This window comes from Schistocerca serialis, chromosome 5 (assembly GCF_023864345.2).
Source record: "Schistocerca serialis cubense isolate TAMUIC-IGC-003099 chromosome 5, iqSchSeri2.2, whole genome shotgun sequence".
Taxonomy (NCBI): Eukaryota; Metazoa; Arthropoda; class Insecta; order Orthoptera; family Acrididae; genus Schistocerca; species Schistocerca serialis.
The window spans coordinates 835,945,149-836,233,506 of record NC_064642.1 but is presented as its reverse complement, the minus strand read 5'-3'; positions in this window follow the sequence as shown (position 1 = coordinate 836,233,506).

Here is a 288,358-nt window from a genome sequence, read left to right as displayed (position 1 = left end):
AATTAAATACAAAGGGCACAATGCCGACTTATGTACAAGAAAACTGACTCTTCTTACTGTCTATGTTTGATCCATTCTTGTGACACAAGTTATAGATTCCGATGCTTCACTTCAGATTTACTGTATCCCTCTGGCCTTCTTATTGACGATGAAACACAGAAATTACATCGGAATTAAATACAAAAGGCACAATGCCGACTTAAGTACAAGAAAACTGATTCTTCTAACTGTCTATGATTGAACCATTCCTGTGACACTAGTTATAGATTCCGATGTTTCACTTCAGGTTTACTGTATACCGCTGACCTTCTTATTGACGATGAAACACAGAAATTGCATCGGAATTAAATAAAAAAGGCACAATGCCGACTTATGTGCAAGAAAACTGACTCTTCTTACTGTCTATGTTTTGAACCATTCTTGTGACACTAGTTATAGATTCCGATGCTTCACTTCAGGTTTACTGTATCCATCTGACATTCTTATTGACGATGAAACACAGAAATTGCAAAGGCACTAAATAAAAAAGGCACAACGCCGACTTAAGTACAAGAAACTGACTCTTCTTACCGTCTATGATTTGAACCATTCCTGTGACACTAGTTATAGATTCCGATGCTTCACTTCAGGTTAACTGTATCCCTCTGACCTTCTTATTGACGATGAAACACAGATATTGCATCGGAATTAAATACAAATAGCACAATGACGACTTAAGAAAAAGGAAACTGACTCTTCTTACTATCTATGTTTTGAACTATTCCTGTGACCTTAGTTACGGATTCCGATGCTTCACCTCAGGTTTACTGTATTCCTCGGACCTTCTTATTGACGATGAAACACAGAAATTGCATCGGAATTAAATACAAAATGCACAATGCCGACTTAAGTGCAAGAGAACTGACTCTTGTTACTGTATATGTTTTGAACCATTCCTGTGACACTAGTTATAGATTCAGATGCTTCACTTCAGGGTTACTGTATCCCTCTTACCTTCTTATTGACGATGAAACACAGAAATTGCATCGGAATTAAATACAAAAGGCACAATGCTGACATAAGTACAAGAAAACTGACTCTTCTTACTGTCTATGTTTTGAACCATTCCTGTGACACTAGTTATAGATTCCGATGCTCACTTCAGGTTTACAGTATCCCTCTGACCGACTTATTGACGATGAAACATAGAAATTGCATCGGAATTAAATAGAAAAGGAACAATGCCGACTTAAGTACAGGAAAACTGACTCTTCTTACTGTCTACGTTTTTAACCATTCCTGTGACAATAGTTATAGATTCCGATGCTTCATTTCAGGTTTACTGTATCCCTCTGACCTTCTAATTGGCGATGAAACACTGAAATTGCATCGGAATTAAATACAAAAGGCACAATGCCGACTTAAGTACTAGTAAACTGACTCTTCTTACTGTCTATGTTTTGAACCATTCATGTTACACTTGTAATAGATTCCGATGATTCACTTCAGGTTTTTTGTAACCCTCTGACCTTCTTATTGACGATGAAACACAGAAGTTGCTTCGGGATGAAATAGAAAAGGAACAATGCCGACTTAAGTACAGGAAAACTGAATCTTCTTACTGTCTATGCCTTGAACCATTCCTGTGACACAAGTTATAGATTCGATGCTTCTCTTTAGGTTTACTGTATCCCTCTGACCTTCTTATTGACGATGAAACACAGAAATTGCATCGGAATTAAATACTAAAGGCACAATGCCGACATAAGTACAAGAAAACTGATTCTTCTTACTGTCTATGATTGAACCATTAATGTGACACTAGTTATAGATTCCGATGCTTCACTTCAGGTTTACTCTATCCCTCTGACCTTCTTATTGACGATGAAACACAGAAATTGCATCGGAATTAAATACAAAGGGCACAATGCCGACTTATGTACAAGAAAACTGACTCTTCTTACCGTCTATGTTTGAACCATTCTTGTGACACAAGTTATAGGTTCCGATGCTTCACTTCCGGTTTACTGTATCCCTCTGACCTTCTTATTGACGATGAAACACAGAAATTGCATCGGAATTAAATACAAAAGGCACAATGCCGACTTAAGTACAAGAAAACTGATTCTTCTTACTGTCTATGATTGAACCATTCCCGTGACACTAGTTATAGATTCCGATGCTTCACTTCAGGTTTACTGTATCCCTGTGACCTTCTTATTGACGATGAAACACAAAAATTGCATCGGAATTAAATAAAAAAGGCACAATGCCGACTTAAGTACAAGAAAACTGACTCTTCTTACTGTCTATGTTTTGAACCATTCCTGTGACACTAGTTATAGATTCCGATGCTTCACTTCAGGTTTACTGTATCCGTCTGACCTTCTTATTGACGATGAAACACAGAAATTGCATCGGAAATAAATAGAAAACGCACATTGCCGACTTAAGTACAAGAAAACTGACCCTTTTTACAGTCTATGCTATGAACGATTCCTGTGACACTAGTTATAGATTCGATGCTTCACTTTAGGTTTACTGTATCCCTCTGACCTTCATATTGACGATGAAACACAGAAATTTCATCGGGATTAAATACAGAAGGCACAATGCCGACTTAAGTACAAGAAAACTGACTCTTCTTACTGTGTAGGTTTTGAACCATTCCTGTGACACTATTTATAGATTCCGATGCTTCACTTCAGGATTTCTGTATCCCTCTGCCCTTCCTATTGACGATGAATCACAGAAATTGCATCGGAATTAAATAGAAAAAGCACAATGCCGACAAGAAAACTGACTCTTCTTACTTTCTATGTTTTGAACCATTCCTGTGACACTAGTTATAGATTCCGATGCTTCACCTCAGGTTTACTATATCCCTCTGACCTTCTTATTGACGATGAAACACTGAAATTGCAACGGAATTAAATACAAAAGGCACAATGTCGACTTAAGTACAGGAAAACTGACTCTTCTTACTGTCTATGTTTTGAACCATTCCTGAGACACTAGTTATAGATTCCGATGCTTCACTTCAGGTTAACTGTATCCCTCTGACCTTCTTATTGACGATGAAACACAGATATTGCATCGGAATTGAATACAAGTGGCACAATGACGACTTAAGAACAAGAAAACTGACTCTTCTTACAGTCTATGTTTTGAACCATTCCTGTGACCTTAGTTACAGATTCCGATGCTTCACCTCAGGTTTACTGTATTCCTCTGACCTTCTTATTGACGATGAAACACAGAAATTGCATCGGAATTAAATACAAAAGGCACAATGCCGACATATGTACAAGATAACTGACTCTTCTTACTGTCAATGTTTTGAACCATTCCTGTGACACTAGTTATAGATTCAGATGCTTCACTTCAGGTTTACTGTATCCCTCTGACCTTCTTATTGACGATGAAACAGAAATTGCATCGGAAATTAATACAAAAGGCACAATGTCGACATAAGTACAAGAAAACTGACTCTTCTTACTGTCTATGTTTTGAACCATTCCTGTGACACTAGTTATAGATTCCGATGCTTCACTTCAGATTCATTGTATCGCTCTGACCTTCTTAATAACGATGAAACACTGAAATTGCATCGGACTTAAACACAAAAGGCACAATGCCGACTTATGTACAAAAAAACCGACCCTTCTTACTGTCTATGTTTTGAACCATTCCTGTGACACTAGTTATAGATTCCGATGCTTCACTTCAGGTTTACTGTATCCCTCTGACCTTGTAATTGGCGATGAAACACTGAAATTTTATCGGACTTAAACACAAAAGGCACAATGCCGACTTATGTACAAAGAAACCGACCCTTCTTACTGTCTATGTTTTGAACCATTCCTGTGACACTAGTTATAGATTCCGATGCTTCACTTCAGGTTTACTGTATCCCTCTGACCTTGTAATTGGCGATGAAACACTGAAATTGCATCTTAATTAAATACAAAAGGCACAATGCCGACTTAAGTACTAGTAAACTGACTCTTCTTACTGTCTATGTTTTGAACCATTCATGTTACACTAGTAATAGATTCCGATGATTCACTTCAGGTTTTTTGTATCCCTCTGACCTTCTTATTGACGATGAAACACAGAAATTGCTTCGGGATGAAATAGAAAAGGAACAATGCCGACTTAAGTACAGGAAAACTGAATCTTCTTACTGTCTATGCTTTGAACCATTCCTGTGACACTAGTTATAGATTCGATGCTTCTCTTTAGGTTTACTGTATCCCTCTGACCTTCTTATCGACGATGAAACACAGAAATTGCATCGGAATTAAATACAAAAGGCACAATGCCGACATATGTACAAGATAACTGACTCTTCTTACTGTCAATGTTTTGAACCATTCCTGTGACACTAGTTATAGATTCAGATGCTTCACGTCAGGTTTACTGTATCCCTCTGACCTTCTTATTGACGATGAAACAGAAATTGCATCTGAAATTAATACAAAAGGCACAATGCCGACATAAGTACAAGAAAACTGACTCTTCTTACTGTCTATGTTTTGAACCATTCCTGTGACACTAGTTATAGATTCCGATGCTTCACTTCAGATTCACTGTATCCCTCTGACCTTCTTAATAACGATGAAACACTGAAATTGCATCGGACTTAAACACAAAAGGCACAATGCCGATTTATGCACAAAAAAACCGACCCTTCTTACTGTCTATGTTTTGAACCATTCCTGTGACACTAGTTATAGATTCCGATGCTTAACTTCAGGTAACTGTATCCCTCTGACCTTCTTATTGACGATGAAACACAGAAATTGCAACGGAATTAAATACAAAAGGCACAACGCCGACTTAAGTACAAGAAAACTGACTCTTCTTACTGTCTATGATTTGAACCATTCCTGTGACACTAGTTACAGATTCCGATGCTTCACCTCAGGTTTACTGTATTCCTCTGACCTTCTTATTGACGATGAAACACAGAAATTGCATCGGAATTAAATACAAAGGGCACAATGCCGACTTATGTACAAGAAAACTGATTCCTCTTACTGTCTATGTTTGATCCATTCCTTGACACTAGTTATAGATTCCGATGTTTCACTTGAGGTTTACTGTATACCTCTGACCTTCTTATTGACGATGAAACACAGAACTTGCATCGGAATTAAATAAAAAAGGCACAATGCCGACTTAAGTACAAGTAAACTGACCCTTCTTACTGTCTATGTTTTGAACCATTCCTGCGACACTAGTTATAGATTCCGATACATCACTTCAGGTTTACTGTATCCGTCTGACCGTCTTATTGACGATGAAACACAGAAATTGCATCGGCGCCAAATACAAAAGGCACAATGCCGACTTAAGTACATGAAAACTGACTCTTCTTACTGTCTATGATTTGAACCATTCCTGTGACACTAGTTATAGATTCAGATGCTTCACTTCTGGTTTACTGTATCCCTCTGACCTTCTTATTGACGATGAAACACAGAAATTGCATCGGAATTAAATACAAAAGGCACAATGCCGACATAAGTACAAGAAAACTGACTCTTCTTACTGTCTATGTTTTGAACCATTCCTGTGACACTAGTTATAGATTCCGATGCTTCACTTCAGATTCACTGTATCCCTCTGACCTTCTTAATGATGATAAAAGACTGAAATTGCATCGGACTTACATACAAAAGGCACAATGCCGACTTAAGTACAAGAACACTGACCCTTCATACTGTCTATGTTTTGAACCATTCCTGTGACACTAGTTATAGATTCCGATGCTTCACTTCAGGTAACTGTATCCCTCTGACCTTTTTATTGACGATGAAACACAGAAATTGCATCGGAATTAAATACAAAAGGCACAACGCCGACTTAAGTACAAGAAACTGACTCTTCTAACTGTCTATGATTTGAACCAATCCTGTGACACTAGTTATAGATTCCGATGCTTCACTTCAGGTTTACTGTATCCCTCTGACCTTCTTATTGACGATGAAACACAGAAATTGCATCGGAATTAAATACAAATATCACAATGACGACTTAAGAAAATGAAAACTGACTCCTCTTACTATCTATGTTTTGAACCATTCCTGTGACCTTAGTTACGGATTCCGATGCTTCACCTCACGATTACTGTATTCCTCTGTCCTTCTTATTGACGATGAAACACAGAAATTGCATCGGAATTAAATACAAAAGGCACAATGCCGACTTAAGTGAAAGAGAACTGACTCTTCTTACTGTCTATGCTTTGTCCCATTCCTGTGACACTAGTTATAGATTCAGATGCTTCACTTCAGGTATACTGTATTCCTCAGACCTTCTTATTGACGATGAAACACAGAAATTGCATCGGAATTAAATACAAAAGGCACAATGCCGACATAAGTTCAAGAAAACTGACTCTTCTTACTGTCTATGTTTTGAACCATTCCCGTGACACTAGTTATAGATTCCGATGCTTCACTTCAGATTCACTGTATCCCTGTGACCTTCTTATTGACGATGAAACACAGAAATTGCATCGGAATTAAATACTAAAGGCACAATGCCGACATAAATACAAGAAAACTGACTCTTCTTGCTGTCTATGTTTGAACCATTCCTGTGACACTAGTTATAGATTCCGATGCTTCACTTCAGATTCACTGTATCCCTCTGACCTTCTTAATGATGATGAAACACTGAAATTGCATCGGACTTAAATACAAAAGGTACAATGCCAACTTAAGTACAAGAAAACTGACCCTTCTTACTGTCTATGTTTTGAACCACTCCTGTGACACTAGTTATAGATTCCGATGTTTCACGTCAGGTAACTGTATCCCTCTGACCTTCTTATTGACGATGAAACACAGAAATTGCAACGGAATTAAATACAAAAGGCACAACGCCGACTGAAGTACAAGAAAACTGACTCTTCTTACTGTCTATGTTTTGAACCATTCCTGTGACACTAGTTATAGATTCCGATGCTTCACTTCAGGTTTACAGTATCCCTCGGACCTTCTTATTGACGATGAAACACAGAAATTGCATCGGAATTAAATACAAAGGTCACAATGCCGACTTATGTACAAGAAAACTGATTCCTCTTACTGTCTATGTTTGATCCATTCCTTGACACTAGTTATAGATTCCGATGTTTCACTTCAGGTTTACTGTATACCTCTGACCCTCTTATTGACGATGAAACACAGAAATTGCAGCGGAATTAAATAAAAAGGCACAATGCTGACTTAAGTACAAGTAAACTGACCCTTCTTACTGTCTATGTTTTGAACCATTCCTGTGACACTAGTTATAGATTCCGATGCATCACTTCAGGTTTACTGTATCCGTCTGACCTTCTTATTGACGATGAAACACAGAAATTGCATCGGTGTCAAATACAAAAGGCAAAATGCCGACTTAAGTACATGAAACTGACTCTTCTTACTGTCTATGATTTAAACCATTCCTGTGACACTAGTTATGGATTCAGATGCTTCACTTCTGGTTTACTGTATCCCTCTGACCATCTTATTGACGATGAAACACAGAAATAGCATCGGAATTAAATACAAAAGGCACAATGCCGACATAAGTACAAGAAAAGTAACTCTTCCTACTGTCTAAGTTTTAAACCATTCCTGTGACACTAGTTATAGATTCCGATGCTTCACTTCAGGTTTACTGTATCCCTCTGACCTTCTTATTGACGATGAAACACAGAAATTGCATCGGAATTAAATAGAAAGGGCACAATGCCGACTTAAGTTCAAGAAAACTGACTCTTCTTACTGTCTATGTTTTGAACCATTCCTGTGACACTAGTTATAGATTCCGATGCTTCACTTCAGGTTTACTGTATCCCTCTGACCTTCTTATTGACGATGAAGCACAGAAATTGCATCGGAATAAAATACAAAAAGCACAATGCCGACTTAAGTACACGAAAACTGACTCTTCTTACAGTCTATGTTTTGAACCATTCATGTGACACTAGTAATAGATTCCGACGGTTCACTACAGGTTTACTGTATCCCTCTGTCCTTCTTATTGACGATGAAACACAGAAATTGCTTCTTAATTAAATATAAAAGGCACAATGCCGACTTAAGTACAAGAAAAGTAACTCTTCCTACTGTCTAAGTTTTAAACCATTCCTGTGACACTAGTTATAGATTCCAATGGTTCACTTCAGGTTTACTGTATCCCTCTGACCTTCTTATTGTTGATGAAACACAGAAATTTCATCGGAATTAAATACAAAAGGCACAATGCCGACTTAAGTACAAGAAAACTGACTCTTCTTACTGTCTATGTTTTGAACCATTCCTGTGACACTAGTTATAGATTCCGATGCTTCACTTCAGGTTTACAGTATCCCTCTGATCGTCTTATTGACGATGAAACATAGAAATTGCATCGGAATTAAATAGAAAAAGAACAATGCCGACTTAAGTACAGGAAAACTGACTCTACTTACTGTCTATGTTTTGAACCATTCCTGTGACACTAGTAATAGATTCCGATGCTTCACTTCAGGTCTACTGTATCCCTCTGACCTTCTTATTAACGATGAAACACTGAAATTGCACGGAATTAAATACAAAAGGCACAATGCCGACTTAAGTACTAGAAAACTGACTCTTCTTACTGTCTATGTTTTGAACCATTCATGTGACACTAGTTATAGATTCCGATGATTCACATAAGGTTTTCTGCATCCCTCTGACCTTATTGACGATGAAACACAGAAATTGCTTCGGGATTAAATAGAAAAGGAACAATGCCGACATAAGTACAGGAAAAGTGACATTTCATACTGTCTATGATTGAACCATTCCTGTGACACTAGTTATAGATTCCGATGCTTCACTTCAGGTTTACTGTATCCCTCTGACCTTCTTATTGACGATGAAACACAGAAACTGCATCGGAATTAAATAAAAAAAGCACAATGCCGACTTAAGTAATAGAAAACTGATTCTTCTTACTGTCTATGTTTTGAACCATTCCTGTGACACTAGTTATAGATTCCGATGCTTCACTTCAGGTATACTGTATCCGTCTGACCTTCTTATTGATGATGAAACACAGAGATTGCATCGGCGTTAAAGACAAAAGGCACAATGCCGACTTAAGTACACGAAAACTGACTCTTCTTACAGTCTATGTTTTGAACCATTCATGTGACACTAGTAATAGATTCCGACGCTTCACTACAGGTTTACTGTATCCCTCTGTCCTTCTTATTGACGATGAAACACAGAAATTGCTTCTTAATTAAATACAAAAGGCACAATGCCGACTTAAGTACAAGAAAAGTAACTCTTCCTACTGTCTAACTTTTAAACCGTTCCTGTGACACTAGTTATAGATTCCGATGCTTCACTTCAGGTTTACTGTATCCCTCTGACCTTCTTATTGTTGATGAAACACAGAAATTGCATCGGAATTAAATACAAAAGGCACAATGCCGACTTAAGTACAAGAAAACTGACTCTTCTTACTGTCTATGTTTTGAACCATTCCTGTAACACTAGTTATAGATTCCGATGCTTCACTTCAGGTTTACAGTATCCCTCTGATCGTCTTATTGACGATGAAACATAGAAATTGCATCGGAATTAAATAGAAAAAGGACAATGCCGACTTAAGTACAGGAAAACTGACTCTACTTACTGTCTATGTTTTGAACCATTCCTGTGACACTAGTAATAGATTCCGATGCTTCACTTCAGGTCTACTGTATCCCTCTGACCTTCTTATTAGCGATGAAACACTGAAATTGCACGGAATTAAATACAAAAGGCACAATGCCGACTTAAGTACTAGAAAACTGACTCTTCTTACTGTCTATGTTTTGAACCATTCATGTGACACTAGTTATAGATTCCGATGATTCACGTAAGGTTTTCTGTATCCCTCTGACCTTCTTATTGACGATGAAACACAGAAATTGCTTCGGGATTAAATAGAAAAGGAACAATGCCAACATAAGTACAGGAAAAGTGACACTTCTTACTGTCTATGATTGAACCATTCCTGTGACACTAGTTATAGATTCCGATGCTTCACTTCTGGTTTACTGTATCCCTCTGACCTTCTTATTGACGATGAAAGACAGAAACTGCATCGGAATTAAATAAAAAAGGCACAATGCCGACTTAAGTAATAGAAAACTGATTCTTCTTACTGTCTATGTTTTGAACCATTCCTGTGACACTAGTTATAGATTCCGATGCTTCACTTCAGGTATACTGTATCCGTCTGACCTTCTTATTGTTGATGAAACACAGAAATTGCATCGGCGTTAAAGACAAAAGGCACAATGCCGACTTAAGTACAAGAAAACTGACTCTTCTTACTGTCTATGTTTTGAACCATTCCTGTGACACTAGTTATAGATGCCGATGCTTCACTTCATTTTTACTGTATCTATCTGACTTTCTTATTGACGATTAAACACAGAAATTGCATCGGAATTAAATAGAAAAGGCACATTGCCGACTTAAGTACAAGAAAACTGACTCTTCTTACTGTCTATGCTTTGAACCATTCCTGTGACACTAGTTATAGATTCTATGCTTCACTTTAGGTTTACTGTATCCCTCTGACCTTCTTATTGACGATGAAACACTGAAATTGCAACGGAATTAAATACAATAGTCACAATGTCGACTTAAGTACAAGAAAACTGACTCTTCTTACTGTCTATGTTTTGAACCATTCCTGAGACACTAGTTATAGATTCCGATGCTTCACTTCAGGTTTACTGTATCCCTCTGACGTTCTTATTGCTGATGAAACACAGAAATTGCATCGGATTTAATACGAAAGTCACAATGCCGACTTAAGTACAAGAAAACTGACTCTTCTTACTGTCTATGTTTTGAACCATTCCAGTGGCACTAGTAATAGATTCCGATGCTTCACTTCAGGTTTACTGTATCCCTCTGACCTTCTTATTGACGATGAAACACAGAAATTGCATCGGAATTAAATACAATAGGCACAATGCCGACTTATGTACAAGAAAACTGACTCTTCTTACTGTTTATGTTTGAACATTCATGTGACACTAGTTAAAGATTCCGATGCTTCACTTCAGGTTTACTGTATCCCACTGTCCTTCTTATTGACGATGAAACATAGAAATTGCATCGGAATTAAATACAAAAGGCACAATGCCGACTTGTGTACAAGAAAACTGACTCTTCTTACTGTCTATGTTTGAACCATTCCTGTGACACTAGTTATAGATTCGGATGCTTCACTTCAGGTTTACTGTATCCCTCTGACCTTCTTATTGACGATGAAACACAGAAATTGCGTCGGAGTTAAATACAAAATGCACAATGCCGACTTAAGTACAAGAAAATTGACTCTTCACACAGTCTATGTTTTGAACCATTCCTGTGACAATAGTTATAGATTCCGATGCTTCACTTCAGGTTTACAGTATCCCTCTGATCGTCTTATTGACGATGAAACATAGAAATTGCATCGGAATTAAATAGAAAAAGAACAATGCCGACTTAAGTACAGGAAAACTGACTCTACTTACTGTCTATGTTTTGAACCATTCCTGTGACACTAGTAATAGATTCCGTTGCTTCACTTCAGGTCTACTGTATCCCTCTGACCTTCTTATTAGCGATGAAACACTGAAATTGCACGGAATTAAATACAAAAGGCACAATGCCGACTTAAGTACTAGAAAACTGACTCTTCTTACTGTCTATGTTTTGAACCATTCATGTGACACTAGTTATAGATTCCGATGATTCACTTCAGGTTTTCTGTATCCCTCTGACCTTCTTATTGACGATGAAACACAGAAATAGCTTCGGGATTAAATAGAAAAGGAACAATGACGACATAAGTACAGGAAAAGTGACACTTCTTACTGTCTATGATTGAACCATTCCTGTGACACTAGTTATAGATTCCGATGCTTCACTTCAGGTTTACTGTATCCCTATGACCTTCTTATTGACGATGAAACACAGAAACTGCATCGGAATTAAATAAAAAAGGCACAATGCCGACTTAAGTAATAGAAAACTGATTCTTCTTACTGTCTGTGATTTGAACCATTCCTGTGACACTAGTTATAGATTCCGATGCTTCACTTCAGGTATACTGTATCCGTCTGACCTTCTTATTGATGATGAAACACAGAAATTGCATCGGCGTTAAAGACAAAAGGCACAATGCCGACTTAAGTACAAGAAAACTGACTCTTCTTACTGTCTATGTTTTGAACCATTCCTGTGACACTAGTTATAGATGCCGCTGCTTTACTTCATTTTTACTGTATCCCTCTGACCTTCTTATTAGCGATGAAACACTGAAATTGCACGGAATTAAATACAAAAGGCACAATGCCAACTTAAGTACTAGAAAACTGACTCTTCTTACTGTCTATGATTTGAACCATTCATGTGACACTAGTTATAGATTCCGATGATTCACTTCAGGTTTTCTGTATCCCTCTGACCTTCTTATTGACGATGAAACACAGAAATTACTTCGGGATGAAATAGAAAAGGAACAATGCCGACATAAGTACAGGAAAAGTGACACTTCTTACTGTCTATGATTGAACCATTCCTGTGACACTAGTTATAGATTCCGATGATTCACCTCAGGTTTACTATATCCCTCTGACCTTCTTATTGACGATGAAACACTGAAATTGCAACGGAATTCAATACAATAGTCACAATGTCGACTTAAGTACAAGAAAACTGACTCTTCTTACTGTCTATGTTTTGAACCATTCCTGAGACACTAGTTATAGATTCCGATGCTTCACTTCAGGTTTACTGTATCCCTCTGACGTTCTTATTGCTGATGAAACACAGAAATTGCATCGGATTTAATACAAAAGTCACAATGCCGACTTAAGTACAAGAAAACTGACTCTTCTTACTGTCTATGTTTTGAACCATTCCAGTGGCACTAGTAATAGATTCCGATGCTTCACTTCAGGTTTACTGTACCCCTCTGACCTTCTTATTGACGATGAAACACAGAAATTGCATCGGAATTAAATACAATAGGCACAATGCCGACTTATGTACAAGAAAACTGACTCTTCTTACTGTTTATGTTTGAACATTCATGTGACACTAGTTAAAGATTCCGATGCTTCACTTCAGGTTTACTGTATCCCACTGTCCTTCTTATTGACGATGAAACATAGAAATTGCATCGGAATTAAATACAAAAGGCACAATGCCGACTTGTGTACAAGAAAACTGACTCTTCTTACTGTCTATGTTTGAACCGTTCCTGTGACACTAGTTATAGATTCGGATGCTTCTCTTCAGGTTTACTGTATCCCTCTGACCTTCTTATTGACGATGAAACACAGAAATTGCGTCGGAGTTAAATACAAAATGCACAATGCCGACTTAAGTACAAGAAAATTGACTCTTCACACAGTCTATGTTTTGAACCATTCCTGTGACAATAGTTATAGATTCCGATGCTTCACTTCAGGTTTACAGTATCCCTCTGATCGTCTTATTGACGATGAAACATAGAAATTGCATCGGAATTAAATAGAAAAAGAACAATGCCGACTTAAGTACAGGAAAACTGACTCTACTTACTGTCTATGTTTTGAACCATTCCTGTGACACTAGTAATAGATTCCGTTGCTTCACTTCAGGTCTACTGTATCCCTCTGACCTTCTTATTAGCGATGAAACACTGAAATTGCACGGAATTAAATACAAAAGGCACAATGCCGACTTAAGTACTAGAAAACTGACTCTTCTTACTGTCTATGTTTTGAACCATTCATGTGACACTAGTTATAGATTCCGATGATTCACTTCAGGTTTTCTGTATCCCTCTGACCTTCTTATTGACGATGAAACACAGAAATAGCTTCGGGATTAAATAGAAAAGGAACAATGACGACATAAGTACAGGAAAAGTGACACTTCTTACTGTCTATGATTGAACCATTCCTGTGACACTAGTTATAGATTCCGATGCTTCACTGCAGGTTTACTGCATCCCTATGACCTTCTTATTGACGATGAAACACAGAAACTGCATCGGAATTAAATAAAAAAGGCACAATGCCGACTTAAGTAATAGAAAACTGATTCTTCTTACTGTCTATGATTTGAACCATTCCTGTGACACTAGTTATAGATTCCGATGCTTCACTTCAGGTATACTGTATCCGTCTGACCTTCTTATTGATGATGAAGCACAGAAATTGCATCGGCGTTAAAGACAAAAGGCACAATGCCGACTTAAGTACAAGAAAACTGACTCTTCTTACTGTCTATGTTTTGAACCATTCCTGTGACACTAGTTATAGATGCCGATGCTTTACTTCATTTTTACTGTATCCCTCTGACCTTCTTATTAGCGATGAAACACTGAAATTGCACGGAATTAAATACAAAAGGCACAATGCCGACTTAAGTACTAGAAAACTGACTCTTCTTACTGTCTATGTTTTGAACCATTCATGTGACACTAGTTATAGATTCCGATGATTCACTTCAGGTTTTCTGTATCCCTCTGACCTTCTTATTGACGATGAAACACAGAAATTGCTTCGGGATGAAATAGAAGAGGAACAATGCCGACATAAGTACAGGAAAAGTGACACTTCTTACTGTCTATGATTGAACCATTCCTGTGACACTAGTTATAGATTCCGATGATTCACCTCAGGTTTACTATATCCCTCTGACCTTCTTATTGACGATGAAACACTGAAATTGCAACGGAATTCAATACAATAGTCACAATGTCGACTTAAGTACAAGAAAACTGACTCTTCTTACTGTCTATGTTTTGAACCATTCCTGAGACACTAGTTATAGATTCCGATGCATCACTTCAGGTTTACTGTATCCCTCTGACGTTCTTATTGCTGATGAAACACAGAAATTGCATCGGATTTAATACAAAAGTCACAATGCCGACTTAAGTACAAGAAAACTGACTCTTCTTACTGTCTATGTTTTGAACCATTCCAGTGGCACTAGTAATAGATTCCGATGCTTCACTTCAGGTTTACTGTATCCCTCTGACCTTCTTATTGACGATGAAACACAGAAATTGCATCGGAATTAAATACAATAGGCACAATGCCAACTTATGTACAAGAAAACTGACTCTTCTTACTGTTTATGTTTGAACATTCATGTGACACTAGTTAAAGATTCCGATGCTTCACTTCAGGTTTACTGTATGCCACTGTCCTTCTTATTGACGATGAAACATAGAAATTGCATCGGAATTAAATACAAAAGGCACAATGCCGACTTGTGTACAAGAAAACTGACTCTTCTTACTGTCTATGTTTGAACCATTCCTGTGACACTAGTTATAGATTCGGATGCTTCACTTCAGGTTTACTGTATCCCTCTGACCTTCTTATTGACGATGAAACACAGAAATTGCGTCGGAGTTAAATACAAAATGCACAATGCCGACTTAAGTACAAGAAAATTGACTCTTCACACAGTCTTTGTTTTGAACCATTCCTGTGACAATAGTTATAGATTCCGATGCTTCACTTCATGTTTACAGTATCCCTCTGATCGTCTTATTGACGATGAAACATAGAAATTGCATCGGAATTAAATAGAAAAAGAACAATGCCGACTTAAGTACAGGAAAACTGACTCTACTTACTGTCTATGTTTTGAACCATTCCTGTGACACTAGTAATAGATTCCGTTGCTTCACTTCAGGTCTACTGTATCCCTCTGACCTTCTTATTAGCGATGAAACACTGAAATTGCACGGAATTAAATACAAAAGGCACAATGCCGACTTAAGTACTAGAAAACTGACTCTTCTTACTGTCTATGTTTTGAACCATTCATGTGACACTAGTTATAGATTCCGATGATTCACTTCAGGTTTTCTGTATCCCTCTGACCTTCTTATTGACGATGAAACACAGAAATTGCTTCGGGAATAAATAGAAAAGGAACAATGACGACATAAGTACAGGAAAAGTGACACTTCTTACTGTCTATGATTGAACCATTCCTGTGACAGTAGTTATAGATTCCGATGCTTCACTGCAGGTTTACTGTATCCCTATGACCTTCTTATTGACGATGAAACACAGAAACTGCATCGGAATTAAATAAAAAAGGCACAATGCCGACTTAAGTAATAGAAAACTGATTCTTCTTACTGTCTATGATTTGAACCATTCCTGTGACACTAGTTATAGATTCCGATGCTTCACTTCAGGTATACTGTATCCGTCTGACCTTCTTATTGATGATGAAACACAGAAATTGCATCGGCGTTAAAGACAAAAGGCACAATGCCGACTTAAGTACAAGAAAACTGACTCTTCTTACTGTCTATGTTTTGAACCATTCCTGTGACACTAGTTATAGATGCCGATGCTTTACTTCATTTTTACTGTATCCCTCTGACCTTCTTATTAGCGATGAAACACTGAAATTGCACGGAATTAAATACAAAAGGCACAATGCCGACTTAAGTACTAGAAAACTGACTCTTCTTACTGTCTATGTTTTGAACCATTCATGTGACACTAGTTATAGATTCCGATGTTTCACTTCAGGTTTTCTGTATCCCTCTGACCTTCTTATTGACGATGAAACACAGAAATTGCTTCGGGATGAAATAGAAAAGGAACAATGCCGACATAAGTACAGGAAAAGTGACACTTCTTACTGTCTATGATTGAACCATTCCTGTGACACTAGTTATAGATTCCGATGATTCACCTCAGGTTTACTATATCCCTCTGACCTTCTTATTGACGATGAAACACTGAAATTGCAACGGAATTCAATACAATAGTCACAATGTCGACTTAAGTACAAGAAAACTGACTCTTCTTACTGTCTATGTTTTGAACCATTCCAGTGGCACTAGTAATAGATTCCGATGCTTCACTTCAGGTTTACTGTATCCCTCTGACCTTCTTATTGACGATGAAACACAGAAATTGCATCGGAATTAAATACAATAGGCACAATGCCGACTTATGTACAAGAAAACTGACTCTTCTTACTTTTTATGTTTGAACATTCATGTGACACTAGTTAAAGATTCCGATGCTTCACTTCAGGTTTACTGTATCCCACTGTCCTTCTAATTGACGATGAAACATAGAAATTGCATCGGAATTAAATACAAAAGGCACAATGCCGACTTGTGTACAAGAAAACTGACTCTTCTTACTGTCTATGTTTGAACCATTCCTGTGACACTAGTTATAGATTCGGATGCTTCACTTCAGGTTTACTGTATCCCTCTGACCTTCTTATTGACGATGAAACACAGAAATTGCGTCGGAGTTAAATACAAAATGCACAATGCCGACTTAAGTACAAGAAAATTGACTCTTCACACAGTCTATGTTTTGAACCATTCCTGTGACAATAGTTATAGATTCCGATGCTTCACTTCATGTTTACAGTATCCCTCTGATCGTCTTATTGACGATGAAACATAGAAATTGCATCGGAATTAAATAGAAAAAGAACAATGCCGACTTAAGTACAGGAAAACTGACTCTACTTACTGTCTATGTTTTGAACCATTCCTGTGACACTAGTAATAGATTCCGTTGCTTCACTTCAGGTCTACTGTATCCCTCTGACCTTCTTATTAGCGATGAAACACTGAAATTGCACGGAATTAAATACAAAAGGCACAATGCCGACTTAAGTACTAGAAAACTGACTCTTCTTACTGTCTATGTTTTGAACCATTCATGTGACACTACTTATAGATTCCGATGATTCACTTCAGGTTTTCTGTATCCCTCTGACCTTCTTATTGACGATGAAACACAGAAATTGCTTCGGGATTAAATAGAAAAGGAACAATGACGACATAAGTACAGGAAAAGTGACACTTCTTACTGTCTATGATTGAACCATTCCTGTGACACTAGTTATAGATTCCGATGCTTCACTTCAGGTTTACTGTATCCCTCTGACCTTCTTATTGACGATGAAACACAGAAATTGCGTCGGAGTTAAATACAAAATGCACAATGCCGACTTAAGTACAAGAAAATTGACTCTTCACACAGTCTATGTTTTGAACCATTCCTGTGACACTAGTTATAGATTCCGATGTTTCACTTCAGGTTAACTGTATCCCCCTGACCTTCTTATTGACGATGAGACACAGATATTGCATCGGAATTAAATACAAAAGGAACAATGCCGACTTAAGTACAAGAAAACTGACTCTTCTTACTGTCTATGTTTTGAACCATTCCTGTGACACTAGATATAGATTCCGATGCTTCACTTCAGGTATACTGTATTCCTCTGACCTTCTTATTGAAGGAGAACACAGGAATTGCATCGGAATTAAATACAAAAGGCACAATGCCGACTTAAGTACTAGAAAACAGACTCTTCTTACTGTCTATGTTTTGAACCATTCCTGTGACACTAGTTATAGATTCCGATGATTCACCTCAGGTTTACTATATCCCCCTGACCTCCTTATTGACGATGAAATACTGAAATTGCAACGGAATTAAATACAAATGTCACAATGTCGACTTAAGTACAAGAAAACTGACTCTTCTTACTGTCTATGCTTTGAACCATTCCTGTGACACTAGTTATAGATTCGATGCTTCACTTTAGGTTTACTGTATCCCTCTGACCTTCTTATTGACGATGGAACACAGAAATTCCATCGGAATTAAATACAAAAGGCACAATGCCGACTTAAGTACAAGAAAACTGACTCTTCTTACTGTCTATGTTTTTAACCATTCCTGTGACACTAGTTATAGATTCCGATGATTCACCTCAGGTTTACTATATCCCTCTGACCTTCTTATTGACGATGAAACACTGAAATTGCAACGGAATTAAATACAAAAGTCACAATGTCGACTTAAGTACAAGAAAACTGACTCTTCTTACTGTCTATGTTTTGAATCATTCATGTGACACTAGTTATAGATTCAGATGCTTCACCTCAGGTTTACTGTATTCCTCTGACCTTCTTATTGACGATGAAACACAGAAATTGCATCGGAATTAAATACAAAAGGCACAATGCCGACATATGTACAAGAAAACTGACTCTTCTTATTGTCTATCTTTTGAACCATTCCTGTGACACTAGTTATAGATTCAGATGCTTCACTTCAGGTTTACTGTATCCAACTGTCCTTCTTATTGACGATGAAACAAAGAAATTGCATCGGGATTAAATACAAAAGGCACAATGCCGACTTGTGTACAAGAAAACTGACTCTTCTTACTGTCTATGTTTTGAACCATTCATGTGACACTAGTGATTGATTCCGATGCTTCACTACTGGTTTAATGTATCCCTCTGACCTTCTTATTGACGCTGATCACAGAAATTGCTTCGGAATTAAATACAAAAGGCACAATGCCGACTTAAGTACAAGAAAACTAACGCTTCCTACTGTCTAAGTTTTGAACCATTCCTGTGACACTAGTTATAGATTCCGATGCTTCACGTCAGGTTTACTGTATCCCTCTGACCTTCTTATTGTTGATGAAACACAGAAATTGCACCGGAATTAAATACAACAGGCACAATGCCGACTTAAGTACAAGAAAACTGACTCTTCTGACTGTCTATGTTTTGAACCATTCCTGTGAAACTAGTTATACATTCCGATGCTTCACTTCGGGTTTACTGTATCCCTCTGACCGTCTTATTGACGATGAAACATAGAAATTGCTTCGGGATTAAATAGAAAAGGAACAATGCCGACTTAAGTACAGGAAAACTGACTCTTCTTACTGTCTATGTTTTGAACCATTCCTGTGACACTAGATATAGATTCCGATGCTTCACTTCAGGTATACTGTATTCCTCTGACCTTCTTATTGGTGGAGAACACAGGAATTGCATCGGAATTAATTACAAAAGGCACAATGCCGACTTAAGTACTAGAAAACAGACTCTTCTTACTGTCTATGTTTTTAACCATTCCTGTGACACTAGTTATAGATTCCGATGATTCACCTCAGGTTTACTATATCCCTCTGACCTTCTTATTGACGATGAAACACAGAAATTGCATCGGAATTAAATACAAAAGGCACAATGCCGACATATGTACAAGAAAACTGACTCTTCTTATTGTCTATCTTTTGAACCATTCCTGTGACACTAGTTATAGATTCAGAAGCTTCACTTCAGGTTTACTGTATCCCTCTGTCCTTCTTATTGACGATGAAACAAAGAAATTGCATCTGGATTAAATACAAAAGGCACAATGCCGACTTGTGTACAAGAAAACTGACTCTTCTTACTGTCTATGTTTTGAACCATTCATGTGACACTAGTGATAGATTCCGATGCTTCACTACTGGTTTAATGTATCCCTCTGACCTTCTTATTGACGCTGAAACACAGAAATTGCTTCGGAATTAAATACAAAACGCACAATGCCGACTTAGGTACAAGAAAACTAACGCTTCCTACTGTCTAAGTTTGAACCATTCCTGTGACACTAGTTATAGTTTCCGATGCTTCACGTCAGGTTTACTGTATCCCTCTGACCTTCTTATTGTTGATGAAACACAGAAATTGCATCGGAATTAAATACAACAGGCACAATGCTGACTTAAGTACAAGAAAACTGACTCTTCTGACTGTCTATGTTTTGAACCATTCCTGTGACACTAGTTATACATTCCGATGCTTCACTTCGGGTTTACTGTATCCCTCTGACCGTCTTATTGACGATGAAACATAAAAATTGCATCGGAATTAAATACAAATGGCACAATGACGACTTAAGAACAAGAAAACTGACTCTTCTTACTGTCTATGCTTTGAACCATTCCTGTGACCTTAGTTACAGATTCCGATGCTTCACCTCAGGTTTACTGTATTCCTCTGACCTTCTTATTGAAGATGAAACACAGAAATTGCATCGGAATTAAATACAAAATGCACAATGCCGACTTATGTACAAGAAAACTGACTCTTCTTATTGTCTATGTTTTGAACCATTCCTGTGACACTAGTTATAGAATCAGATGCTTCACTTCAGGTTTACTGTATCCCTCTGTCCTTCTTACTGACGATGAAACAAAGAAATTGCATCGGGATTAAATACAAAAGGCACAATTCCGACTTAAGTACAAGAAAACTGACTCTTCTTACTGTCTATGTTTTGAACCATTCCAGTGGCACTAGTAATAGATTCCGATGCTTCACTTCAGCTTTACTGTATCCCTCTAACCTTCTTATTGACGATGAAACACTGAAATTGCAACGCAATTAAATACAAAAGTCACAATGTCGACTTAAGTACAACAAAACTGACTCTTCTTACTGTCTATGTTTTGAACCATTCCTGAGACACTGGTTATAGATTCCGATGCTTCACTTCAGGTTTACTGTATCCCTCTGACCATCTTATTGCCGATGAAACACAGAAATTGCATCGGATTTAATACAAAAGTCACAATGCCGGCTTAAGTACAAGAAAACTGACTCTTCTTACTGTCTATGTTTTGAACCATTCCTGTGACGCTAGGTATAGATTCCGATGCTTCACTTCAGGTTTACTGTATCCCTCTGACCTTCTTATTGACGATGAAACACAGAAATTGCATCGGAATGAAATACAAAAGGCACAATGCCGACTTATGTACAAAAAAACTGACTCTTCTTACTTTTTATGTTTGAACATTCATGTGACACTAGTTAAAGATTCCGATTCTTCACTTCAGGTTTACTGTATCCCACTGTCCTTCTTATTGACGATGAAACACAGAAATTGCATCGGAATTAAATACAAAAGGCACAATGCCGACTTAAGTACAAGAAAACTGCCTCTTCTTATTGTCTATGTTTGAACCATTCCTGTGACACTAGTTATAGATTCGGATGCTTCACTTCAGGTTTACTGTATCCCCCTGACCTTCTTATTGACGATGAAACACAGAAATTGCGTCGGAGTTAAATACAAAATGCACAATGCCGACTTAAGTACAAGAAAACTGACTCTTCATACAGTCTATGTTTTGAACCATTCCTGTGACACTAGTTATAGATTCCGATGCTTCACTTCAGGTTAACTGTATCCCTCTGACCTTCTTGTTGACGATGAAACACAGATATTGCATCGGAATTAAATACAAATGGCACAATGACGAATTAAGAACAAGAAAACTGACTCTTCTTACTGTCTATGTTTTGAACCATTCCTTTGACCTTAGTTACAGATTCCGATGCTTCACCTCAGGTTTACTGTATTCCTCTGACCTTCTTATTGACGATGAAACACAGAAATTGCATCGGAATTAAATACAAAATGCACAATGCCGACTTATGTACAAGAAAACTGACTCTTCTTATTGTCTATGTTTTGATCCATTCCTGTGACACTAGTTATAGATTCAGATGCTTCACTTCAGGTTTACTGTATCCCTCTGTCCTTCTTATTGACGATGAAACAAAGAAATTGCATCGGGATTAAATACAAAAGCACAATGCCGATTTAAGTACAAGAAAACTGACACTTCTTACTGTCTATGCTTTGAACCATTCCAGTGGCACTAGTAATAGATTCCGATGCTTCACTTCTGCTTTACTGTATCCCTCTAACCTTCTTATTGACGATGAAACACTGAAATTGCAACGGAATTAAATACAAAAGTCACAATGTCGACTTAAGTACAAGAAAACTGACTCTTCTTACTGTCTATGTTTTGAACCATTCCTGAGACACTAGTTATAGATTCCGATGCTTCACTTCAGGTTAACTGTATCCCTCTGACCTTCTTATTGCCGATGAAACACAGAAATTGCATCGGATTTAATACAAAAGTCACAATGCCGACTTAAGTACAAGAAAACTGACTCTTCTTACTGTCTATGTTTTGAACCATTCCAGTTGCACTAGTAATAGATTCCGATGCTTCACTTCAGCTTTACTGTATCCCTCTGACATTCTTATTGACGATGAAATACAGAAATTGCATCGGAATTAAATACAAAGGCACAGTCCCGACTTAAGTACAAGAAAACTGACTCTTCTTACTGTCTATGTTTTGAACCATTCCTGTGACACTAGGTATAGATTCCGATGCTTCACTTCAGGTTTACTGTATCCCTCTGACCTTCTTATTGACGATGAAACACAGAAATTGCATCGGAATTAACTACAAAAGGCACAATGCCGACTTAAGTACAAGAAAACTGACTCTTCTTTCTGTCTATGTTTTGAACCAATCCTGTGACACTAGTTATAGATTCCGATGCTTCTCTTCAGGTTTACTGTATCCCTCTGACCTTCTTTTGACGATGAAACACAGAAATTGCATTGGAATTAAATACAAAAGGCACAATGCCGACTTTTGTGCAGGAAAACTGACTCTTCTTACTGTCTATGTTTTGAATCAATCCTGTGACACTAGTTATAGATTCCGATGCTACACTTCAGATTTACTGTATCACTCTGACCGTCTTATTGACGATGAAACATAGAAATTGCATCGGAATTAAATACAAAAGGCACAATGCCGACTTAAGTACAAGAAAACAGACTCTTCTTACTGTCTATGTTTTGAACCATTCCTGTGACACTAGTTATAGATTCCGATGCTTCACTTCAGGGTAACTGTATCCCTCTGAACTTCTTATTGACGATTAACACAGAAATTGCGTCGGAATTAAATTCAAAAGGCACAATGCCGACTCAAGTACAAGAAGGCTGGCTCTTCATACTGTCTATGTTTTGAAACTTTCCTGTGAGACCGGTTTTAGATTCCGATGCTTCACTTCAGGTTTACTGTATCCCATGGACCTTCTTATTGACGACGAAACACAGAAATTGCATCGGAATTAAATACAAAAGGCACAATGCCAACTTAAGTATAAGAAAACTGACTCTGCCAACTGTCTATGTTTTGAACCATTCCTGTGACACTAGTTATAGATTCCGATGTTTCACCTCAGGTTTACTGTATTCCTCTGACCTTCTTATTGACGATGAAACACAGAAATTGCATCGGAATTAAATACAAAATGCACAATGCCGACTTATGTACAAGAAAACTGACTCTTCTTATTGTCTATGTTTTGAACCATTCCTGTGACACTAGTTATAGATTCAGATGCTTCACTTCAGGTTTACTGTATCCCTCTGTCCTTCTTATTGACGATGAAACACAGAAATTGCATCGGGATTAAATACAAAAGGCACAATGCCGACTTAAGTACAAGAAAACTGACTCTTCTTATTGTCTATCTTTTGAACCATTCCTGTGACACTAGTTATAGATTCAGATGCTTCACTTCAGGTTTACTGTATCCCTCTGTCCTTCTTATTGACGATGAAACAAAGAAATTGCATCGGGATTAAATACAAAAGGCACAATACCGACTTGTGTACAAGAAAACTGACTCTTCTTACTGTCTATGTTTTGAACCATTCATGTGACACTAGTGATAGATTCCGATGCTTCACTACTGGTTTAATGTATCCCTCTGACCTTCTTATTAACGCTGAAACACAGAAATTGCTTCGGAATTAAATACAAGAGGCACAATGCCGACTTAAGTACAAGAAAACTAACGCTTCCTACTGTCTAAGTTTTGAACCATTCCTGTGACACTAGTTATAGATTCCGATGCTTCACGTTAGGTTTACTGTATCCCTCTGACCTTCTTATTGTTGATGAAACACAGAAATTGCATCGGAGTTAAATACAACAGGCACAATGCCGACTTAAGTACAAGAAAACTGACTCTTCTGACTGTCTATGTTTTGAACCATTCCTGTGACACTAGTTGTACATTCCGATGCTTCACTTCGGGTTTACTGTATCCCTCTGACCGTCTTATTGACGATGAAACATAGAAATTGCATCGGAATTAAATACAAATGGCACAATGACGACTTAAGTACAAGAAAACTGACTCTTCTTACTGTCTATGTTTTGAACCATTCCTGTGACCTTAGTTACAGATTCCGATGCTTCACCTCAGGTTTACTGTATTCCTCTGACCTTCTTATTGACGATGAAACACAGAAATTGCATCGGAATTAAATACAAAATGCACAATGCCAACTTATGTACAAGAAAACTGACTCTTCTTATTGTCTATGTTTTGAACCATTCCTGTGACACTAGTTATAGATTCAGATGCTTCACTTCAGGTTTACTGTATCCCTCTGTCCTTCTTATTGACGATGAAACAAAGAAATTGCATCGGGATTAAATACAAAAGGCACAATGCCGACTTAAGTACAAGAAAACTGACTCTTCTTACTGTCTATGTTTTGAACCATTCCAGTGGCACTAGTAATAGATTCCGATGCTTCACTTCAGCTTTACTGTATCCCTCTAACCTTCTTATTGACGATGAAACACTGAAATTGCAACGGAATTAAATACAATAGTCACAATGTCGACTTAAGTACAAGTAAACTGACTCTTCTTACTGTCTATGTTTTGAACCATTCCTGAGACACTAGTTATAGATTCCGATGCTTCACTTCAGGTTTACTGTATCCCTCTGACCATCTTATTGCCGATGAAACACAGAAATTGCATCGGATTTAATACAAAAGTCACAATGCCGACTTATGTACAAGAAAACTGACTCTTCTTACTGTTTATGTTTGAACATTCATGTGACACTAGTTAAAGATTCCGATTCTTCACTTCAGGTTTACTGTATCCCACTGTCCTTCTTATTGACGATGAAACACAGCAATTGCATCGGAATTAAATACAAAAGGCACAATGCCGACTTAAGTACAAGAAAACTGACTCTTCTTATTGTCTATGTTTGAACCATTCCTGTGACACTAGTTATAGATTCGGATGCTTCACTTCAGGTTTACTGTATCCCTCTGACCTTCTTATTGACGATGAAACACAGAAATTGCGTCGGAGTTAAATACAAAATGCACAATGCCGACTTAAGTACAAGAAAACTGACTCTTCATACAGTCTATGTTTTGAACCATTCCTGTGACACTAGTTATAGATTCCGATGCTTCACTTCAGGTTAACTGTATCCCTCTGACCTTCTTGTTGACGATGAAACACAGATATTGCATCGGAATTAAATACAAATGGCACAATGACGACTTAAGAACAAGAAAACTGACTCTTCTTACTGTCTATGTTTGAACCATTCCTGTGACCTTAGTTACAGATTCCGATGCTTCACCTCAGGTTTACTGTATTCCTCTGACCTTCTTATTGACGATGAAACACAGAAATTGCATCGGAATTAAATACAAAATGCACAATGCCGACTTATGTACAAGTAAACTGACTCTTCTCATTGTCTATGTTTTGATCCATTCCTGTGACACTAGTTATAGATTCAGATGCTTCACTTCAGGTTTACTGTATCCCTCTGTCCTTCTTATTGACGATGAAACAAAGAAATTGCATCGGGATTAAATATAAAAGCACAATGCCGATTTAAGTACAAGAAAACTGACTCTTCTTACTGTCTATGCTTTGAACCATTCCAGTGGCACTAGTAATAGATTCCGATGCTTCACTTCAGCTTTACTGTATCCCTCTAACCTTCTTATTGACGATGAAACACTGAAATTGCAACGGAATTAAATACAAAAGTCACAACGTCGACTTAAGTACAAGAAAACTGACTCTTCTTACTGTCTATGTTTTGAACCATTCCTGAGACACTAGTTATAGATTCCGATGCTTCACTTCAGGTTAACTGTATCCCTCTGACCTTCTTATTGCCGATGAAACACAGAAATTGCATCGGATTTAATACAAAAGTCACAATGCCGACTTAAGTACAAGAAAACTGACTCTTCTTACTGTCTATGTTTTGAAGCATTCCAGTGGCACTAGTAATAGATTCCGATGCTTCACTTCAGCTTTACTGTATCCCTCTGACATTCTTATTGACGATGAAATACAGAAATTGCATCAGAATTAAATACAAAGGCACAATGCCGGCTTAAGTACAAGAAAACTGACTCTTCTTACTGTCTATGTTTTGAACCATTCCTGTGACACTAGGTATAGATTCCGATGCTTCACTTCAGGTTTACTGTATCCCTCTGACCTTCTTATTGACGATGAAACACAGAAATTGCATCGGAATTAAATACAAAAGGCACAATGCCGACTTAAGTACAAGAAAACTGACTCTTCTTTCTGTCTATGTTTTGAACGAATCCTGTGACACTAGTTATAGATTCCGATGCTTCACTTCAGGTTTACTGTATCCCTCTGACCTTCTTTTGACGATGAAACACAGAAATTGCATTGGAATTAAATACAAAAGGCACAATGCCGACTTTTGTGCAGGAGAACTGACTCTTCTTACTGTCTATGTTTTGAATCAATCCTGTGACACTAGTTATAGATTCCGATGTTTCACTTCAGATTTACTGTATCACTCTGACCGTCTTATTGACGATGTAACATAGAAATTGCATCGGAATTAAATACAAAAGGCACAATGCCGACTTAAGTACAAGAAAACAGACTCTTCTTACTGTCTATGTTTTGAACCATTCCTGTGACACTAGTTATAGATTCCGATGCTTCACTTCAGGGTAACTGTATCCCTCTGAACTTCTTATTGACGATTAACACAGAAATTGCATCGGAATTAAATTCAAAAGGCACAATGCCGACTCAAGTACAAGAAGGCTGGCTCTTCATACTGTCTATGTTTTGAAACTTTCCTGTGAGACCGGTTTTAGATTCCGATGCTTCACTTCAGGTTTACTGTATCCCATGGACCTTCTTATTGACGACGAAACACAGAAATTGCATCGGAATTAAATACAAAAGGCACAATGCCAACTTAAGTATAAGAAAACTGACTCTGCCATCTGTCTATGTTTTGAACCATTCCTGTGACACTAGTTATAGATTCCGATGTTTCACCTCAGGTTTACTGTATTCCTCTGACCTTCTTATTGACGATGAAACACAGAAATTGCATCGGAATTAAATACAAAATGCACAATGCCGACTTATGTACAAGAAAACTGACTCTTCTTATTGTCTATGTTTTGAATTATTCCTGTGACACTAGTTATAGATTCAGATGCTTCACTTCAGGTTTACTGTATCCCTCTGTCCTTCTTATTGACGATGAAACAAAGAAATTGCATCGGGAATAAATACAAAAGGCACAATGCCGACTTAAGTACAAGAAAACTGACTCTTCTTACTGTCTATGTTTCGAACCATTCCAGTGGCACTAGTAATAGATTCCGATGCTTCACTTCAGCTTTACTGTATCCCTCTAACCTTCTTATTGACGATGAAACACTGAAATTGCAACGGAATTAAATACAAAAGTCACAATGTCGACTTAAGTACAAGAAAACTGACTCTTCTTACTGTCTATGTTTTGAACCATTCCTGAGACACTAGTTATATATTCCGATGCTTCACTTCAGGTTTACTGTACCCCTCTGACCATCTTATTGCCGATGAAACACAGAAATTGCATCGGATTTAATACAAAAGTCACAATGCCGACTTAAGTAAAAGAAAACTGTTTCTTCTTACTGTCTATGTTTTGAACCATTCCTGTGACACTAGGTATAGATTCCGATGCTTGACTTCAGGTTTACTGTATCCCTCTGACCTTCTTATTGACGATGAAACACAGAAATTGCATCGGAATGAAATACAAAAGGCACAATGCCGACTTATGTACAAGAAAACTGACTCTTCTTACTGTTTATGTTTGAACATTCATGTGACACTAGTTAAAGATTCCGATTCTTCACTTCAGGTTTACTGTATCCCACTGTCCTTCTTATTGACGATGAAACACAGAAATTGCATCGGAATTAAGTACAAAAGGGACAATGCCGACTTAAGTACAAGAAAACTGCCTCTTCTTATTGTCTATGTTTGAACCATTCCTGTGACACTAGTTATAGATTCGGATGCTTCACTTCAGGTTTACTGTATCCCTCTGACCTTCTTATTGACGATGAAACACAGAAATTGCGTCGGAGTTAAATACAAAATGCACAATGCCGACTTAAGTACAAGAAAACTGACTCTTCATACAGTCTATGTTTTGAACCATTCCTGTGACACTAGTTATAGATTCCGATGCTTCACTTCAGGTTAACTGTATCCCTCTGACCTTCTTGTTGACGATGAAACACAGATATTGCATCGGAATTAAATACAAATGGCACAATGACGACTTAAGAACAAGAAAACTGACTCTTCTTACTGTCTATGTTTTGAACCATTCCTGTGACCTTAGTTACAGATTCCGATGCTTCACCTCAGGTTTACTGTATTCCTCTGACCTTCTTATTGACGATGAAACACAGAAATTCCATCGGAATTAAATACAAATTGCACAATGCCGACTTATGTACAAGAAAACTGACTCTTCTTACTGTCTATCTTTGAACCATTCCTGTGACACTAGTTATAGATTCGGACGCTTCACTTCAGGTTTACTGTATCCCTCTGACCTTCTTATTGACGATGAAACAAAGAAATTGCGTCGGAGTTAAATACAAAAGCACAATGCCGATTTAAGTACAAGAAAACTGACTCTTCTTACTGTCTATGCTTTGAACCATTCCAGTGGCACTAGTAATAGATTCCGATGCTTCACTTCAGCTTTACTGCATCCCTCTAATCTTCTTATTGACGATGAAACACTGAAATTGCAACGGAATTAAATACAAAAGTCACAATGTCGACTTAAGTACAAGAAAACTGACTCTTCTTACTGTCTATGTTTTGAACCATTCCTGAGACACTAGTTATAGATTCCGATGCTTCACCTCAGGTTTACTGTATTCCTCTGCCCTTCTTATTGACGATGAAACACAGAAATTGCATCGGAATTAAATACAAAAGGCACAATGCCGACTTATGTACAAGAAAACTGACTCTTCTTACTGTCTATGTTTTGAACCATTCCTGTGACACTAGTTATAGATTCAGATGCTTCACTTCAGGTTTACTGTATCCCTCTGACCTTCTTATTGACGATGAAACAAAGAAATTGCATCGGAATTAAATACAAAAGGCACAATGCCGACTTATGTACAAGAAAACGGACTCTTCTTACTGTCTATGTTTTGAACCATTCATGTGACACTAGTAATAGATTCCGATGGTTCACTACAGGTTTACTGTATCCCTCTGACCTTCTTATTGACGCTGAAACACAGAAATTGCTTCGGAATTAAATACAAAAGGCACAATGCCGATTTAAGTACAAGAAGACTAACGCTTCCTACTGTCTAGGTTTTGAACCATTCCTGTGACACTAGTTATAGATTCCGATGCTTCACGTCTGGTTTACTGTATCCCTCTGAACTTCTTATTGTTGATGAAACACAGAAATTGAATCGGAATTAAATACAACAGGCACAATGCCGACTTAAGTACAAGGAAACTGACTCTGCTTACTGTCTATGTTTTGAACCATTCCTGTGACACTAGTTATAGTTGCCGATGATTCACTTCAGGTTTACTGTATCCCTCTCACCTTTTTATCGACGATGAAACACAGAAATTGCATCGGAATTAAATACAAGAGGCACAATGCCGACTTAAGTACAAGAAAACTGACACTTCTTACTGTCTATGTTTTGAACCATTCATGTGACACTAGTTATAGATTCAGATGCTTCACTTCAGGTTTTCTGTATCCCGCTGACCTTCTTATTGACGATGAAACACAGATATTGCTTCGGGATTAAATAGAAAAGGAATAATGCCGACTTAAGTACAGGAAAACTGACTCTTCTTACTGTCTATGTTTTGAACCATTCCTGTGACACTAGTTATAGATTCCGATGCTTCACTTCAGGTCTACTGTATCCCTCTGACCTTCTTATTGGCGATGAAACACTGAAATTGCATCGGAATTAAATACAAAAGGAACAATGCCGACTTAAGTACAAGAAAACTGACACGTCTTACTGTCTATGTTTTGACCCATTCCTGTGACACTAGATATAGATTCCGATGCTTCACTTCAGGTATACTATATCCCACTGACCTTCTTATTGATGGTGAAACACAGGAATTGCATCGGAATTAAATACAAAAGGCACAATGCCGACAAAAGTACTAGAAAACAGACTTTTCTTACTATCTATGTTTTGAACCATTCCTGTGACACTAGTTATAGATTCCGATGCTTCACTTCTGGTTTACTGTATCCCTCTGACATTCTTATTGACGATTAACAGAGAAATTGCTTCGGAATTAAATACAAAAGGCACAATGCCGACTCAAGTACAAGAAAGCTGGCTCTTCATACTTTCTATGTGTTGAGCCTTTCCTGTGAGACCGGTTTTAGATTCCGATGCTTCACTTCAGGTTTACTGTATCCCACGAACCTTCTCATTGACGACGAAACACAGAAATTGCATCGGAATTAAATACAAAAGGCACAATGCCGACGTAAGTACAAGGAAACTGACTCTGCTTACTGTCTATGTTTTGAACCATTCCTGTGACACTAGTTATAGTTGCCGATGCTTCACTTCAGGTTTACTGTATCCCTCTGACCTTTTTATCGACGATGAAACACAGAAATTGCATCGGAATTAAATACAAGAGGCACAATGCCGACATAAGTACAAGAAAACTGACTCTTCTTTCTGTCTATGTTTTGAACCAATCCTGTGACACTAGTTATAGATTCCGATGCTTCACTTCAGGTTTACTGTATCCCTCTGACCTTCTTATTGACGATGAAACACAGAAATTGCATCGGAATTAAATACAAAAGGCACAATGCCGACTTAAGTACAAGAAAACTGAATCTGCTTACTGTCGATGTTTTGAACCATTCCTGTGACACTAGTTATAGATTCCGATGCTTCACTTCAGGGTAACTGTATCCCTCTGACCTTCTTATTGACGATTAACACAGAAATTGCATCGGAATTAAATTCAAAAGGCACAATGCCGACTCAAGTACAAGAAGGCTGGCTCTTCATACTGTCTATGTTTTGAAACTTTCCTGTGAGACCGGTTTTAGATTCCGATGCTTCACTTCATGTTTACTGTATCCCATGGACCTGCTTATTGACGACCAAACACAGAAATTGCATCGGAATTAAATACAAAAGGCACAATGCCGACTTAAGTACAAGAAAACTGCTCACCGTCTATGTTTTGAACCATTCCTGTGACACTAGTTATAGATTCCGATGTTTCACTTCAGGTTTACTGTAACCCTCTGACCTTCTTATCGATGATGAAACACAGAAATTTCATCGCAATTAAATACAAAAGGCACAATGCCGACATAAGTACAAGGTAACTGACTCTTCTTACTGTCTATGTGTTGAACCATTCATGTGACACTAGTTATAGATTACGATGCTTCACGTCAGGATTAATGTATCCCTCTGACCTTCTTATTGTTGATGAAACACAGAAATCGCATCGGAATTAAATACAAAAGGCACAATGCCGACTTAAGTACAAGAAAACTGACTCTTCTTACTGTCTATGATTTGAACCATTCCTGTGACACAAGTTATAGATTCCGATGCTTCACTACAGGTTTACTGTATCCCTCTGACCTTCTTATCGATGATGAAACACAGAAATTGCATCGGAATTAAATACAAAAGGCACAATGCCTACTTAAGTACAAGAAAACTGACTCTTCTTTCTGTCTATCATTTGAACTAATCGTGTGACACTAGTTAAAGATTCCGATGCTTCACTTCGGAATTACTGTATCCTTCTGACCTTCTTATTGACGCTGAAACACAGAAATTGCTTCGGAATTAAATACAAAAGGCACAATGCCGACTTAAGTACAAGAAAACTAACGCTTCCTACTGTCTAGGTTTTGAACCATTCCTGTGACACTAGTTATAGATTCCGATGCTTCACGTCAGGTTTACTGTATCCCTCTGACCTTCTTATTGTTGATGAAACACAGAAATTGCATCGGAATTAAATACAACAGGCATAATGCCGACTTAAGTACAAGAAAACTGACTCTTCTGACCGTCCATGTTTTGCACCATTCCTGTGACACTAGTTATACATTCCGATGCTTTACTTCAGGTTTACAGTATCCCTCTGACCGTCTTACTGACGATGAAACATAGAAATTGCATCGGAATTAAATAGAAAAGGAACAATGCCGACTTAAGTACAGGAAAACTGACTCTCCATACTGTCTATAATTTGATCCATTCCTGTGACACTAGTTATAGATTCCGATGCTTCACTTCAGGTCTACTGTATCCCTCTGACCTTCTTATCGATGATGAAACACAGAAATTGCATCGGAATTAAATACAAAAGGCACAATGCCGACTTAAGTACAAGAAAACTGACTCTTCTTTCTGTCTATGATTTGAACTAATCGTGTGACACTAGTTAAAGATTCCGATGCTTCACTTCAGAATTACTGTATCCCTCTGACCTTCTTATTGACGCTGAGACACAGAAATAGCATCGGAATTAAATACAAAAGGCACAGTGCCGACATAAGTACAAGGTAACTGACTCTTCTTACTGTCTATGTGTTGAACCATTCATGTGACACTAGTTATAGATTACGATGCTTCACATCAGGATTAATGTATCCCTCTGACCTTCTTATAGTTGATGAAACACAGGTTTTGCATCGGAATTAAATACAAAAGGCATAATGCCGACCTAAGAACAAGAAAACTGACTCTTCATACTGTCTATGTTTTGAACCATTCCTGTGACACTAGTTATAGATTCCGATGCTTCACTACAGGTTTACTTTATCCCTCTGACCTTCTTATCGATGATGAAACACAGAAATTGCATCGGAATTAAATACAAAAGGCACAATGCCGACTTAAGTACTAGTAAACTGACTCTTCTTACTGTCTATGTTTTGAACCATTCATGTGACACTAGTTATAGATTCAGATGCTTCACTTCAGGTTTTCTGTATCCCGCTGACCTTCTTATTGACGATGAAACACAGATATTGCTTCGGGATTAAATAGATATGGAACAATGCCGACTTAAGTACAGGAAAACTGACTCTTCTTACTGTCTATGTTTTGAACCATTCCTGTGACACTAGTTATAGATTCCGATGCTTCACTTCAGGTATACTGTATCCCTCTGACCTTCTTATTGATGGTGAAACACAGGAATTGCATCGGAATTAAATACAAAAGGCACAATGCCGACATCAGTACTAGAAAACAGACTCTTCTTACTATCTATGTTTTGAACCATTCCTGTGACACTAGTTATTGATTCCGATGCTTCACTTCTGGTTTACTGTATCCCTCTGACCTTCTTATCGATGATGAAACACAGAAATTGCATCGGAACTAAATACAAAAGGCACAATGCCGACTTAAGTACAAGAAAACTGACTCTTCTCTCTGTCTATGATTTGAACCAATCGTGTGACACTAGTTAAAGATTCCGATGCTTCACTTCAGAATTACTGTATCCCTCTGACCTTCTTATTGACGCTGAGACACAGAAATAGCATCGGAATTAAATACAAAAGGCACAATGCCGACATAAGTACAAGGTAACTGACTCTTCTTACTGTCTATGTTTTGAACCATTCCTGTGACACTAGTTATAGATTCAGATGCTTCACGTCAGGATTAATGTATCCCTCTGACCTTCTTATAGTTGATGAAACACAGAAATTGCATCGGAATTAAATACAAAAGGCACAATGCCGACCTAAGTACAAGAAAACTGACTCTTCATACTGTCTATGTTTTGAGCCATTCCTGTGACACTAGTTATAGATTCAGATGCTTCACTACAGGTTTACTGTATCCCTCTGACTTTCTTATCGACGATGAAACACAGAAATTGCATCGGAATTAAACACAAAAGGCACAATGCCGACTTAAGTACAAGAAAACTGACTCTTCTTTCTGTCTATGATTTGAACCAATCGTGTGACACTAGTTACAGATTCCGATGCTTCACTTCAGAATTACTGTATCCCCTGACCATCTTATTGACGCTGAAACACAGAAATTGCTTCGGAATTAAATACAAAAGGCACAATGCCGACGAAAGTACAAGAAAACTAACGCTTCCTACTGTCTAGGTTTTGAACCATTTCTGTGACACTAGTTATAGATTCCGATGCTTCACGTCAGGTTTACTGTATCCCTTTGACCATCTTATTGTTGATGAAACACAGAAATTGCATCGGGATTAAGTACAACAGGCACAATGACGACTTAAGTACAAGAAAACTGACTCTTCTGACTGTCTATGTTTTGAACCATTCATGTGACACTAGTTATAGATTCAGATGCTTCACTTCAGGTATTCTGTATCCCGCTGACCTTCTTATTGACGATGAAACACAGATATTGCTTAGGGATTAAATAGAAAAGGAACAATGCCGACTTAAGTACAGGAAAACTGACTCTTCTTACTGTCTATGTTTTGAACCATTCCTGTGACACTAGTTATAGATTCCGATACTCCACTTGAGGTCTACTGTATCCCTCTGACCTTCTTATTGGCGATGAAACACTGAAATTGCATCGGAATTAAATACAAAAGGAACAATGCCGACTTAAGTACAAGAAAACTGACTCTTCTTACTGTCTATGTTTTGAACCATTCCTGTGACACTAGATATAGATTCCGATGCTTCACTTCAGTTATACTGCATCCCTCTGACCTTCTTATTGATGGTGAAACACAGGAATTGCATCGGAATTAAATACAAAAGGCACAATGCCGACATAAGTACTAGAAAACAGACTCTTCTTACTATCTATGTTTTGAACCATTCCTGTGACACTAGTTATAGATTCAGATGCTTCACTTCTGGTTTACTGTATCCCTCTGACCTTCTTATTGACGATTAACACAGAAATTGCTTCGGAATTAAATACAAAAGGCACAATGCCGACTCAAGTACAAGAAGGCTGGCTCTTCATACTTTCTATGTGTTGAGCCTTTCCTGTGACACTAGTTATAGATGCCGATGCTTCACTTCAGGTTTACTGTATCCCTCTGACCTCCTTATCGACGATGAAACACAGAAATTGCATCGGAATTAAATACAAAAGGCACAATGCCGACTTAAGTACAAGAAAACTGACTCTTCTTTCTGTCTATGCTTTGAACCAATCCTGTGCCAGTAGTTATAGATGCCGATGCTTCACTTCAGGTTTACTGTATCCCTCTGACCTCCTTATCGACGATGAAACACAGAAATTGCATCGGAATTAAATACAAAAGGCACAATGCCGACTTAAGTACAAGAAAACTGACTCTTCTTTCTGTCTATGCTTTGAACCAATCCTGTGCCAGTAGTTATAGATTCCGATGCTTCACTTCAGGTTTACTGTATCCCTCTGACCTTCTTATTGACGATGAAACACAGAAATTGCATCGGAATTAAATACAAAAGGCACAATGCCGACTTAAGTACAAGAAAACTGACTCTGCTTACTGTCTATGTTTGAACCATTCCTGTGACACTAGTTATAGATTCCGATGCTTCACCTCAGGTTTACTCTATCCCTCTGACCTTCTTATTGACGATGAAACATAGAAAATGCAATGGAATTAAATACAAAAGGCGAAATGCCGACTTAAGTACAAGAAAACTGACTCTTCTTACTGACTATGTTTTGAACCATTCCTGTAACACTAGTTATAGATTCCGATGCTTCACTTCAGGTTTACTGTATCCCTCTGACCTTCTTATTGACGATGAAACACAGAAATTGCATCGGAATTAAATACAAAAGGCACAATGCCGACTTAAGTACAAGAAAACTGACTCTTCTTACTGTCTAAGTTTTGAACCATTCCTGCGACACAAGTTATAGATTCCGATGCTTCACTTCAGGTTTACTGTATCCGTCTGACCTTCTTATTGACGATGAAACACAGAAATTGCATCGGAATTAAATACAAAGGCACAATGCCGACTTAAGTACAATAAAACTGACTCTTCTTACTGTCTATGTTTTGAACCATTCCTGTGACACTAGTTATAGATGCCGATGCTTCACTTCAGGTTTACTGTATCCCTCTGACCTTTTTATTGACGATGAAACACAGAAATTGCATCGGAATTAAATACAAAAGGCACAATGCCGACTTTTGTGCAAGAAAACTGACTCTTCTTACTGTCTATGTTTAAATCATTCCTGTGACACTAGTTATAGATTCCGATGCTTCACTTCAGATTTTCTGTATCACTCTGACCGTCTTATTGACGATGAAACATAGAAATTGCATCGGAATTAAATACAAAAGGCACAATGCCGACTTAAGTACAAGAAAACAGACTCTTCTTACTCTCTACGTTTTGAACCATTCCTGTGACACTAGTTATAGATTCCGATGCTTCACTTCAGGGTAACTGTATCCCTCTGACCTTCTTATTGACGATTAACACAGAAATTGCATCGGAATTAAATTCAAAAGGCACAATGCCGACTGTAGTACAAGAAGGCTGGCACTTCATACTGTCTATGATTTGAAACTTTCCTGTGAGACCGGTTTTAGATTCCGATGCTTCACTTCAGGTTTACTGTATCCCATGGACCTTCTTATTGACGACGAATCACAGAAATTGCATCGGAATTAAATACAAAAGGAACAATGCCGACTTAAGTACAAGAAAACTGACTCTGCTTACTGTCTATGTTTTGAACCATTCCTGTGACACTAGTTATAGATTCCGACGTTTCACTTCAGGTTTACTGTATCCCTCTGACCTTCTTATCGATGATGAAACACAGAAATTGCATCGGAATTAAATACAAAAGGCACAGTGCCGACTTAAGTACAAGAAAACTGACTCTTCTTTCCGTCTATGTTTTGAACCAATCCTGTGACACTAGTTATAGATTCCTATGCTTCACTTCAGAATTACTGTATCCCTCTGACATTCTTATTGACGATGAAACACAGAAATAGCATCGGAATTAAATACAAAAGGCACAATGCCGACATAAGTACAAGGTAACTGACTCTCCTTACTGTCTATGTGTTGAACCATTCATGTGACACTAGTTATAGAATACGATGCTTCACGTCAGGATTAATGTATCCCTCTGACCTTCTTATTGTTGATGAAACACAGAAATTGCATCGGAATTAAATACAAAAGGCACAATGCCGACTTAAGTACAAGAAAACTGACTCTTCTTACTCTCTATGTTTGAACCATTCCTCTGTCACTAGTTATAGATTCCGATGCTTCACTACAGGTTTACTGTATCCCTCTGACCTTCTTATCGATGATGAAACACAGAAATTGCATCGGAATTAAATACAAAAGGCACAGTGCCGACTTAAGTACAAGAAAACTGACTCTTCTTTCTGTCTATGATTTGAACCAATCGTGTGACACTAGTTAAAGATTCCGATGCCTCACTTCAGAATTACTGTATCCCTCTGACCTTCTTATTGACAATGAAACACAGAAATTGCATTGGAATTAAATACAAAAGGCACAATGTCGACTTAAGTACAAGAAAACTGACTCTTCTTACTGTCTATGATTTTAACCATTCCTGTGACACTAGTTATAGATTCCGATGCTTCACTTCAGGTTTACTGTATCCCTCTGACCTTCTTATTGACGATGAAACACAGAAATTGCATCGGAATTAAGTAGAAACAGCACAATGCCGACTTAAGTACACGAAAACTGACGCTTCTTACTGTCTATGTTATGAACCATTCCTGTGACACTAGTTATAGATTCCGATGCTTCAACTCAGGTTTACTCTATCCCTCTGACCTTCTTATTGACGACGAAACATAGAAAATGCTACGGAATTAATACAAAAGGCGAAATGGCGACTTAAGTACAAGAAAACTGACTCTTCTTACTGACTATGTTTTGAACCACTCCTGTAACACTAGTTATAGATTCCGATGCTTCACGTCAGGTTTACTGTATCCCTCTGACCTTCTTATCGATGATGAAACACAGAAATTGCATCGGAATTAAATACAAAAGGCACAATGCCGACTTAAGTACAAGAAAACTGACTCTTCTTTCTGTCTATGATTTGAACTAATCGTGTGACACTAGTTAAAGATTCCGATGCTTCACTTCAGAATTACTGAATCCCTCTGCCTTCTTATTGACGCTGAGACACAGAAATAGCATCGGAATTAAATACAAAAGGCACAATGTCGACTTAAGTACAAGAAAACTGACTCTCCTTACTGTCTATGTTTTGAACCATTCCTGTGACACTAGTTATAGATTCCGATGCTTCACTTCTGGTTTACTGTATCCCTCTGACCTTCTTATTGACGATTAACACAGAAATTGCTTCGGAATTAAATACAAAAGGCACAATGCCGACTCAAGTACAAGAAGGCTGGCTCTTCATACTTTCTATGTGTTGAGCCTTTCCTGTGACACTAGTTATAGATGCCGATGCTTCACTTCAGGTTTACTGTATCCCTCTGACCTCCTTATCGACGATGAAACACAGAAATTGCATCGGAATTAAATACAAAAGGCACAATGCCGACTTAAGTACAAGAAAACTGACTCTTCTTTCTGTCTATGCTTTGAACCAATCCTGTGCCAGTAGTTATAGATTCCGATGCTTCACTTCAGGTTTACTGTATCCCTCTGACCTTCTTATTGACGATGAAACACAGAAATTGCATCGGAATTAAATACAAAAGGCACAATGCCGACTTTTGTGCAAGAAAACTGACTCTTCTTACTGTCTATGTTTGAATCATTCCTGTGACACTAGTTATAGATTCCGATGCTTCACTTCAGATTTACTGTATCACTCTGACCGTGTTATTGACGATGAAACATAGAAATTGCATCGGAATTAAATACAAAAGGCACAATGCCGACTTAAGTACAAGAAAACAGACTCTTCTTACTGCCTACGTTTTGAACCATTCCTGTGACACTAGTTATAGATTCCGATGCTTCACTTCAGGGTAACTGTATCCCTCTGGCCTTCTTATTGACGATTAACACAGAAATTGCATCGTAATTATACTCAAAAGGCACAATGCCGACTCAAGTACAAGACGGCTGGCTCTTCATACTGTCTATGTTTTGAAACTTTCCTGTGAGACCGGTTTTAGATTCCGATGCCTCACTTCAGGTTTACTGTATCCCATGGACCTTCTTATTGACGACGATACACAGAAATTGCATCGGAATTAAATACAAAAGGCACAATGCCGACTTAAGTACAAGAAAACTGACTCTGCTTACTGTCTATGTTTGAACCATTCCTGTGACACTAGTTATAGATTCCGATGCTTCACCTCAGGTTTACTCTATCCCTCTGACCTTCTTATTGACGATGAAACATAGAAAATGCAATGGAATTAAATACAAAATGCGAAATGCCGACTTGAGTACAAGAAAACTGACTCTTCTTACTGACTATGTTTTGAACCATTCCTGTAACACTAGTTATAGATTCCGATGCTTCACTTCAGGTTTACTGTATCCCTCTGACCTTCTTATTGACGATGAAACACAGAAATTGCATCGGAATTAAATACAAAAGGCACAATGCCGACTTAAGTACAAGAAAACTGACTCTTCTTACTGTCTAAGTTTTGAACCATTCCTGCGACACAAGTTATAGATTCCGATGCTTCACTTCAGGTTTACTGTATCCCTCTGACCTTTTTATTGACGATGAAACACAGAAATTGCATCGGAATTAAATACAAAAGGCACAATGCCGACTTTTGTGCAAGAAAACTGACTCTTCTTACTGTCTATGTTTAAATCATTCCTGTGACACTAGTTATAGATTCCGATGCTTCACTTCAGATTTACTGTATCACTCTGACCGTCTTATTGACGATGAAACATAGAAATTGCATCGGAATTAAATACAAAAGGCACAATGCCGACTTAAGTACAAGAAAACAGACTCTTCTTACTCTCTACGTTTTGAACCATTCCTGTGACACTAGTTATAGATTCCGATGCTTCACTTCAGGGTAACTGTATCCCTCTGACCTTCTTATTGACGATTAACACAGAAATTGCATCGGAATTAAATTCAAAAGGCACAATGCCGACTGTAGTACAAGAAGGCTGGCACTTCATACTGTCTATGATTTGAAACTTTCCTGTGAGACCGGTTTTAGATTCCGATGCTTCACTTCAGGTTTACTGTATCCCATGGACCTTCTTATTGACGACGAATCACAGAAATTGCATCGGAATTAAATACAAAAGGAACAATGCCGACTTAAGTACAAGAAAACTGACTCTGCTTACTGTCTATGTTTTGAACCATTCCTGTGACACTAGTTATAGATTCCGACGTTTCACTTCAGGTTTACTGTATCCCTCTGACCTTCTTATCGATGATGAAACACAGAAATTGCATCGGAATTAAATACAAAAGGCACAGTGCCGACTTAAGTACAAGAAAACTGACTCTTCTTTCCGTCTATGTTTTGAACCAATCCTGTGACACTACTTATAGATTCCTATGCTTCACTTCAGAATTACTGTATCCCTCTGACATTCTTATTGACGATGAAACACAGAAATAGCATCGGAATTAAATACAAAAGGCACAATGCCGACATAAGTACAAGGTAACTGACTCTCCTTACTGTCTATGTGTTGAACCATTCATGTGACACTAGTTATAGAATACGATGCTTCACGTCAGGATTAATGTATCCCTCTGACCTTCTTATTGTTGATGAAACACAGAAATTGCATCGGAATTAAATACAAAAGGCACAATGCCGACTTAAGTACAAGAAAACTGACTCTTCTTACTGTCTATGTTTGTACCATTCCTCCGACACTAGTTATAGATTCCGATGCTTCACTACAGGTTTACTGTATCCCTCTGACCTTCTTATCGATGATGAAACACAGAAATTGCATCGGAATTAAATACGAAAGGCACAGTGCCGACTTAAGTACAAGAAAACTGACTCTTCTTTCTGTCTATGATTTGAACCAATCGTGTGACACTAGTTAAAGATTCCGATGCCTCACTTCAGAATTACTGTATCCCTCTGACCTTCTTATTGACAATGAAACACAGAAATTGCATTGGAATTAAATACAAAAGGCACAATGTCGACTTAAGTACAAGAAAACTGACTCTTCTTACTGTCTATGATTTTAACCATTCCTGTGACACTAGTTATAGATTCCGATGCTTCACTTCAGGTTTACTGTATCCCTCTGACCTTCTTATTGACGATGAAACACAGAAATTGCATCGGAATTAAGTAGAAAAGGCACAATGCCGACTTAAGTACACGAAAACTGACGCTTCTTACTGTCTATGTTATGAACCATTCCTGTGACACTAGTTATAGATTCCGATGCTTCAACTCAGGTTTACTCTATCCCTCTGACCTTCTTATTGACGACGAAACATAGAAAATGCAACGGAATTAATACAAAAGGCGAAATGGCGACTTAAGTACAAGAAAACTGACTCTTCTTACTGACTATGTTTTGAACCACTCCTGTAACACTAGTTATAGATTCCGATGCTTCACGTCAGGTTTACTGTATCCCTCTGACCTTCTTATCGATGATGAAACACAGAAATTGCATCGGAATTAAATACAAAAGGCACAATGCCGACTTAAGTACAAGAAAACTGACTCTTCTTTCTGTCTATGATTTGAACTAATCGTGTGACACTAGTTAAAGATTCCGATGCTTCACTTCAGAATTACTGAATCCCTCTGCCTTCTTATTGACGCTGAGACACAGAAATAGCATCGGAATTAAATACAAAAGGCACAATGCCGACATAAGTACAAGGTAACTGACTCTTCTTACTGTCTATGTGTTGAACCATTCATGTGACACTAGTTATAGATTACGATGCTTCACATCAGGAGTAATGTATCCCTCTGACCTTCTTATAGTTGATGAAACACAGAAATTGCATCGGAATTAAATACAAAAGGCACGATGCCGACCTAAGAACAAGAAAACTGACTCTTCATACTGTCTATGTTTTGAACCATTCCTGTGACACTAGTTATAGATTCCGATGCTTCACTACAGGTTTACTTTATCCCTCTGACCTTCTTATCGATGATGAAACACAGAAATTGCATCGGAATTAAATACAAAAGGCACAATGCCGACTTAAGTACTAGTAAACTGACTCTTCTTACTGTCTATGTTTTGAACCATTCATGTAACACTAGTTATAGATTCAGATGCTTCACTTCAGGTTTTCTGTATCCCGCTGACCTTCTTATTGACGATGAAACACAGATATTGCTTCGGGATTAAATAGATATGGAACAATGCCGACTTAAGTACAGGAAAACTGACTCTTCTTACTGTCTATGTTTTGAACCATTCCTGTGACACTAGTTATAGATTCCGATGCTTCACTTCAGGTATACTGTATCCCTCTGACCTTCTTATTGATGGTGAAACACAGGAATTGCATCGGAATTAAATACAAAAGGCACAATGCCGACATCAGTACTAGAAAACAGACTCTTCTTACTATCTATGTTTTGAACCATTCCTGTGACACTAGTTATTGATTCCGATGCTTCACTTCTGGTTTACTGTATCCCTCTGACCTTCTTATCGATGATGAAACACAGAAATTGCTTCGGAACTAAATACAAAAGGCACAATGCCGACTTAAGTACAAGAAAACTGACTCTTCTCTCTGTCTATGATTTGAACCAATCGTGTGACACTAGTTAAAGATTCCGATGCTTCACTTCAGAATTACTGTATCCCTCTGACCTTCTTATTGACGCTGAGACACAGAAATAGCATCGGAATTAAATACAAAAGGCACAATGCCGACATAAGTACAAGGTAACTGACTCTTCTTACTGTCTATGTGTTGAACCATTCATGTGACACTAGTTATAGATTACGATGCTTCACGTCAGGATTAATGTATCCCTCTGACCTTCTTATAGTTGATGAAACACAGAAATTGCATCGGAATTAAATACAAAAGGCACAATGCCGACCTAAGTACATGAAAACTGACTCTTCATACTGTCTATGTTTTGAACCATTCCTGTGACACTAGTTATAGATTCAGATGCTTCACTACAGGTTTACTTTATCCCTCTGACCTTCTTATCGACGATGAAACACAGAAATTGCATCGGAATTAAACACAAAAGGCACAATGCCGACTTAAGTACAAGAAAACTGACTCTTCTTTCTGTCTATGATTTGAACCAATCGTGTGACACTAGTTACAGATTCCGATGCTTCACTTCAGAATTACTGTATCCCTCTGACCTTCTTATTGACGCTGAAACACAGAAATTGCTTCGGAATTAAATACAAAAGGCACAATGCCGACTTAAGTACAAGAAAACTAACGCTTCCTACTGTCTAGGTTTTGAACCATTCCTGTGACACTAGTTATAGATTCCGATGCTTCACGTCAGGTTTACTGTATCCCTCTGACCTTCTTATAGTTGATGAAACACAGAAATTGCATCGGGATTAAATACAACAGGCACAATGACGACTTAAGTACAAGAAAACTGACTCTTCTGAATGTCTATGTTTTGAACCATTCATGTGACACTAGTTATAGATTCAGATGCTTCACTTCACGTATTCTGTATCCCGCTGACCTTCTTATTGACGATGAAACACAGATATTGCTTTGGGATTAAATACAAAAGGCACAATGCCGACTTAAGTACAAGAAAACTGACTCTTCTCTCTGTCTATGATTTGAACCAATCGTGTGACACTAGTTAAAGATTCCGATGCTTCACTTCAGAATTACTGTATCCCTCTGACCTTCTTATTGACGCTGAGACACAGAAATAGCATCGGAATTAAATACAAAAGGCACAATGCCGACCTAAGTACAAGAAAACTGACTCTTCATACTGTCTATGTTTTGAACCATTCCTGTGACACTAGTTATAGATTCAGATGCTTCACTACAGGTTTACTTTATCCCTCTGACCTTCTTATCGACGATGAAACACAGAAATTGCATCGGAATTAAACACAAAAGGCACAATGCCGACTTAAGTACAAGAAAACTGACTCTTCTTTCTGTCTACGATTTGAACCAATCGTGTGACACTAGTTACAGATTCCGATGCTTCACTTCAGAATTACTGTATCCCTCTGACCTTCTTCTTGACGCTGAAACACAGAGATTGCTTCGGAATTAAATACAAAAGGCACAATGACGACTTAAGTACAAGAAAACTAACGCTTCCTACTGTCTAGGTTTTGAACCATTTCTGTGACACTAGTTATAGATTCCGATGCTTCATGTCAGGTTTACTGTATCCCTTTGACCATCTTATTGTTGATGAAACACAGAAATTGCATCGGGATTAAATACAACAGGCACAATGACGACTTAAGTACAAGAAAACTGACTCTTCTGACTGTCTATGTTTTGAACCATTCATGTGACACTAGTTATAGATTCAGATGCTTCACTTCAGGTATTCTGTATCCCGCTGACCTTCTTATTGACGATGAAACACAGATATTGCTTTGGGATTAAATAGAAAAGGAACAATGCCGACTTAAGTACAGGAAAACTGACTCTTCTTACTGTCTATGTTTTGAACCATTCCTGTGACACTAGTTATAGATTCCGATGCTCCACTTCAGGTCTACTGTATCCCTCTGACCTTCTTATTGGCGATGAAACACTGAAATTGCATCGGAATTAAATACAAAAGGAACAATGCCGACTTAAGTACAAGAAAACTGACTCTTCTTACAGTCTATGTTTTGAACCATTCCTGTGACACTAGATATAGATTCCGATGCTTCACTTCAGTTATACTGCATCCCTCTGACCTTCTTATTGATGGTGAAACACAGGAATTGCATCGGAATTAAATACAAAAGGCACAATGCCGACATAAGTACTAGAAAACAGACTCTTCTTACTATCTATATTTTGAACCATTCCTGTGACACTAGTTATAGATTCCGATGCATCACTTCTGGTTTACTGTATCCCTCTGACCTTCTTATTGACGATTAACACAGAAATTGCTTCGGAATTAAATACAAAAGGCACAATGCCGACTCAAGTACAAGAAGGCTGGCTCTTCATACTTTCTCTGTGTTGAGCCTTTCCTGTGACACTAGTTATAGATGCCGATGCTTCACTTCAGGTTTACTGTATCCCTCTGACCTCCTTATCGACGATGAAACACAGAAATTGCATCGGAATTAAATACAAAAGGCACAATGCCGACTTAAGTACAAGAAAACTGACTCTTCTTTCTGTCTATGCTTTGAACCAATCCTGTGCCAGTAGTTATAGATTCCGATGCTTCACTTCAGGTTTACTGTATCCCTCTGACCTTCTTATTGACGATGAAACACAGAAATAACATCGGAATTAAATACAAAAGGCACAATGCCGACTTTTGTGCAAGAAAACTGACTCTTGTTACTGTCTATGTTTGAATCATTCCTGTGACACTAGTTATAGATTCCGATGCTTCACTTCAGATTTACTGTATCACTCTGACCGTCTTATTGACGATGAAACATAGAAATTGCATCGGAATTAAATACAAAAGGCACAATGCCGACTTAAGTACAAGAAAACAGACTCTTCTTACTGTCTACGTTTTGAACCATTCCTGTGACACTAGTTATAGATTCCGATGCTTCACTTCAGGGTAACTGTATCCCTCTGGCCTTCTTATTGACGATTAACACAGAAATTGCATCGTAATTATACTCAAAAGGCACAATGCCGACTCAAGTACAAGACGGCTGGCTCTTCATACTGTCTATGTTTTGAAACTTTCCTGTGAGACCGGTTTTAGATTCCGATGCCTCACTTCAGGTTTACTGTATCCCATGGACCTTCTTATTGACGACGATACACAGAAATTGCATCGGAATTAAATACAAAAGGCACAATGCCGACTTAAGTACAAGAAAACTGACTCTGCTTACTGTCTATGTTTGAACCATTCCTGTGACACTAGTTATAGATTCCGATGCTTCACCTCAGGTTTACTCTATCCCTCTGACCTTCTTATTGACGATGAAACATAGAAAATGCAATGGAATTAAATACAAAAGGCGAAATGCCGACTTAAGTACAAGAAAACTGACTCTTCTTACTGACTATGTTTTGAACCATTCCTGTAACACTAGTTATGGATTCCGATGCTTCACTTCAGGTTTACTGTATCCCTCTGACCTTCTTATTGACGATGTAACACAGAAATTGCATCGGAATTAAATACAAAAGGCACAATGCCGACTTAAGTACAAGAAAACTGACTCTTCTTACTGTCTAAGTTTTGAACCATTCCTGCGACACAAGTTATAGATTCCGATGCTTCACTTCAGGTTTACTGTATCCGTCTGACCTTCTTATTGACGATGAAACACAGAAATTGCATCGGAATTAAATACAAAGGCACAATGCCGACTTAAGTACAATAAAACCGACTCTTCTTACTGTCTATGTTTTGATCCATTCCTGTGACACTAGTTATAGATGCCGATGGTTCACTTCAGGTTTACTGTATCCCTCTGACCTTCTTATTGACGATGAAACACAGAAATTGCATCGGAATTAAATACAAAAGGCACAATGCCGACTTTTGTGCAAGAAAACTGACTCTTCTTACTGTCTATGTTTAAATCATTCCTGTGACACTAGTTATAGATTCCGATGCTTCACTTCAGATTTACTGTATCACTCTGACCGTCTTATTGACGATGAAACATAGAAATTGCATCGGAATTAAATACAAAAGGCACAATGCCGACGTAAGTACAAGAAAACAGACTCTTCTTACTCTCTACGTTTTGAACCATTCCTGTGACACTAGTTATAGATTCCGATGCTTCACTTCAGGGTAACTGTATCCCTCTGACCTTCTTATTGACGATTAACACAGAAATTGCATCGGAATTAAATTCAAAAGGCACAATGCCGACTCTAGTACAAGAAGGCTGGCACTTCATACTGTCTATGATTTGAAACTTTCCTGTGAGACCGGTTTTAGATTCCGATGCTTCACTTCAGGTTTACTGTATCCCATGGACCTTCTTATTGACGACGAATCACAGAAATTGCATCGGAATTAATTACAAATGGAACAATGCCGACTTAAGTACAAGAAAACTGACTCTGCTTACTGTCTATGTTTTGAACCATTCCTGTGACACTAGTTATAGATTCCTATGCTTCACTTCAGAATTACTGTATCCCTCTGACACTCTTATTGACGATGAAACACAGAAATAGCATCGGAATTAAATACAAAAGGCACAATGCCGACATAAGTACAAGGTAACTGACTCTCCTTACTGTCTATGTGTTGAACCATTCATGTGACACTAGTTATAGATTACGATGCTTCACGTCAGGATTAATGTATCCCTCTGACCTTCATATTGTTGACGAAACACAGAAATTGCATCGGAATTAAATACAAAAGGCACAATGCCGACTTAAGTACAAGAAAACTGACTCTTCTTACTGTCTATGTTTGAACCATTCCTCTGACACTAGTTATAGATTCCGATGCTTCACTGCAGGTTTACTGTATCCCTCTGACCTTCTTATCGATGATGAAACACAGAAATTGCATCGGAATTAAATACAAAAGGCACAGTGCCGACTTAAGTACAAGAAAACTGACTCTTCTTTCTGTCTATGATTTGAACCAATCGTGTGACACTAGTTAAAGATTCCGATGCCTCACTTCAGAATTACTGTATCCCTCTGACCTTCTTATTGACAATGAAACACAGAAATTGCATTGGAATTAAATACAAAAGGCACAATGTCGACTTAAGTACAAGAAAACTGACTCTTCTTACTGTCTATGATTTTAACCATTCCTGTGACACTAGTTATAGATTCCGATGCTTCACTTCAGGTTTACTGTATCCCTCTGACCTTCTTATTGACGATGAAACACTGAAATTGCATCGGAATTAAGTAGAAAAGGCACAATGCCGACTTAAGTACACGAAAACTGACGCTTCTTACTGTCTATGTTATGAACCATTCCTGTGACACTAGTTATAGATTCCGATGCTTCAACTCAGGTTTACTCTATCCCTCTGACCTTCTTATTGACGACGAAACATAGAAAATGCAACGGAATTAATACAAAAGGCGAAATGGCGACTTAAGTACAAGAAAACTGACTCTTCTTACTGACTATGTTTTGAACCCCTCCTGTAACACTAGTTATAGATTCCGATGCTTCACTTCAGGTTTACTGCATCCCTCTGACCTTCTTATTGACGATGAAACACAGAAATTGCATCGGAATTAAATACAAAGGCACAATGCCGACTTAAGTACAAGAAAACTGACTCTTCTTACTGTCTATGATTTGAACCATTCCTGTGACATTAGTTATAGATTCCGATACTTCACTTCAGGTTTACTGTATCCCTCTGACCTTCTTATTGACGATGAAACACAGAAATTGCATCGGAATTAAATACAAAAGGCACAATACCGACTTATGTACAAGATAACTGACTCATCTTACTGTCTATGCTTGAACCATTCATGTGACACAAGTTATAGATTCCGATGCTTCACTTCAGGTTTACTGTCTCCCTCTGACCTTCTTATTGACGGCGAAACACAGAAATTGCATCGGAATTAAATACAAAAGGCACAATAACGACTTAAGTACAAGAAAACTGACTATTCTTACTGTCTATGCTTTGAACCATTCCTGTGACACTAGTTATAGATTCCGATGCTTCACTTCAGGTTTACTGTATCCCTCTGACCTTCTTATTGACGATGAAACACAGAAATTGCATCGGAATTAAATACAAAAGATACAATGCCGACTTAAGTACAAGAAAACTTACTCTTCTAACTCTCTGTGCTTTGAACCATTCCTTTGACACTAGTTATAGATTCCGATGCTTCACTTCAGGTTTACTGTATCCCTCTGACCTTCTTACTGACGATGAAACACAGAAATTGCGTCGGAATTAAATACAAGAGGCACAATGCCGACTCAAGTACAAGAAGGCTGGCTCTTCATACTGTCTATGGTTGAACCTTTCCTGTGAGACCGGTTTTAGATTCCGATGCTTCACTTCAGGTTTACTGTATCCCATGGACCATCTTATTGACGACGAAACACAGCAATTGCATCGGAAATATATACAAAAGGCTCAATGCCGACTTAAGTACAAGAAAACTGACTCTTCTTATTGTCTATGTTGTGGACCATTCCTGTGACACTAGTTATAGATTCAGATGTTTCATTTCAGGTTTACTGTACCCTCTGACCTTATTATTGTCGATGAAACACAGAAATTGCATCGGAATTAAATAGAAAAGGCACAATGCCGACTTAAGTACACGAAAACTGACGCTTCTTACTGTCTATGTTATGAACCATTCCTGTGACACTAGTTATAGATTCCGATGCTTCACCTCAGGTTTACTCTATCCCTCTGACCTTATTGACGACGAAACATAGAAAATGCAACGGAATTAAATACAAAAGGCGAAATGGCGACTTAAGTACATGAAAAACTGACTCTTCTTACAGACTATGTTTTGAACCACTCCTGTAACACTAGTTATAGATTCCGATGCTTCACTTCAGATTTACTGTATCACTCTGACCGTCTTATTGACGATGAAACATAGAAATTGCATCGGAATTAAATTCAAAAGGCACAATGCCGACTTAAGTACAAGAAAACAGACTCTTCTTACTCTCTACGTTTTGAACCATTCCTGTGACACTAGTTATAGATTCCGATGCTTCACTTCAGGGTAACTGTATCCCTCTGACCTTCTTATTGACGATTAACACAGAAATTGCATCGGAATTAAATTCAAAAGGCACAATGCCGACTCTAGTACAATAAGGCTGGCACTTCATACTGTCTATGATTTGAAACTTTCCTGTGAGACCGGTTTTAGATTCCGATGCTTCACTTCAGGTTTACTGTATCCCATGGACCTTCTTATTGACGACGAATCACAGAAATTGCATCGGAATTAAATACAAAAGGAACAATGCCGACTTAAGTACAAGAAAACTGACTCTGCTTACTGTCTATGTTTTGAACCATTCCTGTGACACTAGTTATAGATTCCGACGTTTCACTTCAGGCTTACTGTATCCCTCTGACCTTCTTATCGATGATGAAACACAGAAATTGCATCGGAATTAAATACAAAAGGCACAGTGCCGACTTAAGTACAAGAAAACTGACTCTTCTTTCCGCCTATGTTTTGAATCAATCCTGTGACACTAGTTATAGATTCCTATGCTTCACTTCAGAATTACTGTATCCCTCTGACATTCTTATTGACGATGAAACACAGAAATAGCATCGGAATTAAATACAAAAGGCACAATGCCGACATAAGTACAAGGTAACTGACTATCCTTACTGTCTATGTGTTGAACCATTCATGTGACACTAGTTATAGATTACGATGCTTCACGTCAGGATTAATGTATCCCTCTGACCTTCTTATTGTTGATGAAACACAGAAATTGCATCGGAATTAAATACAAAAGGCACAATGCCGACTTAAGTACAAGAAAACTGACAATTCCTACTGTCTATGTTTGAACCATTCCTCTGACACTAGTTATAGATTCCGATGCTTCACTACAGGTTTACTGTATCCCTCTGACCTTCTTATCGATGATGAAACACAGAAATTGCATCGGAATTAAATACAAAAGGCACAGTGCCGACTTAAGTACAAGAAAACTGACTCTTCTTTCTGTCTATGATTTGAACCAATCGTGTGACACTAGTTAAAGATTCCGATGCCTCACTTCAGAATTACTGTATCCCTCTGACCTTCTTATTGACAATGAAACACAGAAATTGCATTGGAATTAAATACAAAAGGCACAATGTCGACTTAAGTACAAGAAAACCGACTCTTCTTACTGTCTATGATTTTAACCATTCCTGTGACACTAGTTATAGATTCCGATGCTTCACTTCAGGTTTACTGTATCCCTCTGACCTTCTTATTGACGATGAAACACAGAAATTGCATCGGAATTAAGTAGAAAAGGCACAATGCCGACTTAAGTACACGAAAACTGACGCTTCTTACTGTCTATGTTATGAACCATTCCTGTGACACTAGTTATAGATTCCGATGCTTCAACTCAGGTTTACTCTATCCCTCTGACCTTCTTATTGACGACGAAACATAGAAAATGCAACGGAATTAATACAAAAGGCGAAATGGCGACTTAAGTACAAGAAAACTGACTCTTCTTACTGACTATGTTTTGAACCACTCCTGTAACACTAGTTATAGATTCCGATGCTTCACTTCAGGTTTACTGTATCCCTCTGACCTTCTTATTGACGATGAAACACAGAAATTGCATCGGAATTAAGTACAAAAGGCACAATGCCGACTTAAGTACAAGAAAACTGACTCTTCTTACTGTCTAAGTTTTGAACCATTCCTGCGACACTACTTATAGATTCCGATGCTTCACTTCAGGTTTACTGTATCCGTCTGACCTTCTTATTGACGATGAAACACAGAAATTGCATCGGAATTAAATACAAAGGCACAATGCCGACTTAAGTACAAGAAAACTGACTCTTCTTACTGTCTATGATTTGAACCATTCCTGTGACATTAGTTATAGATTCCGATACTTCACTTCAGGTTTACTGTATCCCTCTGACCTTCTTATTGACGATGAAACACAGAAATTGCATCGGAATTAAATACAAAAGGCACAATACCGACTTATGTACAAGATAACTGACTCATCTTACTGTCTATGCTTGAACCATTCATGTGACACAAGTTATAGATTCCGATGCTTCACTTCAGGTTTACTGTCTCCCTCTGACCTTCTTATTGACGGCGAAACACAGAAATTGCATCGGAATTAAATACAAAAGGCACAATAACGACTTAAGTACAAGAAAACTGACTATTCTTACTGTCTATGCTTTGAACCATTCCTGTGACACTAGTTATAGATTCCGATGCTTCACTTCAGGTTTACTGTATCCCTCTGACCCTCTTATTGACGATGAAACACAGAAATTGCATCGGAATTAAATACAAAAGATACAATGCCGACTTAAGTACAAGAAAACTGACTCTTCTTACTCTCTATGCTTTGAACCATTCCTTTGACACTAGTTATAGATTCCGATGCTTCACTTCAGGTTTACCGTATCCCTCTGACCTTCTTACTGACGATGAAACACAGAAATTGCGTCGGAATTAAATACAAGAGGCACAATGCCGACTCAAGTACAAGAAGGCTGGCTCTTCATACTGTCTATGGTTGAACCTTTCCTGTGAGACCGGTTTTAGATTCCGATGCTTCACTTCAGGTTTACTGTATCCCATGGACCTTCTTATTGACGACGAAACACAGCAATTGCATCGGAAATATATACAAAAGGCTCAATGCCGACTTAAGTACAAGAAAACTGACTCTTCTTATTGTCTATGTTGTGGACCATTCCTGTGACACTAGTTATAGATTCAGATGCTTCATTTCAGGTTTACTGTACCCTCTGACCTTATTATTGTCGATGAAACACAGAAATTGCATCGGAATTAAATAGAAAAGGCACAATGCCGACTTAAGTACACGAAAACTGACGCTTCTTACTGTCTATGTTATGAACCATTCCTGTGACACTAGTTATAGATTCCGATGCTTCACCTCAGGTTTACTCTATCCCTCTGACCTTATTGACGACGAAACATAGAAAATGCAACGGAATTAAATACAAAAGGCGAAATGGCGACTTAAGTACACGAAAAACTGACTCTTCTTACTGACTATGTTTTGAACCACTCCTGTAACACTAGTCATAGATTCCGATGCTTCACTTCAGGTTTACTGTATCCCTCTGACCTTCTTATTGACGATGAAACACAGAAATTGCATCGGAATTAAGTACAAAAGGCAAAATGCCGACTTAAGTACAAGAAAACTGACTCTTCTTACTGTCTAAGTTTTGAACCATTCCTGCGACACTAGTTATAGATTCCGATGCTTCACTTCAGGTTTACTGTATCCGTCTGACCTTCTTATTGACGATGAAACACAGAAATTGCATCGGAATTAAATACAAAGGCACAATGCCGACTTAAGTACAAGAAAACTGACTCTTCTTACTGTCTATGATTTCTACCATTCCTGTGACATTAGTTATAGATTCCGATACTTCACTTCAGGTTTACTGTATCCCTCTGACCTTCTTATTGACGATGAAACACAGAAATTGCATCGGAATTAAATACAAAAGGCACAATGCCGACTTATGTACAAGATAACTGACTCATCTTACTGTCTATGCTTGAACCATTCATGTGACACAAGTTATAGATTCCGATGCTTCACTTCAGGTTTAGTGTCTCCCTCTGACCTTCTTATTGACGACGAAACACAGAAATTGCATCGGAATTAAATACAAAAGGCACAATAACGACTTAAGTACAAGAAAACTGACTATTCTTACTGTCTATGCTTTGAACCATTCCTGTGACACTAGTTATAGACTCCGATGCTTCACTTCAGGTTTACTGTATCCCTCTGACCATCTTATTGACGATGAAACACAGAAATTGCATCGGAATTCAATACAAAAGATACAATGCCGACTTAAGTACAAGAAAACTGACTCTTCTTACTGTCTATGCTTTGAACCATTCCTTTGACACTAGTTATAGATTCCGATGCTTCACTTCAGGTTTACTGTATCCCTCTGACCTTCTTACTGACGATGAAACACAAAATTGCATCGGAATTAAATACAAGGGGCACAATGCCGACTCAAATACAAGAAGGCTGGCTCTTCATACTGTCTATGGTTGAACCTTTCCTGTGAGACCGGTTTTAGATTCCGATGCTTCACTTCAGGTTTACTGTATCCCATGGACCTTCTTATTGACGACGAAACACAGCAATTGCATCGGAAATATATACAAAAGGCTCAATGCCGACTTAAGTACAAGAAAACTGACTCTTCTTATTGTCTATGTTGTGGACCATTCCTGTGACACTAGTTATAGATTCAGATGCTTCATTTCAGTTTTACTGTACCCTCTGACCTTCTTATTGACGATGAAACACAGAAATTGCATCGGAATTAAATACAAACGGGACAATGCCAACTTATGTACAAGAAAACTGACTCTTCTTACTGGCTATGTTTTGAACCATTCATGTGACACTAGTAATAGATTCCGATGGTTCACTTCAGGTTTACTGTATCCCTTGGACCTTCTTATTGACGTCGAAACACTGATTTTAAATCGGAATTAATTACAAAAGGCACAATGCCGACTTAAATACAAGGAAACTGACTCTTCTTACTGTCTATGTTTTGAAGCATTCCTGTGACACTAGTTAAAGATTCCGATGCTTCACTTCAGAATTACTGTATTCCTCTGACCTTCTTATTGACAATGAAACACAGAAATTGCATTGGAATTAAATACAAAAGGCACAATGTCGACTTAAGTAAAAGAAAACTGACTCTTCTTACTGTCTATGTTTTGAACCATTCCTGTGACACTAGTTATAGATTCCGATGCTTCACTTCAGGTTTACTGTATCCCTCTGACCTTCTTATTGACGATGAAACACAGAAATTGCATCGGAATTAAATAGAAAAGGCACAAAGCCGACTTAAGTACACGAAAACTGACGCTTCTTACTGTCTATGTTATGAACCATTCCTGTGACACTAGTTATAGATTCCGATGCTTCACTTCAGGTTTACTGTATCCCTCTGACCTTCTTATTGACGACGAAACACAGAAATTGTATCGGAATTAAGTACAAAAGGCACAATGCCGACTTAAGTACAAGAAAACTGACTCTTCTTACTGTCTATGATTTGAACCATTCCTGTGACATTAGTTATAGATTCCGATACTTCACTTCAGGTTTACTGTATCCCTCTGACCTTCTTATTGACGATGAAACACAGAAATTGCATCGGAATTAAATACAAAAGGCACAATGCCGACTTATGTACAAGATAACTGACTCATCTTACTGTCTATGCTTGAACCATTCATGTGACACAAGTTATAGATTCCGATGCTTCACTTCGGGTTTACTGTCTCCCTCTGACCTTCTTATTGACGACGAAACACAGAAATTGCATCGGAATTAAATACAAAAGGCACAATAACGACATAAGTACAATTAAACTGACTATTCTTACTGTCTATGCTTTGAACCATTCCTGTGACACTAGTTATAGATTCCGATGCTTCACTTCAGGTTTACTGTATCCCTCTGACCATCTTATTGACGATGAAACACAGAAATTGCATCGGAATTAAATACAAAAGATACAATGCCGACTTAAGTACAAGAAAACTGACTCTTCTTACTGTTTATGCTTTGAACCATTCCTTTGACACTAGTTATAGATTCCGATGCTTCACTTCAGGCTTACTGTATCCCTCTGACCTTCTTACTGACGATGAAACACAGAAATTGCATCGGAATTAAATACAAGAGGCACAATGCCGACTCAAGTACAAGAAGGCTGGCTCTTCATACTGTCTATGGTTGAACCTTTCCTGTGAGACCGGTTTTAGATTCCGATGCTTCACTTCAGGTTTACTGTATCCCATGGACCTTCTTATTGACGACGAAACACAGCAATTGCATCGGAAATATATACAAAAGGCTTAATGCCGACTTAAGTACAAGAAAACTGACTCTTCTTATTGTCTATGTTGTGGACCATTCCTGCGACACTAGTTATAGATTCCGATGCTTCACTTCAGGTTTACTGTACCCTCTGACCTTCTTATTGACGATGAAACACAGAAATTGCATCGGAATTAAATACAAACGGGACAATGCCAACTTATGTACAAGAAAACTGACTCTTCTTACTGGCTATGTTTTGAACCATTCATGTGACACTAGTAATAGATTCGGATGGTTCACTTCAGGTTTACTGTATCCCTTGGACCTTCTTATTGACGTCGAAACACTGATTTTAAACCTGAATTAATTACAAAAGGCACAATGCCGACTTAAATACAAGAAAACTGACTCTTCTTACTGTCTATGTTTTGAAGCATTCCTGTGACACTAGATATAGATTCAGATGTTTCACTTCAGGTTTACTGTATCCCCCTGACCTTCTTATTGACGACGGATCACAGGAATTGCATCGGAAGTAAATACAAAAGGCACAATGCCGACTTAAGTACAAGAAAACAGACTCTTCTTACTGTCTATGTTTTGAACCGTTCCTGTGACACTAGTTATAGATTCTGATGCTTCACTACAGGTCTACTGTATCCCTCTGACCTTCGTATTGACGATTAACACAGAAATTGCATCGGAATTAAATACAAAAAGCACAATGCCGACTCAATAACAAGAAGGCTGGCTCTTCATACTGTCTATGTATTGAACCTTTCCTGTGAGACCGGTTTTAGATTCCGATGCTTCACTTTAGGTTTACTGTATCCCATGGACCTTCTTATTGAAGACGAAACACAGAAATTGCATCGGAATTAAATACAAAAGGCACAATGCCGACTTAAGTACAAGAAAACTGACTCTTCTTACTGTCTATGCTTTGAACCATTCCTGTGACACTGGTTGTAGATTCCGATGCTTCACTTCAGGTTTACTGTATCCTTCTGACCTTCTTATCGACGATGAAACACAGGAATTGCATCGGAATTAAATACAAAAGGCACAATGCCGACTTAAGTACAAGAAAACTGACTCTTCTTTCTGTCTATGTATTGAACCAATCCTGTGACACTAGTTATAGATTCCGATGCTTCACTTCACGTTTACTGTATCCCTCTGACCTTCGTATTGACGATGAAACACATAAATTGCATCGGAATTAAATACAAAAGGCACAATGCCAACTCAAGTACAAGAAGGCTGGCTCTTCATACTATCTACGTTTTGAAACATTCCTGTGAGACCGGTTTTAGATTCCGATGCTTCACTTCAGGTTTACTGTATCCCATGGACCTTCTTATTGACGACGAAACACAGAAATTGCATCGGAATTAAATACAAAAGGCACAATGCCGACTTAAGTACAAGAAAACTGACTCTGCTTACTGTCTATGTTTTGAACCATTCCTGTGACACTAGTTATAGATTCCGATGTTTCACTTCAGGTTTACTGTATCCCTCTGACCTTCTTATCGATGATGAAACACAGTAATTGCATCGGAATTAAATACAAAAGGCACAATGCCGACTTAAGTACAAGAAAACTGACTCTTCTTTCTGTCTATGATTTGAACCAATCGTGTGACACTAGTTAAAGATTCCGATGCTTCATTTCAGAATTACTGTATCCCTCTGACCTTCTTATTGACAATGAAACACAGAAATTGCATTGGAATTATATACAAAAGGCACAATGCCGACTTAAGTACAAGAAAACTGACTCTTCTTACTGTCTATGTTTTGAACCATTCCTGTGACACTAGTTATAGATTCCGATGTTTTACATCAGGTTTACTGTATCCGTATGACCTTCCTATTGACGATGAAACACAAAAATTGCATCGGAATTAAATAGAAAAGGCACAATGCCGACTTAAGTACACGAACATTGACGCTTCTTACTGTCTATGCTATGAACCATTCCTGTGACACTAGTTATAGATTCCGATGTTTCACCTCAGGTTTACTCTATCCCTCTGACCTTCTTATTGACGATGAAACATAGAAAATGCAACGGAATTAAATACAAAAGGCGAAAGGCCGACTTAAGTACAAGGAAACTGACTCTTCTTACTGACTATGTTTTGAACCATTCCTGTAACACTAGTTATAGATTCCGATGCTTCACTTCAGGTTTACTGTATCCCTCTGACCTTCCTATTGACGATGAAACACAGAAATTGCATCGGAATTAAATACAAATGGCACAACGCCGACTTAAGTACAAGAAAACTGACTCTTCTTACTGTCTAAGATTTGAACCATTCATGCGACACTAGTTATAGGTTCCGATGCTTCACTTCAGGTTTACTGTATCCGTCTGACCTTCTTATTGACGATGAAACACAGAAATTGCATCGGAAATAAATACAAGGGCACAATGCCGACTTAAGTACAAGAAAACTGACTCTTCTTACTGTCTATGATTTGAACCATTCCTGTGACATTAGTTATAGATTCCGATACTTCACTTCGGGTTTACTGTATCCCTCTGACCTTTTTCTTGACGATGAAACACAGAAATTGCATCGGAATTAAATACAAAAGACACAATGGCGACTTATGTACAAGATAACTGACTCATCTTACTGTCTATGGTTGAACCATTCACGTGACACTAGTTATAGATTCCGATGTTTCACTTCAGGTTTACTGTATCCCTCTGACCTTCTTATTGACGACGAAACACAGAAATTGCATCGGAATTAAATACAAAAGGCACAATAACGACTTAAGTACAAGAAAACTGACAATTCTTACTGTCTATGCTTTGAACCATTCCTGTGACACTAGTTATAGATTCCGATGCTTCACTTCAGGTTTACTGTATCCCTCTGACCATCTTATTGACGATGAAACACAGAAATTGCATCGGAATTAAATACAAAAGATACAATGCCGACTTAAGTACAAGAAAACTGACTCTTCTTACTGTCTATGCTTTGAACCATTCCTTTGACACTAGTTATAGATTCCGATGCTTCACTTCCGGTTTACTGTATCCCTCTGACCTTCTTACTGACGATGAAACACAGAAATTGCATCGGAATTAAATACAAAAGGCACAATGCCGACTCAAGTACAAGAAGGCTAACTCTTCATACTGTCTATGTTTGAACCTTTCCTGTGTGACCGGTTTTAGATTCCGATGCTTCACTTCAGGTTTACTGTATCCCATGGACCTTCTTATTGACGACGAAACACAGCAATTGCATCGGAAATAGATACAAAAGGCTCAATGCCGACTTAAGTACAAGAAAACTGACTCTTCTTATTGTCTATGTTATGGACCATTCCTGTGACACTAGTTATTGATTCAGATGCTTCACTTCAGGTTTACTGTACCCTCTGACCTTCTTATTGACGATGAAACACAGAAATTGCATCGGAATTAAATACAAACGGGACAATGCCAACTTATGTACAAGAAAACTGACTCTTCTTACTGGCTATGTTTTGAACCACTCATGTGACACTAGTAATAGATTCCGATGGTTCACTTCAGGTTTACTGTATCCCTTGGACCTTCTTATTGACGTCGAAACACTGATTTTAAATCGGAATTAAATACAAAAGGCACAATGCCGACTTAAGTACAAGAAAACTGACTCTTCTTACTGTCTATGATTTGAAGCATTCCTGTGACACTAGATATAGATTCCGATGCTTCACTTCAGGTTTACTGTAACCCTCTGACCTTCTTATTGACGACGGATCACAGGAATTGCATCGGAAGTAAATACAAAAGGCACAATGCCGACTTAAGTACAAGAAAACAGACTCTTCTTACTGTCTATGTTTTGAACCGTTCCTGTGACACTAGTTACAGATTCTGATGCTTCAATACAGGTTTACTGTATCCCTCTGACCTTCGTATTGACGATTAAGACAGAAATTGCATCGGAATTAAATACAAAAGGCACAATGCCGACTCAAGAACAAGAAGGCTGGCTCTTCATACTGTCTATATATTGAACCTTTCCTGTGAGACCGGTTTTAGATTCCGATGCTTCACTTTAGGTTTACTGTATCCCATGGACCTTCTTATTGAAGACGAAACACAGAAATTGCATCGGAATTAAATACAAAAGGCACAATGCCGACTTAAGTACAAGAAAACTGACTCTTCTTACTGTCTATGTTTTGAAAGATTCCTGTGACACTGGTTATAGATTCCTATGCTTCACTTCAGGTTTACTGTATCCCTCTGACCTTCTTATCGACGATGAAACACAGAAATTGCATCGGAATTAAATATAAAAGGCACAATGCCGACTTATGTACAAGAAAAGTGACTCTTCTTTCTGTCTATGTATTGAACCAATCCTGTGACACTAGTTATAGATTCCGATGCTTCAGTTCACGTTTACTGTATCCCTCCAACCTTCGTATTGACGATGAAACACAGACATTGCATCGGAATTAAATACAAACGGGACAATGCCAACTTATGTACAAGAAAACTGACTCTTCTTACTGGCTATGTTTTGAACCATTCATGTGACACTATTAATAGATTCCGATGGTTCACTTCAGGTTTACTGTATCCCTTGGACCTTCTTATTGACGTCGAAACACTGATTTTAAATCGGAATTAAATACAAAAGGCACAATGCCGTCTTAAGTACAAGAAAACTGACTCTTCTTACTGTCTATGATTTGAACTATTCCTGTGACACTAGATATAGATTCCGATGCTTCACTTCAGTTATACTGTAACCCTCTGACCTTCTTATTGACGACGGATCACAGGACTTGCATCGGAAGTAAATACAAAAGGCACAATGCCGACTTAAGTACAAGAAAACAGACTCTTCTTACTGTCTATGTTTTGAACCATTCCTGTGATACTAGTTATAGATTCCGATGCTTCACTTCAGGTTTACTGTATCCCTCTCACCTTCTTATCGACGATGAAACACAGAAATTGCATCGGAATTAAATACAAAAGGCACAATGCCGACTTAAGTACAAGAAAACTGACTCTTCTTTCTGTCTATGTATTGAACCAATCCTGTGACACTAGTTATAGATTCCGATGCTTCACTTCACGTTTACTGTATCCCATTAACCTTCGTATTGACGATGAAACACAGAAATTGCATCGGAATTAAATACAAAAGGCACAATGCCGACTTATATACAAGAAAACTGACTCTCCTTACTGTCTATGTATTGAACCATTCCTGTGGCACTAGTTATAGATTCCGATGCTTCACTTCAGGTTTACTGTATCCCTCTGACCTTCTTACTGACGATGTAACACAGAAATTGCTTCGGAATTAAATAGAAAAGCCACAATGCCGACTTAAGTACACGAAAACTGACTCTTCTTACTGTCTATGTTTTGAACCATTCATGTGACACTAGTTACAGATTCCGATGCTTCACTTCATGTTTACTGTATCCCTCTGACCTTTTTATTGACGATGAAACACAGAAATTGCATCGGAATTAAATACAAGAGGCACAATGCCGACTCAAGTACTAGAAGGCTGGCTCTTCATACTGTCTATGTTTTGAACCTTTCCTGTGAGACCGGTTTTAGATTCCGATTATTCACTTCAGGTTTACTGTATCCCTCTGACCTTCTTACTGACGATGAAACACAGAAATTGCATCGGAATTAAATACAACAGGCACAATGCCGACTCAAGTACAAGAAGGCTGGCTCTTCATACTGTCTATGTTTGAACCTTTCCTGTGAGACCGGTTTTAGATTCCGATGCTTCACTTCAGGTTTACTGTATCCCATGGACCTTCTTATTGACGACGAAACACAGCAATTGCATCGGAAATATATACAAAAGGCTCAATGCCGACTTAAGTACAAGAAAACTGACTCTTCTTATTGTCTATGCTATGGACCATTCCTGTGACACTAGTTATAGATTCAGATGCTTCACTTCAGGTTTACTGTACCCTCTGACCTTCTTATTGACGATGAAACACAGAAATTGCATCGGAATTAAATACAAACGGGACAATGCCAACTTATGTACAAGAAAACTGACTCTTCTTACTGGCTATGTTTTGAACCATTCATGTGAGACTAGTAATAGATTCCGATGGTTCACTTCAGGTTTACTGTATCCCTTGGACCTTCTTATTGACGTCGAAACACTGATTTTAAATCGGAATTAAATACAAAAGGCACAATGCCGTCTTAAGTACAAGAAAACTGACTCTTCTTACTGTCTATGATTTGAACTATTCCTGTGACACTAGATATAGATTCCGATGCTTCACTTCAGTTATACTGTAACCCTCTGACCTTCTGATTGACGACGGATCACAGGACTTGCATCGGAAGTAAATACAAAAGGCACAATGCCGACTTAAGTACAAGAAAGCAGACTCTTCTTACTGTCTATGTTTTGAACCATTCCTGTGATACTAGTTAACGATTCCGATGCTTCACTTCAGGTTTACTGTATCCCTCTCACCTTCTTATCGACGATGAAACACAGAAATTGCATCGGAATTAAATACAAAAGGCACAATGCCGACTTAAGTACAAGAAAACTGACTCTTCTTCCTGTCTATGTATTGAACCAATCCTGTGACACTAGTTATAGATTCCGATGCTTCACTTCACGTTTACTGTATCCCATTAACCTTCGTATTGACGATGAAACACAGAAATTGCATCGGAATTAAATACAAAAGGCACAATGCCGACTTATATACAAGAAAACTGACTCTCCTTACTGTCTATGTATTGAACCATTCCTGTGGCACTAGTTATAGATTCCGATGCTTCACTTCAGGTTTACTGTATCCCTCTGACCTTCTTACTGACGATGAAACACAAAATTGCATCGGAATTAAATACAAGAGGCACAATGCCGACTCAAATACAAGAAGGCTGGCTCTTCATACTGTCTATGGTTGAACCTTTCCTGTGAGACCGGTTTTAGATTCCGATGCTTCACTTCAGGTTTACTGTATCCCTCTGACCTTCTTACTGACGATGAAACACAAAATTGCATCGGAATTAAATACAAAAGGCACAATGTCGACTTAAGTACAAGAAAACTGACTCTTCTTACTGTCTATGTTTTGAACCATTCCTGTGGCACTAGTTATAGATTCCGATGCTTCACTTCAGGTTTACTGTATCCCTCTGACCTTCGTATTGACGACGAAACACAGAAATTGTATCGGAATTAAGTACAAAAGGCACAATGCCGACTTAAGTACAAGAAAACTGACTCTTCTTACTGTCTATGATTTGAACCATTCCTGTGACATTAGTTATAGATTCCGATACTTCACTTCAGGTTTACTGTATCCCTCTGACCTTCTTATTGACGATGAAACACAGAAATTGCATCGGAATTAAATACAAAAGGCACAATGCCGACTTATGTACAAGATAACTGACTCATCTTACTGTCTATGCTTGAACCATTCATGTGACACAAGTTATAGATTCCGATGCTTCACTTCGGGTTTACTGTCTCCCTCTGACCTTCTTATTGACGACGAAACACAGAAATTGCATCGGAATTAAATACAAAAGGCACAATAACGACTTAAGTACAAGAAAACTGACTATTCTTACTGTCTATGCTTTGAACCATTCCTGTGACACTAGTTATAGATTCCGATGCTTCACTTCAGGTTTACTGTATCCCTCTGACCATCTTATTGACGATGAAACACAGAAATTGCATCGGAATTAAATACAAAAGATACAATGCCGACTTAAGTACAAGAAAACTGACTCTTCTTACTGTCTATGCTTTGAACCATTCCTTTGACACTAGTTATAGATTCCGATGCTTCACTTCAGGTTTACTGTATCCCTCTGACCTTCTTACTGACGATGAAACACAGAAATTGCATCGGAATTAAATACAAGAGGCACAATGCCGACTCAAGTACAAGAAGGCTGGCTCTTCATACTGTCTATGGTTGAACCTTTCCTGTGAGACCGGTTTTAGATTCCGATGCTTCACTTCAGGTTTACTGTATCCCATGGACCTTCTTATTGACGACGAAACACAGCAATTGCATCGGAAATATATACAAAAGGCTCAATGCCGACTTATGTACAAGAAAACTGACTCTTCTTATTGTCTATGTTGTGGACCATTCCTGCGACACTAGTTATAGATTCCGATGCTTCACTTCAGGTTTACTGTACCCTCTGACCTTCTTATTGACGATGAAACACAGAAATTGCATCGGAATTAAATACAGACGGGACAATGCCAACTTATGTACAAGAAAACTGACTCTTCTTACTGGCTATGTTTTGAACCAATCATGTGACACTAGTAATAGATTCCGATGGTTCACTTCAGGTTTACTGTATCCCTTGGACCTTCTTATTGACGTCGAAACACTGATTTTAAATCTGAATTAATTACAAAAGGCACAATGCCTACTTAAATACAAGGAAACTGACTCTTCTTACTGTCTATGTTTTGAAGCATTCCTGTGACACTAGATATAGATTCAGATGCTTCACTTCAGGTTTACTGTATCCCCCTGACCTTCTTATTGACGACGGATCACAGGAATTCCATCGGAAGTAAATACAAAAGGCACAATGCCGACTTAAGTACAAGAAAACAGACTCTTCTTACTGTCTATGTCTTGAACCGTTCCTGTGACACTAGTTATAGATTCTGATGCTTCACTACAGGTTTACTGTATCCCTCTGACCTTCGTATTGACGATTAAGACAGAAATTGCATCGGAATTAAATACAAATGGCACAATGCCGACTCAATAACAAGAAGGCTGGCTCTTCATACTGTCTATGTATTGAACCTTTCCTGTGAGACCGGTTTTAGATTCCGATGCTTCACTTTAGGTTTACTGTATCCCATGGACCTTCTTATTGAAGACGAAACACAGAAATTGCATCGGAATTAAATACAAAAGGCACAATGCCGACTTAAGTACAAGAAAACTGACTCTTCTTACTGTCTATGCTTTGAACCATTCCTGTGACACTGGTTGTAGATTCCGATGCTTCACTTCAGGTTTACTGTATCCCTCTGACCTTCTTATCGACGATGAAACACAGGAATTGCATCGGAATTAAATACAAAAGGCACAATGCCGACTTAAGTACAAGAAAACTGACTCTTCTTTCTGTCTATGTATTGATCCAATCCTGTGACGCTAGTTATAGATTCCGATGCTTCACTTCACGTTTACTGTATCCCTCTGACCTTCGTATTGACGATGAAACACATAAATTGCATCGGAATTAAATACAAAAGGCACAATGCCAACTCAAGTACAAGAAGGCTGGCTCTTCATACTGTCTATGTTTTGAAACATTCCTGTGAGACCGGTTTTAGATTCCGATGCTTCACTTCAGGTTTACTGTATCCCATGGACCTTCTTATTGACGACGAAACACAGAAATTGCATCGGAATTAAATACAAAAGGCACAATGCCGACTTAAGTACAAGAAAACTGACTCTGCTTACTGTCTATGTTTTGAACCATTCCTGTGACACTAGTTATAGATTCCGATGTTTCACTTCAGGTTTACTGTATCCCTCTGACCTTCTTATCGATGATGAAACACAGTAATTGCATCGGAATTAAATACAAAAGGCACAATGCCGACTTAAGTACAAGAAAACTGACTCTTCTTTCTGTCTATGATTTGAACCAATCGTGTGACACTAGTTAAAGGATCCGATGCTTCATTTCAGAATTACTGTATCCCTCTGACCTTCTTATTGACAATGAAACACAGAAATTGCATTGGAATTATATACAAAAGGCACAATGCCGACTTACGTACAAGAAAACTGACTCTTCTTACTGTCTATGTTTTGAACCATTCCTGTGACACTAGTTATAGATTCCGATGTTTTACATCAGGTTTACTGTATCCCTCTGACCTTCCTATTGACGATGAAACACAAAAATTGCATCGGAATGAAATAGAAAAGGCACAATGCCGACTTAAGTACACGAAAATTGACGCTTCTTACTGTCTATGCTATGAACCATTCTTGTGACACTAGTTATAGATTCCGATGTTTCACTCAGGTTTACTCTCTCCCTCTGACCTTCTTGTTGACGATGAAACATAGAAAATGCAACGGAATTAAATACAAAAGGCGAAAGGCCGACTTAAGTACAAGGAAACTGACTCTTCCTACTGACTATGTTTTGAACCATTCCTGTAACACTAGTTATAGATTCCGATGCTTCACTTCAGGTTTACTGTATCCCTCTGACCTTCTTATTGACGATGAAACACAGAAATTGCATCGGAATTAAATACAAATGGCACAACGCCGACTTAAGTACAAGAAAACTGACTCTTCTTACTGTCTAAGATTTGAACCATTCATGCGACACTAGTTATAGGTTCCGATGCTTCACTTCAGGTTTACTGTATCCGTCTGACCTTCTTATCGACGATGAAACACAGAAATTGCATCGGAAATAAATACAAGGGCGCAATGCCGACTTAAGTACAAGAAAACTGACTCTTCTTACTGTCTATGATTTGAACCATTCCTGTGACATTAGTTATAGATTCCGATACTTCACTTCGGGTTTACTGGATCCCTCTGACCTTTTTATTGACGATGAAACACAGAAATTGCATCGGAATTAAATACAAAAGGCACAATGCCGACTCAAGTACAAGAAGGCTAACTCTTCATACTGTCTATGTTTGAACCTTTCCTGTGTGACCGGTTTTAGATTCCGATGCTTCACTTTAGGTTTACTGTATCCCATGGACCTTCTTATTGACGACGAAACACAGCAATTGCATCGGAAATAGATACAAAAGGCTCAATGCCGACTTAAGTACAAGAAAACCGACTCTTCTTATTGTCTATGTTATGGACCATTCCTGTGACACTAGTTATTGATTCAGATGCTTCACTTCAGGTTTACTGTACCCTCCGACCTTCTTATTGACGATGAAACACAGAAATTGCATCGGAATTAAATACAAACGGGACAATGCCAACTTATGTACAAGAAAATTGACTCTTCTTACTGGCTATGTTTTCAACCATTCATGTGACACTAGTAATAGATTCCGATGGTTCACTTCAGGTTTACTGTATCCCTTGGACCTTCTTATTGACGTCGAAACACTGATTTTAAATCGGAATTAAATACAAAAGGCACAATGCCGACTTAAGTACAAGAAAACTGACTCTTCTTACTGTCTATGATTTGAAGCATTCCTGTGACACTAGATATAGATTCCGATGCTTCACTTCAGGTTTACTGTAACCCTCTGACCTTCTTATTGACGACGGATCACAGGAATTGCATCGGAAGTAAATACAAAAGGCACAATGCCGACTTAAGTACAAGAAAACAGACTCTTCTTACTGTCTATGTTTTGAACCGTTCCTGTGACACTAGTTACAGATTCTGATGCTTCAATACAGGTTTACTGTATCCCTCTGACCTTCGTATTGACGATTAAGACAGAAATTGCATCGGAATTAAATACAAAAGGCACAATGCCGACTCAAGAACAAGAAGGCTGGCTCTTCATACTGTCTATATATTGAACCTTTCCTGTGAGACCGGTTTTAGATTCCGATGCTTCACTTTAGGTTTGCTGTATCCCATGGACCTTCTTATTGAAGACGAAACACAGAAATTGCATCGGAATTAAATACAAAAGGCACAATGCCGACTTAAGTACAAGAAAACTGACTCTTCTTACTGTCTATGTTTTGAAGGATTCCTGTGACACTGGTTATAGATTCCTATGCTTCACTTCAGGTTTACTGTATCCCTCTGACCTTCGTATCGACGATGAAACACAGAAATTGCATCGGAATTAAATATAAAAGGCACAATGCCGACTTAAGTACAAGAAAAGTGACTCTTCTTTCTGTCTATGTATTGAACCAATCCTGTGACACTAGTTATAGATTCCGATGCTTCAGTTCACGTTTACTGTATCCCTCCGACCTTCGTATTGACGATGAAACACAGAAATTGCATCGGAATTAAATACAAAAGGCACAATGCCGACTTATATATAAGAAAACTGACTTTTCTTTCTGTCTATGTTTTGAACCATTCCTGTGACACTAGTTATAGATTCCGATGCTCCACTTCAGGTTTACTGTATCCCTCCGACCTTATATTGACGATGAAACACATAAATTGCATCGGAATTAAATACAAAAGGTACAATGCCGACTTAAGTACAAAAAAACTGACTCTTCTTACTATCTCTGTTTTGAACCATTCCTGTGACACTAGTTATAGATTCCGATGCTTCACTTCAGGTTTACTGTATTCCTCTGACCTTCTTCTTGATAATGAAACACAGAAATTGCATCGGAATTAAATAGAAAAGCCACAATGGCGACTTAAGTACACGAAAACTGAGTCTTCTTACTGTCTATGTTTTGAACCATTCATGTGACACTAGTTACAGATTCCGATGCTTCACTTCAGGTTTACTGTATCCCTCTGACCTTTTTATTGACGATGAAACACAGAAATTGCATCGGAATTAAATACAAGAGGCACAATGCCGACTCAAGTACTAGAAGGCTGGCTCTTCATACTGTCTATGTTTTGAACCTTTCCTGTGAGACCGGTTTTAGATTCCGATGATTCACTTCAGGTTTACTGTATCCCTCTGACCTTCTTACTGACGATGAAACACAGAAATTGCATCGGAATTAAATACAACAGGCACAATGCCGACTCAAGTACAAGAAGGCTGGCTCTTCATACTGTCTATGTTTGAACCTTTCCTGTGAGACCGGTTTTAGATTCCAATGCTTCACTTCTGGTTTACTGTATCCCATGGACCTTCTTATTGACGACGAAACACAGCAATTGCATCGGAAATATATACAAAAGGCTCAATGCCGACTTAAGTACAAGAAAACTGACTCTTCTTATTGTCTATGCTATGGACCATTCCTGTGACACTAGTTATAGATTCAGATGCTTCACTTCAGGTTTACTGTGCCCTCTGACCTTCTTATTGACGATGAAACACAGAAATTGCATCGGAATTAAATACAAACGGGACAATGCCAACTTATGTACAAGAAAACTGACTCTTCTTACTGGCTATGTTTTGAACCATTCATGTGACACTAGTAATAGATTCCGATGGTTCACTTCAGGTTTACTGTATCCCTTGGACCTTCTTATTGACGTCGAAACACTGATTTTAAATCGGAATTAAATACAAAAGGCACAATGCCGTCTTAAGTACAAGAAAACTGACTCTTCTTACTGTCTATGATTTGAACTTTTCCTGTGACACTAGATATAGATTCCGATGCTTCACTTCAGTTATACTGTAACCCTCTGACCTTCTTATTGACGACGGATCACAGGAATTGCATCGGAAGTAAATACAAAAGGCACAATGCCGACTTAAGTACAAGAAAACAGACTCTTCTTACTGTCTATGTTTTGAACCATTCCTGTGACACTAGTTATAGATTCCGATGCTTCACTTCAGGTTTACTGTATCCCTCTCACCTTCTTATCGACGATGAAACACAGAAATTGCATCGGAATTAAATACAAAAGGCACAATGCCGACTTAAGTACAAGAAAACTGACTCTTCTTTCTGTCTATGTATTGAACCAATCCTGTGACACTAGTTATAGATTCCGATGCTTCACTTCACGTTTACTGTATCCCATTAACCTTCGTATTGACGATGAAACACAGAAATTGCATCGGAATTAAATACAAAAGGCACAATGCCGACTTATATACAAGAAAACTGACTCTCCTTACTGTCTATGTATTGAACCATTCCTGTGGCACTAGTTATAGATTCCGATGCTCCACTTCAGGTTTACTGTATCCCTCCGACCTTATATTGACGATGAAACACATAAATTGCATCGGAATTAAATACAAAAGGCACAATGCCGACTCAATTACAAGATGACTGGCTTTTCTTACTGTCTATGTTTTGAACCATTCCTGTGACACTAGTTATGGATTCGGATGCTCGACTTCAGGTTTACTGTATCCCTCTGACCTTCTTATTGACGATGAAACACAGAAATTGCATCGGAATTAAATACAAAAGGCACAATGCCGACTCAAGTACAATAAGGCTGGCTCTTCATACTGACTATGTTTTGAACCTTTCCTGTGAGACCGGTTTAAGATTCCGATGCTTCACTTCAGGTTTACTGTATCCCATGAAACTTCTTATTGACGACGAAACACACAAATTGCATCGGAATTAAATACATAAGGCATAATGCCGACTTAAGTACAAGATAACTGACTCTTCTTACTGTCTATGATTTGAACCATTCGTGTGACACTAGTTATAGATTCCGATGCTTCACTTCAGGTTTACTGTATCCCTCTGACCTTCTTATTGACGATGAAATACAGAAATTGCATCGGAATTAAGTACAAAAGGCACAATGCCGACTTATGTACCAGAAAACTGACTCTTCTTACTGTCTATGTTTTGAACCATTCCTGTGACACTAGTTATAGATTCCGATGCTTCGCTTCAGGTTTACTGCATCCCTCTGACCTTATATTGACGATGGAACACTAAAATTGCATCGGAATGACATACAAAACGCTCAATGCCGACTGAAGTACAAGAAGACTGTCTCATCTTACTCTCTATGTTTTGAACCATTCCTGTGACACTAGTTATAGCTTCCGATGCTTCACTTCAGGTTTACTGTATCCCTCCGACCTTCTTATTGACGTTGAAACACTGAAATTGCATCGGAATTAAATTCAAAAGGCACAATGCCGACTCAAGTACAAGATGACTGGCTCTTCTTACTGTCTATGTTTTGAACCATTCCTGTGACACTAGTTATGGATTCGGATGCTCGACTTCAGGTTTACTGTATCCCTCTGACCTTCTTATTGACGATGAAACACAGAAATTGCATCGGAATTAAATACAAAAGGCACAATGCCGACTCAAGTACAAGAAGGCTGGCTCTTCATACTTTCTATGTGTTGAGCCTTTCCTGTGACACTAGTTATGGATTCCGATGCTCGACTTCAGGTTTACTGTATCCCTCTGACCTTGTTATTGACGATGAAACACAGAAATTGCATCATAATTAAATACAAAAGGCACAATGCCGATTTAAGTACAAGAAAAACTAACTCTTCTTACCGTCTATGTTTTGAACATTTCCTGTTACACTAGTTATAGATTCCGATGCTTCACTTCAGGTTTACTGTATCCCTCTGACCTTCTTATTGTCGATGAAACACAGAAATTGCATCGGAATTAAATAAAAAAATCACAATGCCGACTCAAGTACAAGAAAACTGACTCTTCTTACTGTCTATGTTTTGAAACATTCCTGTGACACTAGTTATGGATCGCGATGCTTCACTTCAGGTTTACTGTATCCCTCTGACCTTCTTATTGATGATGAAACACACAAAAATTGCATCGGAATTAAATACAAAAGGCACATTGCCGACTCAAGAACAAGAAGACTGGCTCTTCTTACTGTCTATGTTTTGAACCATTCCTGTGACACTAGTTATAGATTCCGATGCTTCACTTCATGTTTACTGTATCAGTCTGACTTACTTATTGACGATGAAACACAGAAATTGCATCGGAATTATATACAAAAAGCACTATGGCAACTGAAGTACAAGAAAACTGACTCTTCTTACTGTCTATGTTTTGAACCATTCCTGTGACACTAGATATAGATTCCGATGCTTCACTTCAGGTTTACTGTATCCCTCTGACCTTCTTATTGTTAATGAAACACAGAAATTGCATCGGAAATAAATACAAAAAGCACAATGCCGACTTAAGTACAAGAAAACTGACTCTACTTACTGTCTATGTTTTGAACCATTCCTGTGACACTAGTTATAGATTCCGATGCTTCACTGCAGGTTTACTGTTTCCCTCTGACCTTCTTATTGAAGATGAAACACAGAAATTGCATCGGAATTAGATACAAAAGGCACAATGCCGACTTAAGTACAATAAAACTTACTCTTCTATCTGTCTATGTTTTGAACCATTCCTGTGACACTAGTTATAGATTCCAATGCTTCACTTCAGATTTACTGTATCCCTTGGATCTTCTTGTTGACGACGAAACACAGAATTTGAATCGGAATTAAATACAAAAGGCACAATGCCGACTTAAGTACAAGAAAACTGACTCTTCTTACTGTCTATGTTTGAATCATTCCTGTGACACTAGATATAGATTCCGATGCTTCACTTCAGGTTTACTGTATACCTCAGACCTTCTTATTGACGATGAAACACACGAATTGCATCGGAATTAAATACAAAAGGCACAATGCCGACTCAAGTACAAGAAGGCTGGCTCTTCATACTGTCTATGATTTGAACCTTTCCTGTGAGACCGGTTTTAGATTCCGATGCTTCACTTCAGGTTTACTGTATAACTCTGACCTTCTTATTGTTGATGAAACACAGAAATTGCATCGGAATTAAATACAAAAGGCACAATGCCGACTTAAGTACACGAATACTGACTCTTCTTACTGTCTATGTTTTGAACCATTCCTGTGACGCTAGTTATAGATTCCGATGCTTCACTTCAGGTTTACTGTATCCCTCTGACCTTGTTATTGTTGATGAAACACAGAAATTGCATCGTAATTAAATAAAAAATTCACAATGCCGACTTAAGTACACGAAAACTGACTCTTCTTACTGTCTATGTTTGAACCATTCCTGTGACACTAGTTATAGATTCCGATGCTTCACTTCAGGTCTTCTGTATCCCTCTGACCTTCTAATTGACGATGAAACACAGAAATTGCATCGGAAATAAATACAAAAGGCACAATTCCGACTTAAGTACAAGAAAACTGACTCATCTCACAGTCTATGTTTTGAACCATTCGTGTGACACTAGTTATAGGTTTCGATGATTCACTTCAGGTTTACTGTATACCTCTGACCTGATTGACGATGAAACACAGAAACTGCTTCGGAATTTGACACAAAAGGCACAATGCCTACTAAAGTACAAGAAAACTGACTCTTCTTACTGTCTATGTTTTGAACCATTCCTGTGACACTAGTTATAGATTCCGATGCTTCACTTCAGGTTTACTGTATAACTCTGACCTTCTTATTGACGATGAAACACAGAAATTGCATCGGAATTAAATACAAAAGGCACAATGCCGACTTAAGTACAAGATAACTGACCCTTCTTACTGTCTATGGGTTGAACCATTCATGTGACACTAGTTATAGATTCATATGCTTCACTTCAGGTTTACTGTATCCCTCTGACCTTCTTATTGACGATGAAACACAGAAATTGCATTGGAATTAAATACAAATGGCACAATGCCGACTTAAGTACAGGAAAACTGACTCTTCTTACTGTCTATGTTTTGAACCATTCATGTGACACTAGTTATAGATTCCGATGCTTCACTTCAGGTTTACTGTATTCCTTTGACCCTCTTATTGACGATGAAACACAGAAATTGCATCGGAATTAAATAGAAAAGGCACAATGCCGACTTAAGTATACGAAAACTGACTCTTCTTTCTGTCTATGTTTTGAACCATTCCAGTGACACTAGTTATAGATTCCGATGCTTCATCTCAGGTTTGCTGCATCTTTCTGACCTTCTTATTGACGATGAAACACAGAAATTGCAACGGAATTAGATACAAAAGGCACAATGCCGACTGAAGTACAAGAAAACTGACTCTTCTTACTGTCTATGTTGTGAACCATTCCTGTTACACTAGTTATAGATTCCGATGCTTCACTTCAGATTTACTGTACCCTCCGACCCTCTTACTGACGATGCAACACAGAAATTGCATCGAAATTAAATACAAAATGGACAATCGCAACTTAAGTACAAGAAAACTGACTCTTCTTACTGTCTATGTTTGAATCATTCCTGTGACACTAGTTATATATTCCGATGCTTCACTTCAGGTGTACTGTATCCCTCTGACCTTCTAATTACGATGAAACACAAAAATTGCATCGGAAATAAATACAAAAGGCACAATTCCGACTTAAGTACAAGAAAACTGACTCTTCTCACTGTCTATATTTTGAACCATTCCTGTGACACTACTTATAGATTCCGATGCTTCACTTCAGGTTTACTGTATTCCTTTGACCCTCTTATTGACGATGAAACACAGAAATTGCATCGGAATTAAATAGAAAAGGCACAATGCCGACTCAAGTACAAGAAAACTGACTCTTCTTACTGTCTATGTTCTGAACCATTCCTGTGACACTAGTTATAGATTCCGATGCTTCACTTCAGGTTTACTGTATCCCTCTCAACTTCTTATTGACGATGAAACACAGAAATTGTATGGGAATTAAATACAAAAGGCACAATGCCGACTTGAGTACAAGAAAACTGACTCTTCTTACTGTCTATGATTTTAACCACTCCTGTGACACTAGTTAAAGATTCCGATGCTTCACTTCAGGTTCACTGCATCCCTCTGACCTTCTTATTGAAGATGAAACATAGAAATTGCATCGGAATTTAGTACAAAAGGCACAATGCCGACTTAAGTACAAGAAGACTGACTCTTCTTACTGTCTATGTTTTGCAACATTCCTGTGACACTAGTTATGGATCCCGATGCTTCACTTTGGGTTGAATGTATCCCTCTGACCTTCTTATTGATGATGAAACACACAAAAATTGCATCGGAATTAAATGCAAAAGGCACAATGCCGACTCAAGTACAAGAAGACTGGCTCTTCTTACTGTCTATGTTTTGAACCATTCCTGTGACACTAGTTATAGATTCCGATGCTTCACTTCATGTTTACTGTATCAGTCTGACTTTCTTATTGACGATGAAACACAGAAATTGCATCGGAATTATATAGAAAAAGCACTATGCCAACTTAAGTACAAGAAAACTGACTCTTCTTACTGTCTATGTTTTGAACCATTCCTGTGACACTAGATATAGATTCCGATGCTTCACTTCAGGTTTACTGTAACCCTCTGACCTTCTTATTGTTGATGAAACACAGAAATTGCATCGCAACTAAATACAAAAGGCACAATGCCGACTTAAGTACAAGAAAACTGACTCTTCTTACTGTCTATGTTTTGAACCATTCCTGTGACACTAGCTATAGTTTCCGATGCTTCACTTCAGGTTTACTGTATCCCTCTGACTGTCTTATTGACGATGAAACATAGAACTTGCATCGGAATTAAATAGAAAAGGAACAATGCCGACTTAAGTACAAGAAAACTGACTCTTCTTACTGTCTATGTTTTGAACCATTCCTGTGACACTAGTTATAGATTCCGATGCTTCACTTCTGGTTTACTATATCCCTCTGACCTTCTTATTGTTGATGAAACACAGAAATTGCATCGGAATTAATCACAAAAGGCACAATGCCGACTTAAGTACACGAAACCTGACTCTTCTTACTGTCTATGTTTTGAACCATTCCTGTGACACTAGTTATAGATTCCGATGCTTCACTTCAGGTTTACTGTATCCCTCTGACCTTCTTATTGACGATGAAACACAGAAATTGCATCGGAATTAGATACAAAAGGCACAATGCCGACTTAAGTACAAGAAAACTGTCTCTTCTATCTGTCTATGTTTTGAACCATTCCTGTGACACTAGTTATAGATTCCGATGCTTCACTTCAGGTTTACTTTAGCCCTCTGACCTTCTTATTGACGATGAAACACAGAAATTGCATCGGAACTGAATAGAAAAGGCACAATGCCGACTTAAGTACACGAAAACTGACTCTTCTTACTGTCTATGTTTTGAACCATTCCTGTGACACTAGTTATAGATTCCGATGCTTCACCTCTGGTTTGCTGTATCCCTCTGACCTTCTTATTGACGATGAAACACAGAAATTGCATCGGAATTAAATACAAGAGGCACACTGCCGACTCAAGTACAAGATGGCTGGCTCTTCATACTGTCTATGTTTTGAACCTTTCCTGTGAGACCGGTTTTAGATTCCGATGCTTCACTTCAGGATTACTGTATCCCATGGACCTTCTTATTGACGACGAAACCCAGAAATTGCATTGGAATTTTATACAAAATGCACAATGCCGACTTAAGTACAAGGGAACTGACTCTTCTTACTGTCTATGTTGTGAACCATTCCTGTGACACTAGTTATAGACTCCGATGCTACACTTCAGGTTTACTGTACCCTCTGACCCTCTTATTGACGATGAAACACAGAAATTGCATCGGAAATTAATACAAAAGGGACAATGCCAACTTAAGTACAAGAAAACTGACTCTTCTTACTGTCTATGTTTTGAACCATTCCTGTGACACTAGTTACAGATCCCGATGCTTCACCTCAGGTTTACTGTATCCCTCTGACCTTCTTATTGACGATGAAACACAGAAATTGCATCGGAATTAAATACAAAAGGCACAATGCCGACTTAAGTACAAGAAAACTGACTCTTCTTACTATCTCTGTTTTGAACCATTCCTGTGACACTAGTTATAGATTCCAATGCTTCACTTCAGGTTTACTTTATTCCTCTGACCTTCTTATTGACGATGAAACACAGAAATTGCATCGGAATTAAATAGAAAAGACACAATGCCGACTTAAGTACACGAAAACTGACTCTTCTTACTGTCTATGTTTTGAAACATTCCAGTGACACTAGTTATAGATTCCGATGCTTCACTTCAGGTTTACTGTATCCCTCTGACCTTCTTATTGACGATGAAACACAGAAATTGCATCGGAATTAAATACAAGAGGCACAATGCCGACTCAAGTACAAGATGGCTGGCTCTTCATACTGTCTATGTTTTGAACCATTTCTGTGAGACCGGTTTTAGATTCCGATGCTTCACTTCAGGATTACTGTATCCTATGGACCTTCTTATTGACGACGAAACACAGAAATTGCATCGGAATTTTATACAAAATGCACAAAGCCGACTTAAGTACAAGGAAACTGACTCTTCTTACTGTCTATGTTGTGAACCATTCCTCTGACACTAGTTATAGATTCCAATGCTTCACTTCAGGTTTACTTTATTCCTCTGACCGTCTTATTGACGATGAAACACAGAAATTGCATCGGAAATAAATACAAAAGGCACAATTCCGACTTAAGTACAAGAAGCTGACTCTTCTCACTGACTATATTTTGAACCAGTCGTGTGACACTAGTTATAGGTTCCGATGATTCACTTCAGGTTTACTGTATTCCTCTGACCTCCTTATTGATGATGAAACACAGAAACTGCTTCGGAATTAAATACAAAAGGCACAATGCCGACTAAAGTACAAGAAAACCGACTCTTCTTACTGTCTATGTTTTGAACCATTCCTGTGACACTAGTTATAGATTCCGATGCTTCACCTCAGGTTTACTGTATCCCTCTGACCTTCTTATTGACGATGGAACACAGAAATTGCTTCGGAATTAAATACAAAAGGCACAATGCCGACTTAAGTACAAGAAAACTGACTCTTCTTACTATCTCTGTTTGGAACCATTCCTGTGACACTAGTTATAGATTCCGATGCTTCACTTCAGGTTTACTGTATTCCTCTGACGTTCTTATTGACGATGAAACACAGAAATTGCATCGGAATTAAATAGAAAAGGTACAATGCCGACTTAAGTACACGAAAACTGACTCTTCTTACTGTCTAAGTTTTGAACCATTCCAGTGACACTAGTTATAGATTCCGATGCTTCACCTCAGGTTTGCTGTATCCCTCTGACCTTCTTATTGTCGATGAAACACAGAAATTGCAACGGAATTAAATACTAAAGGCACAATGCCGACTTAAGTACAAGAAAACTGACTCTTCTTACTGTCTATGTTTTGAACCATTCCTGTGACACTAGTTACAGATTCCGATGCTTCACTTCAGGTTTACTGTATGCCTCTGACCTTTTTATTGACTATGAAACACAGAAATTGCATCGGAATTAAATGCAAGAGGCACAATGCCGACTCAAGTACTAGAAGGCCGGCTCTTCATACTGTCTATGTTTTGAACCTTTCCTGTGAGACCGGTTTTAGATTCCGATGATTCACTTCAGGTTGACTGTATCCCATGGACCTTCTTATTGACGACGAAACACAGAAATTTCATCGGAATTATATACAAAAGGCACAATGCCGACTTAGTACAAGAAAACTGACTCTTCTTACTGTCTATGTTGTGAACCATTCCTGTGACACTAGTTATAGATTCCGATGCTTCACTTCAGATTTACTGTACCCTCCGACCCTCTTATTGACGATGCAACACAGAAATTGCATCGGAATTAAATACAAAATGGACAATCGCAACTTAAGTACAAGAAAACTGACTCTTCTTACTGTCTAAGTTTTGAACCATTCCTGTGACATTAGTTATAGATTCCGTTGCTTCACTTCAGGTCTACTGTATCCCTCTGACATTCTAATTGACGATGAAACACAAAAATTGCATCGGAAATAAATACAAAAGGCACAATTCCGACTTAAGTACAAGAAGCTGACTCTTCTCACTGACTATATTTTGAACCAGTCGTGTGACACTAGTTATAGGTTCCGATGATTCACTTCTGGTTTACTGTATACCTCTGACCTCCTTATTGATGATGAAACACAGAAACTGCTTCGGAATTAAATACAAAAGGCACAATGCCGACTAAAGTACAAGAAAACTGACTCTTCTTACTGTCTATGATTTGAACCATTCCTGTGACGCTAGTTATAGATTCAGATGCTTCACTTCAGGTTTACTGTATTCCTCTCACCTTCTTATTGACGATGAAACACAGAAATTGCATCGGAGTTAAATACAAAAGGCACAATGCCGACTTAAGTACACGAAAACTGACTCTTCTTACTGTCTATGTTTTGAACCATTCCAGTGGCACTAGTTATAGATTCCGATGCTTCACCTCAGGTTTGCTGTATCCCTCTGACCTTCTTATTGACGATGAAACACAGAAATTGTATCGGAATTAAATGCAAAAGGCACAATGCCGACTTAAGTACAAGAAAACTGACTCTTCTTACTGTCTATGTTTTGAACCATTCCTGTGACACTAGTTACAGATTTCGATGCTTCACTTCAGGTTTACTGTATCCCTCTGACATTTTTATTGACGATGAAACACAGAAGATGCATCGGGATTAAATACAAGAGGCACAATGCCGACTCAAGTATTAGAAGGCTGGCTCTTCATACTGTCTATGCTTTTAACCTTTCCTGTGAGACCGGTTTTAGTTTCCGATGATTCACTTCAGGATTACTGTATCCCGTGGACCTTCTTATTGACGACGAAACACAGAAATTGCATCGGAATTATATACAAAAGGCACAATGCCGACTTAGGACAAGAAAACTGACTCTTCTTACTGTCTATGTTGTGAACCATTCCTGTGGATCTAGTTATAGATTCCGATGCTTCACTTCAGGTTTACTGTACCCTCCGACCCTCTTATTGACGATGCAACACAGAAATTGCATCGGAATTATATACAAAATAGACAATCGCAACTTAAGTACAAGAAAACTGACTCTTCTTACTGTCGACGTTTTGAACCATTCATGTGACACTAGTTATAGATTCCGATGCTTCACTTAAGGTTTACTGTATCCCCTGGATCTTCTTATTGACGACGAAACACAGAATTTGCATCGGAATTAAATACAAAATGCACAATGCCGACTTAAGTACAAGAAAACTGACACTTCTTACTGTCTATGTTTGAAACATTCCTGTGACACTAGATATAGATTCCGATGCTTCACTTCAGGATTACTGTATCCCTCTGACCTTCTTATTGACGATGAAACACAGGAATTGCATCGGAACTAAATACAAAAGGCACAATGCCGACTCAAGTACAAGAAGGCTGGCTCTTCATACTGTCTATGTTTTGAACCTTTCCTGTGAGACCGGTTTTAGATTCCGATGCTTCACTTCAGGATTACTGTATCCCTCTGACCTTTTTATTGTTGATGAAACACAGAAATTGCATCGGAATTAAATACAAAAGGCACAATGCCGACTTAAGTACACGAAAACTGACTCTTCTTACTGTCTATGTTTTGAACCATTCCTGTGATACTAGTTGCCGATTCCGATGCTACACTTCAGGTTTACTGTACCCCTCTGACCTTCTTATTGACGATGAAACACAGAAATTGCATCGGAATTAAATAGAAAAGGCACAATGCCGACTCAAGTACACAAAAACTGACTCTTCTTACTGTCTATGTTTTGAACCATTCCAGTGACACTAGTTATAGATTCCGATGCTTCACCTCAGGTTTGCTGTATCCCTCTGACCATCTTATTGTCGATGAAACACAGAAATTGCAACGGAATTAAATACAAAAGGCACAATGCCGACTTAAGTACAAGAAAACTGACTCTTCTTACTGTCTATGTTTTGAACCATTCCTGTGACACTAGTTATAGATTCCGATGCTTCACTTCAGGTTTACTGTATACCTCAGACCTTCTTTTTGACGACGAAACACACGAATTGCATCGGAATTAAATACAAAAGGCACAATGCCGACTCAAGTACTAGAAGGCTGGCTCTTCATACTGTCTATGTTTTGAACCTTTCCTGTGAGACCGGTTTTAGATTCCGATGCTTCACTTCAGGTTTACTGTATCCCTCTGACCTTCTTATTGTTGATGAAACACAGAAATTGCATCGGAATTAAATACAAAAGGCACAATGCCGACTTAAGTACCCGAAAACAGACACTCCTTACTGTCTATGTTTTGAACCATTCCTGTGACACTAGTTGTAGATTCCGATGCTTCACTTCAGGTTTACTGTATCCCTCTGACCTTCTTATTGTTGATGAAACACAGAAATTGCATCGTGATTAAAAAAAAATTCACAATGTCGGCTTAATTACACGAAAACTGACTCTTCTTACTGTCTATGTTTTGAACCAATCCTGTGACACTAGTTATAGATTCCAATGCTTCACTTCAGGTCTTCTGTATCCCTCTGACCTTGTAATTGACGATGAAACACAGAAATTGCATCGGAAATAAATACAAAAGGCACAATTCAGACTTAAGTACAAGAAAACTGACTCTTCTCACTGTCTATGTTTTGAACCATTCGTGTGACACTAGTTATAGGTTCCAATGATTCACTTCAAGTTTACTGTATACCTCTGATCTTATTGACGATGAAACACAGAAACTGCTTCGGAATTAAATACAAAAGGCACAATGCCGACTAAAGTACAAGAAAACTGACTCTTCTTACTGTCTACGTTTTGCACCATTCCTGTGACACTGGTTATAGATTCCGATGCTTCACTTCAGGTATACTGTATCCCTCTGACCTTCTTATTGACGATGAAACACAGAAATAGCATCGGAATTAAATACAAAAGGCACAATGCCGACTTAAGTACAAGATAACTGACTATTCTTACTGTCAATGTGTTGAACCATTCATGTGACACTAGTTATAGATTCAGATGCTTCACTTCAGGTTTACTGTATCCCTCTGACCTTCTTATTGACGATGAAACACAGAAATTGCATCGGAATTAAATACAAAAGGCACAATGCCGACTTAAGTACAAGAAAACTGACTCTTCTTACTGTCTATGTTTTGAACCATTCCTGTGACACTAGTTATAGATTCCGATGCTTCACTTCAAGTTTATTGTATCCCTCTGACCTTCTTATTGATGATGAAACCCAGAAATTGCATCGGAATTAAATACAAATGGCACAATGCCGACTTAAGTACAAGAAAACTGACTCTTCTTACTATCTATGTCTTGAACCATTCCTGTGACACTAGTTATAGATTCCGATGCTTCACTTCAGGTTTACTGTATTCCTCTGACCTTCTTATTGACGATGAAACACAGAAATTGCATCGGAATTAAATAGAAAAGGCACAATGCCGACTTAAGTACACGAAAACTGACTCTTCTTACTGTCTATGTTTTGAACCATTCCAGTGACACTAATTATAGATTCCGATGCTTCACCTCAGGTTTGCTGTATCCCTCTGACCTTCTTATTGACGATGAAACACAGAAATTGCATCGGAATTAAATACAAGAGGCACAATGCCGACTCAAGTACTAGAAGGCTGGCTCTTCATACTGCCTATGTTTTGAACCTTTCCTGGGAGACCGGTTTTAGAATCCGAATATTCACTTGAGGTTTACTGTATCCCATGGACCTTCTTATTGACGACGAAACACAGAAATTGCATCGGATTTATATACAAAAGGCACAATGCCGACTTAGTACAAGAAAACTGACTCTTCTTACTGTCTATGTTGTGAACCTTTCCTGTGACACTAGTTATAGATTCCGATGATTCACTTCAGGTTTACTGCACCCTCCGACCCTCTTATTGACGATGCAACACAGAAATTGCATCGGAATTGAATACAAAGTGGACAATCGCAACTTAAGTACAAGAAAACTGACTCTTCTTACCGTCTATGTTTTGAACCATTCATGTTACACTAGTTATAGATTCCGATGCTTCACTTCAGGTTTACTGTAACCCTTGGATCTTCTTATTGACGACGAAACACAGAATTTGCATCGGAATTAAATACAAAAGGCACAATGCCGACTTAAGTACAAGAAAACTGACACTTCTTACTGTCTATGTTTTGAACCATTCCTGTGACACAAGGTATAGATTCCGATGTTTCACTTCAGGTTTACTGAATCCCTATGACCTTGTTATTGTCGATGAAACACAGACATTGCATCGGAATTAAATACAAAAGGCACAATGCCGACTCAAGTACAAGAAAACTGACTCTTCCTACTGTCTATGTTCTGAACCATTCCTGTGACACTAGTTATAGATTCCGATGATTCACTTCAGGTTTACTGTATCCCTCTGACCTTCTTATTGACGCTGTAACACAGAAATTGCATCGGAATTAAATACAAAAGGCACAATGCCGACCTAAGTACAAGAAAACTGACTCTTCTTACTGCCTATGCTTTGAACCATTCCTGTGACACAAGTTATAGATTCCGATGCTTCACTTCAGGTTTACTGTATCCCTCTGACCTTCTTATTGTCGATGAAACACCGAAATTGCATCGTAATTAAATACAAAAGGCACAGTGCCGACTTAAGTAGAAGATAACTGACTCTTCTTACTGTCTATGTGTTGAACCATTCATGTGACACTAGTTATAGATTCCGATGCTTCACTTCAGGCTTACTGCATCTCTCTGACCTTCTTATCGACGATGAAACACAGAAATAGCATCGGAATTAAATACAAAAGTCACAATGCCGACTTAAGTACAAGATAACTGACTCTTCTTACTGTCTATGTGTTGAACCATTCCTGTGACACTAGTTATAGATTCCGATGCTTCACTTCAGGTTTACTGTATCCCTCTGACCTTCTTATTGACGATGAAACACAGAAATTGCATCGGAATTAAATACAAAAGGCACAATGCCGACTGAAGTACAAGAAAACTGACTCTTCTTACTATCTATGTTTTGAACCATTCCTGTGACACTAGTTATAGATTCCGATGCTTCACTTCAGGTTCACTGTATTCCTCTCACCTTCTTATTGACGATGAAACACAGAAATTGCATCGGAATTAAATAGAAAAGGCACAATGCCGACTTAAGTACACGAAAACTGACTCTTCTTACTGTCTATGTTTTGAACCATTCATGTGACACTAGTTATAGATTCCGATGCTTCACCTCAGGTTTGCTGTATCCCTCTGACCTTCTTATTGACGATGAAACACAGAAATTGTATCGGAAGTAAATACAAAAGGCACAATGCCGACTTAAGTACAAGAAAACTGACTCTTCTTACGGTCTATGTTTTGAACCATTCCTGTGACACTAGTTACAGATTTCGATGCTTCACTTCAGGTTTACTGTATCCCTCTGACATTTTTATTGACGATGAAACACAGAAATTGCATCGGGATTAAATACAAGAGCCACAATGCCGACTCAAGTATTAGAAGGCAGACTCTTCACACTGTCTATGCTTTTAACCTTACCTGTGAGACCGGTTTTAGATTCAGATGATTCGCTTCAGGATTACTGTATCCCATGGATCTTCTTATTGACGACGAAACACAGAAATTGCATCGGAATTATATACAAAAGGCACAATGCAGACTTAGTACAAGAAAACTGACTCTTCTTACTGTCTATATTGTGAACCATTCCTGTGACACTAGTTATAGATTCCGATGCTTCACTTCAGGTTTACTGTACCCTCCGACCCTCTTATTGACGATGCAACACAGAAATTGCATCGGAATTATATACAAAATGGACAATCGCAACTTAAGTACAAGAAAACTGACTCTTCTTACTGTCGATGTTTTGAACCATTCATGTGACACTAGTTATAGATTCCGATGCTTCACTTAAGGTTTACTGTATCCCTTGGATCTTCGTATTGACGACGAAACACAGAATTGCATCGGAATTAAATATAAAAGGCACAATGCCGATTTAAGTACAAGAAAACTGACACTTCTTACTGTCTATGTTTGAAACATTCCTGTGACACTAGATATTGATTCCGATGCTTCACTTCAGGATTACTGTATCCCTCAGACCTTCTTATTGACGATGAAACACAGGAATTGCATCGTAATTAAATACAAAAGGCACAATGCCGACTCAAGTACAAGAAGGCTGGCTCTTCATACTGTCTATTTTTTGAACCTTTCCTGTGAGACCGGTTTTAGATTCCGATGCTTCACTTCAGGCTTACTGTATCCCTCTGACCTTCTTATTGTTGATGAAACACAGAAATTGCATCGGAATTAAATACAAAAGGCACAATGCCGACTTAAGTACACGAAAACTGACTCTTCTTACTGTCTATGTTTTGAACCATTCCTGTGACACTAGTTGCCGATTCCGATGCTACACTTCAGGTTTACTGTACCCCTCTGACCTTCTTAATGACGATGAAACACACGAATTGCATCGGAATTAAATGCAAAAGGCACAATGCCGACTCAAGTACTAGAAGGCTGGCTCTTCACACTGTCTATGTTTTGAACCTTTCCTGTGAACCGGTTTTAGATTCCGATGCTTCACTTCAGGTTTACTGTATCCCTCTGACCTTCTTATTGTTGATGAAACACAGAAATTGCATCGGAATTAAATACAAAAGGGACAATGCCGACTTAAGTACACGAAAACTGACTCTCCTTACTGTCTATGTTTTGAACCATTCCTGTGACACTAGTTGTAGATTCCGATGCTTCACTTCAGGTTTACTGTATCCCTCTGACCTTCTTATTGTTGATGAAACACAGAAATTGCATCGTAATTAAAAAAAAATTCATAATGCCGACTTAATTACACGAAAACTGACTCTTCTTACTGTCTATGTTTTGAACCATTCCTGTGACACTAGTTATAGACTCCGATGCTTCACTTCAGGTCTTCTGTATCCCTCTGACCTTGTAATTGACGATGAAACACAGAAATTGCATCGGAAATAAATACAAAAGGCCCAATTCCGACTTAAGTACAAGAAAACTGACTCTTCTCACTGTCTATGTTTTGAACCATTCGTGTGATACTAGTTATAGGTTCCGATGATTCACTTCAAGTTTACTGTATACCTCTGATCTTATTGATGATGAAACACAGAAACTGCTTCGGAATTAAATACAAAAGGCACAATGCCGACTAAAGTACAAGAAAACTGACTCTTCTTACTGTCTACGTTTTGAACCATTCCAGTTACACTGGTTATAGATTCCGATGCTTCACTTCAGGTTTACTGTATCCCTCTATCCTTCTTATTGACGATGAAACACAGAAATAGCATCGGAATTAAATACAAAAGGCACAATGCCGACTTAAGTACAAGATAACTGACTCTTCTTATTGTCTATGTGTTGAACCATTCATGTGACACTAGTTATAGATTCCGATGCTTCACTTCAGGTTTATTGTATCCCTCTGACCTTCTTATTGATGATGAAACACAGAAATTGCATCGGAATTAAATACAAATGGCACAATGCCGACTTAAGTACAAGAAAACTGACTCTTCTTACTATCTATGACTTGAACCATTCCTGTGACACTAGTTATAGATTCCGATGCTTCACTTCAGGTTTACTGTATTCCTCTGACCTTCTTATTGACGATGAAACACAGAAATTGCATCGGAATTAAATAGAAAAGGCACAATGCCGACTTAAGTACACGATAACTGACTCTTCTTACTGTCTATGTTTTGAACCATTCCAGTGACACTAGTTATAGATTCCGATGCTTCACCTCAGGTTTGCTGTATCCCTCTGACCTTCTTATTGACGATGAAACACAGAAATTGCATCGGAATTAAATACAAGAGGCACAATGCCGACTCAAGTACTAGAAGGCTGGCTCTTCATACTGTCTATGTTTTGAACCTTTCCTGGGAGACCGGTTTTAGAATCCGAGGATTCACTTGAGGTTTACTGTATCCCGAGGACCTTCTTATTGACGACGAAACACAGAAATTGCATCGGAATTATATACAAAAGGCACAATGCCGACCTAGTACAAGAAAACTGACTCTTCTTACTGTCTATGATTTGAACCATTCCTGTGACAGTAGTTATAGATCCCGATGCTTCACTTCAGGTTTACTGTATCCCTCGGACGTTCTTATCGACAATGAAACACAGAAATTGCATCGGAATTAAATATAAAAGGCACAATGCCGATTTAAGTACGAGAAAACGGACTCTTCTTTCTGACTATGTTTTGAACCAATCCTGTGACACTAGTTATAGATTCCGATGCTTCGCTTCAGGTTTACTGGATCCCTCTGACCTTCTTATTGACGATGAAACACTGATATTGCATCGGAATGAAATACAAACGGCACAATGCCGACTTATGTACAAGAAAACTGACTCTTCTCACTGTCTATGTTTTGAACCATTCCTGTGACACAAGGTATAGATTCCGATGCTTCACTTCAGGTTTACTGTATACCTCTGACCTTCTTATTGACGATGAAACACTGAAATTGCATCGGAATTAAATACAAAAGGGACAATGCCGACTTAAGTACACGAAAACTGACTCTTCTTACTGTCTATGTTTTGAACCATTCCAGTGACACTAGTTATAGATTCCGATGCTTCACCTCAGGTTTGCTGTATCCCTCTGACCTTCTTATTGACGATGAAACACAGAAATTGCATCGGAATTAAATACAAGAGGCACAATGCCGACTCAAGTACTAGAAGGCTGGCTCTTCATACTGTCTATGTTTTGAACCTTTCCTGGGAGACCGGTTTTGGAATCCGAGGATTCACTTGAGGTTTACTGTATCCCGTGGACCTTCTTATTGACGACGAAACACAGAAATTGCATCGGAATTATATACAAAAGGCACAATGCCGACCTAGTACAAGAAAACTGACTCTTCTTACTGTCTATGATTTGAACCATTCCTGTGACAGTAGTTATAGATCCCGATGCTTCACTTCAGGTTTACTGTATCCCTCGGACGTTCTTATCGACAATGAAACACAGAAATTGCATCGGAATTAAATATAAAAGGCACAATGCCGATTTAAGTACAAGAAAACGGACTCTTCTTTCTGACTATGTTTTGAACCAATCCTGTGACACTAGTTATAGATTCCGATGCTTCGCTTCAGGTTTACTGGATCCCTCTGACCTTCTTATTGACGATGAAACACTGATATTGCATCGGAATGAAATACAAACGGCACAATGCCGACTTATGTACAAGAAAACTGACTCTTCTCACTGTCTATGTTTTGAACCATTCCTGTGACACAAGGTATAGATTCCGATGCTTCACTTCAGGTTTACTGTATACCTCTGACCTTCTTATTGACGATGAAACACTGAAATTGCATCGGAATTAAATACAAAAGGGACAATGCCGACTTAAGTACACGAAAACTGACTCTTCTTACTGTCTATGTTTTGAACCATTCCTGTGACACTAGTTATAGATTCCGATGCTTCACTTCAGGTTCACTGTATTCCTCTCACCTTCTTATTGACGATGAAACACAGAAATTGCATCGGAATTAAATAGAAAAGGCACAATGCCGACTTAAGTACACGAAAACTGACTCTTCTTACTGTCTATGTTTTGAACCATTCATGTGACACTAGTTATAGATTCCGATGCTTCACCTCAGGTTTGCTGTATCCCTCTGACCTTCTTATTGACGATGAAACACAGAAATTGTATCGGAAGTAAATACAAAAGGCACAATGCCGACTTAAGTACAAGAAAACTGACTCTTCTTACGGTCTATGTTTTGAACCATTCCTGTGACACTAGTTACAGATTTCGATGCTTCACTTCAGGTTTACTGTATCCCTCTGACATTTTTATTGACGATGAAACACAGAAATTCCATCGGGATTAAATACAAGAGCCACAATGCCGACTCAAGTATTAGAAGGCAGACTCTTCACACTGTCTATGCTTTTAACCTTACCTGTGAGACCGGTTTTAGATTCAGATGATTCACTTCAGGATTACTGTATCCCATGGACCTTCTTATTGACGACGAAACACAGAAATTGCATCGGAATTATATACAAAAGGCACAATGCAGACTTAGTACAAGAAAACTGACTCTTCTTACTGTCTATATTGTGAACCATTCCTGTGACACTAGTTATAGATTCCGATGCTTCACTTCAGGTTTACTGTACCCTCCGACCCTCTTATTGACGATGCAACACAGAAATTGCATCGGAATTATATACAAAATGGACAATCGCAACTTAAGTACAAGAAAACTGACTCTTCTTACTGTCGATGTTTTGAACCATTCATGTGACACTAGTTATAGATTCCGATGCTTCACTTAAGGTTTACTGTATCCCTTGGATCTTCTTATTGACGACGAAACACAGAATTGCATCGGAATTAAATATAAAAGGCACAATGCCGATTTAAGTACAAGAAAACTGACACTTCTTACTGTCTATGTTTGAAACATTCCTGTGACACTAGATATTGATTCCGATGCTTCACTTCAGGATTACTGTATCCCTCAGACCTTCTTATTGACGATGAAACACAGGAATTGCATCGTAATTAAATACAAAAGGTACAATGCCGACTCAAGTACAAGAAGGCTGGCTCTTCATACTGTCTATTTTTTGAACCTTTCCTGTGAGACCGGTTTTAGATTCCGATGCTTCACTTCAGGCTTACTGTATCCCTCTGACCTTCTTATTGTTGATGAAACACAGAAATTGCATCGGAATTAAATACAAAAGGCACAATGCCGACTTAAGTACACGAAAACTGACTCTTCTTACTGTCTATGTTTTGAACCATTCCTGTGACACTAGTTGCCGATTCCGATGCTACACTTCAGGTTTACTGTACCCCTCTGACCTTCTTAATGACGATGAGACACAGAAATTGCATCGGAATTAAATAGAAAAGGCACAATGCCGACTTAAGTACACAAAAACTGACTCTTCTTACTGTCTATGTTTTGAACCATTCCAGTGACACTAGTTATAGATTCCGATGCTTCACCTCAGGTTTGCTGTATCCCTCTGACCTTCTTATTGTCGATGAAACACAGAAATTGCAACGGAATTAAATACAAAAGGCACAATGCCGACTTAAGTACAAGAAAACTGACTCTTCTTACTGTCTATGTTTTGAACCATTCCTGTGACACTAGTTGTAGATTCCGATGCTTCACTTCAGGTTTACTGTATGCCTCAGACCTTCTTATTGACGATGAAACACACGAATTGCAACGGAATTAAATACAAAAGGCACATTGCCGACTCAAGTACTAGAAGGCTGGCTCTTCACACTGTCTATGTTTTGAACCTTTCCTGTGAGACCGGTTTTAGATTCCGATGCTTCACTTCAGGTTTACTGTATCCCTCTGACCTTCTTATTGTTGATGAAACACAGAAATTGCATTGGAATTAAATACAAAAGGGACAATGCCGACTTAAGTACACGAAAACTGACTCTCCTTACTGTCTATGTTTTGAACCATTCCTGTGACACTAGTTATAGATTCCGATGCTTCACTTCAGGTTTACTGTATCCCTCTGACCTTCTTATTGTTGATGAAACACAGAAATTGCATCGTAATTAAAAAAAAATTCATAATGCCGACTTAATTACACGAAAACTGACTCTTCTTACTGTCTATGTTTTGAACCATTCCTGTGACACTAGTTATAGATTCCGATGCTTCACTTCAGGTCTTCTGTATCCCTCTGACCTTGTAATTGACGATGAAACACAGAAATTGCATCGGAAATAAATACAAAAGGCACAATTCAGACTTAAGTACAAGAAAACTGACTCTTCTCACTGTCTATGTTTTGAACCATTCGTGTGATACTAGTTATAGGTTCCGATGATTCACTTCAAGTTTACTGTATACCTCTGATCTTATTGATGATGAAACACAGAAACTGCTTCGGAATTAAATACAAAAGGCACAATGCCGACTAAAGTACAAGAAAACTGACTCTTCTTACTGTCTACGTTTTGAACCATTCCTGTTACACTGGTTATAGATTCCGATGCTTCACTTCAGGTTTACTGTATCCCTCTGTCCTTCTTATTGACGATGAAACACAGAAATAGCATCGGAATTAAATACAAAAGGCACAATGCCGACTTAAGTACAAGATAACTGACTCTTCTTATTGTCTATGTGTTGAACCATTCATGTGACACTAGTTATAGATTCCGATGCTTCACTTCAGGTTTATTGTATCCCTCTGACCTTCTTATTGATGATGAAACACAGAAATTGCATCGGAATTAAATACAAATGGCACAATGCCGACTTAAGTACACGAAAACTGGCTCTCCTTACTGTCTATGTTTTGAACCATTCCTGTGACACTAGTTATAGATTCCGATGCTTCACTTCAGGTTTACTGTATCCCTCTGACCTTCTTATTGTTGATGAAACACAGAAATTGCATCGTAATTAAAAAAAATTCATAATGCCGACTTAATTACACGAAAACTGACTCTTCTTACTGTCCATGTTTTGAACCATTCCTGTGACACTTGTTATAGATTCCGATGCTTCACTTCAGGTCTTCTGTATCCCTCTGACCTTGTAATTGACGATGAAACACAGAAATTGCATCGGAAATAAATACAAAAGGCACAATTCCGACTTAAGTACAAGAAAACTGACACTTCTCACTGTCTATGTTTTGAACCATTCGTGTGACACTAGTTATAGGTTCCGATGATTCACTTCAAGTTTACTGTATACCTCTGATCTTATTGACGATGAAACACAGAAATTGCATCGGAATTAAATACAAAAGGCACAATGCCGACTAAAGTACCAGAAAACTGACTCTTCTTACTGACTACGTTTTGAACCATTCCTGTGACACTGGTTATAGATTCCGATGCTTCATTTCTGGTTCACTGTATCCCTCTGACCTTATTATTGACGATGAAACACAGAAATTGTATCGGAATTAAATAGAAAAGGCACAATGCCGACTTAAGTACACGATAACTGACTCTTCTTACTGTCTATGTTTTGAACCATTCCAGCGACACTAGTTATAGATTCCGATGCTTCACCTCAGGTTTGCTGTATCCCTCTGACCTTCTTATTGACGATGAAACACAGAAATTGCATCGGAATTAAATACAAGAGGCACAATGCCGACTCAAGTACTAGAAGGCTGGCTCGTCATACTGTCTATGTTTTGAACCTTTCCTGGGAGACCGGTTTTAGAATCCGAGGATTCACTTCAGGTTTACTGTATCCCTCTGACCTTCTTATTGCTGATGAAACACAGAAATTGCATCGGAATTAAATACAAAAGGCACAATGCCGACTTAAGTACACGAAAACTTACTCTTCTTACTGTCTATGTTTTGAACCATTCCTGTGACACTAGTTATAGATTCCGATGCTTCACCTCAGGTTTGCTGTATCCCTCTGACCTTCTTATTGTCGATGATACACAGAAATTGCAACGGAATTAAATACAAAAGGCACAATGCCGACTTAAATACAATAAAACTGACTCTTCTTACTGTCTATGTTTTAAACCATTCCTGTGACACTAGTTATAGATTCCGATGCTTCACTTCAGGTTTACTGTATGCCTCAGACCTTCTTATTGACGATGAAACACACGAATTGGATCGGAATTAAATACAAAAGGCACAATGCCGACTCAAGTACTAGAAGGCTGGCTCTTCACACTGTCTATGTTTTGAACCTTTCCTGTGAGACCGGTTTTAGATTCCGATGCTTCACTTCAGGTTTACTGTATCCCTCTGACCTTCTTATTGTTGATGAAACACAGAAATTGCATCGGAATTAAATACAAAAGGGATAATGCCGACTTAAGTACACGAAAACTGACTCTCCTTACTGTCTATGTTTTGAACCATTCCTGTGACACTAGTTATAGATTCCGATCCTTCACTTCAGGTTTACTGTATCCCTCTGACCTTCTTATTGTTGATGAAACACAGAAATTGCATCGTAATTAAAAAAAAAATTCATAATGCCGACTTAATTGCACGAAAACTGACTCTTCTTACTGTCTATGTTTTGAACCATTCCTGTGACACTAGTTATAGATTCCGATGCTTCACTTCAGGTCTTCTGTATCCCTCTGACCTTGTAATTGACGATGAAACACAGAAATTGCATCGGAAATAAATACAAAAGGCACAATTCCGACATATGTACAAGAAAACTGACTCTTCTCACTGTCTATGTTTTGAACCATTCGTGTGACACTAGTTATAGGTTCCGATGATTCACTTCAAGTTTACTGTATACCTCTGATCTTATTGACGATGAAACACAGAAACTGCTTCGGAATTAAATACAAAAGGCACAATGCCGACTAAAGTACAAGAAAACTGACTCTTCTTACTGTCTACGTTTTGAACCATTCCTGTTACACTGGTTATGGATTCCGATGCTTTACTTCAGGTTTACTGTATCCCTCTGACCTTCTTATTGACGATGAAACACAGAAATAGCATCGGAATTAAATACAAAAGGCACAATGCCGACTTAAGTACAAGATAACTGACTCTTCTTACTGTCTATGTGTTGAACCATTCATGTGACACTAGTTACAGATTCAGATGCTTCACTTCAGGTTTACTGTATCCCTCTGACCTTCTTATTGACGATGAAACACAGAAATTGCATCGGAATTAAATACAAAAGGCACATTGCCGACTTAAGTACAAGAAAACTGACTCTTCTTACTGTCTATGTTTTGAACCATTCCTGTGACACTAGTTATAGATTCCGATGCTTCACTTCAGGTTTGTTGTATCCCTCTGACCTTCTTATTGATGATGAAACACAGAAATTGCATCGGAATTAAATACAAATGGCACAATGCCGACTTAAGTACAAGAAAACTGACTCTTCTTACTATCTATGTCTTGAACCATTCCTGTGACACTAGTTATAGATTCCGATGCTTCACTTCAGGTTTACTGTATTCCTCTGACCTTCTTATTGACGATGAAACACAGAAATTGCATCGGAATTAAATAGAAAAGGCACAATGCCGACTTAAGTGCACGATAACTGACTCTTCTTACTGTCTATGTTTTGAACCATTCCAGTGACACTAGTTATAGATTCCGATGCTTCACCTCAGGTTTGCTGTATCCCTCTGACCTTCTTATTGACGATGAAACACAGAAATTGCATAGGAATTAAATACAAGAGGCACAATGCCGACTCAAGTACTAGAAGGCTGGCTCTTCATACTGTCTATGATTTGAACCTGTCCTGGGAGACCGGTTTTAGAATCCGAGGATTCACTTGAGGTTTACTGTATCCCATGGACCTTCTTATTGACGACGAAACACAGTAATTGCATCGGAATTATATACAAAAGGCACAATGCCGACTTAGTACAAGAAAACTGACTCTTCTTACTGTCTATGTTGTGAACCTTTCCTGTGACACTAGATACAGATTCCGATGATTCACTTCAGGTTTACTGTACCCTCCGACCCTCTTATTGACGATGCAACACAGAAATTGCATCGGAATTGAATACAAAATGGACAATCGCAACTTAAGTACAAGAAAACTGACTCTTCTTACCGTCTATGTTTTGAACCATTCATGTGACACTAGTTATAGATTCCGATGCTTCACTTCAGGTTTACTGTATCCCTCTGACCTTCTTATTGTTGATGAAACACAGAAATTGCATCGGAATTAAATACAAAAGGGATAATGCCGACTTAAGTACACGAAAACTGACTCTCCTTACTGTCTATGTTTTGAACCATTCCTGTGACACTAGTTATAGATTCCGATCCTTCACTTCAGGTTTACTGTATCCCTCTGACCTTCTTATTGTTGATGAAACACAGAAATTGCATCGTAATTAAAAAAAAAATTCATAATGCCGACTTAATTGCACGAAAACTGACTCTTCTTACTGTCTATGTTTTGAACCATTCCTGTGACACTAGTTATAGATTCCGATGCTTCACTTCAGGTCTTCTGTATCCCTCTGACCTTCTTATTGACGATGAAACACAGAAATTGCATCGGAATTAAATACAAAAGGCACATTGCCGACTTAAGTACAAGAAAACTGACTCTTCTTACTGTTTATGTTTTGAACCATTCCTGTGACACTAGTTATAGATTCCGATGCTTCACTTCAGGTTTATTGTATCCCTCTGACCTTCTTATTGATGATGAAACACAGAAATTGCATCGGAATTAAATACAAATGGCACAATGCCGACTTAAGTACAAGAAAACTGACTCTTCTTACTATCTATGTCTTGAACCATTCCTGTGACACTAGTTATAGATTCCGATGCTTCACTTCAGGTTTACTGTATCCCTCTGACGTTCTTATCGACGATGAAACACAGAAATTGCATCGGAATTAAATATAAAAGGCACAATGCCGATTTAAGTACAAGAAAACTGACTCTTCTTTCTGACTATGTTTTGAACCAATCCTGTGACACTAGTTATAGGTTCCGATGCTTCGCTTCAGGTTTACTGGATCCCTCTGACCTTCTTATTGACGATGAAACACTGATATTGCATCGGAATGAAATACAAACGGCACAATGCCGAGTTATGTACAAGAAAACTGACTCTTCTTACTGTCTATGTTTTGAACCATTCCTGTGGCACAAGGTATAGATTCCGATGTTTCACTTCAGGTTTACTGAATCCCTATGACCTTCTTATTGTCGATGAAACACAGAAATTGCATCGGAATTAAATACAAAAGGCACAATGACGACTCAAGTACAAGAAAACTGACTCTTCCTACTCTCTATGTTCTGAACCATTCCTGTGACACTAGTTATAGATTCCGATGATTCACTTCAGGTTTACTGTATCCCTCTGACCTTCTTATTGACGCTGTAACACAGAAATTGCATCGGAATTAAATACAAAAGGCACAATGCCGACTTCAGTAAAAGAAAACTGACTCTTCTTACTGTCTATGTGTTGAACCATTCATGTGACACTAGTTATAGATTCCGATGCTTCACTTCAGGTTTGCTGCATCCCTCTGACCTTCTTATCGACGATGAAACACAGAAATTGCATCGGAATTAAATACAAAAGGCACAATGCCGACTTAAGTACAAGAAAACTGACTCTTCTTACTGTCCATGTTTTGAACCATTCCTGTGACACTACTTATAGATTCCAATGCTTCACTTCAGGTTTACTGTATTCCTCTGACCTTCTTATTGACGATGAAACACTGAAATTGCATCGGAATTAAATACAAAAGGGACAATGCCGACTTAAGTACACGAAAACTGACTCTTCTTACTGTCTATGTTTTGAGCCATTCCTGTGACACTAGTTATAGATTCCGATGCTTCACTTTAGGTTTACTGTATGCCTCAGACCTTCTTATTGACGATGAAACACACGAATTTCATCGGAATTAAATACAAAAGGCACAATGCCGACTCAAGTACTAGAAGGCTTGCTCTTCACACTGTCTATGTTTTGAACCTTTCCTGTGACACCGGTTTTAGATTCCGATGCTTCACTTCAGGTTTACTGTATCCCTCTGACCTTCTTATTGTTGATGAAACACAGAAATTGCACCGGAATTAAATACAAAAGGGACAATGCCGACTTAGGTACACGGAAACTGACTCTCCTTACTGTCTATGATTTGAACCATTCCTGTGACACTTGTTATAGATTCCGATCCTTCACTTCAGGTTTACTGTATCCCTCTGACCTTCTTATTGTTGATGAAACGCAGAAATTGCATCGTAATTAAAAAAAAATTCATAATGCCGACTTAATTACACGAAAACTGACTCTTCTTACTGTCTATGTTTTGAACCATTCCTGTGACACTAGTTGTAGATTCCGATGCTTCACTTCAGGTCTTCTGTATCCCTCTGACCTTGTAACTGACGATGAAACACAGAAATTGCATCGGAAATAAATACAAAAGGCACAATTCCGTCTTAAGTACAAGAAAACTGACTCTTCTCACTGTCTATGTTTTGAACCACTCGTGTGACACTAGTTATAGGTTCCGATGATTCACTTCAAGTTTACTGTATACCTCTGATCTTATTGACGATGAAACACAGAAACTGATTCGGAATTAAATACAAAAGGCACAATGCCGACTAAAGTACAAGAAAACTGACTCTTCTTACTGTCTACGTTTTGAACCATTCCTGTGACACTGGTTATAGATTCCGATGCTTCACTTCAGGTTCACTGTATCCCTCTGACCTTCTTATTGACGATGAAACACAGAAATAGCATCGGAATTAAATACAAAAGGCACAATGCCGACTTAAGTACAAGATAACTGACTCTTCTTACTGTCTATGTGTTGAACCATTCATGTGACACTAGTTATAGATTCAGATGCTTCACTTCAGGTTTACTGTATCCCTCTGACCTTCTTATTGACGATAAAACACAGAAATTGCAACGGAATTAAATACAAAAGGCACATTGCCGACTTTAGTACAAGAAAACTGACTTTTCTTACTGTCTATGATTTGAACCATTCCTGTGACACTAGTTATAGATTCCGATGCTTCACTTCAGGTTTGTTGTATCCCTCTGACCTTCTTATTGATGATGAAACACAGAAATTGCATCGGAATTAAATACAAATGGCACAATGCCGACTTAAGTACAAGAAAACTGACTCTTCTTACTATCTATGTCTTGAACCATTCCTGTGACACTAGTTATAGATTCCGATGCTTCACTTCAGGTTTACTGTATTCCTCTGACCGTCTTATTGACGATGAAACACAGAAATTGCATCGGAATTAAATAGAAAAGGCACAATGCCGACTTAAGTACACGATAACTGACTCTTCTTACTGTCTATGTTTTGAACCATTCCAGCGACACTAGTTATAGATTCCGATGCTTCACCTCAGGTTTGCTGTATCCCTCTGACCTTCTTATTGACGATGAAACACAGAAATTGCATCGGAATTAAATACAAGAGGCACAATGCCGACTCAAGTACTAGAAGGCTGGCTCTTCATACTGTCTATGTTTTGAACCTTTCCTGGGAGACCGGTTTTAGAATCCGAGGATTCACTTGAGGTTTACTGTATCCCATGGACCTTCTTATTGACGACGAAACACAGAAATTGCATCGGAATTATATACAAAAGGCACAATGCCGACTTAGTACAAGAAAACTGACTCTTCTTACTGTCTATGTTGTGAACCTTTCCTGTGACACTAGTTATAGATTCCGATGATTCACTTCAGGTTTACTGTACCCTCCGACCCTCTTATTGACGATGCAACACAGAAATTGCATCGGAATTGAATACAAAATGGACAATCGCTACTTAAGTATAAGAAAACTGACTCTTCTTACTGTCTATGTTTTGAACCATTCATGTGACACTAGTTATAGATTCCGAAGCTTCACTTCAGGTTGACTGTATCCCTTGGATCTTCTTATTGACGACGAAACACAGAATTTGAATCGGAATTAAATACAAAAGGCACAATGCCGACTTAAGTACAAGAAAACTGACACTTCTTACTGTCTATGTTTGAAACATTTGTGTGACACTTGTTATAGATTCCGATGCTTCACTTCAGGTTTACTGTATCCCTCTGACCTTCTTATTGTTGATGAAACACAGAAATTGCATCGTAATTAAAAAAAAATTCATAATGCCGACTTAATTACACGAAAACTGACTCTTCTTACTGTCTATGTTTTGAACCATTCCTGTGACACTAGTTATAGATTCCGATGCTTCACTTCAGGTCTTCTGTATCCCTCTGACCTTGTAACTGACGATGAAACACAGAAATTGCATCGGAAATAAATACAAAAGGCACAATTCCGTCTTAAGTACAAGAAAACTGACTCTTCTCACTGTCTATGTTTTGAACCACTCGTGTGACACTAGTTATAGGTTCCGATGATTCACTTCAAGTTTACTGTATACCTCTGATCTTATTGACGATGAAACACAGAAACTGATTCGGAATTAAATACAAAAGGCACAATGCCGACTAAAGTACAAGAAAACTGACTCTTCTTACTGTCTACGTTTTGAACCATTCCTGTGACACTGGTTATAGATTCCGATGCTTCACTTCAGGTTCACTGTATCCCTCTGACCTTCTTATTGACGATGAAACACAGAAATAGCATCGGAATTAAATACAAAAGGCACAATGCCGACTTAAGTACAAGATAACTGACTCTTCTTACTGTCTATGTGTTGAACCATTCATGTGACACTAGTTATAGATTCAGATGCTTCACTTCAGGTTTACTGTATCCCTCTGACCTTCTTATTGACGATAAAACACAGAAATTGCAACGGAATTAAATACAAAAGGCACATTGCCGACTTTAGTACAAGAAAACTGACTTTTCTTACTGTCTATGATTTGAACCATTCCTGTGACACTAGTTATAGATTCCGATGCTTCACTTCAGGTTTGTTGTATCCCTCTGACCTTCTTATTGATGATGAAACACAGAAATTGCATCGGAATTAAATACAAATGGCACAATGCCGACTTAAGTACAAGAAAACTGACTCTTCTTACTATCTATGTCTTGAACCATTCCTGTGACACTAGTTATAGATTCCGATGCTTCACTTCAGGTTTACTGTATTCCTCTGACCTTCTTATTGACGATGAAACACAGAAATTGCATCGGAATTAAATAGAAAAGGCACAATGCCGACTTAAGTACACGATAACTGACTCTTCTTACTGTCTATGTTTTGAACCATTCCAGCGACACTAGTTATAGATTCCGATGCTTCACCTCAGGTTTGCTGTATCCCTCTGACCTTCTTATTGACGATGAAACACAGAAATTGCATCGGAATTAAATACAAGAGGCACAATGCCGACTCAAGTACTAGAAGGCTGGCTCTTCATACTGTCTATGTTTTGAACCTTTCCTGGGAGACCGGTTTTAGAATCCGAGGATTCACTTGAGGTTTACTGTATCCCATGGACCTTCTTATTGACGACGAAACACAGAAATTGCATCGGAATTATATACAAAAGGCACAATGCCGACTTAGTACAAGAAAACTGACTCTTCTTACTGTCTATGTTGTGAACCTTTCCTGTGACACTAGTTATAGATTCCGATGATTCACTTCAGGTTTACTGTACCCTCCGACCCTCTTATTGACGATGCAACACAGAAATTGCATCGGAATTGAATACAAAATGGACAATCGCTACTTAAGTATAAGAAAACTGACTCTTCTTACTGTCTATGTTTTGAACCATTCATGTGACACTAGTTATAGATTCCGAAGCTTCACTTCAGGTTGACTGTATCCCTTGGATCTTCTTATTGACGACGAAACACAGAATTTGAATCGGAATTAAATACAAAAGGCACAATGCCGACTTAAGTACAAGAAAACTGACACTTCTTACTGTCTATGTTTGAAACATTTGTGTGACACTAGATATAGATTCCGATGCTTCACTTCAGGATTAATGTATCCCTCTGACCTTCGTATTGACGATGAAACACAGGAATTGCATCGGAAATAAATACAAAAGGCACAATGCCGACTCAAGTACAAGAAGGCTGGCTCTTCATACTGTCTATGTTTTGAACCTTTCCTGTGAGACCGGTTTTAGATTCCGATGCTTCACTTCAGTTTTACTGTATCCCATGGACCTTCTTATTGACGACGAAACACAGAAATTGCATCGGAATTAAATACAAAAGGCACAATGCCGACTTAAGTACAAGAAAAGTGACTCTTCTTACTGTCTATGATTTGAACCAATCCTGTGACACTAGTTATAGATCCCCATGCTTCACTTCAGGTTTACTGTATCCCTCTGACCTTCTTATCGACGATGAAACACAGAAATTGCATCGGAATTAAATATAAAAGGCACAATCCCGATTTAAGTACAAGAAAACTGACTCTTCTTTCTGACTATGTTTTGAACCAATCCTGTGACACTAGTTATAGATTCCGATGCTTCGCTTCAGGTTTACTGGATCCCTCTGACCTTCTTATTGACGATGAAACACTGATATTGCATCGGAATGAAATACAAACGGCACAATGCCGCCTTATGTACAAGAAAACAGACTCTTCTTACTGTCTATGTTTTGAACCATTCCTGTGAAACAAGGTATAGATTCCGATGTTTCACTTCAGGTTTACTGAATCCCTATGACCTTCTTATTGTCGATGAAACACAGAAATTGCATCGGAATTAAATACAAAAGGCACAATGCCGACTCAAGAACAAGAAAACTGACTCTTCCTACTGTCTATGTTATGAACCATTCCTGTGACACTAGTTATAGATTCCGATGATTCACTTCAGGTTTACTGTATCCCTCTGACCTTCTTATTGACGCTGTAACACAGAAATTGCATCGGAATTAAATACAAATGGCACAATGCCGACTTAAGTACAAGAAAACTGACTCTTCTTACTGTCTATGTGTTGAACCATTCATGTGACACTAGTTATAGATTCCGATGCTTCACTTCAGTTTTACTGCATCCCTCTGACCTTCTTATCGACGATGAAACACAGAAATTGCATCGGAATTAATCACAAAAGGCACAATGCCGACTTAAGTACAAGAAAACTGACTCTTCTTACTGTCCATGATTTGAACCATTCCTGTGACACTACTTATAGATTCCGATGCTTCACTTCAGGTTTACTGTATTAATCTGACCTTCTTATTGACGATGACACACTGAAATTGCATCGGAATTAAATACAAAAGGCACAATACCGACTTAAAAACTAGAAAACTGACTCTTCTTACTGTCTATGATTTGAACCATTCCTGTGACACTAGTTACAGATTCCGATGCTTCACTTCAGGATTACTGTATCCCTCGGACCTTCTTATTGACGATGAAACACAGAAATTGCAATGGAATTAAATACAAAAGGCAAAATGCCGACTTAAGTACATACAAACTGAGTCTTCTTACTGTCTATGTTTTGAACCATTCCTGTGACACTAATTATAGATTCCGATGCTTCACTTCAGGTTTACTGTATAACTCTGACCTTCTTATTGACGATGAAACACAGAAATTGCATCGGAATTAAATAGAAGAGGCACAATGCCTACTTAAGTACACGAAAACTGACTCTTCTTACTGTCTATGTTTTGAACCATTCCAGTGACACTAGTTATCGATTCCGATGCTTCTCCTCAGGTTTGCTGTGTCCCTCTGACCTTCTTATTGACGATGAAACACAGAAATTGCAACTGAATTAAATATAAAAGGCACAATGCCGACTTAAGTACAAATAAACTGACTTTTCTTACTGTCTATGTTTTGAACCATTCCTGTGACACTAGTTATAGATTCCGATGCTTCACTTCAGGTTTACTGTATCCCTCTGACCTTCTTATTGACGATGAAACACAGAAATTGCACCGGAATTAAATACAAGAGGCACAATGCCGACTCAAGTACAAGAAGGCTGGCTCTTCATACTGTCTATGTTTTGAACCTTTCCTGTGAGACCGGTTTTAGATTCCGATGTTTCACTTCAGGTTTACTGTATCCCTGTGACCTTCTTATTGACGACGAAACACAGAAATTGCATCGGAATTAAATACAAAGGGCACAATGCCGACTTAAGTACAAGAAAACTGTCTCTTCTTACTGTCTATGTTTTGAACCATTCCTGTGACACTAGTTATAGATTCCGATGCTTCACAACAGGTTTACTGTATCCCTCTGACCTTCTAATTGACGATGAAACACAGATATTGCATCGGATTTAAATAGAAAAGGCACAATGCCGACTTAAGTACACGAAAACTGACACTTCTTACTGTCTATGTTTTGAACTATTCCAGTGACACTACTTATAGATTCCGATGCTTCACCTCAGGTTTGCTCTATCCCTCTGACCTTCTTATTGACGATGAAACACAGAAATTGCAACGGAATTAAATATATAAGGCACATTGCCGACTTAAGTACAAGGAAACTGACTCCACTTACTGTCTATGTTTTGAACCATTCCTGTGACCCTGCTTATAGATTCCGATGCATCACTTCAGGTTTACTGTATCCCTCTGACCTTCTTATTGACGATGAAACACAGATATTGCATCGGAATTAAATACAAAAGGCACAATGCCGACTTAAGTACAAGAAAACTGAATCTTCTTACTGTCAATGTTTTGAACCAGTCCTTTGACACTAGTTATAGATTCCGATGCTTCACTTGAGGTTTACTGTATCCCTCTGACCTTCTTATTGACGATGAAACGCAGAAATTGCATCGGAATTAAATACAAGAGGCACAATGCCGACTCAAGTACAAGAAGGCCTGCTCTTCATACTGTCTATGTTTTGAAACTTTCCTGTGAGACCGGTTTGAGATTCCGATGTTTCACTTCAGGCTTACTGTATCCCATGGACCTACTTATTGACGACGAAACACAGAAATTGCATCGGAATTATATACAATAGGCACAATGCCGACTTAAGTACAAGAAAACTGACTCTTCTTACTGTCTATGTTGTGAACCATTCCTGTGACACTAGTTATAGATTCCGATGCTTCACTTCAGGTTTACTCCACCCTCTGACCCTCTTATTGACGATGAAACACAGAAATTGCGTCGGAATTAAATACAAAAGGCACAATGCCGACTTAAGTACAAGAAAACAGACTCTTCTTACTATCTATGTTTTAAACCATTCCCGTGACACTAGTTATAGATTCCGATGCTTCACTTCAGGTTTACTGTATCCCTCTGACCTTCTTATTGACGATGAAACACAGAAATTGCACCGGAATTAAATACAAGAGGCACAATGCCGACTCAAGTACAAGAAGGCTGGCTCTTCATACTGTCTATGTTTTGAACCTCTCCTGTGAGACCGGTTTTAGATTCCGGTGTTTCACTTCAGGTTTACTGTATCCCATGGACCTTCTTATTGACGACGAAACACAGAAATTGCATCGGAATTAAATACAAAAGGCACAATGCCGACTTAAGTACAAGAAAACTGTCTCTTCTTACTATCTATGTTTTAAACCATTCCTGTGACACTAGTTATAGATTCCGATGCTTCACTTCAGGTTTACTGTATCCCTCTGACCTTCTAATTGACGATGAAACACAGATATTGCATCGGAATTAAATAGAAAAGGCACAATGCCGACTTAAGTACACGAAAACTGACACTTCTTACTGTCTATGTTTTGAACTATTCCAGTGACACTAGTTATAGATTCCGATGCTTATCCTCAGGTTTGCTCTATCCCTCTGACCTTCTTATTGACGATGAAACACAGAAATTGCAACGGAATTAAATATAAAAGGCACAATGGGGACTTAAGTACAAGGAAACTGACTCTTATTTCTGTCTATGTTTTGAACCAATCCTGTGACACTAGTTATAGATACCGATGCTTCACTTCAGTTTTACAGTATTCCTCTGACCTTCTTATTGACGATGAAACTCAGAAATTGCATCGGAATTAAATACAAATAACACAATAAGGACTTTAGTACAAGAAAACTGATCTTCTTACGGCCTATGCTTTGAACTATTCCTGTGACACTAGTTATAGATTCCGATGCTTCATTTCATGTTTACTGTATCAGTCTGACTTTCTTATTGACGATGAAACACAGAAATTGCTTCTGAATTATATACAAAAACCACTATGCCGTCTTAAGTACAAGAAAACTGACTCTTCTTACTGTCTATGTTTTGAAATATTCCTGTGACACTAGTTATAGATTCCGATGATTCACTTCAGGTTTACTGTATCCCTCTGACCTTCTTATTGTCGATGAAACACAGAAATTGCATCGGAATTAATTACAGATGGCCCAATGCCTACTTAAGTACAAGATAACTGACTGTTCTTACTGTCTATGTTTTGAACCATTCCTGTGACACTAGTTATAGATTACGATGCTTCACTTCAAGCTTACTATATCCCTCTGACCTTCTAATTGACGATGAAACACAGAAATTGCATCGGAATTAAATACAAAAGGCTCAATGCCGACTTAAGTACAAGTAGCTGACTCTTCTTACTGTCTATGTTTTGAACCATTCCTGAGACACTAGTTATAGTCTCTGATGCTTCACTTCAGGTTTACTGTATCCCTCTGACTTTCTTATTGACGATGAAACACAGAAATTGCATCGGAATCAAATAGAAAAGGCACAATGCCGACTCAAGTACAAGAAGGCTGGCTCTTCATACTGTCTACGTTCTGAACCTCTCCTGTGAAACCGGTTCCAGATTCCGATGCTTCACTTCAGGTTTACATATATCCCATGGACCTTCTTATTGACGACGAAACATAGAAATTGCATCGGAATTAAATAGAAAAGGCACAATGCCGACTTAAGTACAAGAAAACTAACTCTTCTTACTGTCTATGTTTTGAACCATTCCTGTGACACTAGTTATAGATTCCGATGCTTCACTTCAGGTTTACTGTATCCCTCTGACCTTCTTATCGAAGATGAAACACAGAAATTGCATCGCAATTAAATACAAAAGGCACAATGCCGACTTAAGTACAAGAAAACTGACTCTTATTTCTGTCTATGCTTTGAACCAATCCTGTGACACTAGTTATAGATTCCGATGCTTCACTTCAGTTTTACTGTATTCCTCTGACCTTCTTATTGACGATGAAAAACAGATATTGCATCGGAATTAAATACAAAAGGCACAATGCCGACTTATGTACAAGAAAACTGACTCTTCTTACTGTCTATGTTTTGAACCTTTCCTGTGACACAAGTTACAGACTCCGATGCTTCACTTCAGCTTTACTGTATCCCTTTGACCATCTTATTGTCGATGAAACACAGAAATTGCATCGGAATTAAGTACAAAAGGCACAATGCCGACTCAAGTACAAAAAAACTGACTCTTCTTACTGTCTATGTTCTGAACCATTCCTGTGACGCTAGTTATAGATTCCGATGATTCACTTCAGGTTTACTGTATCCCTCTGACTTTCTTATTGACGATGAAACACAGAAATTGCATCGGAATTAAATACAAAAGGCACAATGCCGACTTAAGTACAAGAAAAAACTGACTCTTCTTACTGTCTATGATATGAAATACTCCTGTGACACTAGTAATAGTTTCTGATGCTTCACTTCAGGTTCACTGTATCCCTCTGACCTTCTTATTGAAGCTGAAACATAGAAATCGCATCGGAATTTTATACAAAAGGCACAATGCCGACTTAAGTACAAGAAGACTGACTCTTCTTACTATCTATGTTTTGAACCATCCCTGAGACACTAGTTATGGATCCCGATGCTTCACTTCAGGTTTACTGTATCCCTCTGACCTTCTTATTGACGAATAAATACAGAAATTGCATCGGGAATAAATACAAAAGGGACAATGCCGACTCAAGTACACGAAAACAGACTCTTCTTATTGTCTATGTTTTGAACCATTCCTGTGACACTAGTTATAGATTCCGATGCCTCACTTCAGGTTTACTGTATCCCTCCGACCTCCTTATTGACGATGAATCTCAGAAATTGCATCGGAATTAAATACAAATAACACAATAAGGACTTTAGTACAAGAAAACTGATCTTCTTACGGCCTATGCTTTGAACCATTCCTGTGACACTAGTTATAGATTCCCATGCTTCACTTCAGGTTTACTGTATCCCTCTGACCCTCTTATTGACGATGAAACACAGAAATTGCATCGGAATCAAATAGAAAAGGCACAATGCCGACTCAAGTACAAGAAGGCTGGCTCTTCATACTGTCTACATACTGAACCTCTCCAGTGAAACCGGTTCCAGATTCCGATGCTTCACTTCAGGTTTACATATATCCCATGGACCTTCTTATTGACGACGAAACACAGAAATTGCATCGGAATTAAATAGAAAAGGCACAATGCCGACTTAAGTACAAGAAAACTCACTCTTCTTACTGTCTATGTTTTGAACCATTCCTGTGACACTAGTTATAGATTCCGATGCTTCACTTAAGGTTTACTGTAACCCTCTGACCTTCTTATCGACGATGAAACACAGAAATTGCATCGCAATTAAATACAAAAGGCACAATGCCGACTTAAGTACAAGAAAACTGACTCTTATTTCTGTCTATGTTTTGAACCAATCCTGTGACACTAGTTATAGATTCCGATGCTTCACTTCAGTTTTACTGTATTCCTCTGACCTTCTTATTGTCGATGAAAAACAGATATTGCATCGGAATTAAATACAAAAGGCACAATGCCGACTTATGTACATGAAAACTGACTCTTCTTACTGTCTATGTTTTGAACCTTTCCTGTGACACAAGTTACAGATTCCGATGCTTCACTTCAGCTTTACTGTATCCTTTTTACCATCTTATTGTCGATGAAACACAGAAATTGCATCGGAATTAAGTACAAAAGGCACAATGCCAACTCAAGTACAAGAAAACTGACTCTTCTTACTGTCTATGTTATGAACCTTTCCTGTGAGACCGGTTTTAGATTCCGATGCTTCACTTCAGGTTTACTGTATCCCTCTGACCTTCTTATTGACGATGAAACACAGAAATTGCATCGGAATTAAATACAAAAGGCACAATGCCGACTCAGATACAAGAAGACTGGCTCATCTTACTGTCTATGTTATGAACCTTTCCTGTGAGACCGGTTTTAGATTCCGATGCTTCACTTCAGGTTTACTGTATCCCTCTGACCTTCTTATTGACGATGAAACACAGAAATTGCATCGGAATTAAATACAAAGGGCACAATGCCGTCTTAAGTACAGGAAAACTGCCTCTTCTTACTGTCTATGTTTTGAATTATTCTTGTGACATTAGTCATAGATTCCGATGCTTCACTTCAGGTTTACTTTATCCCTCTGACCTTCTTATTGACGATGAAACACAGAAATTGCATCGGATTTAAATACAAAAGGCACAATGCCGACTTAAGTACAAGAAGACTGACTCTTACTACTGTCTATGTTTTGAACCATTCCTGTGACACTAGTTATAGATTCCGATTCTTCACTTCAGGTTTACTGAATCCCGCTGACCTTCTTATTGACGATGGAACATAGAAATTGCGTCGGAATTAAATACGAAAGGCACAACGCGGACTCAAATACAAGAAGACTGGCCCTTCTTACTGTCTATGTTATGAACCTTTCCTGTGAGACCGGTTTTCGATTCCGATGCTTCACTTCATGTTTACTGTATCCCGTGGGCCTTCCTATTGACGACGAAACACAGAAATTGCATCGGAATTAAATAGAAAAGGCACACTGCCGACTAAAATACAAGAAAACTGACTCTTCTTTCTGTATATGTTTTGAACCATTCCTGTGACACTAGTTATAGATTCCGATGCTTAACTTCAGGTTTACTGTATCCCTCTGACTTATATTGTCGATGAAACACAGAAATTGCATCGGAATTAAATACAAAAGGCTCAATGCCGACTTAAGTACAAGAAGACTGACTCTTCTTACTGTCTATGTTTTGAACCATTCCTGTGACACAAGTTATAGATTCCGATTCTTCACTTCATTTTTACTGAATCCCGCTGACCTTTTTGACGATGAAACACAGAAATTGCATCGGAATTAAATACAAAAGGCACAATGCCTACTCAAATACAAGAAGACTGGCTCTTCTTACAGTCTATGTTATGAACCTTTCCTGTGAGACCGGTTTTAGATTCCGATGTTTCACTTCAGGTTTACTGTATCCCTTGGACCTTATTATTGACGACGAAACACAGAAATTGCATCGGAATTATATACAAATGGCACAATGCCGACTTAAGTACAAGAAAACTGAGTCTTCTTACTTTCTATGTTTTGAACCATTCCTGTGACACTAGTTATAGATTCCCATGTTTCACTTCAGGTTTACTGCATCCCTCTGACCTCCTTATAGACGATGAAACACAGATATTGCATCGGAATTAAATACAAAAAGCACAATGCCGACTTAAGTACAAGAACACTGACTCTTCTTACTGTCTATGTTTTGAACCATTCCTGTGACACAAGTTATAGATTCCGATTCTTCACTTCAGGATTACTGAATCCCGCTGACCTTCTTATTGACGATGAAACACAGAAATTGCATCGGAATTAATTACAAAAGGCACAATGCCGACTATAATACAAGAAGACTGGCTCTTCTTACTGTCTATGTTATGAACCTTTCCTGTGTGTCCTGTTTTAGATTCCAATGTTTCACTTCAGGTTTACTGTATCCTTCGGACCTTATTATTGACGACGAAACACAGTAATTGCATCGGAATTAAATACAAAGGGCACAATGATGACTCAAGTACAAGAAAACTGACTCTTCTCACAGTCTATGTTATGAACCATTCCTGTGACACTAGTTATAAATTCGGATACTCGACTGCAGGTTTACTGTATCCCTCTGACCTTCTTCTTGACGATGAAACACTGAAATTGAAACGGAATTAAATACAAAAGGCACAATGATCACTCAAGTACAAGAAAACTGACTCTTCTTACTGTCTATGTTTTGAACCATTCCTGTGACACTAGTTATAGATTCCAAAGCTTCACTTCAGGTTTACTGTATCCCTCTGACTTATATTGACGATGAAACACAGAAATTGCATCGGAATTAAATACAAAAGGCTCAATGCCGACTTAAATACAAGAAGACTATCTCACCTTATTGTCTATGTTTTGAACCATTCCTGTGACACTAGTTATAGATTCCGATGCTTCACTTCAGCTTTACTGTATCCCTCTGACCTTCTTATTGACGATGAAAAACAGAAATTGCATGGGAATTAAATACAAAAGGCACAATTCCTACTCAAGTACAAGAAGACTGGCTCTTCTTACTGTCTATGTTTTGAACCATTCCTGTGACACTAGTTATGGATTCCGATGCTTCACTTCAGGTTTACTGTATCCCTCTGACCTCCTTATTGTCGATGAAACACAGAAATTGCATCGGAATTAAATACAAAAGGCACAATGCCGACTCAAGTACAAGAAGACTGGCTCTTCTTACTGTCTATGTATTGAACCATTCCTCTGACACTAGTCATGGATTCGGATACTCGACTTCAAGTTCACTGTATCCCTCTGACCTTCTTACTGACGATGAAACACAGAAATTGCATCGGAATTAATTACAAAAGGCACAATGCCTACTTAAGGACAAGATAACTGACTGTTCTTACTGTCTATGTTTTGAACCAATCCTGTGCCACTAGTTATATACTCCGATGCTTGACTTCAAGCTTGCTGTATCCCTCAGACCTTCTTATTATGAAACACAGAAATTGCATCGGAATTATTTACAAAAGGCTCAATGCCGACTTAAGTATAAGAAGACTGACTCTTCTTACTGTCTATGTTTTGAACCATTCCGGTGACACTAGTTATTGATACCGATTCTTCACTTCTGGTTTACTAAATCCCGCTGACCTTCTTATTGACGATGAAACACAGAAATTGCATCGGAATTAAATACAAAAGGCACAATTCCTACTCAGGTACAAGAAGACTGGCTCTTCTTACTGTCTACGTTTTGAGCCATTCTTGTGACACTAGTTATAGATTCCGATGCTTCACTTCAGGTTTACTGTATCCCTCTGACCTCCTTATTGTCGATGAAACACAGAAATTGCATCTGAATTAAATACAAAAGGCACAACGCCGACTCAAGTACAAGAAAACCGACTCTTCATACTGTCTATGATTTGAACCATACCTCTCACACTAGTTACATATTCCGATGCTTCACTTCAGGTTTACTGTATCCCTCTCACCTCCTTATTGACGATGAAACACAGAAATTGGATCGGAATTAAATACAAAAGGCACAATGCCGACTTAAGTACGAGAAAACTGACTCTTCTTACTGTCTATGTTTTGAACCAATCCGGTGACACTAGTTACAGATTCCTATGCTTCACTTCAGGTTTACTGTATCCCTCTGACCTCCGTATTGTCGATGAAACACAGAAATTGCATCGGAATTAAATAGAAAAGGCACAATGCCGACTAAAATACAAGAAAACTGACTCTTCTTTCTGTATATGTTTTGAACCACTCCTGTGACACTAGTTATAGATTCCGATGCTTCACTTCAGGTTTACTGTATCCCTCTGACATTCTTATTGACGATTAAAGACAGAAATTGGATCGGACTTAAATACAAAAACCACTATGCCGACTTAAGTACAAGAAAACTGACTCTTCTTACTGTCTATGTTTTGAAATATTCCTGTGACACTAGTTATAGATGCCGATGCTTCACTTCAGGTTTACTGTATCCCTCTGACCTTCTTATTGTCGATAAAACACAGAAATTGCATCGGAATTAAATACAAAAGGCTCAATGCCGACTTAAGTACAAGAAGACTGACTCTTCTTACTGTCTATGTTTTGAACCATTCCTGTGACACAAGTTATAGATTCCGATTCTTCACTTCAGGTTTACTGAATCCCGCTGACCTTTTTGACGATGAAACACAGAAATTGCATCGGAATTAAATACAAAAGGCACAATGCCTACTCAAATACAAGAAGACTGGCTCTTCTTACAGTCTATGTTATGAACCTTTCCTGTGAGACCGGTTTTAATTCCGATGTTTGACTTCAGGTTTACTGTATCCCTTGGACCTTATTATTGACGACGAAACACAGAAATTGCATCGGAATTATATACAAATGGCACAAAGCCGACTTAAGTACAAGAAAACTGAGTCTTCGTACTTTCTATGCTTTGAACCATTCCTGTGACACTAGTTATAGATTCCCATGCTTCACTTCAGGTTTACTGCATCCCTCTGACCTCCTTATTGACGATGAAACACAGATATTGCATCGGAATTAAATACAAAAAGCACAATGCCGACTTAAGTACAAGAACACTGACTCTTCTTACTGTCTATGATTTGAACCATTCCTGTGAAACATGTTATAGATTCCGATTCTTCACTTCAGGATTACTGAATCCCGCTGACCTTCTTATTGACGATGAAACACAGAAATTGCATCGGAATTAATTACAAAAGGCACAATGCCGACTATAATACAAGAAGACTGGCTCTTCTTCCTGTCTATGTTATGAACCTTTCCTGTGTGACCGGTTTTAGATTCCAGTGTTTCACTTCAGGTTTACTGTATCCTTTGGACCTTATTATTGACGACGAAACACTGTAATTGCATCGGAATTAAATACAAAAGGCACAATGATGACTCAAGTACAAGAAAACTGACTCTTCTCACAGTCTATGTTATGAACCATTCCTGTGACACTAGTTATAAATTCGGATACTCGACTGCAGGTTTACTGTATCCCTCTGACCTTCTTCTTGACGATGAAACACTGAAATTGAAACGGAATTAAATACAAAAGGCACAATGATGACTCAAGTACAGGAAAACTGACTCTTCTTACTGTCTATGTTTTGAACCATTCCTGTGACACTAGTTATAGATTCCGATGCTTCACTTCAGGTTTACTGAATCCCGCTGACCTTTTTGACGATGAAACACAGAAATTGCATCGGAATTAAATACGAAAGGCACAATGCCTACTCAAATACAAGAAGACTGGCTCTTCTTACAGTCTATGTTATGAACCTTTCCTGTGAGACCGGTTTTAGAATCCGATGGTTCACTTCAGTTTTACTGTATCCCTTGGACCTTATTATTGACGACGAAACACAGAAATTGCATCGGAATTATATACAAATGGCACAATGCCGACTTAAGTACAAGAAAACTGAGTCTTCTTACTTTCTATGTTTTGAACCATTCCTGTGACACTAGTTATAGATTCCCATGCTTCACTTCAGGTTTACTGCATCCCTCTGACCTCCTTATTGACGATGAAACACAGATATTGCATCGGAATTAAATACAAAAAGCACAATGCCGACTTAAGTACAAGAACACTGACTCTTCTTACTGTCTATGTTTTGAACCATTCCTGTGACACAAGTTATAGATTCCGATTCTTCACTTCAGGATTACTGAATCCCACTGACCTTCTTATTGACGATGAAACACAGAAATTGCATCGGAATTAATTACAGAAGGCCCAATGATTACTTAAGTACGAGAAAACTGACTCTTCTTACTGTCTATGTTTTGAACCAATCCGGTGACACTAGTTACAGATTCCTATGCTTCACTTCAGGTCTACTGTATCCCTCTGACCTCCGTATTGTCGATGAAACACAGAAATTTCATCGGAATTAAATACAAAAGGCACAACGCCGACTCAAATACAAGAAGACTGGCTCTTCTTACTGTATATGTTATGAACCTTTCCTGTGAGACCGGTTTTAGTTTCCGATGCTTCACTTCAGGTTTACTGTATCCCGTGGGCCTTCTTATTGACGACAAAACACAGAAATTGCATCGGAATTAAATAGAAAAGGCACACTGCCGACTAAAATACAAGAAAACTGACTCTTCTTTCTGTATATGTTTTGAACCATTCCTGTGACACTAGTTATAGATTCCGATGCTTCACTTCAGGTTTACTGTATCCCTCTGACCTTCTTATTGACGATGAAACACAGAAATTGCATCGGAATTAATTACAGAAGGCACAATGATTACTTAAGTACAAAATAACTGACTGTTCTTACTGTCTATGTTTTGAACCATTCCTGTGACACTAGTTATAGATTACGATGCTTCACTTCAAGCTTACTGTATCCCTCTGACCTTCTAAATGACGATGAAACACAGAAATTGCATCGGAATTAAATACAAAAGGCTCAATGCCGACTTAAGTACAAGAAGACTGACTCTTCTTACTGTCTATGTTTTGAACCATTCCTGTGACACAAGTTATAGATTCCGATTCTTCACTTCAGGTTTACTGAATCCCGCTGACCTTTTTGACGATGAAACACAGAAATTGCATCGGAATTAAATACAAAAGGCACAATGCCTACTCAAATACAAGAAGACTGGCTCTTCTTACAGTCTATGTTATGAACCTTTCCTGTGAGACCGGTTTTAGATTCCTATGTTTCACTTCAGGTTTACTGTATCCCTTGGACCTTATTATTGACGACGAAACACAGAAATTGCATCGGAATTATATACAAATGGCACAATGCCGACTTAAGTACAAGAAAACTGAGTCTTCTTACTTTCTATGTTTTGAACCACTCCTGTGACACTAGTTATAGATTCCCATGCTTCACTTCAGGGGTACTGCATCCCTCTGACCTCCTTATTGACGATGAAACACAGATATTGCATCGGAATTAAAAAAAAAGGCACAATGCCGACTTAAGTACAAGAACACTGACTCTTCTTACTGTCTATGATTTGAACCATTCCTGTGACACAAGTTATAGATTCCGATTCTTCACTTCAGGATTACTGAATCCCGCTGGCCTTCGTATTGACGATGAAACACAGAAATTGCGTCGGAATTAATTACAAAAGGCACAATGCCGACTATAATACAAGAAGACTGGCTCTTCTTACTGTCTATGTTATGAACCTTTCCTGTGTGACCGGTTTTAGATTCCAGTGTTTCACTTCAGGTTTACTGTATCCTTTGGACCTTATTATTGACGACGAAACACTGTAATTGCATCGGAATTAAATACAAAAGGCACAATGATGACTCAAGTACAAGAAATCTGACTCTTCTCACAGTCAATGTTATGAACCATTCCTGTGACACTAGTTATAAATTCGGATACTCGACTGCAGGTTTACTGTATCCCTCTGACCTTCTTCTTGACGATGAAACACTGAAATTGAAACGGAATTAAATACAAAAGGCACAATGATAACTCAAGTACAAGAAAACTGACTCTTCTTACTGTCTATGTTTTGAACCATTCCTGTGACACTAGTTATAGATTCCGATGCTTCACTTCAGGTTTACTGTATCCCTCTGACTTATATTGACGATGAAACACAGTAATTGCATCGGAATTAAATACAAAAGGCTCAATGCCGACTTAAGTACAAGAAGACTGACTCTTCTTACTGTCTATGTTTTGAACCATTCCTGTGACACAAGTTATAGATTCCGATTCTTCACTTCATTTTTACTGAATCCCGCTGACCTTTTTGACGATGAAACACAGAAATTGCATCAGAATTAAATACAAAAGGCACAATGCCTACTCAAATACAAGAAGACTGGCTCTTCTTACAGTCTATGTTATGAACCTTTCCTGTGAGACCGGTTTTAGATTCCGATGTTTCACTTCAGGTTTACTGTATCCCTTGGACCTTATTATTGACGACGAAACACAGAAATTGCATCGGAATTATATACAAATGGCACAATGCCGACTTAAGTACAAGAAAACTGAGTCTTCTTACTTTCTATGTTTTGAACCATTCCTGTGACACTAGTTATAGATTCCCATGTTTCACTTCAGGTTTACTGCATCCCTCTGACCTTCTTATTGACACATGAAAAACAGAAATTGCATCGGAATTAAATACAAAAGGCACAATGCCGACTCAAGTACAAGAAGACTGGCTCTTCTTACTGTCTATGTATTGAACCATTCCTCTGACACTAGTTATGGATTCGGATACTCGACTTCAAGTTCACTGTATCCCTCTGACCTTCTTACTGACGATGAAACACAGAAATTGCATCGGAATTAATTACAAAAGGCACAATGCCTACTTAAGGACAAGATAACTGACTGTTCTTACTGTCTATGTTTTGAACCATTCCTGTGCCACTAGTTATATATTCCGATGCTTGACTTCAAGCTTGCTGTATCCCTCAGACCTTCTTATTATGAAACACAGAAATTGCATCGGAATTATTTACAAAAGGCTCAATGCCGACTTAAGTATAAGAAGACTGACTCTTCTTACTGTCTATGTTTTGAACCATTCCGGTGACACTAGTTATTGATTCCAATTCTTCACTTCTGGTTTACTAAATCCCGCTGACCTTCTTATTGACGATGAAACACAGAAATTGCATCGGAATTAAATACAAAAGGCACAATTCCTACTCAAGTACAAGAAGACTGGCTCTTCTTACTGTCTATGTTTTGAGCCATTCCTGTGACACTAGTTATAGATTCCGATGCTTCACTTCAGGTTTACTGTATCCCTCTGACCTCCTTATTGTCGGTGAAACACAGAAATTGCATCTGAATTAAATACAAATGGCACAATGCCGACTCAAGTACAAGAAAACCGACTCTTCATACTGTCTATGATTTGAACCATACCTCTCACACTAGTTACATATTCCGATGCTTCACTTCAGGTTTACTGTATCCCTCTGACCTTCTTATTGACGATGAAACACAGAAATTGCATCGGAATTAAATACAAAAGGCACAATGCCGACTTAAGTACGAGAAAACTGACTCTTCTTACTGTCTATGTTTTGAACCAATCCGGTGACACTAGTAACAGATTCCTATGCTTCACTTCAGGTTTGTTGTATCCCTCTGACCTCCGTATTGTCGATGAAACACAGAAATTACATCGGAATTAAATAGAAAAGGCACAATGCCGACTAAAATACAAGAAAACTGACTCTTCTTTCTGTATATGTTTTGAACCATTCCTGTGACACTAGTTATAGATTCCGATGCTTCACTTCAGGTTTACTGTATCCCTCTGACCCTCTTATTGACGATGAAACACAGAAATTGCATAGGAATTAAATACAAAAACCACTATGCCGACTTAAGTACAAGAAAACTGACTCTTCTTACTGTCTATGTTTTGAAATATTCCTGTGACACTAGTTATAGATGCCGATGCTTCACTTCAGGTTTACTGTATCCCTCTGACCTTCTTATTGTCGGTGAAACACAGAAATTGCATCGGAATTAAATACAAAAGGCTCAATGCCGACTTAAGTACAAGAAGACTGACTCTTCTTACTGTCTATGTTTTGAACCATTCCTGTGACACAAGTTATAGATTCCGACTCTTCACTTCAGGTTTACTGAATCCCGCTGACCTTTTTGACGATGAAACACAGAAATTGCATCGGAATTAAATACAAAAGGCACAATGCCTACTCAAATACAAGAAGACTGGCTCTTCTTACAGTCTATGTTATGAACCTTTCCTGTGAGACCGGTTTTAGATTCCGATGTTTCACTTCAGGTTTACTGTATCCCTTGGACCTTATTATTGACGACGAAACACAGAAATTGCATCGGAATTATATACAAATGGCACAATGCCGACTTAAGTACAAGAAAACTGAGTCTTCGTACTTTCTATGTTTTGAACCATTCCTGTGACACTAGTTATAGATTCCCATGCTTCACTTCAGGTTTACTGCATCCCTCTGACCTCCTTATTGACGATGAAACACAGATATTGCATCGGAATTAAATACAAAATGCACAATGCCGACTTAAGTACAAGAACACTGACTCTTCTTACTGTCTATGATTTGAACCATTCCTGTGACTCAAGTTATAGATTCCGATTCTTCACTTCAGGATTACTGAATCCCGCTGACCTTCTTATTGACGATGAAACACAGAAATTGCATCGGAATTAATTACAAAAGGCACAATGCCGACTATAATACAAGAAGACTGGCTCTTCTTACTGTCTATGTTATGAACCTTTCCTGTGTGACCGTTTTTAGATTCCAGTGTTTCACTTCAGGTTTACTGTATCCTTTGGACCTTATTATTGACGACGAAACACAGTAATTGCATCGGAATTAAATACAAAAGGCACAATGATGACTCAAGTACAAGAAAACTGACTCTTCTCACAGTCTATGTTATGAACCATTCCTGTGACACTAGTTATAAATTCGGATACTCGACTGCAGGTTTACTGTATCCCTCTGACCTTCTTCTTGACGATGAATCACTGAAATTGAAACGGAATTAAATACAAAAGGAACAATGATGACTCAAGTACAAGAAAACTGACTCTTCTTACTGTCTATGTTTTGAACCATTCCTGTGACACTAGTTATAGATTCCGATGCTTCACTTCAGGTTTACTGAATCCCGCTGACCTTTTTGACGATGAAACACAGAAATTGCGTCGGAATTAAATACAAAAGGCACAATGCCTACTCAAATACAAGAAGACTGGCTCTTCTTACAGTCTATGTTATGAACCTTTCCTGTGAGACCGGTTTTAGATTCCGATGGTTCCCTTCAGTTTTACTGTATCCCTTGGACCTTATTATTGACGACGAAACACAGAAATTGCATCGGAATTATATACAAATGGCACAATGCCGACTTAAGTACAAGAAAACTGAGTCTTCTTACTTTCTATGTTTTGAACCATTCCTGTGACACTAGTTATAGATTCCCATGCTTCACTTCAGGTTTACTGCATCCCTCTGACCTCCTTATTGACGATGAAACACAGATATTGCATCGGAATTAAAAACAAAAAGCACAATGCCGACTTAAGTACAAGAACACTGACTCTTCTTACTGTCTATGTTTTGAACCATTCCTGTGACACAAGTTATAGATTCCGATTCTTCACTTCAGGATTACTGAATCCCACTGACCTTCTTATTGACGATGAAACACAGAAATTGCATCGGAATTACTTACAGAAGGCCCAATGATTACTTAAGTACAAGATAACTGACTGTTCTTACTGTCTATGTTTTGAACCATTCCTGTGACACAAGTTATAGATTCCGATTCTTCACTTCAGGTTTACTGAATCCCGCTGACCTTTTTGACGATGAAACACAGAAATTGCATCGGAATTAAATACAAAATGCACAATGCCTACTCAAATACAAGAAGACTGGCTCTTCTTACAGTCTATGTTATGAACTTTTCCTGTGAGACCGGTTTTAGATTCCGATGTTTCACTTCAGGTTTACTGTATCCCTTGGACCTTATTATTGGCGACGAAACACAGAAATTGCATCGGAATTATATACAAATGGCACAATGCCGACATAAGTACAAGAAAACTGAGTCTTCTTACTTTCTAGGTTTTGAACCATTCCTGTGACACTAGTTATAGATTCCCATGCTTCACTAGAGGTTTACTGCATCAATCTGACCTCCTTATTAACGATGAAACACAGATATTGCATCGGAATTTAATACAAAAAGCACAATGCCGACTTAAGTACAAGAACACTGACTCTTCTTACTGTCTATGTTTTGAACCATTCCTGTGACACAATTTATAGATTCCGATTCTTCACTTCAGGATTACTGAATCCCGCTGACCTTCTTATTGACGATGAAACACAGAAATTGCATCGGAATTAAATACAAAAGGCTCAATGCCGACTTAAGTACAAGAAGACTGACTCTTCTTACTGTCTATGTTTTGAACCATTCCTGTGACACAAGTTATAGATTCCGATTCTTCACTTCAGGTTTACTGAATCCCGCTGACCTTTTTGACGATGAAACACAGAAATTGCATCGGAATTAAATACAAAAGGCACAATGCCTACTCAAATACAAGATGACTGGCTCTTCTTACAGTCTATGTTATGAACTTTTCCTGTGAGACCGGTTTTAATTCCGATGTTTCACTTCAGGTTTACTGTATCCCTTGGACCTTATTATTGACGACGAAACACAGAAATTGCATCGGAATTATATACAAATGGCACAATGCCGACCTAAGTACAAGAAAACTGAGTCTTCGTACTTTCTATGTTATGAACCATTCCTGTGACACTAGTTATAGATTCCCATGCTTCACTTCAGGTTTACTGCATCCCTCTGGCCTTCTTATTGTCGATGAAACACAGAAATTGCATCGGAATTAAATACAAAAGGCTCAATTCCGACTTAAGTACAAGAAGACTGACTCTTCTTACTGTCTATGTTTTGAACCATTCCTGTGACACAAGTTATAGATTCCGATTCTTCACTTCAGGTTTATTGAATCCCGCTGACCTTTTTGATGATGAAAGACAGAAATTGAATCGGAATTAAATACAAAAGGCACAATGCCTACTCAAATACAAGAAGACTGGCTCTTCTTACAGTCTATGTTATGAACCTTTCCTGTGAGACTGGTTTTAGATTCCGATGTTTCACTTCAGGTTTACTGTATCCCTTGGACCTTATTATTGACGACGAAACACAGAAATTGCATCGGAATTATATACAAATGGCACAATGCCGACATAAGTACAAGAAAACTGAGTCTTCTTACTTTCTATGTTTTGAACCATTCCTGTGACACTAGTTATAGATTCCCATGCTTCAATTCAGGTTTACTGCATCCCTCTGACCTCCTTATTGACGATGAAACACAGATATTGCATCGGAATTAAATACAAAAAGCACAATGCCGACTTAAGTACAAGAACACTGACTCTTCTTACTGTCTATGTTTTGAACCATTCCTGTGACACAATTTATAGATTCCGATTCTTCACTTCAGGATTACTGAATCCCGCTGACCTTCTTATTGACGATGAAACACAGAAATTGCATCGGAATTAATTACAAAAGGCACAATGCCGACTATAATACAAGAAGACTGGCTCTTCTTACTGTCTATGTTATGAACCATTCCTGTGTGTCCGGTTTTAGATTCCAGTGTTTCACTTCAGGTTTACTGTATCCTTTGGACCTTATTATTGACGACGAAACACAGTAATTGCATCGGAATTAAATACAAAAGGCACAATGATGACTCAGGTACAAGAAAACTGACTCTTCTCACTGTCTATGTTCTGAACCATTCCTGTGACACTAGTTACAGATTCCGATGCTTCACTTCAGGTTTACTGTATCCCTCTGACTTATATTGACGATGAAACACAGAAATTGCATCGGAATTAAATCCAAAGGCTCAATGCCGACTTAAGTACAAGAAGACTGACTCTTCTTACTGTCTATGTTTTGAACCATTCCTGTGACACAAGTTATAGATTCCGATTCTTCACTTCAGGTTTACTGAATCCCGCTGACCGTTTTGACGATGAAACACAGAAATTGCATCGGAATTAAATACAAAAGGCACAATGCCTACTCAAATACAAGAAGACTGGCTCTTCTTACAGTCTATGTTATGAACCTTTCCTGTGAGACCGGTTTTAGATTCCGATGTTTCACTTCAGGTTTACTGTATCCCTTGGACCTCATTATTGACGACGAAACACAGAAATTGCATCGGAATTATATACAAATGGCACAATGCCGACATAAGTACAAGAAAACTGAGTCTTCTTCCTTTCTATGTTTTGAACCATTCCTGTGACACTAGTTATAGATTCCCATGCTTCACTTCAGGTTTACTGCATCCCTCTGACCTCCTTATTGACAATGAAACACAGATATTGCATCGGAATTAAATACAAAAAGCACAATGCCGACTTAAGTACAAGAACACTGACTCTTCTTACTGTCTATGTTTTGAACCATTCCTGTGACACAATTTATAGATTCCGATTCTTCACTTCAGGATTACTGAATCCCGCTGACCTTCTTATTGACGATGAAACACAGAAATTGCATCGGAATTAATTACAAAAGGCTCAATGCCGACTATAATACAAGAAGACTGGCTCTTCTTACTGTCTATGTTATGAACCTTTCCTGTGTGTCCGGTTTTAGATTCCAATGTTTCACTTCAGGTTTACTGTATCCTTTGGACCTTATTATTGACGACGAGACACAGTAATTGCATCGGAATTAAATACAAAAGGCACAATGATGACGCAAGTACAAGAAAACTGACTCTTCTTACTGTCTATGTTTTGAACCATTCCTGTGACACTAGTTATAGATTCCAAAGCTTCACTTCAGGTTTACTGTATCCCTCTGACTTATATTGACGATGAAACACAGAAATTGCATCGGAATTAAATACAAAAGGCTCAATGCCGACTTAAGTACAAGAAGACTGTCTCATCTTATTTTCTATGCTTTGAACCATTCCTGTGACACTAGTTATAGATTCCGATGCTTCACTTCAGCTTTACTGTATCCCTCTGACCTTCTTATTGTCGATGAAAAACAGAAATTGCATCGGAATTAAATACAAAAGGCACAATTCTTACTCAAGTACAAGAAGACTGGCTCTTCTTACTGTCTATGTTTTGAACCATTCCTGTGACACTAGTTATGGATTCCGATGCTTCACTTCAGGTTTACTGTATCCCTCTGACCTCCTTATTGTCGATGAAACACAGAAATTGCATCGGAATTAAATACAAAAGGCACAATGCCTACTCAAGTACAAGAAATCTGGCTCTTCTTACTGTCTATGTATTGAACTATTCCTCTGACACTAGTTATGGATTCGGATACTCGACCTCAAGTTCACTGTATCCCTCTGACCTTCTTACTGACGATGAAACACAGAAATTGCAACGAAATTAATTACAAAAGGCACAATGCCTACTTAAGGACAAGACAACTGACTGTTCTTACTGTCTATGTTTTGAACCATTCCTGTGCCACTAGTTATATATTCCGATGCTTGACTTCAAGCTTGCTGTATCCCTCAAACCTTCTTATTATGAAACACAGAAATTGCATCGGAATTATTTACAAAAGGCTTAATGCCGACTTAAGTATAAGAAGCCTGACTCTTCTTACGGTCCATGATTTGAACCATTCCGGTGACACTAGTTATTGATTCCGATTCTTCACTTCTGGTTTACAAAATCCCGCTGACCTTCTTATTGACGATGAAACACAGAAATTGCATCGGAATGAAATACAAAAGGCACAATGCCGACTTAAGTACGAGAAAACTGACTCTTCTTACTGTCTATGTTTTGAACCAATCCAGTTACACTAGTTACAGATTCCTGTGCTTCACTTCAGGTTTACTGTATCCCTCTGACCTCCGTATTGTCGATGAAACACAGAAATTTCATCGGAATTAAATACAAAAGGCACAATGCCGACTCAAGTACAAGAAGACTGGCTCTTCTTACTGTCTATGTATTGAACCATTCCTCTGACACTAGTTATGGATTCGGATACTCGACTTCAAGTTCACTGTATCCCTCTGACCTTCTTACTGACGATGAATCACAGAAATTGCATCGGAATTAATTACAAAAGGCACAATTCCTACTCAAGTACAAGAAGACTGGCTCTTCTTACTGTCTATGTTTTGAACCATTCCTGTGACACTAGTTATAGATTCCGATGCTTCACTTCAGGTTTACTGTATCCCTCTGACCTCCTTATTGTCGATGAAACACAGAAATTGCATCTGAATTAAATACAAAAGGCACAATGCCGACTCAAGTACAAGAAAACCGACTCTTCATACTGTCTATGTTTTGAACCATTCCTGTCACACTAGTTACATATTCCGATGCTTCACTTCAGGTTTACTGTATCCCTCTGACCTTCTTATTGTCGATGAAACACAGAAATTGCATCGGAATTAAATACAAAAGGCTCAATGCCGACTTAAGTACAAGAAGACTGACTCTTCTTACTGTCTATGTTTTGAACCATTCCTGTGACACAAGTTATAGATTCCGATTCTTCACTTCAGGTTTACTGAATCCCGCTGACCTTTTTGACGATGAAACACAGAAATTGCATCGGAATTAAATACAAAAGGCACAATGCCTACTCAAATACAAGAAGACTGGCTCTTCTTACAGTCTATGTTATGAACCTTTCCTGTGAGACCGGTTTTAATTCCGATGTTTCACTTCAGGTTTACTGTATCCCTTGGACCTTATTATTGACGACGAAACACAGAAATTGCTTCGGAATTATATACAAATGGCACAATGCCGACTTAAGTACAAGAAAACTGAGTCTTCGTACTTTCTATGTTTTGAACCATTCCTGTGAGACTAGTTATAGATTCCCATGCTTCACTTCAGGTTTACTGCATACCTCTGACCTCCTTATTGACGATGAAACACAGATATTGCATCGGAATTAAATACAAAAAGCACAATGCCGACTTAAGTACAAGAACACTGACTCTTCTTACTGTCTATGATTTGAACCATTCCTGTGACACAAGTTATAGATTCCGATTCTTCACTTCAGGATTACTGAATCCCGCTGACTTTCGTATTGACGATGAAACACAGAAATTGCATCGGAATTAATTACAAAAGGCACAATGCCGACTATAATACAAGAAGACTGGCTCTTCTTACTGTCTATGTTATGAACCTTTCCTGTGTGACCGGTTTTAGATTCCAGTGTTTCACTTCAGGTTTACTGTATCCTTTGGACCTTATTATTGACGACGAAACACAGTAATTGCATCGGAATTAAATACAAAAGGCACAATGATGACTCAAGTACAAGAAAACTGACTCTTCTCACAGTCTATGTTATGAACCATTCCTGTGGCACTAGTTATAAATTCGGATACTCGACTGCAGGTTTACTGTATCCCTCTGACCTTCTTCTTGACGATGAAACACTGACATTGAAACGGAATTAAATACAAAAGGCACAATGATGACTCAAGTACAAGAAAACTGACTCTTCTTACTGTCTATGTTTTGAACCATTCCTGTGACACAAGTTATAGATTCCGATTCTTCACTTCAGGATTACTGAATCCCACTGACCTTCTTATTGACGATGAAACACAGAAATTGCATCGGAATTAATTACAGAATGCCCAATGATTACTTAAGTACAAGATAACTGACTGTTCTTACTGTCTATGTTTTGAACCATTCCTGTGACACAAGTTATAGATTCCGATTCTTCACTTCAGGTTTACTGAATCCCGCTGACCTTTTTGACGATGAAACACAGAAATTGCATCGGAATTAAATACAAAAGGCACAATGCCTACTCAAATACAAGAAGACTGGCTCTTCTTACAGTCTATGTTATGAACCTTTCCTGTGAGACCGGTTTTAGATTCCGATGTTTCACTTCAGGTTTACTGTATCCCTTGGACCTTATTATTGACGACGAAACACAGAAATTGCATCGGAATTATATACAAATGGCACAATGCCGACATAAGTACAAGAAAACTGAGTCTTCTTACTTTCTATGTTTTGAACCATTCCTGTGACACTAGTTATAGATTCCCATGCGTCACTTGAGGTTTACTGCATCCCTCTGTCCTCCTTATTGACGATGAAACACAGATATTGCATCGGAATTTAATACAAAAAGCACAATGCCGACTTAAGTACAAGAACACTGACTCTTCTTACTGTCTATGTTTTGAACCATTCCTGTGACACATGTTATAGATTCCGATTCTTCACTTCAGGTTTACTGAATCCCGCTGACCTTTTTGACGATGAAACACAGAAATTGCATCGGAATTAAATACAAAAGGCACAATGCCTACTCAAATACAAGAAGACTGGCTCTTCTTACAGTCTATGTTATGAACCTTTCCTGTGAGACCGGTTTTAATTCCGATGTTTCACTTCAGGTTTACTGTATCCCTTGGACCTTATTATTGACGACGAAACACAGAAATTGCATCGGAACTATATACAAATGGCACAATGCCGACTTAAGTACAAGAAAACTGAGTCTTCTTACTTTCTATTTTATGAACCATTCCTGTGACACTAGTTATAGATTCCCATGCTTCACTTCAGGTTTACTGCATCCCTCTGGCCTTCTTATTGTCGATGAAACACAGAAATTGCATCGGAATTAAATACAAAAGGCTCAATTCCGACTTAAGTACAAGAAGACTGACTCTTCTTACTGTCTATGTTTTGAACCATTCCTGTGACACAAGTTATAGATTCCGATTCTTCACTTCAGGTTTACTGAATCCCGCTGACCTTTTTGACGATGAAACACAGAAATTGCATCGGAATTAATTACAAAAGGCACAATGCCGACTATAATACAAGAAGACTGGCTCTTCTTACTGTCTATGTTTTGAACCATTCCTGTGACACAATTTATAGATTCCGATTCTTCACTTCAGGATTACTGAATCCCGCTGACCTTCTTATTGACGATGAAACACAGAAATTGCATCGGAATTAATTACAAAAGGCACAATGCCGACTATAATACAAGAAGACTGGCTCTTCTTACTGTCTATGCTATGAACCTTTCCTGTGTGTCCGGTTTTAGATTCCAATGTTTCACTTCAGGTTTACTGTATCCTTTGGACCTTATTATTGACGACGAAACACAGTAATTGCATCGGAATTAAATACAAAAGGCACAATGATGACTCAAGTACAAGAAAACTGACTCTTCTTACTGTCTATGTTTTGAACCATTCCTGTGACACTAGTTATAGATTCCAAAGCTTCACTTCAGGTTTACTGTATCCCTCTGACTTATATTGACGATGAAACACAGAAATTGCATTGGAATTAAATACAAAAGGCTCAATGCCGACTTAAGTACAAGAAGACTGTCTCATCTTATTTTCTATGTTTCGAACCATTCCTGTGACACTAGTTATAGATTCCGATGCTTCACTTCAGCTTTACTGTATCCCTCTGACCTTCTTATTGTCGATGAAAAACAGAAATTGCATCGGAATTAAATACAAAAGGCACAATTCCTACTCAAGTACAAGAAGACTGGCTCTTCTTACTGTCTATGTTTTGAACCATTCCTGTGACACTAGTTATGGATTCCGATGCTTCACTTCAGGTTTACTGTATCCCTCTGACCTCCTTATTTTCGATGAAACACAGAAATTGCATCGGAATTAAATACAAAAGGCACAATGCCTACTTAAGTACAAGACAACTGACTGTTCTTACTGTCTATGTTTTGAACCATTCCTGTGCCACTAGTTATATATTCCGATGCTTGACTTCAAGCTTGCTGTATCCCTCAGACCTTCTTATTATGAAACACAGAAATTGCATCGGAATTATTTACAAAAGGCTTAATGCCGACTTAAGTATAAGAAGCCTGACTCTTCTTACGGTCTATGATTTGAACCATTCCGGTGACACTAGTTATTGATTCCGATTCTTCACTTCTGGTTTACTAAATCCCGCTGACCTTCTTATTGGTGATGAAACACAGAAATTGCATCGGAATGAAATACAAAAGGCACAATGCCGACTTAAGTACGAGAAAACTGACTCTTCTTACTGTCTATGTTTTGAACCAATCCAGTTACACTAGTTACAGATTCCTGTGCTTCACTTCAGGTTTACTGTATCCCTCTGACCTCCGTATTGTCGATGAAACACAGAAATTTCATCGGAATTAAATACAAAAGGCACAATGCCGACTCAAGTACAAGAAGACTGGCTCTTCTTACTGTCTATGTATTGAACCATTCCTCTGACAGTAGTTATGGATTCGGATACTCGACTTCAAGTTCACTGTATCCCTCTGACCTTCTTACTGACGATGAATCACAGAAATTGCATCGGAATTAATTACAAAAGGCACAATTCCTACTCAAGTACAAGAAGACTGGCTCTTCTTACTGTCTATGTTTTGAACCATTCCTGTGACACTAGTTATAGATTCCGATGCTTCACTTCAGGTTTACTGTATCCCTCTGACCTCCTTATTGTCGATGAAACACAGAAATTGCATCTGAATTAAATACAAAAGGCACAATGCCGACTCAAGTACAAGAAAACCGACTCTTCATACTGTCTATGTTTTGAACCATTCCTGTCACACTAGTTACATATTCCGATTCTTCACTTCAGGTTTACTAAATCCCGCTGACCATCTTATTGACGATGAAACACAGAAATTGAATCGGAATTAAATACAAAACGCACAATGCCGACTCAAATACAAGAAGACTGGCTCATCTTACTGTCTATGTTATGAACCTTTCCTGTGAGACCGGTTTTAGATTCCGATGCTTCACTTCAGGTCTACTGTATCCCTTGGACCTTCTTATTAACGATGAAACACAGGAATTTCATCGGAATTAATTACAAAAGGCACAATGCCGACTATAATACAAGAAGACTGGCTCTTCTTACTGTCTATGTTATGAACCTTTCCTGTGTGACCGGTTTTAGATTCCAATGTTTCACTTCAGGTTTACTGTATCCCTTGGACCTTATTATTGACGACGAAACACAGAAATTGCATCGGAATTATATACAAAAGCACAATGCCGACTTAACTACAAGAAAACTGACTCTTCTTACTGTCTATGTTTTGAACCATTCCTGTGACACAAGTTATAGATTCCGATTCTTCACTTCAGGATTACTGAATCCCGCTGACCTTCTTATTGACGATGAAACACAGAAATTGCATCGGAATTAATTACAAACGGCACAATGCCGACTATTATGCAAGAAGACTGGCTCTTCTTACTGTCTATGTTATGAACCTTTCCTGTGTGACCGGTTTTAGATTCCAATGTTTCACTTCAGGTTTACTGTATCCTTTGGACCTTATTATTGACGACGAAACACAGTAATTGCATCGGATTTAAATACAAAAGGCACAATGATGACTCAAGTACAAGAAAACTGACTCTTCTCACAGTCTATGTTATGAACCATTCCTGTGACACTAGTTATAAATTCGGATACTCGACTGCAGGTTTACTGTATCCCTCTGACCTTCTTCTTGACGATGGAACACTGAAATTGAAACGGAATTAAATACAAAAGGCACAATGACGACTCAAGTACAAGAAAACTGACTCTTCTTACTGTCTATGTTTCGAACCATTCCTGTGACACTAGTTATAGATTCCAAAGCTTCACTTCAGGTTTACTGTATCCCTCTGACTTATATTGACGATGAAACACAGAAATTGCATCGGAATTAAATACAAAAGGCTCAATGCCGACGTAAGTACAAGAAGACTGTCTCATCTTATTCTCTATGTTTTGAACCATTCCTGTGACACTAGTTACAGATTCCGATGCTTCACTTCAGCTTTAGTGTATCCCTCTGACCTTCTTATTGACGATGAAACACAGAAATTGCATCGAAATTAAATACAAGAGGCACAATTCCTACTCAAGTACAAGAAGACTGGCTTTTCTTACTGTCTATGTTTTGAACCATTCCTGTGACACTAGTTATGGATTCCGATGCTTCACTTCAGGTTTACTGTATTCCTCTGACCTCCTTATTGTCGATGAAACACAGAAATTGCATCGGAATTAAATACATAAGGCACAATGCCGACTCAAGTACAAGAAGACTGGCTCTTCTTACTGTCTATGTATTGAACCATTCCTCTGACACTAGTTATGGATTCGGATACTCGACTTCAAGTTTACTGTATCCCTCTGACCTTCTTACTGACGATGAAACACAGAAATTGCATCCGAATTAATTACAAAAGGCACAATGCCTACTTAAGTACAAGATAACTGACTGTTCTTACTGTCTATGTTTTGAACCATTCCTGTGCCACTAGTTATATATTCCGATGCTTGACTTCAAGCTTGCTGTATCCCTCAGACCTTCTTATTGTGAAACACAGAAAGTGCATCGGAATTATTTACAAAAGGCTCAATGCCGACTTAAGTATAAGAAGACTGACTCCTCTTACTGTCTATGTTTTGAACCATTCCGGTGACACTAGTTATTGATTCCGATTCTTCACTTCTGGTTTACTAAATCCCGCTGACCTTCTTGTTGACGATGAAACACAGAAATTGCATCGGAATTAAATACAAAAGGCACAATTCCTACTCAAGTACAAGAAGACTGGCTCTTCTTACTGTCTATGCTTTGAAACATTCCTGTGACACTAGTTATAGATTCCGATGCTTCACTTCAGGTTTACTGTATCCCTCTGACCTCCTTACTGTCGATGAAACACAGAAATTGCATCTGAATTAAATACAAAAGGCACAATGCCGACTCAAGTACAAGAAAACCGAATCTTCATACTGTCTATGTTTTGAACCATTCCTGTCACACTAGTTACATATTCCGATTCTTCACTTCAGGTTTACTGTATCCCTCTGACCTTCTTATTGACGATGAAACACAGAAATTGCATCGGAATTAATTACAAAAGGCACAATGCCGACTATAATACAAGAAGACTGGCTCATCTTACTGTCTATGTTATGAACCTTTCCTGTGTGACCGGTTTTAGATTCCAATGTTTCACTTCAGGTTTACTGTATCCTTTGGACCTTATTATTGACGACGAAACACAGTAATTGCATCGGATTTAAATACAAATGGCACAATGATGACTCAAGTACAAGAAAACTGACTCTTCTCACAGTCTATGTTATGAACCATTCCTGTGACACTAGTTATAAATTCGGATACTCGACTGCAGGTTTACTGTATCCCTCTGACCTTCTTGACGATGAAACACTGAAATTGAAACGGAATTAAATACAAAAGGCACAATGACGACTCAAGTACAAGAAAACTGACTCTTCTTACTGTCTATGTTTTGAACCATTGCTGTGACACTAGTTATAGATTCCAAAGCTTCACTTCAGGTTTACTGTATCCCTCTGACTTATATTGACGATGAAACACAGAAATTGCATCGGAATTAAATACAAAAGGCTCAATGCCGACTTAAGTACAAAAAGACTGTCTCATCTTATTCTCTATGTTTTGAACCATTCCTGTGACACTAGTTATAGATTCCGATGCTTCACTTCAGCTTTACTGAATCCCTCTGACCTTCTTATTGACGATGAAACACAGAAATTGCATCGGAATTAAATACAAGAGGCACAATTCCTACTCAAGTACAAGATAACTGACTGTTCTTACTGTCTATGTTTTGAACCATTCCTGTGCCACTAGTTATATATTCCGATGCTTGACTTCAAGCTTGCTGTATCCCTCAGACCTTCTTATTGTGAAACACAGAAACCGCATCGGAATTATTTACAAAAGGCTCAATGCCGACTTAAGTATAAGAAGACTGACTCTTCTTACTGTCTATGTTTTGAACCATTCCGGTGACACTAGTTATTGATACCGATTCTTCACTTCTGGTTTACTAAATCCCGCTGACCTTCTTACTGACGATGAAACACAGAAATTGCATCGGAATTAAATACAAAAGGCACAATTCCTACTCAAGTACAAGAAGACTGGCTCTTCTTACTGTCTATGTTTTGAAACATTCCTGTGACACTAGTTATAGATTCCGATGCTTCACTTCAGGTTTACTGTATCCCTCTGACCTCCTTACTGTCGACGAAACACAGAAATTGCATCTGAATTAAATACAAAAGGCACAATGCCGACTCAAGTACAAGAAAACCGACTCTTCATACTGTCTATGCTTTGAACCATTCCTGTCACACTAGTTACATATTCCGATGCTTCACTTCAGGTTTACTGTATCCCTCTGACCTTCTTACTGACGATGAAACACAGAAATTGCATCGGAATTAAATACAAAACGCACAATGCCGACTTAAGTACGAGAAAACTGACTCTTCTTACTGTCTATGTTTTGAACCAATCCGGTGACACTAGTTACAGGATCCTATGCTTCACTTCAGGTTTACTGTATCCCTCTGACCTCCGTATTGCCGATGAAACACAGAAATTTCATCGGAATTAAATACAAAAGGCACAATGCCGACTCAAATACAAGAAGACTGCCTCTTCTTACTGTATATGTTATGAACCTTTCCTGTGAGACCGGTTTTAGTTTCCGATGCTTCACTTCAGGTTTACTGTATCTCGTGGGCCTTCTTATTGACAACAAAACACAGAAATTGCATCGGAATTAAATAGAATAGGCACAATGCCGACTAAAGTACAAGAAAACTGACTCTTCATTCTGTTTATGTTTTGAACCATTCCTGTGCCACTAGTTATATATTCCGATGCTTGACTTCAAGCTTGCTGTATCTCTCAGACCTTCTTACAATGAAACACAGAAATTGCATCGGAATTATATACAAAAGGCTCAATGCCGACTTAAGTATAAGAAGACTGACTCTTCTTACTGTCTATGTTTTGAACCATACCCGTGACACTAGTTATAAATTCCGAAGCTTCACTTCATGTTTACTGTATCTGTCTGACCTTCTTATTGACGATGAATCACAGAAATTGCATCGGAATTATATACAAAAGGCACTATGCCGACTTAAGTACAAGAAGACTGACTCTTCTTACTGTCTATGTTTTGATCCATTCCTGTGACACTAGTTATAGATTCCGATTCTTCACTTCAGGTTTACTAAATCCCGCTGACCATCTTATTGACGATGAAACACAGAAATTGCACCGGAATTAAATAGAAAAGGCACAATGCCGACTCAAATACAAGAAGACTGGCTCATCTTACTGTCTATGTTATGAACCTTTCCTGTGAGACCGGTTTTAGATTCCGAAGCTTCACTTCAGGTTTACTGTATCCCTCTGACCTTCTTATTGACGATGAAACACAGAAATTGCATCGGAATTAAATACAAAGGGCACAATGCCGTCTTAAGTCCAGGAAAACTGACTCTTCTTACTGTCTATGTTTTGAATTATTCTTGTGACATTAGTTATAGATTCCGATGCTTCACTTCAGGTTTACTTTATCCCTCTGACCTTCTTATTGACGATGAAACACAGAAATTGCTTCGGAATTATATACAAAAAGCACTATGCCGACTTAAGTACTAGAAAACTGACTCTTCTTACTGTCTATAGTTTGAAGTATTCCTGTGACACTAGTTATAGATTCCGATTCTTCACTTCAGGATTACTGAATCCCACTGACCTTCTTATTGACGATGAAACACAGAAATTGCATCGGAATTAATTACAGAAGGCCCAATGATTACTTAAGTACAAGATAACTGACTGTTCTTACTGTATATGTTTTGAACCATTCCTGTGACACTAGTTATAGATTACGATGCTTCACTTCAAGCTTACTGTATCCCCCTGACCTTCTAATTGACGATGATACACAGAAATTGCATCGGAATTAAATACAAAAGGTTCAATGCCGACTTAAGTACAAGAAGACTGACTCTTCTTACTGTCTATGTTTTGAACCATTCCTGTGACACAAGTTATAGATTCCGATTCTTCACTTCAGGTTTACTGAATCCCGCTGACCTTTATGACGATGAAACACAGAAATTGCATCGAAATTAAATACAAAAGGCACAATGCCTACTCAAATACAAGAAGACTGGCTCTTCTTACAGTCTATGTTATGAACCTTTCCTGTGAGACCGGTTTTAGATTCCGATGTTTCACTTCAGGTTTACTGTATCCCTTGGACCTTATTATTGACGACGAAACACAGAAATTGCATCGGAATTATATACAAATGGCACAATGCCGACTTAAGTACAAGAAAACTGAGTCTTCTTACTTTCTATGTTTTGAACCATTCCTGTGACACTACTTATAGATTCCCATGCTTCACTTCAGGATTACTGCATCCCTCTGACCTCCTTATTGACGATGAAACACAGATATTGCATCGGAATTAAATACAAAAAGCACAATGCCGACTTAAGTACAAGAACACTGACTCTTCTTACTGTCTACGATTTGAACCATTCCTGTGACACAAGTTATAGATTCCGATTCTTCACTTCAGGATTACTGAATCCCGCTGACCTTCTTATTGACGATGAAACACAGAAATTGCATCGGAATTAATTACAAAAGGCACAATGCCGACTATAATACAAGAAGACTGGCTCTTCTTACTGTCTATGTTATGAACCTTTCCTGTGTGACCGGTTTTAGATTCCAGTGTTTCACTTCAGGTTTACTGTATCCTTTGGACCTTATTATTGACGACGAAACACAGTAATTGCATCCGAATTAAATACAAAAGGCACAATGATGACTCAGGTACAAGAAAACTGACTCTTTTCACAGTCTATGTTATGAACCATTCCTGTGACACTAGCTATAAATTCGGATACTCGACTGCAGGTTTACTGTATCCCTCTGACCTTTTTCTTGACGATGAAACACTGAAATTGAAACGGAATTAAATACAAACGGCACAATGATGACTCAAGTACAAGAAAACTGACTCTTCTTACTGTCTATGTTTTGAACCATTCCTGTGACACTAGTTATAGATTCCGATGCTTCACTTCAGGTTTACTGTATCCCTCTGACTTATATTGACGATGAAACACAGAAATTGAATCGGAATTAAATACAAAAAGCTCAATGCCGACGAAAAGTACAAGAAGACTGACTCTTCTTACTGTCTATGTTTCGAACCATTCCTGTGACACTAGTTATAGATTCCAAAGCTTCACTTCAGGTTTACTGTATTCCTCTGACTTATATTGACGATGAAACACAGAAATTGCATCGGAATTAAATACAAAAGGCTCAATGCCGACGTAAGTACAAGATGACTGTCTCATCTTATTCTCTATGTTTTGAACCATTCCTGTGACACTAGTTATAGATTCCGATGCTTCACTTCAGCTTTAGTGTATCCCTCTGACCTTCTTATTGACGATGAAACACAGAAATTGCATCGGAATTAAATACAAGAGGCACAATTCCTACTCAAGTACAAGAAGACTGGCTTTTCTTACTGTCTATGTTTTGAACCATTCCTGTGACACTAGTCATGGATTCCGATGCTTCACTTCAGGTTTACTGTATTCCTCTGACCTCCTTATTGTCGATGAAACACAGAAATTGCATCGGAATTAAATACATAAGGCACAATGCCGACTCAAGTACAAGAAGGCTGGCTCTTCTTACTGTCTATGTATTGAACCATTCCTCTGACACTAGTTATGGATTCGGATACTCGACTTCAAGTTTACTGTATCCCTCTGACCTTCTTACTGACGATGAAACACAGAAATTGCATCCGAATTAATTACAAAAGGCACAATGCCTACTTAAGTACAAGATAACTGACTGTTCTTACTGTCTATGTTTTGAACCATTCCTGTGCCACTAGTTATATATTCCGATGCTTGACTTCAAGCTTGCTGTATCCCTCAGACCTTCTTATTGTGAAACACAGAAAGTGCATCGGAATTATTTACAAAAGGCTCAATGCCGACTTAAGTATAAGAAGACTGACTCCTCTTACTGTCTATGTTTTGAACCATTCCGGTGACACTAGTTATTGATTCCGATTCTTCACTTCTGGTTTACTAAATCCCGCTGACCTTCTTGTTGACGATGAAACACAGAAATTGCATCGGAATTAAATACAAAAGGCACAATTCCTACTCAAGTACAAGAAGACTGGCTCTTCTTACTGTCTATGCTTTGAAACATTCCTGTGACACTAGTTATAGATTCCGATGCTTCACTTCAGGTTTACTGTATCCCTCTGACCTCCTTACTGTCGATGAAACACAGAAATTGCATCTGAATTAAATACAAAAGGCACAATGCCGACTCAAGTACAAGAAAACCGAATCTTCATACTGTCTATGTTTTGAACCATTCCTGTCACACTAGTTACATATTCCGATTCTTCACTTCAGGTTTACTGTATCCCTCTGACCTTCTTATTGACGATGAAACACAGAAATTGCATCGGAATTAATTACAAAAGGCACAATGCCGACTATAATACAAGAAGACTGGCTCATCTTACTGTCTATGTTATGAACCTTTCCTGTGTGACCGGTTTTAGATTCCAATGTTTCACTTCAGGTTTACTGTATCCTTTGGACCTTATTATTGACGACGAAACACAGTAATTGCATCGGATTTAAATACAAATGGCACAATGATGACTCAAGTACAAGAAAACTGACTCTTCTCACAGTCTATGTTATGAACCATTCCTGTGACACTAGTTATAAATTCGGATACTCGACTGCAGGTTTACTGTATCCCTCTGACCTTCTTGACGATGAAACACTGAAATTGAAACGGAATTAAATACAAAAGGCACAATGACGACTCAAGTACAAGAAAACTGACTCTTCTTACTGTCTATGTTTTGAACCATTGCTGTGACACTAGTTATAGATTCCAAAGCTTCACTTCAGGTTTACTGTATCCCTCTGACTTATATTGACGATGAAACACAGAAATTGCATCGGAATTAAATACAAAAGGCTCAATGCCGACTTAAGTACAAAAAGACTGTCTCATCTTATTCTCTATGTTTTGAACCATTCCTGTGACACTAGTTATAGATTCCGATGCTTCACTTCAGCTTTACTGAATCCCTCTGACCTTCTTATTGACGATGAAACACAGAAATTGCATCGGAATTAAATACAAGAGGCACAATTCCTACTCAAGTACAAGAAGACTGGCTCTTCTTACTGTCTATGTTTTGAACCATTCCTGTGACACTAGTTATGGATTCCGATGCTTCACTTTAGGTTTACTGTATTCCTCTGACCTCCTTATTGTCGATGAAACACAGAAATTGCATCGGAATTAAATACATAAGGCACAATGCCGACTCAAGTACAATAAGACTGACTCTTCTTACTGTCTATGTATTGAACCATTCCTCTGACACTAGTTATGGATTCGGATACTGGACTTCAAGTTTACTGTATCCCTCTGACCTTCTTACTGACGATGAAACACAGAAATTGCATCGGAATTAATTACAAAAGGCACAATGCCTACTTAAGTACAAGATAACTGACTGTTCTTACTGTCTATGTTTTGAACCATTCCTGTGCCACTAGTTATATATTCCGATGCTTGACTTCAAGCTTGCTGTATCCCTCAGACCTTCTTATTGTGAAACACAGAAACCGCATCGGAATTATTTACAAAAGGCTCAATGCCGACTTAAGTATAAGAAGACTGACTCTTCTTACTGTCTATGTTTTGAACCATTCCGGTGACACTAGTTATTGATACCGATTCTTCACTTCTGGTTTACTAAATCCCGCTGACCTTCTTATTGACGATGAAACACAGAAATTGCATCGGAATTAAATACAAAAGGCACAATTCCTACTCAAGTACAAGAAGACTGGCTCTTCTTACTGTCTATGTTTTGAAACATTCCTGTGACACTAGTTATAGATTCCGATGCTTCACTTCAGGTTTACTGTATCCCTCTGACCTCCTTACTGTCGACGAAACACAGAAATTGCATCTGAATTAAATACAAAAGGCACAATGCCGACTCAAGTACAAGAAAACCGACTCTTCATACTGTCTATGCTTTGAACCATTCCTGTCACACTAGTTACATATTCCGATGCTTCACTTCAGGTTTACTGTATCCCTCTGACCTTCTTATTGACGATGAAACACAGAAATTGCATCGGAATTAAATACAAAACGCACAATGCCGACTTAAGTACGAGAAAACTGACTCTTCTTACTGTCTATGTTTTGAACCAATCCGGTGACACTAGTTACAGGATCCTATGCTTCACTTCAGGTTTACTGTATCCCTCTGACCTCCGTATTGCCGATGAAACACAGAAATTTCATCGGAATTAAATACAAAAGGCACAATGCCGACTCAAATACAAGAAGACTGCCTCTTCTTACTGTATATGTTATGAACCTTTCCTGTGAGACCGGTTTTAGTTTCCGATGCTTCACTTCAGGTTTACTGTATCTCGTGGGCCTTCTTATTGACAACAAAACACAGAAATTGCATCGGAATTAAATAGAATAGGCACAATGCCGACTAAAGTACAAGAAAACTGACTCTTCATTCTGTTTATGTTTTGAACCATTCCTGTGCCACTAGTTATATATTCCGATGCTTGACTTCAAGCTTGCTGTATCTCTCAGACCTTCTTACAATGAAACACAGAAATTGCATCGGAATTATATACAAAAGGCTCAATGCCGACTTAAGTATAAGAAGACTGACTCTTCTTACTGTCTATGTTTTGAACCATACCCGTGACACTAGTTATAAATTCCGAAGCTTCACTTCATGTTTACTGTATCTGTCTGACCTTCTTATTGACGATGAATCACAGAAATTGCATCGGAATTATATACAAAAGGCACTATGCCGACTTAAGTACAAGAAGACTGACTCTTCTTACTGTCTATGTTTTGATCCATTCCTGTGACACTAGTTATAGATTCCGATTCTTCACTTCAGGTTTACTAAATCCCGCTGACCATCTTATTGACGATGAAACACAGAAATTGCACCGGAATTAAATAGAAAAGGCACAATGCCGACTCAAATACAAGAAGACTGGCTCATCTTACTGTCTATGTTATGAACCTTTCCTGTGAGACCGGTTTTAGATTCCGATGCTTCACTTCAGGTTTACTGTATCCCTCTGACCTTCTTATTGACGATGAAACACAGAAATTGCATCGGAATTAAATACAAAGGGCACAATGCCGTCTTAAGTCCAGGAAAACTGACTCTTCTTACTGTCTATGTTTTGAATTATTCTTGTGACATTAGTTATAGATTCCGATGCTTCACTTCAGGTTTACTTTATCCCTCTGACCTTCTTATTGACGATGAAACACAGAAATTGCTTCGGAATTATATACAAAAAGCACTATGCCGACTTAAGTACTAGAAAACTGACTCTTCTTACTGTCTATAGTTTGAAATATTCCTGTGACACTAGTTATAGATTCCGATTCTTCACTTCAGGATTACTGAATCCCACTGACCTTCTTATTGACGATGAAACACAGAAATTGCATCGGAATTAATTACAGAAGGCCCAATGATTACTTAAGTACAAGATAACTGACTGTTCTTACTGTATATGTTTTGAACCATTCCTGTGACACTAGTTATAGATTACGATGCTTCACTTCAAGCTTACTGTATCCCCCTGACCTTCTAATTGACGATGAAACACAGAAATTGCATCGGAATTAAATACAAAAGGTTCAATGCCGACTTAAGTACAAGAAGACTGACTCTTCTTACTGTCTATGTTTTGAACCATTCCTGTGACACAAGTTATAGATTCCGATTCTTCACTTCAGGTTTACTAAATCCCGCTGACCTTTTTGACGATGAAACACAGAAATTGCATCGAAATTAAATACAAAAGGCACATTGCCTACTCAAATACAAGAAGACTGGCTCTTCTTACAGTCTATGTTATGAACCTTTCCTGTGAGACCGGTTTTAGATTCCGATGTTTCACTTCAGGTTTACTGTATCCCTTGGACCTTATTATTGACGACGAATCACAGAAATTGCATCGGAATTATATACAAATGGCACAATGCCGACTTAAGTACAAGAAAACTGAGTCTTCTTACTTTCTATGTTTTGAACCATTCCTGTGACACTACTTATAGATTCCCATGCTTCACTTCAGGATTACTGCATCCCTCTGACCTCCTTATTGACGATGAAACACAGATATTGCATCGGAATTAAATACAAAAAGCACAATGCCGACTTAAGTACAAGAACACTGACTCTTCTTACTGTCTACGATTTGAACCATTCCTGTGACACAAGTTATAGATTCCGATTCTTCACTTCAGGATTACTGAATCCCGCTGACCTTCTTATTGACGATGAAACACAGAAATTGCATCGGAATTAATTACAAAAGGCACAATGCCGACTATAATACAAGAAGACTGGCTCTTCTTACTGTCTATGTTATGAACCTTTCCTGTGTGACCGGTTTTAGATTCCAGTGTTTCACTTCAGGTTTACTGTATCCTTTGGACCTTCTTATTGACGATGAAACACAGAAATTGCTTCGGAATTATATACAAAAAGCACTATGCCGACTTAAGTACTAGAAAACTGACTCTTCTTACTGTCTATAGTTTGAAATATTCCTGTGACACTAGTTATAGATTCTGATTCTTCACTTCAGGATTACTGAATCCCACTGACCTTCTTATTGACGATGAAACACAGAAATTGCATCGGAATTAATTACAGAAGGCCCAATGATTACTTAAGTACAAGATAACTGACTGTTCTTACTGTATATGTTTTGAACCATTCCTGTGACACTAGTTATAGATTACGATGCTTCACTTCAAGCTTACTGTATCCCCCTGACCTTCTAATTGAAGATGAAACACAGAAATTGCATCGGAATTAAATACAAAAGGTTCAATGCCGACTTAAGTACAAGAAGACTGACTCTTCTTACTGTCTATGTTTTGAACCATTCCTGTGACACAAGTTATAGATTCCGATTCTTCACTTCAGGTTTACTGAATCCCGCTGACCTTTTTGACGATGAAACACAGAAATTGCATCGAAATTAAATACAAAAGGCACAATGCCTACTCAAATACAAGAAGACTGGCTCTTCTTACAGTCTATGTTATGAACCTTTCCTGTGAGACCGGTTTTAGATTCCGATGTTTCACTTCAGGTTTACTGTATCCCTTGGACCTTATTATTGACGACGAAACACAGAAATTGCATCGGAATTATATACAAATGGCACAATGCCGACTTAAGTACAAGAAAACTGAGTCTTCTTACTTTCTATGTTTTGAACCATTCCTGTGACACTACTTATAGATTCCCATGCTTCACTTCAGGATTACTGCATCCCTCTGACCTCCTTATTGACGATGAAACACAGATATTGCATCGGAATTAAATACAAAAAGCACAATGCCGACTTAAGTACAAGAACACTGACTCTTCTTACTGTCTACGATTTGAACCATTCCTGTGACACAAGTTATAGATTCCGATTCTTCACTTCAGGATTACTGAATCCCGCTGACCTTCTTATTGACGATGAAACACAGAAATTGCATCGGAATTAATTACAAAAGGCACAATGCCGACTATAATACAAGAAGACTGGCTCTTCTTACTGTCTATGTTATGAACCTTTCCTGTGTGACCGGTTTTAGATTCCAGTGTTTCACTTCAGGTTTACTGTATCCTTTGGACCTTATTATTGACGACGAAACACAGTAATTGCATCGGAATTAAATACAAAAGGCACAATGATGACTCAGGTACAAGAAAACTGACTCTTTTCACAGTCTATGTTATGAACCATTCCTGTGACACTAGCTATAAATTCGGATACTCGACTGCAGGTTTACTGTATCCCTCTGACCTTTTTCTTGACGATGAAACACTGAAATTGAAACGGAATTAAATACAAACGGCACAATGATGACTCAAGTACAAGAAAACTGACTCTTCTTACTGTCTATGTTTTGAACCATTCCTGTGACACTAGTTATAGATTCCGATGCTTCACTTCAGGTTTACTGTATCCCTCTGACTTATATTGACGATGAAACACAGAAATTGAATCGGAATTAAATACAAAAAGCTCAATGCCGACGAAAAGTACAAGAAGACTGACTCTTCTTACTGTCTATGTTTTGAACCATTCCTGTGACACAAGTTATAGATTCCGATTCTTCACTTCAGGTTTACTGAATCCCGCTGACCTTTTTGACGATGAAACACAGAAATTGAATCGGAATTAAATACAAAAGGCACAATGCCTACTCAAATACAAGAAGACTGGCTCTTCTTACAGTCTATGTTATGAACCTTTCCTGTGAGACCGGTTTTAGATTCCGATGTTTCACTTCAGGTTTACTGTATCCCTTGGACCTTATTATTGACGACGAAACACAGAAATTGCATCGGAATTATATACAAATGGCACAATGCCGACATAAGTACAAGAAAACTGAGTCTTCTTACTTTCTATGTTTTGAACCATTCCTGTGACACTAGTTATAGATTCCCATGCTTCAATTCAGGTTTACTGCATCCCTCTGACCTCTTTATTGACGATGAAACACAGATATTGCATCGGAATTAAATACAAAAAGCACAATGCCGACTTAAGTACAAGAACACTGACTCTTCTTACTGTCTATGTTTTGAACCATTCCTGTGACACAATTTATAGATTCCGATTCTTCACTTCAGGATTACTGAATCCCGCTGACCTTCTTATTGACGATGAAACACAGAAATTGCATCGGAATTAATTACAAAAGGCACAATGCCGACTATAATACAAGAAGACTGGCTCTTCTTACTGTCTATGTTTTGAAACATTCCTGTGACACTAGTTATAGATTCCGATGATTCACTTCAGGTTTACTGTATCCCTCTGACCTCCTTACTGTCGATGAAACACAGAAATTGCATCTGAATTAAATACAAAAGGCACAATGCCGACTCAAGTACAAGAAAACCGACTCTTCATACTGTCTATGTTTTGAACCATTCCTGTCACACTAGTTACATATTCCGATGCTTCACTTCAGGTTTACTGTATCCCTCTGACCTTCTTATTGACGATGAAACACAGAAATTGCATCGGAATTAAATACAAAAGGCACAATGCCGACTTAAGTACGAGAAAACTGACTCTTCTTACTGTCTATGTTTTGAACCAATCCGGTGACACTAGTTACGGATTCCTATGCTTCACTTCAGGTTTACTGTATCCCTCTGACCTCCGTATTGTCGATGAAACACAGAAATTTCATCGGAATTAAATACAAAAGGCACAATGCCGACTCAAATACAAGAAGACTGCCTCTTCTTACTGTATATGTTATGAACCTTTCCTGTGAGACCGGTTTTAGTTTCCGATGCTTCACTTCAGGTTTACTGTATCTCGTGGGCCTTCTTATTGACGACAAAACACAGAAATTGCATCGGAATTAAATAGAATAGGCACAATGCCGACTAAAGTACAAGAAACTGACTCTTCATTCTGTTTATGTTTTGAACCATTCCTGTGCCACTAGTTATATATTCCGATGCTTGACTTCAAGCTTGCTGCATCTCTCAGACCTTCTTATAATGAAACACAGAAATTGCATCGGAATTATATACAAAAGGCTCAATGCCGACTTGAGTATAAGAAGACTGACTCTTCTTACTGTCTATGTTTTGAACCATACCCGTGACACTAGTTGTAAATTCCGAAGCTTCACTTCATGTTTACTGTATCAGTCTGACCTTCTTATTGACGATGAATCACAGAAATTGCATCGGAATTATATACAAAAGGCACTATGCCGACTTAAGTACAAGAAGACTGACTCTTCTTACTGTCTATGTTTTGATCCATTCCTGTGACACTAGTTATAGATTCCGATTCTTCACTTCAGGTTTACTAAATCCCGCTGACCATCTTATTGACGATGAAACACAGAAATTGCATCGGAATTAAATAGAAAAGGCACAATGCCGACTCAAATACAAGAAGACTGGCTCATCTTACTGTCTATCTTATGAACCTTTCCTGTGAGACCGGTTTTAGATTCCGATGCTTCACTTCAGGTTTACTGTATACCTCTGACCTTCTTATTGACGATGAAACACAGAAATTGCATCGGAATTAAATACAAAGGGCACAATGCCGTCTTAAGTACAGGAAAACTGACTCTTCTTACTGTCTATGTTTTGAATTATTCTTGTGACATTAGTTATAGATTCCGATGCTTCACTTCAGGTTTACTTTATCCCTCTGACCTTCTTATTGACGATGAAACACAGAAATTGCATCGGATTTAAATACAAAAGGCACAATGCCGTCTTAAGTACAAGAAGACTGACTCTTACTACTGTCTATGTTTTGAACCATTCCTGCGACACTAGTTATAGATTCCGATTCTTCACTTCAGGTTTACTGAATCCCGCTGACCTTCTTATTGACGATGGAACATAGAAATTGCGTCGGAATTAAATACGAAAGGCACAACGCGGACTCAAATACAAGAAGACTGACTCTTCTTACTGTTTATGTTATGAACCTTTCCTGTGAGACCGGTTTTCGATTCCGATGCTTCACTTCAGGTTTACTGTATCCCGTGGGCCTTCCTATTGACGACGAAACACAGAAATTGCATCGGAATTAAATGGAACAGGCACAATGCCGACTAAAGTAAAAGAAAACTGACTCTTCTTTCTGTATATGATTTGAACCATTCCTGTGACACTAGTTATAGATTCCGATGCTTCACTTCGGGTTTACTGTATCCCTCTGACCTTCTTATTGACGATGAAACACAGAAATTGCATCGGAATTAAATACAAAGGGCACAATGCCGTCTTAAGTCCAGGAAAACTGACTCTTCTTACTGTCTATGTTTTGAATTATTCTTGTGACATTAGTTATAGATTCCGATGCTTCACTTCAGGTTACTGTATCCCTCTGACCTTCTTATTGTCGATGAAACACAGAAATTGCATCGGAATTAATTACAAAAGGCCCAATGCCTACTTAAGTACAAGATAACTGACTGTTCTTACTGTCTATGTTTTGAATTATTCTTGTGACATTAGTTATAGATTTCGATGCTTCACTTCAGGTTTACTGAATCCCGCTGACCTTCTTATTGACGATGGAACATAGAAATTGCGTCGGAATTAAATACGAAAAGCACAAAGCGGACTCAAGTACAAGGAGACTGGCTCTTCTTACTGTCTATGTTTTGAACCATTCCTGTGACACTAGTTATAGATTCCGATGCCTCACTTCAGGTTTCGTGTATCCCTCCGACCTCCTTATTGACGATGAAACTCAGAAATTGCATCGGAATTAAATACAAATGGCACAATAAAGACTTTAGTACAAGAAAACAGATCTTCTTACTGCCTATGTTTTGAACCATTCCTGTGACACTAGTTATAGATTCCGATGCTTCACTTCATGTTTACTGTATCAGCCGGACCTTCTTATTGACGATGAAACACAGAAATTGCTTCGGAATTATATAGAACAAGCACTATGCCGACTTAAGTACAAGAAAACTGACTATTCTTACTGTCTATGCTTTGAAATATTCCTGTGACACTAGTTATAGATTCCGATGCTTCACTTCAAGTTTACTGTATCCCTTGGACCTTCTTATTGTCGATGAAACACAGAAATTGCATCGAAATTAACTACAGAAGGCCCAATGCCTACTTAAGTACAAGATAACTGACTGTTCTTACTGTCTATGTTTTGAACCATTCCTGTGACACTAGTTATAGATTCCGATGCTTCACTTCAAGCGTACTGTATCCCTCTGACCTTCTAATTGACGATGAAACACAGAAATTGCATCGGAATTAAATACAAAAGGCTCAATGCTGACCTAAGTACAAGAAGACTGACTCTTCTTACTGTCTATGCTTTGAACCATTCCTGTGACACAAGTTATAGATTCCGATTCTTCACTTCAGGTTTACTGAATCCCGCTGATCTTATTGACGATGAAACACACAAATTGCATCGGAATTAAATACAAAAGGCACAATGCCTACTCAAATACAAGAAGACTGGCTCTTCTTACAGTCTATGTTATGAACCTTTCCTGTGAGACCGGTATTAGATTCCGATGTTTCACTTCAGGTTTACTGTATCCCTTGGACCTTATTATTGACGACGAAACACAGAAATTGCATCGGAATTATATACAAATGGCACAATGCCGACTTACGTACAAAAAAACTGAGTCTTCTTACTTTCTATCTTTTGAACCATTCCTGTGACACTAGTTATAGATTCCCATGCTTCACTTCACGTTTACTGTATCCCTCTGACCTCCTTATTAACGATGAAACACAGATATTGCATCGGAATTAAATACAAAAGGCACAATGCCGACTTCAGTACAAGAACACTGACTCTTCATACTGTCTATGTTTTGAACCATTCCTGTGACACAAGTTATTGATTCCGATTCTTTACTTCAGGATTACTGAATCCCGCTGACCTTCTTATTGACGATGAAACACAGAAATTGTATCGGAATTAAATACAAAAGGCACAATGCCGACTATAATACAAGAAGACTGGCTCTTCTTACTGTCTATGTTATGAACCTTTCCTGTGTGACCGGTTTTAGATTCCAATGTTTCACTTCAGGTTTACTGTATCCTCTGGACCTTATTATTGACGACGAAACACAGAAATTGCATCGGAATTAAATACAAAAGGCACAATGCCGACTTAAGTACGAGAAAACTGACTCTTCTTACTGTCTATGTTTTGAACCAATCCGGTGACACTAGTTACAGATTCCTATGCTTCACTTCAGGTTTACTGTATCCCTCTGACCTCCGTATTGTCGATGAAACACAGAAATTTCATCGGAATTAAATACAAAAGGCTCAATGCCGACTTGAGTATAAGAAGACTGACTCTTCTTACTGTCTATGTTTTGAACCATACCCGTGACACTAGTTGTAAATTCCGAAGCTTCACTTCATGTTTACTGTATCAGTCTGACCTTCTTATTGACGATGAATCACAGAAATTGCATCGGAATTATATACAAAAGGCACTATGCCGACTTAAGTACAAGAAGACTGACTCTTCTTACTGTCTATGTTTTGATCCATTCCTGTGACACTAGTTATAGATTCCGATTCTTCACTTCAGGTTTACTAAATCCCGCTGACCATCTTATTGACGATGAAACACAGAAATTGCATCGGAATTAAATAGAAAAGGCACAATGCCGACTCAAATACAAGAAGACTGGCTCATCTTACTGTCTATCTTATGAACCTTTCCTGTGAGACCGGTTTTAGATTCCGATGCTTCACTTCAGGTTTACTGTATACCTCTGACCTTCTTATTGACGATGAAACACAGAAATTGCATCGGAATTAAATACAAAGGGCACAATGCCGTCTTAAGTACAGGAAAACTGACTCTTCTTACTGTCTATGTTTTGAATTATTCTTGTGACATTAGTTATAGATTCCGATGCTTCACTTCAGGTTTACTTTATCCCTCTGACCTTCTTATTGACGATGAAACACAGAAATTGCATCGGATTTAAATACAAAAGGCACAATGCCGTCTTAAGTACAAGAAGACTGACTCTTACTACTGTCTATGTTTTGAACCATTCCTGTGACACTAGTTATAGATTCCGATTCTTCACTTCAGGTTTACTGAATCCCGCTGACCTTCTTATTGACGATGGAACATAGAAATTGCGTCGGAATTAAATACGAAAGGCACAACGCGGACTCAAATACAAGAAGACTGACTCTTCTTACTGTTTATGTTATGAACCTTTCCTGTGAGACCGGTTTTCGATTCCGATGCTTCACTTCAGGTTTACTGTATCCCGTGGGCCTTCCTATTGACGACGAAACACAGAAATTGCATCGGAATTAAATGGAACAGGCACAATGCCGACTAAAGTAAAAGAAAACTGACTCTTCTTTCTGTATATGATTTGAACCATTCCTGTGACACTAGTTATAGATTCCGATGCTTCACTTCGGGTTTACTGTATCCCTCTGACCTTCTTATTGACGATGAAACACAGAAATTGCATCGGAATTAAATACAAAGGGCACAATGCCGTCTTAAGTCCAGGAAAACTGACTCTTCTTACTGTCTATGTTTTGAATTATTCTTGTGACATTAGTTATAGATTCCGATGCTTCACTTCAGGTTACTGTATCCCTCTGACCTTCTTATTGTCGATGAAACACAGAAATTGCATCGGAATTAATTACAAAAGGCCCAATGCCTACTTAAGTACAAGATAACTGACTGTTCTTACTGTCTATGTTTTGAATTATTCTTGTGACATTAGTTATAGATTTCGATGCTTCACTTCAGGTTTACTGAATCCCGCTGACCTTCTTATTGACGATGGAACATAGAAATTGCGTCGGAATTAAATACGAAAAGCACAAAGCGGACTCAAGTACAAGAAGACTGGCTCTTCTTACTGTCTATGTTTTGAACCATTCCTGTGACACTAGTTATAGATTCCGATGCCTCACTTCAGGTTTCGTGTATCCCTCCGAGCTCCTTATTGACGATGAAACTCAGAAATTGCATCGGAATTAAATACAAATGGCACAATAAAGACTTTAGTACAAGAAAACAGATCTTCTTACTGCCTATGTTTTGAACCATTCCTGTGACACTAGTTATAGATTCCGATGCTTCACTTCATGTTTACTGTATCAGCCGGACCTTCTTATTGACGATGAAACACAGAAATTGCTTCGGAATTATATAGAACAAGCACTATGCCGACTTAAGTACAAGAAAACTGACTATTCTTACTGTCTATGCTTTGAAATATTCCTGTGACACTAGTTATAGATTCCGATGCTTCACTTCAAGTTTACTGTATCCCTTGGACCTTCTTATTGTCGATGAAACACAGAAATTGCATCGAAATTAACTACAGAAGGCCCAATGCCTACTTAAGTACAAGATAACTGACTGTTCTTACTGTCTATGTTTTGAACCATTCCTGTGACACTAGTTATAGATTCCGATGCTTCACTTCAAGCGTACTGTATCCCTCTGACCTTCTAATTGACGATGAAACACAGAAATTGCATCGGAATTAAATACAAAAGGCTCAATGCTGACCTAAGTACAAGAAGACTGACTCTTCTTACTGTCTATGCTTTGAACCATTCCTGTGACACAAGTTATAGATTCCGATTCTTCACTTCAGGTTTACTGAATCCCGCTGATCTTATTGACGATGAAACACACAAATTGCATCGGAATTAAATACAAAAGGCACAATGCCTACTCAAATACAAGAAGACTGGCTCTTCTTACAGTCTATGTTATGAACCTTTCCTGTGAGACCGGTATTAGATTCCGATGTTTCACTTCAGGTTTACTGTATCCCTTGGACCTTATTATTGACGACGAAACACAGAAATTGCATCGGAATTATATACAAATGGCACAATGCCGACTTACGTACAAAAAAACTGAGTCTTCTTACTTTCTATCTTTTGAACCATTCCTGTGACACTAGTTATAGATTCCCATGCTTCACTTCACGTTTACTGTATCCCTCTGACCTCCTTATTGACGATGAAACACAGATATTGCATCGGAATTAAATACAAAAGGCACAATGCCGACTTCAGTACAAGAACACTGACTCTTCATACTGTCTATGTTTTGAACCATTCCTGTGACACAAGTTATTGATTCCGATTCTTTACTTCAGGATTACTGAATCCCGCTGACCTTCTTATTGACGATGAAACACAGAAATTGTATCGGAATTAAATACAAAAGGCACAATGCCGACTATAATACAAGAAGACTGGCTCTTCTTACTGTCTATGTTATGAACCTTTCCTGTGTGACCGGTTTTAGATTCCAATGTTTCACTTCAGGTTTACTGTATCCTCTGGACCTTATTATTGACGACGAAACACAGAAATTGCATCGGAATTAAATACAAAAGGCACAATGCCGACTTAAGTACGAGAAAACTGACTCTTCTTACTGTCTATGTTTTGAACCAATCCGGTGACACTAGTTACAGATTCCTATGCTTCACTTCAGGTTTACTGTATCCCTCTGACCTCCGTATTGTCGATGAAACACAGAAATTTCATCGGAATTAAATACAAAAGGCACAATGCCGACTCAAATACAAGAAGACTGCCTCTTCTTACTGTATATGTTATGAACCTTTCCTGTGAGACCGGTTTTAGTTTGCGATGCTTCACTTCAGGTTTACTGTATCTCGTGGGCCTTCTTATTGACGACAAAACACAGAAATTGCATCGGAATTAAATAGAATAGGCACAATGCTGACTAAAGTACAAGAAAACTGACTCTTCTTTCTGTTTATGTTTTGAACCATTCCTGTGCCACTAGTTATATATTCCGATGCTTGACTTCAAGCTTGCTGTATCTCTCAGACCTTCTTATAATGAAACACAGAAATTGCATCGGAATTATATACAAAAGGCTCAATGCCGACTTAAGTATAAGAAGGCTGACTCTTCTTACTGTCTATGTTTTGAACCATACCCGTGACACTAGTTATAAATTCCGAAGCTTCACTTCATGTTTACTGTATCAGTCTGACCTTCTTATTGACGATGAATCACAGAAATTTCATCGGAATTATATACAAAAGGCACTATGCCGACTTAAGTACAAGAAGACTGACTCTTCTTACTGTCTATGTTTTGATCCATTCCTGTGACAGTAGTTATAGATTCCGATTCTTCACTTCAGGTTTACTAAATCCCGCTGACCATCTTATTGACGATGAAACACAGAAATTGCATCGGAATTAAATAGAAAAGGCACAATGCCGACTCAAATACAAGAAGACTGGCTCATCTTACTGTCTTTGTTATGAACCTTTCCTGTGAGACCGGTTTTAGCTTCCGATGCTTCACTTCAGGTTTACTGTATCCCTCTGACCTTCTTATTGACGATGAAACACAGAAATTGCATCGGAATTAAATACAAAAGGCACAATGCCGCCATAAGTACAAGAAGACTGACTCTCACTACTGTCTATGTTTTGAACCATTCCTGTGACACTAGTTATAGATTCCGATTCTTCACTTCAGGTTTACTGAATCCCGCTGACCTTCTTATTGACGATGGAACATAGAAATTGCGTCGGAATTAAATACGAAAGGCACAACGCGGACTCAAATACAAGAAGACTGGCTCTTCTCACTGTTTATGTTATGAACCTTTCCTGTGAGACCGGTTTTCAATTCCGATGCTTCACTTCAGGTTTACTGTATCCCGTGGGCCTTCCTATTGACGACGAAACACAGAAATTGCATCGGAATTAAATAGAAAAGGCACAATGCCGACTAAAGTAAAAGAAAACTGACTTTTCTTTCTGTATATGTTTTGAACCATTCCTGTGACACTTGTTATAGATTCCGATGCTTCACTTCAGGTTTACTGTATCCCTCTGACCTTCATATTGACGATGAAACACAGAAATTGCATCGGAATTAAATACAAAGGGCACAATGCCGTCTTAAGTCCAGGAAAACTGACTCTTCTTACTGTCTATGTTTTGAATTATTCTTGTGACATTAGTTATAGATTCCGATGCTTCACTTCAGGTTTACTTTATCCCTCTGACCTTCTTATTGACGATGAAACACAGAAATTGCATCGGATTTAAATACAAAAGGCACAATGCCGACTTAAGTACAAGAAGACTGACTCTTACTACTGTCTATGTTTTGAACCATTTCTGTGACACTAGGTATAGATTCCGATTCTTCACTTCAGGTTTACTGAATCCCGCTGACCTTCTTATTGACGATGGAACATAGAAATTGCGTCGGAATTAAATACGAAAGGCACAACGCGGACTCAAATACAAAAAGACTGGCTCTTCTTACTGTCAATGTTATGAACCTTTGATGTGAGTCCGGTGTTCGATTCCGATGTTTCACTTCAGGTTTACTGTATCCCGTGGGCCTTCCTATTGACGACGAAACACAGAAATTGCATCGGAATTAAATAGAAAAGGCACAATGCCGACTAATGTACAAGAAAACTGACTTTTCTTACTGTATATGTTTTGAACCATTCCTGCGACACTAGTTATAGATTCCGATGCTTCACTTCATGTTTACTGTATCAGTCTGACCTTCTTATTGACGATGAAACACAGAAATTGCTTCGGAATTATATACAAAAAGCACTATGCCGACTTAAGTACAAGAAAACTGACTCTTCTTACTGTCTATGGTTTGAACCATTCCTGTGACACAAGTTATAGATTCCGATTCTTCACTTCAGGTTTACTGAATCCCGCTGACCTTATTGACGATGAAACACACAAATTGCATCGGAATTAAATACAAAAGGCACAATGCCTACTCAAATACAAGAAGACTGGCTCTTCTTACAGTCTATGTTATGAACCTTTCCTGTGAGACCGGTTTTAGATTCCGATGTTTCACTTCAGGTTTACTGTATCCCTTGGACCTTATTATTGACGACGAAACACAGAAATTGCATCGGAATTATATACAAATGGCACAATGCCGACTTAAGTACAAGAAAACTGAGTCTTCTTACTTTCTATGTTTTAACCATTCCTGTGACACTAGTTATAGATTCCCATGCTTCACTTCAGGTTTACTGTATCCCTCTGACCTCCTTATTGACGATGAAACACAGATATTGCATCGGAATTAAATACAAAAGGCACAATGCCGACTTCAGTACAAGAACACTGACTCTTCTTACTGTCTATGTTTTGAGCCATTCCTGTGACACAAGTTATTGATTCCGATTTTTCACTTCAGGATTACTGAATCCCGCTGACCTTCTTATTGACGATGAAACACAGAAATTGCATCGGAATGAAATACAAAAGGCACAATGCCGACTATAATACAAGAAGACTGGCTCTTCTTACTGCCTATGTTATGAATCTTTCCTGTGTGACCGGTTTTAGATTCCAATGTTGCACTTCAGGTTTACTGTATCCTCTGGACCTTATTCTTGACGACGAAACACAGAAATTGCATCGGAATTAAATACAAAAGGCACAATGCCGACTTAAGTACAAGAAAACTGACTCTTCTTACTTTCTATGTTTTGAACCATTCCTGTGACACTAGTTATAGATTACGAAGCTTCACTTCAGGTTAACTGTATCCCTCTGACCTCCTTATTGACGATGAAACACAGAAATTGCATCGGAATTAAATACAAAAGACACAATGCCGACTTAAGTACAAGAAGACTGGCTCTTCTTCCTGTCTATGTTTTGAACCATTCCTGTGACACTAGTTATAGATTCCGATGCTTCAATTAAGGTTTACTGTATCCCTCTGACCTTCTTACTGACGATGAAACACAAAAATTGCATCGGAATTAAATCCAAAGGCACAATGCCGACTTAAGTACAAGAAAACTGACTCTTCTTACTGTCTATGATTTGAACCATTCCTGTGTCACTAGTTATAGTTTCCGATGCTTCACTTCTGGTTTACTAAATCCCGCTGACCTTCTTATTGACGATGAAACACAGAAATTGCGTCGGCCTTAAATACAAAAGGCACAATTCCTACTCAAGTACAAGAAGACTGGCTCTTCTTTCTGTCTATGTTTTGAACCATTCCTGTGACACTAGTTATAGATTCCGATGCTTCAATTCAGGTTTACTGTATCCCTCTGACCTCGTTATTGTCGATGAAACACAGAAATTGCGTCTGAATTAAATACAAAAGGCACAATGCCGACTCAAGTACAAGAATACTGTCTATTCTTACTGTCTATGTTTGAAACATTCCTGTGCCACTAGATATAGTTTCCGATGCTTCACTTCAGGTTTACTGTATACCTCAGACCTTCTTATTGACGATGAAACACACGAATTGCATCGGAATTAAATACAAAAGGCACAATGCCGACTCAAGTACTAGAAGGCTGGCTCTTCATACTGTCTATGTTTTAAACCTTTCCTGTGAGACCGGTTTTAGATTCCGATGCTTCACTTCAGGTTTACTGTATCCCTCTGACCTTCTTATTGTTGATGAAACACAGAAATTGCATCGTAATTAAATAAGAAATTCACAATGCCGACTTTAGTACACGAAAACTGACTCTTCTTACTGTCTATGTTTTGAACCATTCCTGTGACACTAGTTATAGATTCCGATGCTTCACTTCAGGTCTTCTGTATCCCTCTGACCTTCTAATTGACGATGAAACACAGAAATTGCATCGGAAATAAATACAAAAGGCACAATTCCGACTTAAGTACAAGAAAACTGACTCTTCTCACTGTCTATGTTTTGAACCATTCGTGTGACACTAGCTATAGGTTCCGATAATTCACTTCAGCTTTACTGTATACCTCTGACCTTATTGACGATGAAACACAGAAACTGCTTCGGAATTAAATACAAAAGGCACAATGCCGACTAAAGTACAAGAAAACTGTCTCTTCTTACTGTCTATGTTTTGAACCATTCCTGTGCCACTAGTTATATATTCCGATGCTTCACTTCAGGTTTACTGTATCCCTCTGACGTTCTTATTGGCGATGAAACACAGAAATTGCATCGGAATTAAATACAAAAGGCACAATGTCGACTTAAGTACAAGATAATTGACTCCTCTTACTGTCTATGTTTTGAACCATTCATGTGACACTAGTTATAGATTCCGATGCTTTACTTCAGGTTTACTGTATCCCTTGGATCTTCTTGTTGACGACGAAACACAGATTTTGCATCGGAATTAAATACAAAAGGCACAATGCCGACTTAAGTACAAGAAAACTGACTCTTCTTACTGTCTATGTTTGAAACATTCCTGTGACACTAGATAAAGATTCCGACGCTTTACTTCAGGTTTACTGTATACCTCAGACCTTCTTATTGACGATGAAACACACGAATTGCATCGGAATTAAATACAAAAGGCAGAATGCCGACTCAAGTACTAGAAGGCTGGCTCTTCATACTGTCTATGTTTTGAACCTTTCCTGTGAGACCGGTTTTAGATTCCGATGCTTCACGTCAGGTTTGCTGTATCCCTCTGACCTTCTTATTGTTGATGAAACACAGAAATTGCATCGGAATTAAATACAAAAGGCACAATGCAGACTTAAGTACACGAAAACTGACTCTTCTTACTGTCTATAATTTGAACCATTCCTGTGACACTAGTTATAGATTCCGATGCTTCACTTCAGGTTTACTGTATCCCTCTGACCTTCTTATTGTTGATGAAACACAGAAATTGCATCGTAATTAAATAAAAAATTCACAATGCCGACTTAAGTACACGAAAACTGACTCTTCTTACTGTCTATGTTTTGAACCATTCCTGTGACACTAGTTATAGATTCCGATGCTTCACTTCAGGTCTTCTGTATCCCTCTGACCTTCTAATTGACGATGAAACACAGAAATTGCATCGGAAATAAATACAAAAGGCACAATTCCGACTTAAGTACAAGAAAACTGACTCTTCTCACTGTCTATGTTTTGATCCATTCGTGTGACACTAGTTATAGGTTCCGATGATACACTTCAGGTTTACTGTATACCTTTGACCTTATTGACGATGAAACACAGAAACTGCTTCGGAATTAAATACAAAAGGCACAATGCCGACTAAAGTACAAGAAAACTGACTCTTCTTACTGTCTACGTTTTGAACCATTCCTGTGACACTAGTTATAGATTCCGATGCTTCACTTCAGCTTTACTGTATCCCTCTGACCTTCTTATTGACGATGAAACACAGAAATTGCATCGGAATTAAATACAAAAGGCACAATGTCGACTTAAGTACAAGATAACTGACTCTTCTTACTGTCTTTGTATTGAACCATTCATGAGACACTAGTTATAGATTCAGATGCTTCACTTCAGGTTTACTGTATCCCTCTGACCTTCTTATTGACGACGAAACACAGAAATTGCATCGGAATTAAATACAAAAGGCACAATGCCGACTTAAGTACAAGAAAACTGACTCTTCTTACTGTCTATGTTTTGAACCATCCCTGTGACACTAGTTATAGATTCCGATGCTTCACCTCAGGTTTACTGTATCCCTCTGACCTTCTTATTGACGATGAAACACAGAAATTGCATCGGAATTAAATACAAAAGGCACAATGCCGACTTAAGTACAAAACAACCGACTCTTCTTACTATCTCTGTTTTGAACCATTCCTGTGACACTAGTTATAGATTCCGATGATTCACTTCAGGTTTACTGTATTCCTCTGACCTTCCTCTTGACGATGAAACACAGAAATTGCATCGGAATTAAGTAGAAAAGCCACAATGCCGACTTAAGTACACGAAAACTGACTCTTCTTACTGTCTATGTTTTGAACCATTCCAGTGACACTAGTTATAGATTCCGATGCTTCACCTCAGGTTTGCTGTATCCCTCTGACCTTCTTATTGACGATGAAACACAGAAATTGCAACGGAATTAAATACAGAAGGCACAATGCCGACTTAAGTACAAGAAAACTGACTCTTCTTACTGTCTATGTTTTGAACCATTCCTGTGACACTAGTTACAGATTCCGATGCTTCACTTCAGGTTTTTTGTATCCCTCTGACCTTTTTATTGACGATGAAACACAGAAATTGCATCGGAATTAAATACAAGAGGCACAATGCCGACTCAAGTACTAGAAGGCTGGCTCTTCATACTGTCTATGTTTTGAACCTTTCCTGTGAGACCGGTTTTAGATTCCGATGATTCACTTCAGGTTTACTGTATCCCATTGACCTTCTTATTGACGACGAAAAACAGAAATCGCATCGGAAATATATACAAAAGGCACAATGCCGACTTAGTACAAGAAAACTGACTCTTCTTACTGTCTATGTTGTGAACCATTCCTGTGACACTAGTTGTAGATTCCGATGCTTCACTTCAGGTTTACTGTATCCCTCTGACCTCCTTATTGTCGATGAAACACAGAAATTGCATCGGAATTAAATACAAAAGGCACAATGCCGACTCAAGTACAAGAAGACTGGCTCTACTTACTGTCTATGTTCTGAACCATTCCTGTGACACTAGTTATGGATTCGGATACTCGACTTCGGGTTTACTGTATCCCTCTGACCTTCTTATTGACGATGAAACACTGAAACGGCAACGGAATTAAATACTAAAGGCACAATGATGACTAAAGTACAAGAAAACTGACTCTTCTTACTGTCTATGTTTTGAACCATTCCTGTGACACTAGTTATAGATTCCGATGCTACACTTCAGGTTTAATGTATCCCTCTGACCTCCTTATTGTCGAGGAAACACAAAAATTGCATCGGAATTAAATACAAAAGGCACAATGCCGACTCAAGAACAAGAAGACTGGCTCTTCTTACTGTCTATGTTTGGAACCATTCCTGTGACACTAGTTACGGATTCGGATACTCGACTTCAGGTTTACTGTATCCCTCTGACCTTCTTATTGACGATGAAACACAGAAATTGCATCGGAATTAATTACATAAGGCACAAAGCCTACTTAAGTACACGAAAACTGACTCTTCTTACTGTCTATGTTTTGAACCATTCCTGTGACACTAGTTATAGATTCCGATGCTTCACTTCAGGTCTTCTGTATCCCTCTGACCTTCTAATTGACGATGAAACACAGAAATTGCATCGGAAATAAATACAAAAGGCACAATTCCGACTTAAGTACAAGAAAACTGACTCTTCTCACTGTGTATGTTTTGAACCATTCGTGTGACACTAGTTATAGGTTGCGATGATACACTTCAGGTTTACTGTATACCTTTGACCTTATTGACGATGAAACACAGAAACTGCTTCGGAATTAAATATAAAAGGCACAATGCCGACTAAAGTACAAGAAAACTGACTCTTCTTACTGCCTACGTTTTGAACCATTCCTGTGACACTAGTTATAGATTCCGATGCTTCACTTCAGGTTTACTGTATCCCTCTGACCTTCTTATTGACGATGAAACACAGAAATTGCATCGGAATTAGATACAAAAGGCACAATGTCGACTTAAGTACAAGACAACTGACTCTTCTTATTGTCTATGTATTGAACCATTCATGAGACACTAGTTATAGATTCAGATGCTTCACTTCAGGTTTACCGTATCCCTCTGATCTTCTTATTGACGACGAAACAGAGAAATTGCATCGGAATTAAATACAAAAGGCACAATGCCGACTTAAGTACAAGAAAACTGACTCTTCTTACTGTCTATGTTTTGAACCATCCCTGTGACACTAGTTATAGATTCCGATGCTTCACCTCAGGTTTACTGTATCCCTCTGACCTTCTTATTGACGATGAAACACAGAAATTGCATCGGAATTAAATACAAAAGGCACAATGCCGACTTAAGTACAAAAAAACCGACTCTTCTTTCTATCTCTGTTTTGAACCATTCCTGTGACACTAGTTATAGATTCCGATGATTCACTTCAGGTTTACTGTATTCCTCTGACCTTCCTCTTGACGATGAAACACAGAAATTGCATCGGAATTAAGTAGAAAAGCCACAATGCCGACTTAAGTACACGAAAACTGACTCTTCTTACTGTCTATGTTTTGAACCATTCCAGTGACACTAGTTATAGATTCCGATGCTTCACCTCAGGTTTGCTGTATCCCTCTGACCTTCTTATTGACGATGAAACACAGAAATTGCAACGGAATTAAATACAAAAGGCACAATGCCGACTTAAGTACAAGAAAACTGACTCTTCTTACTGTCTATGTTTTGAACCATTCCTGTGACACTAGTTACAGATTCCGATGCTTCACTTCAGGTTTTTTGTATCCCTCTGACCTTTTTATTGACGATGAAACACAGAAATTGCATCGGAATTAAATACAAGAGGCACAATGCCGACTCAAGTACTAGAAGGCTGGCTCTTCATACTGTCTATGTTTTGAACCTTTCCTGTGAGACCGGTTTTAGATTCCGATGATTCACTTCAGGTTTACTGTATCCCATGGACCTTCATATTGACGACGAAAAACAGAAATTGCATCGGAAATATATACAAAAGGCACAATGCCGACTTAGTACAAGAAAACTGACTCTTCTTACTGTCTATGTTGTGAACCATTCCTGTGACACTAGTTATAGATTCGGATGCTTCACTTCAGGTTTACTGTATCCCTCTGACCTCCTTATTGTCGATGAAACACAGAAATTGCATCGGAATTAAATACAAAAGGCACAATGCCGACTCAAGTACAAGAAGACTGGCTCTACTTACTGTCTATGTTCTGAACCATTCCTGTGACACTAGTTATGGATTCGGATACTCGACTTCAGGTTTACTGTATCCCACTGACCTTCTTATTGACGATGAAACACTGAAACGGCAACGGAATTAAATACTAAAGGCACAATGATGACTAAAGTACAAGAAAACTGACTCTTCTTACTGTCTATGTTTTGAACCATTCCTGTGACACTAGTTATAGATTCCGATGCTTCACTTCAGGTTTACTGTATCCCTCTGACCTCCTTATTGTCGAGGAAACACAGAAATTGCATCGGAATTAAATACAAAAGGCACAATGCCGACTCAAGAACAAGAAGACTGGCTCTTCTTACTGTCTATGTTTTGAACCATTCCTGTGACACTAGTTACGGATTCGGATACTCGACTTCAGGTTTACTGTATCCCTCTGACCTTCTTATTGACGATGAAACACAGAAATTGCATCGGAATTAATTACATAAGGCACAAAGCCTACTTAAGTACAAGATAACTGACTGTTCTAACTGTCTATGTTTTGAACCATTCCTGTGCCACTAGTTATATATTCCGATGCTTGACTTCAAGATTACTGTATCCCTCAGACCTTCTTATTATAAAACACAGAAATTGCATCGGAATTATTTACAAAAGGCTCAATGCCGACTTAAGTATAAAAAGACTGACTCTTCTTACTGTCTATGTTTTGAACCATTCCTGTGACACTAATTACAGATTCCGAATCTTCACTTCTGGTTTACTAAATCCCGCTGACCTTCTTATTGACGATGAAACACAGAAATTGCGTCGGCCTTAAATACAAAAGGCACAATTCCTACTCAAGTACAAGAAGACTGGCTCTTCTTTCTGTCTATGTTTTGAACCATTCCTGTAACACTAGTTATAGATTCCGATGCTTCACTTCAGGTTTACTGTATCCCTCTGACCTCGTTATTGTCGATGAAACACAGAAATTGCGTCTGAATTAAATATAAAAGGCACAATGCCGACTCAAGTACAAGAATACTGTCTATTCTTACTGTCTATGTTTGAAACATTCCTGTGACACTAGATATAGTTTCCGATGCTTCACTTCAGGTTTACTGTATACCTCAGACCTTCTTATTGACGATGAAACACACGAATTGCATCGGAATTAAATACAAAAGGCACAATGCCGACTCAAGTACTAGAAGGCTGGCTCTTCATACTGTCTATGTGTTGAACCTTTCCTGTGAGACCGGTTTTAGAGTCTGATGCTTCACTTCAGGTTTACTGTATCCCTCTGACCTTCTTATTGTTGATGAAACACAGAAATTGCATCGTAATTAAATAAGAAATTCACAATGCCGACTTAAGTACACGAAAACTGACTCTTCTTACTGTCTATGTTTTGAACCATTCCTGTGACACTAGTTATAGATTCCGATGCTTCACTTCAGGTCTTCTGTATCCCTCTGACCTTCTAATTGACGATGAAACACAGAAATTGCATCGCAAATAGATACAAAAGGCACAATTCCGACTTAAGTACAAGAAAACTGACTCTTCTCACTGTCTATGTTTTGAACCATTCGTGTGACACTAGCTATAGGTTCCGATAATTCACTTCAGGTTTACTGAATACCTCTGACCTTATTGACGATGAAACACAGAAACTGCTTCGGAATTAAATACAAAAGGCACAATGCCGAATAAAGTACAATAAAACTGTCTCTTCTTACTGTCTATGTTTTGAACCATTCCTGTGCCACTAGTTATATATTCCGATGCTTCACTTCAGGTTTACTGTATCCCTCTGACGTTCTTATTGGCGATGAAACACAGAAATTGCATCGGAATTAAATACAAAAGGCACAATGTCGACTTAAGTACAAGATAACTGACTCTTCTTACTGTCTATGTTTTGAACCATTCATGTGACACTAGTTATAGATTCCGATGCTTCACTTCAGGTTTACTGTATCCCTTGGATCTTCTTGTTGACGACGAAACACAGATTTTGCATCGGAATTAAATACAAAAGGCACAATGCCGACTTAAGTACAAGAAAACTGACTCTTCTTACTGTCTATGTTTGAAAGATTCCTGTGACACTAGATATAGATTCCGATGCTTTACTTCAGGTTTACTGTATACCTCAGACCTTCTTATTGACGATGAAACACACGAATTGCATCGGAATTAAATACAAAAGGCACAATGCCGACTCAAGTACTAGAAGGCTGGCTCTTCATACTGTCTATGTTTTGAACCTTTCCTGTGAGACCGGTTTTAGATTCCGATGCTTCACGTCAGGTTTGCTGTATCCCTCTGACCTTCTTATTGTTGATGAAACACAGAAATTGCATCGGAATAAAATACAAAAGGCACAATGCAGACTTAAGTACACGAAAACTGACTCTTCTTACTGTCTATGTTTTGAACCATTCCTGTGACACTAGTTATAGTTTCCGATGCTTCACTTCAGGTTTACTGTATCCCTCTGACCTTCTTATTGACGACGAAACACAGAAATTGCATCGGAATTAAATACAAAAGGCACAATGCCGACTTAAGTACAAGAAAACTGACTCTTCTTACTGTCTATGTTTTGAACCATCCCTGTGACACTAGTTATAGATTCCGATGCTTCACCTCAGGTTTACTGTATCCCTCTGACCTTCTTATTGACGATGAAACACAGAAATTGCATCGGAATTAAATACAAAAGGCACAATGCCGACTTAAGTACAAAAAAACTGACTCTTCTTACTATCTCTGTTTTGAACCATTCCTGTGACACTAGTTATAGATTCCGATGATTCACTTCAGGTTTACTGTATTCCTCTGACCTTCTTCTTGACGATGAAACACAGAAATTGCATCGGAATTAAGTAGAAAAGCCACAATGCCGACTTAAGTACACGAAAACTGACTCTTCTTACTGTCTATGTTTTCAACCATTCCAGTGACACTAGTTATAGATTCCGATGCTTCACCTCAGGTTTGCTGTATCCCTCTGACCTTCTTATTGACGATAAAACACAGAAATTGCAACGGAATTAAATACAAAAGGCACAATGCCAACTTAAGTACAAGAAAACTGACTCTTCTTACTGTCTATGTTTTGAACCATTCCTGTGACACTAGTTACAGATTCCGACGCTTCACTTCAGGTTTACTGTATCCCTCTGACCTTTTTATTGACGATGAAACACAGAAATTGCATCGGAATTAAATACAAGAGGCACAATGCCGACTCAAGTACTAGAAGGCTGGCTCTTCATACTGTCTACGTTTTGAACCTTTCCTGTGAGACCGGTTTTAGATTCCGATGCTTCACTTCAGGTTTACTGTATCCCTCTGACCTTCTTATTGTTGATGAAACACAGAAATTGCATCGTAATTAAATAAGAAATTCACAATGCCGACTTAAGTACACGAAACCTGACTCTTCTTACTGTCTATGTTTTGAACCATTCCTGTGACACTAGTTATAGATTCCGATGCTTCACTTCAGGTCTTCTGTATCCCTCTGACCTTCTAATTGACGATGAAACACAGAAATTGCATCGGAAATAAATACAAAAGGCACAATTCCGACTTAAGTACAAGAAAACTGAGTCTTCTCACTGTCTATGTTTTGAACCATTCGTGTGACACTAGCTATAGGTTCCGATAATTCACTTCAGGTTTACTGTATACCTCTGACCTTATTGACGATGAAACACAGAAACTGCTTCGGAATTAAATACAAAAGGCACAATGCCGACTAAAGTACAAGAAAACTGTCTCTTCTTACTGTCTATGTTTTGAACCATTCCTGTGCCACTAGTTATATATTCCGATGCTTCACTTCAGGTTTACTGTATCCCTCTGACGTTCTTATTGGCGATGAAACACAGAAATTGCATCGGAATTAAATACAAAAGGCACAATGCCGACTTAAGTACAAGAAAACTGACTCTTCTTACTGTCTATGTTTGAAACATTCCTGTGACACTAGATATAGATTCCGATGCTTTACTTCAGGTTTACTGTATACCTCAGACCTTCTTATTGACGATGAAACACACGAATTGCATCGGAATTAAATACAAAAGGCACAATGCCGACTCAAGTACTAGAAGGCTGGCTCTTCATACTGTCTATGTTTTGAACCTTTCCTGTGAGACCGGTTTTAGATTCCGATGCTTCACGTCAGGTTTGATGTATCCCTCTGACCTTCTTATTGTTGATGAAACACAGAAATTGCATCGGAATTAAATACAAAAGGCACAATGCAGACTTAAGTACACGAAAACTGACTCTTCTTACTGTCTATGTTTTGAACCATTCCTGTGACACTAGTTATAGATTCCGATGCTTCACTTCAGGTTTACTGTATCCCTCTGACCTTCTTATTGACGACGAAACACCGAAATTGCATTGGAATTAAATACAAAAGGAACAATGCCGACTTAAGTACAGGAAAACTGACTCTTCTTACTGTCTATGTTTTGAACCATCCCTGTGACACTAGTTATAGATTCCGATGCTTCACCTCAGGTTTACTGTATCCCTCTGACCTTCTTATTGACGATGAAACACAGAAATTGCATCGGAATTAAACACAAAAGGCACAATGCCGACTTAAGTACAAAAAAACTGACTCTTCTTACTATCTCTGTTTTGAACCATTCCTGTGACACTAGTTATAGATTCCGATGATTCACTTCAGGTTTACTGTATTCCTCTGACCTTCTTCTGGACGATGAAACACAGAAATTGCATCGGAATTAAGTAGAAAAGCCACAATGCCGACTTAAGTACACGAAAACTGACTCTTCTTACTGTCTATGTTTTGAACCATTCCAGTGACACTAGTTATAGATTCCGATGCTTCACCTCAGGTTTGCTGTATCCCTCTGACCTTCTTATTGACGATGAAACACAGAAATTGCAACGGAATTAAATACAAAAGGCACAATGCCGACTTAAGTACAAGAAAACTGACTCTTCTTACTGTCTATGTTTTGAACCATTCCTGTGACACTAGTTACAGATTCCGATGCTTCACTTCAGGTTTACTGTATCCCTCTGACCTTTTTATTGACGATGAAACACAGAAATTGCATCGGAATTAAATACAAGAGGCACAATGCCGACTCAAGTACTAGAAGGCTGGCTCTTCATACTGTCTATGTTTTGAACCTTTCCTGTGAGACCGGTTTTAGATTCCGATGCTTCACTTCAGGTTTACTGTATCCCTCTGACCTTCTTATTGTTGATGAAACACAGAAATTGCATCGCAATTAAATAAGAAATTCACAATGCCGACTTAAGTATACGAAAACTGACTCTTCTTACTGTCTATGTTTTGAACCATTCCTGTGACACTAGTTATAGATACCGATGCTTCACTTCAGGTCTTCTGTATCCCTCTGACCTTCTAATTGACGATGAAACACAGAAATTGCATCGGAAATAAATACAAAAGGCACAATTCCGACTTAAGTACAAGAAAACTGACTCTTCTCACTGTCTATGATTTGAACCATTCGTGTGACACTAGCTATAGGTTCCGATAATTCACTTCAGGTTTACTGTATACCTCTGACCTTATTGACGATGAAACACAGAAACTGCTTCGGAATTAAATACAAAAGGCACAATGCCCACTAAAGTACAAGAAAACTGTCTCTTCTTACTGTCTATGTTTTGAACCATTCCTGTGCCACTAGTTATATATTCCGGTGCTTCACTTCAGGTTTACTGTATCCCTCTGACGTTCTTATTGGCGATGAAACACAGAAATTGCATCGGAATTAAATACAAAAGGCACAATGTCGACTTAAGTACAAGATAACTGACTCTTCTTACTGTCTATGTTTTGAACCATTCATGTGACACTAGTTATAGATTCCGATGCTTCACTTCAGGTTTACTGTATCCCTTGGATCTTCTTGTTGACGACGAAACACAGATTTTGCATCGGAATTAAATACAAAAGGCACAATGCCGACTTAAGTACAAGAAAACTGACTCTTCTTACTGTCTATGTTTGAAACATTCCTGTGACGCTAGATAAAGATTCCGATGCTTTACTTCAGGATTACTGTATACCTCAGACCTTCTTATTGACGATGAAACACACGAATTGCATCGGAATTAAATACAAAAGGCACAATGCCGACTCAAGTACTAGAAGGCTGGCTCTTCATACTGTCTATGTTTTGAACCTTTCCTGTGAAACCGGTTTTAGATTCCGATGTTTCACGTCAGGTTTGCTGTATCCTTCTGACCTTCTTACTGTTGATGAAACACAGAAATTGCTTCGGAATTAAATACAAAAGGCACAATGCAGACTTAAGTACAAGAAAACTGACTCTTCTTACTGTCTATCTTTTGAACCATTCCTGTGACACTAGTTACAGATTCCGATGCTTCACTTCAGGTTTACTGTATCCCTCTGACCTTTTTATTGACGATGAAACACAGAAATTGCATCGGAATTAAATACAAGAGGCACAATGCCGACTCAAGTACTAGAAGGCTGGCTCTTCATACTGTCTATGTTTTGAACCTTTCCTGTGAGACCGGTTTAAGATTCCGATGATTCACTTCAGGTTTACTGTATCCCATGGACCTTCTTATTGACGACGAAAAACAGAAATTGCATCGGAAATATATACAAAAGGCACAATGCCGACTTGGTACAAGAAAACTGACTCTTCTTACTGTCTATGTTGTGAACCATTCCTGTGACACTAGTTATAGATTCCGATGCTTCACTTCAGGTTTACTGTATCCCTCTGACCTCCTTATTGTCGATGAAACACAGAAATTGCATCGGAATTAAGTACAAAACGCACAATGCCGACTCAAGTACAAGAAGACTGGCTCTACTTACTGTCTATGTTTTGAACCATTCCTGTGGCACTAGTTATGGATTCGGATACTCGACTTCAGGTTCACTGTATCCCTCTGACCTTCTTATTGACGATGAAACACTGAAACTGCAACGGAATTAAATACTAAAGGCACAATGATGACTAAAGTACAAGAAAACTGACTCTTCTTACTGTTTATGTTTTGAACCATTCCTGTGACACTAGTTATAGATTCCGATGCTTCACTTCAGGTTTACTGTATCCCTCTGACCTCCTTATTGTCGAGGAAACACAGAAATTGCATCGGAATTAAATACAAAAGGCACAATGCCGACTCAAGAACAAGAAGACTGGCTCTTCTTACTGTCTATGTTTTGAACCATTCCTGTGACACTAGTTACGGATTCGGATACTCAACTTCAGGTTTACTGTATCCCTCTGACCTTCTTATTGACGATGAAACACAGAAATTGCATCGGAATTAATTACATAAGGCACAAAGCCTACTTAAGTACAAGATAACTGACTGTTCTAACTGTCTATGTTTTGAACCATTCCTGTGCCACTAGTTATATATTCCGATGCTTGACTTCAAGCTTACTGTATCCCTCAGACCTTCTTATTATGAAACACAGAAATTGCATCGGAATTATATACAAAAGGCTCAATGCCGACTTAAGTATAAGAAGACTGACTCTTCTTACTGTCTATGCTTTGAACCATTCCTGTGACACTAATTATAGATTCCGATTCTTCACTTCTGGTTTACTAAATCCCGCTCACCTTCTTATTGACGATGAAACACAGAAATTGCGTCGGCCTTAAATACAAAAGGCACAATTCCTACTCAAGTACAGGAAGACTAGCTCTTCTTTCTGTCTATGTTTTGAACCATTCCTGTGACACTAGTTATAGATTCCGATGCTTCACTTCAGGTTTACTGTATCCCTCTGACCTCGTTACTGTCGATGAAACACAGAAATTGGGTCTGAATTAAATATAAAAGGCACAATGCCGACTCAAGTACAAGAATACTGTCTATTTTTACTGTCTATGTTTGAAACATTCCTGTGACACTAGATATAGTTTCCGATGCTTCACTTCAGGTTTACTGTATACCTCAGACCTTCTTATTGACGATGAAACACACGAATTGCATCGGAATTAAATACAAAAGGCACAATGCCGACTCAAGTACTAGATGGCTGGCTCTTCATACTGTCTATGTTTTGAACCTTTCCTGTGAGACCGGTTTTAGATTCCGATGCTTCACTTCAGGTTTACTGTATTCCTCTGACCTTCTTATTGTTGATGAAACACAGAAATTGCATCGTAATTAAATAAGAAATTCACAATGCCGACTTAAGTACACGAAAACTGACTCTTCTTACTGTCTATGTTTTGAACCATTCCTGTGACACTAGTTATAGATTCCGATGCTTCACTTCAGGTCTTCTGTATCCCTCTGACCTTCTAATTGACGATGATACACAGAAATTGCATCGGAAATAAATACAAAAGGCACAATTCCGACTTAAGTACAAGAAAACTGACTCTTCTCACTGTCTATGTTTTGAACCATTCGTGTGACACTAGCTATAGGTTCCGATAATTCACTTCAGGTTTACTGTATACCTTTGACCTTATTGACGATGAAACACAGAAACTGCTTCGGAATTAAATACAAAAGGCACAATGCCGACTAAAGTACAAGAAAACTGTCTCTTCTTACTGTCTATGTTTTGAACCATTCCTGTGCCACTAGTTATATATTCCGATGCTTCACTTCAGGTTTACTGTATCCCTCTGACGTTCTTATTGGCGATGAAACACAGAAATTGCATCGGAATTAAATACAAAAGGCACAATGTCGACTTAAGTACAAGATAACTGACTCTTCTTACTGTCTATGTTTTGAACCATTCATGTGACACTAGTTATAGATTCCGATGCTTCACTTCAGGTTTACTGTATCCCTTGGATCTTCTTGTTGACGACGAAACACAGATTTTGCATCGGAATTAAATACAAAAGGCACAATGCCGACTTAAGTACAAGAAAACTGACTCTTCTTTTTGTCTATGTTTGAAACATTCCTGTGACACTAGATAAAGATTCCGATGCTTTACTTCAGGATTACTGTATACCTCAGACCTTCTTATTGACGATGAAACACACGAATTGCATCGGAATTAAATACAAAAGGCACAATGCCGACTCAAGTACTAGAAGGCTGGCTCTTCATACTGTCTATGTTTTGAACCTTTCCTGTGAGACCGGTTTTAGATTCCGATGCTTCACGTCAGGTTTGCTGTATCCCTCTGACCTTCTTATTGTTGATGAAACACAGAAATTGCATCGGAATTAAATACAAAAGGCACAATGCAGACTTAAGTACACGAAAACTGACTCTTCTTACTGTCTATGTTTTGAACCATTCCTGTGACACTAGTTATAGATTCCGATGCTTCACTTCAGGTTTACTGTATCCCTCTGACCTTCTTATTGACGACGAAACACAGAAATTGCATCGGAATTAAATACAAAATGCACAATGCCGACTTAAGTACAAGGAAACTGACTCTTCTTACTTTCTATGTTTTGAACCATCCCTGTGACACTAGTTATAGATTCCGATGCTTCACCTCAGGTTTACTGTATCCCTCTGACCTTCTTATTGACGATGAAACACAGAAATTGCATCGGAATTAAATACAAAAGGCACAATGCCGACTTAAGTACAAAAAAACTGACTCTTCTTACTATCTCTGTTTTGAACCATTCCTGTGACACTAGTTATAGATTCCGATGATTCACTTCAGGTTTACTGTATTCCTCTGACCTTCTTCTTGACGATGAAACACAGAAATTGCATCGCAATTAAGTAGAAAAGCCACAATGCCGACTTAAGTACACGAAAACTGACTCTTCTTACTGTCTATGTTTTGAACCATTCCAGTGACACTAGTTATAGATTCCGATGCTTCACCTCAGGTTTGCTGTATCCCTCTGACCTTCTTATTGACGATGAAACACAGAAATTGCAACGGAATTAAATACAAAAGGCACAATGCCGACTTAAGTACAAGAAAACTGACTCTTCTTACTGTCTATGTTTTGAACCATTCCTGTGACACTAGTTACAGATTCCGATGCTTCACTTCAGGTTTACTGTATCCCTCTGACCTTTTTATTGACGATGAAACACAGAAATTGCATCGGAATTAAATACAAGAGGCACAATGCCGACTCAAGTACTAGAAGGCTGGCTCTTCATACTGTCTATGTTTTGAACCTTTCCTGTGAGACCAGTTTTAGATTCCGATGATTCACTTCAGGTTTACTGTATCCCATGGACCTTCTTATTGACGACGAAAAACAGAAATTGCATCGGAAATATATACAAAAGGCACAATGCCGACTTAGTACAAGAAAACTGACTCTTCTTACTGTCTATGTTGTGAACCATTCCTGTGACACTAGTTATAGATTCCGATGCTTCACTTCAGATTTACTGTACCCTCCGACCCTCTTATTGACGATGCAACACAGAAATTGCATCGGAATTAAATACAAAATGGACAATCGCAACTTAAGTACAAGAAAACTGACTCTTCTTACTGTCTATGTTGTGAACCATTCCTGTGCCACTAGTTATATATTCCGATGCTTCACTTCAGGTTTACTGTATCCCTCTGACGTTCTTATTGGCGATGAAACACAGAAATTGCATCGGAATTAAATACAAAAGGCACAATGTCGACTTAAGTACAAGATAACTGACTCTTCTCACTGTCTATGTTTTGAACCATTCATGTGACACTAGTTATAGATTCCGATGCTTCACTTCAGGTTTACTGTATCCCTTGGATCTTCTTGTTGACGACGAAACACAGATTTTGCATCGGAATTAAATACAAAAGGCACAATGCCGACTTAAGTACAAGAAAACTGACTCTTCTTTTTGTCTATGTTTGAAACATTCCTGTGACACTAGATAAAGATTCCGATGCTTTACTTCAGGTTTACTGTATACCTCAGACCTTCTTATTGACGATGAAACACACGAATTGCATCGGAATTAAATACAAAAGGCACAATGCCGACTCAAGTACTAGAAGGCTGGCTCTTCATACTGTCTATGTTTTGAACCTTTCCTGTGAGACCGGTTTTAGATTCCGATGCTTCACGTCAGGTTTGCTGTATCCCTCTGACCTTCTTATTGTTGATGAAACACAGAAATTGCATCGGAATTAAATACAAAAGGCACAATGCAGACTTAAGTACACGAAAACTGACTCTTCTTACTGTCTATGTTTTGAACCATTCCTGTGACACTAGTTATAGATTCCGATGCTTCACTTCAGGTTTACTGTATCCCTCTGACCTTCTTATTGACGACGAAACACAGAAATTGCATCGGAATTAAATACAAAATGCACAATGCCGACTTAAGTACAAGAAAACTGACTCTTCTTACTTTCTATGTTTTGAACCATCCCTGTGACACTAGTTATAGATTCCGATGCTTCACCTCAGGTTTACTGTATCCCTCTGACCTTCTTATTGACGATGAAACACAGAAATTGCATCGGAATTAAATACAAAAGGCACAATGCCGACTTAAGTACAAAAAAACTGACTCTTCTTACTATCTCTGTTTTGAACCATTCCTGTGACACTAGTTATAGATTCCGATGATTCACTTCAGGTTTACTGTATTCCTCTGACCTTCTTCTTGACGATGAAACACAGAAATCGCATCGCAATTAAGTAGAAAAGCCACAATGCCGACTTAAGTACACGAAAACTGACTCTTCTTACTGTCTATGTTTTGAACCATTCCAGTGACACTAGTTATAGATTCCGATGCTTCACCTCAGGTTTGCTGTATCCCTCTGACCTTCTTATTGACGATGAAACACAGAAATTGCAACGGAATTAAATACAAAAGGCACAATGCCGACTTAAGTACAAGAAAACTGACTCTTCTTACTGTCTATGTTTTGAACCATTCCTGTGACACTAGTTACAGATTCCGATGCTTCACTTCAGGTTTACTGTATCCCTCTGACCTTTTTATTGACGATGAAACACAGAAATTGCATCGGAATTAAATACAAGAGGCACAATGCCGACTCTAGTACTAGAAGGCTGGCTCTTCATACTGTCTATGTTTTGAACCTTTCCTGTGAGACCAGTTTTAGATTCCGATGATTCACTTCAGGTTTACTGTATCCCATGGACCTTCTTATTGACGACGAAAAACAGAAATTGCATCGGAAATATATACAAAAGGCACAATGCCGACTTAGTACAAGAAAACTGACTCTTCTTACTGTCTATGTTGTGAACCATTCCTGTGACACTAGTTATAGATTCCGATGCTTCACTTCAGATTTACTGTACCCTCCGACCCTCTTATTGACGATGCAACACAGAAATTGCATCGGAATTAAATACAAAATGGACAATCGCAACTTAAGTACAAGAAAACTGACTCCTCTTACTGTCTATGTTTTGAACCATTCATGTGACACTAGTTATAGATTCCGATGCTTCACTTGAGGTCTACTGTATCCCTTGGATCTTCTTATTGACGACGAAACACAGAAATTGCATCGTAATTAAATACAAAATTCACAATGCCGTCTTAAGTACACGAAAACTGACTCTTCTTACTGTCTATGTTTTGAACCATTCCTGTGACACTAGTTATAGATTCCGATGCTTCACTTCAGGTCTACTGTATCCCTCTGACCTTCTAATTGACAATGAAACATGAAAATTGCATCGGAAATAAATACAAAAGGCACAATTCCGACTTAAGTACAAGAAAACTGACTCTTCTCACTGACTATATTTTGAACCAGTTGTGTGACACTAGCTATATGTTCCGATGCTTCACTTCAGGTTTACTGTATCACTCTGAACTTCTTATTGACGATGAAACACAGAAATTGCATCGTAATTAAATACAAACGGCATAATGCCGACTCAAGTACAAGATGACTGGCTCCTCTTACTGTCTATGTTTTGAACCATTCCTGTGACACTAGTTATAGATTCCGATGCATCACTTCAGGTTTACTGTATCCCTCCGACCTCCTTATTGGCGATGAATCTCAGAAATTACATCGGAATTAAATACAAAAGGCACAATGACGACTTAAGTACAAGAAAACTGACTCTTCTCACTGTCTACGTTTTGAACCATACCCGTGACACTAGTTATAAATTCCGATGCTTCACTTCATGTTTACTGTATCAGTCTGACCTTCTTATTGACGATGAAACATAGAAATTGCGTCGGAATTAAATACAAAAGGCACAATGCGGACTCAAATACAAGAAGACTGGCTCTTCTTACTGTCTATGTTATGAACCTTTCCTGTGAGACCGGTTTTCGATTCCGATGCTTCACTTCAGGTTTACTGTATCCCGTGGGCCTTCTTATTCACGACGAAATACAGAAATTGCATCGGATTCAAATAGAAAACGCACAATGCCGACTAAAGTACAAGAAAACTGACTCTTCTTACTGTATGTGTTTTGAACCATTCCTGTGACACTAGTTATAGATTCCGATGCTGCACTTCAGGTTTTGCTGTATCCTTCTGCCCATCTTATTGACGATGAAACACAGAAATTGCATCGGAATTAAATACAAAGAGCACAATGCCGTCTTAAGTACAGGAAAACTGACTCTTCTTACAGTCTATGTTTTGAATTATTCTTGTGACATTAGTTATAGATTCCGATGCTTCACTTCAGGTTTACTTTATCAATCTGACCCTCTTATTGACGACGAAACACAGCAATTGCATCGGAATTAAATACAAAAGGCACAATTCCTACTCAAGCACAAGAAAACTGACTCTTCTTACTGTCTATGATTTGAACCATTCCTGTGACACTAGTTATAGATTCCGATGCATCACTTCAGGTTTACTGTATCCCTCTGACCTTTTTATTGACGATGAAACACAGAAATTGCATCGGAATTAAATACAAAAAGCACAATGCCGTCTTAAGTACAGGAAAACTGACTCTTCTTACTGTCTATGTTTTGAATTATTCTTGTGACACTAGTTATAGATTCCGATGCTTCACTTCAGGTTTACTTTACCCCTCTGACCTTCTTATTGACGATGAAATACAGAAATTGTATCGGAATTAAATACAAAAGGCACAATGCCGACTTAAGTATAAGATTACTTACTTTTCTTACTGTCTTTGTCTTGAACCATTCCTGTGACGCTAGTTATAGATTCCGATGCTTCACTTCAAGCTTACTGTATCCCTCTGACCTTCTTATTGACGACGAAACACAGCAATTGCATCGGAATTAAATACAAAAGGCACAATTCCTACTCAAGCACAAGAAAACTGACTCTTCTTACTGTCTATGATTTGAACCATTCCTGTGACACTAGTTATAGATTCCCATGCTTCACTTCAGGTTTACTGCATCCCTCTGACCTCCTTATTGACGATGAAACACAGATATTGCATCGGAATTAAATACAAAATGCACAATGCCGTCTTAAGTACAGGAAAACTGACTCTTCTTACAGTCTATGTTTTGAATGATTCTTGTGACATTAGTTATAGATTCCGATGCTTCACTTCAGGTTTACTTTATCAATCTGACACTCTTATTGACGACGAAACACAGCAATTGCATCGGAATTAAATACAAAAGGCACAATTCCTACTCAAGCACAAGAGAACTGACTCTTCTTACAGTCTATGTTTTGAATTATTCTTGTGACATTAGTTATAGATTCCGATGCTTCACTTCAGGTTTACTTTATCAATCTGACCCTCTTATTGTCGACGAAACACAGCAATTGCATCGGAATTAAATACAAAAGGCACAATGCCGACTCAAGTACAAGAAAACTGACTCTTCTTACTGTCTATGTTTTGAACCATTCCTGTGACACTAGTTACAGATTTCGATGCTTCACTTCAGGTTTACAGTATCCCTCTGACCTTCTTATTGACGATGAAACACAGAAATTGCATCGGAATTAAATACAAAAGGCACAATGCCGACTAAAGTACGAGAAAACTGACTCTTCTTACTGTCTATGTATTGAACCATTCCTGTGACACTAGTTATAAATTCCGATGCTACACTTCAAGTTTACTGTATCCCTCTGACCTTCGTATTGGCGATGAAACACTGAAATTGCAACGGAATTAAATACAAAAGGCACAATGCCGTCTTATGTACTAAAAAAGTGACTCATCATAGTGTCTAGGTTTTGAACCATTCCTGTGACACTAGTTATAGATTCCGATGCTTCACGTCTGGTTTACTGTATCCCTCTGACCTTATATTGACGATGAAACACAGAAATTGCATCGGAATCAAATGCAAAAGGCTCAATCCCGACTTAAGTACAAGAAGACTGTCTCATCTTACTCTCTATGCTTTGAACCATTCCTGTGACACTAGTTATAGATTCCGATGCTTCACTTCAGCTTTACTGTATCCCTCTGACATTCTTATTGACGGTGAAACACAGAAATTGCATCGGAATTAAATACAAAAGGCACAATTCCTAATCAAGTACAAGAAGACTGGCTCCTCTTACTGTCTATGCTTTGAACCATTCCTGCGACACTAGTTATAGATTCCGATGCTTCACTTCAGGTTTACTGTATCCCTCTGACCTAATTATTGACGATGAAACACAGAAATTGCATCGGAATTAAATACAAAAGGCACAATGCCGACTCAAGTACAAGAAGACTGGCTCTTCTTACTGGCTATGTTTTGAACCATTCCTGTGACACTAGTTATGGATTCGGATACTCGTCTTCAGGTTTACTGTATCCCTCTGACCTTCTTATTGACGATGAAACACAGAAATTGCATTGGAATTAATTACAAAAGGCACAATGCCGACTCAAGTACAAGAAAACTGACTCTACTTACTGTCTATGTTCTGAACCATTCCTGTGTCACTAGTTATAGATTCCGATGCTTCACTTCAGGTTTACTGTATCCCTCTGACCTTCTTATTGACGATGAAACACAGAAATTGCATCGTAATTAAATACAAATGGCATAATGCCGACCCAAGTACAAGAAGACTGGCTCTTCTTACTGTCTATGTTTTGAACCATTCCTGTGACACTAGTTATAGATTCCGATGCTTCACTTCAGGTTTACTGTATCCCTCTGACCTCCTTATTGCCGATGAAACACAGAAATTGCATAAGAATTAAATACAAAATGCACAATGCCGACAAAAATACAAGAAGACTGGCTCTACTTACTGTTTATGTTTTAAACCATTCCTGTGACACTAGTTATGGATTCGGATACTCGACCTCAGGTTTACTGTATCCCTCTGACCTTCTTATTGACGATGAAACACAGACATTGCATCGGAATTAAATACAAAAGCACAATGCCGACTCAAGTACAAGAAAACTGACTTTAGATACTGTCTATGTTTTGAACCATTCCTGTGACACTAGTTACAGATTCCGATGCTTCACTTCAGGTTTACTGTATCCCTCTGACCTTCTTATTGACGATGAAACACAGAAATTGCATCGTAATTAAATACAAAAGGCACAATGCCGACTTAAGTACAAGAAATCTTACTCTTCTTACTGTTATTTTTTGAACCATTCCTGTGACACTAGTTATAGGTTCCGATGCTTCACTTCAGGTATACTTTATCCCTCTGACCTTCTTATTGACGATTAAATACAGAAATTGCATCGGGAATAAATACAAAAGGCACAATGCCGACTCAAGTACACGAAAACAGACTCTTCTTACTGTCTATGTTTTGAACCATCCCTGTGACACTAGTTATAGATTCCGATGCCTCACTTCAGGTTTACTGTATCAGTCTGACCTTCTTATTGACGATGAAACACAGAATTTGCTTCGGAATTATATACAAAATCCACTATGCCGACTTAAGTACAAGAAAAACTGACTCTTCTTACTGTCTATGTTTTGAAATATTCCTGTGACACTAGTTATAGATTCCGATGCTTCACTTCAGGTTTACTGTATCCCTCTGACCTTCTTATTGTCGATGAAACACAGAAATTGCATCGGAATTAAATACAAATGGCACAATAAGGACTTTAGTACAAAAAAACTGATCTTCTTACGGCCTATGTTTTGAACCATTCCTGTGACACTAGTTATGGATTCCGATGCTTCACTTCATGTTTACTGTATCAGTCTGACCTTCTTATTGACGATGAAACACAGAATTTGCTTCGGAATTATATACAAAATCCACTATGCCGACTTAAGTACAAGAAAAACTGACTCTTCTTACTGTCTATGCTTTGAAATATTCCTGTGACACTAGTTATAGATTCCGATGCTTCACTTCAGGTTTACTGTATCCCTCTGACCTTCTTATTGTCGATGAAACACAGAAATTGCATCGGAATCAATTACAGAAGGCCCAATGCCTACTTAAATACAAGATAACTGACTGTTCTTACTGCCTATGTTTTGAACCATTCCTGTGACACTAGTTATAGATTACGATGCTTCACTTCAAGCATCCTGTATCCCTCTGACCTCCTAATTGACGATGGAACACAGAAATTGCATCGGAATTAAATACAAAATGCTCAATGCCGACTTAAGTACAAGAAGACTGACTCTTCTTACTGTCTATGTTTTGAACCATTCCTGTGACACAAGTTAAAGATTCCGATTCTTCACTTCAGGTTTACTGGATCCCGCTGACCTTATTGACGATGAAACACAGAAATAGCATCGGAATTAAATACAAAAGGCACAATGCCTACTCAAATACAAGAAGACTGGCTCTTCTTACAGTCTATGTTATGAACCTTTCCTGTGAGACCGGTTTTAGATTCCGATGTTTCACTTCAGGTTTACTGTATCCCTTGGACTTTATTATTGACGACGATACACATAAATTGCATCGGAATTAAATACAAAAGGCACAATGATGACTCAAGTACAAGAAAACTGACTCTTCTCACTGTCTATGTTTTGAACCATTCCTGTGACACTAGTTATAAATTCGGATACTCGACTGCAGGTTTACTGTATCCCTCTGACCTTCTTCTTGACGATGAAACACTGAAATTGCAACGGAATTAAATACAAAAGGCACAATTCCTACTCAAGTACAAGAAGACTGGCTCTTCTTACTGTCTATGTTTTGAACCATTCCTGTGACACTAGTTATAGTTTCCGATGCTTCACTTCAGGTTTACTGTATCCCTCTGACCTTCTTATTGACGATGAAACACAGAAATTGCATCGGAATTAAATACAAAAGGCACAATGCCGACATAAGTACGAGAAAACTGACTCTTCTTACTGTCTATGTTTTGAACCAATCCGGTGACACTAGTTACAGATTCCTATGCTTCACTTCAGGTTTACTGTGTCCCTCTGACCTCCGTATTGTCGATGACACACAGAAATTTCATCGGAATTAAATACAAAAGGCACAATGCCGACTCAAGTACAAGAAGACTGGCTCTTCTTACTGTCTATGTTATGAACTTTTCCTGTGAGACCGGTTTTCGATTCCGATGCTTCACTTCATTTTTACTGTATCCCGTGAGCCTTCCTATTGACGACGAAACACAGAAATTGCATCGGAATTAAATACAAAAGGCACAATGCCGACTAAAGTACAAGAAAACTGACTCTTCTTACTGTATATGTTTTGAACCATTCCTGTGACACTAGTTATAGATTCCGATGCTTCACCTCATGTTTACTGTATCAGTCTGACCTTCTTATTGACGATGAAACACAGACATTGCTTCGGAATTATATACAAAAAGCACTATGCCGACTTAAGTACAAGAAAACTGACTCTTCTTACTGTCTATGGTTTGAAATATTCCTGTGACACTAGTTATAGATTCCCATGCTTCACTTCAGGTTTACTGTATCCCTCTGACCTTCTTATTGTCGATGAAACACAGATATTGCATCGGAATTAATTACAAAAGGCCCAATGCCTACTTAAGTACAAGATAACTAACTGTTCTTACTGTCTATGTTTTGAATTATTCTTGTGACATTAGTTATAGATTCCGATGCTTCACTTCAGGTTTACTTTGTCCCTCTGACCTTTTTATTGACGATGAAACACAGAAATTGCATCGGAATTAAATACAAAAGGCTCAATGCCGACTTAAGTACAAGAAGACTGACTCTTCTTACTATCTATGATTTGAACCATTCCTGTGACACTAGTTATGGATCCCGATGCTTCACTTCGGGTTTACTGTATCCCTTTGACCTTCTTGTTGACGATTAAACACAGAAATTGCACCGGGAATAAATACAAAAGGCACAATGCCGACTCAAGTACAAGAAGACTGGCTCTTCTTACTGTCTATGTTTTGAACCATTCCTGTGACACTAGTTATAGATTCCGATGCCTCACTTCAGGTTTACTGTATCCCTCCGACCTCCTAATTGACGATGAAACTCAGAAATTGCATCGGAATTAATTACAAATGGCACAATAAGGACTTTAGTACAAGAAAACAGATCTTCTTACTGCCTATGTTTTGAACCATTCCTGTGAGACTAGTTATAGATTCCGATGCTTCACTTCATGTTTACTGTATCAGCCTGACCTTCTTATTGACGATGAAACACAGAAATTGCTTCGGAATTATATACAACAAGCACTATGCCGACTTAAGTACAAGAAAACTGACTCTTCTTACTGTCTATGTTTTGAAATATTCCTGTGACACTAGTTATAGATTCCGATGCTTCACTTCAGGTTTACTGTATCCCTTGGACCTTCTTATAGTCGATGAAACACAGAAATTGCATCGGAATTAATTACAGAAGGCCCAATGCCTACTTAAGTACAAGATAACTGACTGTTCTTACTGTCTATGTTTTGAACCATTCCTGTGACACTACTTATCGATTCCGATGCTTCACTTCAAGCTTACTGTATCCCTCTGACCTTGTAATTGACGATGAAACACAGAAACTGCATCGGAATTAAATACAAAAGGAACAATGCCGACATAAGTACAAGAAGACTGACTCTTCTTACTGTCTATGTTTTGAACCATTCCTGTGACACAAGTTATAGATTCCGATTCTTCACTTCAGGTTTACTGAATCCCGCTGACCTTATTGACGATGAAACACAGAAATTGCATCGGAATTAAATACAAAAGGCACAATGCCTACTCAAATACAAGAAGACTGGCTCTTCTTACAGTCTATGTTATGAACCTTTCCTGTGAGACCGGTTTTAGATTCCGATGTTTCACTTCAGGATTACTGTATCCCTTGGACCTTATTATTGACGACGAAACAAAGAAGTTGCATCGGAATGATATACAAATGGCACAATGTCGATTTATGTACAAGAAAACTGAGTCTCCTTACTTTCTATGTTTTGAACCATTCTTGTGACACTAGTTATAGATTCCCATGCTTCACTTCAGGTTTACTGTATCCCTCTGACCTCCTTATTGACGATGAAACACAGATATTGCATCGGAATTAAATACAAAAGGCACAATGCCGACTTAAGTATAAGAACACTGACTCTTCCTACTGTCTATGTTTTGAACCATTCCTGTGACACAAGTTATTGATTCCGATTCTTCACTTCAGGATTACTGAATCCCGCTGACCTTCTTATTGACGATGAAACACAGAAATTGCATCGGAATTAAATAGAAAAGGCACAATGCCGACTATAATACAAGAAGACTGGCTCTTCTTACTGTCTATGTTATGAACCTTTCCTGTGTGACCGGTTTTAGATTCCAATGTTTCACTTCAGGTTTACTGTATCCTGTGGACCATATTATTGACGACGAAACACAGAAATTGCATCAGAATTAAATACAAATGCACAATGCCGACTTAAGTACAAGATAACTGACGCTTCTTACTTTCTATGTTTTGAACCATTCCTGTGACACTAGTTATAGATTACGAAGCTTCACTTCAGGTTAACTGTATCCCTCTGACCTCCTTATTGACGAAGAAACACAGAAATTGCATCGGAATTAAATACAAAAGACACAATGCCGACTCAAGTACAAGAAGACTGGCTCTTCTTACTGTCTATGCTTTGAACCATTCCTGTGACACTAGTTATAGATTCCCATGCTTCACTTCAGGTTTACTGTATCCCTCTGACCTCCTTATTGACGATGAAACACAGATATTGCATCGGAATTAATTACAAAAGGCACAATGCCGACTATAATACAAGAAGACTGGCTCTTCTTACTGTCTATGTTATGAACCTTTCCTGTGTGACCGGTTTTAGATTCCAATGTTTCACTTCAGGTTTACTGTATCCTTTGGACCTTGTTATTGACGACGATACACAGAAATTGCATCGGAATTAAATACAAAAGGCACAATGATGACTCAAGTACAAGAAAACTGACTCTTCTCTCTGTCTATGTTTTGAACCATTCCTGTGACACTAGTTATAAATTCGGATACTCGACTGCAGGTTTACTGTATCCCTCTGACCTTCTTCTTGACGATGAAACACTGAAATTGCAACGGAATTAAATACAAAAGGCACAATGATGACTCAAGTACAAGAAAACTGACTCTTCTTACTGCCTATGTTTTGATCCATTCCTGTGTCACTAGTTATCGATTCCGATGCTTCACTTCAGGTTTACTGTATCCCTCTGACTTATATTGACGATGAAACACAGAAATTGCATCGGAATTAAATACAAAAGGCTCAATGCCTACTTAAGTACAAGAAGACTGTCTCATCTTAGTCTTTATGTTTTGAACCATTCCTGTGACACTAGTTATAGATTCTGATGCTTCACTTCAGCATTACTGTATCCCTCTGACCTTCTTATTGACGATGAAACACAGAAATTGCATCGGAATTAAATACAAAAGGCACAATTCCTACTCAAGTACAAGAAGACTGGCTCTTCTTACTGTCTATGTTTTGAACCATTCCTGTGACACTAGTTATAGATTCCGATTCTTCACTTCTGGTTTACTAAATCCCGCTGACCTTCTTATTGACGATGAATCACAGAAATTGCATCGGAACTAAATACAAAAGGCACAATTCCTACTCAAGTACAAGAAGACTGGCTCTTCTTACTGTCTATGTTTTGAACCATTCCTGTGACACTAGTTATAGTTTCCGATGCTTCACTTCAGGTTTACTGTATCTCTCTGACCTTCTTATTGACGATGAAACACAGAAATTGCATCGGAATTAAATACAAAAGGCACAATGCCGACTTAAGTACGAGAAAACTGACTCTTCTTACTGTCTATGTTTTGAACCAATCCGGTGACACTAGTTACAGATTCCTATGCTTCACTTCAGGTTTACTGTATCCCTCTGACCTCCGTATTGTCGATGAAACACAGAAATTTCATCGGAATTAAATACAAAACTCACAATGCCGACTCAAATACAAGAAGACTGGCTCTTCTTACTGTCCATGTTATGAACCTTTCCTGTGAGACCGGTTTTCGATACCGATGCTTCACTTCATTTTTACTGTATCCCGTGAGCCTTCCTATTGACGACAAAACACAGAAATTGCATCGGAATTAAATAGAAAAGGCACAATGCCGACTAATGTACAAGAAAACTGACTCTTCTTACTGTATATGTTTTGAACCATTCCTGAGACACTAGTTATAGATTCCGATGCTTCACCTCATGTTTACTGTATCAGTCTGACCTTCTTATTGACGATGAAACACAGACATTGCTTCGGAATTATATACAAAAAGCACTATGCCGACTTAAGTACAAGAAAACTGACTCTCCTTACTGTCTATGGTTTGAAATATTCCTGTGACACTAGTTATAGATTCCGATGCTTCACTTCAGGTTTACTGTATCCCTCTGACCTTCTTATGGTCGATGAAACACAGATATTGCATCGGAATTAATTACAAAAGGCCCAATGCCTACTTAGGTACAAGATAACTAAATGTTCTTACTGTCTATGTTTTGAATTATTCTTGTGACATTAGTTATAGATTCCGATGCTTCACTTCAGGTTTACTTTGTCCCTCTGACCTTTTTATTGACGATGAAACACAGAAATTGCATCGGAATTAAATACAAAAGGCACAAAGCCGACTTAAGTACAAGAAGACTGACTCTTCTTACTATCTGTGTTTTGAACCATTCCTGTGACACTAGTTATGGATCCCGATGCTTCACTTCGGGTTTACTGTATCCCTTTGACCTTCTTATTGACGATTAAACACAGAAATTGCATCGGGAATAAATACAAAAGGCACAATGCCGACTCAAGTACAAGAAGACTGGCTCTTCTTACTGTCTATGTTTTGAACCATTCCTGTGACACTAGTTATAGATTCCGATGCCTCACTTCAGGTTTACTGTATCCCTCCGACCTCCTAATTGACGATGAAACTGAGAAATTGCATCGGAATTAAATACAAATGGCACAATAAGGACTTTAGTACAAGAAAACAGATCTTCTTACTGCCTATGCTTTGAACCATTCCTGTGACACTAGTTATAGATTCCGATGCTTCACTTCATGTTTACTGTATCAGCCTGACCTTCTTATTGACGATGAAACACAGAAATTGCTTCGGAATTATATACAACAAGCACTATGCCGACTTAAGTACAAGAAAACTGACTCTTCTTACTGTCTATGCTTTGAAATATTCCTGTGACACTAGTTATAGATTCCGATGCTTCACTTCAGGTTTACTGTATCCCTTGGACCTTCTTATTGTCGATGAAACACAGAAATTGCATCGGAATTAATTACAGAAGGCCCAATGCCTACTCAAATACAAGAAGACTGGCTCTTCTTACAGTCCATGTTATGAACCTTTCCTATGAGACCGGTTTTAGATTCCGATGTTTCACTTCAGGATTACTGTATCCCTTGGACCTTATTATTGACGACGAAACAAAGAAATTGCATCGGAATTATATACAAATGGCACAATGCCGACTTATGTACAAGAAAACTGAGTCTTCTTACTTTCTATGTTTTGAACCACTCTTGTGACACTTGTTATAGATTCCCATGCTTCACTTCAGGTTTACTGTATCCCTCTGACCTCCTTATTGACGATGAAACACAGATATTGCATCGGAATTAAATACAAAAGGCACAATGCCGACTTAAGTACAAGAACACTGACTCTTCTTACTGTCTATGTTTTGAACCATTCCTGTGACACAAGTTATTGATTCCGATTCTTCACTTAAGGATTACTGAATCCCGCTGACCTTCTTATTGACGATGAAACACAGAAATTGCATCGGAATTAAATAGAAAAGGCACAATGCCGACTATAATACAAGAAGACTGGCTCTTCTTACTGTCTATGTTATGAACCTTTCCTGTGTGACCCGTTTTAGATTCCAATGTTTCACTTCAGGTTTACTGTATCCTTTGGACCATATTATTGACGACGAAACACAGAAATTGCATCAGAATTAAATAGAAAAGGCACAATGCCGACTCAAGTACAAGAAGACTGGCTCTTCTTACTGTCTATGCTTTGAACCATTCCTGTGACACTAGTTATAGATTCCCATGCTTCACTTCAGGTTTACTGTATCCCTCTGACCTCCTTATTTACGATGAAACACAGATATTGCATCGGAATTAATTACAAAAGGCACAATGCCGACTATAATACAAGAAGACTGGCTCTTCTTACTGTCTATGTTATGAACCTTTCCTGTGTGACCGGTTTTAGATTCCAATGTTTCACTTCAGGTTTACTGTATCCTTTGGACCTTGTTATTGACGACGATACACAGAAATTGCATCGGAATTAAATACAAAAGGCACAATGATGACTCAACTACAAGAAAACTGACTCTTCTCACTGTCTATGTTTTGAACCATTCCTGTGACACTAGTTATAAATTCGGATACTCGACTGCAGGTTTACTGTATCCCTCTGACCTTCTTCTTGACGATGAAACACTGAAATTGCAACGGAATTAAATACAAAAGGCACAATGATGACTCAAGTACAAGAAAACTGACTCTTCTTACTGTCTATGTTTTGATCCATTCCTGTGTCACTAGTTATCGATTCCGATGCTTCACTTCAGGTTTACTGTATCCCTCTGACTTATATTGACGATGAAACACAGAAATTGCATCGGAATTAAATACAAAAGGCTCAATGCCTACTTAAGTACAAGAAGACTGTCTCATCTTAGTCTCTATGTTTTGAACCATTCCTGTGACACTAGTTATAGATTCTGATGCTTCACTTCAGCTTTACTGTATCCCTCTGACCTTCTTATTGACGATGAAACACAGAAATTGCATCGGAATTAAATACAAAAGGCACAATTCCTGTTCAAGTACAAGAAGACTGGCTCTTCTTACTGTCTATGTTTTGAACCATTACTGTGACACTAGTTATGGATTCCGAAGCATCACTTCAGGTTTACTGTATCCCTCTGACCTCCTTATTGTCGATGAAACACAGAAATTGCATCGGAATTAAATACAAAAGGCACAATGCCGACTCAAGTACAAGAAGACTGGCTCTTCTTACTGTCTAGGTTCTGAACCATTCCTCTGACACTAGTTATGGATTCGGACACTCGACTTCAGGTTTACTGTATCCCTCTGACCTTCTTACTGACGATGAAACACAGAAATTGCATCCGAATTAATTACAAAAGGCACAATGCCTACTTAAGTACAAGATAACTGACTGTTCTTACTGTCTATGTTTTGAACCATTCCTGTGCCACTAGTTATATATTCCGATGCTTGACTTCAAGCTTGCTGTATCCCTCAGACCTTCTTATTATGAAACACAGAAATTGCATCGGAATTGTATACAAAAGGCTCAATGCCGACTTAAGTACGAGAAAACTGACTCTTCTTACTGTCTACGTTTTGAACCATTCCTGTGACACTAGTTATAGATTCCGATTCTTCACTTCTGGTTTACTAAATCCCGCTGACCTTCATATTGACGATGAAACACAGAAATTGCATCGGAACTAAATACAAAAGGCACAATTCCTACTCAAGTACAAGAAGACTGGCTCTTCTTACTGTCTATGTTTTGAACCATTCCTGTGACACTAGTTATAGTTTCCGATGCTTCACTTCAGGTTTACTGTATCTCTCTGACCTCCGTATTGACGATGAAACACAGAAATTGCATCGGAATTAAATACAAAAGGCACAAAGCCGACTTAAGTACAAGAAGGCTGACTCTTCTTACTATCTGTGTTTTGAACCATTCCTGTGACACTAGTTATGGATCCCGATGCTTCACTTCGGGTTTACTGTATCCCTTTGACCTTCTTATTGACGATTAAACACAGAAATTGCATTGGGAATCAATACAAAAGGCACAATGCCGACTCAAGTACAAGAAGACTGGCTCTTCTTACTGTCTATGTTTTGAACCATTCCTGTGACACTAGTTATAGATTCCGATGCCTCACTTCAGGTTTACTGTATCCCTCCGACCTCCTAATTGACGATGAAACTGAGAAATTGCATCGGAATTAAATACAAATGGCACAATAAGGACTTTAGTACAAGAAAACAGATCTTCTTACTGCCTATGTTTTGAACCATTCCTGTGACACTAGTTATAGATTCCGATGCTTCACTTCATGTTTACTGTATCAGCCTGACCTTCTTATTGACGATGAAACACAGAAATTGCTACGGAATTATATACAACAAGCACTATGCCGACTTAAGTACAAGAAAACTGAGTCTTCTTACTGTCTATGCTTTGAAATATTCCTGTGACACTAGTTATAGATTCCGATGCTTCACTTCAGGTTTACTGTATCCCTTGGACCTTCTTATTGTCGATGAAACACAGAAATTGCTTCGGAATTAATTACAGAAGGCCCAATGCCTACTTAAGTACAAAATAACTGACTGTTCTTACTGTCTATGTTTTGAACCATTCCTGTGACACTAGTTATCGATTCCGATGCTTCACTTCAAGCTTACTGTATCCCTCTGACCTTGTAATTGACGATGAAACACAGAAATTGCATCGGAATTAAATACAAAAGGCTCAATGCCGACTAAAGTACAAGAAGACTGACTCTTCTTACTGTCTATGTTTTGAACCATTCCTGTGACACAAGTTATAGATTCCGATTCTTCACTTCAGGTTTACTGAATCCTGCTGACCTTATTGACGATGAAACACAGAAATTGCATCGGAATTAAATACAAAAGGCACAATGCCTACTCAAATACAAGAAGACTGGCTCTTCTTACAGTCTATGTTATGAACCTTTCCTCTGAGACCGGTTTTAGATTCCGATGTTTCACTTCAGGAGTACTGTATCCCTTGGACCTTATTATTGACGACGAAACAAAGAAATTGCATCGGAATTATATACAAATGGCACAATGCCGACTTATGTACAAGAAAACTGAATCTTCTTACTTTCTATGTTTTGAACCACTCTTGTGACACTAGTTATAGATTCCCATGCTTCACTTCAGGTTTACTGTATCCCTCTGACCTCCTTATTGACGATGAAACACAGATATTGCATCGGAATTAAATACAAAAGGCACAATGCCGACTTAAGTACAAGAACACTGACTCTTCTTACTGTCTATGTTTTGAACCATTCCTGTGACACAAGTTGTTGATTCCGATTCTTCACTTCAGGATTACTGAATCCCGCTGACCTTCTTATTGACGATGAAACACAGAAATTGCATCGGAATTAAATAGAAAAGGCACAATGCCGACTATAATACAAGAAGACTGGCTCTTCTTACTGTCTATGTTATGAACCTTTCCTGTGTGACCGGTTTTAGATTCCAATGTTTCACTTCAGGTTTACTGTATCCTTTGGACCATATTATTGACGACGAAACACAGAAATTGCATCAGAATTAAATACAAAAGGCACAATGCCGACTGAAGTACAAGATAACTGACGCTTCTTACTTTCTATGTTTTGAACCATTCCTGTGACACTAGTTATAGATTACGAAGCTTCACTTCATGTTAACTGTATCCCTCTGACCTCCTTATTGACGAAGAAACACAGAAATTGCATCGGAATTAAATGCAAAAGACACAATGCCGACTCAAGTACAAGAAGACTGGCTCTTCTTACTGTCTATGCTTTGAACCATTCCTGTGACACTAGTTATAGATTCCCATGCTTCACTTCAGGTTTACTGTATCCCTCTGACCTCCTTATTGACGATGAAACACAGATATTGCATCGGAATTAATTACAAAAAGCACAATGCCGACTATAATACAAGAAGACTGGCTCTTCTTACTGTCCATGTTATGAACCTTTCCTGTGTGACCGGTTTTAGATTCCAATGTTTCACTTCAGGTTTACTGTATCCTTTGGACCTTGTTATTGACGACGATACACAGAAATTGCATCGGAATTAAATACAAAAGGCACAATGATGACTCAAGTACAAGAAAACTGACTCTTCTCACTGTCTATGTTTTGAACCATTCCTGTGACACTAGTTATAAATTCGGATACTCGACTGCAGGTTTACTGTATCCCTCTGACCTTCTTCTTGACGATGAAACACTGAAATTGCAACGGAATTAAATACAAAAGGCACAATGATGACTCAAGTACAAGAAAACTGGCTCTTCTTACTGTCTATGTTTTGATCCATTCCTGTGTCACTAGTTATCGATTCCGATGCTTCACTTCAGGTTTACTGTATCCCTCTGACTTATATTGACGATGAAACACAGAAATTGCATCGGAATTAAATACAAAAGGCTCAATGCCTACTTAAGTACAAGAAGACTGTCTCATCTTAGTCTCTATGTTTTGAACCATTCCTGTGACACTAGTTATAGATTCTGATGCTTCACTTCAGCTTTACTGTATCCCTCTGACCTTCTTATTGACGATGAAACACAGAAATTGCATCGGAATTAAATACAAAAGGCACAATTCCTAATCAAGTACAAGAAGACTGGCTCTTCTTACTGACTATGTTTTGAACCATTACTGTGACACTAGTTATGGATTCCGAAGCATCACTTCAGGTTTACTGTATCCCTCTGACCTCCTTATTGTCGATGAAACACAGAAATTGCATCGGAATTAAATACAAAAGGCACAATGCCGACTCAAGTACAAGAAGACTGGCTCTTCTTACTGTCTAGGTTCTGAACCATTCCTCTGACACTAGTTATGGATTCGGATACTCGACTTCAGGTTTACTGTATCCCTCTGACCTTCTTACTGACGATGAAACACAGAAATTGCATCGGAATTAATTACAAAAGGCACAATGCCTACTTAAGTACAAGATAACTGATTCTTCTTACTGTCTATGTTTTGAACCATTCCTGTGCCACTAGTTATATATTCCGATGCTTGACTTCAAGCTTGCTGTATCCCTCAGACCTTCTTATTATGAAACACAGAAATTGCATCGGAATTGTATACAAAAGGCTCAATGCCGACTTAAGTACGAGAAAACTGACTCTTCTTACTGTCTATGTTTTGAACCATTCCTGTGACACTAGTTATAGATTCAAATTCTTCACTTCTGGTTTACTAAATCCCGCTGACCTTCTTATTGACGATGAAACACAGAAATTGCATCGGAACTAAATACAAAAGGCACAATACCTACTCAAGTACAAGAAGACTGGCTCTTCTTACTGTCTATGTTTTGAACCATTCCTGTGACACTAGTTATAGTTTCCGATGCTTCACTTCAGGTTTACTGTATCTCTCTGACCTTCTTATTGACGATGAAACACAGAAGTTGCATCGGAATTAAATACAAAAGGCACAATGCCGACTTAAGTACGAGAAAACTGACTCTTCTTACTGTCTATGTTTTGAACCAATCCGGTGACACTAGTTACAGATTCCTATGCTTCACTTCAGGTTTACTGTATCCCTCTGACCTCCGTGTTGTCGATGAAACACAGAAATTTCATCGGAATTAAATACAAAAGGCACAATGCCGACTCAAATACAAGAAGACTGGCTCTTCTTACTGTCTATGTTATGAACCTTTCCTGTGAGACCGGTTTTCGATACCGATGCTTCACTTCATTTTTACTGTATCCAGTGAGCCTTCCTATTGACGACGAAACACAGAAATTGCATCGGTATTAAATAGAAAAGGCACAATGCCGACTAATGTACAAGAAAACTGACTCTACTTACTGTATATGTTTTGAACCATTCCTGAGACACTAGTTATAGATTCCGATGCTTCACCTCATGTTTACTGTATCAGTCTGACCTTCTTATTGACGATGAAACACAGACATTGCTTCGGAATTATATACAAAAAGCACTATGCCGACGTAAGTACAAGAAAACTGACTCTCCTTACTGTCTATGGTTTGAAATATTCCTGTGACACTAGTTATAGATTCCGATGCTTCACTTCAGGTTTACTGTATCCCTCTGACCTTCTTATGGTCGATGAAACACAGATATTGCATCGGAATTAATTACAAAAGGCCCAATGCCTACTTAAGTACAAGATAACTAAATGTTCTTACTGTCTATGTTTTGAATTATTCTTGTGACATTAGTTACAGATTCCGATGCTTCACTTCAGGTTTACTTTGTCCCTCTGACCTTTTTATTGACGATGAAACACAGAAATTGCATCGGAATTAAATACAAAAGGCACAAAGCCGACTTAAGTACAAGAAGACTGACTCTTCTTACTATCTGTGTTTTGAACCATTCCTGTGACACTAGTTATGGATCCCGATGCTTCACTTCGGGTTTACTGTATCCCTTTGACCTTCTTATTGACGATTAAACACAGAAATTGCATCGGGAATAAATACAAAAGGCACAATGCCGACTCAAGTACAAGAAGACTGGCTCTTCTTACTGTCTATGTTTTGAACCATTCCTGTGACACAAGTTATAGATTCCGAATCTTCACTTCAGGTTTACTGTATCCCTCTGACCTTCTTATGGTCGATGAAACACAGATATTGCATCGGAATTAATTACAAAAGGCCCAATGCCTACTTAAGTACAAGATAACTAAATGTTCTTACTGTCTATGTTTTGAATTATTCTTGTGACATTAGTTATAGATTCCGATGCCTCACTTCAGGTTTACTGTATCCCTCCGACCTCCTAATTGACGATGAAACTGAGAAATTGCATCGGAATTAAATACAAATGGCACAATAGGGACTTTAGTACAAGAAAACAGATCTTCTTACTGCCTATGTTTTGAACCATTCCTTTGACACTAGTTATAGATTCCGATGCTTCACTTCATGTTTACTGTATCAGCCTGAAATTCTTATTGACGATGAAACACAGAAATTGCTTCGGAACTATATACAACAAGCACTATGCCGACTTAAGTACAAGAAAGCTGACTCTTCTTACTGTCTATGCTTTGAAATATTCCTGTGACACTAGTTATAGATTCCGATGCTTCACTTCAGGTTTACTGTATCCCTTGGACCTTCTTATTGTCGATGAAACACAGAAATTGCATCGGAATTAATTACAGAAGGCCCAATGCCTACTTAAGTACAAGATAACTGACTGTTCTTACTGTCTATGTTTTGAACCATTCCTGTGACACTAGTTATCGATTCCGATGCTTCACTTCAAGCTTACTGTATCCCTCTGACCTTGTAATTGACGATGAAACACAGAAATTGCATCGGAATTAAATACAAAAGGCTCAATGCCGACTAAAGTACAAGAAGACTGACTCTCCTTACTGTCAATGTTTTGAACCATTCCTGTGACACAAGTTATAGATTCCGATTCTTCACTTCAGGTTTACTGAATCCCGCTGACCTTATTGACGATGAAACACAGAAATTGCATCGGAATTAAATACAAAAGGCACAATGCCTACTCAAATACAAGAAGACTGGCTCTTCTTACAGTCTATGTTATGAACCTTTCCTATGAGACCGGTTTTAGATTCCGATGTTTCACTTCAGGATTACTGTATCCCTTGGACCTTATTATTGACGACGAAACAAAGAAATTGCATCGGAATTATATACAAATGGCACAATGCCGACTTATGTACAAGAAACTGAGTCTTCTTACTTTCTATGTTTTGAACCACTCTTGTGACACTAGTTATAGATTCCCATGCTTCACTTCAGGTTTACTGTATCCCTCTGACCTCCTTATTGACGATGAAACACAGATATTGCATCGGAATTAAATACAAAAGGCACAATGCCGACTTAAGTACAAGAACACTGACTCTTCTTACTGTCTATGTTTTGAACCATTCCTGTGACACAAGTTATTGATTCCGATTCTTCACTTCAGGATTACTGAATCCCGCTGACCTTCTTATTGACGATGAAACACAGAAATTGCATCGGAATTAAATAGAAAAGGCACAATGCCAACTATAATACAAGAAGACTGGCTCTTCTTACTGTCTATGTTATGAACCTTTCCTGTGTGACCGGTTTTAGATTCCAATGTTTCACTTCAGGTTTACTGTATCCTTTGGACCATATTATTGACGACGAAACACAGAAATTGCATCAGAATTAAATACAAAAGGCACAATGCCGACTTAAGTACAAGATAACTGACTATTCTTACTTTCTATATTTTGAACCATTCCTGTGACACTAGTTATACATTACGAAGCTTTACTTCAGGTTAACTGTATCCCGCTGACCTCCTTATTGACGAAGAAACACAGAAATTGCATCAGAATTAAATACAAAAGACCCAATGCCGACTTAAGTACAAGAAAACTGACTCTTCTTACTGTCTATGATTTGAACCATTCCTGTGTCACTAGTTATAGTTTCCGATGCTTCACTTCAGGTTTACTGTATCCCTCTGACCTTCTTATTGACGATGAAACACAGAAATTGCATCGGAATTAAATACAAAAGGCACAATGCCGACTTAAGTACAAGAAAACTTACTTTTCTTACTGTCTCTGTTTTGAACCAATCCAGTGACACTAGTTATAGATTCCGATGCTTCACTTCAAGCTTACTGTATCCCTCTGACATTCTTATTGACGATGAAACACAGAAATTACATCGGAATTAAATAGAAAAGGCACAATGCCGACTAAAGTACAAGAAAACTGACTCTTCTTACTGTCTATGCTTTGAACCATTCCTGTGACACTAGTTATAGATTCCGATGCTTCACTTCAGCTTTACTGTATCTCTCTGACCTTCTTATTGACGATGAAACACAGAAATTGCATCGGAATTAAATACAAAAGGCACAATTCTTACTCAAGTACAAGAAGACTGGCTCTTCTTACTGTCTACGTTTTGAACCATTGTTGTGACACTACTTATGGATTCCGATGCTTCACTTCAGGTTTACTGTATCCCTCTGACCTCCTTATTGTCGATGAAACACAGAAATTGCATCGGAATTAAATACAAAAGGCACAATGCCAACTCAAGTACAAGAAGACTGGCTCTACTTACTGTCTATGTTTTGAACCATTCCTGTGACACTAGTTATAAATTCGGATACTCGACTGCAGGTTTACTGTATCCCTCTGACCTTCTTATTGACGATGAAACACTGAAATTGCAAAGGAATTAAATACAAAAGGCACAATGATGACTCAAGTACAAGAAAACTGACTCTTCTTACTGTCTATGATTTGAACCATTCCTGTGTCACTAGTTATAGTTTCCGATGCTTCACTTCAGGTTTACTGTATCCCTCTGACCTTCTTATTGACGATGAATCACAGAAATTGCATCGGAATTAAATACAAAAGGCACAATGCCGACTTAAGTACAAGAAAACTTACTTTTCTTACTGTCTTTGTTTTGAACCAATCCAGTGACACTAGTTATAGATTCCGATGCTTCACTTCAAGCTTACTGTATCCCTCTGACCTTCTTATTGACGATGAAACACAGAAATTACATCGGAATTAAATAGAAAAGGCACAATGCCGACTAAAGTACAAGAAAACTGACTCTTCTTACTGTCTATGCTTTGAACCATTCCTGTGACACTAGTTATAGATTCCGATGCTTCACTTCAGCTTTACTGTATCTCTCTGACCGTCTTATTGACGATGAAACACAGAAATTGCATCGGAATTAAATACAAAAGGCACAATTCTTACTCAAGTACAAGAAGACTGGCTCTTCTTACTGCCTATGTTTTGAACCATTCCTGTGACACTAGTTATAGATTCCGATGCTTCACTTCAGGTTTACTGTATCCCTCTGACCTCCTTATTGTCGATGAAACACAGAAATTGCATCTGAATTAAATACAAAAGGCACAATGCCGACTCAAGTACAAGAAAACTGACTCTTCATACTGTCTATGGTTTGAACCATTCCTGTCACACTGGTTACAGATTCCGATGCTTCACTTCAGGTTTACTGTATCCCTCTGACCTTCTTATTGACGATGAAACACAGAAATTGCATCGGAATTAAATACAAAAGGCACAATGCCGACTTAAGTACGAGAAAACTGACTCTTCTTACTGTCTATGTTTGAAACAATCCGGTGACACTAGTTGCAGCTTCCGATGCTTTACTTCAGGTTTACTGTATCCCTCTTACCTCCGTATTGTCGATGAAACACAGAAATTTCATCGGAATTAAATACAAAAGGCACAATGCCGACTGAAATACAAGAAGACTGGCTCTTCTTACTGTCTATGTTATCAACCTTTCCTGTGAGACCGGTTTTAGTTTCCGATGCCTCACTTCAGGTTTACTGTATCCCGTGGGCCTTCGTATTGACGACGAAACACAGAAATTGCATCGGAATTAAATAGAAAAGGCACAATGCCGACTAAAGTACAAGAAAACTGACTCTTCTTACTGTATATGTTTTGAACCATTTCTGTGACAGTAGTTATAGATTCCGGTGCTTCACTTCAGGTTTACTGTATCCCTTTGAACTTCTTATTGACGATGAAACACAGAAATTGCATCGTAATTAAATACAAACGGCATAATGCCGACTCATGTACAAGTAGACTGGCTCTTCTTACTGTCTATGTTTTGAACCATTCCTGTGACACTAGTTATAGATTCCGATGCTTCACTTCAGGTTTACTGTATCCTTCCGACCTCCTTATTGGCGATGAATCTCAGAAATTACATCGGAATTACATACAAAAGGCACAATGACGACTTTAGTACAAGAAAACTGACTCTTCTTACTGTCTATGTCTTGAACCATACCCGTGACACTAGTTATAAATTCCAATGCTTCACTTCATGTTTACTGTATTCCTCTGACCTTCTTATTGACGATGTACCACAGAAATTGCATCGGAATTATATACAAAAGGCACTATGCCGACTTAAGTACAAGAAGACTGACTCTTCTTACTGTCTATGTTTTGATCCATTCCTCTGACACTAGTTATAGATTCCGATTCTTTACTTCAGGTTTACTAAATCCCTCTGACCTTTTTATTGACGATGAAACACAGAAATTGCATCCGAATTAAATACAAAAGGCACAATGCCGACTCAAATACAAGAAGACTGGCTCATCTTACTGTCTATGTTATGAACCTATCCTGTGAGACCGGTTTTAGATTCCGATGCTTCACTTCAGGTTTACTGTATCCCGTGGGCCTTCTTATTCACGGCGAAACACAGAAATTGCATCGGAATTAAATACAAAGAGCACAATGCCGTCTTAAGTACAGGAAAACTGACTCTTCTTACAGTCTATGTTTTGAATTGTTCTTGTGACATTAGTTATAGATTCCGATGCTTCACTTCAGGTATACTTTATCAATCTGACCTTCTTATTGACGATGAAACACAGATATTGCATCGGAATTAAATACAAAAGGCACAATGCCGACTTAAGTACAAGAAGACTAACTCTTATTACTGTCTATGTTTTGAACCATTCCTGTGAAACTAGTTATAGATTCCGATTCTTCACTTCAGGTTTACTGTATCCCTCTGACCTTCTTATTGGCGATGAAACACAGAAATTGCATGGGAATTAATTACAAAAGGCACAATGCCGACTCAAGTACAAGAAAACTGACTTTACTTATTGTCTATGATCTGAACCATTCCTGTGACACTAGTTATAGTTTCCGATGCTTTACTTCAGGTTTACTGTAAGCCTCTGACCTTCTTATTGACGATAAAACACAGAAATTGCATCGGAATTAATTACAAAAGGCACAATGCCTACTTAAGTACAAGATAACTGACTGTTCGTACTGTCTATGTTTTGAACCATTCCTGTGCCACTAGTTATATATTCCGATGCTTGTCTTCAAGCTTACTGTATCCCTCAGACCTTCTTATTATGAAACACAGAAATTGCATCGGAATTAAATACAAAAGGCTCAATGCCGACTTAAGTATAAGAAGACTGACTCTTCTTACTGTATATGTTTTGAGCCATTCCTGTGACACTAGTTATAGATTCCGATTCTTCACTTCTGGTTTACTAAAAACCGCTGACCTTCTTATTGACGATGAAACACAGAAATTGCATCGGAAATAAATACAAAAGGCACAATTCCTACTCAAGTACAAGAAGACTGGCTCTTCTTACTGTCTATGTTTTGAACCATTCCTGTGACACTAGTTATAGATTCCGATGCTTCACTTCAGGTTTACTGTATCCCTCTGACCTCCTAATTGTCGATGAAACACAGAAATTGCATAAGAATTAAATACAAAATGCACAATGCCGACAAAAATGACTGGCTCTACTTACTGTCTATGTTTTGAACCACTCCTGTGACACTAGTTATGGATTCGGATACTCGACTTCAGGTTTACTGTATTCCTCTGACCTTCTTATTGACGATGAAACACAGAAATTGCATCGTAATTAAATACAAATGGCATAATGCCGACTCAAGTACAAGACGACTGGCTCTTCTTACTGTTTATGATTTAAACCATTTCTGTGACACTAGTTATAGATTCCGATGCTTCACTTCAGGTTTACTGTATCCCTCTGACCTTCTTATTGACGATGAAACACAGAAATTACATCGTAATTAAATACAAGTGGCATAATGCCGACTCAAGTACAAGAAGACTGGCTCTTCTTACTGTCTATGCTTTGAACCATTCCTGTGACACTAGTTATAGATTCCGATGCTTCACTTCATGTTTACTGTATCAGCCTGACCTTCTTATTGACGATGAAACATAGAAATTGCATCGGAATTAAATACAAAAGGCACAATGCGAACCCAAATACAAGAAGACTGGCTCTTCTTACTGTCTATATTATGAACCTTTCCTGTGAGAGCGGTTTTCGCTTCCGATGCTTCACTTCAGGTTTGCTGTATCCCGTGGGCCTTCTTATTGACGACGAAACACAGAAATTGCATCGGAATTAAAGAGAAAAGGCACAATCCCGACTAACGAACAAGAAAACTGACTCTTCTTACTGTATATGTTTTGAACCATTAATGTGACACTATTTATAGATTCCGATGCTTCACTTCAGGTTTACTGTATCCCTCTGACCTTCTTATTGACGATGAAACAAAGAAATTGCATCGGAATTAAATACAAAAGGCACAGTGCCGACTTAAGTACAAGAAATCTTACTCTTCTTACTTTTATGTTTTGAACCATTCCTGTGACACTAGTTATAGGTTCCGATGCTTCACTTCAGGTTTACTGTATCCCTCTGACCTTCTTATTGACGATGAAACACGGATATTGCAGCGGAATTAAATACAAAATGCACAATGCCGACTCAAGTGCAAGAAGACTGGCCTATGTTTTGAACCATTCCTGTGACACTAGTTATGGATTCGGATACTCGACTTCAGGTTTACTGTATTCCTCTGACCTTATTATTGACGATGAAACACAAAAATTGCATCGGAATTAAATACAAAAGGCACAATGCTAACTCAAGTACAAGAAAACTGACTCTTCTTACTGTCTATGTTGTGAAACATTCCTGTGACACTAGTTATAGATTCCGATGCTTCACTTAATGTTTACTGTATCCCTCTGACCTCCTTATTGTGGATGAAACACAGATATTAAATCGGAATTAAATACAAAAGACACAATGCCGACTCAAGTACAAGAAGACTGGCTATTCTTACTGTCTATGTTTTGAACTATTCCTGTGAGACTAGTTATGGATTCGGATACGCGACTTCTGGTATATTGTATCCCTCTGACCTTCTTATTGGCGATGAAACACAGAACTTGCATCGGAATTAATTACAAACGGCACGATGCCGACTCAAGTACAAGAAAACTGACTCTTCTTACTGTCTATGTTCTGAAACATTTCTGAGACAATAGTTATAGATTCCGAAGCTTCACTTCAGGTTTACTGTATCCCTCTGACCTTCTAATTGACGAAGAAACACAGAAATTGCATCGGAATTAAATACAAAAGGCACAATGCCGACTTAAGTACAAGAAAACTGACTCTTCTTACTGTCTATGATTTGAACCACTCCTGTGACACTAGTTATAGTTTCCGATGCTTCACTTCAGGTTTACTGTATCCCTATGACCTTCTTATTGACGATGAAACACAGAAATTGCATCGGAATTAAATACAAAGGGCACAATGCCGTCTTAAGTACAGGAAAACTGACTCATCTTGCTTTCTATGTTTTGAACCATTCCTGTGACACCAGTTATAGATTCCGATGCTTCACTTCGGGTTTACTGTATCCCTCCGACCTCCTTACTGACGACGAATCTCAGAAATTGCATCGGAATTAAATACAAAAGGCACAATGCCGTCTTATGTACTAGAAAAGTGACTCATCTTACTGTCTGTGTTTTGAACCATTCCTGTGACACTAGTTATAGTTTCCGATGCTTCACTTCAGGTTTACTGTATCCCTCTGGCCTTCTTATTGACGATGAAACACAGAAATTGCATCGGAATTAAATACAAAGGGCACAATGCCGTCTTAAGTACAGGAAAACTGACTCTTCTTGCTTTCTATGTTTTGAACCATTCCTGTGACACTAGTTATAGATTCCGATGCTTCACTTCAGGCTTACTGTATCCCTCTGACTTTCTTATTGACGATGAAACAAAGTAATTGCATCGGAATGAAATACAAAAGGCTCAATGCCGACTTAAGTACAAGAAATCTTACTCTTCTTTCTGTTATGTTTTGAACCATTCCTGTGACACTAGTTATAGGTTCCGATGCTTCACTTCAGGTTTACTGTATCCCTCTCACCTTCTTATTGAGGATGAAACACAGAAATTGCAGCGGAATTAAATACAGAAGGTACAATGCTGACTCAAGTACAAGAAGACTGGCTCTTTTTACTGTCTATGTTTTGAACCATTCCTGTGACACTAGTTATGGATTCGGATACTCGACTTCAGGTTTACTGTATTCCTCTGACCTTATTATTGACGATGAAACACAGAAATTGCATCGGAATTAAATACAAAGGGCACAATGCTAACTCAAGTACAAGAAAAGTGACTTTACTTACTGTCTATGATCTGAACCATTCCTGTGACACTAGTTATAGATTCCGATGCTTCACTTCAGGTTTACTGTATTCCTCTGACCTTCTTATTGACGATAAAACACAGAAATTGCATCGGAATTAATTACAAAAGGCACAATGCCTACTTAAGTACAAGATAACTGACTGTTCGTACTGTCTATGTTTTGAACCATTCCTGTGCCACTAGTTATATATTCCGATGCTTGACTTCAAGCTTACTGTATCCCTCAGACCCTCTTATTATGAAACACAGAAATTGTATCAGGATTAAATACAAAAGGCTCAATGCCGACTTAAGTATAAGAAGACTGACTCTTCTTACTGTATATGTTTTGAGCCATTCCTGTGACACTAGTTATAGATTCCGATTCTTCACTTCTGGTTTACTAAAAGCCGCTGACCTTCTTATTGACGATGAAACACAGAAATTGCATCGGAAATAAATACAAAAGGCACAATTCCTACTCAAGTACAAGAAGACTGGCTCTTCTTACTGTCTATGTTTTGAACCATTCCTGTGACACTAGTTATAGATACCGATGCTTCACTTCAGGTTTACTGTATCCCTCTGACCTTCTTATTGACGATGAAACACAGAAATTGCATCGTAATTAAATACAAGTGGCATAATGCCGACTCAGGTACAAGAAGACTGGCTCTTCTTACTATCTATGCTTTGAACCATTCCTGTGACACTAGTTATAGATTCCGATGCTTCACTTCATGTTTACTGTATCAGTCTGACCTTCTTATTGACGATGAAACATAGAAATTGCATCGGAATTAAATACAAAAGGCACAATGCGGACCCAAATACAAGAAGACTGGCTCTTCTTACTGTCTATGTTATGAACCTTTCCTGTGAGACCGGTTTTCGCTTCCGATGCTTCACTTCAGGTTTGCTGTATCCCGTGGGCCTTCTTATTGACGACGAAACACAGAAATTGCATCGGAATTAAAGAGAGAAGGCACAATCCCGACTAACGAACAAGAAAACTGACTCTTCTTACTGTATATGTTTTGAACCATTCCTGTGACACTATTTATAAATTCCGATGCTTCACTTCAGGTTTACTGTATCCCTCTGACCTTCTTATTGACGATGAAACAAAGAAATTGCATCGGAATTAAATACAAAAGGCACAGTGCCGACTAAAGTTCAAGAAATCTTGCTCTTCTTACTTTTATGTTTTGAACCATTCCTGTGACACTAGTTATAGGTTCCGATGCTTCACTTCAGGTTTACTGTATCCCTCTGACCTTCTTATTGAGGATGAAACACAGAAATTGCAGTGGAATTAAATACAGAAGGCACAATGCTGACTCAAGTACAAGAAGACTGGCTCTTTTTACTGTCTATGTTGTGAACCATTCCTGTGACACTAGTTATGGATTCGGATACTCGACTTCAGGTTTACTGTATTCCTCTGACCTTATTATTGACGATGAAACACAGAAATTGCATCGGAATTAAATACAAAAGGCACAATGCTAACTCAAGTACAAGAAAACTGACTTTACTTACTGTCTATGATCTGAACCATTCCTGTGACACTAGTTATAGATTCCGATTCTTCACTTCTGGTTTACTAAAAGCCGCTGACCTTCTTATTGACGATGAAACACAGAAATTGCATCGGAAATAAATACAAAAGGCACAATTCCTACTCAAATACAAGAAGACTGGCTCTTCTTACTGTCTATGTTATGAACCTTTCCTGTGAGACCGGTTTTCGCTTCCGATGCTTCACTTCAGGTTTGCTGTATCCCGTGGGCCTTCTTATTGACGAAGAAACACAGAAATTGCATCGGAATTAAAGAGAAAAGGCACAATCCCGACTAACGAACAAGAAAACTGACTCTTCTTACTGTATATGTTTTGAACCATTCCTGTGACACTATTTATAAATTCCGATGCTTCACTTCAGGTTTACTGTATATCTCTGACCTTCTTATTGACGATGAAACAAAGAAATTGCATCGGAATTAAATACAAAAGGCACAGTGCCGACTTAAGTACAAGAAATCTTACTCTTCTTACTTTTATGTTTTGAACCATTCCTGTGACACTAGTTATAGGTTCCGATGCTTCACTTCAGGTTTACTGTATCCCTCTGACCTTCTTATTGACGATGAAACACAGAAATTGCAGCGGAATTAAATACAAATTGCACAATGCCGACTCAAGAACAAGAAGACTGGCTCTTCTTACTGTCTATGTTTTGAACCATTCCTGTGACACTAGTTATGGATTCGGATACTCGACTTCAGGTTTACTGTATTCCTCTGACCTTATTATTGACGATGAAACACAAAAATTGCATCGGAATTAAATACAAAAGGCACAATGCTAACTCAAGTACAAGAAAACTGACTCTTCTTACTGTCTATGTTGTGAACCATTCCTGTGACACTAGTTATAGATTCCGATGCTTCACTTCATGTTTACTGTATCCCTCTGACCTCCTTATTGTCGACGAAACACAGATATTAAATCGGAATTAAATACAAAAGACACAATTCCGACTCAAGTACAAGAAGCCTGGCTATTCTTACTGTCTATGTTTTGAACTATTCCTGTGACACTAGTTATGGATTCGGATACGCGACTTCTGGTATACTGTATCCCTCTGACCTTCTTATTGGCGATGAAACACAGAACTTGCATCGGAATTAATTACAAACGGCACAATGCCGACTCAAGTACAAGAAAACTGACGCTTCTTACTGTCTATGTTCTGAAACATTTCTGTGACAATAGTTATAGATTCCGAAGCTTCACTTTAGGATTACTGTATCCCTCTGACCTCCTAATTGACGAAGAAACACAGAAATTGCATCGGAATTAAATACAAAAGGCACAATGCCGACTAAAGTACAAGAAAACTGACTCTTCTTACTGTCTATGATTTGAACCACTCCTGTGACACTAGTTATAGTTTCCGATGCTTCACTTCAGGTTTACTGTATCCCTATGACCTTCTTATTGACGATGAAACACAGAAATTGCATCGGAATTAAATACAAAGGGCACAATGCCGTCTTAAGTACAGGAAAACTGACTCTTCTTGCTTTCTATGTTTTGAACCATTCCTGTGACACTAGTTATGGATTCCGATGCTTCACTTCGGGTTTTCTGTATCCCTCCGACCTCCTTACTGACGACGAATCTCAGAAATTGCATCGGAATTAAATACAAAAGGCACAATGCCGTCTTATGTACTAGAAAAGTGACTCATCTTACTGTCTATGTTTTGAACCATTCCTGTGACACTAGTTATAGTTTCCGATGCTTCACTTCAGGTTTACTGTATCCCTCTGACCTTCTTATTGACGATGAAACACAGAAATTGCATCGGAATTAAATACAAAGGGCACAATGCCGTCTTAAGTACAGGAAAACTGACTCTTCTTGCTTTCTATGTTTTGAACCATTCCTGTGACACTAGTTATTGATTCCGATGCTTCACTTCAGGTTTACTGCATCCCTCTGACTTTCTTATTGACGATGAAACAAAGTAATTGCATCGGAATTAAATACAAAAGGCACAATGCCGACTTAAGTACAAGAAATCTTACTCTTCTTTCTGTTATGTTTTGAACCATTCCTGTGACACTAGTTATAGGTTCCGATGCTTCACTTCAGGTTTACTGTATCCCTCTGACCTTCTTATTGAGGATGAAACACAGAAATTGCAGCGGAATTAAATACAAAAGGCACAATGCCGACTCAAGTACAAGAAGACTGGCTCTTTTTACTGTCTATGTTTTGAACCATTCCTGTGACACTAGTTATGGATTCGGATACTCGACTTCAGGTTTACTGTATTCCTCTGACCTTATTATTGACGATGAAACACAGAAATTGCATCGGAATTAAATACAAAAGGCACAATGCTAACTCAAGTACAAGAAAACTGACTCTTCTTACTGTCTATGTTGTGAACCATTCCTGTGACACTAGTTATAGATTCCGATGCTTCACTTCATGTTTACTGTATCCCTCTGACCTCCTTATTGTCGATGAAACACAGATATTAAATCGGAATTAAATACAAAAGACACAATGCCGACTCAAGTACAAGAAGACTGGCTCTTCTTACTGTCTATGTTTTGAACTATTCCTGTGACACTAGTTATGGATTCGGATCCTCGACTTCTGGTATACTGTATCCCTCTGGCCTTCTTATTGACGATGAAACACAGAAATTGCATCGGAATTAAATACAAAGGGCACAATGCCGTCTTAAGTACAGGAAAACTGACTCTTCTTGCTTTCTATGTTTTGAACCATTCCTGTGACACTAGTTATTGATTCCGATGCTTCACTTCAGGTTTACTGCATCCCTCTGACTTTCTTATTGACGATGAAACAAAGTAATTGCATCGGAATTAAATACAAAAGGCACAATGCCGACTTAAGTACAAGAAATCTTACTCTTCTTTCTGTTATGTTTTGAACCATTCCTGTGACACTAGTTATAGGTTCCGATGCTTCACTTCAGGTTTACTGTATCCCTCTGACCTTCTTATTGACGATGAAACACTGAAATTTCATCGGAATTAAATAGAAAAAGCACAATGCCGACTAAAGTACAAGAAAACTGACTCCTCTTACTGTATATGTTTTGAACCATTCCTGTGACACTAGTTATAGATTCCGATGCTTCACTTCAGGTTTACTGTATCCCTCTGACCTTCTTATTGACGATGAAACACTGAAATTGCATCGGAATTAAATGCAAAAGGCACAATGCCGACTTAAGTACAAGAAAACTGACTCTTCTTACTGTCTATGTTTTGAACCATTCCTGTGACACTAGTTATAGATTCCGATCCTTCACTTCAGGTTTACTGTATCCCTCTGACCTTATATTGACGGTGAAACACAGAAATAGCATTGCAATTGAATACAAAAGGCTCAATGCCGACTTAAGTACAAGAAGACTGTATCATCTTACTCGCTATGCATTGAACCATTCCTGTGACACTAGTTATAGATTCCGATGCATCACTTCAGCTTTACTGTATCCCTCTGACCTTCTTATTGACGATGAAACACAGAAATTGCACCGGAATTAAATACAAAAGGCACAATTCCTACTCAAGTACAAGAAAACTGACTCTTCTTAATGTCTATGATTTGAACCATTCCTGTGACACTAGTTATAGATTCCGATGCTTCACTTCAGGTTTACTGTATCCCTCTCACCTTCTTATTGACGATGAAACACAGAAATTGCATCGGAATTAAATACAAAAGGCACAATGCCGTCTTAAGTACAGGACAACTGACTCTTCTTACTGTCTATGTTTTGAATTATTCTTGTGACACTAGTTATAGATTCCGATGCTTCACTTCAGGTTTACTTTATCCCTCTGACCTTCTTATTGACGATGAAACACAGAAATTGCATCGGAATTAAATACAAAAGGCACAATGCCGACTTAAGTATAAGAAAACTTACTTTTCTTACTGTCTTTGTTGTGAACCATTCCTGTGACACTAGTTATAGATTCCGATGCTTCACTTCAACCTTACAGTATCCCTCTGACCCTCTTATTGACGATGAAACACAGAAATTGCATCGTAATTAAATAGAAAAGGCACAATGCCGACTAAAGAACAAGAAAACTAACTCTTCTTACTGTCTATGTTTTGAGCCATTTCTGTGACACTAGTTATAGATTCCGATGCTTCACTTCACCTTTACTGTATCCCTCTGACCTAATTGACGATGAACACAGAAATTGCATCGGAATTAAATACAAAAGGCACAATTCCTACTCAAGTACAAGAAGACTGGCTCTTTTTACTGTCTACGTTTTGAACCATTGCTGTGACACTAGTTATAGATTCCGATGCTTCACTTCAGGTTTACTGTATCCCTCTGACCTCCTTATTGTCGATGAAAAACAGAAATTGCATCGGAATTAAATACAAAATGCACAATGCCGACTCAAGTACAAGAAGACTGGCTCTACTTACTGTCTATGTTTTGAACCATTCCTGTGACACTAGTTATGGATTCGGATACTCGACTGCAGGTTTACTGTATCCCTCTGACCTTCTTATTGACGATGAAACACAGAAATTGCAATGGAATTAAATACAAAAGGCACAATGCCGACTCAAGTATAAGAAAACTGACACTTCTTACTGTCTATGCTTTGAACCATTCCTGTGACACTAGTTACAGATTTCGATGCTTCACTTCAGGTTTACAGTAACCCTCTGACCTTCTTATTGACGATGAAACACAGAAATTGCATCGGAATTAGATACAAAAGGCACAATGCCGACTTAAGTACGAGAAAACTGACTCTTCTTACTGTGTGTGCTTTGAACCATTCCTGTGACACTAGTTATAAATTCCGATGCTTCACTTCAAGTTTATTGTATCCCTCTGACCTTCGTATTGTCGATGAAACACTGAAATTGCATCGGAATTAAATACAAAAGGCACAATGCCGACTTATGTACAAGAAAAGTGACTCATCTTACTGTCTGTGTTTTGAACCATTCCTGTGACACTAGTTATAGATTCCGATGCTTCACTTCAGGTTTACTGTAGCCCTCTGACCTCCTTATTGTCGATGAAAAACAGAAATTGCAACGGAATTAAATACAAAAGGCACAATGCCGACTCAAGTACAAGAAGACTGACTCTACTTACTGTCTATGTTTTGAAGCATTCCTGTGACACTAGTTATGGATTCAGATACTCAACTGCAGGTTTACTGTATCCCTCTGACCTTCTTATTGACGATGAAACACAGAAATTGCAATAGAATTAAATACAAAAGGCACAATGCCGACTCAAGTACAAGAAAACTGACTCTTCTTACTGTCTATGTTTTGAACCATTCCTGTGACACTAGTTACAGATTTCGATGCTTCACTTCAGGTTTGCAGTATCCCTCTGACCTTCTTATTGACGATGAAATACAGAAATTGCATCGGAATTAGATACAAAAGGCACAATGCCGACTTAAGTACGAGAAAACTGACTCTTCTTACTGTCTGTGTTTTGAACCATTCCTGTGACACTAGTTATAGATTCCGATGCTTCACTTCAGCTTTACTGTATCCCTCTGACCTTATTGACGATTAAACACAGAAATTGCAATGGAATTAAATACAAAAGGCACAATGCCGACTCAAGTACAAGAAAACTGACTCTTCTTACTGTCTATGTTTTGAACCATTCCTGTGACACTAGTTACAGATTTCGATGCTTCACTTCAGGTTTACAGTATCCCTCTGACCTTCTTATTGACGATGAAACACAGAAATTGCATCGGAATTAGATACAAAAGGCACAATGCCGACTTAAGTACGAGAAAACTGACTCTTCTTACTGTGTGTGTTTTGAACCATTCCTGTGACACTAGTTATAAATTCCGATGCTTCACTTCAAGTTTATTGTATCCCTCTGACCTTCGTATTGTCGATGAAACACTGAAATTGCATCGGAATTAAATACAAAAGGCACAATGCCGACTTATGTACAAGAAAAGTGACTCATCTTACTGTCTGTGTTTTGAACCATTCCTGTGACACTAGTTATAGATTCCGATGCTTCACTTCAGGTTTACTGTATCCCTCTGACCTTATATCGACGAAGAAACACAGAAATTGCATCGCAGTTAAATACAAAAGTCTCAATGCCGACTTAAGAACAAGCAGACTGGCTCTTCTTACTGTCTATGTTTTGAACCATTCCTGTGACACTAGTTATAGATTCCGATTCTTCAATTCTGGTTTACTAAATCCCGCTGACCTTCTTATTGACGATGAAACACTGAAATTGCATCGGAATTAAATACAAAAGGCACAATTCCTACTCAAGTACAAGAAGACTAACTCTTCTTACTGTCTATGTTTTGAACCATTCCTGTGACACTAGTTATAGATTCCGATGCTTTACTTCAGGTTTACTGTATCCCTCTGACCTCCTTATTGTCGATGAAACACAGAAATTGCATCTGAATTAATTACAAAATGCACAATGCCGACTAAAATACAAGAAGACTGGCTCTACTTTCAGTCTATGTTTTGAACCATTCCTGTGACACTAGTTATGGATTCGGTTACTCGACTTCAGGTTTACTGTATCCCTCTGAACTTCTTATTGACGATGAAACACAGAAATTGCATTGGAATTAAATAAAAAACGGACTATGCCGACTTAAGTACAAGAGGACTAACCCCTCTTACTGTCTACGTTTTGAATTTTTCAGTGAGACCAGTTTTAGATTCCGGTACTACACTTCAGGATTACTGCACTCCTTGGACCTCCTTATTGACGGTAAAACACAGAAATTGCATCGAAATTAAATACAATAGGCACAATGCTGACTTAAGTACAAGAAGACTAAGTCCTCTTACTGTCTATGTTACGAACCTTTTCTGTGAGACCAGTTTTAGATTAGGATGCTTTACATCAGGTTGACAGTATCCCTTGGAACTTCTTATTGACGATGAAACACAGATATTACATCGGAATTAAATACAAAAGGCACAATGCCGACTTAAGTACAAGAAGACTGACTCTTCTTACTGTCTACGTTAGGAACCTCTTCTGTGAGACCAGTTTTAGATTCCGATGCCTCACTTCAGGTTTACTGTATCACTTGGACCTTCTTATTGACGACGAAACACAGATATTGCATCGGAATTAAATACAAAAGGCACAATGCCGACATAAGTACAAAAGGACTGACTCTTCTTACTGTCTATGTTTTGAACCATTCCCGTGAGACCAGTTTTAAAATCCGATGCTTCACTTCAGGTATACCGTATCCCTTGGACCTTCTTATTGACGATGACACACAGAAATTACAGTGGAATTGAATATAATAGGCACAATGCCGACTTCAGTACAAGAGGATTGACTCTTCTTACATTATATGATTTGAACCAATCCTGTGAGACCAGTTTTAGATTCCGATGCTTCACTTCATATTTACTGAATCCCTTGGACCGTCCTATTGACGATGAAACAATGAAATCGCTTCGGAATAAAATACAAAAGTACAATGCTGACTGAAGTACAAGAAGGCTGACTCTACTTACTGTCTATGCTTTGAACCAATCCTGTGAAACCAGTTTTAAATTCCGATGCTTCACTTCAGGTATACTGTATCCCTTGGACATTCTTATTGACGATGAAACACAGAAATTGCATCAGAATTAAATACAGATGGCGCAATGCCGACTTAAGTACAAGAAGACTGACTCTTCGTACCGTCTATGTTTTAAACCCTTCCTGTGGGACCAGTTCTAGATTCCGATGAATCACATTAGGTTTACTGTATCCCTTGGACCTTCTTATTGACGATGAAACACAGAAATTGCATTGGAATTAAATTCAAAAGGGACAATGCCGACTTAAGTACAAGAGGACTGACTCTTTTTCCTGTCTATGTATTGAATTTTTCTGTGAGACCAGTTTTAGTTTAAGGTTCTTCACGTCAGGTTTACTGTACCCCTTGGACCTCCTTATTGACGGTGAAACACAGAAATTGCATCTAAATTAAATACTAAAGGCACAATGACGACTTCAGTACAGGACGACTGACTCCTCTTACTGTCTGTTTGAACCTTTCCTATGAGACCAGTTTTAGATTCCGATGCTTCACTTTAGGTTTACTGTATCCCTTGGACCTTCTTGTTGACGATGAAACACAGATATTGCATAGGAATTGAATACAGAAGGCACTATGCCGACTTACATACAAGAAGACTGACTCTTCTTACTGTCTTTGTTTGAACCTTTCCTGTGAGACCAGTTTTAGATTCCAATGCTTCACTTCAGGTTTATAGTATCCCTTGGACCTTCTTATTGACGATGAAACACGGAAATTATATCGGAATTATATACAAAAGGCACAATGCCGACTTAACTACAAGAGGACTGACTCTTCTTACATTCTATGATTTGAACCTATCCTGTGAGACCAGTTTTAGATTCCGATGCTTCACTTCAGGTTTACTGTATCCCCTGGACCTTCTTATTGTCGATGAAACACAGATATTGCATCAGAATTAAATACAGAAGGCACAATGCCGACTAATGTACAAGAAGTCTGACTCTTCTTACACTCAATGATTTGAACCATTCCTGTGAGACTACTTTTAGTTTCCGATGCTTCACCTCAGGTATACTGTATACCTTGGACCTTCTTATTGTCGATGAAACACAGATATTGCATCGGAATTATATACAAAAGCACAATGCCGATTTAAGTACAAGTAGACTGACTCTTCTTACTGTCTATGTTTTAATACTTTCTTGTGAGACCATTTTTAGATTCCGATGCTTCACATCATGTTTACTGTGTCCCTTGGACCTTCTTATTGACGATGAAACACAGAAATAGTATCGGAATTAAATACAAATGGCACAATGCCGACTTACATTCAAGAACACTGACTCTTCTTACTTTCTAAGTTTGAACATTTCCTGTGAGACCATTTTAGATTCCGATGCTTCACTTCAGGTTTACTGTATCCCTTGGACCTTCTTATAGACGAGGAAACACAGAAAATGCATCGGAATTATATACAAACATCACAATGCCGACGCAAGTACAAGGGGACTGACTCTTCTTACACTCTATGATTTGAACCTTTCCTGTGAGACCAGTTTTGGATTCCGATGCTTCACTTCAGGTTTACTGTATCCCTTGGACCTTCTTATTGACGATGAGACACAGAAATTACATCGGAATTGAATACCAAAGGCACAATGCCGACATTCAATGATTTGAACCTATCCTGTGAGACCAGTTTTAGATTACGATGCTTCACTTCAGGTTTACTGCACCCCTTGGACCTTCTTATTGACGATGAAACACCGAAATTGCTTCGGAATTAAATACCAAAGGCACAATGCCGACTTAAGTACAAGAAGACTGACTCTTCTTACTAACTATGATAAGAAACATTCCTGTGAGACCAGTTTTAGATTCCGATGCTTCACTTCAGATTTACTGTATCTCTTGGACCTATTCATTGACGATGAAACAATGAAATTGCTTCGGAATAAAATACAAAAGTACAATGCTGACTGAAGTACAAGAAGACTGACTCTTCTTACTGTCTATGCTATGAACCGTTCCTGAGAAACCAGTTTTAGATTCCGATGCTTCACTTCAGGTATACAGTATACCTTGGACCTTCATATTGACGACGAAACACAGAAATAGCATCACAATTAAATACAGAAGGCACAATGCCGACTTATGTACAAGAAGACTCACTCTTCTTACTGTCTATGCTTTGAATCTTTCCTGTGAGACGAGGGCTAGATTCCGATGCATCACTTCAGGTTTTCTGTATCCCTTGGACCTTTTTATTGACGTTGAACCACAGAAATTGCAGTACAAGAGGACTGAGTCTTCTTACTGTCTATGTATTGAATTTTTCGGTGAGACCAGTTTTAGTTTCCGGTGCTTCAGGTTTACTGTACCCCTTGGACCTTTTTATTGAAGGTGAAACACAGAAATTGCATCGAAATTAAATACAAAAGGCACAATGCCGACCTAAGTACAAGAGGACTAACTCCACTTACATTCTATGGCTTGAGCCATTCCTGTGAGCCAACTTTTAGATTTCGATGCTTAACCCCCGGAAACTGTACCCCTTGAACCTTCTTATTGACGTTGAAACGCAGAAATTGCATTGGAATTAAAAACAAAAGGCACAATGCCAACTTAAGTACAAGGAGACTGACTCTTCTTACTGTTTATTTTTGAACCTTTCCTGTAAGACTAGTTTTAGTTTCCGATGTCTCACTTCAGGTTTACTGTATCCCTTGGACCTTCTTATTGACGATGAAACACAGAAAATACATCATAAATAAATACAAAAGGCACATTGCCGATGTAAGTACAAGGGGTCTGGCTCTTCTTACATTCTATGATTTGAACCTATCCTGTGAGACCAGTTTTAGATTCCGATGCTTAACTTCAGCTTTACAGTATACCTTGGACCCTCGTATTGACGATGAAACGCTGTAATTGCATCGGAATTAAATACAAAATGCACAACGCCGACTTAAGTACAAGAGGGCTGACTGTTATTGCATTCAATGATATGAACCTTTCCTTCGAAACCAGTTTGAGATTCCGATGCTTCACTTCAGTTTTACTGTATCCCTTTTACCTTCTTATTGACACTGAAACACAGAAATTGCATCGGAATTAAATACAAAACGCACAATTCCGACTTAAGTACACGAGGACTGACTCTTCTTACATTCACTGATACGAGCCTTTCCTCTGAGACCAATTTGAGATTCCGATGCTTCACTTCAAGTTAACTGTATCCCTTGGACCTTCGTATTGACGATGAAACACAGTAATTACATCGGAATTAAATACAAAAGGCACAATGCCGACTTAAGTACAAGAGGACTGACTCTTCTTACAATCTATGATTTGAACCTATCCTGTGAGACCAGTATTAGATTCAGATGCTTCACTTCAGGATTACTGTATCCTTTGGACCTTCTTATTGACGATGAAACACCGAAAATGCATCGGAATTAAATACCAAATTCACAATGTTGGCTTAAGTACAAGATGACTGACTTTTCTTACTGTCTATGTTTTGTACATTTCCTGTGAGACCAGTTTAAGATTCCGATTCGTCACTTCAAGTTTACCGTATGCCATGGCCCTTCTTATTGACGATGAAACACAGAAATTGCATCGAAATTAAATACAAAAGGCACAATGACGACTTCAGCACAGGACGACTGACTCCTCTTGCTGTCTATGTTTGAACCTTTCCTATGAGACCAGTTTTAGATTCCGATGCTTCACTATTGGTTTACTGTATCCCTTGAACCATCTTGTTGACGATGAAACACAGAAATAGCATCGAAATTAAATACAAAAAGCACAATGCCCACTTAAGTACAAGAGGACTAACTCTACTTACATTCTATGACTTGAGCCATTCCTGTGGGCCCACTTTTAGAAACCCCTGGACACTGTACTTCTTATTGACGTTGAAACACAGAAATAGCATCGAAAATAAATACAAAAAGCACAATGCCCACTTAAGTACAAGAAGACTGACTCTTCTTACTGTCTATGCTTTGAACCTTTCCTGTAAGACTAGTTTTAGATTCCGATGCCTCACTTCAGGTTTACTGTATCACTTGTACCTCCTTATTGACGACGAAACACAGATATTGCATCGGTATTAAATACAAAAGGCACAATGCCGACAAAAGTCCAAAGGACTGACTCTTCTTACTGCCTATGATTTGATCCTTTCCAGTGAGACCATTTTTAGATTCCGATGCTTCACGTCAAGTTTACTGTATCCCTTGGACCTTCTTATTGACGATGAAACACAGAAATTGCATCGGAATTAAGTACAAAAGACACAATGCCGACATAAGTACAAGAAGTCTGACTCTTCTTACTGGCTATGTTTTGAACGTTGCCTGTGAGACCAGTTTTAGATTCCGATGCTTTATTTCAGGTTTACAGTATCCCTTGGACCTTCTTATTGACGATGAAACTCAGAAATTGCATCAGAATTAAATACAGAAGGCACAACGCCCACTTAAGTAAAAGAGGACTGACTCTTCTTACTGTCTATGTTTTGAATTTATCTGTGAGACCAGTATTAGATTCCGGTGCTTCACTTCAGGTTTACTGTATCCCTTGGACCTTCGTGTTGACGATGAAACACAGAAATTGCATAGGAATTAAATACAGAACGCACAATGCCGACTTAAGTACAAGAAGACTGACGCCTCTTACTGTCTATGTTTTGTACCTTTCTTGTGAGAGCAGTTTTAGATTCCGATGCTTCACTTTAGGTTTACTGCATCCCTTGCACCTTCTCATTGACGATGAAACACAGAAATTGCATCGGAATTAAATACAAAAGGCACAATGCCGACCTAAGTACAAGAGGACTAACTCTACTTACATTCTATGACTTGAGCCATTCCTGTGAGACCACTTTTAGATATCGATGCTTAACCCCAGGACACTGTCCCCCTTGGACCTTCTTATTGACGTTGAAACACAGAAATTGCATCGGAGCTAAATACAAAAGGCACAATGCCCACTTAAGTACAAGACGACTGACTCTTCTTACTGTCTATGTTTTGAACCCTTCCTGTAAGACTATCTTTAGATTCCGATGCCTCACTTCAGGTTTACTGTATCACTTGGACCCTCTTATTGACGATGAAATACAGAAATCGCATCGGAATTAAATACAAATGACACAATGCAGACTTAAGCACAAGAAGACCGACTCTTCTTACCGGCTATGTTTTGAACCTTTAGTGTGGGACCGGTTTTAGATTCCAATGCTTCACTTCAGGTTAACTGTATCCCTTGGACTTTCTTATTGACGATGAAACACAGAAATTGCATCGGAATTAAATACGAAAGGCACAATGCTGACTTAAGTACAAGAAGACTGACTCTTCTTACTGTCTATGTTTTGAACCTTTGCTGTGAGACCAGTTTTAGATTCCTATGCTTTACTTCAGGTTCACAGTATCCCTTGGACCTTCTTATTGACGATGAAACACAGATATTGCATTGTAATTAAATACAAAAAATCACAATGCCGACTTAAGTACAAACAGACTGACTCTTATTACTGTCTATGTTTGAACATTTCCAGTGAAACCAGTTTTAGATTCCGATGCTTCACTTCAGATTTACTGTATCCCTTGGACCTTCTTATTGACGATGAAACAATGAAATTGCTTCGGAATTAAATACAAAAGTACAATGCTCACTGAAGTACAAAAAGACTGACTCTATTTGCTGTCTATGCTTTGAACCTTTCCTGTGGAACCAGTTTTAGATTCCGATGCTTCACTTCATTTATACTGTATCCCTTGGACCTTCTTATTGACGATGAAACACAGAAATTGAATTAGAATTAAATACAGAAGGCACAATGCCGATTTTAGTACAAGAAGACTGACTCTTCTAACAGTCTATGTTTTGAATTTTTCTGTGAGACCAGTTTTAGATTCCGGTGCTTCACTTCAGGTTTACTGTATCCCTTGGACCTTCTTGTTGACGATGAAACACAGAAATTGCGTAGGAAATTAATACAGAAAGCACAATGCCGACTTAAGTACAAGAAGACAGACTCTTCTTACCGTCTATGTTTTGTACCTTTCCTGTGAGAGCAGTTTTAGATTCCAATGCTTCACCTCAAATTTACTGTATCCCTTGGACCTTCTTATTGACGATGAAACACAGAAATTGCATCGAAATTAAATACAAAAGGCACATTGCCGACCTAAGTACAAGAGGGCTAACTCTACTTACATTCTATGACTTGAGCCATTCCTGTGAGCCCACTATTAGATATCGATGCTTAACCCCAGGACACTGCACCGCTTGGACCTTCTTATTGACGTGGAAACACAGAAATTGAATCGGATATTAATACAAAGGGCACAATGCCCACTTAAGCACAAGAAGACTGACTCTTCTTACTGTCTACGTTTTGAACCTTTCCTGTATGTCTGGTTTTAGCTTCCGATGCCTCACTTCAGGTTAACTGTATCACTTGTACCTTCTTATTGGCGACGATGCACAGATATTGCATCGGAATTAAATACAAAAGGCACAATGCCGACATAAGTACAAAAGGACTGACTCTTCTTACTGTCTACGTTTTGAACCTTTCCCGTGAGACCAGTTTTAAAATCCGATTCGTCACTTCTGGTATACTGTGTCCCTGGGATCTTCCTATTGACGATGAAACACAGAAATTGCTTCAGAATTAAATACAGAAGGCACAATGCCGACCTAAGTACAAGATGACTGACTCTTGTTACTGTCTATGATTTGAAATTTTCCTGTGAGACCATTTTTAGATTCCGATGCTTCACTTCAGCTTTACAGTATACCTTGGACCTTCGTTTGACGATGAAACGCGGAAATTGCATCGGAATTAAATACAAAAGGCACAATGCGACTTAAGTACAAGAGGACTGACTGTTATTACATTCAATGATATGAACGTTTCCTGTGAGAACAGTTTGAGATTCCGATGCTTCACTTCAAGTTTACTGCATCCCTAGGACCATCTTATTGACGCTGAAACTCAGAAATTGCATCGGAATTAAATACAAAAGGCACAATGCCGATTTAAGTACAAGAGTACTGACTCTTCTTACATTCTATGATTTGAACCATTCCTGTGAGACCAGTTTTAGTTTCCGATGCTTCACCTCAGGTTTACTGTATACCTTGGCCCTTCGTGTTGTCGATGAAACACAGATATTGCATCGGAATTAAAAACAAAAGGCACAATGCCGATTTATGTATAAGTAGACTGACTCTTCTTACTGTCTATGTTTTCATCCTTCCTGTGAGACCATTTTTAGATTCCGATGCTTCACTTTTAGGTTTACTGTATCCCTTGGACCTTCTTATTGACGATGAAACACAGAAATGCATCGGAATTAAATACAAAAGGCACAATGCCGACTTACATACAAGAAGACTGACTCTTCTTACTGTCTATGTTTGAACCTTTCCTGTGAGACCATTTTAGATTCCGATGCTTCACTTCACGTTTACTGTATCCCTTGAGCCTTCTTATTGAAGATGAAACACCGAAATTGCATCGGAATTAAATACCAAAGGCACAATGCCGACTTAAGTACAAGTACACTGACTCTTCTTACTGTCTATGTTTTCATCCTTTCCTGTGAGACCATTTTTAGATTCCGATGCTTCACTTCAGGTTTACTGTATCCCTAGGGCCTTCTTATTGAGGATGAAACACCGATATTGCATCGGAATTAAATACCAAAGGCACAATGCCGACTTAAGTAAAGAAGACTGACTTGTCTTACTGTCTATGTTTTGTACATATCCTGTGAGACCATTTTAGATTCCGATGCTTCACTTTACGTTTACTGTATCCCTTGGGCCTTCTTATTGAAGATGAAACACAGAAATTGCCTCGGAATTAAATGCAAACGGCACAATGCCGACGCAAGTACAAGCGGACTGACTCTTCTTACATTCTATGATTTGAACCTTTCCTGTGAGACCAGTTTAAGATTCCGATGCTTCACTTCAGGTTTACCGTATGCCATGGACCTTCTTGTTGACGATGAGACACAGAAATTGCATCGGAATTAAATACAAAAGGCACAATGACGACCTAAGTACAAGAGGACAAACTCTACTTACATTCTATGACTTGAGCCATTCCTGTGAGCCCACTTTTAGATATCGATGCTTAACCCCAGGACAGTGTACCCCTTGGACTTTCTTATTGACGTTGAAACACAGAAATTGCATCGGAACAAAATACAAAAGGCACATTGCCCACTTAAGTACAAGAAGACTGACACTTCTTACTGTTTATTTTTGAACCTTTCCTGTAAGACTAGTTTTAGTTTCCGATGCCTCACTTCAGGTTTACTGTATCACTTGGACCTTCTTATTGACGATGAAACACAGAAATTGCATCGGAATTAAATACAAAAGGCACAATGCCGACTTAAATACAAGAAGACTGACTCTTCTTAATGTCTATGTTTTGTTCACTTCTAGTAATACAATTTTTAGATTCCGATGCTTCACTTCAGGTTTACTGTATCCATGGATCCTCTTATTGACGATGAAACACAAAAATTGCATCGGAATTAAATACAAAAGGCAAAATGCCGACTTACATACAAGAAGACTGACTGTTCTTGCTGTCTATGTTTCGAACCTTTCCTGTGAGACTAGTTTTAGATTCCGATGCTTCACTTCAGGTTTACAGTATCCCTCGGACCATCTTATTGACGATGAAACACAGATATTGCATCGGAATTAAATACAAAAGGTACAATGCCGACTTAAGTTCCAGAAGACTGACTCTTCTTACTGTCTATGTATTGAACCTCTAGTGTGAGACCAGTTTTAGATTCCAATGCTTCACTTCAAGTTTACTGTATCCCTTGGACCATCTTATTGACGCTGAAACACAGAAATTGCATCGGAATTAAATACAAAAGGCACAATGCCGACTTAAGTACAAGAGGACTGACTCTTCTTACATTCTATGATTTGAACCATTCCTGTGAGACCAGTTTTAGTTTCCGATGCTTCACCTCGGGTTTACTGTATACCTTGGCCCTTCGTGTTGTCGATGAAACACAGATATTGCATCGGAATTAAAAACAAAAGCACAATGCCGATTTATGTACAAGTAGACTGACTCTTCTTACTGTCTATGTTTTGATCCTTTCCAGTGAGACGATTTTTAGATTCCAATTGTTCACTTCAGGCTTGCTGTATCCCTTGGACCTTCTTATTGACGATGAAACACAGAAATTGCATCGGAATTAAATACAAAAGGCACAATGCCGACTTACATACAAGAAGACTGACTCTTCTTACTGTCTACGTTTGAACCTTTCCTGTGAGACCATTTTAGATTCCGATGCTTCACTTCACGTTTACTGTATCCCTTGGGCCTTCTTATTGAAGATAAAACACCGAAATTGCATCGGAATTAAATACCAAAGGCACAATGCCGACTTAAGAACAAGTACACTGACTCTTCTTACTGTCTATGTTTTCATCCTTTCCTGTGAGACCATTTTTAGATTCCGATGCTTCACTTCAGGTTTACTGTATCCCTAGGGCCTTCTTATTGAAGATGAAACACCGATATTGCATCGGAATTAAATACCAAAGGCACAATGCCGACTGAAGTAAAGAAGACTGACTTGTCTTACTGTCTATGTTTTGTACATATCCTGTGAGACCATTTTAGATTCCGATGCTTCACTTCACGTTTACTGTATCCCTTGGGCCTTCTTATTGAAGATGAAACACAGAAATTGCGTCGGAATTAAAGGCAAACGGCACAATGCCGACGCAAGTACAAGCGGACTGACTCTTCTTACATTCTATGATTTGAACCTTTCCTGTGAGACCAGTTTAAGATTCCGATGCTTCACTTCAGGTTTACCGTATGCCATGGACCTTCTTATTGACGATGAGACACAGAAATTGCATCGGAATTAAATACAAAAGGCACAATGACGACTTACATACAAGAAGACTGACTGTTCTTGCTGTCTATGTTTCGAACCTTTCCTGTGAGACTAGTTTTAGATTCCGATGCTTCACTTCAGGTTTACAGTATCCCTCGGACCATCTTATTGACGATGAAACACAGAAATTGCATCGGAATTAAATACGAAAGGCACAATGCTGACTTAAGTACAAGAAGACTGACTCTTCTTACTGTCTATGTTTTGAACCTTTGCTGTGAGACCAGTTTTAGATTCCTATGCTTTACTTCAGGTTTACAGTATCCCTTGGACGTTCTTATTGACGATGAAACACAGATATTGCATTGTAATTAAATACAAAAGGCACAATGCCGACTTAAGTACAAACAGACTGACTCTTATTACTGTCTATGTTTGAACATTTCCAGTGAAACCAGTTTTAGGTTCCGATGCTTCACTTCAGGTTTAGTGTATCCCTTGGGCCTTCCTATTGACGATGAAACACAGAAATTGCATCGGAATTAAATACAAACGGCACAAGCCGACGCAAGTGCAAGAGGACTGACTCTTCTTACATTCTATGATTTGAACCCTTCCTGTGAGACCAGTTTTACATTCCAATGCTTCACTTCAGGTTTACTGTATCCCTCGGACCTTCTTATTGACGATGAAACACAGAAATTACATTGGAATTAAATACAAAAGTCACAATGCCGACTTAAGTACAAGAGGACTGACTCTTCTTACATTCTATGATTTGAACCTGTCCTGTGAGACCAGTTTTGGATTCCGATGCTTCACTTCAGGTTTACTGTATCCCTCGGACCTTCTTGTTGACGATGAAACACCGAAATTGCAACGGAATTAAATACCAAAGGCACAATGCCGACTTAAGTACAAGAAGACTGACTTTTCTTACTGTCTATGTTTTGTACATTTCCTGTGAGACCAGTTTAAGTTTCCGATGCTTCACGTCTGGTTTACAGTATGCATTGGACCTTCTTATTGACGATGAAGCACAGAAATTGCATCGGAATTAAATACAAAAGGCACAATGCCGACCTAAGTACAAGAAGACTGACTCTTCTTACTGTCTATGATTTGAACCTTTCCTGTGAGACCAGTTTTAGATTCCGATGCTTCACTTCATTTATACTGTATCCCTTGGACCTTCTTATTGACGATGATACACAGAAATTGCATTAGAATTAAGTACAGAAGGCACAATGCCGACTTAAGTACAAGAAGACTTACTCTTCTTACTGTCTATGTTTTGAACCTTTCCTGTGAGACCAGTTCTAGACTCCGATGCATCACTTCAGGTTTACTGTATCCCTTGGACCTTCTTATTGATGATGAAACACAGAAATTGCATTGGAATTCAATACAAAAGGGACAATGCCGATTTTAGTACAAGAAGACTGACTCTTCTAACAGTCTATGTTTTGAATTTTTCTGTGAGACCAGTTTTAGATTCCGGTGCTTCACTTCAAGTTTACTGTATCCCTTGGACCTTCTTGTTGACGATGAAACACAGAAATTGCGTAGGAAATTAATACAGAAAGCACAATGCCGACTTAAGTACAAGAAGACTGACTCTTCTTACCGTCTATGTTTTGTACCTTTCCTGTGAGAGCAGTTTTAGATTCCAATGCTTCACCTCAAATTTACTGTATCCCTTGGACCTTCTTATTGACGATGAAACACAGAAATTGCATCGAAATTAAATACAAAAGGCACATTGCCGACCTAAGTACAAGAGGGCTAACTCTACTTACATTCTATGACTTGAGCCATTCCTGTGAGCCCACTTTTAGATATCGATGCTTAACCCCATGACACTGCACCGCTTGGACCTTCTTATTGACGTGGAAACACAGAAATTGAATCGGATATAAATACAAAGGGCACAATGCCCACTTAAGCACAAGAAGACTGACTCTTCTTACTGTCTATGTTTTGAACCTTTCCTGTATGTCTGGTTTTAGATTCCGATGCATCACTTCAGGTTAACTGTATCACTTGTACCTTCTTATTGACGACGATGCACAGATATTGCATCGGAATTAAATACAAAAGGCACAATGCCGACATAAGTACAAAAGGACTGACTCTTCTTACTGTCTACGTTTTGAACCATTCCCGTGAGACCAGTTTTAAAATCCGATTCGTCACTTCTGGTATACTGTGTCCCTGGGATCTTCTTATTGACGATGAAACACAGAAATTGCATCACAATTAAATACAGAAGGCACAATGCCGACCTAAGTACAAGATGACTGACTCTTGTTACTGTCTATGATTTGAAATTGTCCTGTGAGACCATTTTTAGATTCCGATGCTTCACTTCAGCTTTACCGTATACCTTGGACCTTCGTATTGACGATGAAACGCAGAAATTGCATCGGAATTAAATACAAAAGGCACAATGCGACTTAAGTACAAGAGGACTGACTGTTATTACATTCAATGATATGAACGTTTCCTGTGAGAACAGTTTGAGATTCCGATGCTTCACTTCAAGTTTACTGCATCCCTAGGACCATCTTATTGACGCTGAAACACAGAAATTGCATCGGAATTAAATACAAAAGGCACAATGCCGACTTAAGTACAAGAGGACTGCCTCTTCTTACATTCTATGATTTGAACCATTCCTGTGAGACCAGTTTTATTTTCCGATGCTTCACCTCAGGTTTACTGTATACCTTGGCCCTTCGTGTTGTCGATGAAACACAGATATTGCATCGGAATTAAAAACAAAAAGCACAATGCCGATTTATGTACAAGTAGACTGACTCTTCTTACTGTCTATGCTTTGATCCTATCCAGTGAGACCATTTTTAGATTCCAATTGTTCACTTCAGGCTTGCTGTATCCCTTGGACCTTCTTATCGACGATGAAACACAGAAATTGCATCGGAATTAAATACAAGAGGCACAATGCCGACTTACATACAAGAAGACTGACTCTTCTTAATGTCTATGTTTTGAACATTTCCTGTGAGACCAGTTTTAGATTCCGATGCTTCACTTCAGGTTTACAGTATCCCTTGGACCTTCTTATTGACGATGAAACACAGAAATTGCATCGGAATTAAATTCAAAAGGCACAATGCCGACTTACATACAAGAAGACTGACTCTTCTTACTGTCTATGTTTGAACCTTTCCTGTGAGACCATTTTAGATTCCGATGCTTCACTTCACGTTTATTGTATCCCTAGGGCCTTCTTATTGAAGATGAAACACCGATATTGCATCGGAATTAAATACCTAAGGCACAATGCCGACTTAAGTAAAGAAGACTGACTTGTCTTACTGTCTATGTTTTGTACATATCCTGTGAGACCATATTAGATTCCGATGCTTCACTTCACGTTTACTGTATCCCTTGGGCCTTCTTATTGAAGATGAAACACAGAAATTGCTTCGGAATTAAACGCAAACGGCACAATGCCGACGCAAGTACAAGCGGACTGACTCTTCTTACATTCTATGATTTGAACCTTTCCTGTGAGACCAGTTTAAGATTCCGATGCTTCACTTCAGGTTTACCGTATGCCATGGACCTTCTTATTGACGATGAGACACAGAAATTGCATCGGAATTAAATACAAAAGGCACAATGACGACCTAAGTACAAGAGGACAAACTCTACTTACATTCTATGACTTGAGCCATTCCTGCGAGCCCACTTTTAGATATCGATGCTTAACCCCAGGACACTGTACCCCTTGGACCTTCTTATTGACGTTGAAACACAGAAATTGCATCGGAACTAAATACAAAAGGCACATTGCCCACTTAAGTACAAGAAGACTGACACTTCTTACTGTTTATTTTTGAACCTTTCCTGTAAGACTAGTTTTAGTTTCCGATGCCTCACTTCAGGTTTACTGTATCACTTGTACCTTCTTATTGACGACGAAACACAGTTATTGCATCGGAGTTAAATACAGAAGGCACAATGCCGACATAAGTACAAAAGGACTGACTCCTCTTACTGTCTACGTTTTGATCCTTTCCGGTGAGACCATTTTTAGATTCCAATTGTTCACTTCAGGTTTACTGTATCCCTTGGACCTTCGTATTGACGATGAAACACAGAAATTGCATCGGAATTAAATACAAAAGGCCAAATGCCGACTTAAATACAAGAAGACTGACTCTTCTTAATGTCTATGTTTTGTTCACTTCTAGTAATACAATTTTTAGATTCCGATGCTTCACTTCAGGTTTACTGTATCCCTTGGATCATCTTATTGACGATGAAACACAAAAATTGCATCGGAATTTAATACAAAAGGCAAAATGCCGACTTACATACAAGAAGACTGACTGTTCTTGCTGTCTATGTTTCGAACCTTTCCTGTGAGACTAGTTTTAGATTCCGATGCTTCACTTCAGGTTTACAGTATCCCTCGGACCATCTTATTGACGAGGAAACACAGATATTGCATCGGAATTAAATACAAAAGGTACAATGCCGACTTAAGTTCCAGAAGACTGACTCTTCTTACTGTCTATGTTTTGAACCTCTCCTGTGAGACCAGTTTCACATTCCGATGCTTCACTTCAAGTTTACTGTATCCCTTGGACCTTCTTATTGACGATGAAACACAGAAATTGCATCGGAATTAAATACAAAAGGCAAACTGCCGACTTACATACAAGAAGACTGACTCTTCTTACATTCTATGATTTGAACCATTCCTGTGTGACCAGTTTTAGTTTCCGATGCTTCACCTCAGGTTTACGGTACACCTTGGCCCTTCGTATTGTCGATGAAACACTGATATTGTATCGGAATTAAATACAAAAGGCACAATGCCGATTTAAGTACAAGTAGACTGACCCTTCTTACTCTCTATGTTTTGATCCATTCCAGTGAGACCATTTTTAGATTCCGATGCTTCACTTAAGTTTTTCTGTATCCCTTGGACCTTCTTATTGACGATGAAACACAGAAATTGCAACGGAATTAAATACAAAAGGCACAATGCCGACTTACATACAAGAAGACTGACTCTTCTTAATGTCTATGTTTTGAACATTTCCTGTGAGACCAGTTTTAGATTCCGATTCTTCACTTCAGGTTTACAGTATCCCTAGGACCTTCATATTGACGATGAAACAGAGATATTGCATCGGAATTAAATACAAAAGGCAAACTGCCGACTAAAGTACAAGAAGACTGACTCTTCTTACTGTCTATGTTTTGAACCTCTCTTGTGAGACCAGTTTAAGGTTCCGATGTTTCACTTCAGGTTTACTGTATCCCTTGGACCTTCGTATTCACGATGAAACACACAAATTGCATCGGAATCAAACACAAAAGGCACAATGCCAACTTATGTACAATAAGACTGACACTTCCTACTGTTTATGATTTGAACCATTCCTGTGAGACCAGTTTTAGATTCCGATGCTGCAGGTCAGGTTTACTGTATCCCTTGGGGCTTCTTATAGACGAGGAAACAAAGAAATTCATTCGGAATAATATACAAAAGGCACAATGCCGACTTAAGTACAAGTAGACTGACTCTTCTTACTGTCTATGTTTTCATCCTTTCCTGTGACACCATTTTTAGATTCCGATGCTTCAATTCAGGTTTACTGTATCCCTTGGACCTTCTTATTGACGATGAAACTCAGAAATGGCATCGGAATTAAATACGAAGGGCACAATGCTGACTTAAGTACAAGAATACTGACTCTTCTTACTGTCTATGTTTTGAACCTTTGCTGTGAGACCAGTTTTAGATTCCAATCCTTTACTTCAGGTTTACAGTATCCCTTGGACCTTCTTATTGATGATGAAACACAGATATTGCATTATAATTAAATACAAAAGGCACAATGCCGACTTAAGTACAAACAGACTGACTCTTATTACTGTCTATGTTTGAACATTTCCTGTGAGACCAGTTTTAGATCCCGATGCTTCACTTCAGGTTTACTGTATCCCTTGGGCCTTCGTATTGACGATGAAACACAGGAATTGCATCGGAATTAAATACAAAAGGCACAATGCCGACATAAGTACAAAAGGACTGACTCTTCTTACTGTCTACGTTTTGAACCTTTCCCGTGAGACCAGCTTTAAAATCCGATCTTTCACTTCTGGTATACTGTATCCCTGGGATCTTCTTATTGACGATGAAACAAAGAAATTGCATCAGAATTAAATACAGAGGGCACAATGCCGACTTAAGTACAAGAAGGCTGACTCTTGTTACTGTCTATGATTTGAACTTTTCCTGTGAGACCAGTTTTAGATTCCGATGCTTCACTTCAGCTTTACAGTATACCTTGGACCTTCGTATTGACGATGAAACGCAGAAATTGCATCGGAATTAAATACAAACGGCACAATGCGACTTAAGTACAAGAGGACTGACTGTTATTACATTCAATGATATGAACGTTTCCTGTGAGACCAGTTTGAGATTCCGATGCTTCACTTCAGGTTTACAGTATCCCTTGGACCTTTTTATTGACGATGAAACAGAGATATTGCATGGAATTAAATAGATAAGGCAAACCGCCGACTAAAGTACAAGAAGACTGACTCTTCTTACTGTCTATGTTTTGAACCTCTCCTGTGAGACCAGTTTTAGTTTCCGATGCTTCACTTCAGGTTTACTGTATCCCTTGGACCTTCGTATTCACGATGAAACACAGAAATTGCATCGGAATCAAACACAAAAGGTACAATGCCGACTTAAGTACAATATGGCTGACACTTCTTACTGTCTATGTATTGAACCTTTCCTGTGAGACCAGTTTTAGATTCCGATGCTGCACATCAGGTTTACTGTATCCCTTGGAGCTTCGTATAGACGAGGAAACAAAGAAATTTTATCGGAATGATATACAAAAGGCACAATGCCGACTTAAGTACAAAAAGACTGACTCTTCTTACTGTCTATTTTTTGAACCTTTCCTGCGAGACCAGTTTTAGTTTCCGATGCTTCACCTCAGGTATACTGTATACCTTGGACCTTCTTATTGTCGATGAAACACAGATATTGCATCGGAATTATATACAAAAGGCACAATGCCGACTTAAGTACAAGTAGACTGACTCTTCTTACTGTCTATGTTTTCATCCTTTCCTGTGAGACCATTTTTAGATTCCGATGCTTCACTTCAGGTTTACTGAATCCCTTGGACATTTTTATTGACGATGAAACACAGAAATTGCATCGGAATTAAATACCAAAGGCACAATGCCGACTTACATACAAGAAGACTGACTCTTCTTAGTGTCTATGTTTTGTACATATCCTGTGAGACCATTTTAGATTCCGATGCTTCACTTCACGTTTACTGTATCCCTTGGGCCTTCTTATTGAAGATGAAACACAGAAATAGCATCGGAATTAAATACAAACGCCACAATGCCGACGCAAGTACAAGAGGACTGACTCTTCTTACATTCAGTGATTTGAATCTTTCCTGTGAGAACAGTTTAAGATTCCGATGCTTCACTTCAGGTTTACCGTATGCCATGGACCTTCTTACTGACGGTGAGACACAGAAATTGCATCGGAATTAAATACAAAAGGCACAATGCCGACCTAAGTATAAGAGGACTAACTCTACTTACATTCTATGTCTTAAGCCATTCCTGTGAGCCCACTTTTAGATATCGATGCTTAACCCCATGACACTGTACCCCGTGGACCTTCTTTTGACGTTGAAACACAGAAATCGCATCGGAATTAAATACAAAAGGCACATTGCCCACTTAAGTACAAGAAGACTGACTCTTCTTACTGTTTATTTTTGAACCTTTCCTGTAAGACTAGTTTTAGTTTCCGGGGCCTTACTTCAGGTTTACTGTATCACTTGTACCTTCTTATTGACGACGAAACACAGTTATTGCATCGGAGTTATATACAGAAGGCACAATGCCGACATAAGTACAAAAGGACTGACTCTTCTTACTGTCTATGTTTTAAACCTTCCCCGTGAGACCAGATTTAAAATCCGATGCTTCACTTCTGGTATACTGTATCCCTTGGACCTTCTTATTGACGATGAAACACAGATATTGCATCAGAATTGAATACAGAGGGCACAATGCCGACTTAAATACAAGTAGAGTGACTCTTGTTACTGACTGCGTTTTGTTCCTTTCTAGTGAGACAATTTTTAGATTCCGATGCTTCACTTCAGGTTTACTGTATCCCTTGGACCATCTTATTGACGATGAAACACAGATATTGCATCGGAAATAAATACTAAAGGTACAATGCCGACTTAAGTTCAAGAAGACTGACTCTTCTTACTGTCTATGTTTTGAACCTCTCCTGTGAGACCAGTTTTAGATTCCGATGCTTCACTTCAGCTTTACAGTATACCATGGACCTTCGTATTGACGATGAAACGCAGAAATTGCATCCTAATTAAATACAAAAGGCACAATGCCGACTTAAGTACAAGAGGACTGACTGTTATTTCATTCAATGATATGAACCTTTCCTGGGAGTCCAGTTTGAGATTCCGAAGCTTCACTTCAAGTTTACTGTATCCCTTGGACCTTCTTATTGACGCTGAAACACAGAAATTGCATCGGAATTAAATACAAAAGGCACAATGCCGACTTAAGTACAAGAGGACTAACTCTTCTTACATTCTATGATTTGAACCATTCCTGTGAGACCAGTTTTAGTTTCCGATGCTTCACCTCAGGTTTACGGTATACCTTGGCCATTCGTATTGTCGATGAAACACTGATATTGCATCGGAATTAATTACAAAAGGTACAATGCCGTTTTAAGTACAAGTAGACTGACTCTTCTTACTGTCTATGTTTTGAACCTCTCCTGTGAGACCAGTTTTATGTTCCGATGTTTCACTTCAGGTTTACTGTATCCCTTGGACCTTCGTATTCACGATGAAACACAGAAATTGCATCGGAATCAAACACAAAAGGCACAATGCCGACTTAAGTACAATATGGCTGACACTTCTTACTGTCTATGTATTGAACCTTTCCTGTGAGACCAGTTTTAGATTCCGATGCTGCACGTCAGGTTTACTGTATCCCTTGGAGCTTCGTATAGACGAGGAAACAAAGAAATTTTATCGGAATGATATACAAAAGGCACAATGCCGACTTAAGTACAAAAAGACTGACTCTTCTTACTGTCTATTTTTTGAACCTTTCCTGCGAGACCAGTTTTAGTTTCCGATGCTTCACCTCAGGTATACTGTATACCTTGGACCTTCTTATTGTCGATGAAACACAGATATTGCATCGGAATTATATACAAAAGGCACAATGCCGACTTAAGTACAAGTAGACTGACTCTTCTTACTGTCTATGTTTTCATCCTTTCCTGTGAGACCATTTTTAGATTCTGATGCTTCACTTCAGGTTTACTGAATCCCTTGGACATTTTTATTGACGATGAAACACAGAAATTGCATCGGAATTAAATACCAAAGGCACAATGCCGACTTACATACAAGAAGACTGACTCTTCTTAGTGTCTATGTTTTGTACATATCCTGTGAGACCATTTTAGATTCCGATGCTTCACTTCACGTTTACTGTATCCCTTGGGCCTTCTTATTGAAGATGAAACACAGAAATAGCATCGGAATTAAATACAAACGCCACAATGCCGACGCAAGTACAAGAGGACTGACTCTTCTTACATTCAGTGATTTGAATCTTTCCTGTGAGAACAGTTTAAGATTCCGATGCTTCACTTCAGGTTTACCGTATGCCATGGACCTTCTTATTGACGGTGAGACACAGAAATTGCATCGGAATTAAATACAAAAGGCACAATGCCGACCTAAGTACAAGAGGACTAACTCTACTTACATTCTATGTCTTAAGCCATTCCTGTGAGCCCACTTTTAGATATCGATGCTTAACCCCATGACACTGTACCCCGTGGACCTTCTTTTGACGTTGAAACACAGAAATCGCATCGGAATTAAATACAAAAGGCACATTGCCCACTTAAGTACAAGAAGACTGACTCTTCTTACTGTTTATTTTTGAACCTTTCCTGTAAGACTAGTTTTAGTTTCCGGGGCCTTACTTCAGGTTTACTGTATCACTTGTACCTTCTAATTGACGACGAAACACAGTTATTGCATCGGAGTTATATACAGAAGGCACAATGCCGACATAAGTACAAAAGGACTGACTCTTCTTACTGTCTATGTTTTAAACCTTCCCCGTGAGACCAGATTTAAAATCCGATGCTTCACTTCTGGTATACTGTATCCCTTGGACCTTCTTATTGACGATGAAACACAGATATTGCATCAGAATTGAATACAGAGGGCACAATGCCGACTTAAATACAAGTAGAGTGACTCTTGTTACTGACTGCGTTTTGTTCCTTTCTAGTGAGACAATTTTTAGATTCCGATGCTTCACTTCAGGTTTACTGTATCCCTTGGACCATCTTATTGACGATGAAACACAGATATTGCATCGGAAATAAATACTAAAGGTACAATGCCGACTTAAGTTCAAGAAGACTGACTCTTCTTACTGTCTATGTTTTGAACCTCTCCTGTGAGACCAGTTTTAGATTCCGATGCTTCTCTTCAGCTTTACAGTATACCATGGACCTTCGTATTGACGATGAAACGCAGAAATTGCATCCTAATTAAATACAAAAGGCACAATGCCGACTTAAGTTCAAGAGGACTGACTGTTATTTCATTCAATGATATGAACCTTTCCTGGGAGTCCAGTTTGAGATTCCGAAGCTTCACTTCAAGTTTACTGTATCCCTTGGACCTTCTTATTGACGCTGAAACACAGAAATTGCATCGGAATTAAATACAAAAGGCACAATGCCGACTTAAGTACAAGAGGACTAACTCTTCTTACATTCTATGATTTGAACCATTCCTGTGAGACCAGTTTTAGTTTCCGATGCTTCACCTCAGGTTTACGGTATACCTTGGCCATTCGTATTGTCGATGAAACACTGATATTGCATCGGAATTAATTACAAAAGGTACAATGCCGTTTTAAGTACAAGTAGACTGACTCTTCTTACTGTCTATGTTTTGAACCTCTCCTGTGAGACCAGTTTTATGTTCCGATGTTTCACTTCAGGTTTACTGTATCCCTTGGACCTTCGTATTCACGATGAAACACAGAAATTGCATCGGAATCAAACACAAAAGGCACAATGCCGACTTAAGTACAATATGGCTGACACTTCTTACTGTCTATGTATTGAACCTTTCCTGTGAGACCAGTTTTAGATTCCGATGCTGCACGTCAGGTTTACTGTATCCCTTGGAGCTTCGTATAGACGAGGAAACAAAGAAATTTTATCGGAATGATATACAAAAGGCACAATGCCGACTTAAGTACAAAAAGACTGACTCTTCTTACTGTCTATTTTTTGAACCTTTCCTGCGAGACCAGTTTTAGTTTCCGATGCTTCACCTCAGGTATACTGTATACCTTGGACCTTCTTATTGTCGATGAAAGACAGATATTGCATCGGAATTATATACAAAAGGCACAATGCCGACTTAAGTACAAGTAGACTGACTCTTCTTACTGTCTATGTTTTCATCCTTTCCTGTGAGACCATTTTTAGATTCTGATGCTTCACTTCAGGTTTACTGAATCCCTTGGACATTTTTATTGACGATGAAACACAGAAATTGCATCGGAATTAAATACCAAAGGCACAATGCCGACTTACATACAAGAAGACTGACTCTTCTTAGTGTCTATGTTTTGTACATATCCTGTGAGACCATTTTAGATTCCGATGCTTCACTTCACGTTTACTGTATCCCTTGGGCCTTCTTATTGAAGATGAAACACAGAGATAGCATCGGAATTAAATACAAACGCCACAATGCCGACGCAAGTACAAGAGGACTGACTCTTCTTACATTCAGTGATTTGAATCTTTCCTGTGAGAACAGTTTAAGATTCCGATGCTTCACTTCAGGTTTACCGTATGCCATGGACCTTCTTATTGACGGTGAGACACAGAAATTGCATCGGAATTGAATACAAAAGGCACAATGCCGACCTAAGTACAAGAGGACTAACTCTACTTACATTCTATGTCTTAAGCCATTCCTGTGAGCCCACTTTTAGATATCGATGCTTAACCCCAGGACACTGTACCCCGTGGACCTTCTTTTGACGTTGAAACACAGAAATCGCATCGGAATGAAATATAAAAGGCACATTGCCCACTTAAGTACAAGAAGACTGACTCTTCTTACTGTTTATTTTTGAACCTTTCCTGTAAGACTAGTTTTAGTTTCCGATGCCTCACTTCAGGTTTACTGTATCACTTGTACCTTCTTATTGACGACAAAACACAGATATTGCATCGGAGTTAAATACAAAAGGCACAATGCCGACATAAGTACAAAAGGACTGACTCTTCTTACTGTCTATGTTTTGAACCTTCCAAGTGAGACCAGTTTTTAAATCCGATGCTTCACTTCTGGTATACTGTATTCCTTGGACCTTCTTATTGACGATGAAACACAGAAATTGCATCAGAATTGAATACAGAAGGCACAATGCCGACTTAAATACAAGTAGACTGACCCTTCTTACTGTCTATGCTTTGATCCTTTCCAGTGAGACAATTTTTAGATTCCGATGCTTCACTTCAGGTTTACTGTATCCCTTGGATCATCTTATTGACGATGAAACACAGAAATTGCATCGGAATTAAATACAAAAGGCACAATGCCGATTTACATACAAGATGACTGACTCTTTTTACTGTCAATGTTTCGAACCTTTCCTGTGAAACTAGTTTTAGATTCCGATGCTTCACTTCAGGTTTACAGTATCCCTTGGACCTTCTTATTGACAATGAAACACAGATATTGCATCGGAATTAAATACAAAAGGTACAACGCCGACTTAAGTACTAGAAGACTGACTGTTCTTACTGTCAATGTTTTGAACCTCTCCTGTGAGACCAGTTTTAGATTCCGATGCTTCACTTCAGGTTTACAGTATCCCTTGGACCTTCGTATTCACGATGAAACACAGAAATTGCATCGGAATCAAAAACAAAAGGCACAATGCCGACTTAAGTACAATAAGGCTGCTAGTTCTTACTGTCTATGATTTGAACCTATCCTGTGAGACCAGTTTTAGATTCCGATGCTGCACGTCAGGTTTACTGTATTCCTTGGACCTTCTTATTGACGAGGAAACACAGAAATTGCATCGGAAGTATATACGAAAGACACAATGCCGACTTAAGTACAAGAATACTGACTCTTCTTAGTGTCTATTTTTGGAACCTTTCCTGTGAGACCAGTTTTAGATTCCGATGCTTCACTTCAGGTTTACTGCATCCCTTGGGCCTTCTTATTGACGATAAAACACAGAAATTGCATCTGTATTAAATACAAAAGGCACAATTGCGACATACGTACAAGAAGACTGACTCTTCATACTCTCTATGGTTTGAACCGTTCCTGTGAGACCAGTTTTAGATTCCGACGTCTCACATCAGGTTTACTGTATCCCTTGGACCTTCTTATTGTCGATGAAATACAGAAATTGCAGCGGATTAATTTAAAAGGCACAATGCCGACTTAAGTACAAGAAGACTGACTCTTCTTACTGTCTATGTCTTGAACCATTCCTGTGAGACCAGTTTTAGATTCCGACGTCTCACATCAGGTTTACTGTATCCCTTGGACCTTCATATTGCCGATGAAACACAGAAATTGCATCGGAATTAAATACAAAAGCACAATGCCACCTTAAGTACAATGAGACTGACTCTTCTTACTGTCTATGCATTGAACCTCTCCTGTGAGACCAGTTTCAGATTCAGATGCTTCACTTCAGGTTCACTGTATCCCCTGGACCTTCTAATTGTCGATGAAACACAGATATTGCATCGGAATTAAGTTCAAAGGGCACAATGCCGACTTAAGTACAAGCAGACTGACTCCTCTAACTGTCTATGTTTCGAACCTTTCCTGTGAGACCAGTTTTGAATTCCGATTCTTCACTTCATGTTTACTGTATCCCTTGGACCTTCTTGTTGACGATGAAACACAGAAATTGCATCGGAATCAAACACAAAAGGCACAATTCCGACTTAAGTACAAGAAGACTGACTCTTCTTACTGTCTATGCTTTAAACCTTTCCAGTGAGACCAGTTTTAGATTCCGATGCATCACTTCAGCTTTACAGTATACCTTGGACCTTAGTATTGACGATGAAACGCAGAAATTGCATCGGAATTAAATACAAACGGCACAATGCGACTTAAGTACAAGAGGACTGACTGTTATTACATTCAATGATATGAACGTTTCCTGTGAGACCAGTTTGAGATTCCGATGCTTCACTTCAAGTTTACTGCATCCCTTGGAGGTTCTTGTGGACGATGAAACACAGAAATTGCATCGGAATTAAATACAAAAGCCACAATGCCGACTTACATACAAGAAGACTGACTCTTCTTAATGTCTATGTTTTGAACATTTCCTGTGAGACCAGTTTTAGATTCCGATGCTTCACTTCAGGTTTACAGTATCCCTTGGACCTTTTTATTTAAGATGAAACAGAGATATTGCATGGAATTACATAGATAAGGCAAACTGCCGACTAAAGTACAAGAAGACTGACTCTTCTTACTGTCTATGTTTTGAACCTCTCCTGTGAGACCAGTTTTAGTTTCCGATGCTTTACTTCAGGTTTACTGTATCCCTTGGACCTTCGTATTCACGATGAAACACAGATATTGCATTGGAATCAAACACAAAAGGCACAATGCCGACTTAAGTACAATATGGCTGACACTTCTTACTGTCTATGTATTGAACCTTTCCTGTGAGACCAGTTTTAGATTCCGATGCTGCACGTCAGGTTTACTGTATCCCTTATAGCTTCGTATAGACGAGGAAACAAAGAAATTTTATCGGAATGATATACAAAAGCCACAATGCCGACTTAAGTACAAAAAGACTGACTCTTCTTACTGTCTATTATTTGAACCTTTCCTGCGTGACCAGTTTTAGTTTCCGATGCTTCACCTCAGGTATACTGTATACCTTGGACCTTCTTATTGTCGATGAAACACAGATATTGCATCGGAATTATATACAAAAGGCACAATGCCGACTTAAGTACAAGTAGACTGACTCTTCTTACTGTCTATGTTTTCATCCTTTCCTGTGAGACGATTTTTAGATTCCGATGCTTCACTTCAGGTTTACTGAATCCCTTGGACATTTTTATTGGCGATGAAACACAGAAATTGCATCGGAATTAAATACCAAAGGCACAATGCCGACTTACATACAAGAAGACTGACTCTTCTTACTGTCTATGTTTGAACCTTTCCTGTGAGACCATTTTAGATTCCGATGCTTCACTTCACGTTTACTGTATCCCTTGGGCCTTCTTATTGAAGATGAAACACCGAAACTGCATCGGAATTAAATACCAAAGGCACAATGCCGCCTTAAGTACAAGTAGACTGACTCTCCTTACTGTCTATGTTTTCATTTTTTCCTGTGAGACCATTTTAGATTCCGATGCTTCACTTCACGTTTACTGTATCCCTAGGGCCTTCTTATTGAAGATGAAATACCGAAATTGCATCGCAATTAAATACCAAAGGCACAATGCCGACTTAAGTAAAGAAGACTGACTTGTCTTACTGTCTATGTTTTGTACATATCCTGTGAGACCATTTTAGATTCCGATGCTTCACTTCACGTTTACTGTATCCCTTGGGCCTTCTTATTGTAGATGAAACACAGAAATAGCATCGGAATTAAATACAAACGCCACAATGCCGACGCAAGTACAAGAGGACTGACTCTTCTTACATTCAGTGATTTGAACCTTTCCTGTGAGAACAGTTTAAGATTCCGATGCTTCACTTCAGGTTTACCGTATGCCATGGACCTTCTTATTGACCGTGAGACACAGAAATCGCATCGGAATTAAATACAAAAGGCACAATGCCGACCTAAGTACAAGAGGACTAACTCTACTTACATTCTATGTCTTGAGCCATTCCTGTGACCCCACTTTTAGATATCGATGCTTAACCCCAGGACACTGTACCCCGTGGACCTTCTTTTGACGTTGAAACACAGAAATCGCATCGGAATTAAATACAAAAGGCACATTGCCCACTTAAGTACAAGAAGACTGACTCTTCTTACTGTTTATTTTTGAACCTTTCCTGTAAGACTAGTTTTAGTTTCCGGGGCCTTACTTCAGGTTTACTGTATCACTTGTACCTTCTTATTGACGACGAAACACAGTTATTGCATCGGAGTTAAATACAGAAGGCACAATGCCGACATAAGTACAAAAGGACTGACTCTTCTTACTGTCTATGTTTTGAACCTTCCCCGTGAGACCAGATTTAAAATCCGATGCTTCACTTCTGGTATACTGTATCCCTTGGACCTTCTTATTGACGATGAAACACAGATATTGCATCAGAATTGAATACAGAGGGCACAATGCCGACTTAAATACAAGTAGAGTGACTCTTGTTACTGACTGCATTTTGCTCCTTTCTAGTGAGACAATTTTTAGATTCCGATGCTTCACTTTAGGTTTACTGTATCCCTTGGATCATCTTATTGACGATGAAACACAGAAATTGCATCGGAATTAAATACAAAAGGCACAATGCCGATTACATACAAGAACACTGACTCTTCTTACTGTCTATGATTCGAACCTTTCCTGTGAGACTAGTTTTAGATTCCGATGCTTCACTTCAGGTTTACATTATCCCTTGGAACATCTTATTGACGATGAAACACAGATATTGCATCGGAATTAAATACTAAAGGTACAATGCCGACTTAGGTACAATAAGACTGACACTTCTTACTGTCTATGCTTTGAACCTTTCCTGTGAGACCAGTTTTAGATTCCGATGCTGCACGCAGGTTTACTGTATTCCTTGAACCTTCTTATTGACGAGGAAACACAGAAATTGCATCGGAATTAAATACAAAAGGCACAATGCCGACATAAGCACAAGAGGACTAACTCTACTTACATTCTATGACTTGAGCCATTCCTGTGAGCCCACTTTTAGATATCGATGCTAAACCCCTGGACACTGTACCCCTTGGACCTTCTTATTGACGTTGAAACACAGAAATTGCATCGGAATGAAATATAAAAGGCACATTGCCCACTTAAGTACAAGAAGACTGACTCTTCTTACTGTTTATTTTTGAACCTTTCCTGTAAGACTAGTTTTAGTTTCCGATGCCTCACTTCGGGTTTACTGTATCACTTGTACCTTCTTATTGACGACAAAACACAGATATTGCATCGGAGTTAAATACAAAAGGCACAATGCCGACATAAGTACAAAAGGACTGACTCTTCTTACTGTCTATGTTTTGAACCTTCCAAGTGAGACCAGTTTTTAAATCCGATGCTTCACTTCTGATATACTGTATTCCTTGGACCTGCTTATTGACGATGAAACACAGAAATTGCATCAGAATTGAATACAGAAGGCACAATGCCGACTTAAATACAAGTAGACTGACTCTTCTTACTGTCTATGCTTTGATCCTTTCCAGTGAGACAATTTTTAGATTCCGATGCTTCACTTCAGGTTTACTGTATCCCTTGGATCATCTTATTGACGATGAAACACAGATATTGCATCGGAATTAAATACAAAAGGCACAATGCCGATTTACATACAAGAAGACTGACTCTTTTTACTGTCAATGTTTCGAACCTTTCCTGTGAAACTAGTTTTAGATTCCGATGCTTCACTTCTGGTTTACAGTATCCCTTGGACCTTGTTATTGAAAATGAAACACAGATATTGCATCGGAATTAAATACAAAAGGTACAACGCCGACTTAAGTACTAGAAGACTGACTGTTCTTACTGTCTATGTTTTGAACCTCTCCTGTGAGACCAGTTTTAGATTCCGATGCTTCACTTCAGGTTTACAGTATCCCTTGGACCTTCGTATTCACGATGAAACACAGAAATTGCATCGGAATCGAACACAAAAGGCACAATGCCGACTGAAGTACAATAAGGCTGCTAGTTCTTACTGTCTATGATTTGAACCTATCCTGTGAGACCAGTTTTAGATTCCGATGCTGCACGTCAGGTTTACTGTATTCCTTGGACCTTCTTATTGACGAGGAAACACAGAAATTGCATCGGAAGTATATACGAAAGACACAATGCCGACTTAAGTACAAGAATACTGACTCCTCTTAGTGTCTATTTCTGGAACCTTTCCTGTGAGACCAGTTTTAGATTCCGATGCTTCACTTCAGGTTTACTGCATCCCTTGGGCCTTCTTATTGACGATAAAACACAGAAATTGCATCTGTAGTAAATACAAAAGGCACAATTGCGACATACGTACAAGAAGACTGACTCTTCATACTCTCTATGGTTTGAACCGTTCCTGTGAGACCAGGTTTAGATTCCGCTGCTTCACTTCAGGTGTACTATATCCCTTGGAACTTCTTATTGACGATGAAATACAGAAAATGCAGCGGATTAATTAAAAGGGCACAATGCCGACTTAAGTACAAGAAGACTGACTCTTCTTACTGTCTATGTCTTGAACCATTCCTGTGAGACCAGTTTTAGATTCCGACGTCTCACATCAGGTTTACTGCATCCCTTGGACCTTCATATTGCCGATGAAACACAGAAATTGCATCGGAATCAAACACAAAAGGCACAATTCCGACTTAAGTACAAGAAGACTGACTCTTCTTACTGTCTATGCTTTAAACCTTTCCAGTGAGACCAGTTTTAGATTCCGATGCTTCACTTCAGCTTTACAGTATCCCTTGCACCTTCGTATTGACGATGAGACGCAGAAATTGCATCGGAATTAAATACAAAATGCACAATGCCGACTTTAGTACAAGAGGACTGACTGTTATTACATTCAATGATATGAACCTTTCCTGTGAGACCAGTTTGAGGTTCCGATGCTTCACTTCAGGTTTACTGTGTCACTTGGACCTTCTTATTGTCGATGAAACACAGATATTGCATCGGAATTAATCACAAAAGGCACAACGCCGACTTAAGTGCAAGAGGACTGACTCTTCTTACATTCTAGGATTTTAACCTTTCCTGTGAGACCAGTTTTTGATTCCTATTCTTTACTCCAGGTATACTGTATCCCTTGGACCTTCTTATTGGTGATGAAACACAGAAATTTGCTTCGGAATTAAATACGATAGGCACAATGCTGACCTAGGTACAAGATGACTTACTCTTCTTACTGTCTATGTTTTGAGCCTTTCCTGTGAGACCAGTTTTAGATTCCGATGCTTCACTTCAGGTTTACAGTATCCTTGGACCTTCTTATTGACGATGAAACACAGATATTGCATCGGAATTAAATACTAAAGGCACAATGCCGAATTAAGTACAAGAAGACTGATTCTTCTTGCTGTCTATGTTTTGAATCTCTCCTATGAGACCAGTTTTAGATTCAGATGCTTCACTTCAGGTTTCTGTACCCCTTGTACCTTCGTATCCACGATGAAACACAGATATTGACTCGGAATCAAACACAAAAGGCGCAATGCCGACTTAAGTACAATAAGGCTGACACTTCTTACTGTCTATGTTTAGACGCTTTTCTGTGGGACCACTTTAGATTCCGATGCTTCACCTCAGGTTTACTGTTTCCCTTGCACCTTCTTATTGACTATTAAACACAGAAATTGCATCGGAATTAAATACAAAAGTCACAATGACGACCTAAATACAAGAAGACTGACTCATCTTACTGTCTATGTTTTAATCCTTTCCTGTGAGACCGGTTTTACATTCCGCTGCTTCACTTCAGGTTTACTGTAGCCCTTGGACCTTAGTATACACGATGAAACACAGAAATAACATCGGAAACAAATACAAAAGGCACAATGCCGACTTAAGTACAATAAGGCTGACACTTCTTACTGTCTAAGTTTTGAACCTTTCCTGTGAGAACACTTTTAGATTCCGATGCTACACTTCAGGTTTACTGTTTCCCTTGGACCTCCTTTTTGACGATGAAACACAGAAATTGCATCGGAATTAAATACAAAAGTCACAATGCCGACCTAAATACAAGAAGACTGACTCATCTTACTGTCTATGTTTTGATTCTATCCTGTGAGACCAGTTTTTAATTCCGATGCTTCACTTCAGGCTTACTGTATCCCTTGGACCTTCTTATTGACGATGAAACACAGAAGTTGCATCGGAATTAAATACAAAGGCACAATTCCGACTTAAGTGCAAGAAGACTGACTCTTCTTACTGTCTATGCTTTAAACCTATCCTGTGAGACCAGGTTTAGATTCCGATGCTTCACTTCAGCTTTACAGTATCCCTTGGAGCTTCGTATTGACGATGATACGCAGAAATTGCATCGGAATTAAATACAAAATGCACAATGCCGACTTAAGTACAAGAGGACTGACTGTTATTACATTCAATGATATGAACCTTCCCTGTGAGACCAGTTTGAGGTTCCGATGCTTCACTTCAGGTTTACTGTATCCCTTGGACCCTGTTATTGACGCTGAAACACAGAAATTGCATCGGAATTTAATACAAAAGGCACAATGCCGACTTAAGTACAAGAGGACTGACTCTTCTTACATTCAATGATTTGAACCATTCCTGTGAGACCAGTTTTAGTTTCCGATGCTTCACCTCAGGTTTACTGTATTCCTTGGACCTTCTTATTGTCGATGAAACACAGATATTGCATCGCAATTAAATACAAAAGGCACAATGCCGATTTAAGTACAAGTAGACTGACTCTTCGTACTGTCTATGAATTGATCCTTTCCTGTGAGACCTTTTTTAGATTACGATGTTTCACTTCAGGTTTTCTGTATCCCTTGGGCATCCTTATTGACGATGGAACACAGAAATTGCATTGGAATTAAATACAAACGGCACAATGCCAACGCAAGAACAAGACAACTGACTCTTCATACATTCTATGATTGGAACCTTTCCTGTGAGACCAGTTTTGGATTCCGATGCTACACTTCAGGTTTACTGTATTCCTTGAACCTTCTTATTGACGATGAAACACAGAAATTACATCGGAATTAAATACAAACGGCACAATGCTGACATCAGTACAAGAGGACTGACTCTTCTTACATTCTACGATTTGAACCTATCCTGTGAGACCAGTTTTAGATTCCGATGCTTCACGTTTACTGTATCCCTTGGACCTTCTTATTGTCAATGAAACACCGAAATTGCATCAGAATTAAATACCAAAGGCACAAATCCGACATAAGTACAAGAAGACTGACTTTTCTTACAGTCTATGTTTTGCACATTCCCTGTGAGACCAGTTTAAGATTCCGATACTTAACTTTAGGTTTACCGTATGCCATGGACTTTCTTATTGGCGATGAAACTCCGAAATTTCATCGGAAATAAATACAAAAGACAATATGCCGACCTAAGTACAAGAAGACTGACTTTCTCACTGTCTATGATTTGAACGTTTCCTGTGAGACCTGTTTTAGATTCCGATTTTTCACTTCATGTTTACTGTATCCCTCGGACCTTCTTGTTGACGATGAAACACAGAAATTGCATCGGAATTAAACACAAAAGGCACAACGCCGACTTAAGTGCAAGAGGACTGACTCTTCTTACATTCTATGATTTGAACACTACCTGCGAGACCATTTTTAGATTCCAATGCTTCACTTCAGGTTTACTGTGTCCCTTGGACCTTCTTATTGACGATGAAACACAGAAATCGCATCGGATTTAAATAAAAATGACACAATGCAGACTTAAGTACAAGAAGACTGACTCTTCTTACTGTGTATGTTTTGAACCTTTCCTGTGGGACCAGTATTAGATTCCAATGCTTCACTTCAGGTTAACTGTATCCCTTGGACCTTCTTATTGACGATGAAACACAGAGATTGCATCGGAATTAAATACGAAAGGCACAACGCCGACTTAAGTACAGGACGACTGACTCTTCTTACATTCTCTGATTTGAACCGTTCCTGTGAGACCAGTTTTAGGTTCCTGTGATTCACTTCAGGTTTACTGTATCCCTTGGACCTTCTTATTGACAATTAAATACAGAAATTGCATCGGAGTTAAACACGAAAGGCACAATGCTGATTTAAGTACAGGAAGACTGACTCTTCTTACTGTCTATGTTATGAACCTTTCCAGTGAGACCAGTTTTAGATTCCGATGGTTCACTTGAGGTTTACTGCATCCCTTGGACCTTCTTGTTGACGATGAAACACCGAAATTGTATCGGAATTAAATACCAAAAGCACAATGCCGACTTAGGTACAAGAAGACTGATTTTTCTTACTTTCTATGTTTTGAACATATACTGTGAGACCATTTAAAGATTCCGATGCTTCACTTCAGGTTTACCGTATGCCAATGGACCTTCTTATTGACGATGAAACACAGAAATTGCATCGGAATTAAATACAAAATGCACAATCCCGACTTAAGTACATGAAGACTGACTCTTCTTACTGTCTATGTTTTGATCTTTTCCTGCGGGACCAGTTTCAGAATCCAATGCTTCACTTCAGGTTGACTGTATCCCTTGGACCTTCTTATTGACGTAAAAACACAGAAGTTGCATGGGAATTAAATACGAAAGGCAAAATGCTGACTTAAGTACAAGAATACTGACTCTTCTTACTGTCTATGCTTTGAACCTTTCCTGTGAGACTAGTTTTAGATTCCGATGCTTCACTTTAGGTTTACTGTATCCCTTGGAGATTCTTGTTGACGATTAAACACAGAAATTGCATAGGAATTAAATACAGAAGGCACAATGCCGACTTAAGTACAAGAAGACTGACTCTTCTTACTCTATATGTTTAGTACCTTTCCTGTGAGAGCAGTTTTAGATTCCGATGCTTCACCTCAGGTTTACTGTATCCCTTGGACATTCTTATTGACGATGAAACACAGAAATTGCATCGGAATGAAATACAAAAGCACAATCCCGACCTATGTACAAGAGGACTAACTCTACTTACATTCTATGACTTAAGACATTCCAGTGAGCCCACTTTTAGATTTCGATGCTTATCCCCAGGACACTGTACCCCTTGGAACTTCTTATTGACGTTGAAACACAGAAATTGCATCGGAATTAAATACAAAAGGCACAATGCCCACTTAAGTAGAAGAAGACTGACTCTTCTTACTGTCTATGTTTTGAACCTACCCGTGAGACCATTTTTAAAATCCGATGCTTCACTTCTGGTGTACTGTATCCCTTGGACACTCTTATTGATGATGAAACACAGAAATTGCATCAGAATTAAATAAAAAATGCACAATGCCGACTTAAGTACAAGAGGACTGACTGTTATTACATTCAATGATATGAACCTTTCCCGTGAGTCCAGTTTGAGATTCCGATGCTTCACTTCAAGTTTACTGTATCCCTTGGACGTTCTTATTGACGCTGAAACACAGACATTGCATCGGAATTAAATAGAAAAGGCACAATGTCGAGTTTAGTAGAAAGGGACTGACTCTTCTTGCATTCTATGATTTGAGCCATTCCTGTGTGACCAGTTATAGTTTCCGTTGCTCCACCTCAGGTTTACTGTATACCTTGGACCTTCGTACTGTCGACGAAACACAAATATTGGAACGGAATTAAATACAAAAGGCACAATGCCGATTTAAGTACAGGTAGACTGACTCTTCTTACTGTCTATGTTTTGATCCTTTCCAGTGAGACCATTTTTAGATTCCGATGCTTCACTTCAGGTTTAATGTATCCCTTAGACCTTCTCATTGACGGTGAAACACAGAAATTAGATCGGAATTATATACAAAAGGCACAATGCCGACTTACATACAAGAAGATTGACACTTCTTATTGTCTATGTTTTGAACCTTTCCTGTGAGACTAGTTTTAGATTCCAATGCTTCACTTCAGGTTTAAAGTATCCCTTGGACCTTCTTATTGACGATGAAACACAGAAATCGCATCGGAATTTAATACAAATGACAAAATGCAGACTTAAGTACATGAAGACTGAGTCTTCTTACTGTCTATGCTTTGAACCTTTCCTGCGGGACCAGTTTCAGAATCCAATGCTTCACTTCAGGTTGACTGTATCCCTTGGACCTTCTTATTGACGTAAAAACACAGAAATTGCATCGGAATTAAATACGAACGGCAAAATACTGACTTAAGTAAAAGAAGACTGACTCCTCTTACTGTCTATGCTTTGAACCTTTCCTGTGAGACCAGTTTTAGATTCCGATGCTTCACTTCAGGTTTACAGTATCCCTTGGACTTTCTTATTGACGATGAAACACAGATATTGCATCGGAATTAAATACAAAAGGCACAATGCCGACTTAGGTACAAGAAGACTGAATATTCTTATTGTCTATGTTTTGAACCACTCCTGTGAGACCAGTTTTGGATTCCGATGCTTCACTTCAGGTTTACTGTCTCCCTTGGACCTTCCTAAACGCGTTGAAACACAGAAATTGCATCGGAATCAAACACAAAAGGCACAATGCCGACCTAAGTACAATAAGGCAGACACTTCTTACTGTCTATGTTTTGATCCTTTCCTGTGAGACCACTTTTAGATTCCGATGCTTCACTTCAGGTTTACTGTTTCCCTTGGACCGTCTTACTGACGATGAAACACAGAAATTGCATCGGAAATAAATACAAAAGTCACAATGCCGACCTATATACAAAGAAGACTGACTCATCTTACTGTCTATGTTCTGATCCTTTCCTGTGAGACCAGTTTTTAATTCCGCTGCTTCACTTCAGGTTTACTGTATCCCTTGCACCTGCTTGTTGACGATGAAACACAGAAGTTGCATCGGAATGAAATACAAAGGCACAATTCCGACTTAAGTACAAGAAGACTGACTCTTCTTACTGTCTATGATTTGAACCTTTCCTTTGAGACCAGTTCTAGATTCCGATGCATCACTTCAGGTTTACTGTATCCCTTGAACCTTCTTATTGACGATGAAACACAGAAATTGCATCGGAATTAAATACAAATGACACAATGCAGACTTGAGTACAAGACGACTGACTCTTCTTACAGTCTATGCTTTGAACCTTTCCTGTGAGTCCAGTTATAGATTCCGATTCTTCACTTTAGGTTTACAGTATCCCTTGGACCTTCATATTGACGATGAAACACATATATTGCATCGGAATTAAATACAAATGTCACAATGCCGACCCAAATACAAGAAGACTGACTCATCTTACTGTCTATGCTTCGAACCTATCCTGTGAGACCAGTTTTAGACTCCGATGCTTCACTTCAGGTTTACAGTATCCCTTGGACCTTCTTAATGACGATGAAACACAGATATTGCATCGGAATTAAATACAAATGTCACAATGCCGACCTAAATACAACAAGACTGATTCTTCTTACTGTATATGTTTGAAATTTTTCTGTGAGACCAGTTTTAGATTCCGGTGCTTCACTTATGGTTTAATGTACCCCTTTGACCTCCTTGTTGACGGTGAAACAAAGAAATTGCATCGGAATTAATTACGAAAGGCACAATGCTGACTTAAGTACAAGAAGACTGACTCTTCTTACTGTCTATGCTTTGAACCTTTTCTGTGAGACCAGTTTTATTTTCCGATGCTTAACTTCAGGTTTACAGTATCCCTTGGACCTTCTTATTGACTATAAAACACAGAAATTGCATCGGAATTAATTACGAAAGGCACAATGCTGACTTAAGTACAAGAAGACTGACTCTTCTTACTGTCTATGCTTTGAACTTTTTCTGTGAGACCAGTTTTAGATTCCGATGCTTCACTTCATGTTTACAGTATCCCTTGGACATTCTTATTGACGATGAAACACAGAAATTGCATCGGAATTAAATACAAAAGGCACAATGCCGACTTAAGTACAAGAAGACTGACTCATCTTACTGTCTATGTTTTGAAGCTTTCCTGTGAGACCAGTTTTAGATTCCGATGCTTCACTTCAGGTTTACAGTATCCCTTGGACCTTCTTATTGACGATGAAACACAGATTTTACATCGGAATTAAATACAAAATGCACAATGCCGACTTAAGTACAGAAAGACTGACTCTTCTTACTGTCTATGCTTTGAACCACTCCTGTGAGACAAGGTTTAGATTCCGATGCTTCACTTCAGGTTTACTGTCTCCCTTGGACCTTCGTATTCACGATGAAACACAGAAATTGCATCGGAATCAAACACAAAAGGCACAATGCCGACCTAAGTACAATATGGCTGACACTTCTTACTGTCTACGTTTTGAACCTTTCCTGTGAGACCACTTTTAGTTTCCGATGCTTCACTTCAGGTTTACTGTTTCCCTTGGACCTTCTTACTGAATTTGAAACACACAAAATGCATCGGAAATAAATACAAAAGTCACAATGCCGACCGAAATACAAGGAGACTGACTCATCTTACTGTCTATGTTCTGATCCTTTCCTGTGAGACCATATTTTAATTCCGATGCATCGCTTCAGGTTTACTGTATCCCTTGGACCTTCTTATTGACGATGAAACACAGAAGTTGCATGGGAATTAAGTACAAAGGCACAATTCCGACTTAACTACAAGAAGACTGACTTCTTACTGTCTATGCTTCGAACCTTAGCTTTGAGACCAGTTCTAGATTCCGATGCATCACCTCATGTTTACTGTATCCCTTGGACCTTCTTATTGACAATGAAACACAGAAAGTGCTTCGGAATTACATACAAAAGGGACAATGCCGACTTAAGTACAAGAAGGCTGACTCTTCTTACTGTCTAAGTTTGGAATTTTTCTGTGAGACCAGTTTTGGATTTCGGTGCTTCAGTTCCGGTTTACTGCACCCCTTTGACCTCCTTATTGTCGGTGAAACACAGAAATTGCAACGAAATGAAATACAAAAGGCACAATGACGACTTCAGTACAGGATGACTGACTCCTCCTGCTGTCTATATTTGAACCTTTCCTGTCAGTCCAGTTTTAAATTCCGATTCTTCACTTTCGGTTTACTGTAACCCTTGGACCTTCTTGTTGACGATGAAACACAAAAATTGCATAGGAATTAAATACAGAATGCACAATGCCGACTTAAGTACAAGAGGAATGACTCTTATTACTGTCTATGCTTTGTACCTTTCTTGTGATAGCAGTTTTAGATTCCGATGCTTCACCTCAGTTTTACTGCATCCCTTGGGCCTTCTTATTGACGATGAAACACAGATATTGCATTGGATTTAAATACAAATGGCACAATGCCGACGCAAGTACAAGAGGACTGACTCATCATACATTCTATTATTTGAACCTTTCCTGTGAGACCAGTTTTAGATTCCGATGCATCACTTCATGTTAACTGTATCTCTTGGACTTTCTTATTGACACTGAAACACCGAAATTGCATCGGAATTAAATACCAAAGGCACAATGCCGACTTAAGTACAAGAAGACTGACTTTTCTTACTGTCTATGTTTTGATCTTTTCCTGCGGGACCAGTTTCAGAATCCAATGCTTCACTTCAGGTTGACTGTATCCCTTGGACCTTCTTATTGACGTAAAAACACAGAAGTTGCATGGGAATTAAATACGAAAGGCAAAATGCTGACTTAAGTACAAGAATACTGACTCTTCTTACTGTCTATGCTTTGAACCTTTCCTGTGAGACTAGTTTTAGATTCCGATGCTTCACTTTAGGTTTACTGTATCCCTTGGAGATTCTTGTTGACGATTAAACACAGAAATTGCATAGGAATTAAATACAGAAGGCACAATGCCGACTTAAGTACAAGAAGACTGACTCTTCTTACTCTATATGTTTAGTACCTTTCCTGTGAGAGCAGTTTTAGATTCCGATGCTTCACCTCAGGTTTACTGTATCCCTTGGACATTCTTATTGACGATGAAACACAGAAATTGCATCGGAATGAAATACAAAAGCACAATCCCGACCTATGTACAAGAGGACTAACTCTACTTACATTCTATGACTTAAGACATTCCAGTGAGCCCACTTTTAGATTTCGATGCTTATCCCCAGGACACTGTACCCCTTGGAACTTCTTATTGACGTTGAAACACAGAAATTGCATCGGAATTAAATACAAAAGGCACAATGCCCACTTAAGTAGAAGAAGACTGACTCTTCTTACTGTCTATGTTTTGAACCTACCCGTGAGACCATTTTTAAAATCCGATGCTTCACTTCTGGTGTACTGTATCCCTTGGACACTCTTATTGATGATGAAACACAGAAATTGCATCAGAATTAAATAAAAAATGCACAATGCCGACTTAAGTACAAGAGGAATGACTGTTATTACATTCAATGATATGAACCTTTCCCGTGAGTCCAGTTTGAGATTCCGATGCTTCACTTCAAGTTTACTGTATCCCTTGGACGTTCTTATTGACGCTGAAACACAGACATTGCATCGGAATTAAATAGAAAAGGCACAATGTCGAGTTTAGTAGAAAGGGACTGACTCTTCTTGCATTCTATGATTTGAGCCATTCCTGTGTGACCAGTTATAGTTTCCGTTGCTCCACCTCAGGTTTACTGTATACCTTGGACCTTCGTACTGTCGACGAAACACAAATATTGGAACGGAATTAAATACAAAAGGCACAATGCCGATTTAAGTACAGGTAGACTGACTCTTCTTACTGTCTATGTTTTGATCCTTTCCAGTGAGACCATTTTTAGATTCCGATGCTTCACTTCAGGTTTAATGTATCCCTTAGACCTTCTCATTGACGGTGAAACACAGAAATTAGATCGGAATTATATACAAAAGGCACAATGCCGACTTACATACAAGAAGATTGACACTTCTTACTGTCTATGTTTTGAACCTTTCCTGTGAGACTAGTTTTAGATTCCAATGCTTCACTTCAGGTTTAAAGTATCCCTTGGACCTTCTTATTGACGATGAAACACAGAAATCGCATCGGAATTTAATACAAATGACAAAATGCAGACTTAAGTACATGAAGACTGAGTCTTCTTACTGTCTATGCTTTGAACCTTTCCTGCGGGACCAGTTTCAGAATCCAATGCTTCACTTCAGGTTGACTGTATCCCTTGGACCTTCTTATTGACGTAAAAACACAGAAATTGCATCGGAATTAAATACGAACGGCAAAATACTGACTTAAGTAAAAGAAGACTGACTCCTCTTACTGTCTATGCTTTGAACCTTTCCTGTGAGACCAGTTTTAGATTCCGATGCTTCACTTCAGGTTTACAGTATCCCTTGGACTTTCTTATTGACGATGAAACACAGATATTGCATCGGAATTAAATACAAAAGGCACAATGCCGACTTAGGTACAAGAAGACTGAATATTCTTATTGTCTATGTTTTGAACCACTCCTGTGAGACCAGTTTTGGATTCCGATGCTTCACTTCAGGTTTACTGTCTCCCTTGGACCTTCCTAAACGCGTTGAAACACAGAAATTGCATCGGAATCAAACACAAAAGGCACAATGCCGACCTAAGTACAATAAGGCAGACACTTCTTACTGTCTATGTTTTGATCCTTTCCTGTGAGACCACTTTTAGATTCCGATGCTTCACTTCAGGTTTACTGTTTCCCTTGGACCGTCTTACTGACGATGAAACACAGAAATTGCATCGGAAATAAATACAAAAGTCACAATGCCGACCTATATACAAAGAAGACTGACTCATCTTACTGTCTATGTTCTGATCCTTTCCTGTGAGACCAGTTTTTAATTCCGCTGCTTCACTTCAGGTTTACTGTATCCCTTGCACCTGCTTGTTGACGATGAAACACAGAAGTTGCATCGGAATGAAATACAAAGGCACAATTCCGACTTAAGTACAAGAAGACTGACTCTTCTTACTGTCTATGATTTGAACCTTTCCTTTGAGACCAGTTCTAGATTCCGATGCATCACTTCAGGTTTACTGTATCCCTTGAACCTTCTTATTGACGATGAAACACAGAAATTGCATCGGAATTAAATACAAATGACACAATGCAGACTTGAGTACAAGACGACTGACTCTTCTTACAGTCTATGCTTTGAACCTTTCCTGTGAGTCCAGTTATAGATTCCGATTCTTCACTTTAGGTTAACAGTATCCCTTGGACCTTCATATTGACGATGAAACACATATATTGCATCGGAATTAAATACAAATGTCACAATGCCGACCCAAATACAAGAAGACTGACTCATCTTACTGTCTATGCTTCGAACCTATCCTGTGAGACCAGTTTTAGACTCCGATGCTTCACTTCAGGTTTACAGTATCCCTTGGACCTTCTTAATGACGATGAAACACAGATATTGCATCGGAATTAAATACAAATGTCACAATGCCGACCTAAATACAACAAGACTGATTCTTCTTACTGTATATGTTTGAAATTTTTCTGTGAGACCAGTTTTAGATTCCGGTGCTTCACTTATGGTTTAATGTACCCCTTTGACCTCCTTGTTGACGGTGAAACAAAGAAATTGCATCGGAATTAATTACGAAAGGCACAATGCTGACTTAAGTACAAGAAGACTGACTCTTCTTACTGTCTATGCTTTGAACCTTTTCTGTGAGACCAGTTTTATTTTCCGATGCTTAACTTCAGGTTTACAGTATCCCTTGGACCTTCTTATTGACTATAAAACACAGAAATTGCATCGGAATTAATTACGAAAGGCACAATGCTGACTTAAGTACAAGAAGACTGACTCTTCTTACTGTCTATGCTTTGAACTTTTTCTGTGAGACCAGTTTTAGATTCCGATGCTTCACTTCATGTTTACAGTATCCCTTGGACATTCTTATTGACGATGAAACACAGAAATTGCATCGGAATTAAATACAAAAGGCACAATGCCGACTTAAGTACAAGAAGACTGACTCATCTTACTGTCTATGTTTTGAAGCTTTCCTGTGAGACCAGTTTTAGATTCCGATGCTTCACTTCAGGTTTACAGTATCCCTTGGACCTTCTTATTGACGATGAAACACAGATTTTACATCGGAATTAAATACAAAATGCACAATGCCGACTTAAGTACAGAAAGACTGACTCTTCTTACTGTCTATGCTTTGAACCACTCCTGTGAGACAAGGTTTAGATTCCGATGCTTCACTTCAGGTTTACTGTCTCCCTTGGACCTTCGTATTCACGATGAAACACAGAAATTGCATCGGAATCAAACACAAAAGGCACAATGCCGACCTAAGTACAATATGGCTGACACTTCTTACTGTCTACGTTTTGAACCTTTCCTGTGAGACCACTTTTAGTTTCCGATGCTTCACTTCAGGTTTACTGTTTCCCTTGGACCTTCTTACTGAATTTGAAACACACAAAATGCATCGGAAATAAATACAAGAGTCACAATGCCGACCGAAATACAAGGAGACTGACTCATCTTACTGTCTATGTTCTGATCCTTTCCTGTGAGACCATATTTTAATTCCGATGCATCGCTTCAGGTTTACTGTATCCCTTGGACCTTCTTATTGACGATGAAACACAGAAGTTGCATGGGAATTAAGTACAAAGGCACAATTCCGACTTAACTACAAGAAGACTGACTTCTTACTGTCTATGCTTCGAACCTTAGCTTTGAGACCAGTTCTAGATTCCGATGCATCACCTCATGTTTACTGTATCCCTTGGACCTTCTTATTGACAATGAAACACAGAAAGTGCTTCGGAATTACATACAAAAGGGACAATGCCGACTTAAGTACAAGAAGGCTGACTCTTCTTACTGTCTAAGTTTGGAATTTTTCTGTGAGACCAGTTTTGGATTTCGGTGCTTCAGTTCCGGTTTACTGCACCCCTTTGACCTCCTTATTGTCGGTGAAACACAGAAATTGCAACGAAATGAAATACAAAAGGCACAATGACGACTTCAGTACAGGATGACTGACTCCTCCTGCTGTCTATATTTGAACCTTTCCTGTCAGTCCAGTTTTAAATTCCGATTCTTCACTTTCGGTTTACTGTAACCCTTGGACCTTCTTGTTGACGATGAAACACAAAAATTGCATAGGAATTAAATACAGAATGCACAATGCCGACTTAAGTACAAGAGGAATGACTCTTATTACTGTCTATGCTTTGTACCTTTCTTGTGATAGCAGTTTTAGATTCCGATGCTTCACCTCAGTTTTACTGCATCCCTTGGGCCTTCTTATTGACGATGAAACACAGATATTGCATTGGATTTAAATACAAATGGCACAATGCCGACGCAAGTACAAGAGGACTGACTCATCATACATTCTATTATTTGAACCTTTCCTGTGAGACCAGTTTTAGATTCCGATGCATCACTTCATGTTAACTGTATCTCTTGGACTTTCTTATTGACACTGAAACACCGAAATTGCATCGGAATTAAATACCAAAGGCACAATGCCGACTTAAGTACAAGAAGACTGACTTTTCTTACAGTCTATGTCTTGTACATTTCCTGTGGGACCAGTTTAAGATTCCGATGCTTCACTACAGGTTTACCGTATGCCATGGACCTTCTTATTGACGACGAAACACAGAAATTGCATCGGAATTAAATACAAAAGGCAACATGCCGACCTAAGTACAAGAAGACTTACTCTTCTCACTGTCTATGATTTGAACGTTTCCTGAGAGACCAGTTATAGATTCCGATGCTTCACTTCAGATTTACTGTATCCCTTGGACCTTCTTATTGACGATGAAACAATGAAATTGCTTCGGAATTAAATGCAAAAGGTGCAATGCTGACTGAAGTACAAGAAGACTGACTCTACTTACTGTCTATGCTTTGAACCTTTCCTGTGAAACCAGTTTTAGATTCCGATGCTTCACTTCAGGTTTACAGTATCCCTTGGATCTTCTTATTCACGATGAAACAAAAAAATTGCATCTGTATTAAATACAAAAGGCACAATGCCGACCTAAATACATAGAGACTGACTCATCTTACTGTCTATGTTCTGATCCTTTCCTGTGAGACCAGTTTTTAAGTCTGAAGCTTCACTACAGGTTTACTGTATGTCTTGGACCTTCTTATTGACAATGAAACACAGAAATTGCATCGGAATTAAATACAAAAGGGACAATGCCGACTTAAGTACAAGAAGACTGAATCTTCTTACTGTCTATGTTTGGAATATTTCTGTGAGACCAGTTTTAGATTCCGGAGGTTCACTTCCGGTTTACTGTACCCCTTTGACCTACTTATCGACGGTGAAACACAGAAATTGCATCGAAATTAAATACAAAAGGCACAATGACGACTTCAGTACAGGATGACTAACTCCTCATACTGTCTATGTTTGAACCTTTCCTGTGAGACCAGTTTTAGATTCCTATGCTTCACTTAAGGTTTACTGTATCCCTTGGACCTTCTTATTGACGATGAAACACAGAAATTGCATCGGAATTAAATACAAAAGGCACAATGCCGACTTAAGTACAAGAAGACTGACTCATCTTACTGTCTATGTTTTGAAGCTTTCTTGTGAGACCAGTTTTAGATTCCGATGCTTCACTTCAGGTTTACAGTATCCCTTGGACCTTCTTATTGACGATGAAACACAGATTTTGCATCGGAATTAAATACAAAATGCACAATGAAGACTTAAGTACAAGAAGACTGACTCATCTTACTGTCTATGTTTTGAACCACTCCTGTGAGACCATGTTTAGATTCCGATGCTTCACCTCAGGTTTACTGTATACCTTGGACCTTCTTAGTGTCGATGAAACACAGATATTGCTTCGGAATTAAATACAAAAGGCACAATGCCGATTTAAGAACTAGTAGACTGACGTTTCCTACTCTCTATGTTTTGATCCTTTCCTGTGAGACCATTTTTAGATTCCGATGCTTCGCTTCAGGTTTACTGTATCCCTTGGGCCTTCTTATTGACGATGAAACGCAGATATTGCATTGGATTTAAATACAAACGGCACAATGCCGACGCAAGTACAAGAGGCCTGACTCTTCATACATTCTATTAATTGAACCTTTCCTGTGAGACCAGTTTTAGATTCCGATGCTTCACTTCAGGTTTACCGTATGCCATGGACCTTCTTATTGACGACGAAACACAGAAATTGCATCGGAATTAAATACAAAAGGCAACATGCCGACCTAAGTACAAGAAGACTGGCTCTTCTCACTGTCTATGATTTGAACGTTTCCTGTGAGACCAGTTATAGATTCCGATGCTTCATTTCAGATTTACTGTATCCCTTGGACCTTCTTATTGACGATGAAACAAAGAAATTGCTTCGGTATTAAATGCAAAAGGTACAATGCTGACTGACGTACAAGAAGACTGACTCTACTTACTGTCTACGCTTTGAACCTTTCCTGTGAGACCAGTTTTTAAGTCCGATGCTTCACTTCAGGTTTACTGTATCCCTTGGACCTTCTTATTGACGAAGAAACACAGATATTGCATCGAAATTAAATACAAAAGGTACAATGCCGACATAAATACAAGAAGACTGATTCTTCTTACTGTCTATGTTTGGAATTTTTCTGTGAGACCAGTTTTAGATTCCGGTGGTTCACTTCCGGTTTACTGCACCCCTTTGACCTCCTAATTGACGGTGAAACACAGAAATTGCATCGAAATTATATACAAAAGGCACAATGACGACTTCAGTACAGGATGACTGACTCCTCATACTGTCTATGTTTGAACCTTTCCTGTGAGACCAGTTTTAGATTCCTATGCTTCACTTAAGGTTTAATGTATCCCTTGGACCTTCATATTGACGATGAAACACAGCAATTGCATCGGAATTAAATACAAAAGGCACAATGCCGACTTAAGTACAAGAAGACTGACTCATCTTACTGTCTATGTTTTGAAGCTTTCCTGTGAGACCAGTTTTAGATTCCGATGTTTCACTTCAGGTTTACAGTATCCCTTGGACCTTCTTATTGACGATGAAACACAGATTTTGCATCGGAATTAAATACAAAATGCACAATGCCGACTTAAGTACAAGAAGACTGACTCTTCTTACTGTCTATGTCTTGAACCACTCCTGTGAGACCAGGTTTAGAATCCGATGCTTCACTTTAGGTTTACTGTCTCCCTTGGACCTTCGTATTCACGATGAAACACAGAAATTGCATCGGAATCAAACACAAAAGGCACAATGCCAACCTAAGTACAATATGGCTGACACTTCTTACTGTCTACGTTTTGAACCTTTCCTGTGAGACCACTTTTAGAATCCGATGCTTCACTTCAGGTGTACTGTTTCCCTTGGACCTTATTGCTGACGATGAAACACAGAAATTGCATCGGAATTAAATACAAAAGTCACATTGCCGACCGAAATACAAGAAGACTGACTCTTCTTACTGTCTATGCTTTGAACTTTTCCTTTGAGACCAGTTCTAGACTCCGATGCATCACTTCAGGTTTACTGTATCCCTTGGACCTTCTTATTGACAATGAAACACAGAAATTGCATCGGATTTAAATACAAAAGGGACAATGCCGACTTAAGTACAAGAAAACTGACTCTTCTTACTGTCTATGTTTGGAATTTTTCTGTGAGACCAGTTTTAGATTCCGGTGCTTCACTTCCGGTTTACTGCACCCCATTGACCTCTTTATTGTCGGTGAAACACAGAAATTGCATCGAAATGAAATACAAAAGGCACAATGACGACTTCAGTACAGGATGACTGACTCCTCCTACTGTCTATGTTTGAACCTTTCCTGTGAGAACAGTTTTAGATTCAGATGCTTCACTTTCGGTTTACTGTAACCCTTGGACCTACTTGTTGATGATGAAACACAGAAATTGCATAGGAATTAAATACAGAAGGCACAATGCCGACTTAAGTACAAGAGGACTGTCTCTTCTTACTGTCTATGCTTTGTAGCTTTCTTGTGATAGCAGTTTTCGATTCCGATGCTTCACGTCAGGTTTACTGTATCCCTTGGACCTTCTTATTGACGATGAAACACAGATATTGCATTGAATTAAAATACAAACGGAACAATGCCGACTCAAGTACAAGAGGACTGACTCTTCATACATTCTATTATTTGAACGTTTCCTGTGAGACCAGTTTTAGATTCCGCTGCTTCACTTCAGGTTTACTGTATCACTTGGACTTTCTTATTGACACTGAACACCGAAATTGCATCGGAATTAAATACCAAAGACACAATGCCGACTTAAGTACCAGAAGACTGACTTTTCTTACAGTCTATGTTTTGTACATTTCCTGTGAGACCAGTTTAAGATTCCGATGCTTCACTTCAGGTTTACCGTATGCCATGGACCTTCTTATTGACGACGAATCACAGAAATTGCATCGGAATTAAATACAAAAGGCAATATGCCGACCTAAGTACAAGAAGACTGATTCTTCTCACTGTCTATGATTTGAACGTTTCCTGTGAGACCAGTTATAGATTCCGATGCTTCACTTAAGATTTACTGTGTCCCTTGGACCTTCTTATTGACGATGAAACAATGAAATTGCTTCGGAATTAAATGCAAAAGGTACAATGCTGACTGAAGTACAAGAAGACTGACTCTTCATACTGTCTATGCTTTGAACCTTTCCTGTGAAACCAGTTTTAGATTCCTATGCTTCACTTCAGGTTAACTGTATCCCTTGGACCTTCTTATTGACGATGAAACACAGAAATTGCATCGGAATTAAAAACGAAAGGCACAATGCTGACTTAAGTACAAGAAGACTGTCTCTTCTTACTGTCTAAGTTTTGAACCTTTCCTGTGAGACCAGTTTTAGATTCTGATGCTTCACTTCGGGTTTACTGTATCCTTTTTACCTTCATATTAAAAATGAAACACAGAAGTTACATCCGAATTAAGTACAAAGGAACAATTCCGACGAAAGTACAAGAAGACTGACTCTTCTTATTGTCTATGCTTTGAACCGTTCCTGTGGGACCAGTTCTAGATTCCGATGCTTCACTTCACGTTTACTGTATCCCTTGGACCTTCTTATTGACGATGAAACACAGAAATTGCATCGGAATTAAATACATACCAGACAATGCCAACTTAAGACCAAGAGGACTGACTCTTCTTACAGTCTATGTTTTTAATTTTTCTGTGAGACCAGTTCTAGATTCCGATGCTTCACTTCACGTTTACTGTATCCCTTGGACCTTCTTATTGACGACAAAACACAGATATTGCATCGGAATTAAATACAAAAGGCACAATGCCGACTTGAGTACAAGAAGACTGACTCTTGTTACTGTCTATGCTTTGAACTTTTCCTGTGAGACCAGTTTTAGATTCCGATGCTTCACTTCAGGTTTACTGTATCCCTTGGACCTTCTTATTGACGCTGAAACACAGAAATTGCATCGGAATTAAATACAAAAGGAACAATGCCGACATAAGTACAAGAAGACTGACTCTTCTTACTGTCTATGAATTGAACCTTTCCTGTGAGACTAGTGTTAGATTCCGATGCTTCACTTCAGGTTTACTGTATCCCTTGGACCTTCTTATTGTCGATGAAACGCAGAAATTGCGTCGGAGTTAAATACAATAGGCACAATGCCGACTTAAGTGCAAGAGGACTGACACTTCTTACATTCTATGATTTGAACCCATCCTGTGAGGCCAGTTTTAGATTCCGATGCTTCACGTCAGGTTTACTGTAGTCCTTGGAGCTTCTTATTGACGATGAAACACAGAAATTGCATCGGGATTAATTACAATTGGCACAATGCAAATTTAAGATCAAGAAAACTGACTCTTCTTACTGTCTAAGTTTTGAACCTTTCCTGTGAGACCTGTTTTAAATTTCGATGCTTCACATTAGTTTTATTGTATCCCTTGGACCTTCTTATTGACGATGAAACACAGAAATTGCAACGGAATTAAATACAAAAGCCACAATGCCGTCTTAAGTACAAGAAGACTGACTCTTCTTACTGTCTCTGCTCTCAACCTTCCCTCTGACACCAGTTTTAGATTCCGATGCTTCCCCTCAGGTTTACTGTATCCCTTGGACCTTCTTATTGACGATGAAACACAGAGATTGCATCTGAAATAAATACAAAGGGCACAATGCTGATATAAGTACAAGAAGACTAACTCTTCTTACTGTATGTTATGAACCTTCCCTGTGAGACCAGTTTAAGATTCCAATGCTTCACTTCAGGTTTACTGTATCCCTTGGACCTTCTTATTGACGATGAAACACAGAAATTGCATCGGAATTAAATACAAATGGCACAATGCCAATTTATGAACAAGAAGACTGACTCTTCTTACTGTCTAAGTTTTAAACCTTTCCTGTGAGACCAGGTTTTGGATTCGGATGCTTTACTTCAGGTTTACTGTAACCCTTGGACCTTCTTATTGACGAAGAAACACAGAAATTGCATCGGAATTAAATACAAAGGGCACAATGCCGACTTAAGAACAAAAAGACTGACTCTTCTTACTGTCTATATTTCGAACGTTTCCTGTGAGACCAGTTTTAGATTACGATGCTTCACTTCAGGTTTACTGTATTCATTGGGCCTTCTTATTGACGATGCAGCACAGTAATTGCACCGGAATTAAATACAAAATGCACAATGCCAAAATAAGTAAAAGAAGACTGACGCCTCTTACTGTCTATGTTTTGAAACCTTCCTGTGAGACCAATTTTAGATTCCAAAGCTTCACTTCAGGTTCATTGTATCCCTTGTTTCTTCTTATTGACGATGAGACACAGAAAATGGTTGGGAATTTATTACAAAAGGCAATATGCCGACATAAGTACAAGAGGCCTGACTCTTCTTACATTCCATGATTTGAACCATTCCTGTGAGACCAGTTTTAGATTCCGATGCTTCACGTCAGGTTACTGTATCCCTTGGACCTTCTTATTGACGATTAAACACAGCAATTAAATCGGAATTAAATACAAAAACCACAATGCCGTCTTAAGTACAAGATTACTGACTCTTCTGACTGTCTCTGTTCTAAACGTTTCCTGTGAGACCAGTTTTAGATTCCGATGCTTCACTTGAGGTTTACTGTATCCCTTCGACCTTCATATTGACGATGAAACACAGAAATTGCATCTGAATTAAATACAGAAGGCACAATGCCGATTTAAGTACAGGAAGACTTACCCTTCTTACTGTCTATATTTTGAACTTTTCCTGAGAGACCAGTTTTAGATTCCGATGCTTCACTTCAGTTTTACTGTATCCCTTGGACCTTCTTATTGACGATGAAACGCAGAAATTGCATCGGAATTAAATAAAAAAGGCACAATACCGACTTAAGAACAAGAGTACTGACTCTTATTACATTCTATGATTTGAACCTTTCCTGTGAGACCAGTTTTAGATTCCGATGCTTCACTTCAGGTTTTTTGTATCCCTTCGACGTTTTTATTGACGCTGAAACTCAGAAATTGCAACGGAATTAAATACAAAAGGCAATATGCCGACTTAAGTACAAGAGGACTGACTCTTCTTACATTCCATGATTTGAACCACTCGTGTGAGGCCAGTTTTACATTCCGATGCTTCACTTCAGTTTTACTGTATCCTTTGGACCTTCTTATTAACGATGAAACGCTGAAATTGCATCGGAATTAAATAAAAAAGGCACAATGCCGACTTAAGTACAAGAGGACTGACTCTTCTTACGTTCCATGATTTGAACTATTCCTGTGAGACCAGTTTTAGATTCCGATGCTTCACGTCAGGTTTACTGTATCCCTTGGACCTTCTTATTGACGATGAAACACAAAAAATTGCATCGGAATTAAATACAAAAGGCAATATGCCGACATAAGTACAAGAGGACTGACTCTTCTTACATTCCATGATTTGAACCATTCCTGTGAGACCAGTTTCAGATTCCGATGCTTCACATCAGATTCACTGTATCCCTTGGACCTTCTTATTGAGGATGATACACAGAAATTGCATCGGAATTAAATACAAAAGGCACAATGCCAATATATGAAAAAAAAGACTGACTCTTCTTAATGTCTATGTTTTAAACCTTTCCTGTGAGACCAGTTTTACATTCAGACGCTTCACTTGAGGTTTACTGTATCCCTTGGACCTTCTTATTGACGATGAAACACAGAAATTGCATCGGAATTAAATACAAAAGTCACAATGCCGACATAAGTACAAGACGACTGACTCTTCTTACTGTCTGCTACGAACCTTCCGTGTGAGACCAGTTTTAGATTCCAATGCTTCACATCAGATTCACTGTATCCCTTGGACCTTCTTATTGAGGATGATACACAAAAATTGCATCGGAATTAAATACAATTGGCACAATGCCTACTTAAGTACAAGAAGACTGACCCTTCGTACTCTCTATGTATTAAACCTCTCCTGTGAGACCAGTTTATATATTCCGATACTTTACCTCAAGTTTACTGTATCCCTTGCACCAACTTATTGACGATGAAACTCAGAAATTGAATCGGAATTAAATACAAAAGGCACAATGCCGACTTAAGTACAAGAAGACTGACTCTACTCACTGTCTATGTTTGAACCTTTCCTGTAAGACCAGGTTTAGATTCCGATGCTTCACTTCAGTATTACTGTATCCCTGGGACCTCATTATTGACGATGAAACACAGATATTGCATTGGAATTACATACGAAATGCTCAATGCCGAGTTAAGTACAAGACGACTGGATCTTCATACTGTCTATGTTTTGAACATCTCCTGTGAGACCAGTTTTTGATTCCGATGCTTCACTTCAGGTTTACTGTATCCCTTGGACCTTCTTATTGACGATGAAACTTAGACATTGCATGGGAATTAAATACAGAAGGCACAATGCCGACTTAAGAACAAGAAGACTGACTCTTCTTACTGTCTACGTTTTGAGTTCTTCCTGTGTGACCAGTTTTTGATTCCGTTGCTTCACTTCTGGTTTACTGAATCCCTTAGACGTTCTTATCGACGTTGAAACACAGAAATTGCATCAGAATTAAATACAAAAGGCACAATGCCGACTTAATTACAAGAGGACTGACTATTCTTACATTCTATTAATTGAGCCTTTCCTGTGAGACCAGTTTTAGATATCGATGCTTCCCCTCATTATACTGTATCCCTTGGACCATCTTATTGACGTTGAAACCCAGAAATTGCATCGGAATTAAATACAAAAGGCACAATGCCGACTTTTGTACGAGAAGACTGACTCCTCTTACTGTCTATGCTTCGAACCTTTCCTGTGAGACCAGTTTTTATTTTCGATGCTACACTTCAGGTTTACTGTATTCCTTGGACCTTCTTATTGACGATGAAACACAGAAATTGGATTGGAATTAAATAAAAAAGGCACAATGCCGACTTAAGTGCAAGAAGACTGACTCTTCTTACTGTCTGTTATGAACCTTCCCTGTGAGACCAGTTTTAGATTCCATTGCTTCACTTCAGGTTTACTGTATCCCTTGGACCTTCTTATTGACGATGAAACACAGAAATTGCATAGGACTTAAATACAAATGGCACAATGCCAATTTATGAACAAGAAGACTGACTCTTCTTACTGTCTATGTACTAAACCTTTCCTGTGCGACCAGTTTTAGATTTCGATGCTTCACTTCAGGTTTACTGTATCCCTTGGACCTTTTTATTGACGATGAAACACAAAAATTGCATCGGAATTAAGTACAAACGGCACTATGACGACTTAAGATCAAGAAGACGGGCTCTTCTTACTGTCTGTTATGAACCTTCCCTGTGAGACCAGTTGTAGATTCAGTTGCTTCACTTCAGTTTTACTGTATCCCTTAAACCTTCTTACTGACGTTGAAACAAAGAAATTGTATCGGGCTTAAATACAAAGGCCCAAAGCCAACTTACGTACAAGATGACTGACACTTCTTACTGTCTATGTTTTGAACCATTCTGGTGAGTCCAGTTTTAGATTCCGATGCTCCACTTCAGATTTACTGTATCCCTTGGACATTCTTATTGACGATGAAACACAGATATTGCGTTGGAATTAAATACGAAATGCACAATCCCGACTTAAGTACAAGAAGACTGGTTTTTCTTACTGTCTATGTTTTGAACATCTCCTGTGAGACCAGTGTTATATTCCGATGCATCACTGCAGTTTTACTGTATAACTTGTACCTTATTATTGACGATGAAGCACACAAATTGCATCGGAATTAATTACAAAAGGCACAATGCCGACTTAAGTACAAGAAGACTGACTCTTATTACTATCTATGTTTTGAACTTTTCCTGTGTGACCAGATTTTGATTCCGTTGCTTCACTTCAGTCTTACTGTATCCCTTGGACCTTCTTATTGACGAAGAAACTCAGAAATTGAATCGGAATTAAATACCAAAGATACAATGCCGACATAAGTACAAGTAGACTGACTCTTCTTACTGTCTATGTTTTGTACCTTTCCTGTGAGACCAGATTTAGATTCCAATGCTTCACCTCAGGTATACTGTATCCCTCGGACGTTCTTATTGGCGATGAAACACAGAAATTGCACCGGAATTAAATACAAATGGCACAATGCCAATTTAAGATCAAGAAGACTGACTCTTCTTACAGGCTATGTTTGAACCTTTCCTGTGAGACCAGATTTACACTTCGATGATTCGCTTCAGGTTTGCTGTATTCCTTGGAACGTCTTATTGACGATGAAACTTAGAAATTGAATCGGAATTAAATACAAAAGGCACAATGAAATCTTAAGTACATAAAAACTGACTCTTCTTACTGTCTCTGTTCTGAACCTTCCATGTGAGACCAATTTTAGATTCCGCTGCTTCCCTTCAGGATTACAGTATCCCTGTGACCTTCTTATTGACGATGAAGCATAGAAATAGCATCGGATTGAAATACAAAAATTCACAATGCTGACTTAAGTACAAGAAGACTGACTCTTATTACTATCTATGTTTTGAACTTTTCCTGTGTGACCAGTTTTTGATTCCGTTGCTTCACTTCAGGCTTACTGTATCCCTTGGACCTTCTTATCGACGTAGAAAAACAGAAATTGCATCGGAATTAAATACAAAAGGCACAATGCCGACTTAAGTACAAGAGGACTGCCTCACTTACATTCTATAACTTGAGCCTTTCCTGTGAGACCAGTTTTAGATATCGATGCTTCACCTCAAGATACTGCATCCCTCGGACCTTATTATTGACGGTGAAACATAGAAATTGCATCGGTATTAAATACAAAAGACACGATGCCGACTTAAGTACAAGAAGACAGACACTTCTTACTGTCCAAGTTTTGAATCTTTCCTGTGAGACCAGATTTAAAAACCGATGCATCTCTTCAGGTTTACTGTATCCCTTGGACCCTCTTATTGACTATGAAACAAAGAAAATGCTTCGGAATTAAATACAAAAGGCACAATGCCGACTTAAGTACAAGACGACTGACTCTTCTTACTGTCTATGTTTTGAACATGTCCTGTGACACGAGTCTTCGATTCCGATGCTTCACTTCAGCTTTACTGCATCCCTTGGAACTTCTTATTGACGACGAAACACAGAAGTTGCATCGGAATTAAATACAAAATGCACAATGCCGACTTAAGTACAAAAAGACTGACTCTTCTTACTGTCTATGCATTAAACCTCTCCTGTGAGACCAGTTTTAGATTTCGATGCTTCACTTCAGGTTTACTGTATCCCTTGGACCTTCTCATTGACGATGAAACATAAAAATTGCATCGGAATTAAATACAAAAGGCACAATGCCGTCTTAAGAACAAGGAGACGTCCTCTTCGTACTGTCTATGTTTTGAACCTTTCCTGTGAGACCAGTTTTAAAATGCGATGCTTCTCTCTAGGGTAACTGTATCCCTTGGACCCTCTTATTGACTATGAAACAAAGAAATTGCACCGGAAATAAATACAAAAGGCACAATGCCGACTTAAGTACAAAAAGACAGACTCTTCTTACTGTCTATGTATTGTACCTCTCCTGTGAGGATAGTTTTGGATTCCAATGCTTCTTTTCAGGTTTACTGTATCCCTTGGACCTTCGTATTGACGATCAGACACAGAAATTGCATCGGAATTAAATACAAAGGGCACATTCCCGAATGAAGTACAAAAGAACTAACTCTTCTTACATTCTATGATTTGAGCCTTTCCTGTGAGACTACTTTTAGATATAGATGCTTCACCTCAGGATACTGTATCCCTTGGACCTTCTTATTGACGTTGAAACGCAGAAATTGCATCGGAATTAAATACAAAAGGCCCAATGCCGACTTATGTACAAGAAGACTGACTCTTCTTACTGTCTATGATTTGAACCTTTCCTGTGAGCCCAGTTTTTCATTCCGAAGCTTCACTTCAGTTTTACTGTATCCCTTAAACCTTCTTATTGTCGAAGAAACACAGAAATTGCATCGGAATTAAATACAAATAGCACAATGCCGACTTAAGTACTAGAAGACAGATTCTTCTTACTGTCTATGTTTTGAACCATTCCTGTGAGACCAGTTTTAGATTCCTTTGCTTCACTTCAAGTTTTTCTGTATCCCTTGGACATTCTTACTGACGATGAAACACAGAAATTGCATCGGAATTAAATACAAAAGGGCACAATACCGTCATAAGTACAAGAAGACTGTGTCTTCTTACTGTCCGTTATGAACCTTCCCTTTGAGACCAGTTTTAGATTCCAATGCTTCACTTCAGGTTTACTGTATCCCTTGGACCTTGTTATTGACGATGAAACACAGAAATTGCATAGGACTTAAATACAAATGGCACAATGCCAATTTATGAACAAGAAGACTGACTCTTCTTACTGTCTATGTATTAAACCTTTCCTGTGCGATCAGTTTTAGATTTCGATGCTTCACTTCAGGTTTACTGTATCCCTTGGACCTTTTTATTGACGATGAAACACAAAAATTGCATCGGAATTAAGTACAAAAGGCACTATGACGACTTAAGATCAAGAAGACGGGCTCTTCTTACTGTCTGTTATGAACCTTCCCTGTGAGACCAGTTGTAGATTCCAATGCTTCACTTCAGTTTTACTGTATCCCTTAAACCTTCTTACTGACGTTGAAACATAGAAATTGTATCGGGCTTAAATACAAAGGCCCAAAGCCAACTTACGTGCAAGATGACTGACACTTCTTACTGTCTATGTTTTGAACCATTCCGGTGAGTCCAGTTTTAGATTCCGATGCTCCACTTCAGATTTACTGTATCCCTTGGACATTCTTATTGACGATGAAACACAGATATTGCGTTGGAATTAAATACGAAATGCACAATCCCGACTTAAGTACAAGAAGACTGGTTTTTCTTACTGTCTATGTTTTGAACATCTCCTGTGAGACCAGTTTTATATTCCGATGCATCACTGCAGTTTTACTGTATAACTTGTACCTTATTATTGACGATGAAGCACACAAATTGCATCGGAATTAATTACAAAAGGCACAATGCCGACTTAAGTACAAGAAGACTGACTCTTATTACTATCTATGTTTTGAACTTTTCCTGTGTGACCAGTTTTTGATTCCGTTGCTTCACTTCAGTCTTACTGTATCCCTTGGACCTTCTTATTGACGAAGAAACTCAGAAATTGAATCGGAATTAAATACCAAAGATACAATGCCGACATAAGTACAAGTAGACTGACTCTTCTTACTGTCTATGTTTTGTACCTTTCCTGTGAGACCAGATTTAGATTCCAATGCTTCACCTCAGGTATACTGTATCCCTCGGACGTTCTTATTGGCGATGAAACACAGAAATTGCACCGGAATTAAATAAAATGGCACAATGCCAATTTAAGATCAAGAAGACTGACTCTTCTTACAGTCTATGTTTGAACCTTTCCTGTGAGACCAGATTTAGACTTCGATGCTTCGCTTCAGGTTTGCTGTATTCCTTGGAACGTCTTATTGACGATGAAACTTAGAAATTGAATCGGAATTAAATACAAAAGGCACAATGAAATCTTAAGTACATAAAAACTGACTCTTCATACTCTCTCTGTTCTGAACCTTCCATGTGAGACCAATTTTAGATTCCGCTGCTTCCCTTCAGGATTACAGTATCCCTGTGACCTTCTTATTGACGATGAAGCATAGAAATAGCATCGGATTGAAATACAAAAGGCACAATGCCGACTTAAGTACAAGAAGACTGACTCTTATTACTATCTATGTTTTGAACTTTTCCTGTGTGACCAGTTTTTGATTCCGTTGCTTCACTTCAGGCTTACTGTATCCCTTGGACCTTCTTATCGACGTAGAAACACAGAAATTGCATCGGAATTAAATACAAATGGCACAATGCCGACTTAAGTACAAGAGGACTGCCTCACTTACATTCTATGATTTGAGCCTTTCCTGTGAGACCAGTTTAAGATATCGATGCTTCACCTCAGGATACTGCATCCCTCGGACCTTATTATTGACGTTGAAACAGAGAAATTGCATCGGTATCAAATACAAAAGACACGATGCCGACTTAAGTACAAGAAGACAGACACTTCTTACTGTCTAAGTTTTGAATCTTTCCTGTGAGACCAGATTTAAAAACCGATGCATCTTTTCAGGTTTACTGTATCCCTTGGACCCTCTTATTGACTATGAAACAAAGAAAATGCTTCGGAATTAAATACAAAATCACAATGCCGACTTAAGTACAAGAAGACTGACTCTTCTTACTGTCTATGTTTTGAACATGTCCTGTGAGACGAGTCTTCGATTCCGATGCTTCACTTCAGCTTTACTGCATCCCTTGGAACTTCTTACTGACGACGAAATACAGAAATTGCATCGGAATTAAATACAAAATGCACAATGCCGACTTAAGTACAAAAAGACTGACTCTTCTTACTGTCTATGCATTAAACCTCTCCTGTGAGACCAGTTTTAGATTTCGATGCTTCACTTCAGGTTTACTGTATGCCTTGGACCTTCTCATTGACGATGAAACATAAAAATTGATCGGAATTAAATACAAAAGGCACAATGCCGTCTTAACAACAAGGAGACGTCCTCTTCGTACTGTCTATGTTTTGAACCTTTCCTGTGAGACCAGTTTTAGATTCAGACGCTTCACTACCGGATTACTGTATCCCTTGGACCTTCTTAATGGCGATGAAACACAGAAATTGCATCGGTATTAAATACTAAAGACACGATGCCGACTTAAGTACAAGAAGACAGACTCTTCTTAATGTCTATGTTTTGAACCTTTCCTGTGAGACCAGTTTTAAAATGCGATGCTTCTCTCTAGGGTAACTGTATCCCTTGGACCCTCTTATTGACTATGAAACAAAGAAATTGCACCGGAAATAAATACAAAAGGCACAATGCCGACTTAAGTACAAAAAGACAGACTCTTCTTACTGTCTATATATTGTACCTCTCCTGTGAGGATAGTTTTAGATTCCAATGCTTCTTTTCAGGATTACTGTATCCCTTGGACCTTCGTATTGACGATCAGACACAGAAATTGCATCGGAATTAAATACAAAGGGCACATTCCCGAATGAAGTACAAGAGAACTAACTCATCTTACATTCTATGATTTGAGTTTTTCCTGTGAGACTACTTTTACATATAGATGCTTCACCTCAGGATACTGTATCCCTTGGACCTTCTTATTGACGTTGAAACGCAGAAATTGCATCGGAATTAAATACAAAAGGCCCAATGCCGACTTATGTACAAGAAGACTGACTCTTCTTACTGTCTATGATTTGAACCTTTCCTGTGAGCCCAGTTTTTCATTCCGAAGCTTCACTTCAGTTTTACTGTATCCCTTAAACCTTCTTATTGTCGATGAAACACAGAAATTGCATCGGAATTAAATACAAATGGCACAATGCCGACTTAAGTACTAGAAGACAGATTCTTCTTACTGTCTATGTTTTGAACCATTCCTGTGAGACCAGTTTTAGATTCCTATGCTTCACTTCAAGTTTTTCTGGATCCCTTGGACATTCTTACTGACGATGAAACACAGAAATTGCATCGGAATTAAATACAAAATGGCACAATACCGTCATAAGTACAAGAAGACTGTGTCTTCTTACTGTCCGTTATGAACCTTCCCTGTGAGACCAGTTTTAGATTCCAATGCTTCACTTCAGGTTTACTGTATCCCTTGGACCTTCTTATTGACGATGAAACTCAGAAATTGCATCGGAATTAAATACAAATGGCACAATGCCAATTTATGAGCAAGAAGACTGACTCTTCTTACTGTCTTTGTTTTAAACCTTTCCTGTGAGACCAGTTTTAGATTCCGATGCTTCGATTCAGGTATTCTGTGTCCCTTTGACCTTCTTATTGACAATGAAACACAGAAATTTCAACGGAATTAAATACAAATGGCAATATGGCGAATTAAGTGCAAGACGACTGACTCTTCTTACTTTCCATGTTTTGAACAATTCCTGTGAGACCAGTTTCAGATTCCGATGCTTCACGTCAGGTTTACTGTATCCCATGGACCTTCTTATTGGCGATTAAACACAGAAATTGCATTGGAATTAAATACAAAAGGCACAATGCCGACTTAAGTACAAGAAGACTGACTCTTCTTACTGTTTATGTATTAAACCTTTCCTGTGAGACCAGTTTTAGATTTCGATGCTTCACTTCAGGTTTACTGTATCCCTTGGACCTTCTTATTAACGATGGAACACAGAAATTGCATTGGAATTAAATACAAAATGCAGTATGCCATCATAAGTACAAGAAGACTGTGTCTTCTTACTGTCCGTTATGAACCTTCTCTATGAGACCAGTTTTAGATTCCAATGCTTCACTTCAGGTTTACTGTATCCCTTCGACCTTGTTACTGACGATGAAACTCAGAAATTGCATCGGAATAAAATACAAATGGCACAATGCCAATTTATGAACAAGAAGACTGACTCTTCTTACTATCTTTGTTTTAAACCTTTCCTGTGAGACCAGTTTTAGATTTCGATGCTTCACTTCAGGTTTACTGTATCCCTTGGACCTTCTTATTGACGATCAAACATAAAAATTGCATCGGAATTAACTACAAAAGGCACAATGCCGACTTAAGAACAAGAAGACGGGCTCACTGTCGATGTTTTGAACCTTTCCTGTGAGACCAGTCTTAGATTCAGACGCTTCACTTCAGGTTTACGGTATCCCTTGGACCTTCTTATTGCCGATTAAACACAGAAATTGCATCGGAATTAAATACAAAAGGCACAATGCCGACGTAAGTACAAGAAGACTGACTCTTCTTACAGTTTATGTTTTAAACCTTTCCTGTGAGACCAGTTTTTGATTTCGATGCTTCACTTCAGGTTTACTGTATCCCTTGGACCTTCTAATTGACGATCAAACATAAAAGTTGCATCGGAATTAAATACAAAAGGCACAATGCCGACTTAAGAACAAGAAGACGGGCTCACTGTCGATGTTTTGAACCTTTCCTGTGAGACCAGTCTTAGATTCAGACGCTTCACTTCAGGTTTACGGTATCCCTTGGACCTTCTTATTGGCGATTAAACACAGAAATAGCATCGGAATTAAATACAAAAGGCACAATGCCGACGTAAGTACAAGAAGACTGACTCTTCTTACAGTTTATGTTTTAAACCTTTCCTGTGAGACCAGTTTTAGATTTCGATGCTTCACTTCAGGTTTACTGTATCCCTTGGACCTTCTTATTGACGATCAAACATAAAAATTGCATCGGAATTAAATACAAAAGGCAGAATGCCGACTTAAGAACAAGTAGACGGGCTCACTGTCGATGATTTGAACCATTCCTGTGAGACCAGTCTCAGATTCAGACGCTTCACATCAGGTTTACGGTATCCCTTGGGCCTTCTTATTGACGATCAGGCACAGAAATTGCATCGGAATTAAATACAAAGGGCACATTGCCGACTTAAGTACAAGAGGACTAACTCTTCTTACTTTCTAAGATTTGAGCCTTTCCTGTGGGACCGGTTTTAGATATGGATGCTTCACCTCAGGATACTGTATCCCTTGGACCTTCTTATTGACGTTGAAACGCAGATATTGCATCGGAATTAAATACAAAAAGCACAATGCCGACTTAAGTACAAGAAGACTGACTCTTCTTACTGTCTATGTTTTGAACCTTTCCTATGAGACCAGTTTTAGATTCCGATGCTTCACTTCAGTTTTACTGCATCCCTTAAACCTTCGTATTGACGATGAAACACAGAAATTGCATCGGAATTAAATACAAAGGCACCATTCCGACTTAAGTACAAGAAGACTGACTCTGCTTACTGTCTATGTTTGAACCTTTCCTGTGAGCCCAGATTTAAATTCCGATGCTCCACTTCAGATTTGCTGTATCCCTTGGACTTTCTTATTGACGATGAAACACAGAAATTGCATCGGAATTAAATACAAATGGCACAATGCAGACTTTAGTACAACACGACTGACTCTTCTTACTGTCTGTGTTTTGAACCTCTCCTGTGAGACCAGTTTTAGATTCCGACACTTCACTTTAAAGTTTACTGTGTCCCATGGACCTTCTTATTGACGATGAAACACAGAAATTGCATCGGAATTAAATACAAAAGGCACAATGCCGACTTAAGTACAAGAAGGCCGACTCTACTTACAGTCTATGTTTGAACCTTTCCTGTGAGACCAGGTTTAGATTCCGATGCTTCACTTCAGGATTACTTATCCCTTAGGCCTTCGTATTGACGATCAAACAAAAAATTGCATCGGAATTAAATACAAAAGGCACAATGCCGACTTATGAACAAGAAGACGGGCTCCTCTTACAGTCTATGTAATGAACGTTTCCTGAGAGACCAGTTTTAGATTACGATGCTTCACTTTAGGTTTACTGTATCCCTTGGACCTTCTTATAAACGATGAAACCCAGAAATTGCATCGGAATTAAATACAAAATGCACAATGCCGTCATACGTACAAAAAGACTGTGTCTTCTTACTGTCCGTCATGAAAATTCCCTGTGGGACCTGTTTTAGATTCCAATGCTTCACTTTAGGTTTACTGTATCCCTTGGACCTTGGTATTGACGATGAAACTCAGAAAATGCATCGGAATTAAATACAAATGCCACAATGCCAATTTATGATCAAGAAGACTGACTCTTCTTACTGTCTTTGTTTTAAAACTTTCTTGTGTGACCAGTTATAGATTTCGATGCTTCACCTCAGGTTTACTGTATCCCTTGGACCTTCTTATTGGCGATTAAACACAGAAATTACATCGTAATTAAATACAAAAGGCACAATGCCGACTTAAGTACAAGAAGACTGACACTACTTACTGTCTATGATTTGAACCTTTGATGTGAGACCAGTTTTAAATTACGATGCTTTACTTCAGGTTTACTGTATCCCTTGGACCTTCTTATTAACGATGAAACATAGAAATAACATCGGAATTAAATACAAGAGGCACAATGACGACTTAAGTACAAGAAGACTGACTCCACTTACTGTCTATGCTTGGAAACTTTCCTGTGAGACCAATTTTAGAATTCAATTCTTCCCTTCAGGTTCACTGTATCCCTTGGACCTTCTTATTGACGATGAAACACAGGAAATGCATCGGAACTAAATACAAATACCACGACGACAATTTAAGAACATTAAGACTGACTCCTCTTACTGTCTATGTTTGAATCATTCCTGTGAGACCAGTTTTAGATTCCGATGCTTCACTTCAGGTTTACTGTATCCCTTGGACCTTCTTATGGACGATTAAACACAGATATTGCAACGGAATTAAATACAAAAGGCAATATGCCGACTCAAGTACAAGAGGACTGACTCTTCTAACATTCCATGATTTGAACCATTCCTGTGAGACCAGTTTTAGATTCCGATGCTTCACGTCAGGATTACTGTATCCCCTGGACCTTCTTATTGACGATTAAACACAGAAATTGCATCAGAATTAAATACAAAAGCCTCAATGCCGACTTAAGTACAAGAAGACTGACTCTTCTTACTGTCTATGTTTTGAACCTTCCCTGTGAGACCAGGTTTATATTCCAATGCTTCACTTCAGGCTTACTGTCACCCTTGGACCTTCTAATTGACGATGAAACACAGAAATAGCATCGGAATTAAATACAAATGGCACAATGCCAATTTATGAATAAGAAGACTGACTCTTCTTACTGTTTATGTTTTAAACCTTTCCTGTGAGACCAGTTTTAGATTCCGATGCATCGCTTCAGGATTACTGTTTGCCTTGGACCTTCTTATTGACGATGGAACAAAAAATTGCGTAATAATTAAATACAAAAGGCACAATGCCTACTTAAGAACAAGAAGACGGGCTCTTCTTACCGTCCATGTTTTGAACCTTTCCTGTGTGACCAGTTTTAGATTACGATGCTTCACTTCAGGTTTACTGTATCCCTTGGACCTTCTTATTAACGATGAAACACAGATATTGCATCGGAAATTAATACAAAATGCACAATGCCGTCATAAGTACACGAAGACTCACTCTTCTTACTGTCTGTAATGAACCTACCCTGTGAGACCAGTTTTAGATTCCAATGCTTCACCTCAGGTATACTGTATCCCTTGGACCTTCTTATTGACGATGAAACACAGAAATTGCATCGGAATTAAATGCAAAGGGCACAATGCCGACATAAGTACAAGAAGACTGTCTCTTATTACTGTCATTGTTTTGAACCATTCCTGTGACACCAGTTATAGGTTCCGATGCTTCACTCCAGGTTTACTGTATCCCTTGGACCTTCGTATTGGCGATGAAACACAGAAATTGCATCGGTATTAAATACAAAAGGCACAATGCCGACTTAAGTACAAGAAGACTGACTCTTCTTACTGTCTATGTTTTAACTATTCATGTGACTCTAGTTATAGATTCCGATGCTTCACTCCAGGTTTACTGTATCCCTTGGACCTTCGTATTGACGATGAATCACAGAAATTGCATCGCAATTAAAAAGAAAAGGAAATGCAGACTGAAGTACAAGAAGACTGACTCTTCTTACTGACTATGTTTGAACCATTCCTGTAACACTAGTTATAGATTCCGATGATTCACTTCAGGTTTACTGTATCCCTTGTACTTTCTTATTGACGATGAAGCTCAGAAATTGCATCGGAATTAAATAGAGAAGGCACAATGCCGACTTAAGTACAAGAAGACTGACTCTTCCTACTGTCTATATTTTGAACCATTCCTGTGACACTGTTTATAGATTCCGATGCTTCACCTCAGGTTTACTGTATCCCTCTTACCCTCTTATTGACGATGAAACACAGAATTTGCATCGGAATTAAATACAAAAAGCACAATGCCGACTTAAGTACAAGAAGACTGACTCTTCCTACTGCCTTAATTTTGAAGCATTCCTGTGACACTGGTTTTGGATTCCGATGCTTCACTTCAGGTATACTGTATCCCTCTTACCTTCTTATTGACGATGAAACAAAGAAATTGCATCGGAAATAAATACAAAAAGCACCTTGCCGACTTAAGTACAAGAAGACTGACTCTTCTTACTGTCTATGTTTTGAACCATCCCTGTGACACTAGTTATAGATTCCGATGCTTCACTTCAGGTTTACTGTATCCCTTGGACCTTCTTATTTACGATGAAACACAGAAATTGCATCGGAATTAAATACAAAAAGTACAATGCCGACTTGAGTACAAGAAGACTGATTCTTCTTACTACGTTTTGAACCATTCCTGTGACACTAGTTATAGATTCCGATGCTTCACTTCAGGTTTACTGTATCCCTTGAACCTTCTTATTGACGATGAAACAAAGATATTGCATCTGAATTAAATACAAAAGGAACAATGCCGACTTAAGTAAAAGAAGACTGACTCTTCCTACTGTCTGTGTTTGAACCATTCCTGTGACACTAGTTATAGATTCCGATGTTTCACTTTAGGTTTACTGTATCCCTCTGACCTTCCTATTGACGATGAAACACAGAGATTGAATCGGAATTAAATACAAAAGGCACAATGCCGAATTAAGTACAAGATGACTGACACTTCTTACTGTCTATGTTTTGAACCATTCCTGCGACGCTAGTTATAGATTCCGATGCTTCACTCCAGGTTTACTGTATCCCTTGGACCTTTTAATTGACGATGAAACACAGAAATAGAACCGGAATTGAATACAAAAGGCCCAATGCCGACTTAAGTACAAGAAGACCGACTCTTCTTACTGACTATGTTTTGAACCATTTCTGTGACACTAGCAATAAATTCCGATACTTCACTTCAGGTTTACTGTATCCCTCGGACCTTGTTATTGGCGATGAAACACAGAAATTGCATCGGAATTAAATAGAAAAAGCACAATTCCGACTTAAGTACAAGAATACTGACTCTTCTTACTGACTATGTTTTGAACCATCCCAGTGACACTAGTTATAGATTCCCATGCTTCGCTCCATGTTTACTGTATCGCTTGGACCCTCTTATTGACGATGAAACACAGAAATTGCATCGGAATTAAATACAAAAGGCACTATGCCGACTTAAGTACAAGAAGACTGACTCTTCTTACTGTCTATCTTTGAACCATTCCTGTGACACTAGTTATAGATTCCAATGCTACACTTCAGGTTTACTGTATCCCTTGGACCTTCTTATTGACGATGAAACACGGAAATTGCATCGGAATTAAATAGAAAAGGCACAATGCCGACTTAAGTACAAGAAGACTGACTCTTCTTACTGACTGTGTTTGAACCATTCCTGTGATACTAGTTATAGATTCCGATGCTTCACTTCAGGTTAACTGTATCCCTTATACTTTCTTATTGAAGATGAAGCACAGAAATTGAATCGGAATTAAATACAAAACGCACAATGCCGAATTAAGTACAAGAAGACTGACTCTTCTTACTGACTATGTTTTGAACAATTTCTGTGACACTAGTTATAGATTCTGATGCTTCCCTTCAGGTTTACTGTATCCCTTGGACCTACGTAATGACGATGAAACACAGAAATTGCATCGGAAATAAATACAAAAGGCACAATGCCGACTTAAGTACTAGAAGACTGACTCTTCTTACTGACTATGTTTTGAACCATTCCTGTGACACTAGTTATAGATTACGATGCTTCACTTCGGATTTACTTTATCCCTCTGACCTTCTTATTGACGATGAAACACAGAAATTCAATCGGAATTAAATACTAAAGGCACAATGCCGACTTAAGTTCAAGAAGACTGACTCTTCTTACTCACTATGTTTCGAACCATTTCTGTGACACTAGTTATAGATTCCGATGCTTCACTTCAGGTTTACTGTATCCGTTGGACCTTGTTATTGACGATGAAACACACATATTGCATCGGAATTAAATAGAAAAGGCACAATGCCGTCTTAAGTACAAGAAGACTGACCCCTCCTACTGTCTATAATTTTAACCATTCCTGTGACACTAGTTTTAGATTCCGATGCTTCACTTCAGGTTTACTGTATCCCTCTGACCTTCTTATTGACGATGAAACACAAAAATTGCATCGGAATTAAATACAAAAGGCCCAATGCCGACTTAGGTAAAAGAAGACTGACTCTTCGTACTGTCTATGATTTGAACCATTCCTGGGACACTAGTTATAGATTCCGGTGCTTCACTTCAGGTTTACTGTATCCCTTGGACCTTCTTGTTGACGATGATACACAGAAATTGCATCGGAATTAAATACAACAGGCACAATGCTGACATAAGTACAAGAAGACTGACTCTTCTTACTGACTATGTTTTGAACCTTTCCTGTGACACTAGTTATAGATGCTGATGCTTCCCTTCATGTTTACTGTATCCCTTGGACCTTCTTAATGACGATGGAAGACAGAAATTGCGTCGGAACTAAATACAAAAGGCACAATGCCGACTTAAGTACAAGAAGACTGACTCTTCTTACTGACTATGTTTTGAACCATTCCTGTGACACTAGTTATAGATTCCGATGCTTCACTTCAGATTTACTGTATCCCTGTAACCTTCTTATTGACGATGAAACACAGAAATTGAATCGGAATTATATACCAAACTCACAATGCCGACTTAAGTACAAGAAGACTGACTCTTCTTACTGACTATGTTTTGAACCATTTCTGTGACACTAGTTATAGTTCCCTATGCTTCACTTCAGGTTTACTGTATCCCTTGGACCTTGTTATTGACGATGAAACACAGAAATTGCATTGGAATTAAATAGAAAAGGCACAATGCTGACTTAAGTACAAGAAGACTGACTCTTCCTACAGTCTATGATTTGAACAATTCCTGTGGCACTAGTTATAGATTCCGATGCTTCACTTCAGCTTTACTGTATGCCTCTGACCTTTTTATTGACGATGAAACACAGAAATTGCATCTGAATTAGATAGAAAAGGCACAATGCCGACATAAGTACAAGAAGACTGACTCTTCCTACTGTCTATGAGATGAACCGTTCCTGTGACACTAGTTTTAGATTCCGATGCTTCACTTCAGGTTTACTGTATCCCTCTTACCTTCCTATTGACGATGAAACACAGAAATTGCATCGGAATTAAATACAAAAGGCACAATGCCGACTTAAGTAAAAGAAGACTGACTCTTCCTACTGTCTATGTTTGAACCATTCCTGTGACACTAGTTACAGATTCCGAAGCTTCACTTCAGGTTAACTGTATCCCTTGGACCTTCTTATTGACGATGAAACAGAGAAATTGCATCGGAATTAAATACAAAAGGCACAATGCCGACATAAGTACAAGAATACTGACTCTTCTTACTGTCTATGTTTTGAACCATCCCTATGACACTAGTTATAGATTCCGATGCTTCACTCCAGATTTACTGTATCCATTGGACCATCTTATTGACGATGAAAAACAGAAATTGCTTCGGAATTAAATACAAAAGGCACAATGACGACTTAAGTACAAGAAGACTGACTCTTCTTAATGACTATGCTTTGAACCATTCCTGTGACACTAGTTATAGATTCCGATGCTTAACTTCAGGTTTACTGTATCCCTCTGACCTTCTTATTGACGATGAAACACAGAAATTGCATCGGAATAAAATACAAAAGCACAATGTCGACTTATGTACATGAATACTGACTCTTCTTACTGTCTATGTTTTGAACCATCCCTATGACACTAGTTATAGATTCCGATGCTTCACTCCAGGTTTACTGTATCCATTGGACCTTTATATTTACGATGAAACACAGAAATTGCATCGGAATTAAATACAAGAGGTACAATGCCGACTTGAGTACAAGAAGACTGACTCTTCTTACTATGTTTTGAACCATTCCTGTGACACTAGTTATAGATTCCGATGCTTCACTTCAGGTTTACTGTATCCCTTTAACTTTCTTTCTGACGATTAACCACAGATATTGCATCGGAATTACATACAAAAGGCACAATGCCGACTTAAGTACAAGAATACTGACTCATCTTACTGTCTTTGTGTTGAACCTTTCCTGTGACACTAGTTATAGATTCCGATGCTTCACTCCAGGTTTACTGTATTCCTTGGACCTTCTTACTGACGATGAAACACAGAAATTGAATCGGAATTAAATTCAAAAGGCACAATGCCGACTTAAGTACAAGAAGACTACCTCTTCTTACTGACTATGTTTTGAACCATTCCTGTGACACTAGTTATAGATTCCGATGCTTCACTTCAGGTTTACTGTATCCCTCTGACCTTCATATTGACGATGAAACACAGAAATTGCATCGGAATAAAATACAAAACGCACAATGCCGACTTAAGTACAAGATGACTGACTCTTCCTACTGTCTATGATTTGAACCATTCCTGTGACACTAGTTATAGATTCCGATGCTACACTCCAGGTTTACTGTATCCCTTGGACTTTCTTATTGAAGATGAAACACAGAAATTGCATCGGAATTAGTTACAAAAGGCACAATGCCGACTTAAGTACTAGAAGACTGACTCTTCATACTGACTATGTTTTGAACCATTCCTGTGACACTAGTTATAGATTCCGATGCTTCACTTCAGGTTTACTGTATCCCTTTAACTTTCTTTCTGACGATTAACCACAGATATTGCATAGGAATTACATACAAAAGGCACAATGCCGACTTATGTACAAGAATACTGACTCATCTTACTGTCTTTGTGTTGAACCTTTCCTGTGACACTAGTTATAGATTCCGATGCTTCACTCCAGGTTTACTGTATCCATTGGACCTTCTAATTTACGACGAAACACAGAAATTGCATCGGAATTAAATAGAAAAGGCAGAATTCCGACTTAAGTACAAGATGATTGACTCTTCTTACTGACTATGATTTGAACCATTTCTGTGACACTAGTTATAGATTCCGATGCTTCACTTCACATTTACTGTATCCCTCTGACCTTCTTATTGACGATGAAACACAGAAATTGCATCGGAATTAAATACAAAAAGCACAATGGAGACTTAAGTACAAGAAGACTGACTCTTCTTACTGACTATGTTTGGAACCATTCCTGTGACAGTAGTTATAGATTCCGGTGCTTTACTTCAGGTTTACTGTATCCCTTGGACCTTCTTGTTGACGATGAAACACAGAAATTGCATCGGAATTAAATACAAAAGGCACAATGCTGTCTTAAGTACAAGAAGACTGACTCTTCTTACTGACTATGTTAGAACCTTTCCTGTGACACTAGTTATAGATTCTGATGCTTCCCTTCAGGTTTACTGTATCCCCTGTACCGTCTAAATGACGATGAAACACAGAAATTGCATCGGAATTGAATACAAAAGACACAATGCCGACTTAAGTACAAGAAGACTGACTCTTCTTACTGACTATGTTTTGAACCATTCCTGTGACACTAGTTATAGATTCCGATGCTTCACTTCAGATTTACTGTATCCCTCTGACCTTCTTATTGACGATGAAACACAGAAATTGCTTCGGAATTAAATACAAAAGGTACAATACCGACTTAAGTACAAGAAGACTGACACCTCTTACTGACTATGTTTTGAACCATTTCTGTGACACTAGTTATAGATTCCGATGCTTCACTTCAGGATTACTGTATCCCTTGGACCTTGTTGTTGACGATGAAACACAGAAATTGCATCGGAATTAAATAGAAATGGCAAAATGCCGACTTAAGTACAAGAAGACTGACTCTTCCTACTGTCTATGATTTGAACCATTCCTGTGACACTAGTTTTAAATTTCCGATGCTTCACTTCAGGTTTACTGTATCCCTCTGACCCTCTTATTGACGATGAAACACAGAAATTGCATCGGAATTAAATACAAAAGGCACAATGCCGACTAAAGTACAAGAAGACTGACTCTTCTTACTGTCTATCTTTGAACCATTCCTGTGACACTAGTTATAGATTCCGATGCTTCACTTCAGGTTTACTGTATCACTCAGACCGTCTTACTGACGATGATACACAGAAATTGCATCGGAATAAAATACAAACGCACAATGCCGACTTAAGTACAAGAAGACTGACTCTTCCAACTGTCTATGTTTCGGACCATTCCTCTGACACTAGTTATAGATTCCGATGCTTCACTCCAGGTTTACTGTATCCCTTAGACCTTCTTATTGTCGATGAAACACAGATATTGCATCGGAATTAAATAGAAAGTGCACAATGCCGACATAAGTACAAGGAGACTGACTCTTCTGACTGACTATGATTTGAACCATTCCTGTGACTCTAGTTATAGATTCTGATGCTTCACTCCAGGTTTACTGTATCCCTTGGACCTAGATAATGACGATGAAACACAGAAATTGCATCGGAATTAAATACAAAAGGCACAATGCTGACTTAAGTACAAGAAGACTGATTCTTCTTGCTGTCTATGTTTTGAACCCTTCCCGTGACACTAGTTATAGATTTCGACGCTTCACTCCAGGTTTACTGTATCCCTTGGACCTCCTTATTGACGATGAAACACAGAAATTGCATCGGAATTAAATACAAAAGGCACAATGCCGACTTTAGTACAAGACTACTGACTCTTCTTGCTGACTATGTTTAGAACCATCCCTGTAACACTAGTTATAGATTCCGATGCTTCACTCCAGATTTATTGTATCCCTTGGACCTTCTTATTGACGATGAAACACAGAGATTGCATCGGAATTAAATACAAAAGGCACAATGCCGAATTAAGTACAAGAAGACTGACTCTTCTTACTGTCTATGTATTGAACCATTCCTGTGAAACTAGTTATAGAGTCCGATGCCTCTTTCCAGGTTTACTGTATCCCTTGGACCCTCTTATTGACGATGAAACACATAAATTGCATCGTAATTAAATACAAAAGGCACAATGCCGACTTAAGTACAAGAAGACTGACTGTTCATACTGCCTACCTTTGAACCATTCCTGTGACACTAGTTATAGATTAAGATGCTTCACTTCAGATTTACTGTATCCCTCAGACCTTCTTATTGACGATGAAACACAGAAATTGCATCGGAATTAAATACAAAAGGCACTATGCCGACTTAAGTACAAGAAGACTGACTCTTCTTACTGTCTATGATTTGAACCATTCCTGTGACACTAGTTATAGATTCCGATGCTTCACTCCAGGTTTACTGTATCCTTTGGACTTTCTTATTGACAACGAAGCTCAGAATTTGCATCGGAATTAAATACAAAAGGCACTATGCCGACTTAAGTACAAGAAGACTGACTCTTCTTACTGTCTATGTTTTTGAACCATTCCTGTGACACTAGTTATAGATTCCGGTGCTTCACTTCAGGTTTACTGTATCCCTTGGACCTTCTTAATGACGATGAAACACAGAAATTGCGTCGGAATTAATTACATAAGGCACAATGCCGACTTAAGAACAAGAAGACTGACTCTTCCTACTGACTATGTTTTGAACCATTCCTATGCCACTAGTTATAGATTCCGATGCTTCACTTCAGATTTAATGTATCCCTCTGACCTTCTTATTGACGACGAAACACCGAAATTGCATCGGAATTAAATACTAAAGGCACAATGCAGAATTAAGTACAAGAACACTGACTCTTCTTACTGTCTATGTTTTGAACCATTCCTGTGACAGTAGTTATAGATTCCGATGCTTCACTCCATGTTTACTGTATCCGTTGGACATTCTTATTGACGATGAAACACAGAAATTGCATCGGAATTAAATAAAAAAGGCACAATGATGACTTAAGTAGAAGAAGACTGACTCTTCTTACTGTCTATGTTTTGAACCATTCCTTTGACACTAGTTATAGATTCCGATGCTTCACCCCAGGTTTACTATATCCCTTGGACCTTCTTATTGACGATGAAACACAGAAATTGCATCGGAATTAAATACAAAAGGCACAATGCCAACTTAAGTACAAGAACACTGTCTCTTCTTACTGTCTATGTTTTGAACCATTCCTGTGACAGTAGTTATAGATTCCGATGCTTCACTCCAGGTTTACTGTATCCGTTGGACCTTCTTATTGACGATGAAACACAGAAATTGCATCGGAATTAAATAAAAAAGGCACAATGCAGACTTAAGTAGAAGAAGACTGACTCTTCTTACTGTCTATGTTTTGAACCATTCCTGTGCCACTAGTTATAGATTCCGATGCTTCACCCCAGGTTTACTATATCCCTTGGACCTTCTTATTGACGATGAAACACAGAAATTGCATCGGAATTAAATACAAAAGGCAAAATGGCGACTTAAGTACAAGAAGACCAACTCTTCCTACTGTCTATGTTTTGAACCACTTCTGTGACACTAGTTATAGATTCCGATGCTTCACTTCAGGTTTACTGTATCCCTCTGACCTTCTTATTGAAGATGAAACACAGAAATTGCATCGGTATTAGATACAAAAGGCACAATGACGACTGAAGTACAAGGTGACTGACTCTTCCCACAGTCTATGTTTTGAACCATTCCTGTAACACTAGTTATAGATTCCGATGCTTCACTTCATTTTTACTGTTTCCATTGGACCTTCTTATTGACTATGATACACAGAAATTGCATCGGAATTAAATACAAAAGGCACAATGTCAGCTTAAATACAAGAAGACTGACTCTTCTTACTGTCTATGTTTTGAACCATTCCTGTAACACTAGTTATAGATTCCGGTGCTTCACTTCAGGTTTACTGTATCCCTTGGACCCTATTAATGACGATGAAACACAGAAATTGCATCGGAATTAAATACAAAAGGCACAATGCCGACTTCAGTACAAGAGGACTGACTCTTCTTACTGACTACGATTTAAACCTTTCCTGTGACACTAGTTATAGACTCTGTTGCTTCACTTCAGGTTTACTGTATCCCTTGAACCTTCTTATTGAAGATGAAACACAGAAATTGCATCGGAATTAAATACAAAAGGCACAATGCCGACATAAGTACAAGAAGACTGACTCTTCTTACTGACTATGATTTGATTCATTCCTGTGCCACTAGTTATAGATACCGATGCTTCCCTTCAGATTTACTGTATACCTCTGACCTTCTTATTGACAATGAAACACAGAAATTGCATCGGAATTAGATACAAAAGGCACAATGCCGACTGATGTACAAAAAGACTGACTCTTCCCACAGTCTATGTTTTGAACCATTCCTGTAACACTAGTTATAGATTCCGATGCTTCACTCTAGGTTTACTGTATCCCCTGGACGTTCTACGTGACTATGATACACAGAAATTGCATCGAAATTAAATACAAAAGGCACAATGCAGACTTATGCACAAAAAGACTGACTCTTCTTACTGACTATGTTTTGAACCATTCCTGTGACACTAGTTATAGACTCTGATGCTTCACTTCAGGGTTACTGTATCCCTTGGACCTTCTTATTGAAGATGAAACACAGAAATTGCATCGGAATTTCGTACAAAAAGCACAATGCCGACTTAAGTACAGGAAGACTGACTCTTACTACTGTCTATGTTTTGAATCATTCCTGTGACACTAGTTATAGATTCCGATGTTTCACTTCAGGTTTACTGTATCCTTTGGACATTCTTATTGACGATGAACACAGAAATAGCATCGGAATTAAATACAAAAGGCACAATGCCGACTTAAGTACAAGAAGACTGACTCTTCTTACTGACTATGTTTTGAACCATTCCTGTGACACTAGTTATAGACTCTGATGCTTCACATCAGGTTTACTGTATCCCTTGGACCTTCTTATTGAAGATGAAATACTATAAGTGCATCGGAATTTAATACAAAAGGCAAAATGGCGACTTAAGTACAAAAAGACTGACTCTTCTTACTGACTAAGTTTTGAACCATTCCTGTGACACTAGTTATAGATTCCGGTGTTTCACTTCAGGTTCACTGTATCCCTTGGACCTTCTTACTGGCGATGAAACTCAGAAATTGCATCGGAATTAAATACAAAAGGCACAATGCCAACTTAAGTACAAGAATACTGACTCTTCATACTGTCTATGTTTTAAACCATTCCTGTGACACTAGTTATAGATTCAGTGCTTCACTCTAGGTTTACTGTATCCCTTGGACCTTCTTATTGACGATGAAACATTGAAATTGCATCTGAATTAATTACAAACGGCACAATGCCGACTTCAGTACAAGAAGACTGACTCTTCTTACTGACTATGTTTTGAACCATTCGTGTGACACTAGTTATAGATTCGGATGCTTCACTTCAGTTTTACTGTATCCCTCTGACGTTCTTATTGACGATGAAACACAGAAATTGCGTTGGAATTAAATACAAAAGGCACAATGCCGAATTAAATACAAGAAGAGTGACTCTTCTTACTGTCTATGTTTTGAACCATTCCTGTGACACTAGTTATAGATTCCGATGCTTCACTCTAGGTTAACTGTATCCCTTGGACCTTCTTATTGGCGATGAAACACAGAAATGGCATCGGAATTAAATACAAGAGGCACAATGCCGACTTAAGTACAAGAAGACTGACTCTTCTTACTGACTATGCTTTAAACCATTCCTGTGACACTAGTTATCGATTCCGATGCCTCACTTCAGGTTTACTGTATCCCTTGGACCGTCTTATTGACGATGAAACACAGAAATTGCATCGGAATTAAAAAGAAAAGGCAAAATGCCGACCTAAATCCAAGAAGACTGACTTTTCCTACTGTCTAGGTTTGAACCATTCCTGTGACACTAGTTATAGATTCCGATGCTTCACTTCAGGTTTACTGTATCCCTCTGCCCTTCTTATTGACGATGAAACACAGAAATTGCATCGGAATTAAATACAAACGGCCCAATGCCTACTTAAGTACAAGAATACTGACTCATTTACTGTCTATGTTTTGAACCATTCCTGTGACACTAGTTATAGATTACGATGCATCACTCCATGTTTACTGTATCCCTTGGACCTTCTGATTGACGATGTAACACAGAAATTGCATCGGAATTAAATACAGAAGGCACAATACCGACTTAAGTACAAGAAGACTGACTCTTCTTAATGACTATGTTTTGAAGCATTAATGTGACACTAGTTATAGATTCTGATGCTTCACTTCAGGTTTACTGTATTATTTGGACCTTCTTATTGGCGATGAAACACAGAAATTGCATCGGAATTAAGTACAAAAGGCACAATGCCGACTTAAGTACAAGAAGACAGACTCTTCCTACTGTCTATGTTTTGAACCATTTCTGTGACACTAGTTATAGATTCCGATGCTTCACTTCAGGTTTACTGTATCCCTCTGACCTTCTTATAGACGATGAAACACAGAAATTGCATCGGAATTGAATACAAAAGGCACATTGCCCACAGAAGTACACGAAGACTAACTCTTCCCACAGTCTATGTTTTGAACCATTCCTGTAAGACTAGTTATGGATTCCGATGCTTCACTTCAGGTTTACTGTTTCCCTTGGACCTTCTTATTGATGATGATACACAGAAATTGCATCGGAATTAAATACAAAAGGCACAATGCCGACATAAGAACATGATGACTGACTCTTCTTACTGACTATGTTGTAAACCATTCCTGTGACACTAGTTATAGACTCTGATGCTTCACTTCAGGTTTACTGTATCCCTTGGACCTTCTTATTGAAGATGAAACATAGAAATTGCATGGTAATTAAATACAAAAGGCACCATGCCGACTTAAGTAGAGGAAGACTGACTCTTCTTACTGTCTATGTTTTGAACCATTGCTGTGACACTAGTTATAGATTCCGATGCTTCACTTAAGGTTTACTGTATCCATTGGACCTTCTTATTGACGATGAAGCACAGAAATTGCATCGGAATTAAATACAAAAGGCACAATGCCGACTTAAGTACAAGAAGCCTGACTTTTCTTACTGACTATGTTTTGAACCATTCCTGTGACACTAGTTATAGACTCTGATGCTTCACTTCAAATTTACTGTATCCCTTGGACCTTCTTATTGTAGATGAAATACTATAATTGCATCGGAATTTAATCCAAAAAGCACAATGGCGTCGTAAGTACAAGAAGACTGACTCTTCTGACTGTCTATATTTTGAACCATCCCTGTGACACTAGTTATAGATTCCGATGCTTCACTCCAGGTTTACTGTCCCCCGTGGACCTTCTTATTGATGATGATACACAGAAATTGCATCGGAATTAAATACAAAAGGCACAATGCCGACATAAGAACATGAAGACTGACTCTTCTTACTGACTATGTTGTAAACCATTCCTGTGACACTAGTTATAGATTCCGATGCTTCACTCCAGGTTTACTGTATCCGTTGGACCTTCTTATTGACGATGATACACAGAAATTGCATCGGAATTAAATAAAAAAGGCACAATGCCGACTTAAGTAGAAGAAGACTGACTCTTCTTACTGTCTATGTTTTGAACCATTCCTGTGCCACTAGTTATAGATTCCGATGCTTCACCCCAGGTTTACTATATCCCTTGGACCTTCTTATTGACGATGAAACACAGAAATTGCATCGGAATTAAATACAAAAGGCACAATGCCGACTTAAGTACAAGGTGACTGACTCTTCCCACAGTCTATGTTCTGAACCATTCCTGTAACACTAGTTATAGATTCCGATGCTTCACTTCATTTTTACTGTTTCCATTGGACCTTCTTATTGACTATAATACACAGAAATTGCATCGGAATTAAATACAAAAGGCACAATGTCAGCTTAAATACAAGAAGACTGACTCTTCTTACTGTCTAGGTTTGAACCATTCCTGTAACACTAGTTATAGATTCCGGTGCTTAACTTCAGGTTTACTGTATCCCTTGGACCTTATTAATGACGATGAAACACAGAAATAGCATCGGAATTAAATACATAAGGCACAATGCCGACTTCAGTACAAGAGGACTGACTCTTCTTACTGACTACGATTTAAACCTTTCCTGTGACACTAGTTATAGACTCTGATGCTTCACTTCAGGTTTACTGTATCCCTTGGACCTTCTTATTGAAGATGAAACACAGAAATTGCATCGGAATTAAATACAAAAGGCACAATGCCGACATAAGTACAAGAAGACTGACTCTTCTTACTGACTATGATTTGATTCATTCCTGTGCCACTAGTTATAGATACCGATGCTTCCCTTCAGATTTACTGTATACCTCTGACGTTCTTATTGACGATGAAACACAGAAATTGCATCGGAATTAGATACAAAAATCACAATGCCGACTGAAGTACAAAAAGACTGACTCTTCCCACAGTCTATGTTTTGAACCATTCCTGTAACACTAGTTATAGATTCCGATGCTTCACTCTAGGTTTACTGTATCCCTTGGACCTTCTACTTGACTATGATACACAGAAATTGCATCGAAATTAAATACAAAAGGCACAATGCAGACTTATGTACAAAAAGACTGACTCTTCTTACTGACTATGTTTTGAACCATTCCTGTGACACTAGTTATAGACTCTGATGCTTCACTTCAGGGTTACTGTATCCCTTGGACATTCTTATTGAAGATGAAATACTATAATTGCATCGGAATTAACTACAAAAGGCACAATGCCGAGTTCAGTACAAGAAGACTGACTCTTCCTACTGACTATGATTTGAACCATTCCTGTGCCACTAGTTATAGATTCCGATGCTTCACTTCAGGTTTACTGTATCCCTTGGACCTTCTTATTGAAGATGAAACACAGAAATTGCATCGGAATTTCATACAAAAAGCACAATGCCGACTTAAGTACAGGAAAACTGACTCTTACTACTGTCTATGTTTTGAATCATTCCTGTGACACTAGTTATAGATTCCGATGCTTCACTTCAGGTTTACTGTATCCTTTGGACATTCTTATTGACGATGAAACACAGAAATTGCATCGGAATTAAATACAAAAGGCACAATGCCGACTTAAGTACAACAAGACTGACTATTCTTACTGACTATGTTTTGAACCATTCGTGTGACACTAGTTATAGATTCCGATGCTTCACTTCAGATTTACTGTATCCCTCTGACGTTCTTATTGACGATGAAACACAGAAATTGCGTTGGAATTAAATACAAAAGGCACAATGCCGAATTAAATACAACAAGAGTGACTCTTCTTACTGTCTATGTTTTGAACCATTCCTGTGACACTAGTTATAGATTCCGATGCTTCACTCTAGGTTAACTGTATCCCTTGGACCTTCTTACTGGCGATGAAACTCAGAAATTGCATCGGAATTGAATACAAAAGGCACATTGCCCACTGAAGTACACGAAGACTAACTCTTCCCACAGTCTATGTTTTGAACCATTCCTGTAAGACTAGTTATGGATTCCGATGCTTCACTTCAGGTTTACTGTTTCCCTTGGATCTTCTTATTGATGATGATACACAGAAATTGCATCGGAATTAAATACAAAAGGCACAATGCCGACATAAGAACATGAAGACTGACTCTTCTTACTGACTATGTTGTAAACCATTCCTGTGACACCAGTTATAGACTCTGATGCTTCACTTCAGGTTTACTGTATCCCTTGGACCCTCTTATTGAAGATGAAACACAGAAATTGCATGGTAATTAAATACAAAAGGCACCATGCCGACTTAAGTAGAGGAAGACTGACTCTTCCTTCTGTCTATGTTTTGAACCATTGCTGTGACACTAGTTATAGATTCCGATGCTTCACTTAAGGTTTACTGTATCCATTGGACCTTCTTATTGACGATGAAGCACAGATATTGCATCGGAATTAAATACAAAAGGCACAATGCCGACTTAAGTACAAAAAGCCTGACTTTTCTTACTGACTATGTTTTGAACCATTCCTGTGACACTAGTAATGGACTCTGATGCTTCACTTCAAATTTACTGTATCCCTTGGACCTTCTTATTGAAGATGAAATACTATAATTGCATCGGAATTTAATCCAAAAGGCACAATGGCGTCTTAAGTACAAGAAGACTGACTCTTCTTACTGTCTATGTTTTGAACCATCTCTGTGACACTAGTTATAGATTCCGATGCTTCACTTCAGATTTACTGTATCCCTCTGACGTTCTTATTGATGATGAAACACAGAAATTGCGTTGTAATTAAATACTAAAGGCCGAATGCCGAATTAAGTACAAGATGACTGACTCTTCTTACTGTCTATGCTTTGAACCATTCCTGTGACACTAGTTATAGATTCCGATGCTTCACTCTAGGTTTACTGTATCCCTTGGACCTTCTTATTGACGATGAAACACAGAAATTGCATCGGAATTAAATACAACAGACACAATGCCGACATAAGTACAAGAAGACTAACTCTTCTTACTGACTATGCTTTGAACCATTCCTGTGACACTTGTTATTGATTCTGATGCTTCACTTCAGGTTTACTGTATCCCTTGGACCTTCTTATTGGCGATGAAACACAGAAATTCCATCGGAATTAAGTACAAAAGGCACAATGCCGACTTCAGTACAAGAATACTGACTCATCTTACTGTCTAAGTTTTGAACCATTCCTGTGACACTAGTTATAGATTCCGATGCGTCACTCCAGGTTTACTGTATCCCTTCGACCTTCTTATTGACGATGAATCACAGAAATTGCATCGGAATTTAATACAAAAGCACAATGCCGACTTAAGTACAAGAAGACTGACTCTTCTTACTGACTATGTTTTGAACCATTCCTGTGACACTAATTATAGATTCCGATGCTTCACTTCAGGTTTACCGTTTCCCTTGGACCGTCTTATTGACGATGAAACACAGAAATTGCTTCGGAATTAAATACAAAAGCACAATGCCGACTTAAGTACAAGAAGACGGACTCTTCTTACTGACTATGCTTTGAACCATTCCTGTGACACTAGTTATGGATTTCGATGCTTCACTTAAGCTTTACTGTATCCCTCTGACCATCTTATTGACGATAAAACACAGAAATTGCATCGGAATTAAATACAAAAGGCACAATGCCGACTTAAGTACAAGAAGACTGACTCCTCTTAATGTCTATGATTTGAACCATTCCTGTGACACTAGTTATAGTTTACGATGCTTCACTTCAGATTTACTGTATCCCTTGGCCCTTCTTATTGACGATGAAACACAGAAATTGCATCGGAATTAAATACAACAGGCACAATGCCGACTTAAGTACAAGAAGACTGACTCTTCATACTGACTATGCTTTGAACCATTCCTGTGACACTAGTTATAGATTCCGATGCTTCACTTCAGGTTTACTGTATCCCTCGGACCGTCTTATTGACGATGAAACACAGAAAATGCGTCAGAGTAAAATACAAAAGGCACAATGCCGAATTAAGTACAAGAAGACTGACTCTTCTTACTGTCTGTGTTTTGAAAAATTTCTGTGACACTAGTTATAGATTCCGAGGCTTCACTTCAGGTTTACTGTATCCCTTGGACCTTCTTAATGGCGATGAAACACAGAAATTACATCGGAATTAAATACAAAAGGCACTATGCCGACTTAAGTACAAGAAGACTGACTCTTCTTACTGACTATGTTTTGAACCATTCCTGTGACACTAGTTGTAGATTGTGATCCTTCACTTCAGGTTTACTGTATCCCTTGGACCTTCTTATTGGCAATGAAACACAGAAATTGCATCGGAATTAAATACAAAAGGCACAATGCCGACTTACGTACAAGAAGACTGACTCTTCTTACTGACTATGTTTTGAACCATTCCTGTGACACTAGTTATAGATTGTGATCCTTCACTTCAGGTTTACTGTATCCCTTAACCTTCTTATTGGCAATGAAACACAGAAATTGCATCGGAATTAAATACAAAAGGCACAATGCCGACTTACGTACAAGAAGACTGACTCTTCATCTGTCTATGTTTTGAGCCATTCCTGTGACACTAGTTATAGATTTCGATGCTTCACTTCAGGTTTACTGTAATCCTTGGACATTCTTATTGAACATGAAACACAGAAATTGCATCGGAATTAATAACAAGAGGCACTATGCTGACTTAAGTACAAGAAGACTGACTCCTCTTGCTGACTATGTTTTGAACCATTCCTGTGACACTAGTTATAGATTCCGATGCTTCACTTCAGGTTTACTGTATCCCTCTGCCCTTCTTATTGTCGATGAAACACAGAAATTGCATCGGACTTAAATTCAAAAGGCACAATGCCTACTTAATTACAAGAAGACTGACTCTTCTTCTGTCTATGTTTTGAACCATTCCTGTGACACTAGTTATAGATTACGATGCTTCACTTCAGGTTTGCTGTATCCCTTGGACCTTCTTATTGACGATGAAACACAGAAATTGCATCGGAATTAAATAGAAAATGCACAATGCGGACATAAGTACAAGAAGACTGACTCTTCTTACTGACTATGTTTTGAACCATTCCTGTGACACTAGTTTTAGCTTCTGATGCATCACTTCAGGTTTACCGTATCCCTTGGACCTTCTTATTGACGATGAAACACAGAAATTGCATCGCAACTAAATACAAAAGGCACAATGACGACTTTAGTACAAGAAGACTGAGTCTTCTTACTGACTATGTTTTGAACTATTCCTGTGACACTAGTTATTGATTCCAAAGCTTCACTTCGGATTTACAGTATCCCTCTGACGTTCTTATTGACAATGAAACACAGAAATTGCGTCGGAATTAAATACAAATGGCACAATGCCGAATTAAGTACAAGAAGACTGACTCTTCTTCTGTCTATGTTTTGAGCCATTCCTGTGACACTAGTTATAGATTTCGATGCTTCACTTCAGGTTTACTGTAACCCTTGGACCTTCTTATTGACGATGAAACACAGAAATTGCATCGGAATTAAATAGAAAATGCACAATGCGGACTTAAGTACAAGAAGACTGACTCTTATTACTGACTATGCTTTGAACCAAACCTGTGACACTAGTTTTAGATTCCGATGCTTCACTTCAGGTTTACTGTATCCCTTGGTCCTTCTTATTGACGATGAAACACGGAAATTGCATCGGAATTAAATAGAAAAGGCACAATGCCCACTTAAG